Raw genomic sequence first — 280656 nt, forward strand, 5'->3', positions numbered from 1 at the left:
AAACAGATTTCCACCCTCGAATGGCAACAGCTCGCAAAAGGCTCTGAATGTTTGGGCAACGAGCTTTCCATCACTACTCCAACCTTCCGCAAAAGACCGAAGTTTGGTAAAAAATATCACAACAACATACAAACAACCACCAACACTCGGAAACCTTCTTACCTGCTACAGGCGGCTAGCGCAAGTTGGGGAAAACAGTTCCATGCCTATTGGGGGCTCATCTGCACCTTGTGGACACTGTGCTTTGTGTGAACACTTTGGAAATCACAAAGGAATGGTTGACTATACCACTAACATACAAAGCAAAAAGGGTGTAACAAAGTTACGGCAAACACTCACATGCCGCAACTATGGCATATATGCTGCCACCTGCACAATATGCCAAAAGCAGTATGTCGGTCAAACGAAAAATAAGTTTTCAGTACGTTGGACGGGACACAGATCTATGTGGAATTCATTCAAACCGGGTGATTATAACGAAAAGGCAGCCCTTTGTCAGCACTATGCCACAGAGCATAGCGCCAATGCCCGTGACCCTATCAGCACGTGTTTTCGGGTGCAGTTTTTGTAGCAGCCACCTATCCATCTACTGGACATCTATGAAAGTAAGTGGGCCAGCAAGATTGGAGCTGAAATAAACATACAAAAAATGTTTTTACCCTACATTAAATAACATTTCATTCTTTTATTCCTACGCGCATTTTGTCCGTTCATTTTTTATCAGGGTTTCCGCCATTGTTTTTTACAACGCTTCTGCCGTCCTTATCTACCTTCTTTTGCCCCGCGCCACAGATTGAGCGTTTTTCCTTTTCTTTACGTCTTTACTAGTGCGTGTTTGGCCGCGCCATCTGCAGGTCCCAGTTCTACCTTACTGTCAGCAGGTTTTAATACGTTTGTTTGTGCTTTACAGTTTAACTTGCATACCATTTTTTTGCGCTGTTTTGTTTTTAGATACTGACGATGCCTATTACTTAGGCGAAATATATATGTCTAATAAAACGGTGGACGACTTCAGACTTGTCAAAGTTTTCAGTCTGTTATTATATGCGACTGTTGTCTCCATCTGTCGTACTGAGTCTCTGGTGACTCGTGATTTATAATATACTACACAGTTTACAATTTAAACCTAAAACACTCTAAGTTAAAGATTCACTGACTTTTTCTCCTTCACGTAGAGCAGGGGTCACCAAACAACGGCCCGCGGGCCGGATCCGGCCCTCGAGGTCATTTCATCCGGCCCGCGACCACATTTTTTGATTTGCCGAATCGCATTGATAACTTTGTAACATTCAAAAAATTATCTACTCCTTACGAAAGTTTTCCTGTCGCGATATGTAGAATTAATATTACCTAGTTTCATTATAATTACAATGCTCCAAAGCCAGTTTGTTACGTCACAAATAAGACTACAATTGATAATTGTGCGCAAACAATTGCCTTCATTTGTTGCTTGTGACGTAATTTACAAGCATTGCTCGTGAGATGAGACTAAATATACAATTTAGCAGTCGGATTACCAGATTTTAGACGGGATTGTAGAAAGACCATATCTTGACGCATCCACAAAAGTCGCCTCGCTGACTAAGTTTGGAAAGACGGCGCTGGGGCATGTAAACTATGCGGCCCGCGCGAATCATTATTACGTTTACCCGGCCCACAGTGAAAGAAAGTTTGGTGCCCCCTGATCTAACACGGTAGTTCTCAAATTGTTCAACTGAACTTTATAGTCCCCCTGCGATTTATCTCGAGGAATCGCTTTCATAAAGCTGAAAAAATGTTAAAAAACCAAAGGCTCACATTTTCCACAGCAAGATGCAGAATTTAAGGTAGTTTTTATAATTACACACAACAATCATCCAAAGGCGGTTTATGACATCACAGACACGACACATCAGGATTATGCGCGAACAATTGCATCTTTTGTTATTTGTGATAGGATTAAGGGCTTTGTTTAGTAATGTATAGTTGTAAACAGTCCTTTAATTCTACCAAGACTACAATAACGTATATATGAGATAATGTACAAGGAAGAATGATAACAACTGACCAACAACAAAGCAGACCTGGTAATATCGCGATGCAAATGCCCTTGTACGACAACTGTGAGTATATACAACTACTACAATACATACGAAAACGACCTAAATGTTCCTAGCACGACAAATCACAAAATGAGATAAGTAGGAATACGTCGACAGGGATTTATACGATTAATAACCAGTGGCTACGAAGAAAGGAGACAAATCCTTAAAGAGAGAAAAAAGTGAAATCGTGTGAATTGGCGTTTTTTTTAGTTTTGTGTTCAAATTCGCTGAATTAAAGGCCGGTTTTACAAACTTAAAAGTCTTCAATTAATTAATTTGTAGACGTTTTCCTAGTTAATTAGTAGTAGTCAGAATGACCTTTCTCCTCATTATGGGTTTAATCTGTTCATACTGTCGGTAGCATCAACTCCCTTTTCTCATGTTGTTATTTTCAGAATAAATAATGCCTGCAGCGGCGTTTTTAGTGATATAATTATCATAAAATTTCCACTAAAAAGAGCATTCTAGCACAAGTAGATGATAATTACCACATAGTGAAATATTGATAATCTAAACGCCGAACCTTATTCTTTGACACAATTGAAACTTGTGTTGCTTCATTACTAAATAACATACGTGATCTAGTAGGCTACATGCTTTTTTCACACTTGGCTTATATCTAAATGCACTGTGATTACTGATACCTTGCCCATGCAGAAAAACATCACAAGACTAACCGTTTTTGCGTGATTTATAAACACTAAAGCTATTTTGACACCTATGACACACCTTAAACATATCCGCAAAACATATCACACTGCGTCTCAATAACATACCGCATACAGTTGTTCTGAAGAATCAAAACACCATACATCTTACTTGCAACAAAAACCAAAAGAAAAACTTTTGAGACAATGGACAGTGTTAGCACCTTGGCTAGAACCAGCGATTTCATCAGGCCAATTATTGGAGGTTATATAACTGGCACGTCATAGGCCTCGAGGCCTAGGATTTACACTACCCATTATTACGGAGACAAAGGAACAATAATAAAAATTCTCAACTACAAACGAACGCAAAAAGTCATGTTTGCACCATTGAATTTGCTACAATAAACATTAAACATACAATGCAATATACAACAGATAAACCCAGAATAATAACGCTAAGTTCAAATACGAAACAAAAAAAATCCTTCAATGAAACACAAGAAAACATCCAAAGTTTTGCATTATTGAACGCTGTTTGTTTTTACCTTTTCAATGTTTTAACACTATTAAGCCAAATTTCAAAAACATATGAGAAACAAAAATATCTATTAAGTATCTGTAATGTAAACAAAATACACCGACTTGGATACATAGCAACACTATGCGACAATCGTCAAGGCAAAACAGAGTCCAGTAGTGCGTACAAACCAAGAAGTAAAAACAGAAAAGCCACCAACGAAAGTCTGCCCATGATTATGTTGCAACAATAAGTAAATTGTTAAGATCACAATAGTACTGTGTTCAAATGTTTCTTAGGTGTTAATTGTAAACAATTTTGTTGCTACACATAATAGTGTAAATTGAGACGAACAAAGCAAAGATGTCGGTGTATGAATTTCGAAGAAAATCAAGTAGTGTTCGAACTGCCCCCATGCAACGTATTTCAACTTTAACGGACACAGGTATATACTAAACATGCAGTTAATTAAACGCTTTTAGAAACTAAAACTGTCATAAACCAGTTTTTTATTCCGGCGCTCGTGCAATTGGTGCTTAAACTTTCATATTTGATTTGCAGATGAGTTTTTAACCGACTTACAGAAGGAACAGGCACAAATGATCTCTCTGTTTGAAGACATTGAATCTCTTCGAAAACTGATCATAAAGGGAGCATGCTTTCTGTTTCTATGTCTTGTATGTGGAGCTGCGGCAGTTCTTACATTTGTAAGTAAACTAACACTAGCGAAATTAATAACGTTTTGTAACATCATATGCCAAAAAACTACCTCAAAATACTAAATTCGAATACTAATAAAAGCTTATTTAGCTACATTTCAGATGTGGATGTCGAAAACAAGAATTAGGCCGCCAATACAGGGTAATACAGTATGTCAAAATTATCCATTAACTCAACAAATAACGGGAAAAAGTATTTTATTTCGTTCAGGCACTTGTTTTAATAACGGAAGCTTTATCTTGAATCCCTATACGCTGGAACAAAAATGCAATTGCCTTCCAGGATTGACGGGGCAAAATTGTGCAATTGGTAAGTAACTTTATCTCCTATCGAGTTATGCACCACGCGAGTTTAAGTCGTTTGATGACTTGAATCTAAGTTTGGACTCTGCTATAGCTGTCTAATTACTTACTCCGCGATACGATGCCCAAAGAAGAGTTGAGTTGAGTTTATTTCGCTTGGTGAAAGAAAACATAGCGACACAATAGCATTAAAAACAATCACCAAGCCGAAAATAGCTGTGTTAAAACTAGAGATGTACCGAATATTCGGTTTGCCGAATTTATTCGGCCGAATCGGCCACTTTTCCAAAGATTCGGTTTCGGCCGAATAATTTGTTGCGATTCGGCCGAAACCGAATCTTTTACAAACCCACATTTAAAGCGTTAAACGTGTTTTTTCTGCGCATTACCAACGAAAATTGCCTCAATTACTATATTTTTAACAAAGTAACGTTTTTGCCACTGCAGGCAAAAATCAGTAATTCATTGTCTGGTTGGAAATCATGCTTGAGGCAATGTTAAACCCCACAGAACTAAAATTAGGACGAAACACAACCATTCTACACTAATTGCCTGGTGGAAAAACTTATGTTTTCATGTCAAATGCGCAGCGTTCGACTTCGCGTGACGTCATAAATGATTCGGTTGATTCGGCCGAATTTATTCGGCAAAACCGCCGAATATTCGGTTTCGGCCGAATCGAAATTTCGCCGATTCGGTACATCACTAGTTAAAACGGTTTTAAGCGCAAAAAAGTAAAGGGCATAGTCACTAGCGTATTTAGGGGGGGGGGGGGACAAGGTGCCATGGCCCCCCCCTCAAGAAATTTTGACCGGCTGTTTTAGTATTGAATCTTGCAATTTCAGACAAAACTGTAAATGGCAATGTGCGTAACGCATTGATGTTCGTCACACATCTTAATAAACAATGCCAATCTAGGCCACTTGGCGTCCAACTGCGCGTATGACGTCACAATGGATTTTATAATAGCTTCGTTATGTCAATTCACAATATGATTAAGAGGCACCCACTGTCAGAAACAACTGTGTAGAGTGTTAAAAAGTGTTACATATATACGATGGAATCGTGACTATACGTTCGTTACTTACAGCAAGAGTAAGGGCTTTACAGGGCCTTAGGCTAACCAGCATTTAGTTGATATTGCGAGTTTAGTAGGCACAACAGGTGCTAACAGAGAGGTCTACACAGTCTACCGCCAGATGGCGCATTTCCACCGCAAGGTGGCGCATTTTTCGCCGCAAGGTGGCGCAAAATATTTTGTATTATTGGCCCCACCCTAAAAACGATCCTAGATACGCCACTGGGCATAGTTGGTTAATTAATAATACCAAAACGCGCTGCAGCTACATCGGATCATAAGGCGTAATATGTAAAATACGTTTCTCTACAATTGACAAGTCGTGTTAAGCCCAGTTTGCAGGCAAGCTTTTATCAAACTGGGGTTGGTGGGTCGTGAGTAGCCAACACTAATTTAGCAAAAATAATCTACGCAAAATGTTTTTTTTAATTGTTAGACTACTGTTGTAGAGAACAAACTACTAAGGTTAAGTTATACGGAAAAGTTAATTTGTGTTTATAATACTTTTCTAATGCGAGAGTTCGCGTTTTTGTGTTGGTGTATGGGGCCTCTGGTAGGTGTTTTTTTTATCAATACAGCTATATACCCTCACGTTTTATTGGTTTGTACTTTATATAGTTAGTGTTGATTGTTTTCCAGACATTGATGAATGTGTGGACGGTATAGCCAATTGCGCCACGAACGCAACCTGTTTTAACACGTACGGAAGTTTCAAATGCAACTGAAGCGCGAAGTACACCAGAAACGGGACAGATTTTGTTTTTTGACAAAACGCCAGAAAGTGCAATAAAATATGCACTTTTCCCTATTTCGTGCGTTGTTGTCACATTATTTTACTGTGTACAATTACTATGGTCATTAAATAAACTATTTGCACGCCTTGTTTGTTTATAATGTGTGGTTGACTTAAAAATAACAGCACAAAATCCACAAACACCAATTGTTTGTCTATCTGATCACACCAACTTTAGCTACAAAGGTTCCTGGCTCGTAACATCGTTAAACATCGGTATAACTAGTATATATTCACGAATTTCTTTACACTCTTTCCGACGTGTTCTTGATATTTAATGCAATCGTATTTTACTATTTTATTAACTGAGCGAAACCAACTCACTCAAAATGGCTGAAACTGGAACTAGTTTTTGCAGTGTCTGAAAGAACATTCTCGTTTGCAACTTTATGCAAACACCTTGAGCTCATATAGACTAGTGGACAGGGCTCTAACTAAAACAGTATTATTGGAAACCATGATTGTTTGTTTTTTACGTTTATTCCACCTAAAAAATTATTTTCAGTGATATTTTAATGAAAAAATCACACCACTTTTAAGTGTGAATTACATTAAACTCAATCAACAACTTTGCAATTTCTACACATAGGTTAGTGGTGTCATAGTGGGCCCCAACAATTCCACTTGCAATGTACAAAATACCAAACTGTGCCAATTGTATTTAAATCTTGATAGTCAATCTTTTATCAGTGTTGACCAAAAATTATAGTATATTTGGTGGAAAAGGTTAAAACAATTAAAATTCAAGAAAAAACTTTTTGTCACATTAATTATTAAATTCCACTGAACACATTGAGTTTTTGGTGGGCATTTATTATTTTTTATTCAAATACACATTGCCCACAGTAGAGCTATCATGAGTATCTAAATTGTCATAGTCCTTTGTCTTGCAATTAAGAGTGATTCCCATTTCAAGGCCCAATGCAAGAGCATAAAGTCTTGAGTCAATCCTAAGTAAGGTTTTTGAATCTGCCACAAGTTGCTTCAGCCTGCCAAGAAGACCTCGAACAGGCAGTAAAACCACCTCTGTAAATTCTCCTTCATCCAAATGCGGTTTGCAGTCAATGTTTTTAGGGTCATCTCCATCAATTATTACATTGGCTATGGCAGTGCTTGGACTTTCTGACCCAGGGTCAAGAGAAGTTGGTAAATTAACAGCAGTTTCATCAGCAATCATTCCTGTATAGCCGGTTTCTTCAAACAACTCACGAAGGGCAACATCATGGACAGACTCCTGATTCTTATCACACATACCAGCAGGAAATTCCAAACAGCAAGCTGCAATTGGTGGTCTGAATTGCTTTACCAGCACAAAACAGTTATGGTGTAGATTTCGTTTTAGCACTGGCACAACAATTACACTATCTGGCATTTCTGGGTCAGTTTGTTTATGTGCATAGCTCAGCCCCTCCCATTGTCTCTGGGTACCATTTGGATCAGTGTAGGTTATAAGCTCTGTTTGCAGCCATTTTCCTTGGTGCACAACCTCCACATCTTTGATTTTACACTCTTGAGACATGCTGTTTGTAATTTAGAAAACTGCTATACAACAAGTAGGAATAATAAGTAACGTAATTTATAGTGCACAACTGCACATCACACCATTAATCAGTCATGATTTAAAAACTCTTTTGACGTTGTAAAATTAAAAATTACACAACTAAACGGTGTTGCTATTAGTTATATTGTACCTCTATATACAATTAGTAATAAACAGTGTAAATTTTACTGCAAATATCGTCACAAAATTCAACAACAATAGACCAACAGCAGTCCAACAAAATGAAGTCATTCGTACAAAGGGAATTTCCCAACAGGGAATGTTTTGTTTTCTTAAGATGTTTGTGTCTTTTGCGTTGCAAAAAAAATGTAACAACACAAGTTAAAATTAGGAGTTAGGTTAAACTATACATATGAATTGTGTTTATTTATATTTTTACTTTTGTAGGGGCTTTTATGTTCTCTTTCCAAATCGTTTGTGAGGTTTGATAATTGTTGTGTGACGATAGATTACTGATTACAGAGGATATGGAACAAGGCTATGTCCCTTACCAGTCACAAGACATTGAATCTTCTGGAGATGAGCAACAATTACGACAATATGAACTTTTATCAAAACTGCAAAACCTTGTTAAACAACTTCCAAGGTAAGACGGTGTAAACTGCAAGATTAAATAAAATACAGAACTTACAAATTGAGTTGAGTTTTTTGTATTTTGTAAAAGAAGGTATATATATTGTAAAATGTTTTATTTTAAATAAAATCCAGCACTGTTAATGTAAGCAGTAAACAAAATGATTGTGATTACTAAACATTGCTGATGCCATACAAGTGCAATGCTGTTTTACTGTGCTGACTGCTGAGTAACACACTTAATTTTTTTGTACTTGTTTCTTTGTAGTAAAATGCAGCAACGACTTTCACACACACTTCTGTCAGACATTGCATGCTGCTTATTGGACCAAGCTATATTCACGATTGTTAGTAAGTCATGGAATTGGCTGAAAGAGTTTTCAAAATAAAAGTATAAAATTGTTACTTACTTTTGGTTCAAGCAACATGTAAAGTCAGCTGTATTTATGTGAATTATCAAGTGGTTATTCTCAGTGGTGGGATTCAAATTTTTTGTCAATCGGTTCTATCACAAAAGTCATGTTTTTCAGCCGGTTCTGTTACTAAAAGTCATATTTCCATTTACTGTAACGAGTATTGCTAACCGGTTGCGCTGATCTCATAAAGTTTTGTGGGATGGTTCTATAGAACCGGTACGACCCGGCTGAATCCCACCACTGGTTATACTTCCATATAGTGTTTTGTCATTGTCACTGTTCTTCATTGGGTTTATTTGTACTGTAAATATTTGTTTGTTTTTCACTTGCCTGTCCATGTGTCCTTACTAAACTTGAATTAAATGACAAAAGAGAGTTGTTCACATGGTTCAAGAATAAAATATTTAACAGATGATCTACAGGAGATCCAACACTTGACTGAAAAAAATTTGTACAATCAAAGACAGAAAATGCTGGTGGATCATAAAGGTAGGAATAAAAGTACTGGTGTGCAGTGACAACAAAGGTTGGTCAGTTTGCATCATACATACTTAATTCATTTTGAAAAACTGCAATTGCAACAGGAGAGAATCTACCTAATAAACTAAAAAATATATATATGCCAAAGTCATGTAGCTTTTTCATTTTTTTTTTATAATGCATAAAAAAATACAGTGGTAAACATGGCAGTCATTATGTGCACATGGTGTTATATTTTTCTCTGTTTCAACTTTCAACCCATAATAATAGGAAAATTGAACCCAAAAGTTTTATTTTTAATTTGGTTGATTTTTTATGCTAATTGCTGATAGAAACATAGCAGTCAACTTCTACATTGTTGTTTTGTGCTTTAGGTAGATCAACACATTCATAGGAATGAATGATTTCTTTTTGTTTATCACACTTGGTTGTGCATTTACATGGCAGTGGCTCCAAATAATCTGTGTTTATTGGCTTTTTGCTGCCTACTTTATACTTGGGAGGTGGACTTGGCTTTACTACACTACTGGATTTGTACAGCTGGTTGGATTTCATAATCCGTCGATTTATGCTCTTTCCAGAAGCGGTTGCTTTAGACTTCTTGCTGCTATACCTTCTGGACGAAATTTTTCCAGCAGCATTTCCAGGTCTAATACTTTTCCAGTTGTTAGCGGGCTGTCTCCTTGTTTGAAATTGTTTTGTCACCTTAGTATCACTAGCGTGGATTGCTCCAAAAGTGTTAGCCCTGGCGACTGCTATTTTGGTTTCAGTTTTTGGTGCCGAAAATGACTTCATTCTTGTATATGGGGGTTCTATCTCTTCTTCAATGGAGCTAGTTGAAGGCAATGGGGTTGTAGACCAACTTTGTTTTGCGTCAACTGGCTGTGCATAGGAACTGCTTATCCTCGGTCTTGACATCTTTTTGAGTGTGCTTCTATGTCTGGCATTGTTTCTCTTGGACCTTGGGAGACTTGGCAACTTTCGTAGGGAAACCATACTTTTCTGTTGAAACCTTGGCTGGTGCTGATGACCATCAAACAAGTTTTGTTGACTGGATGTGGTCTCTGTAAAAAAGGGGCCTTAAAAAGGAAACCATTTTAACTTTCACATGGCAACTTTAAACAATTGTTTGTGGGAGCAAGTTGGAAATAGTTTTTTACTCAATTTAAACTATTAAATTACGTGCCCAATAAAATAGTTGAAGATCTTTAAAAAAAATATATCCAATTGTCTGTGTTTTAAAAACAAATACTGAGAAAATTTGCTTGTACACTGTACTCTACACATTCAAAATACTAACTGTTTAGGTACCTGATTCCACTGATTGATACACATTAACTGGTACCAAAGGTGATACTGTTGTAGGACTGTTGATTGGCATATTAGGTGATCCATTAGTTGGGTGTGTTTGCACAGGTTGTCCATCAAAACGAAATGATGTAGAATGCTCATGTTGATTTTCTTCTTTTCTAAAAAGCCTTGATGTAAAAAAATCATGATTGTTTAATTAATAACAAATTTAAAAATATAAAGATAATTTGCAATAGTCTCATACCTTTTGCGTTTGGCCACAAAAAGACCAATCAAAAACAGTACAATGAGAGCTGTTAATACCACAGTGACATAAAATGTGTAAGGCCAGGGAGATCTATCTTCTTGGTCTACTGGAAATTCTCCACCATTTCTGCCTTCAACACAGTCTCTTTGTGAACATTGCTGTTGATAATATGCATGAACTTAGATTATGATTATGGCAACCTTTTTTTTCAAACAGTACATAAAATAATGACATAATCTATGTTTTAGTATGCTGAACTCTTTTTTTACCTCATAATTAATTTTTTATTTTATTAACAATTTAAAAATTTACAATGACAGAAAAATTTTTGTGTCAATAACAGAAAAATATATTAAATTTCCAAAATATTATTTTTTGCCAAAATAAAAAAAATAGAAATATAGGGTTTTGTTTGTATGTTAAGATGTTTTTATCTCACCTGCAGATCTGTTTGGTTGTTGTTAAAACCACCGCCCATGCATGAACCAGTTGCAACATTTCCATTTAGAAAACAAAACCTGATGCGTGTTTTTACTCCCTCACAAAGGTCTGTGCAATTTCTTGTTAGTGTTGACCACGATGACCAATGGCCATAACATGACGATTTGTGCAGACATGTTTTCCATTCCTGATAAAAAATGTTTTTGACATTACGCTTAAAAGCAGAATAATTATGACCATAAATTATTAATAATAAAAGACATCTTTTAAAGTAATATTGGACTGTTTTGAAAAGAAAGTTCTCTAAATTTGCCAAGTTGTTTAAAAATAAAGTTTTTGGTATTAAATTGTTTGTGATATTGATAACTTTGGACAGTGGTGGGATTCAGCTGGTTCGCAACGTTGTATAGAACCATCTCGCAAAATTTTATGAGATCAGCGAACCGGTTAGCATTACTGGTTACTGTCAATGGAAATATGACTTTTTGCAACAGAACCGGCTGAAAATATGACTTTTGTGATAGAACTGACTGACAAAAAATTTGACTTTGGACCATAAATGTAGTACCCCCAAAAAATAAAAAAAAATCTGAAAAACTTAAGCAAAAAGGCAATGTCAAACAACATTCTTACCATTCTGAAACACTGATCTGCTCTGTTTTTGCATGGCATTGATCTCCATTTTAAACTCCGGTAGCACTCTGGCTTATCAGCTGGGTAAAACGGATACATACAATCTGACCATGGCTGTGTTCTGTCCCAGCCCTCACGACACCCACCTGGACATCTCTCAGAAAATCCTTCTTGGTGTCTACACAAGATCAATAAACACTAAAGTTAACCGAACTGTGATGCACTTTTATGATCTATTAGTTTTACTAGACAATAGCTTCTGTATCTGGATGGTACCACCCACCTATAGGTGCTTTGTAAACATGTTTAAGACATGTTGTAGTCACAGTAGAATGAATATATTTAAAATATTCCAAAGAACAAACAAAACATGCAACCAAGACTATTGTATTTTAAAATAAATAAAATGTTATTAAACATTAATGCTTTAAATTAACTGTAACTTGATACATTTGTTTTGTAAAAAACATACTTTTCTATTCATTTGCTTGTTGTAATCACTGTACGTATAATAAAAAAAATAGCTTCTTGATGTAATGGTGTTATAGTTTACATTTATTCTGTTGTACAAATATTGAATTGCTTCTTTAATCAAACAATTTCATTCAACTTACCCATTTGTTATGCTGACAATTGGCAGCATTCCATTTCTAAAATGCATTTTATTCTTAAGTAGTCAAATATATCCACCACCTACTAAAAATTTCTTTCTCTATCAAATTACCTTCAGTCCCAGTGGGACCATAAGAAGTTCTGCTGACTTCGCTTTGCTTTCATTCTTTTTTATCCAGAGACTTCCTGGAGTGAAGGGTTTAAATTCCACGTAAAACCCTCGTTCCCAAACAATGCTTAGTCCCATGCTCTGACGCAGTGCAAGTGAGGTAGAAGAATGGGTTGAGGTACAGGACAGCTCGCAATTCATGGAATTTGCGCATGACGTGACTCAGTCTACATATCTGAATACCCTTAAGACATCCTAATAAAGGAATATCGTAGACGAAAACTGTACGTTTGTCAAAGGGGTCAGTTTTAAAATTGATAAATCGGTGATTGACCTCGTGTTCCCTTCCCGGTCTTAGGAGTGTTGCTCAATGACGCAGCTACACAACAGGATGTATATTAAACTCACGACACGATATACGCATGTGTGTATTTGTGGCAGGTCTGTGCCTTTTATGCTCACAAATCAATTGTTATTTTTTTCTTTCCCAGAAGAATTAAACTGACACATATTAGTCAGCAATACAACAAGATTATTACCAATTTTGTCATCCAATCTTGTTAATGCCTTTCTATTCTATTTTGTTTCTTGTTTTGAAATGTAAAAACAAGTCGAATCTTTCCAACTGTGGCACATTGCCTTAGATATTTTTGTGCAAATTTAACACACTTAGCTTTTTAGTGGTTTGTTTTGACTTGAAGCGTAAAATGTATGAATGAAATGCATACCAGTTTTAAATTGAATATTTGCACTGTTCGATAAAAATCCGGTACAAAGCATAAATCATTTCTTTTGGAAACTGGAATATATATTTTATTTTTTTAAACCACCATGTGAAAGAATGCCAAATGATTCCTTACACACGAAAATGTTTTTGCAGTTGAGAATTTGTTGCAATACCTAACCCATTTGACCGATTACTTTTTTGACATTGCACAGGTTTGAAGCAGGAAATGAAAATTAAACATCAAGAAGAAACACAAACAGCAAGATCCCACAACGCTGCTTTAATTAAATCAAGACAGGAAAAGGAAAAGCAAACCCTTGACAAGCGTCTGAAAGTAAGTTAATGTGACCTAATGTATTGCTTCCTGTGTTCCGTTTAAGTAACAGCTGGTAATCGATTATGGCAGTTGATCAATTTGTAAACCCGTTGCTATATGTAACTAATAGCTGAAACCTACAACAGTTACAAAATAATGTTTGTCGTTCACAGTGTTTGCCAATTTTTTTACCCCAAGGCTCACACATACAATAAACAAAATTTTGGAGGTGCGCTATTGATAGTAATGTGGGAAAATCATGCATTAAGGCAGGGGTGCAAAATTTTTTCGGAATCTGGTAGCGCGCAAACAATTTTACTAGCACATACGTTTTTGTGTATGTGTCTTTTACAACCATTTCGCTACTAATAGCCGTATCGCAGGTTCCTATTTTACAAACGGCCACCAAATGTCTCAAATTGTTTATAATCTAGTGATTTAAAGAAATTTATGTCTAATCCAAAGATTTTTTTTTTTTTCAAAAAGTTTATGCCTAATCCATAGATTGAACTGAACAGCTTTAATGACTTGTTTCAATTGTTAATGACGCCACTATCTAAATTGTTAAGTTGTTTGTTGCCTGACATTTGGCATTGTTTGCTCACAATAGCGTACAAAAAGTAACCCCGAAAAATCTATTTATACCAGTTTTATAGCCTAAAATTAAGTTTAAATCAACGCATTACCGCCAACACATATACTTCCACATACAGTTTCGCGGCCGCACTAATTCGTCTCCGAGTACGTATACGGCGGCAGGTTGTGGAGCACCGTGCTTCGGTAACATCACGGCATAGTCTATTGGCATAGGATTTGGAATTGGGGTTTGCCCGATATCCAGTTTTTAACCCGACGCCTGACAAATCGTCGATAAAATTGCTGATTTGGCAAATCGGTCTTTCGGCTGTCTCATATGTTCTCAGATACGAACAGCAAACGTGCATATGCGTTGCAAATTCTTTTTGAGAAACGTGTGCGTTTGCACCATACCCACGACGATTAGCATCACATTCGCGCCCAATGTGTAAGAATGCTTATTATGATAGTGAAAAGTAAATGTTCTTTTTAGGTTGTAAAAACGTGTGCGTAAATCACTACTTCAACTGATGACAGTCACGTCATGTCAATTTATGATTGCCCATTTTACACAGTTACCGTAGCATCGCAATAGTGCCTAAAATATGCGACTAACGAAATTCGGTCGCGGCTTGACTCAAGCGTGTTTTTCGCGAAAACAATATTGTTAGAGTTGCCTACTCTCTATTTTTCCGCTAATTGTGCCACTTCATCATTGCTTTATTATTATTCTGAGAATATTTCTGAGAATTAATTACAAAAATATAGACCACCTTTAATTGTGACTACAAACTGCGGTCGCGCACGCAAGTTTATTGGTCGCGCGGCGCTACCGTGCGACCGCATTTTTGCACCCCTGACTTGAGGGTATTTTTTATCTTTGGGTGCATCTTGTTAACTTTCAGGGTGCACTGTTTCAGAAACACTGGTTTATGAGCTCAATTTGTTTGTGTTAAACAATTCTTATTTGTGTAATTTGTTTCTGTTTGTGTGAAAAAGTGCTTCTCAACCTGATTTTATGGAATCAGTGCCTAAAATTCTGGCATTTCTGTAACACTGAAGCAAAATTTAAACATGCTTTGACAACAATTGTTTTATATTACATCACAGTGCTGCGAAAGATCTTAAGTCTATTCTTGAACACACTTTTTAACCTAGCCAGTTTATTGATCAGCGGTTGAGAAACACTGGTATACAACATCCTATACCTGCTTTCTGTACACCAATATAAGACATAGCATATGTAGCGAGAAGTTTAAATACTTGGGTGAATATTATTATTTTGGCTATTGCAAGGAGGAGCTTCATCAAATGGACATGAAACTTCAGAAGGAGCTTGATCAAAGAGTCACAGGACAGCAAGCAACCTTACAAAGTGCTGGAGTTACTGGATTCTTTATAACCAGTGACCCAAAAGTCAGTAACCCTAGTTAGCATACCTCTTCATCCTTGAATTAGGTTTCATGTTTAAATAATGCAATCTTTGCCAAGCTTTTTAGGCAACTAACCAGGTGATTTTGAAAAAAGTAATGACTATGTTTGTGATTTAGGATCCCTATGCAATTAAACATTATGGGATTATCCATATTCTTCTCTACTCTTTATTGGTACTTTTTAAAATAATATTGGTAAAATTGACAAGTAACAATTGCTGACAAAAGAAACCTTCTGACTCATGACCCTGTAATGTCAAAATGTGCCTTCTGCCAATTCAGCTAATGAAGCAGAGAATTTTTTTTGTTTAAACAAGCTTCCTAAAAACATGGAATTAATAAAAAAAATTCTGAACTGTCCCTAAGAATTTAAATTTCTTCTAAGTGGTACATGCTCTGTAAAGCGAAACCACTGATCCGGTGTATATAATTATCTAGTTTTAATTTTATTTGTTAATTTTTCGGGAAAAATTTGCCAATTAAATGTGTTTTTACCTCTACAATTTAGGAGATCAAACTTCAAATGGTGATTTTGCAACTCATTAAAGATTTGGCTGCACAGTAACTAACAATAACATCTGAAGATGCAGCAGTTAACAGAACATGCAAAATGCAGCGGGAATGGATCAAAAAAGAGTGGAATTTTGATCCAAGGGAAATTTTGGTGGTCTGTTCTTGTCACAGAGACTGATAATGATCAGAATTTTTTATTATTATTCTTTGTTGTTTGCCTTGATGTTGGAAATAAAATTTTAGATTGACCTTAAAAAAGTGTTAAAATTTTTTTGGATTTCATTGGGTTTAAAATAACAATTTATTCTGAAAACTACACCAGTTATGCAGATACTCAAAGCCTGCATGTTTTCTGTCATGTTAAGCCAAATCTGCCCATTAGCAACATATTGCACTCAATGTTAGATAAAGACCTAGAATGCTTTTGTTAAAGTGCTGAATAAAATCATTTTAAATATCCCACAGACGACTTCATGCCTAATAGCTTAAACTAAAGCAGGTGGTTATAGACGTTTAGTTCACTAAAATATTAATTCTTAATTTGGAGATATTTTCCTGCCAGCATGGTTTATAAACAGCACTGGAAAGCTTGAAAGTCGTATGCTGTTATGATAATTGTATATTTTGTTTTATTTGTAAAATAGGTTTTTGTTTAACCTTGTTTAACTTGGTGTTCAACACATGAAACTGTTTTGCACATGCAAAGTTACCTACCTTTAACAAAATAGCTTGATCTGAGAGCAATATTTGTAATCGAAGTATGACAGAGAGAGAAGTATGACAACCAGGGGAACAACGACCAGTAAATTCTCTGCATTGGGGACTGTGTGACAAGATACGGGACCTTACAACATTGAAACTAAGCATTGCCCCAAAAAACATTTAACCTGGTGCAAAACTAGAATTAAACTGACACAAATACTTTTTCTTCTGCACCTGGCATCTGAATATATTTTCAGCTGCTGTTTCTTTTACAAAGTACACAACATTCCAGAAAATACTTATGTATTCATCAACAATGAAGATTACAATTAACTGCTGCACATCAACAATAACATGAGATACAAATCAGTCATGTTGCACAAATACAGGTCAACAAAGATCAAGTTCATCACCCATAGATCATGAAATAAATGCAAAAAATCCGATATACTTTAAATTGAGCTGTAAAGTGACATATATGTGTCAATTTCTGGAAGTACACTGAAATAGATTGCTCAATATATAATTTTGAGATGGTGTCTGCAACACATGAACATACACACACAAAGTAAACAGCAAAAACTTGCAGTTGGTTAGCTTTTATATACATCAACTGAAACAGATAAAATTTAAGTGACTGGTTTATCTGCAACAAAAATGGGTAGCTAATATTCCTGTCATACACTTTAAATGCTGTGACATTTTATAAACTATATGTTGGTGACCATCTATATTTGATAAAAACATATTCCCATTAACGAACTTGTGTAGAAATGGCTATTCAGATGAGTCAGATGACCAAGCTCTGTGAGCTTTGGCAATATTTTGCATAAGTTAATAGTTTTGTCGCGTCTTTTCGAGGGCAAAGATATGGTTCACATAAGTCTAGAAGACTTGGTTTTTAAAAAGTGCCAAGAATTTAGTTCAGTAAGTGGCACAATAGCTGTTTATTTGATTTTTCTCCTTTAATATTAGCACAGATTGCTTAAAAAAACATACCAATTGAAATAAAATTTAAGAAGACTTAATATAATTTTAGCATTATTGCCAAAGTCAAAAGGTGGCCAGGATCACATTAATACTTTCTTAATCACGGAGTATACGATTCTGTAGGTAATTTTTAGCAAATCAAGCAATAACAAGTTCTGAATCAATGACAATAACAAAAGGGTGTGATTTGGGGCATGAAAATATTGGATATGTACTGAACACTGTTATTGCCACTAATCTTTCAAGGCATAAGTACAAGCGTCCTGCCCTTGCACTTAAGTATTGCGTACTTTGCCAGGAACATATGTTTTGTCAATTTCTTCATCTTGGAGAAACATATGCAGACATCTTTCGTTCTGTGCAAGTGGATGCCCAGCAACCCTTAAATAACAAATATACTCAGTAGGGATGTGCCAAAACTGAAAATGTTCTGTTTGGATAGCACCGAGCATCTCACGTTAAAGCCGAGCATGCTTGGTGCATTATGACGTCACAAAAATTCCCCATTTTATGTTAGTTTTAGCTCTACAAGGTCTCTTACGTCAACAGCGGTTTATTAAGCTGTACATCCCATGAAGTACGCGTTTTTCTACCATCTAATACATATGAAAAAATCATTCGTTTTTGTTTATAGATACCCTTTCGAACACTAGTTATGTGTGTTAGCAGCGCATGAATATGCAAATTTAATGCTCGGGTCAGTTTATGCAACTGCTCGGCTGAGCACCGAGCATCAAAAACAGCGATGCTCGGTACCGAGTACTCGGCTCTAATACTCAGTACAAAATTTCAATCTTTTAAATTTTTTTAGTTTGGCATTATTTGTCTACTTTGCGGTATGAAGGGGAAAATGAAAAAAATGGTTTATTGCGTATTATGTCAAAAGAGAGAAGCAATCAACTATTGATTTATCCATATTAGAAAACACAAATACGTTTATAGACAACACCTCAATATGGCAAAAAAACTATTTCACTAAGGGGTGGCTTATGATATGAAAACATTTATTTATCCACAGAATTACGCTACACAGTACAGAATAAAATTTGTCTTCAAAGCAACAGTATTTCAAAGCAGATATTTGTGAAGATTGAGAAAAGTTGCAACTGTTTTAAACAGCATTTGTAACTTGTTTTCTATTTTTGTGAGTAATATCACATCCCTTCATGTACACTGTTGACTCAGCAGTCATGCAGTTTTGGTGGTTAAAATGTTTTATTGTGTAACTATTGTTATGGATTTTAAATTGCAATTCATTTGATGATTTATGCAGTTTACCAGGTCACCACTGCATAAAAAGGTCAAACACATTTGTGATTTTAAATATATCCTCCTACATAATTTTTGCCTGGATGTAAATGGGCAAGCTTGTTTAATTAGAACGTAGGACTTAACAAGACAGGTGTCTATTTTAGTGCAACAGCCATGTATGTATGTTTTATAGATTTCCTTAGTGGGTATCATGTCACATCTCCTAAATGTGTAACGCTTAGTGCAGCTTGCCTGATTGTAGTTGCCCTGAATAATATTTTTTCCACCTATATTGCCAGATTTTTTGCCAACTACAAATACAAATTAAGTAACGGCTTAACTAACAGCGATTATTTTTGCTGTACACGTATTTGTTGATTAAGCTCATAACAAACACACGAAAGAAAATATTTCAAGCATTTTTTGCTCTAAAGCGTTTTTTTTTGTCAAAATATGCAAAAAATACTTAATCTTATGTAGTTAATCATACTTACTTATTTATGAAAACTTCCAAACCCTTCCTTCTCTCTTCAATAAATTCTTCAGCAAAAAGGCCTTCGTCAGATCTGAATGGAAGCTGTAATGACAATCCTTGAGGAGGCAAAGCAGGCACTACAATCTGCAATTTAGTGATAAAATAAAAAAATAAACCCTTTTAGTGCAATTGTATTGAAACAATGCTTTAAGCTAAGAAGCAAAAATGCACATTATTACATACATACAACATGTGTCTTAGGTTGGATTTAAACCAAATTATTGAAGAATATTAGTTTTTAAAGCTGGTGTGCTCTTATTAAACAAACAAGGAACAGCACTTTGAAAGATTCAATGCCTAAAATGGATTTCTTTACATTAAAAATCAATTTCTTTATGTTAAGTTACCTTACTATCTCTTTCTAATTCAGCCCCTAACCATTTAAAGTCACTATATCTTCGTCGCACTGATTTTTCTTTGTGTTTGAAAACAGGCAAATTTGTCTGAAACAAAAATTTATTAACACTTTAATATTACATTTTGTGCAACTTCTTAATTGTACAAAAGACTAATGCAGTATGAGGTTATCTTGCAATGTGTTTGAGCTAGAGCCAGTGGTGGGATTCAGCCGGTTTGCACCGGTTCTATAGAACCGTCTCACGAAATTTTATGAGATCAGCGAACTGGTTATCATTACTGTTTACTGTCAATGGACTTTTTGTAACAGAACCGGCAAATTATGACTTTTGTGATAGAATCACCTGACAAAAAATTGAATTCCACCACTGGCTAGAGCCCTTTGCATGACTTACAGCAAACTACATTATATGTTCATTGGAATAACTTAGAACATATGAAAGTTATATAAATAACACCCGATTATAACATGCAAAAATAAAAATGAATTCTGCAATGGAAGAAATGGAACTGTAAAACGCCTTTTGAAGTCAATTATTTGTACTTAACACACACAAACAATGTAGAATCTTAAATGGGTTTTTAGTAGGAGACACCCAAGAAAAAGTATTTGCCTACTATTTTTAAGTGCATTGTATATTTCAGGGCAGATTGGAAAATTTTCTTTTTTAATGTAACTGGAATAGATTGTAAATGCATGAAACTGGCCATTGTATCAATTGAACAGTTTTTAGAAGAGGTTTATTATTTGTATGGTTTAAATCTTAAAACGATTGCAAAAATTACAGCAGTCCACAATTTATGGCACTGTTGAATCACAAAACCAATTTAAATTATTCTTTTCATTCCTCATATATATGAATAAGAAATCAACCCTATGCAGAATCCCTTTAGGTTTTACCGGGTGAAACTAAAATGCTGAATATTGCAGGATGCCGCGGGAGACGGTGGGACGTCATGAAAACCGCTGAATATCGAGTTAAATTGCTGACGGTTAGTACTATTAAGGTTGAGGTGAGGTTTTATAATAGAAAATCATTACAAAAAATTCCGCCCGATACATTCCGCGACCGAGGATTTTGTGGTTGGAACATTGCGCGTCTGAGACGTCCTGCAATAGCACTTTTGCCGAATGTCAGAAAATAGCTGAATAAGTTTTAGGCAGGGACATTTTTAGATTCATATACTATTATAAAACCTCAACCCAACCCTAATAGCACTAACCGTCAGCAATTTACCCGATATTTACCGGTCTCCACGATGCGTTTTAGTGTCACCTGTTTTGCCCAAGCAAAGACTTGGTTGCTACAAACGTTCAACTCTACAACAGGCGACCATACGCTTAAGAATTAAGATGATGTTAAATTGTTAAAAGATAATGGCAAACACTACTATCTTGACTTGCAAATCAGAAATACCTTAAGTTTGACTTCATAGTCGGTGTACTTCTTTTTCCATCCTACACCATGATTTTCAGGATTGCAAACTTCAATTTCAAGAAAGTTAGCAGGCAAACTGTAAGCGTCCGAAAGATCTTGTCTTGGGGCATCCAATCGCCGCGTCGTTAAATCATCAGTCGCCATGGTAAGTTACAATTAAAACCTTACAAGATATATGGCCCTAAAATTATCAGAGTGTTTGACTTTTACAAGTTTCTGCAAGAAACAATAAAAAAAAGTTAATCTCAACAATATATGCCCAAATGCAAAAACACTTCATGTAATGTATACATGCTACAACATAACTTCGCATGCAATCACTTAATGTGACCTTTCCAAACGTTCGGTTAATTCATCATTCCGCAAAATTATGCTACGTTACCCCATTAAACATTATGTTTTGCCAAATCTGCTATTCCGCTTGAGCGGCTGCGGGTTGATTGCTTGATTGTGACGTCATAATGCATAAGGAATTCCGATTGTCGGATGTAATTTACCGTTTGTTTGTCAGCTTTCTTGATTTTCGTTTGTGCTCGCTAATTTGTATTCCTATGCGCTCGCTTTCGTGTCCTATAAATTTACATTGATAATCCATTCATAAACGGGCTTGATATTTTTTAACAGGAACATGTTGCAATAATATGCATTAATAAATGTATAATTTTTCGATAGCTAGCAAAACTACAGTGTAAAATTTATTTTTTACCGTATTAAAAATATTTATCTCACGTTGTTATCCCATGATTGCGCAACTTTACCCGGTGACGCATCGGGGAATTTCCCTAGCTGTGGAAGTAATTTTTTTTTAGGTCGAGGAAACAGATTGAAAGTAAAACGCTTCTGCTTTGCATCAAACAATTTAATTTGTCATAAATTGTAATCATTCTTTATAGTGGTTTCTTTTAGTGTTCTTCATGGTAAATTAGTTTTTGTGCACTTATGGAATTGTCATAAATTAAGAAGCTTTTATCTTTCAAGTTAAAACATATTAAAAAATCGTTTTGTTTTTAAAGAGAGATTAAGTAAAGTTGATGCTACAATGGGGAAACAAAAAGGTCAAAGCCAAAGGACAAAAGGAAACCTCCGTCCATCAAGCAGTGGAAGAGCAGCAAATTTCCTATCAACTGACAACTTAGTTGGATTTGAATCTCTGGCCGGGGATCTTGGATACATTCCAATATTGAAATCCTTAGAAGATGATACAGAGAGTTTAATTGACCCTCATTTTAAAGTGGCTTTGTGCAAGTTGTCCAAAAGAGATGTAACAACCAAGCTAAAAGCATTGGCAGAGATTAGTGAACTATGTGAGACTTCTGATGTAAATGGCACCACTTCAGTGTTGCCGTATTGGCCAAGGCTTTACAACAAACTTTCTACAGACAATGACAGAAGGGTTCGTGAGTCGGTTGAAAATGCCCTACAATCTTTGATTTCTGTTGTAGGCAAGGCAATCGCCCCCCATCTGAGAAGTATTATAGGGGCTTGGTGGATCGCAAGATGTGATTCTTATGCGCCGGCTGCCTCAGCGGCAATCAATGCTTTTCTGAAAGCATTTCCGTCTGAAGAAAAACAAAGGAAAGCAATAGTTTTTGGCCAGGAGCAGATTTTAGATGCTGTTTTTACTGGAATGTTTATCGCAGTCAAGGCTGTGGATTCTGGCAATGATGAAAAAGATGTATATCGAGAAACTGCCTCAAGTATTGGTGCATTAGCATCCTTTCTTAAAACATTCCAAACTGAAGATATCACCCTCAAAACTGAGTTGCTGTGTAGAATCTTGGATGAACCCAAATTCTGGAAATTTGCCAAGCATAAATCACCAGCCATAAGATCCGCTTACTACTGTGTTTTGAGTGCACTGTGTAAGGCCACTCCTCAGATACTTCAAGAACATAAGCAGATAGCACTGAAATCTGTCCTATGCAAATTAAATGAATGTGACCCATTGATCAGTAAAGCAGTCTGGGAGGCAGCAGATAACCTTACTGCCACTTACAGCGATTGGTATGAGCATGTGGATGTAAGAAAAGGCTTTCTTCCTCCACTTTGGGGGATTTTGAAATCAGGATTTTATGGCAATGCCCATCTAATTTGCCCCTACCTTTTACCACTGGTTTCAAGATTTCCTGCTACATTGGCAGTGATCCCAGTTTATCAGGAGTTTTTTGCATGCCTTCAAGTTGGAATGGAAAGCGACATCATGGTTAAGAGTGCTAGTGGAACAAGAGCTGTAGTTACTGCCACTGTAGAATGCATGCAGTACATTTTGCGCAAATCTGTAGAAACTTGTGAAGAGCCAGACTGGGAAATTGCAAACCATGTCCTAAAATCCCAGCTGTTTCCTTTATTGGAAAAATCAGTTACGAAAAGTGATTTTCATTCATACCTTCTCACTCCTTTGCATCAATTGATAGCAACAACTATGGGCACCTTGGCTCAAAAAGCTGTTGCTTCACCAAGACCAGAAAATCTACAGTCTGTTAGTTCTTCCATTTGGGCACATATTTTACATCTGGGATGTGCCCTTATTGATGACATTTTGAAGGCTGAAAACACTGATTTGTGCCTATCTGATGAACTCAAACCATACATAAGTTTCTTAAAGGCAGTCAAAAGTGTGTGCTATGGTAAACCGAATTCAGCAACACGGGCACAAAAAGTAAAATTTGGTGAATCAAATAAAAGTAAGAACACTAACAGTGGTAGCAAGGATACTATTGTAACCAACATGTATTTACTTGATTCCTTCGAAAATTGCCTTACAGACTGGATGAAATATTGTATTACTTCAGTGAAATTGAATTCAATTCAAACTTTGGAGCTGGCTACTTTAATTTTGAGCAAATTTACAACAAAAAAGCTCCTTGAAAAGTTTACTGTTGGTCTAAACCTGTCTGAGTCTCCAGAAAGTCCTAATGTATGTGCAGGTTTAGTTTTGAATTCATTTTTATTGCCATGCTTCCAAGCATGCACAAAGGAGCTGACATTGAACCTACCAACAAATGTACCTGAGTCATTTTTCTCATGCATTAGGTGGTGCAGTGCTTGTGAAGCATCAGATTTCCTTACCACTTTGTATACAGCTAAATCCAATACAGATCTTTGTACCAAACTTGCACAACTTCTTGTTGACAATGCAGAAACTTCAACCAGTACCCCCTTTGTAACATGGTTAACACAAAAACAATGTCCACTTCTTGATTTTTATATTGGTTTGCTCAAAAACAATGATCACAAGTCGGCCCTTATCTTAACTCCAGAATGGAAATGGATGCATTCCGCTTTGAATAAGGAACTCACATTTGGTACTGAAATGGCTTCTTCTCCACTTTTAAGTGGAAACCAAGCTCTTTGTTTATTACAAAGTATCAAAGAACAATTCTTATTGACTGATTGTAGCAACGACAGTGTGCTAGCATTTAACCATCTGGTTATGGATGCAGTAAAAAATTATGAAGAAGATGCAGACTTTCTTGTCGGTGTAGATGACTGTTTAATTTTTGCTCTGAAGTCTTTGTTGCAAAGAAGTTTGGAAAATAGCGAACATACAGACACAGCCAATGTTGCAGAGGTTGTTGACAGGTTTCTACAAACAACAGTGGCTCATAAAAAATACCTCCTGGCCATTTCAAATGAGATTCAGGACTTTCTTTTATGTCATTTGGAAACTGGTAACATTATTGACTTAGTAAGCAACCTGATGCTTTCATTTTCTGAGAGAAATGTATCTGCATCATGCATTCAGGACTGGTTGTCAGCACTCATACCAAATGAAAGAGTTTTTGAGGATTGGCATTCAAGTATTGGCTCAAATTGTTGGATGACTCTTGATTCCATTTTAGATGGAAATTGTTTGACATTTGATGTAGACAAAGCAAATGCAGAACCTAACATACCATCTGAATGTGACTATGGTTTGTTAACCATTCTTAATGCAATTATCGTGGGAATTAAGGCATTCCCTCTGGCAGGTCAAATTACACTATCATCTAATTTTCAGAAACTATTCATGGAAAGTGTTTTTCTGAACACCATTGGTTCTTGCAATCATGAGTTGTTGGATGTACACAAAAGTTTGATGCAAAATACTGACTTTGCATCTGTTATGTGCAAAAAGGTATTTGAAAACTCTGTAACTACTGGTGGAGGATGGTACCGGTGCCTTACTTATTTTCTTGAAATCTCAGACTCAAACACCACTGATCTGTTTTGTGAAATGCTTGTAAGCAAATTGACACAGGGCTGCATGTTAACTCCTGAACTTGCTACAACAATTAATCTACTTTCTGAAAAAATATCAAAGCATCTTTCTATAACAGAATGGTTAGGAAAGGTTGCCCTTGAAAATGATTTGACCTATTTGCAAGATGTGGAGAAAAACTGTTCCATGGCCCTTGCAATTTCCTGTCTTGTGAAAATTCTCAGTGGCCAAGAATCTACAGATCAGTCCAAGGAAGTTGTCTTTTCCATTTTACAGCTGATTGTGCAGTGGAAAGCAAGTTACCCAGATTCCTTTTTGTTTGATTGCAACCTATCCGAACACACCAACAAACAACTATTTTACAATACAGCCATTGCAAGATTCATAATGTACACAGTGTCATTCAATGTGTCAGCTATACATAATGATATGTGGGACTTTTACCAGTGTTCTACTGTCTCATGGTTGGAAAGTGTTTCTTCAACATGTGAAACCAGCCCAAGTACACATACACTCATCCTACTAAATGCTGCCAGCAAACTCATGAATGCCCTGAGTACATTTTTGACATCCCAGACTGCTATAGAAGACCCAACACTGCCTAGTTCTTTGACAAATGAATGGAAGGAGTTCTTTGAACCAGCAGCACATGTCAACTTGTGCACCATATTTATGCTGTTAAACAGTAGTGAAATCTGTATCCATGACAATATTATCCACAGCATGTTTGCATCCTTGTCACGAGTCTCTATTGATTCTCTACTCAGCGCTACAAGCAGGCTAAAGCCTTATTTGTACCCTGGTTCTAGCTTGCCTGATTCATTTCAAACATTACTTTATCATCTCTGCACAGTTTTCAGAAAACCTGTTAAATATTCTGGAGCAACCCAGGCTTTGTCGTTTAGGCTTCTGAACACAGTAATTCAACACATGTTTGTGTCTGAAGATGATGACAAAATCGCAGAATTTAAATTGCCCGACAGTTTTCACAATGTACTGAAAGAAGCCAGCAACAAAACCTTAAACATGTTGGCAGTGTTTAAAAACCAACAGACCCGAAGACATACTGTCACACAGATGCATGAAGAAGACAGTGAAGCAGAAGAGGATGAACTTCAAGACCAAGAAGAAGCCACAACAGCAGAAACATGCTTCCCAGATCTTGATATTACCGAATTTTTATCTCTTAGCGCATACCTCTTTACCTGGAGGTTGGCTGTGAAATCAACCAATCATGTCAAAGCAGATCATCGCTCCAACTACATTACATCAATGAACAAGGACCCTGTAACAAATTTAGATTCACTCCTGACCAAGTTGTGGTACTTGCTTCCAGATGTTCCTTTGGTTTATTCTGATTCCAGTACAGACATGACGGAAAAAAGAATAAACTTATTTGAAACTGAGCCAGATTTTACCACAACTGCATTTGATCTTAATCTCATTCAACATCTAGCATGCCTTTTGTACAAAGACATCCTCAGTAGCATGCCAGTACTAATTCGCAGTTGGTATAATGACCTATCCAAGCTAAACCGCGCAAATGTAGATTCATACACATCGAGGTATGTAAGCCCAGTGATTTGCAAAGCCGAACTGCAAACGGTTTCACTTTCCAAGCACCAGCAAGATATCGCAGTAAGAGCTCGCCTGGCTACAAGAGAGGTTGTGGCAAGATATGAAGTATCTGATGCCGACTTTGAAATCACTGTACAGCTTGCCGCTAACCACCCCTTAAGTCCTGTACAAGTGAATACTGTAAAACGTGTTGGAGTGGCCGCTTCGCAATGGCGCTACTGGATCCTGCAAATGACAATGCTTCTGCTGCACCAAAACGGCAGCATCATTGATGCGCTTCTTCTGTGGAAGCAAAAGGTTGACAAACGCCTTGATGGACTTGAGGAGTGTATGATTTGTTTTTCAGTTGTGCATGGCAGTAATGCCCAGTCGCTTCCTAAACTGGAATGCAAAACTTGTCACAAAAAGTACCATGCTGAATGCCTGTACAAATGGTTTGATACCAGTAACCAGTCAACCTGCCCTTTATGTAGAGCGCCAATGATGTTTCGATAGATTTGTGGTGTATGTCTCATTCTAAAATGATTTCTTGTCAGTTTTATTACGCATTTCTCACTTTTGCAAAAAAGTTTTGAACAAACTTGTGATGTAAACAGGTAGAAAATTATGCTTTTTTCCCGACACATAGTTTCTGATCTGTTTAATTGACATAATATTCCAACAAATATTACTTATAGTTCCAAATCTCTTGTTGATGCCTTCATCTCTGAACTATATCTAATGCTTATGTATTGCAAAAACAGGTCAAAACTAAATTCTAATGTATTGTGGTGAATGTCATTTGTAAGTTGAAACTATCGCTTGGAAAAATTTGTGTTGAATTGTATCTTTTCGCAGTCATTATGCACAAATTGATGGTGAAAGAAAATGTGTAAGTTGCATTGTCCTGATGAGCTTTTTTTAGCAAATGTGTGTGTTTAATTTTTGGGTTGTGCCAAAAGGTAGATTTGGGTTTCAGGCAAACACTGAGAAATTTTAGTTTATGAGTCACTGTTGTTATGTAATTGATTTACCTAGGTCAGGGAAAAAAATCATTCTTTGGGGATCAATGTGCAGTTTTGTCGGGTGTGTGAAATTTTGGTGGAAAGACATTAAGGCAGTGGTTCTTAACCTGTGGGTAATTACCCCCAAAGGGGTAATTTGGCATTTTAAAAGGGGTAACATAGATTTTCTGTTATAGTTATCTTTAGATTGTTGGTTATCATTATTGCAACCAGCAAACATTTTGTAATGAGGGTAAAATGTATTCAAAATAATTCAATAAAAATTCAATCTTAATAGATTTATCGGCGTCCTGCCACATTTTCAAAATAAAAAAGAAGTAACTTCGATGGCAAACGTTTCTAATAAGGGGTAATTGATATCCATCAAAACATTTTGTGGGTAACAACAGAAAAAAGGTTAAGAACCACTGCATTAAGGGGTAAGTTTTACCATTAAAATCTCCCAAGAGCTAAAACTAGTTTAACACTTTCAGTGCTGCCAGCAATCACCCAAACATGCGTTCTGTGCGGGCTTTTGTTAATTATTTCAATTATTGCGCACAATTGCATTGTCTTGTCTGCTGCAAGGCCTCAACAGCATCAATAACGAATTGCAATGAAAGTAATGTTACAACTTATGGACAATAAAATCTATTGCACAATAATTTACTACTAAACCTTAAGCACAATGATTACACAGTGTAACTACCTCAAGCATTACTGAAAGTGTTAAAAGAATTCAGTTTAAATGTAAAGAATCTGTAGGATCCAAGATCACTACTAGATGTTTCTGCCTTTTTTGATCTACTAGCATTTTAACACCATTGGATCAGGTCTCATAAGAATAGCCAATTAACCAAACTGCATAGATCTCAGCATGGGTTATACACAATAGTTAATCTAATTACATTGCACACAAATGATCTGTCTACTAGTTGCCTGTAACCTTGTCACAATGAAGGTATAGTCCAAGGATATTTTGTGTTTCATTTTTATTTCGACATAAAGCAAGAAACTCAAAGGAGCATGCTTATGTAGATTTTACTTGGCCGCCAATCTCTTGTCACGCTCCTCAGCAATTGTCAGCTTAATTCCTTTGCCCCTTGGAAGGGAAATCATAGTCTTGTTGGCCTGTGAAAAAAAGGTTTAATATTATTGCAGTCAGCTATACAAAGTATGGTGTTCATAGTGTACAAAATGTCAAATCTTTCGAGCATCTTGAAAACAATTTTTACAAATGTTTCATTTCTGCATTTGATCAGCACTTCAGTTGTTATCATAGCTAATTCAAAAACACGGACCGAAGGTAACTCATCATATCAAATGCAAGGGTTTGAAATAGCTTTTTAGCAGTTTACTGACCTGACCGATGATGAACACATTCGACAACCTGGTGGCAAACAAATGACCTTGGCTGTCCTTGACATGAACAATGTCAAATGAACCTGGGTGGCGTTCACGATGCTGGACTATTCCAACTCGACCCAAGTTATGGCCCCCAGTGATCATGCACATCTGACCTATATGACAAAAAACATATTGATGCTCAAGTGTGAATTACCATTTCAGTCTAAACTGAAGTATGGTTGCCACAAACAGTAAATCTGTAATATTTTTTAATATGTTAGACTGTAAACATGTATCCGGGTTTACATATTATAAGGATAGCAACTACTGCATTGGGTTCAAGTTCGATAAAGATTTAACTTCAAACAAATGTATACAGACAAATACAAATCCAGTGAAACAACTGATTCTCTGGTGTTTTTGGACTTAAATAAAATTGGGATGAGCAGAAGCATGTTTAAAGGCACATTTATTTCTTATTTATTGTAAAAAACAGCCAACCAAATTGCCTTTTTCCTTACTTTGTTGTTGCGCAGCATGCTTTAAAAGTTTGAGAACAACTGGCTTAAATGCACAACCAACTGCCACATGTTTTATGTAACTGGGTATTTTTTAACAAAATGCTAGGGAGTGGGATTTTTGAAATGATTCCAATGCAATTAAACAGAATTTGTGATTAACCAGATTGGCCTGTTTTATCAGTGTTTCAACCTATTCTATGAAGTAAACCCATAAACTTATGGACAGTACCTAAATGAACACTGAGATAACACATATTTTAACTTACCGCTGTCAAATCGCACAAAGGATGTAATTTTGCCACTTGCAATATCAACCACCACAGAATCGTTGATCTTGATGTCAGGGTGAGGATAGCGGATTGTTCGCGCATCATGAGTGGTCAGGTACGGAATTCCCTTCTGTGCTGTTCCAATCTTTTTCACCTTACAGAGCTTGTACTGGAAACAAATAAATACTGCTATAAATCATTTTACAGTACATATTGCGGTAGTTATAAACAAAAAAGTTGGGTTTCTAGATTATGTACATATATGCCAAAAATTTGTGCAAAAAAACATAAATTTTCAGAAAAATACATTAAGTAACCTGGTAATGTATTATAGTGAATATAGTCTTAGTCATAGTTAATAGTTTTACACTACGGCATTTAAAAAAAATTATCAACACATTTTGTGGTGAGATCTATTTGCATGGTCAGTACTTCAGCTGTTGTCATGGTGATCAAAAACACGGACCGAAGTAAACTCATCATTCCATTTGCCAAACATTATCATTGAAGCAAAAAATGACACACATTTTAACATACCTTGGCCTCCTCATTGGTAATTCTGTGAACAGCAAAACGTCCCTTTACATCGTAGACCAATCTGAAGTTTTCACCAGTTTTTTCAATGGTGATAACATCTAAAATGCACATTGAAAATTTAGCACATATTCTGAAAACATAATATTATTCTCTATTCAAACAAACAACACCCAAACTAACAAGGGCCTTAATACAAACATCTTTGGGAGTTTCTCTAAAATGATAGTATACATTAAGGCAAAATAGAAAGGTACATTTAGGAAATAATTTGGTGACATAAACACAAGCTTTCAACTTTCAAGTATGCAAACCTCTTGTCTTGCTCATGGCGGGAAAAAGTGGGGAAATGGGGATGCTCCATCCCGGGAAATCGGTCACACTTGCGGGAAATTTTTAGCTCTTTGTGTAAAAGCGAACACAAAAGTCGAAAAGAAGTTTTGTGGTGGAATAACGCAACAGCACCAGTTTTTACTGCAGGTTACATCCGGCGAGGCAACGAAACTAAAACGCTGCAACACATAGGTCAACACACAAGGTGCTGAGTGTCTTTCTTCGCATTGCATGCGTGTGTGCACGAGCACAACAATACCCATTTGTTTCACGACAAGTATAGCAATGGCGCGATAAGCTGCGTTAGTGAAATAAGCTGCGAGTATTCCTGTTGCGTATAACAACTTGGGGGATTTACCGAAAAATGGCGGGAAATTTTGGTGGCTTCCAGGGAAATTTGCATTTTTTCTAGCCCTGGTCTTGCTTACAACAAATTTTCAACACTAATCATAACAGTTTTTGTAACATCAATATATTTTTGATGTAAAATATTGGTTAATTTTCTTACCCATAAAGCCAGCTGGATAAGTGGTGTCAGTCCTTACTTTCCCATCAACCTTCACCAATCGTTGCATTAAAATCCTCTTCACCTCTGTGTAGGTCAAGGCATAGTGGAGGCGATTTCTCAAGAAAATGCTAAGAGGAAGACATTCCCTCAGTTTGTGGGGTCCAGTGGATGGTCTGGGTGCCTTAATATAAATGACATACAAACTAAACATAACATTTTCATCTGCAGATGTACACAAGTAAAAACGTCAATCCTTGGTCCTTCGCCCAAATCCAGGAGTAATACTTTATTTAATTCACACAACAATCTTTGCATTTGTTCAGTACTTCAGCTGTTGTCATGGTTATCAAAAACACGGACCGAAGTAAACTCATCATTTCAAACGCAAACTTAATGTTTAAAAACTAATGAGAAATTTTTTTTTACTTACGAATACACCAGTAAGTTTATCAAGCATCCAATGTTTGGGGGCATTAAGCCGCTTCAGATGCTTTTTCGGTCCACGCGCCTAAAAATACAAATCAGTATTAGGCTCAATGTATTCTATTTTTTGTAGAAGATCCACAATTTTGATCAAAACAAAAGTACTTTTGACACAAGAATTTAGCTAAATTAAACCTCAAAAAACTTAAAAACATGTTTAAACTGCCTAAATATACCATAAACTGTTCTGGTCTGGTTTAAACAAAGGCTTAAGAGGCAGATTAATTTTGATTTCTTGCTATCAACCACTCACCATCTTGTCACGGCAGAAAGGAAGATTTCGGAAATTTGTTCACACGACCCCATGTGTCGGACTTCATAGAAGTCATACAAATATATTTATTTTTCACGATTTTCATCGGTCTTTGGACTGTGGAACTTAAACTGCCAAGTTTGTGGAGTAGTTTTACGATTATTCAGTCATAATACAAAAAAAAACTTATTTTGTAATTTGAATAATTACGTTTTAAAATTGACACTGTAATTTTGACGCTTAGCTTGATGTATGTCAAAAGATTGTATGATATGGCTGGAATTTTCTTTTTCGACGCTCTTATTCCCATTTATTGATTTTTATCTCGTTTAAAACCAAATCCTAAGAATATTTTGATGCGTAATAAAGTATGATTTTTATTTGATTTGTTTTCAAAGACAGCCATCTTTTTTGTGACGTCATAGACATTATTCACTGATCAGCTGACAAACAATACGTTGCGCTGTTTGTTTTTGTCAGGCTTTACGTTGTTACATTACAACCTATTTAGTTTTGTTCGTGTTTAAATCTATAGTTGGCGAAGGTTAGCATTAGCATTCAATACTGAAGCACTGCGTGTTTATTTGATTCGAAAAGTTTCGCATTTTATGGTTGTTTGTTTGCACTTTGCTATCAGGAAGTTTTCAGATCATTAAATTTATGAACAAAATGGACGTCATTATAAAAGATGTGATAAATCCGGACGAGATAATGAAGTTTGAAGAGAAGTACAAGAAAGAAGAAGCTATGGGTTGTATCTGTCCTGAAACACAGTTTGAATATGCTTGGTGTCTTGTCCGAAGTCCCTATGCCGATGACTGGAAAACTGGTTTTGAACTTTTAAAGAAGCTCTATGACATTGGAGATGATCATGCAAAAAGAGACTACCTGTATTATATGGCAATTGCCAAATTTAAAATGAAAAAATATGATGATGCATTGGAATATTGTCAAGCTATACTAAAAGTCCAGCCTCAAAATCACCAAGTGAAACAGCTGAAAGCTTATATCGAAAGCAAAATGAAAAAAGAAGGACTGCTGGGGATGGCTGTAATTGGTGGTGCTGGACTTGTCTTGGGAATTGGGGCTGCTGCACTTGCTGCTATAGCGGTTGCATCAAAAAAATGAAATTAGTGTTTGCTTGTGTTGCCATTGCTTGCACTGTGAAATATGGATTATGTATTCTTTTTACAGTTATTGAACTTGAAAGTGTAAACCAGAGATAATGGATTTGGTGTAAATAGTAACATTACTAAAATATGCAATAGTTTTGCTATTATTTTGCATGTGTAGATTGTGATTATAATTGTGTTATTGTTGTAAAAGCCTAAACAAGTTATTACACAATGTTGTTTTTTATCTGTGGACTGGTAAAATTGACACAACTACAAATAAGTTAAGATAATAAATGTACAAGAAACACATGTTAAAACTTTAGCAACCTTTTGCACAATGGTATTATACATGTTTTATTGTTCCACGGTACTAAATAAGATATTTCTTGTAATTTAAAATTTCTTGCAATTGGATATTTCTTGCAATAAGTTTAAAATTTTGTTTACAACAGTAAATTTCATGCCCTAATTTGAACTTTTTGGGTTGATAATAATTGCCAACACATACAAATTTTGTTTTTAGTTTACTATTGTATCTACACCTTCAAAGTATCACAAATGGCAATGTTCAATTCAAATTTGACATCAAGTTTGTCTGGTTGGTTTACAAACAAATTCCAACCAAACCCAGAAGATTCTTCTGCAACAAATGAAGAGAAATCCCAGACTGAAGAAAATATAAAAGTAAGTAACTACACCAAACCTCAGTTAATGCAGACCCATTTGGATCCAAAAAATTGCCTGAATTAAATGAAGATTCTGAATAAGTGATGTTGACACTTGACAAAGCCTTACCACATAACAATTCATTTGTACTTTTTGTCCGAATTAGGTGAAGACCTGAATTGGCAGAGGTTTACTGTAACACGTTGAACTAAGGACTATGATTTTTATTGGTATTGTTTTCTACTATGTACTTCCGTTTGCAGCAAACTCCAGAGGAAGAAGTATCTGAAAAACCTGTAGAAACAGAGAAGGATGATAACAAGGTGGAAAGCGAGGAAACCAATAATGAAGAAACATCAACTGAAACTACAAGTAACATGATTGGTTGTGAAACTTTCCATAAATAATCAGTTTCAATACTTTTGATTCTGGGGAACTACAAGCTAGTTAATAGCTAAATTCTTTTACACTGTATTCCAAACAGTGGCTTATCATTGGTTTTAAAATAATCAAGAAAGCATATTGTGGTTAAACAAAATAGAACACTTAGCCAATGTATATTGCCACTATGTAAGAAGTTAGCTCCCTAGCCTTAATATGTTTTTATTATAATAGATCAAAGACATAGGCTAAGCAGGCAATGAGACTTTTAAAGTGCTCTTAACTGACTGTAGTATTTTACCCCACATTTGTACTTAAAAAATGCACACATTTTGTTTTTGGTTTGTTTAACCCCACATTTGATTGTGTAAGACTATTATGATTTTTTTGACGGGCAGATTCTTTGGACAAAATGTTGGACATTGACACAGAACAAATGCAGAAAAAACTGGCGGAGGAAACACAGAAAGTTGTGTCATCAGCAATGTCATTTGGAAGTAAGTTATTCCTGCATGTTTTGAAATTAAATTTCCAAGAGGATAAACAGAGCAAATTATTAGTGAGCAGGGAATTGCAAAATGACATTTGAAGCCATTTCTTTCTCTTCTGTATTTAAATGATTTCTTACTGTACCTGTTACTTGTGAAACTTGGTTAGTTCTGTTCTTAAGAGTCACATTGGTAATGTGTTGGACTCTTGGCATAACTATTAGAAGGAAATCTTTGATACTCTTCTGTAGTTCTGAAAGGGTTAGTGTTAAAGCAAATGTTGGTGCACCAAAACTTTTGAAACTGGCAATGGAATAGATTGCTTGCTGTAACACTGGGAAAAGGGACTTCTGTTTTTTATGCACTATTATGCACCACCAAGCAGTAGGAATTAACCCAGCTTTTGTCTTCAACACTGCATGCATTCTATGATGCCAAACACATGCCTTTCTACTTAAAACAAAAACTATTTGAAATATGGTAAATATGATAATTGATAAGTAATGGTTAGCTCAGCCTATATTTAATGGGTATGTCCCAAACTTATAAATAACTTTAGGACACAAAATCAATTCCTTTAAAAGATGCCTTTTTATTTTTGTATCTTTTAACAGACTATCTGTTTGGTGTTGCCACTGAGGCATCAAAGAAGATGTCAACTACTGTTAATGAAACAGCACAAACTCTGAAGAAAACTGTAGAAGACAAGGTTAGGAAAATCCTTTCAATCACACACACTTATATATAACTGAAGGACTTGTTAATAAAATGAAGCTTCTTTAATTGCAGACAATTTTGGGTGATCTTAATCGTGAACAAGATGAGTTTATTCGACAAAAGCGAGAAAAGCAAGGTGCAGACAGCGTTTTCTGTTTTCTTTTTGTTTGTTTATGGTTTAATAGAGTTGATATTGCATCAGAGACCCATCTAAGTGCATGGCAAGGCAACTCATATTGTAAGCTTTAAAAATAACCAATTTAAAACAGGAATACTGGCTTAGCTTATCCTATCATTTACTTACAAAGCACAGTATTTTATGATGTCTAGGGATTGGCCGAAACCGCAAATGTTCTGTTTGGTCCTGTACCGAGCATCTCATGTTGGTGCCTGACTGTGTACGCTTGGTGCGTTTTGAGTTTTTGACATCACAAACATTCCCAATTCCACCCTAGTTTTGTAGCTTTTCAAGGTCACTCACATTACTAGCTGTGTATTAAGCTGTACAGGCCCCAAAAGTAAGTGTTTTCTCATGCATTTAAAAAAATTGATTCTGGACCCCTATCGAACACTCGTTTCAGACTTACCAGGGCACGAATATGCAAATTTAATGCTTGTGTCAGTTTATGCAACTTCTCTGCCGAGTACTGAGCATAAAAAACAGCAATGCTGGGTACCAAGTACTTGGGTTCTGGCTTGGCTCGGTCCATCCCTAATGTCAACTCCATTCTCTACACAGTTAAGCATGTGTGTGTATTTGTGCTTTAAAGGTGATGGGGCTGTTCCACCATGGTGTGGATACCAAGAAGAAGAAACTATGAAACAACAGATCCTGGCTTTATCAACTGTAAGTGCTGATTTTTTGCTTTCTTTTTTGATAGTATATTGCTTGACAGTGTTACCAATTGGGCTTACTAAAACATACCTCAAATTATTATTCTACATGTGTAATTACACATTTTTAGTTTGCGTTTAACATTGGAATAATGATATAATACTTTTTGTTCTCTTTTCAGGACACACGAAACTTTCTTCGTAGCCCCCCATCAGGTGTTCAATTCAACTTTGAGTTTGAACAAATGTTTCCAATTGCCAAAGCCACCTTAAAGGAAGATGAAAACCTAAAAAAGATGAGATTCACCCTAGTGCCAACCAAGTAAGTTGTTATCCAAAATTTCAAGTAACCTTCACATATATATATATTATCAATTTATCCTGCCAATTTACTTGTTATTTCCTTGTGTTAATGACCTGTCATGCTAACGTTTTTGTAAATAACAGTGGTTTGTGCCAGCAGATATCAATAATAAAGAGAAAGCAAAAGGTTTTGTGCATGTAAGGCTAAATTTTAAGGCATTGACATGATAAAAACAGGTCAAATTGTTACTTCCATATAAACCCGCAAATCGGTTGGTGTGCCATGAAAAAACATGTTACATGCCAGAGGTTGCCAACCCCAGCAATACACTATTTATAACAAATATGTCAAGTTGCTGAAAACAGGTTTACTGAAAAGCTTATTGAGTTGAAAAGTACTTGTTCTTGCCAGTGTCGTCTGTGTTTTGTATGTCACAGACTCGCTCTGAATAATGCAACCAAAACTTAGGGTCTTTTGTTTATCAGATACTTGTCATTTCCTGTGATATGTCAGCGCTGGTGCTTATTACTCACAGCATAATAAATGCAACAGTTGATTGGTTGTTTATGCTAGATTACATGTGTTTCCTACACCTGCAAAGTTGTGTAAACAAAACTGCAAAAACAGGTGGTACTGCTACAGAATTATAAGCAATGTAATAACAGAATCAACAACACATAAAATCCTTGATTTGTTTATGTTTTAGGCCATTAAGAACAAGCAAACTTGTAATACTTACAGTGCATTATATATTAGAGCTGCAAATCATTCCTAGAAACCACATTTTTTAATAGTCATTTACAGTGTTGACTTACATACTACGCTTTTTCTGGGCATTCGAATGTTCTTTGCAATCGTCTGCATCACCCAAACACAACCGCATACTTCTGAATACAAGTATCTTTGTTCTAACTGTGTTTCAAGTCCTGGGTTTTACAATATTGCATCAAGGTAGTTGACTGTCTTGTGTGCATTTTTTAAGATGTGGGCAAAACATATGCAAACGGCAACAAAATTTAATGAAACTACACAACATTTAAGCTCAACAACATTGTAAACTGTAATTAGAACAAAGTTAAAAGTGAAAAATTAATACTGCCTGCTGATTTGGCTGGTCTTGGTCCATTCCCTTCAAAGGCTGCCGACCACTGTATTTATAATTTAAATTATTACTGCAATCTGTCCACAGGATTAAGGAAGAACTTTTCTGGCGGAACTATTTCTACCGAGTATCCCTGATCAAGCAATCTGCCCAGCTGTCGAGTTTAACAGAATTGCAGAAGACAGGAGCAGGTGAAGCTGCGTCATCTGCATCATCCACCTCTTCTATTGTAATGGTGGGAAGTACAGCAACAGGAACAATGAGCCGTAGTAGCAGCAACAAATCCCTTAACAGGTGAATCATTAGATTGTGTCAAAAATTGTTTGACAAGATTTATTGTATGTGTTTTTTTAAAATTGTTTAGGTTTAACTAAAATGGTTAGACTAAGAAATACAAATCAAATTTACCAAAGTCGCTTCCATTTCTGTTTTGGGGGCTTGCAACCTATGCAATAAGTAATGCTAACATTTAATGAAGCGGGTTTGACTCCAAAATAGTTAAATCTGATTAAAAGCTGATAGGTAAAAACCATTTCAACCTGATTGGTCAGTATCAAATGTTTACAAAGAAAAGATTAGCCTAATAGTATTGTTCACAAAATTCAGTTGTTACTAAATCTTACTGTTTATCCGACCCACTAATGTTGTTCAAAGGAAACTGAAACACACCGGTTGAGTAGGCAATATTGTCCAAAATTGAGTTGTTTCTGTTAATGCAATATATTTAGGTATTACAGGCCCTAAATGATATAAAAACTTACATACAACTTTGATGACACCAACACACTCTGAAATGTAACACAATCATACATGTTTGTTACACATTTGTAGATCTGATGCAGAAACTGCTGGTGCAGAATCCCATGATACGGCTGATATTAATGAACCTGATGTAAGTTACAAGACCCTATAACAACTTAACTTGTAATTTAAATGTGCCAGCTAAGCTTGGTAAATTCTGCTAAGATAATTAGCTCACATCAGACAAAGTTTGCTTATTATCAAAGAACATTTGCTAATATTTAAAAGCAAATTGTGCGAAAAAAATAAATAAAAAATTGTGTTTAAATGCTGTTGGTTAGAGGAGTGGATGAGGTTTTGTAATACAAATACCAATAAACCTTATAAACTGGGTTCCCAATCCTATTAATTTAAATAACTGTGCTCTTCACGCCCTCTATTGGCATTTAGTAAACTCCTGCTGTGAGTTTTTTATATTAGTAGCTTTACCGCTAAACTTAGAGCTTCAAGCCCTGTTGAAACGGCCTTGACTTTTTGTGAAATCTAATTTAACTTATTTGTGTTCACTTAGCTAAACCTATTTAATAATGTTGAGAAAGTAGTGTCCGTTGTAAGCAGGAACTGCCCGCCGCCGAATTTGCCTCCGATGCGTTTGACCCCTCAACTTTGAACCCTGATGACCTCGAACGTGAAATGCGTGAACTTGGAATGGACGATGGTGGAACAGATATACCTGAATGGGAACATGAACTCCAAAAAGAACTTCAGGTCTGTTTTAATGGATTAAAATATCAAGGTTTACATAGCGAGTGTTTAAGCATATGAATTCAACAAACACCTAAATATTGATCCGGGCTTGTGGCGTGATGTGGACGAACAACGGTTCTAGCCTCGAACCCACGACTGTAGTCTTTTCGGGACACAGGCTCTACAAACTAAGCTACACAGGGAATCACAAGCACCGTTGCCTGCCTCGTATGCTGCACATGTCAGCTTCGTATAGGAGGGGATCGCCTGATCGACTAGTAATCTTTCAAAATATAATTTCATAACTAAATCAACCCTGAAGCGTCGGTGCTGACCAGCGATCACGGCACACTCATGTAGTGAATCAGCTGGCCACCAAGCATTCACCGTATGGTAAGGCGCACCCTAGAAAAATCTAGCCTGCGGTGGGATTCGAACCCGCGAAAGAAGTCATTCCGGGACTCGCGCTCTACAAGTGAGCTACACAGGCTGCGCAAAAAGCAGGCACACATTTTTAAACAATCTTACAATGACACTTTTTTTGAACCAAATCATCATGTTTCAGCGCCAAATCACTGTAGAACTGGTTACATTACCTGAACTCGGTTGAAAAATTGCATGGGTTCTAAAGTTGCTGTCTAACAGTTACCATGACGTGATTTAGGTTTAAAATTGTTTGCAACAAAACACATTACCGCTAAATTTAACACTATTTAAATTACTTTTTCTAGGACTACGAAGTAGTAAACGGCGAAGGCAAGGACGATATGTGGGAAAAAGAAATCGATGATATGTTAAATGCGGATGCCGAACAAGTCAAGTCCAGTTAGTTCCATGTGTTTCCTGTTAAACTTAGTTCTGTATTTCTACCGGAGGTTTCAATGTACAATCTGCTACCGGCAATGGCAAAGTCCTCATCAGTATTTACGCTTATAGCTTGGCCAACTAATGCTTTTTTGCATGATGTATCTGGTTTATTTCAAAGTCTCAATTTGCGAACAATACAATACTGTTTGTTTGTTTTTTTTGAAGCAAAAAAATGACATCTAAAACGAATTGTTTTTTAAGTTGCGCTAAAATTTCACGCAAACCCCTTTAACAAAGCATTAGAAAGACTGCCTGGCTTATCAGCTGTATTTTTGTGCAGTAGAAAAGCTTGACAGTAATTTTTGGCTCCCAGTGCTGTTGTGTAAAATCGTTGTAACAGCAAAATATCGGTGACAAAAGAGACTTATACCTGTATAGCTATTGCCACAAAAACGCAAAAGCCCACTAAAAAAATGTTGTTTTTCATTATAAACACACATTTTCTGGAATAAGCAGGTGTGCAGTCTCCATTTTTCCCCTTCTAGAATCTCTTTATCCTTGAGCCATGTATTTCTCTAACTTTATAAATAGCAATCTAGTCCACAAAAGATATTTTGTTTCTTGTGCTAAAGTAAACTATACCAACTAAATATCTGCAATGTAGATGTGTTGTACACACTTTGTCTTTGTTTGCCGTTTCTATTTCTTTCCGCTTTATGTAGAGTTCTGTCTTTGTTCCATTGCCACGTGAGCTATATGTTTCGACGTTGTTGGTGGCTTTATATACCGAAGAAACTTTACACATCGATTAAGGCTGTTATGTGGTTTTTGTAGCAGTTTTTCGTGACGTATTTAAAACTTGGTGAACTTATGAGAAAGGTAGATTAAGATACTTTCAGGGTAATTGTAGTAAGAATAATATTTTGGGAATTCGTGGTAAATGTGTTAAAAAAACTTTCAATTTTATTTATTAAATCTGTCAGCAAATAAAATTTACAAATCAACTAACGCATGCTGGTAATATAAGTGATCTGGTAAAACTGACTTATATGCATCTATCTAAACTTGTTTTAGAAAAGACATTTTACCACACTGTTAAACGGTTATAGCTTAATCTGTAATCCACACAACTTGTTCAGTGTATGTTAATGGAAAAACTCACTCTGTTTGCACCCATTTTAAACAAAAAAATAAATTCTGAAAGTTTTAAAACTCAGTTCCGAATAATATTACCAGAAAAAGTAGTGCACTGCAAATGAAGGTACTGTAGCGGCCGTAATTTATTCAAAAATCTGTGCAGCCTGGATCTGCACCGACCGCCGCACTAGGGGGTTTCCTAATTTGTCTTGAACGCAACACTGTCTGCCTGACGGTACAAATTTCTCCTTGGTTGCACAACAGCATTGGTTCTCTGTTAAACGAACAGAAACGTGTCACAATCGGCAATAATACGCACATTCAATATGGCCGATAAACTTACACTTAGGAATATGTCACGTTAAGAAAGTCAATACTCCTTAAATCATACACAAACAGTATTACGACATTTAACTTACACAATTTACACATTCAAATTACGTACCAACTTGTTAGGAGTCCAGGACTGAATTATAGGCACTTTGACGAACTAAGACGTTTCAGCATTTTAATAACTTTAGCTTTCATGTTTTTATAGCTGCACATAATACACAAAATTGTTAGCACACAAATATCTACAAAAAACTACATTAGATCCACCACAACTGCAACTACTAAAAAGCCTGCTCACAGCACAGAAAGAAACTGTAAAACGTGGCCAAGACAAGATTGCGACACTAATGACATCACACGCATTGTTACGTCTGGAGACTTCTAACCAATCCTGGCAGACGCTTTGTTACGTCATAGTCAATGAAGTCAGGTTACTGACATCGAACTAGAAACAGGGAAAGAAAGCACATACAAGTAATTTCTCGCTGTAACATTCCCGGCCCCGATGTGCGAATCCGTTCGTCACATCCAATAAAACACAACACCACAGCGAGCACATAACAAAACACATTCACTATGTACAATCAAAAACTACGCGACGCTAGTTTTCGCCCGCCTTGCGAATCAGGCACAATTTAGCAATTGGCCTTTTCAAAGTCCCATTTTTGGTTTTGACCAGTACGGTGCGTACCGATCCATCTTCTGCAGGGTAGGTATCCACGACTCTCCCCGTCAGCCATCTGCCTCGCGGGACGGAGTTGTCCGCGAGAAGAACTAGATCATCGTGCGCTAGATTGCGCTCTGGAACAGTCCATTTTTGCCGAACTTGTAAAGTCGGCAGGTACTCGTTGACCCATCTAGACCAGAATTGGTTGGCTAGGTATTGCATCTGGCGCCAACGACGTCTAACGTAGTTGTCCTTCTTGTCGAAAACCCCTGGCGGCAGTGTATCACAATGCCCCAGCAACACCAGATGATTTGGCGTTAAAGGTTCGTCACTTTCTGTATCCATAGTAACTGGAGTGAGTGGTCGAGAGTTAAGTATCGCTTCCACTTCAACCATAAACGTGATGAGAGTTTCATCATTTGGCGTTTGCTCAGACATGAGAACACTCAGTATTTTCCGCACAGACCGAATGAGCCGCTCCCAAACTCCACCCATGTGACTTGCAGTAGGCGGATTGAAAGCCCATTCAATGTCACGCTGCCTGAGACAATCATAAATCTGCGCTTGATTCCAAGCCTTTAACGAGTCGCGCAAAACGCGATTAGCTCCAATAAAGTTGGTCCCGTTGTCGCTGAAGATCTTCTTCGGTTTTCCTCGGCGACCAATGAACCTCCGAAGGGCGTCAATAAAAGAATCCGTTGACAGCGAGTGCGCAATTTCAATGTGCACAGCACGAACTGTCAGACACGTAAATATACATCCGTAGCGCTTAACCTCGCTCCCGCCTTGCTTTACCAACAAAGGCCCAAAGTAATCCACTCCAACGTATGTGAATGGACGCTCTCCTGGCGTTATTCGCTCACGTGGTAAGTTTGCCATCATCTGTTGACCGATGGGTGCATTGCGTCGACGACAAAATATGCATTGTCCCAACACACGCCTTACTGCAACTCCACCACGAACAACCCAGTACTTCTGTCGTAGCGATGTCCATGTAAGACCCATGCCAGAATGCTGAACGGTATTGTGATGATCCTCGATAATCAGATTTGTCACGTGGCGTTTGTTGGGCAGAATCACCGGATGCTTCAAGTCATATGCCACCGGTGCACGATGCAAGCGACCTCCAACACGTAAAACACCATCAACCAAAATAGGATTTAGCCTCTGCAAAGACCTTCCAGATTTCCTTGATACACGCTTGTTCACAGCATACGTATGATCGTGCTGTAAAAGTGCACGAATTTCTTCAGTAAACTCCTGCTGCTGAACGTATTTGATCACTGCAAGCTCTGCCTTTTGCAGTTCCGCAACGCTTAACGGATCGGTAACTTGTAACTTCTTTTTCGTTCGAATAAACTTGACAAACCGTAGCAGCCATGCCACAGCCTTCTTCAATCTTTTCCAGGACGAGTATCGATTGATCAACTGATTTATGCAGTCCAATTTCGGAGAAACAAGATGAACTGCGACTTCATTTCGCTCTTTAAGCACAAACTCCTCAGGTAGAACGTCTAGAATCAAAGGACTCGCAGGCCATTGATCCTCTGGCTTGCACAAAAACGATGGTCCAGCAAACCATCTCTCGCATTCCACCAACGCAGCAACTCTCAAACCCCGCGACGCGTCGTCAGCCGGATTGAGCGCTGTTGGAACGTGTTTCCACTGTGAAGCATCTGACCCTTCATCTATCTTTGTCAGTCGATTAGCCACAAAGACAGGAAAACGCTTGGTCGTGTTGTTGATGCATCGCAGTACAGACGTAGAATCTGTCCAGAAAGTTGATTTTTCAATCTTCAGGTCCAACTCCTTTCTGAGAACCTGGTCCATTTTTACATCAAGTGTAGCTGCTGTCAGCTCAAGTCGCGGAATAGAAACGACTTTCAGTGGGGCTAGTCTAGCTTTAGCCAACAAAAGGGTACAACAAACGTGTCTATTTACATCTTCAATTCTCAGGTACGACACGGTACCGTAACCATGCGACGATACATCGGCAAAATGGTGCAACTCGCATACCTTGATTCTGCCCAATTGGCTTGCCTTCAAACATCTGGGTATTTGAACAGAGGAAAGTTCCGGCAACTCGGAAATCCAACGGCGCCATGCTGTGGCAATATCTTCTGGTACTTCCTCGTCCCATCCAACACCCTGTCTACACAACTCTTGCAGCAACATTCGCACCTGCAAGACAACTGGAGCAACAAACCCCAAAGGATCAAAAAGAGAACTTACTACAGACAATATGCCTCGTCTGGTAATCGGCTTTTCCTTTACCTTGACATCAAATTGAAACGTATCGGTACGATAATTCCAGCTCACCCCAAGAACACGTTCCACTTGACCGGTGTCATCTTTCAAAGAGAATGAAGACTTCGCTGAGTCGCTCTTAGGTACGCCATCTAAGACTCTTTCGTCGTTGCTTAACCACTTCCTCAAGTGAAAACCGCCACGCTGCAAAAGCGCGCGAATCTCCTGCACCAATTGCTTGGCCTCCTGTAAAGTAGCGACAGACTTTAAACAGTCGCCCACATAAAAATTGCGTCGCACTGTAGCAACGGTCTCTTCTGAAAATGCATGACAATTGTCGTCTGCGGTACGCCGCAAACTAAAACTTGCACAACACGGCGACGACGTCGCTCCAAACAAATGGACCAGCATTTGAAAATCTGCTGGCTCCCTCGTCATGTCTCCGTCCGGCCACCAGACGAATCTTAGACAGTCAATATCCCTAGGATCCACTCTCACTTGGTGGAACATTGCCTCGACGTCGGCAACAATGGCAATAGCCTCTTGCCGGAACCGTAAAAGAACGCCAACCAGGCTATTCATTAGGTCGGGACCTTGCAACAGCTGCTTGTTTAAGGACGTGTCCCGAAATTTTGCCGCGCAGTCAAACACTACTCTGACCTTCCCTAGCTTCTGCGGGTGCAGAACCGGGTGATGTGGCAAATACCAAATTGACCTCTTCTCTTCCCTTCGATCATCCGCTTTGAGACGCTGCGCGTATCCATTCTTCAGATAGCCGGTAATCGTCTTCTTGTACTTCTGACACAAGTGACTGTCGTTATTCAAACGACGCTTTAGGTAGCTCAGCCTGTGTGCGGTTGTTTGGCAGATTGGGCGATCCTGCACGCCACGGCAATCGCAAACAGTAATGGTTATCTTCTAGTTTCACAGAGTCGTTCATTAGTTTCATCGCGTATTTGTCCTCCTTTGACATACCGACACTGGAACCTAGACTGGAATCTTTAAACTCAGTTTCCCACATCTTCTTTACTTGTTGATGCAACAACTCATTAGACAAGTTAACATGATTCACCTGGACGTGTTGTACACTGCATCTACCAGAGCGAGACGAAGCAGTACCGAACAGAGATCAACCGAGAACTGTCTTGACCGCGCTCGGCTTTCCGCGTCGTCCTCTTCTCTCATCTTCGATCCAAAATGCTTCTGGCACATCCAGTCCGATCAGCAGTAGCACTTCATCGTTTAATGGCGTCGCGAATTTAATGTCACGGAGATGCGACCATTTTTTCTCGCATCTATTTGGAACAACAGGTAAATTATCTACCATAATCACATGTGGCAAGTCAACAACTCCTGCGCCATCTAGCGGCCTCGCAGATAAACTAACGACAGAACCATTGTTGTTCTGTGTTTTCCCATTAATCGTTGAAAGCGTAAATTCAATCTTGTCACCTGTCAGGTTAAGCATATCTAGCAGCCGTCTCGAGCACATCGTCGAGTTTGAACCGGAATCCAGAAAGGCGTAGGTTTCAACCTCCTTTCCGTTTTTGCCACTGACCCTTACTGGGACAATATTCATATACACGTTTTGGCCAACCTGAGGTACGGACGACTTGGCTGCACACGAAGTTGAGGTTACCACGGTCTTTGAGGCACTTCCATTCTTTGCTGGACCTGGCATTTGCTCTCTTCGCTGTGAAAGGTTGTCCGACTCTGGTTCAGGTAAATCATGAGGTAATAGCATGTGATGTCTACGTCGACATCCTTCTAGTGAACAAGAACTCTGCAATGTACAATTCCTAGCGATGTGACCTTTAGCAAAACAGTTGTCACAGAGCCTAGCTCTTCGCACTATTCGCAGTCGTTCGCCGAACTGCTTTCCTTTAAACACTTTACATTGCGCCAAAGCGTGGGGCACATTACAGATTGGACACTTGTCACCTGGCGGCTTGCTTGTCGATGCTTGCCTTCCGTCGTAACCTGTTGACACGGAAGCAGCATTTGACGAGGATCTGAACATCCTTGGAGCGGGCTTGACCGGTTTCGGTGGTCCGCTGTCCTTCTTAGATGTCATCATTCTTCCAAACGGTGTGTTAGCAATTAGCGCTTCATTCTGTACGAACTCCACCAAATGCGAAAACTGCGGTTCGCTTCCACGCAGCTCGATCTCGCCAGCATGTCGTTTCCACCTGTGTTGCATGTTTAGCGGCAAACGTCTAGCAATACTTAGGAGATGTTCAAAGTTATTTATATCAGCAAAATAACCCAAATGAGACAAAGTGACATAACATTCATCCAAGTGACGTGCAAGCTCCTGCAGCCCTTCGCTGTCATCGGCTTTCAAATACGGACCCTGGGTCAGACGTTGAACATAGGACCTGGCTATAATAAACGGACGACCATAATGGTCATGCAAAACTTTCCGTGCCTTGCGGTAGCCGTCATCGTCCATACACGAACAAAACAATATCATTTTTTCGGCCTCACCAGAACAATACTGAATGAGATAGTTTAGTTTGGACTTGTCACTTTGCACACGGCTAGCAATACATTCATCAAACGTTGTCATAAAACGGGTGTAATGTAACGGGTTGCCATCGAAATGCAGTAACTCGGGCTTGGGCAAATCGAGGCCATCTTTCAATAGTGAAGCGACATGCATTAAATCACTGACCTGTGGTTTGTGCTCACCACTAACCATATTTGGCGCGTCACCATCAGACAAATCTAATGCACTTTCGATCAGTAACGGCTCTTGCGAAGCTGGCGTTTCCAAAGCAGTCTTTGATTTCAATTCTTGCCGCAACGGTGATTTCGGCGTTTCCTTCACATGTTCCTCGATTCGACAAGGTACCGATGTCGTAGAAACGTCATCCAGATTCAGCACGTCGCGCATTCCATTGAACGACCGACGCTCCCAGATATCAGCTTCGACCGCTGCAGCTTGTACTTCGTGGTCCGCTTCCAAAAGCTCAAATTTGTCCAACTCCTCACGCCTGCGACGTTCTGAATCTTCCAATTCGGCACGCCTGCGACGTTCTGCTTCTTCGACTTGCAACTTCGCTCGTTGTTTTTCCTGGAGCTGGTTTTTCTTCAGAACAGCCAGTTCTTTCTTTACGACAGCTTCGGTGCGTTTCGTACTTGAACGGGAACTGGCAATCGATGATCGCACAGTAGCTGGCCATGACGCATGCGAATTGTGACTTCGCTTCGACTTCACGGTAACATTATCGTCGTGATTCTATTCAATGCCAGACAGCCACTCTTCGATGCGATTTTCGAATTCTTCTTTGCCCTTGCGTAAGCTGCTAAGCTCCTCCTTAGCCTTAGACTTGGCATTATTACGTTTCAAAGCACTGACGTAATCAAAGTGCATTTCGACGTACTCTTCGAAAGTTAAAGAGACTTGCTTCTGCTTCTCCTTCAGCACTTTAACATTCTGGTTGCTGACCATCAATTCTTCCGCTTCTAGGTAGAGAGAATTGAGTTTGTCCACAATAGCTTTCAGCGTTGCCTTTGTCACAACCATGTTGTAATTATTCATGAAACGTTCAGGTCGTCGTATGTCCCAAAGTTGAGAACTTTAATGTAGCGGCCGTAATTTATTCAAAAATCTGTGCAGCCTGGATCTGCACCGACCGCCGCACTAGGGGGTTTCCTAATTTGTCTTGAACGCAACACTGTCTGCCTGATGGTACAAATTTCTCCTTGGTTGCACAACAGCATTGGTTCTCTGTTAAACGAACAGAAACGTGTCACAATCGGCAATAATACGCACATTCAATATGGCCGATAAACTTACACTTAGGAATATGTCACGTTAAGAAAGTCAATACTCCTTAAATCATACAAAAACAGTATTACGCCATTTAACTTACACAATTTACACATTCAAATTACGTACCAACTTGTTAGGAGTCCAGGACTGAATTATGGGCACTTTGACGAACTAAGACGTTTCAGCATTTTAATAACTTTAGCTTTCATGTTTTTATAGCTGCACATAATACACTATATTGTTAGCACATAAATATCTACAAAAAACTACATTAGATCCACCACAACTGCAACTACTAAAAAGCCTGCTCACAGCACAGAAAGAAACTGTAAAACGTGGTCAAGACAAGATTGCGACACTAATGACATCACACGCATTGTTACGTCTGGAGATTTCTAACCAATCCTGGCAGACGCTTTGTTACGTCATAGTCAATGAAGTCAGGTTACTGACATCGAACTGGAAACAGGGAAAGAAAGCACATACAAGTAATTTCTCGCTGTAACAGGTACGATGTTTTATTTCACCACGGTATTTACAAGCGTGTTTACAAATAGCCTATATTACCAATGTATATGATATCCGAGGTAATATATATTTCGGAACCCTTGATTTCACAACGAAAAAACGGAAGATGTACAGGTCTGTTATATTGCTATGTAGTTGGGGATTCGTTCTGGAAGAAGGTAGTTGTAAGGAAATTCCAAGTTTTCGTTTCGCTGTTTAATTCCCTCTGTAAAGGCGTCAAGATCTGATTTGTAGGACTCTTGTATGTTTTGGACAGCTTCCTCGGTAAAAAGCTTCTCTGGGTAGTTGCCAATAAACACCTGTGACAGACAAAAATGTTTTTTTAGTTTGTTTAAATTTGTGCCAGGGTTATATAGACAAGGTTATGTCGGTCTATTAGGTCATAGCGATAAATGTAAGTTGTAAATACGATGCTAAAAGTTGATTACAAAAAGTTTAATAGGAAACAATTGCATTAAGAATGAATTGCTTAAAAATGCATTCTATTTTTTATTACACAATGTGTTTTTACTTGAATTAGGCAAAATCTTTTAGCTTAACTTAGGTCCGAAGGCTTAGGACCTAAGCTTTCAAAACCATGTATTTCGAGCCCCAAGTAATTTAACCCCAAATCTAATTGCGCATCAAACAATCGTCTTAACCATTTCTTGACCATTGTTTGTCGATGTGCACAATTTAGGCGGCTTGTTAGGCAAACAGTCATGTAGGCTAGAAACAGTGTGCTGGTTATCAAAAGTTTTTCGTGTTCGCTAATGCGTAATACCCGACGTACGGTAGACTTGTCTTACCTCTTTTTCTGAATAGGTCGAAAGTATAAATGAGAACACAACATACACGATACTTAGTTCCTGGCCAGGCAACGAGTCCAAAATTCTTTTCATTGTTGCCTGAAAATATACGACATTTTTAACCCGAAATGCCATATCATTTTATGTCTCCAAAGTGATGCAAGTTAAATTAATGAGAATTCTTTTAAACTGTAATTGGCTCTTTGCAGTCCCTTCAAGGGTATTTAACATATATGTAAGCAGCAGGGTTTGTAAAACCTCAAGTAGGCCAAAACTTGTTCATCAATTTTTTTCTAATGTTTGTGACAAAATGCAAAAGATTTTCGGTGTTTTATGCGGTTGTGCCACACCAAGCATATACCTCCCCCTTCTTGTGGGGTGGGAGCCTCATTCCTGCTGGCATTGAAGGGATGAACTTGTAGGCGTCAAACTGGCCAAAGTTTACAGCGGCGTGTTGTGCTGAGCTGGTGAACATCACTGTAGTACAGATCTCAATCTATAAAAAACGTAGAAACTCCTAAACACAATTCACATGCTGGCCGCTTTTCAGTCGGTTTTACTAAAATCTAAAAGCAAAATCACTTGCAGATAGTATTCTTTTTTGTAAATATTATTTAAAGAAAACCAACATTTCGGCGCTCCCCAGTTAATATTAAACTTTTTCCCGCCACCTTGGTCTTTGCAAACGTAGATGCATTATTACGTAATATAATCGTGTCTTGTTCTTTTCAAACTGACTGATTTTTGTGAGTTTAGAATTGTTGCAGTTATGGTTTATTACAGTTAACTTAGCCTTCAATCAGTAATAATCAGTAATAGTTATTTTTGTCCGGCAGGTATGTGAAATCATTTAGATAGATTGCTTTCTGAAGTATTCTGTTTGGACAAAAAATGGTGCCTTTATCAAATACCATCGACCTCATTTTGGCAGGTAATATACCATAAAAATATTACATTAGCAACTAGATTAGATTTTGTAGACTATAATACATCTCTAGATGTCTTTTCAGTCCGTTGTTGGTAAATAACAAAATTACCAGTTGTTCTCTTGTTTCTAAGCTGGTAGGCATTCCTCTTGTGTTTGAGTCTTGCCATGCGAAGCCTTCCATTGCAATATCATTTGTCCAATACTGTAGTTCATCATCTTCTTGTATATCCTAATTACAAATCAAGCATGTTTTGAAAATGAGGCATAAACAAATAGTCAAAACTGTCAAAGGTTTGTTGAACTATGTAAAAGGTGACCAGAAATAGGCCATAATGGCTATAGTGTAGCCATCTAACGGTACTCCAGTTTGTTTGGAATAATAGGCTTGTTGGCAATAGTCACTGCGACCTATCTCTTGTCACCAGCTGCACTGATGAGACCTTTTAGTCCGAAACACTGTGCACTGTCTGCAGCTTATATTTTGTTAAACTATGTTTACGATTTTAGTATAGTATGCAACGCTAAACGTACCTGCTATATTAGTCATTAAGCTAAATTCTAACCTACCTTATCACAGTGGTAGTAATAGTTGACAACATTGGCAACGTATTTCTCCATAATCTTCCAAAGTTGGATGGCATCGTCTCTGTAGTAAAAACCTGGAAGGACTTCTGCATCACCAACGCCTAAAAATACAGGTCTTTAAAAACTTATTTCACAACACTAAACATATTGTGAAGATAGGGTAGCCTAAAGCCTGATAATGTAAAATAAAGATATTGTAGAGTGTATAGACGGCGATACTACAGTTTCTACTTCCCTATAGGAATTTGTATACTAGTTTTTACCAACTATGGGGGAACTCCTTTAAACAAACCAAACGCGCTCTAACCTACCGTATTTTTTGATGACTTTCGGAATTATCAGATCCTCAAACTTGAAAGTTTCAAAAACCTTTGCGCCGAGGCCAAGGGCAGCTAAGAGAGAAAATAAATGTCAATAGTATGCGTTGCCTTGTATATGAGTTGGAAGACGAGCGGGGCTTCTTGGATCCCAACTCCATGCCCAATCTAAATTTTTGGATCTCAACTTTTACTGTTTTCGAGTGCGTGTCATAGATGACGAACGTCAGGACGTGTGGATATCCATTTTGGTGTGTGGTCTGACTCATTTGGTAGCCCAGGTTCTCAAATGATGTCGCTTTTTGCGTATGATACATATACCTGATGTGTTTGTGGATGCGAAGTGGACGCAAGCTACAAACCTACACTACGTGAGCGATTCTTCTCATTTTTCTTTTTTTTAATATATTTTGTCATTGTAAGCAGTACTTATTTTGGTTAAAGCGGTTAATTACAATTTCACTTTTCCAAATTTGCGGATTTCGCACTGCATAGAATTTGCCATGTTCAGACATGTTCTGGAGCAATTCATACGTACGGATTGCAATCGCGTTGTTGACTGGACCGCCCTCTGGAAGCAAAGTCTGTCGTCCGTCTGTGTTGATCGAAACTACGTTCTTTAGGTGAGGTCGCAGGAGTTTGTAAATCGGATGACAGCGCGGTAAATCTCGAAACACAGCAATCGCAACGGGTTCCATGATGCCGTGGGTATACAGAAAATGATAAACCCACTGTTAAAGAAAAAGCTTTTATGTACAATATATAATGCATTTTTGTTGCAGTAAAGGTTGGATACTAGATTTTGAATCTCTTGGCATTCGCTATGTGTTTTTTTAACAAATGTGTATGTGCTGATATTACGAAAGGCAATAAATAAGTTTTACAATGAGACCGACTAACACTTTACTAAGCATAGCCTACTTGCAAAAAACGTCCAATAGCAATGCAGAGGTGTATTGCTGCTCTGAACTTGTTTCTTGCAGGATTTATGAGATCTTCAGATCTCTATTACAATCTAATATCTGACTGCAATTTACCTGATGTATGTTGGTTTCTGTGCACTTGTAGTACATCTTGGCTAGCATCCAGTCTTCCTTGCTGTCAGCAGCAGTAAAAAGGTAATCTCTATCTCCAGGGACAAGTTGAATAGCGATCGGTACAAACTTATTGTCCGAATTCACATAGAACATACAGATGGAATTGGCACACTCAATCTGAAAACCGTCGGCAGTCGAGTTTCGGGGAACTCCCGTTAGATACTTGCTACCATCGCTTACGTAGATTTTGCCCGCCTAAAACAGTCAAAAAAGTGAATGGTTTGGTTTATTGTTTTATGCTTCAATTGCTCCCTGTTATATCTATTTCTTTGATGCATGTTGCACAAGTTTAGTTTAGAAGGGTGCTTGAGTAGGTCGCATGGCGGAACAAAATAGCTACAAGCCGTGCCCAATATTTACCCACAATCCTTAAATTTGATTCATGTTTCGTCGTTTCAGTGTAGACAATTAATTGTCCATACATAAGAAATATATACCAGTTTCGCCTAGGCCTGCCTTGTAACACTAACATTCAAGGATTTCTATGGCTAGTGTTCGACTGGAGGAAATGCCTCCAACCAGCACTCTGATTATATTTTCGTTTGCAAAGCCCTGAAAAGATTAGTTTGCAGTATAGTCTTTTTCTGCTTTAGTTTATAGCTGAGATTTTAAACTGATTGGTCTGTGCAATGGCCCTTTCGACCGTTTTTCTGTGTTTATTTAGTGTTTCTATACCTGCATCTCCTCCTGAAGGGTTGCTCCGTTGCTTAACAATTTACTGATGTCATCATTAGTGACGTCAAAGCCCGAGGGCAAATTGTCTTGGCATCGGAAAAAGGCAATTTGACTAACACCATTCAACGTGGATCGGCCCATGCCTTCATCGGTATCCCAGCTAAACAAGCAGTAAGGTTTAAATTTTTTTGGACTTTAATTCCTAATAATTACAGGTTAATAATTTTTTAACAACGCCGTTTTTCGCAACCCTACTTTAAAACATGTAACAAAAATTTCATACTCGTCTGGAACTTTTAGAGAAGTTTCACGGTCGATTTTTTCGTACAGTCGGTGGTAATCCGAAATCTCATCGATAGGGGAGAATACACCTTAACAGTAAATACTAAATTAGGCCTTCAGTACACTTAAATCGGTCTGTGTTTTTTGTAATGTAACACAAACAAAATTGATGATTAATGGCATTCTCAGTTCGACTGGTTGGCAATGAGCGCGTGTTGGTTCTGGACGATTTTTGTATGAGTACAGTCTTACAGCAGTATGACACGGAAAAGGCCCATGTTTAAAGCTGGTGCGTTAAGTTTAATTAAGCTTAGAAACGGTTTTTCGTACTTTGTGGAATTACTCACAAAACTCACGCTTAAACTTTTTAGGTTGTTATCTCAAGCTAAACTATCACTTATGATGGCATGAGCATTTGCCGAAACCAGAGTTGTGAACGGGTCCTGAAAACTGGAGCCCAACTTGAAAGTTCAAGCCCGAAACCCGACCCAAACCCTAATCGTCTTTGGGAAGCCCGTTTAGGCCCGAAAGTTTGATGTACAGGCGTATAAATTAAAGCCACATAACCCCCAAGACCACCAAAACAGTAGATAACTGGTCTTGAACAAGGCGTTTTAGGACTGTTTGACATTAGGTCAGGTCCAGCAACTGGCTACTTGGCTATTTAAATTTATTTAAAACAATTCTTACACATAGTAAAATCATGCCAATAAACAATATTTTCATCCGTTACTTTTATCATTAAACTATATCACTTACCATAAAACTTCTGCACAAGTGCGTTCAATTTTGCCGCTGTTCTTGCATCTTTTCGATTTCTAGTCATCGATTCACTCTGTCTAAAGATTTTTGGGAGTTCATTATATTTTGTGCCATTAATAGAGCGAGGCATACCCCAGCCCATTTCTCCTTTCGCCACACGAGGGCACCATCTAAATCTGGATTGGTGGCGTTCGATTTCTTGTCGACGTTGCGACTTCAGATACGGATTAGTTATGTTTTGTGGCAGGGTTGCTAAAACAAGGAAAATATATGTACTGCGCCGTGGTTCTCTTTGTCTCTCATAAATGTAATGAACTTAAAGTATAACAATCGATTTGAAAAACTTTCTTAATGCGGAGTATTAAAAAAGATTACACTTCAAACCTAAGGTTCGAAAAGCTGGTGGTAAATTTGCCTCCGATGCATTGCTCTATATATGGAAACAGGTACCAAAGAACAAAATTAGTTGATACAAAACTTTGGAATATATATTTTGCCCCTTATTGGCATCATCAGTTTCTTATTCAAATAGAATTTTATATTTCAAAGTTTTATATCGACTAATTTTGTTCTTAGGAATCCGTTTTCATATTTAGCATTGCATTTAGGCAAAACAGCGATCGTCGTTAAAAATGTTGCCTGTCAGGGGGTCGGATACTGCTCACTTCCTTGATTTCCCGAGAGGTAAATTGACATGCTAATAAAAAATAATTCGAGTTTGATTGGTGTGTGAAATTATAGCGGGTTAAGAAAACTTGAAAAATCTGCAAAAGGGTAAACGAATAAAGAAAGTTTGAGAACCTATGGCCTCACATTTCGTATAAATTGAAACAATAGGTTTACACGTACCCTTTCCAGCTACAACTTCATCTTGGTCCTCGATCCAATCATAGATAGGAAATTCAACTTCCTTGCCTTCATATTTCACGATGATGTTGTTGCATAACCATTCGTCGTTGGCACCAGCTTTTTTGAGTTCTATAGCATAAAGTTTAATAAAAAATGTCTACCAAATCGAAAGTATCTAAAACAGTGGTTCTCAAACTTTTTTGACCGCGACCCAAATTTGAGTTTTATGAACATCTCACGACCCAAGCCTCAAACATCAAAAAATGTAACAACTTCGAGGCCACGTTGTCGCCGCATATGAGTCTGCCCATGTCAAAATGGCTGCGGGTTTAACGAGTTCGATTCGACAATACTACATAACACAACACATATTGTGGCTTTGTAGCACCATGGTCATTGATAGAAGTGAATCCCAAATCTAAAAATGTTTCCGTGTACGAATACTTACTCATCCTCAAACGCTAACTGGTACATCTCCACGTTCAGTTTTGCATGATTAACTTTTATTCCCCATGCTATGACGTAACAATCGCCATGTGCGTAACAGCAAAAATCAGAAGGCTTTTGTCAATGATTAGTTCATTTTACTGTGCAACGTGGTCGAGTGAGGGGACTTTACTACTACAACATTAGGTAATTTCGTTTGTGTTTACTTAATGCGGTAATAGTTCGTTTGGACAGAATTGAACCACCATAGCGCGACCCATTTTTTGACCCTGCGCGACCCATACTTTGAGAACCACTGATCTAAAAGGTATATTTATTTATGTATACTGCAATCGAGACAATAATCGTGGTTTTCCTAACTTACTACTGACTATGAATATCAAAAATTAAGCTTACCAATCGATTATCTGATATAGAAAGATGCGCACAAACCCATACTGTTTGTCAGTACAAAATGGCGTGTTTCTATTAATTTGTGATGTTTTGTAAAGTTTAGACTTTCATAGACCGGTGTTCGGCAACCGCCGGGCCTCGACCAACATTTTTCCTGGTAAAGATAAACTCGGTCCTCGATAAAATTTCAGTTTCAAAAACGGCCCGCAGTGCAAAAAAGGTTGCAGACCCCTGACATAGACAACGTGCTCTATGTCTGTTAAACTGTAAACCGAAAATTTGTGGCCCAAATCTACAGTACTTTAAAGCAATGTGTTGTCATGCAAGGCAATTTTCACCAGATGGATTGGGACATACTTTGCGTTGGTCAAATAACCTAGAAGATAATTTTCCCAAATTGTACAAGTTCTCTTTACCTAATACAGTACTTACTGATTCGCAAAATAATAGGCAAACCGACATCTTTTGCTATAATATAAAACGTATTAACTTGTCCCTTCTCAAAATCATCAACAAGAAAATTATCAAGTTTTTTCCACTGGGTGGCGCTACCATCCTGACCGATCAGCATAACCGTGACATCAGCGTCCGTGTTGCTATCTGCATAAGCATCTCCAGTCTGTAAAAACGCATATGTTGGTAGTCAAGAAATTTGTGTTAACTTTCAATTTGACATAATCAATTTAATTGCCATGAAAGTGACTGATTGCAAAAAAATCGGCGGTTTTCATTCAAATAACGGTTTAGGAGGCAGTAACAAAAATTTAGAATTACTGCTCTTAATAGTTGGACCCAGAGAAACACGCCTGTGACACTTAAGATTAGTTACAGCAAGGTGAACAAATTATTAAGATCTACATAGAAAAATTATGGACTTGTGTGAACTAAACAAACAAAGAATTATGGTCTTGTGTGAACTATGTGCTATCGCCTTTCAAACTGCAAAAACGTCATTGTCTTTTCCAAGAAACAATGCTTAACATTTATCAGTGTGACTTACGCGAACTACGATTGTGTATTTGGCATTTAGGTCATTAGCCGTTTTGCTTTGTCTTTTTCCCATCTTTGCAATGTCTTTAAAGAAAAACTCTTTTTAAAAGAAAAAAACACCAATATCAATGTAAAACCAAAAACGAAAAGAAAAACGTTTACGAACTCACAGATTACATGTATCGTATGAGACATTTTTGGTAATGAAGTTAGCTGCTTGTAGGAACGGTTTCTAATTTTTTTCTTTTTTTTCTTAATACAAAATTACCATTAAGCATTTTAAAAAAACATTTGTTTGTATCCCATTTTATTGCGATGTCCTTCTTAAAAGAATCTTAACGCCTACTTCAGTCGCAAAGTTATAACTAGCATTTTTATAGCACTTTACTACTATATTATCACCACAGAAGATGTTAGTAGCTGCTCTCAGTCTATTCTTTTACCTATTTTTTTTATAAAAGTGACGCGTTTACCATTTGCGCATCAGGGATATATGTGAGTAGTTACCCTGATGAAGACAACCTTTATAGGACGTCGAAACGTTGGTACAAAAATGCAATTGCCAGAAAGTTGATACTATACCTGACAGCTACAGCTTATATGAATTGGAACATAAAATGAAAGTACGTTGCATTTTATAATACGACATTCTCACTTCGTGTTACTAAACTTGACTGTTTTTCACAAAATTCGTGCTGCAGGTAGGCTATACCACGCTTTTTGCATGATGCACTGTGCACTTCCTGTAAATTTGAGTGACATTTAAAACAAAATGTCAGCATTATTGATAAAAGACCAAAGGCTGTTGCAACCTTACTGTGCTCAGATTAATTGTGGATGAGTTTGTCCAATCTTTTGCAATATACGCTATGACAAACTCTAAAGGAAATATTATTCGCCGATGACTAACTGAAAACGGAAGGTAATTCAAGTATATTCTAACTTGTGACAACATATGATATGACAGAACTCAATGTCCAACTATTAACAGAAACTAAACAACTCTTGTATGCATTGATTTTGTCCAAGGATTTTTCGCCGCAAATTTAGATACGGGCTTTTTAAGTTACGTACACAGTGAACCCCACGATTCACTACCACGGTCAGTGGCGTATCCAAGGGGGGAGTTTGGGGGTCCGGTTTCGAATCTCGGAAGGATGATTCCGCAAATTCGCCACCTGACTGCATGGGCTGTTTCATCTGACGGCGGGTTGTCACAGACGACAGGACACGGATAAATGCGCTTGACACGTTACTCTCACTGGTCGGCGCTAAAACAAGACTGTCATCACTTGGTTGCTCGAGAATCTGATGTAACGAAGAAACACGACTCTTTGCTTCCAACATTTGCACCTTAACGCTAGGGCGATCCCTAAACAGTTCTTGATCCTGCTCCTCGCCGACAGTATGTGATATGCCGCTCTGCTTCGCCGTCGTCTGGTTCGAAGAAACCGTCTCGTCTCCCTCCACCGAATGCAATTGCGATTTGACCAGCTCCTGCGATAACTCAGCTTGTTGCCCAACGGTCATCGTCTCAGGCGTGGCGTTTTGCTCCACTGAATCGCAGATTTCCGTCGTCTTTTGGTCCAAAGAAACCGTCTTGCTTCTCTTCACAATCTGCAGATCCATTTTTACGACCTCCTGCGATGAGTCTGCTTTAATCGTTTTCATTGCCAGTTCGTGTTCCATTTCACGAATCCTTTCTTCCCTGTTTCGTCTTTTCTGTGCAGCCTCGGCATCGCGTCTTCTTTGCGCAGCCTCTGCATCACGTCTTATCTGTGCAACCTCTGCATCGCATTTTCTCTGTGCAGCCTCGACATCGCGTCTCCACTGCGCAACCTCGGCTTCGTTGTACTCTAGCCCCGCAAGTTCATCAAGTGTCATCTGCTCCTTCACGAACTCGCGTACCTCCTCGTCAACATACGCTAGCTGCTTCCCTAATTCCGCGTACTCCGCCTCAGACATCATTGCCGATCTTACAGGGGTTAGTGTTCAACTTCGCGTTTTTAAGTCAGATCCCGGACGAGCCCCCAGATGTCACGTTCCCGTTTTCACGGGTACGCAAAAGATTGGGACTGACTATGGAAGTTCCTTAACAGCTAACGCTCGTGTACTCTGATCGGCAGCAAAAACTTTCCTTTTACATTTATTCACGTTCAACCACACGTAATCAAAATAACAAACAAACAATCCAGCACTATTTTGCAGTTCTCTCAATTCTATGTTCTATCTCCGTTATGTTATCCTTAAATCGTGAAATAGGGGCTCTTATATCGCCTGCGTAACAATGATGGGGGAAAAGGCGATACATCCCTACAACCATTTCCCATGGATAAAACAACGGACAAGGCAACGGGTAACGGCAACGATAGACTCTAGAGTCTAGACGTACAGAAATTATCCGTGACGCGTTGTAACTGGATCGCAGGATATTGTCATGGGGCGGTCTAGAATATTTGTGACACAGCTGCAGTTTAAGTAAGCTAGATGGCAGCGGCGAAATCAGGAAACTACAAAGCTGTCGCGAAAATTATTTGTTATTTGTAAAATTATTTGTTAGTCGAAAGTTGGATTAGGTTTCGGTCTTGTACCTTCGGGTTAAAGTGCTCGTTTTTAACAAGAAAACGAAATAGGCAACGGGACAATTGAGTGGTAGTTTGACGTGTGAATTACGTATTTAGTTTCGTGGGGTCTAACGTATTTGTGTGGGAAATTTTCCACAGATCTAATGACGTCATTAGGGAAATTCCCAAAATAAAATGTTGGACCCCCCCCCCCCCTTTAAAAATTTCTGGATATGCCCCTGACCACGGTCACATGGGTACCAAGGGGTTCACTAAAAAGTTATGTAAACATATGCATTGTGTGTATGACAGCATACATTATCTAGAACAGTGGATCTCAACCTGCGATACGCAAGTAGCTTTCTGTTATACTTAATTTAGGTCAGATCCAAAATTGTTACCAAACTAATCACCCCTGGTTTTGGACATTTCTTTAAAATTGCCAACTTTGCTGGTTTTCAGAAACATGCAAGCCTTGCCGAGAAAATTAGTCCCGTCCAAATGAGGCAGTGGTGGCCAAACTGCGGCCCGCGGGCCGCATCCGGCCCCCAGTCCTGTTTCATCCGGCCCGACAAACACCTTGCCTGGTTTTTTTCCAAGCACCATATTTACCACTGGGAACAAGCAGTGCAACAGCGCTGGCTGCTACTAGCAATAGCTTGTGGCAAGCGTTGTTATTTTTAGAATAAATGCCCTTGCAGCGTTATTTTTAGAACAGTTTGCCAACCATGACGTATAGCTAACATAGTCTGTATGTGCTCTTTTTCCGTTACGACAAATTTTACGTAAATCTCATTTAATCCGGCCCTCCAGTGGCAAGACAGTTGCAAATTTGGCCCTCTGGTAAAAAAGTTTGGCCACCCCTGAAATAGGGTTTAGGTAGTATGCAGCGAAAATAAAAGTGGTATGCGATCAGCATAAGGTTGAGAACCACTGTTCTAGAATGAACGGTGGTATGGCGCCCTTGCCTGGTTCTACCAACGTTTCCCCAGCGGGCTGTCGCATCTGTTAATAAAGTCTGTAGCCCGTTTTACCTTGCCCAGCCGATTACGACCCTAGCAGTTTGACCATTCCTTAGTTCTACAACACTGACACATATTTAGCCCTAATCAGTGGTGGGATTCAATGTTTTTGTCAGCCGGTTCTATCATAAAAATCATATTTTTCAGCCGGTTTTGTTACAAAAAGTCCATCGACAGTAACCAGTAATGCTAACCGGTTCGCTGATCTCAAAAAAATTCGTGAGACGGTTCTATAGAACCGGTGCGAACCGGCTCAATCCCACCACTGGTCCTAATAGAGTGAAATAAGCTCAACTTAAATCAGTATCGCTTTTTATCATTTTGTGTGGACTGTATCGTTTTTAGTTTGCATTAAAAGAGCCGCGCTAAACGCTAGAATGTAATTTACGGACCAAGTATCGTGCTGTTTCTGCTTTGGGCACTTGCGTTTATAGAGTTTTCTATTGGCTCTGAGTGTTACTTAACAATTCAAATTTTGTTTAACCCTCAACGGCGTAAACATAATATTGACTATAACTTTTATGCATTAAAGCAGTTAAAAAGCAGTGATAACCAAGTCGCCACGAACTTTAATTTTCTACGAATCGGCAGCGACTGCAATTAATTTACAATGGGTTTGAATCAGGAAATAAGCTTGATCAAAACAATGACTGTGTGCAAACTGACGTACGCCATGTGAATGATTGATTCACAACAACAATCTAAATACTGCAGATAGTTTTGCGCATAATATTAATAACGCCATATCTTGTTATGCAACCAAATGCACAACAACGATTTTATTCGTAAATGTTCTTTCAAAGACCATAGACCAAAATCTGATCAATCAGTCCAATTTATATTTGCAAATTTGACAAAATTATCATTTTCGTTTTCAACCGCCAACTTGCATACGAAAGCTGGTGAAAATCCGTTTAAAGTCCTAACCTGGATAAATCTCAAATTTCAAATGGTTCGTGGCCTAAGATGGATTAAGAAACTTCATTAGATATGGCAAAGTTGTAAGCGGACCCGAAATTTGAGCCAGAACCCGAAAGCATAAGCCCAGGCCGAACCCGAATAGTGTTAAAAAAGCCCGTTTAAGCCTGAAAGTTTGATTAACAGGTCTATAATGAAGAAGACACACATAATGGAAAATAACAGACAATGGCCCAAACAAGATGCTTTAGGGCTGTTGGGCATAACGTTATATTCAACTAGCTTGATAATTGATATTTTAAAAGTTTACTGAACAGAATGTAAAGTCAGGTCCGAATCAAGCCCGTTTGTTAAACAAAGCCCGAACCCGACCCGAAAAGCCCGGCCCGACTTACAACTCTGAACTACACTAAACATTTCACTAAGCTCAGATAAAATGTTGCTGCTCGACTTAATAAACAACACAAATGCTAATTAAGTCCTATCAAATCTGTAAACAAAATATTCATGACAGCTTCCTCTAATTGCAGGTAGCAATTTATAACACACATTTTTTATTGCTTATTCTGTGCTCAATACTTTATCGTTGTTTTCGCAGTTGGCTTTACAGTTCCCTGGGTCTAATCATGAACTTCCGTAAAGTTACAGAAATTTGTAGGCAAAGCAGACAACAATCAACATATTGAATCTGCGGATGTTATAGCTGGTTGCTGGAAAATTACACAAGCACACGCAACACAGCACTTGCCATGAAATAAAGCTTGCAAATTTCGTTTCATGCATAAACAACTGATCACAAATAAACATAACTTATAAAACAATATTAAAGCGTAAATGGCAGTTTTTAAATTTTATTGTATTTTTTGTTTTACTTGGTTATGTGAGGCAAGCAAAGCATTGTACAACAGCTCATAAACTTGGCAGTACAACATATGAAACAATACCAACTGCACATAAAAAAAACAAGCATACTGCATCGAAAATTGTAGCGTTTGTAGACTGCTGTATGCGATTTGGTTATTAGATTTAGAGATTTAAAGAAACGTGGTTCGTGAGGAAAATTTGTTCAGAATAAGTCACAACTACAGATATCTATTCTTGCTGGAGAGAATCGACTTCTTATTCATGCTTCTGACGTTTGGTGATGGTTATTTCAGCACAGCCCATACCACAAACAGGTGGTCCTGGCTTGTTTACGATCAGTTTGGCTTGGTCATTGGTTTTGTTCGTGATTGCTGGTCAATCCTGCTCAGTTATTGCGAATAATAGTCAGGTTTACTGTACATCGAGTTTTGTGCTTTGTAAGACTTTGTCAAAAGAACGTTGCAGTATTATTATTACAATTGTTTGTTGCACGTAAAAACTTAATTACAGCATTGCTTGATACTCATTTTGGTAAAAACATTTTAAAAAAGCGGTTGGTCAGATGTGTAGGGACAGCTCTATATGGCAATGTAGTTGGGAATTTTTTCAGGGAGTAAATAGGTGTATGGGCGCGAGATTCCTGCATTTCTCTGTTGTATTTTTTTGCCAAACACCTCTAGGTCCTCTTTAAAGATGCGTTGCAAGTTTAGGATCGAATCTTCGACATACAAGCGTTCGGGAAAGTTGCCGATATACACCTGGAAAAGAAAACGCAGCAAGATGAAAAAAATCTCCGGAGATTTTAAGGGGTCCTGAATAAACGACTGATGTTTTAGAAAGTAGACTATTTTTTATTAAAGTTTGATAAAGAAAGGTGTTTAAAATTATGCTTTGTGAAGGTTTATCTGATACTTTTCTACTGCTATTGAAACTGCCTGTTTTATTTGTCGTGATGCAATTGTTCTTACCTCGTTGGGTGCGTACGACGACAACACATAGCTGAACACGATGTAAGCTTGACTCATTTTCATGTCTGGCAACGAATCAATAATTCTTTGCTTTGAACCCTACGTCAAAAATTACAAAGACTTGTAAAATTGCAATTTAATAATAATGGTTAAAATGTGATTTATCCACGTCCTACACTATTGTAAGACAGTTAACAAAACCAGTAGCCTTTCGTCTGTTTTTGTTAATGATCCGCTAAGCCTAAGAAGATCAAAAGATGGAGCAATCAGAGGACATTTGCAAGGTTGTAGATTTGAATTTTGTTCATGTCTTTCTAAAGTAGTAAACTTAAGCGTTATTCTTACAGACCCATGAAATTAAATCCAAAGCCACATTAGTTTTGCCTGCTCATCTAAATCACAAAAAAACAATTAATCTTTTTTCAGAGGCAAAATCGAGCACTTGCACTCCCCTTAACAAAATCAAGCGCAATTCAAATATCGGAAGGGAAAACATAATCAACAACAGAAAAATACAAACTGAAATATAAGCATAGAAATGGCTTGCTGACTAAATGTGGGATTTCTGACAAAATTAAGGTCAAATATTAATGTTGTAGCGACCCCTGTTGCTTATTTATTTCTTACGAAGCGTGACGTTTGCCTTTTTCCTATTGTGCGTGTGTTTTGCCTTTTTCGTTTGGTCCGCACGTTTGCTATGCGTTTGGTTTGACGCGTCATTCTATTATTTGCGATTGAAATAAACGGACGCTACAATGTAATAATTTTTTTGACGGTTTGGTGCAGGTAGTCTATTTTTTAACTTACTTCTCCCCTCTTGTGTGCTGGTAATCTCATACCACCCGGTGAGCTCGGAATAAACTTGTACGTTTCAAATTGACCGAAGTTGACAGCTGCATGCTGTGCTGTACTCGTGAAAATAATCACCGTGCAAATTTCGATCTGAAAAAATACAGCACAATTTTGATAAGTATTCCTAATTTTTCTTTGATTTAAAACCTGCATGCCAACGTTCAATTTTGCTGTTTTTTTTTTTTCCAGTCCAATACAAATTTCTGTGACAAGGGCACCCTCGGTATTAGGCGCGATAACAGGCGGCACTCACTCAAGACAAGTTATCCTTTATGCTGTCTTCAGAAACATTGTTAGTACACAAATATATCCTAAAGCTGTGCTCTGCAGCCAGAGTGCTGCGTGACTTTGCTACACTGGTTGACTCCATCAAAACACTCCCAAATAATTAATACTAAAAGCGCAATATACACAGAAGGTTTTTTTTTAACCTACGAGGTAAATTTGATTTACTTTTGTCAATTTTTTTGTTTAAATGGACATAACTTATCAGTTTTTGATGTTAGAAATCCTGTGCATCACCCCGACATACGCAATATGTCGCCCACCCTATATATAACAGGCGTAACGCGTGGCATTAAAACAATTCTTTAACGAGTCGTACCGCGAGACACAAAAACAACGATACTATATCTTTTATTAACGAAACTGCGCTATTTTTACAATATTATCGTTAAAACAACAAAAATTATACGGAATAAATGTTGAAAGATTCAAATTCATACATATAAAAGTCAAATATTTACCAATTGTTCGCGCGTATCTAAATGCTCAGGAATTCCTCTGGTGTTATTGTCAAACCATCCAAATCCTTCGTTAGCGAGATCCGAAATCCAGTCTTGCAGCTCACTGTCTTCCACAATGTCCTAAAAACAGTTCTTGGTTTATTCAATTTGCTTTAAAATCTGCAACCCTCGGACCTTAGCAAAACAGTACATTAGCAAGCTCTTCCACCAACAGCCGCATAGGTTGTCATTTTACCGTAACATGAGTTAAAAACAGTAAAAGGTCAGTTAAGTCATTTTTGTTACTTGGTTGCTTGTATAAAACTGTTTGAGTATTCCGGCAACAAAAGATTCCATAATACTCCACAGTTCCAATGCATCATCCCGATAATAGTACTCGGGTAAGATTTTCGCATCATCCAAACCTAAAACGTTTTAAAGTATTCTAAAACCATGTCTATTGGCATGCAAATGTGAGTGGTTTAAATGTCATTGTAATTTTTTATTGGGTACATCTAATTGCAAAAAAGCATTGAAATACAGGAATGGAAATCTCACTTACCAAGCTTTTTTACCAGTTTGGGGATGCAAAGATCGTCAAAGTGGAAAGTAGCGTAAACTTTCTTTGCAGTTTCCGAGGCAGCTGTAAAATATATAGGCGCAATGTTTAAAACATAGATTACGTTTCCAAGCAAATCATCTCACAAAAGAAGTAAACCGAAATCGACAACGGTTACTAAATAGTACTACGTGAGACACAAGACACAAGAACGTGAGATTTAGCATTGGATTTTAACAGTTTAGTTGTAGTTTTTCCACAAAGGTCTGTCGGAGCAGTTGATTTGTCACGGCGCCGTCGGCTTGCTAGCATTTAATGTTTTCCCGAGAGTTTGTACCGTTACGTACTATTGTAATAAACTTTGCAGTATAAACTCTACCAAAACAAGCAACCGAAATCAGATTCAACAAATGCTAAACTCAAACATTGTTAGCAAAAACAAAATCAAGGACACTTATATCAAACCTATTTAAATTTTGAGTCACTTCATACACTTTGTCCAGTTACTTACATATCGCCAGTGCCTTATTTGCCGCCCCATCTGGAGCAATAAGAACCTTCCTCGCATCCGTGTTAATTGCAGCCACGTTGCGAAGATGAGTCCTAAGCAGTTTGTAGATCGGATGACAGCGCGGTAAGTCCCGGAACACTGTGATCGCTACAGTTTCCATAACACCATGTGTGTACAAGAAATGATAGACCCACTGCACAGCAATGAAATCGTTTTTGAAGTAAATTATCGGTGCACTTTTAGGAGTCGTATGAAAAAGATATTAATGTTATGTAACAAATTTACCAAAAAGTATCCTGTTTTATCATTTATAACCTTAAAATTTTTTTAGGATGATTTTACTGTCAGATGTCTAGAGTAGTGGTTAAGAATCACTGGATTGTGTTTTACCACTTACATCATAAAGTTAATCAAAAAACCTTGAATGTATTGGTACAGCCAATTGTTTCAAAAACCCACCCATTTTAGTGGGGTCAATGGGATAAATTTGAAACTACAATAACCCAATTAACAGTCCCGTATAATTTTTTGTTCTAAATCGCCTTTTTTTCAAATTTTAACCACTAGAGGTGGTTTGTTACTGATTCTGACGTCAGGGAAGAAAAAGTAAAAATGCGACGTTTAGGGAAGGGATCCAAACTTTTTTTGCCCTCAAAACGGTTTACCTGATGTGAGTTCTCAACAGCACATCGAAAGTACATCTTGGCTAGCATCCAATCATCTTTATTGTCAGCAGCAGTAAAAAGGTAATCTCTATCTCCAGGGACAAGCTGGATTGCGATCGGTACAAACTTCTTGTCCGAATTTACATAGAACATACAGATGGCATCTGCACATTCAATGTTTGCCCCAGCTGGTGTTTTGTTTCGTGATACGCCAGAGAGCATAGCGTGCATGTCGCTGATAAAAATCCTTCCCGCCTTTAAAGTTAAAAATATTTGTTTACACTGGTTCCTAAGCTAAGGGTGCGCAAACCGCTCGTGGCACGTGGGTTGCTTTATGCTATATTCAAGATTGAGAACGAAGAGATGTAGTAATTATAATGAAGTACAGTAAGCCGGTTGTTTTGGATTAATGCCAGAGGTTTGAAGTTTTTGGCCAATCTTAACGCTTGCTGCAGCTAAACTTATTTTCTGTGTAACGATCAATCGACACGTCCTACATTAGAAGGTCATGTTATGACAAGGTGAAACCAGAGTTGTAAGTCGAGCCGGGCTTTTCAGGCTGGGTTGGGGCTTAGATTTTTTTTAAAAACGGGCTTGACTTTACACTTTGTGCCAGTATTTTAAGAAAAAATTAACTAGGTAAGTAGCCAGTAGCTGGACCTAGCGTAATGTCGAACATCCCTAAAACACCTTGTTCGGGAGCAATTGTCTATTATGTTTGTTGTCTTGGTCTATTCTGAGGCTTGAAGTATGGGCTTGTCAACCAAAATTTCGGGCATAAACGCAACGGATTTAGGCTTCTCAAACACGATTTGGGTTCGGGCCGGGTTTCGGGCCTGTACTTTCGGACCGGGCTTGGGCTCCAATTTCAGGCCTGTTTGAAATTCTGGGCGAAACGAGACCTATATATAATGTTAATGTTGTGATCACTTATGCTTTGTTTGTCTTTACAAAATAAGAGGCTAATTGCATAATTTGTACCTGCATTTCGTCTTCAAGTGTTTTCCCGTCACTGATAAAGGTCGCTACGTCATCATTGGTGACGTCAAACTTGTCAGGCAAAGAAGAGCAGCGGGAGAAGCATAGGGGGGCTATCCCGTTCATTGTATAGTAACCCAACCATTCGTCTGTATCCCAACTATACACAAAAGTAGTTTTACTTGTTGTAAAGTGGCCTTATAAGTTAAAAAAACCCAAATGCACAAGTTTCCACAGATTACATATTTTGCCAACGGTTTTCGAATAGCCAGTTCCATATTTAAACAGAGCAGGGAATCACAACCCTTTCGATAATATGGGTCGTAAAATTTGTCACCAGCGGTTTAAAGCCAATTATCTAGCAAAGGTTTACTGACACCAATACATGTATTTTCATACAGAAGCTCACGGAAGCAGAAATTGGTCTTCCTGAGAGCATAGGACCGTCCATATGACCGCGGGTCGTGCACCCCTAAAACAGGGTTTGGTCAACGAAGTTAGAGAATAGCGAGCCACTTACCCCTCCAACAAGTTTCTTGCATCTTCTTCCTCCAGACGTTTGTAGAGCTTGTGATAATCATCAATGTCGTTTAGTTTGTTAAACAGCTCTAAAAATAGATTGAATCATAACAAAGTTAGTAAGCAAATGCTTGTTGAGTTTTTCTCGTATATAGGTGGCGCAAAGAGCTGAATTATTTATTTAGCAGATTAAGACTCAGGAACTTGGCTGAACGGTCTGGCTCGCCTGACCCATATACAGACATAAAACCATGATCGGCATTCGTCCCCGGGAGTGTCCTGGGTTCGAACCCCGTGAAAAAAAAAGACTAATGCAAAAGAATAGCTTTGCAGAGAAATAAGAAAATGCGAGGTTGAGTTGTCTTCTTCATCTTAAACTACAAGTTGTTCTTGTGGTAGACCATGTCTAAAAATGTTAATCATCACAGGTATAGTTCACGTATGTCCAAACACCAGACGACACATACTTAACTTTTACTCAAGATGTGCGCTTAAAAAGTTAATGTTTCGCAAACTCACTTCAAACGCACTTCAAAGCACTTACGTCCGACAGTTTGAAGCAAAGCATTGGTTTTCGCTTCGAAACGTATATCATTGCGCGCGCTGTTGCGTATTTCATCGGTCATAAAAATCTTTGGGAGTTCCTCGAGTGATGATGCAGACAGAAATCGCGGTAAACTGTAACCAAGTTGTTTTGGAGTACTGCGAGCTGCCCAGTTAAAACGTACACGGGATTCATCGATCTCGTTTTTACGACTGTTCGTCAAATACATGTTGTTGACTTTCTGAGGCAGGGTGGCTGCAAAAAACAAAGATTTTTTTGGGTGTCTTCATGCCTCTCATATATTGGTTGTTGGGGGAATTTTAAGACTAATAAGCTATGTGCGTACTGCACTTGAAATGAAATCCTATGCTACGGTTTTAATGCTACGAAATGTTACGGTTTTAATGCTTGGGGGTTATCATAACTGAATAAATAACATTAAACCATGCAGCGTTTACCCTTTCAATGACCTTTAAGGAAAAACATTCGATGACTTCATAAAATATTAAGAACTTTGATGTTGTGGCATTAAAATTGCATACAAATGATATCTATAGTTCCAGTTTTGGCCCAGACATGCAGGTGTAACAAAAACTCAAATTTAAATAATGGCAATGGTTTATAGTCCGTGTTCTTATTACTTCACCCCACAAATTAAAAACGTTATTTTGTTTTCAAGTGACAAGAAGACGTTCCGATTTTTTTGTTTCGCTTTTCTGGTAAGGCACGATTTTGTACATAAATCATAAAATGACCACAGGGATGCTGTTAGGCTTATTAATGATTCCAGTTTCCGTCTTCTGAAAATTAATTTTAAATAAACAATGTCTTGACGTCTAATATGGCAGCTACTGCGAAGAAACTTTTACCACGTTAAACAATAATCCGTACGCCGAAACAATGATGATTAATCAAAGCTGTTCTGCCAAAGTAAACAACATTGACATGTAAGTATGCCGAATCGCCAGAGGGAAAAAAACTATAATTTTGCGTACGGCATGAAAGGCAGGTCAAGCGAAAAATACCTTGTGCTCTGCCCACTTCGATTTTTTCATCAATCCAATCGTACACGGGATACAAAGCTTCTTCTCCGTTTACCTTCACAACGATCCAGTCGCAAATCCATTCGTCGGTTCCTCCCCAGTGCTTAAGCGCTGTGAAATTAAGCAAGTATCAGACGAATGAACAAATATGCCATAATCATTAATTGATTTTGCCAGATCGTTGATATGCATGTGAAAAAACACGTCGTCGAATATTCTTTAATTGTGGTTAATCCCTAAGGCAATGGTTGCCTACCTTTTTCGACGAATTCCTCCCTACTATACTACATAGTAGATGCTAAACAGAATGAGACAATTTACAAGTACAAAATAACTTCTAATTTTTGCGTTTAATGCTAATTGAGTAGAAGACACAATTGGTGTCAAATGGGATCATGCAGCATACTTCGCACTTCGCAGTATAAATATTAGGTAATAAATGCAACACGGTTGAGGTAGAAAGAATCTTACTGATTTTGACAAGAATTGGAAGACCAACATCATCAGCAACCAAATCAAACTTGTCATGTTGTCCCCTTTCGAAGTCGTCTTTTAGTAAATTATCCAATTTATGTCGTCCCGTCGTACTCCCATCTTCGCCTACTAACTCAATGTACACTGTAGAATCTGTTCCAGCCTCTGCGTATCCATCGCATGTCTACAGATAGATGTAAAGTCTAAGTATTTTGTATTTTTGTTTGAGCATTGTTTTTTACGCTTTTCTAAGTCGGAATATACATATGGTATTTTACTGTAAAAAAATATTCCCGGCACCTTTTTCAAATTTCAGTAAAAATGACGTATTCCCCGGGACTTTTTTAAATTGTATCCATACAAAATATAACACAATTCCGGCAACGTAGGCAGGTTGCATTCTTGTGTCAAATTGCCACACACGTGATGATTGATTAACACCGGCAATTAAAATTCACCGTTGCGCTATACCACCAACACGAATCAGTTTGACCATAGCAAAACGGACTCTTGTAACACCACCAATGCACATCAGCTTATAATTGTGCAATATGTATAAAAGGAGCTGGAATATCACTTGATTGTGGTCGGTACAGAAAGGCACTTAGAGGTTTTGGCGTACTTTTTTGCGCACAAATCGCAAATCAATACAACTTAAGTACTTAAGAAGTGTTCAAACAATTAAAATGATTAAAATTTACATGCAATCGATTACATTAAAATGTATGGATTGTTTTGTTTCAAACTTTTAAAGGTATCTCTGTATATTTCCACACAGGTAACCTCTGATAGCAGCGTTTAATGTCATAGATGCTGCTGTAATTTTAAATAGGATAGGTGAAAACAAAACATATAAAGGATTTTAAGTTTCTACACAGAGCTTTATTATATAGGTCCACTGACTTAATGCATCCATAAAACGAATCCGTTTGTACAGAAAGATTGAGAACCACTGGTCAAATTTGAGGTAATAATTTTTTGTTTTTCAAAACTTACCCTAATTTCAATAGAGTAGGTCGTTTGGTGTTTTTCTGGCTCAGTCGTATAATAACCGAAAAGTTTCGAAAATAATCCTCCCATATTTATGTCAATGATTCAGTCAAACGTTACCTCAACTAATTTTCCCTGTGAAAACGACAAAAGCAGTTGAACGATATAGTTTGGGTGGTTAAGTAGCACATAGACGAAGACAGATCTACACGAACAAAGCCGTAGCATGAAAAATCTGCTAACCCCATAACTCACGTCAGCCCCAAATTTAGCTAATTTTCGATAGGTGGCTCAAAGTGAACAAATCCCTCTTAAAATCGGTATATCTCAAAATATGCTAACAGTTAGGACTTTGGGGTTAGGTATTACATCAATAATTGATAAAACTGACTGTAAAATTTAGTTCCTAATAAAAAAAATCTCAAAAACCTTCTTTCCAATTAATCCTATCCCTATTTAGCCGCTAAATAAATGATTCAGCTCCTGCGCCACCTATTGATAATTAGCTAAATGTGCGCCTGACGTGAGTTGTGGTTATAGTAGCTCTACCGTATAGCGAATATTAAGCGGAACGTATGACAATACTTCCGATTGCATGCCGGCAATAAGATCCTAATTTAAATATTACATTAGACACATGATGTTGTATGCATGTGTTATATATAGGTGTGTACGCTCGCTAAGCGGTAGATAGTGACGGTATTTTGTCCTGTGCGTGTTCTAACTGGTTTCCTATTTCCGGCCATGAAAGGATGTTACAAGCTTATCAAGACAAATTGCCATGTTAAGTCTTATTAACAATGAGGCAAAACGTTTACCTCCAGTTTCAAGGCGATAGACTATCACAAAATTAAATACCTTTTTTCTGCATTTTGTAACTCATAAACGAAGCCTTTTTACCCTTAAACGTATATGCCATGTTTTAAGTGTCTTTTAGTTTTGTCTACATACCATGAGATATCCTACGGATCATTGGTTTTGCAAACCTTGCGATTCACAGGGGGAAAATATTTCACGGCTCACGTAATTACATTGTTTGCAATAAACGCAAAGGATTGGAGTAGTTTGATAGTCCCACAAAATCAGAAATATATACTATTTGATAAACAAATTATAATACCAATGATCCTTTTTCTTGCTTTAGATATAAGTAAGTCAAAAGTCTACAAAAATGTGAAGCACAAAATATCTGCCGCAATAGTTTGCACAACTATTTCGAAAAAAACGTTTACGCAACAGCGTGAACCAATGTGGGAAAAGGCACGACTTTTGACTTCCAGTAGTTACCTAAATCATGAGAACACACAAAGCACAGCAAAGTAATACCGCTAAAATGCTATTTGAACCACGGGAAAAACTGATGTAAAAGTTAATTTCTCGTTCCAGCTGCGAACTAAAGGGTACCTGTTGATACTTAAATTTTCCTGCCACCAGTTTTCGGTTCGGCTAGTGTAATTGCATTGAAAAATTAAACATTTCAATCACTGCCCAAAACGTTTCTAAACAAACCGTATAATTTGTTGTCGTCTTTACGAATGGTCCGAGGCGCAACACTAAATGATTAATTGACAACAAACAAATATTTCCTGTCACTAAAGCTGATTTTTTTTATGGGCCACTCTTTATCATGAAAGGTAATTGGAATTAAGAGAAGAAATAGACAGGGCGGTTATATACTTATCTGACAGATAAACACACATTTTTAAAAGTTTAAATAAAAAAAATGGTTTCACAATCAAAAAACACTTTTTAAAGCCATAAAGAGCCTCAACAACCCCAAGTTCTGGCAACAGGGGTTGTGACATTTTTGGGACACCTGTCACGTTTGGGACAGGTGTCACGGACACCCGTTGTATGTCACCAAATCAGGGACAGGCTGTCACTAAAGTGGCTGCGGATTTGGGTGTCCCTAATTTTGGGTGTCCCTGATTTTGAGTGTCACCAAGAATAAATAGCAAGACATAAGCGTGTAGGCGTAATTGCTTACTTGCAAGATATTTCTTGACTTTTGTAAATATTATTAGTGTTTAGGAACCGGCAGTTAGTATTGACATTTGTAACTATTACTGTTTAAGAAACAGCAGTAGAACAATGTCCAATGAAATAACGAGAATCACAACCAAAAGTCGATTAATTATATCTCCAAAAATGCTTACGGTTAGGGCTATTAGGGTCGGGGTAAGGTATTAGCACTTAAAATTCAATAAAACTAACCCAAAAAATTAGTTACTAATGTAAAAATTTGAAAAACTTATTTCCCAACCCAACCCATTTATAGCCGCTAAATAAAAAATTCAAATTCAGCACCTTGTGAAAGCGTGGTGGTGTTAGTCGCTCTACCCAAAATCAGGGACACCTGTCACACATCAGGGACACCCTGTCACAAATCAGGGACACCTGTCACAAATCAGGGACACCTGTCACAAATCAGGGACACCCTGTCACAAATCTGGGACAGCCTGTCACTGACAGGCTGCGAGTGACACCCTGTCACTAAATTGTTACAGCCCCGTCTCAGTTCTGGTCCTGGTGCAGCTAGTGCAAGAACAGCCATCGCTGCGCCAAAGTGCATGGTATGTGGTAACCGATCGCTTAGCCTGCGTTACGTGATGCATAAAGCCGCAGAACTTCAATTATTTAGGAATTTACTTTCGTCACAGCGAACAGGATTTTATATTCAGGTACCAAAGAATACATGGTTCATCTTAATACCATTTTTGTCTTAAAGCTGCACAACACACTTATACATAAAGCTGCACAACACACTTATGTTGTTTAAACAATGTAAACAGAGGTGTTTAAATGTTCTTGTATAGTCGAGTTACGCATGATTTGTCATGCATTTCGCTAATTATGTTTTGCCTCTAAACATCAGTGCTAACTGCTAACCTCTGAGTTTCAGTTGACTACTTAACGCTTGCATGACTGCCATTCTTAAAAAGAATTTGTTTTACTGCCTTGGCGTTTCAGCAGATGCATTTTGCGGAAAAACTGCATTGAAACAAATGCAATTTTACAGTGCAAAAACGTTTTGTCCTGAGTCAATTTCATTTCAATTTCAGCAGTTCCAGTCCACCAATCGTCATTTTAACTTGTTTTTCGAATAGTCTGAACGCAGTCAAGCGCGAAATACTTGCGATAAACGGTTGGTTATACCCATTTCAACTTGAATTCTGTAAACTTAACGGTCACTGATTTTCCAAGAAACAAATAAACATCAAACTTTAACATCCAATCAATAACACTTAGGTAAGACTAGACTATGCACCATTGCTAAGTTTTAAATCTTCACTAATGAGAATCGTCCTTTCAGTATCAGAACATGATACATATACTACTTGTTTACATTTTGATATGTTGTTTTCAATACGACATCTGTCCATACCGCTTTGAATATACATGCAGCACACAACCCAGCACAAGACATGCCATCATGCATTCGTCATACCCTGTTCAGGGTAACTACAGCATCAATAGATAGCAATCAGCCACTGGTGCAACGGGATAAGCACTCCTTTTTCCGGGTTATTGTATATAGGCTTCACTATCCATCAGTACAGGCGAAGGAAACTTTAAACGCAGCCTTAAAATCTGTGTTATAGCTGGTCTGCCGTGCTAGTGGGGACACAGGTTGCTAAAAGGCCTTTAACCGGTAAAAAATATGGCCCTACATCTTTCAAGTAAAACGGTACATACAAGAATTTGATCATCTACCACGAACTCAAGCGTTTGCCTTGGCCACCGAAGTCCTTTCTTCCACGTAGGCCAAAAATTTAACGCTAATGAAAACCTGTGGTCGAACCAAGACAACAACCAAAATGAACTTTAACACTAGGGCCAAACATGAAGACAAACTTTTCGACCTAGCTACTTGCCAGGCGCCTAAATGTCGTGCGGTAAAAAAACGCTTGGTATCTTATGAACACCAATGCTCGTAGTAATCACTAATACAGAGTTTCTCTCTAGGGGTGGTTGTCTCAAACGTTTGAAAGTCCTGTGCATATAGCAGTTGTGTTGTTATGCTGCAAAGTTAACAAACAACTTTAATGAAAGAGTGGGGTCATAAGGGGTCTGCTTTGTGGTAGACTATACGTTGACGTCAACATTGCCCTCGCAATGCATTACGTTGGGTTAAACAATTTCAGCGTTGTGTAGACTACAAGACTTTAGCTATACTTCCCAAAGTGAACGACATTGCCCGCCTAATACGTCATCAGGTAAAAGACGTAACCAGTCTCTGGCTATGTTCGTTTTTTTACATCGGTAAATGATAAGGCTACAGCATTTTAGTTCATACTGTTTGGATGTGCGGTATAAAGTCACAGGCGAATTAAGGGTCAAGCGTATTTTGATTTACATATGGTAACCAGTGGTGGGATTCAGCCGGTTCGCACCGGTTATACAACCATCTCACGAATTAAATGTTCTGGTTAGCATTACTGGTTACTGTCAATGGACTTTTTGTAACTGAAACGGCTAAAAAATATGACTTTTGTGAAAGAACTGGCTGACAAAAAATTTAAACCCACCACTGATGGTAGCCCTATAAAAAAGATGTTTGTAGAATTAAGGGCGCGTCGTATTTGGGCAGTCAGGTACCACAGTGCAAATTCTAGCAGCAATACACACGTTCGTATCAGTTGATTCAAATGGAATGGCAGGTGAATAAACCATCAATAGAATTTAAATGCCTTCATCCAGTGTAGTACAAGAAGGCTACATAACTAGGAAGCAACCTTATACCTACTATTATTCTACCTTTCTTAACACAAAACCGGTTCAGCTCGTTGCTCTGGTGATCAATTTCTCGGGATTTAGGCTATTAGGTTGTCACCGGCTCAAATCTGACTGAAGACAATGCCAATTGTTAATTGATAATGGGCACACTCCAAAGCCTGACATGAGACAATGGATTTAGATCGGTAACAATTATTTGACAAATATTTACACCAACAGGTTGGAATTCGGGGCCTGTGCCGGTCAGGACAAGTTGGAATTAATCTTCCTCCAAAAGTAGGACCTCTGCATGCATTATTGGTGCAATATTTTCAAACAGTGCAATATTTTCAAACAGTGCAATATTGAGCAAAGTAATCGATAAACAAATTGGCTGTAGGACTTTTCAACTGTCATGTGACTGTGAAACTTTTCAACTGTCATGTAAATCCATGGTAAGATGATCGCACATGATTTAATTGATGCTTGTTAGTTACGATTTCCCACTTATTGTGCCGAATCTTGAAACGTATTGTTGATGACAAAATTATAGGTTATAGCAGGGGTGTGCAACCTGCGGCCCGCGGGCCAAATGCGGCCCGTCGATTAAGGTTGTGCGGCCCGCGGAGACTCACAAAATTTCTAATATACTGGCAAACGAATCCAATTATTCTACATTTTTGAGCATACTAATGCGCCCGGTGCTATTTTTCTGCGATCTTGCAATAGGTGGCTAGAATCAAATGCTACTTATACTTGTAGTTAAGTATATTTGGTAAGCAACAAAGTAAAATCACCCTGTGTTATAGAAAGGTGCGGCCCGCGATCGAATCTTGGCAATTGTATTTGGCCCCACAGTGACAAAGGTTGCACACCCCTGGGTTATAGCAACGAGATTTCGTACGCCCGGCTTTTAAGTGCATGCCAATTAGCTTACATACATATTTCTGAGAGGATAAAAAGTGTATTGGTCGAGAGAACTTCTTAATTGTTTGCATTTAACAATTACAAAGCAAAGGTTACATGTATATTTACTGTCATTTCGAAATCCATTTAGATTTAACTATTCAACCCCGTAAATTGCTAATGGTATCAAACTAAATCCTCCAGTTGTAAGTACTTTCCTTTGGTTACCATTTATCTACATCAACAGTTCCGTGTGTATATTATAAAGTGCCAAAAACCACTCGCAATTTTTTTGTCAAATAGGCTAGGCTTACAGCATTTTGCTGGGGTAGCCTACGTTCAATTTTGAATATTGCCGTTTCGCAAGCACTTTTCAATGTTTGCGTGTGTTCTAAATTCAGTAGCAATGAAGACGAGAGTAATTGGCCTGAATACGACGTTCTGTGATGCAAGATTTTAACGAAGAACCCTATTTTTTCGGTGTGTATAACGACCAACGGATTTATCCTACTACCTGTAGCACTGCTTGCTGTGTCCTGGATTATGACATGATGGTTGACGGGGTAAGCTTACCCGTTTACCAGGCGAAACTCGTGGAGATATTCCCACAATCGGCTCGTGCGATCGACTGTCACCAAAGCTGGCCGCTTTTACCAATGGCACGCAAGAAACAATACCCTTATATCCGGTGACACGGGCCCATGTTATCAAGGACTACAAATTGTCAGAAAGGTCACGGAATTGGAATGGTTAAACGTAGCTGGAGGTGCGAAGGGGCACTACAGATAGCACAGGTCGAATATTTGGTTTGTTTGTTTTATTAGAATTTCTCAAAGCCAGATGTCAAAGTTTGGAAAGCCAGTGAGAAGTGGATTTACAAACCGAGCTTGGTTCGTCTCCAGTGACGGCGTTTGGCATTGTATCTGTAAACAAGAAATAGTATTTAAATGTTAATATCGGCAATGAGTGCTCATCTAAATGTTGGGGTACGAATCAGACAAATTAGTCAAGTAATTGAGATGGGTTGAGTTTATTTCGCTTGATAAAGGCACACATAGCGACACAATTGCACTGAATACCAAGCCGGAAATAGCTGCGCAACGTTGAAAAGTTATGGGGCGCAAAACAGTGAAGAGCATAATTGGTGGTTAAACGGCTGACGCTACACCGTATTAAAAGGCGTTGTGTGACTGGGGCTCAAAATCACACGACATTTGCGCATTGTTGGTAACACAAATTGACTAGATATGCCTATATATATGAACTCAACCAGGTAATTTATAATATTTGCATTGTCACTTATCCAGACATCTGAGGTCATTGAACTTAGGAAACACATACGCTTCTTCTACTTTGCAGTAAATGAACCTAATTGTTAAAATGTGAGCAGTACTGTAACTTGCAACAAAAAATACAATAAGTTTGTACAAAACATAAAAAAAATGTTTCTAGTTTTGTTACAAATGCATTATTTAGATTTTTTGCAGTTTTAGGGTTAAGCAGTGCTTCCAAACTTTTTTGGCTTATGCATCAAAAATACACTTCAAACTTCCCACTGTAACCATGTGATAATTTTTATCGACACTTTTCATTAAAAAAATGTATCACACTTTCCGCTTAAGCTTATTGGCATTTGTTAAAGACAATGTGGATGCGAAAATAAAGCTGACATGTGTAATGTGACCCTTGAAAACTAAAGTTGAAAACTAAATGTGTTTTACACTGATTTAGAGCACAAATACAACAAACAAGTACCAGTGTACAATATTGACTCACCTAATTTTGTTGCCAGTCTTCATTCGGACCCATTGAGGAATCGGTCTGTTCTGATTCTGCTTTCTTGCAAGAATCCTTTTAATCCTGAAGGTCTTGTGAGCAGCCTGTAATGAAAATATTAACACAATGAGTCATACCTTGCAATATTTTTGTTTCGAAGTTCAAAATAATGAATCGCTTTTTGTTCAAAAAATAGTAATTACTGATTAGAAATTGTAAATTAGGGATAGTTGTTTTGGGTTGGTAATATCAGTCCGTTTCATTTTAATGAAAAGAACAGTTGCGTTTTATCTCAATGAAATGAATGTTGCCACTATTACGTCATTAAACCCAGTAAAAAAGAAATTTGTGTCTCTTCCACCGCTTCTGTTTTGGATTAAAATTTTAAACTTTAGTTGGTGTTTTCAATACGGGGTCTTTTACAACCGACTAGTTTTGTAACAATTGTTTCAATCAAAAATAAAAATCTGGTAGCTACGTATTATCCGAATGAATCGACCAAAATAAAATCATATTTGTCACTTTCAACCCTAAACCAGATAGGCTTAGCACTGTATTCTCAGGATATTTGCTAAAATTTACTAGGCAGCGACGAAAACGTCAATAACTAACACGATATTTACAACTTTTTACGCACCATCTTATCTCAGCCTGGGACTTCAGTCGAAAGACATGTTTAGTCTCACTGCAGCCGCAAGTGGATGTTGGTCACGCATCAATAAATCTAAGGGTGGCACAACGTTTTTCACTCTTGCTACACATTCTTGTATTGAATAACGTTAATAAAAATGTACACAATTATAAATTATTAGAATTTGGTAAGTTTATTGTTTTCACAAAAATATCGGCCAAGTATCAAAAGCATTTTACTATTTTTTTTAAATTACATTTTGTCAAAAAAGTATCCAAATAAACTATTTGGGGAGCGTTATCAGTGACTTGCGCTTCTTCTTGCAGAAACAAGGTTGAAAATATTCTTTGCTGTTACGGTATATTCGGGGATTCACCGAATGACGTACCCACTCATTGATACTTGACACTCGTTGGAATTGTGTACATTTTCGACCAATCGGTGCGCGTCTTGGAGGTCACGTGCTGGTTGCCCGGAAATTTTAAACGCGCTGTTCAAATTTAAATGGCCATCGAACTGAAACGTTCGCCCGTGAGCAAGAGCCTTTGAAAATTCGAGGACCACAAAAACATACAAAACGTCAAGGCTGCGAACATGATACAAGCTTGTGACAGATTAGAACACGGGCACAAGCACTACAATGCTTTGTTTTAGTGAAGAAGCAATGTATCATTTAAAAACTCTTCAAAATTCGTTTAATGTTTTGTTGCATGAGTTTAACTCTTTTACTGGCATGTTTGTGCTGATGCAGAAGGTCAGCACTAATATCTATTTTTAAGAAAAAAGGGAGACATGCAGTCAGTTGTTTGAATACAATAGTTTGCCATGTAAATAATGATTTTTAACTTCATGAGTTTGTCAGATATAGTTTTTCTGTAGATTAAAAAATCCTAACTTCGCAAATTACATCATTCCTAGTTTACAGAGGTGTGACAGAACATTTTGTTATCACCTTGTGTGCTTCAAGTTATGCAATAGAATGAACTTATGCTTTTCTGCAGTTTCAGTAAACAGATTTTTTCTAAACTGCAGCAATCTTCCACATATATTTGTGGGTCACAGGACAAGTGTATCAGATACCTGAAATAGAACTTAAAACTTCAATACATCTAGCTTCACTTGTTTGCATAAATGCACAATACATTATGTTTTTTTTTTACTCTGCAGACGAAAAAAACACAAAATGTATAAAATCAAATTAACATGAGATTACAAATTTTCTGGGCACATAACAACAATAATAAGCTGCTGCTTCCTGAAAATTATTGAGAATTTTATAATGATGGATTTTGATGAGCCGGACCTGGAAGAACTCATTCAACATGATTTGCATTCTGAGATGAACAAGATTTTGGATGAATCCAACACCGATTCACACTCGTCACAGAAGATAGTTACGTCAGTTAATGCAGTGCTGCCTGATAGTCCTCAGATACACGATCAAGGTATTTTGTTACTTTTGTGTTTTTTGTTGTTAATATTCAGTTGAAAACATATTTATTGTGGACAGCTCTCCCTTCAGTGTTCTGGGGATTAAAACTGTCATTTTTCATGGTTTTGTTCTAACATTATGCCAAATATCAACAAAAAATGTAAAAAACAGAAAAAAAAGATTTTTTTTCTGGGAGAATAGTAAAACAAATGTAACCTTGTTTCCAAAAAAAAAAAAATTATGTTTGATACTACATAACATTTTGCTTTCTTTTGTTTTTTTTAATGTAACAAACAAGTATATAACTTTGTCAACAATTCATGCAGCATCACCAGTGTCAAATAAAAAGGATCTTGGCACTCATGGAAATGTTGCCAATGATTCACAAACGACAGAAAATAATGGAATTTCACAAATTCAAGTGACAAATGTCCATTCATGTAATGTAGAAGCCAATGAAGTATTTCCATATAACAGTCCAATAGCTGGTGCTGCTGTGAAAAATGAAATACTACCACCAGATTTTAGGTACAAAAAGTTGCATGTTTCTCAGCAAACTACAGTAACATGATTATTAAATGTTTACTTGTATGGTATTGTTTGTAGCATATTAAAGCTGTTTCTTTATCCTTAATGTAACTAGGCAATTTGTGGTTAATTAAATGATATATAGTTCAATTCACCCAAAAGTGAAATTGTTAATACTGATAGTTTGAATTTAAACTGCAGTTCAACAATATTGTATAAAACATTTGGTATCAATGTACTGTGTGTCTTTGTTGGCAACTTGACAGCTGGACAGACATTGTGTAACATTTTTACAGTGGACATTTTTCTGTGGAGCGATTTCCTACCACTTCTGTAGAAGAACACATTGCTATGGAATGTTTAGTTCAAAAATCAGAACAGAGCGACCTGTCCAACCTTGCCTGGTTGACAACTGTTGATGTTCAGGTGGCTACTATTGTTCTAAATATCACAAAAAGAAGCTGTTTTCCAACATAACAAAACTTGAAACCTTTTTTTTACATTGTGCTTACCACTATTTTGTATGAAACAATTTGGTTTGTTGGAATACAAGTGTTTGGGTTTTTACTTTTTTCACACAAATAATTGAATACAAATCTTACAAACCACTTTATTGCTAAATATTTTTGCTTTGAATAAAAACACCAATGCCAAATTAGGTATATATACAGTAAACCTTTGTTAATCTTGACCTGTTTGGTCCAAAAAACTTGTCCAGATGAGGTGAAGATTTGGTTTAAAAGATGTCAATGAGTTCAGGTCTTGCCACATAACAAATCATTTGTACCTCGAGCTTTATTTGAATTAGGCAAAGTTATGGATTAATCTAATATGGTTTAACTAAGGTTTACTATATTTTTTGAAAAGTCGTTTATGACATTTTTGTTTCACAACTAAACAGGGTCTCTTTAAATCATACTTTGTTTTTGTTACAGCAAGCTTTACAAAGAGATGGAGAATTAAACATGGATGGTGGAATGGCAGTTTCAACAAGCCAGCAACTGACTGCAAACCATGGCAAGTTGTGCACCAATACATCTTGTAGTATTAGTTATACAGAAACATTGGCACTTTGGCAGCTTGGTTTGCCTTTGTTTTGTCAGTGTTTCACAAGTATATATTTTGACATGAAGAGAAAAACATTGACATAGATGAGCCATGACCCCACATATATTTTAAGATACACATTTTTTGGCCCCTTGGATCGGTATTTTAAAACAGCTGATGAACAGACACAATATTTTTTCCCATGTCTCCAAAATATTGTTGGTCTCTTCCAAAATTGTGATCCTGCTACGTCACTGGGCCATATTTTTAACCAGTTTGTTAGAAGATGTATATGTCATGTCTTGGTTTAAAAAATGAATAGATCACTAAACACTTTCTTACCTTTTGTAGTATATTAGATTTTTTGCAGTACATTAGAGCTACAAAATGACAATCAAAAGTTGATTTTTAGAATCACAAATACAGTATGACATAATTTAAAAATGCCAAAATTTAAAATTACCACATCATTGGTTTAGGTGAAATGGTATTTCCTTCCACCACATCAGTGATGCCTCCCTCTGGGTTTTCTCCACAAGCAGTTGGAAAATCCCCTTCTACCACTGGTGGTCTAGAAAACATGCAAACAACATACAGACTGCAAACTAGATTTACTCCTATTCAACCTCATCCAAATCAAGATCGTAAGTTACAAGAAACGTTTTTGAATTTGTATGAAATGAACATTCAATGCAAAAATAATTATATATCTTGAAAATGGATTAAATGATATGTGGGTTTAACTGCTACAAAATAATGTTGTGCATAAAATATACACTTATCTAAACTTAATTGGCAGTAAAATTACTTTAAACAATTTCAAATTATGTTTCAACAACCATCCTGAAAAAAATCCTTTTTTCCCTGTTTCACCTTGTAGTAACAAACAGAAGTTCATTTGTTTGAAGCAAACATCCCAACTAGTTTGGACTAGCATAGGATGTTTGCTAAAGAACTTTGCCTTATAAATACAAATGTCCAACCCAACCAAGATTTGTGTTGCCTAAGACCGTTGGATTTCTATTTTAAGGGGAATAAAAGATAAAGCTTCACAATCAAGGCGGTTTTTAACTTTTAAAGTAGCTACATCTACAAATATAATTTCTTTGACTTCTGTTGTATCAACTATTTGGATTCTCGTAATGCATCATGTTATTTTAACTAAGCTTGTAAAATTCATCTTTCAGATGCACATCAACGGTACATGATACATGGTGGTAACCAGAGTGGGGTACACCACCGAACCCTGTTACCCATGTCAGACCGGCCTGGGCCCCATAGATTCACCCACCATGGGGGGCATCATTCCAGTTATCACCCATATCCCCCACCCCCGCCTTATGGGGCTACGTATTCTCATGAAGGTTTCCATTATAATCGACCACCAGGTGGAAACCAGAAGATTTATCCAAAACCTGTTTATTCATACAGGTGCGTTGATTACCATTTGAAAAAAAATCCTTTTCTAAGGGGTTGTTTCAGCAAAAACATTCTTGTTTTAATAATGTGAGGCAAGGTTTATGAAATTTATAGCAAGATTTAAAGCCATTTATGTAAAGTTAACAATACATTTTTTTGTTTTATTTAAATGTACAAGTTAAATATTGTAATTTGTTTTGTTTTGTTCCCAAATAATACTTGATGATATTACGTAGTTTTTCAGTTTTAAGGAGAAAATGATACACTTGTGTTTGTAATATTGTTTTTTATTTTTCACAACTTAAGTATAATTACAGCAAAGAGGTGCCATCCAAAAAGTTTAATATTTTTTTGCTTCATGAGGCCATACGAAATTTTAATTGGAAAGAATCTTAAATATCTTTCCTCCAAAACACAGTTGTCTTATTGCGATGTCACTGCAAAAGAGCAAGACTGGTTGTTTGCCGGTGTCAGATATCTACAGCTTTATGATGGAAAACTTTCCTTACTTCAAGACTGCCCCTGACGGGTGGAAGAATTCTGTCCGCCACAATTTGTCCCTGAACAAATGTTTCGAAAAGGTACATTAAAAATATAAAAGTGCACATCATAAAAAAATCTTATTTTCTCCATCAATTGATTGATACTATCACTTTAGGTACGTTCAAAAACCAATTAGGACAGAAAGCAATGCACATCAGCTTATCAGACAGGGTTTTAAGAAAATCACTAGCATTTGCTTATTGTTTGTGAATAAGATGAACATAAATTCATAACTGCAATCAGAAAGACTCTTGTCATGGTTTCGAATCCCACCGCAGGCTAGATTTTTTTAGCTTAACCCCTTGCGATGTGGTGGTAAATGCTTGGTGACGACTAAATCGGTATGGCACCTTTAATAGGCCTGACGAACTGTGATTATTTGTGAATAAGTAATTAAAATATTTGAAACTTCTACTGCAGAAAAGTCATTTTTTGTACAACTGGGTACCAAAACACTTTTTGAAGTTGCATTAAAGAGATTTTTTGTTATTTTTCATTTGGTTTGCAGGTTGAAAAACCAAATGGAACACAGAGAAAGGGCTGTTTGTGGGCTCTTAACCCCGCCAAGGCAAGTAAGATGGAAGAAGAGGTTCAAAAATGGAAAAGAAAAGACCCGGAAGCAATAAGAAGAAGCATGTCACACCCAGGTATAGGAATTTGGAAAACATCGGCTTTATTGTTACAAATCTACCAGATTATGACAAGTGAAACATGAAAGGCCACAAGGCGCTTTTTGAAATGCTTTGAATATAGTTTTTAAATCAGTTTTTCTCTTTTTGTACAAACCCCCACTTTTTAATTAAAAGCTATACATTACTTTGTATGAAGTACATTGACCATTTATTACTATTGTATTTATTAAATGGATTGTGGTTTCTGGTTTCAAAGTGTGCTAAAGGATTCATAGACCATGAGTTTTTTTGTGCATTTGAACTTCTAAACTAGCAACTTTAAAAGAAATGATATTTCAGGTCAAAAGCTAGGCTAGGCTTTCCAGGTTATTTTGTTTTGCATCCCGGACACAATTAACCCAGTTTACCTTTCCATTTTTTAGATGATTTCGACAGAGAGATGGAGGAGCTGAGAAGAGCAGATGAGGAGGCGGCTAGGAGGAGAATGCTCTCACTTTCATCCCACGGGCTCTCCATGGTAACTCCTCCTCATAACTTTCACCCAGGTTTTCCGCTTCACCGCCCAACCGGTCGCGACGCCGGTCAAGGTCGACCGCACATGCACCCGAGCGGATCGGTTTCTATGCCAACCACACCACAACATCTATCACCTCAAACTGGAACGTACAGGTACAGATGTTTTTTTTTTAATTTTGTTTTTGTAGTTTGTTTTCTATGTTGTTGCTTGGTTATAGATAGTAATGGGACGATACCAGGTTGTGAAGTGAGTACCGATACCGAGTACGAGTACCACATGTATATACCTTCGATACCGAGTACGATTACCGAGTACTTAAGTGTAGTGTTGTACTTAGTTGTACATCACTGGCTAATTTATCTTCCATCATCGGGGTACAGGCGTGCACACACACATGCCGAAAAATGTAATCTCCACGTCATAGCGAAAAATATATACGTAAACTGGCGGAACTTTTCCAATTTTGTACTCTCCGAAGCAAATATTGGCATAAAGTTGCCCGTATTCTTATGGTGTAAATCGACCTTCGGTACTCGCACGTTGGTATCGAAAACTGAGGCAAAATATTTCGATACCGAGTACCGGGTACTCGTCCCATCACTAGCTATAGAGATCAAATTGTTTCGCAAACTCTTGGTATTCCCTTTGAATGTAAATGAACTATGCAGTTTGTTCTTAATTGTAAAAACGCAAAAATCCGTTGAACCACTTTAAAGGTTTACTGTGGTTTATTATATATTTGGGAAATAGGCCAGCGATCAAGCGATAAACATACATTTTCGGCAATATGAGTATGCCGTGACCGCTGGTCTGCATGGTGGCTTCAAGGTTGAACCCAGTTATAAATGTATATTCATCTTAGCTCTTCGACAACATTTAACGCCATAAACACTTAATCCATATTCAGCTTCTTTTCCTACATACGAGTAGATCAAAAGTTTACTAATGCTGGTTTCCTTGACCAAATTGACTGAACATTTTTCAATGATTAAAATAGTTGCACTCAGTTTCTAAAATATATTTTTGGCTTACGGAAAATAGTTTTGGGTTCGGCCTAAATATTAACTCGCTTACTATTCTAGTCGAAACATCGTGATCTTTTTCAGTACCAGAATGCAATAAAACGCTATTTGTTCTGCCAAACAGTTAGTAGACTTAACCCATTTTTAAATGTACTTTAAATATGGAACAACAACAAACTATAGCCGAACCTTTTTTGTAAGTGCGACGGTTACATCGGGATTCAAATGTTTTGTTATCTTGTTATCACAGACATCCAATGACTCCAGTTCAGCGAACGCTTTCGACTAACGCTAATACGTACGGACACGTCGGAAACCACAATTTTACTCGTCCTCCAAGACAACTTTTCCAGTTTCCAACAGAACCACATTCGCTTTCCATAGGTAAGATTACCAACTACACTGGCATGCGATTCGGCTGATTCATACAAAGTTATTTTGAAGATTTTTTGGTGAATGTGAAGTAAGGTCTCAAATAAGCTAAATAAAAAGCCACCAAACCCAAGATAAGTAACACTATACACATATCTGTTCAAAAGTTTAATGGCGGATATAGAGGCCCGAACAGACGTAAAAGCGACATGGAGTAAATTATATATACTCCTCATATCACTGGTGATGACATCAGCATTTGCTGAAACGTTTAAATAATAAAGCATGTCAGTTTTACGTCTATTTGGGCCGTTAAGCCTAGATTTGTGTAGTGGCACATAATATTTCTCACGTAAAAAATTGCTTATAATCCCACAAAGTCCTGATCTATACATACATACTTTAAATTAACACAGTGGTTCTCAACACGTGTAAGGCCATGGACCACCAGAATAAATGAATATCGTGGACCGGTCCATTGTTAGGGCAAAAAACATCCACGGCAAGCATATTTGCTTGAATTATTTTTCTTCATACAGAATTTCGAGGAATGATGTCAAAAATTTAACAGCTAACAATAAATGGCACAAAACTTGCTTGTTTCGTACTGAAAATTCAATGAATTGTATGCAACTATTTCCAGTTTATCACCAAATACAATAAACGTCCTGTGGACCACTCAAAATGTCTTTATAGACCAGTTAAAAACTATGACCACTACACACTTGCTTCGGACTTAAGTTAACTGATCCAAAATCATATTTACTTTAACTGTAATGTGTTTTCATGGAAAGGTGTTCCTGAGGTGACATCCACTCCAGTGGGCAAATCTGCAAACAATTTAGCCAAAACTCTTCCCCAACTGTCGTCACCAAATTCGTCATCGTCTACGTCATCAGGAACTTGCGCCGCTTTCTTCGGTTCAATTGCCGATACTCTGTCCGCCGCCGGCCCTGACCTCAATGACCTTGACCTAGATTCCAGTTTGGCTGACCTTTCGGCCTTGCAGGTTAGTGGACAGTTTCTATTCCCGTTTTCATGGAAGCAAAGCTCGTTTGGTACAAAAAGGGTAAAATGAAAAACTTGCAACTTCTTTTCTCGGGTAGGGGGAACTCTTTTATACATAACCGCAAACAGTCAGATGGCGTTAATGCAGACCAGCGATTACGGTACACCAGAGTCTTAAACGGGCCTGAAACTAGAGTCCGAACCCGAATCGTTTTTGGAAAGCCCGCAATTGGTTTTAAACAAGGCTTTTTCAGAAACCCAAGCCCGAACCCGGCCCAAAAAGCCCGGTAATACATATCATGGTATATACCCGGCCTATTGAAGTTTCATACCGAGTCAAGTTTTCTTCCTAACTTTCCCATTTGGCAAGGAAAAAGTCTAGGGTGTCTTGGGTTCGAATCCCACCGCAACGCTATAACTTGCTATGTAGAAACGCTTAAGCCTTAGCGGTCGGCTTGATTCGGTCTGACTCCTTTAAAATGTTTTACGCTTTATAGAATTAACGTAGTATGGTTTCTTTTCTCGAGGTTCGATCCCTGGACGCTCCCTTCAGTTTGTGTTGGTAAAGTGCGCCGGACTCTTCGGTCAAATTCTTGCTCGAAAATTCGAAAAAAAAAGTTTCAGTCTGTTATTTTCCCACAGGTTCCGTTTTGGGACGAAACAACCGGTGTAGGAACACCACAAGATGGAGCCAGTGATCCACTTCTGTCTAGTGACGTTTTTGAGGAAACAGATGGACATCAAACAGGCCCACAAGGCGATGCTATGGCCCAATCTTTCCACATCATGGGTCAATCTGCCCACAGGGGCGGTGACCCTCCTGGTCCGGATGTATTCCCGCCACGCTTTGGTGGAGATCTATCCTATTTGGCGAGCACGGGAAATAACAAGCCGGTCATGCTTCACTGAAAGTGGTATTTTTGAAAAGGAAATTAGAGAAACCGATTTGCCGTAGACTTTTTGTAATTTTTAGCTTTAATTTTTTCCACTTTTGTCAGAATATTTGCACTTAATTAAAACTTGTTTGCCACACTGAATAGGTGAACTGTTTTCCCCCCAAACGTGGCATCATGTTGGAAAACGCTACTATTCTAGCATGAAAAACAGTCCATCATGTTGCTGTATAACAGATCGCAATCCAATACACTTTAACCCGCTGCTTAATTCCAGACTTTCTGCTACATAAAACCCTATAGCTCGCTTTTTTTGCAAGCTAGCTAACTCTAACCTAAAGCTACTGATATAACTGTTGGTAGGTGTGGTCTCAAACGTTCTATGTTGCGCATAGACTGTTTCTCTCTATAAAAAGTATTTTCGTAATTCTTTAACGGTGTCGTCGGCTGTTGCAATACGTTTCGTCTTCAACTATCCGTTTCTCTTTTCAGGATTTTTTTTTGTTTCTTTGGCCCTTGTTTGAGTAAAATATTTTTTTTTGGTCAAATAAATGTTTCATTTTGCTTACTGCTTTTTTACGGGAAATTTGCCCTTTGCGTGTAGGAAATAAGAAGCATCTTTAGCCTAGAACAGTGGTTCTCAACTGGTGGATGGCTTTTTGTGTAGTCCACTGGACGTTAATTATATTTGGTGATAGACTGGAAATAGTTGTTCATAATTTATTGAATATTCAGCACAAAAAACCTTATCCAAATTATTTACCATTTTTTTGTTTGCTGTCAGTTGTTTGATATCATTCCTCAAAATTCTGTAAGAATATATTTCAAGCCAATATGCTTGTCATGGATCCTTTCTTTATCCTTACTTAACAATGGACTGGTCCACGATATTTGTTTAACTAAACTGGTTATCCATGGCCTAAAACGAGTTGAGAACTACTGGCCTAGATTTTTTGATTTTTATTCAGTTGTTTATGCTGGAAAACCAATAGTTTTAAACCCTTCAGACTTCAAAAACAAAAACAAACATCTTCAAACACTTTTTTCGTCATTTGAAATCAAAATTCGTTTACACTGTGAAGCGAATCAAAAGTACAAAGCCTATATATTTTTTGTTTCACTGTGTTTTCAAATCAAAAGCCAGTATGTACTAGTTTCATTCCGTATTTTGGGATTGTTTGTGCATTATGACAGAGTTTTAACAAATGTTTCAAAAGTGTATTCAATTTACGTACACATATTTTTGTTTTTGAGTTTTATAACGAATAGTGCCTTGCCTGCTTCTATATTTTTGTAACCACTGTTTTTTGTTGCCTTTACAATTGTCGAGAGCAAATTGTTTTAATCACTTAAGTCTTATGCGGTATTTTATTACTCGAGTTAGAACACATTAGTTTTTAAGCTTGTTTTTACAATTGTTGTTTTTCCACAAACACATTATGCTTTCCACGGTTTTCGATTCCGACTTACTTGTTTTTCGATATCGACTCTAACCAAAACAACCGCCCTTGCACAATTTGTTGCTGCTTTAAAAAAATATATAAATTCCGACTCCTACTCTACAATATTTAAGAAATTACGATTCCACCTTAAACAAAGCTTCGGGGACCGACTTTACAACCCTGTTGCTTTACAAGATATATTGTACAGTTAATTTGACTCCTATTGTTTTGTTTCTGCAACTGATCGTTGTCTCCGATTTTTAACATTTAAACACATTTATATTCATCGTAAAATCTGTTACCTGTGAAAACTCCTATACCCTATAAATTTTTTCGAACAAATCTTTTATGTAAGGTAACAACTATTTTAACTTTAACCCAAGAAAAGCTTTTTATCTGAAAACATCTTGCCAGTTAATGTTACAGTTTAATTACTTTTCTTCAACTTTGTATTTTTGTATGAGATGTTCTATTTTTGTAAAATACTGTGCACTATTTCTGGTGAACCCCACACACGATATAAAGCTTTGTATTTTTTATCACTTCGCACGTGTTTTGTTAGCACTTTAAAGCCATACACATATAGTACACCTATAAAGCTCTTTCAAGTGAACGTTGTACTTAAAGGGAATCCGAAACTATATCAAATAAAAGTATTTTTTGCTGGGCGTAATCAATTTTTGTAGCACATAATATCACGTATATTATCTCAAACAAAATATATTAGGCTAGTATTTAAAAAAATAAATGCTTCGGTTTTCCTTTAAGATTGTACAACTGCATGCTTTATTTTGTGCTGCATTGTAACGTTGTTTGGTTCAACGCCTTGTAGCCGATGGGCCAAACGTACTTAGTATCAGTCTTGTAACGGAAATGTGAAGCACAGTTCCGTAATTAAGACCTATTTTTCGTTTACTTAGAACATTTTTAGATTACTTCGATTTTTAAGTGCTGAAATAAAGTCGTTTTATTACATTTGAAAAGGGTGGCTTATTTTGATAAACTTATTGAGACAAATTGTAGACGTACTTTAATCACTGGTTTCTAATCTTACATTGGACTCTTCAAAGTTGCGGAATTTATGACAAGTCTAAACCAGTGGTTCCCAACCTTTATGATCGAATTCCTCACTTGACAATTCGAACATTTTCATTCCTCCCCGAAAGACTATACCAGTAGATACTAAACCATACAAAGATCATTTAAATTGTAGGTCTTTTATCAACTTCACTGATGCTATTTCCAGAGCTAAAGTGTTTATTTACAAACAAATTAAAGAAAAAAATTCCTACATAGTGGGACATTCATTCCCGGTTGGAAACCACTGGTCTAAGCAAATAGCAAAAAAACACATGCAAGACTAATCCTGTAACTATATTTACTGAATTCTGCATAAATGAAATACGGTCATAGCTAAGATCGAAATTGGACGATTTTTTTTATTCAACCTTATTTTTATGTCAAATTTTCAATTACTAGGTCAAGGATATTTGTTCTTCGCTTTGTTCAAGACTGCTGCCTAACACTCTACAAACAAATGCCGAAAATTACGTTTAATCAAATAAACAAACTGTCAAAGAAAACACGATAAGTTAGGCTATCGACACATAACAGGGAACTTTTGTCATCGCACAATCAAGGCTTGGGCAGCATGTGTTCTCGGCTCTCAGATTTTCGGATGTTAAACATACTGCGAAAAGTTCGTCGTAATCCGGGACGTCTCCGATCACGTTCTGTAAAAAATAATGGCGTGCGTTCAAATCCCCCCGCTTCACTATTTACCCAAAAACTGAATACGAACTTTTTTTACATTTGAGCCGTTAGTCTGACCGGGTTGGGCTTCAGATTTTTTACAGTAACGTGCCATTTGTCTTTGAGCTACAACTCCTATTTTGCGTTCTAATTTACGTATTCTTTGGCGTTTTTGGGCACTAAAATTGTTCAGTTCTTGTTTTGTGCACTTTGTGTTAAGAGAACGGAAATTAGCCAATCCTTCAGCTCTGGTTTACAATAGTGTTACCTGATTGCACAACAGACACGTGATCATATTCGTCCAGGTCACCCAATGACGCAAGAGTGCATGATGGCGTCACTTGGTTGTAGTTGATTGGTTCCGGGGGGCTATCGTTCGATGACAAAGAGCTGCTGGAGCGATCTACTCCACTGTCCTAGTGCATCAAAGTAAAACATGTAAAACAAACTCACACTTAAATTAACACTGTTTGTTTTAATGAATAATAAAACTGACTCGGTACATAAACTTAATTTCGGGAATCAAGGCCCTGGGACTATAGCTTAGCACAAATTTTAGCTGGTTTGTGAAACTTAAATATACCTTTATTTTTTTGGGCACCGAAGTAAGAGAATTTTAACTACTTAAAACCAACTTTCATTTGTAATGGTTTTTTAGTTTTTTATAGCGTAAAAAAACTCTAGATGCCACTAATAAGCTTAATTAGACTACAAATTGTAAAATCTCGTTTTCAAGGCTAATTTTAAGCAATTGTCCAATAGAAGCAACCAATGAGCAAACATAAAAACGTTTCAGAAAATATTGTACCTTATCGTCTGGTGGAGCAAGACGAAGTTTAGGAGTTGTGGGTGAAGAATAGTTCGGGTTAGTGATGCAGTTATTGTTGTCTATATGAACGAAACAAGATTGTAACAACATTACTATACTGTCGACTTATCCTGGGCAATGAATATGCAACCAACGTTTTGACAGTAACAAATCTTAAACCTTCAAAACTTAGACGAATCCGGTTAATCGCATACCCAAACAGTAAAAAGTTGTGTAATCAGGTTAAAGCGAAAATCCGAACGATTCCATGATCGAATGGATACAATTTGAAAATATAATCCTTTTACAATTAAACGGATTGTGCGATTAACCAGATTCTTCTGTAGTGTATGATGTTGTACACAGAGTCTTAAACAAAGATTTGCCTAAACTAGCGCGACTATTTTTGCACTTTTTGGTGCTCACCAATAACAGAAGTTTCGTCCCCTCTTGTTGTTTGACTTCTTATTCCTGGCCGCTTGCGGCGCGGTTGAGCAGTGTAGTGAACTTCAAATGAGTTCCTCGATCTTCTGTATGTGACAGCAAAAACAAAACAAGAAATATTTGATTTAGTAAGACAATAAATTACATTGGCTTAAGCCTCGTTAAATAAACACAATCATCCTGTCTTTACAACTTAACGTGTGTAAGAAAGGCCTTTTATGTCAATGAAATGATTTGGGGCTAAAACATTGTTTTTGTAGTAAGCAGTGGTTTCCAGTTCTAAGTGTCACCAAGGTATGAGAATCCCAAAATCACATTTTATCAATGGCTAAAATGCTTCCCAAATTCTGTACATACCACCGCATACTAAATGTTTATAAATTATAAGGTGAAGAACCAATTAGTTTGATAAATACCATTCAATTGTTTGTCGTTTATCTGGTGTAAAAGAAAACGTTACTTTTTTACAAACCACCTTTACTTACTTTAAACAGTAATGCACCAAATAACCGACAACAAGTCCCAGTAATACCAAAGCCGCCACAGCCCCCACAACCTTCCCCATGTATGACGAAAGCATGACGCTGATTACGTCATGGATCGGATCTGACCGCTTTGGGGGTGCAAGGGTCGAGTTAGTCGTCCGGGCTACAGAGGAAGTGGTTGTTGAAAGAAAGGCAACCGACTTGCTTGATAGCGAAGAAATGTTGGTTGGAGTTGAAAGACTGGAGGATGGCAATTTTGACGCTTGGCTTGGAGAGACCATCTCGGTTGAGGTAGAGGTTTTTAAGTCTGATACTAAGTTTGATGTTGATGTTGATGTTGATGCCTTCATGCACTGCTGAAATCCAAATTCACCGTTGGCACATTTGCACACAGCAGCTATAAAACAGAAGTGAGTTTAGTTTTTCAAAGCACAACTGGCTACATTTTGTTTGGCGCGTCTGTGATTGCATTCATGCCTTGGTAGCTAGTGGTTCCTTTCACAATATGTTGTATCAGTTGTGTAACGCATTACTGACACCCACTGCCGAAAAGAAGCACTTACGTCAAGCAGTGTTTAATTGAAGCACAATACAAGAATCTGTTTATAAGCCTTATGAGGAATATAGTGGCAAGTGGCAATATACCCTAATACCAGTCGATGTTGAGACTATTATTGCCATTATATTCCTCATTAGTTTTCAACTGCATTTCAAACAATCACAATTAAAAAAACGTATTGGGGTAACTTACCATGTTGGTCTGTCGATACACAACTTCCGAACTGACCACAGTCCAACTCTAAACAAGTCCACTCAATACAAGATGCGATGCTGGCATTCCACCGGGCAGATGATAGACACGTGACACTAAACTCTGTCGCCATTGGCTGGTCTAAAAAGTACAATCGGATTGTTGATTTCAAAATGTTTGACAATGATTTAAAAGGACGGTGTAGCTGCAGCGCGTTTAGCCAATCGTTCCCTCCGCCGTATTGCACTTGTTTTTTTTTTGCAAGTTAGGCCTATTTCACTTTCTAAGTGTGGCAAACAAACTATTAAATTGATCTAATGATCTAATGCAATTGTGTCGCTATGTTTTCTTTTTTCGGGCGAAATTAACTTTACAGTAACATTTCTTCAAAGTGTATTTGTGACCATGTGTAGCATTGGTAATTAATCACTTTGTACCTTTTCACAGATAACTCACCCAAAACGTGTCGTCCTAGCCCGCATTTTAGAACAAGTTTTTCTCCAACATCAAACGAATGTTTAGCGGGATTTCCAAGAACTTCAACAGAATCGGGTAGATAAGGTAAAATGCATAGTATCGCGTCGATTTCTATCACCGACTCGTGTCCTTGATAGAAGGTGTTTTGTTGTTGGACTTCATGTTGCTGCTGCACTGTAATGGCGGTTGTTGTGGTCACCGAAGAACTTTGAGAGGTTGTGGATTCGGATTGGGGTTGGATACCTACAAGCAAAATAAAATAAAATGAGCCAACCAAATCATAGTAAGCCAGGCCTAGTGAAGGCGTCATAACGAATCAGACGGTCACCAAGCATTTCCATATTGCAAGGCGTGTAAGCTAGAAAAATCTAGTCTGCGGTGGGATTCGAACCCACAGCCAGAGCCGTTCCGGGGTTTGTGTAAAGCAGTGGTTCCCAACCTGGGGTTCGCGGACCCCCAAGGGGTCCGTGAGATGGTTTCAGGGGGTCCGTGGAGGCAAACATTTTTAGTAGCATTAACAACAGTACATTTTTTTAAAACTGTTTTTAATAATCCTGCATATGAGTGCAAACTGTTTATCAAACCCTTGGTTTAGGAAAAGTTGTATTTGTTGCCTCCATTGTGACATCACAACACACATTAACAATAGAACTTATTGTTTCAAGTATTGTACTCCAGAAAATTCGTCTCTTCGTTGCATTGAACGCTACGGTACAGAACTTTATTAAGATTGAAGGACTGTGAAGGTTGATTAAAAATCTGCCCCAAAAAGCGAAATTATAATAACGTATAATGCAGGAAACGAAAAACATAACAAGACTAAATTACGTTGGGGGTCCGCGGATCTATACAATTTATAAAAGGGGTCCGTGACTACAAAAAGGTTGGGAACCACTGGTGTAAAGTAACGTTTCAGTCATTACAAAGCCGTGGATGCGCTGATTAGTGACCTGTAGTAATGGTGCTAGTAGCCGATAACGCCCCTATTGTTTTACTTTTATTTTATGGTGTAGTTTTTCTCCGCTGTATGTCTTGTAACAAATTTGGCACATAGCGTTGATTTAAATTGTGAAAAAAGTACCAATCTGCTTAAATAACAGACGTGTGTGTTCAATCAGCAAAATTGCAGTATGTGTTTGCTATGGTCACAGGAAAGGTGGGTGTTGAAGTAGCAGCTGTTGCACATAAAGACAGAACAGGTACTCACCCACACACTTGCCGAGGTCGGTGTCAATGATCATACCGGACAGACACAAACAGCGGAAACCGTTAGGCCGAAGAGCGCATGCATAACTGCATGTTGCTGATTTACAAGCATCAGCATCTAAAACACAAAATAAATGAGACTTTGAACGTTTTTTTAATAAAAGTCTGGTGGTCGGATTAAAAAAAAACTCCTTAGGTAATAATTTTATTCGATACAAATATACAAATTCTTGTGGTTTGAATTGTTTACGTCAGGGTCAAGGGCTCGAAAATTTTTGTGAAGCTTTTTTATTGTCGCAACTTTGGAAACGTTTTTTTTTTCAAGGATGAAATCTAGTCGTGAACAGTATCGTGAACATATTGTCGTGGAAGGATTTAATCTAAACAGATTTGGACGATTGTTTCATAAACGCAAATAAAGTATGGGCGCCCCAGAACAAAAACATCATAGCAAGTCGTAATCTACAAAACCCTGTTCCATATAAAAGCCCCATAACTTTACCTTGATTGTATATTTGCAAGGAAGGGTAAGAAACTTTCACACCAAGTAATCTGGAAGTGTCTAAACCCTTGTGCAATGGTTCGTGTAAATGAGGATAACCTTCTGGTTTTCCCAACATGGAATCGATCCGCCAGATGTCACCAGTACGATTGTCACTAAACACGACTTTGTTCTCGTACACTGCGAGTGAGAAAGGAGAGCGAAGAGCCACGACGTCCATAGAGCGGGCAATCAAGGTCTAGAAAATAAAATAAAAAACTTTAAATACGTTAAGATGAACACTAAGTCATGACTGGGATCAGCCATGAAGCGTTCATGTCGACCAGCGATCACGACACACACAGTCATGGTACGCTAGGCCTAATAAAGGAGTTATGCAGAATCGAATAGCCTACAGAAGGAAATGTATTTTTCTTAGTTTTTAGAAACGTTTTTTGTACAAAGTTTGTTCTGACACGTTATCATGTATTTTGGAATATTTTGAATCGAAAATCGAAAGGTGATTTAATTTTTAATGCTCTGGGGCAACTCTTTGGGTTTACTTACCACCATACAAAACACAAATATTAGAAAATTCAAAATATGCCTAAAAAGGAACAATTGCCTTTACCTATGTTATGGAAATATGAGATTTAGGCGTAACCTAACTGTAAAAACTCTTATGGTTACTTACCCGTTTCAGGTTGCCATCAAGGGTTTTCATCTCAATCCTCGCGTCAAACATATTCGATTCGCTCCAGTAAACCACCTCTGTGACGTAATCAATAGTGACGCAATGAATGGTGCGTACGTGCTCCACCTCGAAATCTCGTGGGTCACTTCCGTCCATGTTCAAGTGCACAAGCTTGGAGGGAAGAAGAGAGTTACCCTGATCCGCTACTAGCATAATCCTGCGAAAAATTCAATCCGTTACCACATTAGGAAATTTAAGGATCTCATTGACCTCGGTACTGTTAGGAAGTTTTTAGTGTGAAAACTTCGTCACTGACTGATAAAGTATTTGATTTACATACAAGTTTTGCACAAAAGTTTATTAACTGTATTTAATGCATACATGTTTCTTTGAGAAACCGTTTGAAAAGAACCTACTAGACCTGAAGAGTTTTTTACTAGAATCTGATTGTGTTTACGCACAACAGCTGCTTGACTATGCTGTGAATGCACCGTATAATTTTCCGTGCGTTTTGGTTTGGACAGAGATATATATTTCTACTAGAATAAACTTCTTGCTACGTTTATGCATGAGAATGGATGAAGTGTCATAAAAATCGTATTAGGTTTCGCTACCACATGCGTTTACAAAATTTCTTATAACAGACTTTCAGGCAATTTAATTTTTTTGTGTTTTTTTATGTTGGTTTTAATATAGTTATAAAATATCAGTAAAACTCGTTTGGAAACTCAAATCAAAATCCGTGTACCTTCGGAATCACTTACCCTTTGTTGGGAAATAGTGCGATCGAAACAGGATCAACAAACTCGGCAATTTTGATCTTCTTTATGTTGTTCACCTGCGTTCGCAGCAACGGAACAACATTTACGTGACCTTTCATGGCGCTTGTCCCTCTACAGGCCACGTACAAGTTGGGCGTCAACCAATCCAATGCCAGTGCGACCGCCGAGGGCACTGTTAAAGTATGTTTTAACTGTAAAAATGATGGAACAGTAACGTTTTGAAAAAGGTCGTCGTATTAATTAACGGAATATTCACAAACTAATTCGGAAATAGAAAACTTACTTCGTAAAACAATGTGATGCGCATCATCGATTCGCAGAAAATTAATGTTTCCGGTTTCCAGTTCAACCCAAATAAGCGTGTTGGTGTTGACGTCATGTTCCATAGTTAAAATGCTGTTGAAACAAGGTTAAAAAAAATAAACTAAGTTTTCAAAATCAAGGCCCTACAATTTTATACATTAATGATGAAAGAAATAACGCAGAAAAATAAATAAAAAAAGTAACAAATTTAGCGAAAATCCTGAGACAAAAGATATTGGTGTATGGGTAATGTTGAAACACAGATCAGTTCACCGAGGTCTGAAATCAGGTAAACGGAAAATGACATCCTCTCTCCATTCGGGACTTCGTAAATCACGTCTCATTATTTGATTTTCAGATACATAAAAGAGAAAAACTGTTGTATCTGTAGAAAGCAACAAAAGTTTTTACAGTATTTTTGCAGATTTTTTACCACAGTATTAATATCTTTTATATGTAAGATTTGATTTCCAAACAAAAACAAGAAAAAATGTTTCTTACCGTTGTTTAACAAACAATGTGTCGAATCAGTTGGATCAGTCCTAAACGTAAATACTTTATTTTGATTTTTTTGTTATGTCATATAGCCTTGTAGAACAAATGTAAAAAGACAGCTACAATTTAACATGTAAAATCAATGTGCCAACACAATGGAAAGTTAGTTCCAGAAAGTGCACTCTGTTTCGACCTATAGAAGATTTGGTCAGTGCGTGTGGTGAGACATTAGCCGTACAGACTAGTAATAACAATGCTACGACACTCCAGATTGTTTTAACCTATGGGCTACCACGTCTTGAAGGTGCCATAACCAGAAAAAAACACGGTGGAACTAAATCGTTAACTCACGTGTATCCATCAATGCAGGCACACTTGGCTTCGTCCATATTTTTTAAACAAACTTGATCACAAACAAGACTCTCGTAATGCATCTCATCATTCCAGACCGTAAGGTTCTTGCGCAAGTAGCACTCGCTCGCAGGTTCCCCAAGAAGATCGGTGTTTACAATAAACTCAGGGGCTTCAAAAATATTTAAAGGTTTGATGAGCAAAACATACCAAATGAATTGTGGAACTGTGTCACATTGTGGTTGTATGCTTACTGCAAGTTTTCTGGGGGCACAAAATCTCAAAACTACTAGCAACTTGTGGCAAGCCGGGAGTTGTAGTATAAAAGAAATGTTTGAAAATGTGATAGAAAGATCGTAACAGATTAGATTTTGGTAAAGTTTTTACAAGAAAATAAAAACAGGTAATCGACATAAACAGTTATTAAAGCTGCATATTTTTATTGCTTTTTATAATCTTTGAAGTGTTAAAATTCGTTTTCACTGGTTTCTTTTAAAAATGTCAGAATTTTTTTTTAAATTTTAACCGAAATTAAAGTCTCTGTTTGAAACAAAGGCATTAAGGAACAGAAAGAAGATAATACATAGTATTTATATATTCATAGTATTTAATTCATAAACTTACGTTGGCAATTTCTTTCGTCCTCGTCATCCTGATCGTTTATCCCATCAGCGCAATCACTTTCTCCGTCACATATCCAATAAGAGGAAATGCAAATGTTTGTCAAATTACATCTGCAAAAACATTTTTAACTTGTTAAATGAACTTGATTTTACCGTTGCGAGAAAGTTGCCTAAAATAGTTTAGTGCAGTGGTTCTCAAACTTTTTATTGTTGCGACGCCCCTGGAAATGTTTTCTGGACTTGCGACGCACCAGCAAATAAAAGTTAATGAGGAAACTTATTATCAAAGTTGTGTTTATTGATACAACAACAAAAAGCCACGAAACGAAACTATTCTGCGACGCCCTTGGTAGATTGAAATGACGCACCAGGGCGTCGCGACGCACAGTTTGAGAACTACTGGTTTAGTGCAAAACAGGCCTCGTTCGGTTGAGCACAATTATGTCTTAAATATGTAAACAAAACGTTTTAACTACAACCCATGTTTGGATACGTTCCAAAAGAGACTATTACAACAAAGAGAGATACCTGACTTCGCCTAGTGGACAAATGAAACTCGAACAATTCTTTTCATCTGCTTCGTTCCCGCAGTCATCCTCACCATCACAAACCCATTCCAATGGTATACAATCCATATTGCAATAGAACTGATCGGCTCGACAATACGCTGTTTCCTAAGAAAAATAAATCATTATTTTTGTTTTTGCTGCTATGGGTTGTTAGTTGGAATTCCAAGTACGTTACAAGCGTTTTCTTGGTGAAGTTGGTGAAGTTGCTTTGAGCAACAAACGTAGACGGCATTGCTCAATGACAATGAAATTGGATGAAAGTATCTTACAGTTACCAATTAACTACGAACCGAGAAAAACAAAACAAATTATAAATGTTCCAACAGTTTTGCAACGAGACTCACTGGTATTTTAAATAACTCTGCTCTTTACGCCCTCTATCAGCATTTAGCAATTATTTTCAGTAGTGAGATCTTATGTTATTAGCTTTAGCATATTAATTAATTAACGACAGAGACAGAAGGATCAACAGTCACTATATACCCAGGAGACAAGGCAACTCTGTTTTTTTAAAAACACTTAAAATGCTAGAGCAGCAAGCATCATCAATAGTTTACCTTTTTATGCATGCAACGGCAAAATTTCTATCCACATTTTATCTCAAAACACTAACATTTAATTAAAAATATGCAATAATCAGAAAGTTCAACACCAAAAATCTAACCTCACAGTCTGTTTCGTCGGAGCTGTCAGAACAGTCTGGATATGAATTACATCGCAAAGCATGTGGAATGCATTTGTTGTCCGACACGCATGTGAAATGTGCTTCAGGGCATCCATTCGGATCTATTGCAACAAAGGTTTGTTCAGCATTTCACCTAATTAGCTCACAATACAGGGAACAAAAACACAGAAAAAAGCATTTGCAACAAGTTAGGAAACTTTTGAACTTGTGTGTCATATTTCGCCATTATATACAAGCTGTTGTGTCGCTTAGAGCCAAGACTGTTTACGGCACAAACTTACAGCACTCGTGCTCGTCGCTGCCATCGTAACAATCTGCTGCACCATCACATCTGTACGAAATATGAATAAGGTCGCCGTTTCGACACCTCCAATCCGACCCGTCAGTAAAGACTGAAATTACAAACGCATTGCACCTAAATATTGTTTCTTGTCAAATTGTAATTGCATTATTTATTTTACATCGTGAAGCATAGGCTACATAAGTTGGTGTGGGCAGTGGTGGAATTAAAATTTTTGTCAGCCGGTTCTATCACAAAAGTCATATTTTTCAGCGGGTTCTGTAACAAAAAATCCATTGACAGCAACCAGTAAAGCTAACTGATTCGCTGATCTTATGAAATTTTGCAAGACAGTTCCAGAGAACCGGCGCGAACCGGCTGAATTCCACCGCTGGGTGTGGGTAATAGTTGACAAACATAAATTAACAAAAAAACAAAAGTTGGTAGAATGCAAAATCCATTGGGTCAGGTTTACAAAAGAAATACCTGGGTAAACCAAACCGAGTGTGACGGCGACGATGGCGATTCTCAAATACGTCATGACAAAAAATTTACTTTGTACATCAAAAAGAAAATCAACAAAAACTGACACAAACTCACACCACAGCCAACAAACCGCTCTGGCGTGCTTTCAGGCCTGCTTCAGCGAACTTCAATTGATTCTCGCCGATTTGACGGTTGCGTTCGAAGCAACTGTTGTACAGTATTTGATTTATGAACGATATATGACTTTACATACGTTTTTTTGCAACGGACAACATTAAAAAACTTCTGGAATTAGTTTGAACACCTCTGGGTTTAAAAGTAGCCTGCATCAAAAGTACATTTATTGTTTTTAATCTGGCGGACAGTAGTTAAAAGATATGTGAATATTAAAATATATTTTTATCTTAAAAAGGGTTGGTTTGGATTAAAAGTTTTTTTGCCACACCCCTAGATAATAAACTAATTTAAACATAAATTTTATCGAATCGTTATGCAAACAGTTCTTTGAGATTTTTCACGCTCTGTTGGACATTTTTCGTCAATGGACACACGTTGGTAAATTTGGTTTCGGTTCAGCATTTAATTTCGGTTTTAGAACTATTTTTGAAGTTTGCATTTGTTATAATATTTAATATTTAATGTATTTACAAATATGTTTGTTTTGATTGCAGGCTTTTCAGTCTACTGTGACTTACTTGCCTTCAAAAAGTGATTTGTCTTACCGACACAAATTTTTGCAAAATCGAAATTTTTGCAAATCGTAATTTGCGCAATTCTGAAACGTTTACATATTTTAGTAATCAAAGAAGTTGAAACAAACAAATATAAACACGTCTTGTGGAGAAAATACAGACTGTTTGGCCGTTGAATTTTCGAGTCAATCAGTTTTAATTGCATTGTGGATACTTTGGACAAAAGTTGGACCAAACGGAAAAATAAAGAATTGGATTGGTGATATGTACTTCAAAACAAGAAGTCAATACATGAAAAAGCAGACTTCTATTCTTTTTACTTCTGTCCTGATTCCCCTACATTGATTGATTACTTTGCATTACTTGTGAAAATCTTTAATCAGGTCAGTAATATATATATTTATATATGTTGATGTCATTTTAATATTCGGTATGGCCAAGTTTATTGGGGCGCATCTGTCAAATTTGCAAAGATTCGGTTTCGGGCGAGCAAATTGTTGAAATTCAGTCAGAACTGGATCTATTACCGAGCCAAATTGAAAGCATAAAACATGTATTTTCTGCATTATAAGGTAACACAATCTTTCAAACTACACAATAACTAAAATTGCATATGACTAAAATATAACTACCATGATTTTTAAAACATTACCACCCTAGACAAAAAGTCAGTTGATCATTGGCAGGCTGACATGCCAATGGCATAGCGTACTTTTTAAAAATAACTCGGAAAATTTTGATTAAAACATTGTTGAGTCTAAAATAAACTGATTCGTTGCATCTCGAATTTAAGTGCACATGTTCAAAATCATTTATATTAGGAGTCACATCTTTTAGGCTTGATTACATTAAATTTTGTTTTCAACCCCAAAGTTTAACGTTATCTATTTGTTTATTATTGTGTGTTGCATTTCAAAATTTTGAAACTCTGAATAATGCTTTTTGGGTAGTTTTACTAATAAACACTTAACTGTGATTAAAACTTGCTGATCATTCGAATGGTTTGGCTTTTGTGTCATTTGAGTTGTGTAAAAAAAACTTGCTTGAAATTATATATACCATATATATTTGGAAACCTGATAATGAGCATTTTTATTCCATATATGTGTGGCATATAAATGATAAGTGTCTTGATATGCACATATTTAAATAGAACAACAAAAATGCAAATAAAACTTATCACTTTTCATTTACGCACTATCTTATTTAAGGATGTGTTGGTTGTTATTGTTTCAAGACAAAAGTTAAAGAAAACTCTGGACCAAAATCTTTCATATTAGTGTGTGTGACTTTTTACTCTATTATAAACAGCAAATGCATTCTAAGTTTTGGTGTAACTTATGGTTTTCTTTTTTAGAGAGATCTCAAAATTTGATGAGCTGGATTAATACAAATTAACCTACTAGTTGTGGTATTAATTAACGTTCCCTGATCAGTTGAACTTTCATGCCTTCAATCATGTCTAGCAGCACTAAAAGAAAGAACAAGCCCCCAAAGTAAGTTGAATTTTAATGTTTCCACAGCAGAGCATTTTAATTTTGGTATCTCAATATCTTCTGGCAGTTTTAAAAGTATTTTTCCTTGCTAAATATTTTTCAAAGCATGCCAAATTGAGGGAAAAATTACTCCAGGTTAATAACTGATCCATGCTAACTTTTAAGTTTGTGCAATTAGCGATGAATGTTTTAAAGAGTACAGCTTTCTACAATTCAAATGGATTTTGGCTGTAAAATATATGTATAATATTTCCCAGTGTTTTTTTCCTTTTTTATTTTTTCGTACATTTTTAAGATAAAATTGAAACCATATATATTTAAACCTGGTTTTCTAATTTTTTTGCCAAAGATCTCAATGTTGTACTTACTTAAATGTTTGTGTGTTTGTTTTCTTTTCTATAGAACCTCCAGCAGATCAAAGCTGAGCAGTCAAAACTCTATTCCGGTAAGATAGAATATAACAAATTTGCTATCTAATAAGCAACTAACTACTTTATTACTAGTCAAGCTTGGTGTATACTATTTGTTAATATGATTTAAGATTGAAACAAATAATGATGAAGTATAACTCAGTTGTGTAAAAAAACTTTGGGTCTGCAATAGCTATGTACCGACCTTGTTTAAAAAGTTTAAAAATAAAAAAATGTAATGCAGGTCAACTTATTTATAACACACCAAAACAACTTTTACAAAAGTAGCTTATTAAAATATCCGATATTTTGCAGACAACTTGGCTTTTGTTAATGACTTTAATTAGAGTGTATAATATCACAGTTGTCTGCAGAAAAATCAATTACTGCAATGAATCATTTATCAAGTTTTTTCTGCTGGTTATTTTTTTACCTAGCACTCTTTCTGTTATAGAGCGGTGAAGGCGCATACACAAATCCGAGGTTAATACACACTCTTATGACTCTTATGGTGAGTATGGTTATTCAAATGCAATTTACACCATATAATCCACCATGTACATATTATTTTATAAACAACAGTGGCCTAACAATGCTACTATGTTCGTGCTTTTTATGTTTGACATGATTTACAGGGCACCAAGTGCAACACTCAAGTAAAAAATGGGGGAATTTACCAGGGAATTTTCCACACTGTCAACCCAAATGTAAGCGTTTAATTTTAAATTTTCATAGCACTCTTTGGAACACTATGTACGGATCTGTTCATAAGTTTAGTGGTGAAAATAACAGCCCAAATAGACGTAAAAAGCAACATGCTTGATGGCATGAGCATTTGCCAAAATGTTTGAAACATAAAGCATGTTGCTTTTTATGTCTATTTGGGCTGTTATTTTCACCATAGCATCCTGCTTTTATACTGCCTTGTATACATTTGACATTATATTATGAAATATCAGAAATGGGCAAAAACTAATAGAAAACCAACTGCTGCATGCTGTTTGTATAACAGAGCGAGGAAAACCCCTTGTAGGGTGATTATGCTATCTCATAAAATTACTGCCTTAGAAAAATATGTGAAAAATGAACAAGGAATGTACTGCTTGCGCCATTATTACTATTTTTTCATTTTGTACGCAAATTTGTTGAGTAGGCATGTAGCGTTACTTGAAAAACATTGTCTACTAATTACAAGCATTTATTCTCATAGTCACCAGAAAGTTCTGTTCATATTTATTTAAACTAAAATGCAATTTTTCAGCTATTAACTGTCAAATTATTTTGCATCAAAAATAACTGTCAAAATATTTTGCCGCTAGCTTTAGCACAATCCTTACCAAAATTTTCTCTAAATTAGTATGGCATCTATAAGGAACACATACATATCAAGTCAGCTTTACATTTTTGTAGATGGACATTGTCTTAGGAGCTTCTCACATGTATGAAGCAGCTGGCACTGATCCAAGTGACATGACATCAATACACAGCGTGCCATTAACCAATCCTCTGCCTTCAACGGAAAAAATTATTGATGAACTTATATTTAAGTCTAAAGATGTAGTGTGTGTTGTGTATCAGGATGTTGATTTATCCATGGCAGAAAGTAAGTTTCTTTCATTGAAGTTTTGCTTTTATTTCATATTAAAGCATTGTAGGTTACAATGAATATGTAATGATTTGGGTCATTGATGAGGAAATTCTGCTAATGTAAGAACTGGCATCAGACAAAGTTTGCTTAATACCGATAGGCCAGGGGTGGGCAACCTTTGTTACTGTAGGGCCAATTATAAATGTCAAAATTGGATCGCGGGCCGCACATATGCATAACACAAAGTGATTTTGCTTTGTTTCTTACCAAATATGCTTAACTACAAGTATAATTTGTATTTGATTCTAGCCACGATTTGCCAGATCGCAAAAAACTAGCATCAGGCGCATTAATCACCTCAAAAATATGTAATAATTGGACTCGTTTGCCAGTACTTTTGAAATCCAAGCGTCTCTGCAGGCCGCACAACCTTTAATGAAGAGCCGCATTTTCGAACATTTAAAAGCAAGTTCCATGAAAATGCAGACAGTCAGGGTTATTAGGATTGGGTGGTGAGGTTTTATGACAAAAGTGACACTAGACCCAACTTATATACTTAGTTCCAACTCCAACCCTATCCCAGTTTCAGTGTTAATTCAAATAACTGTGCTCTTCACACTATCTATTGGAATATATCTACCAGACAATATATGTATGTTGTGAGTTATTATGTTAGCAGCCCTGTACATTAATAAGGGTGTAAGATTACAATTTTGCAATAATTAGACGTTTTTAGTAGGGTTTAAAAGCACAAACATGCTGTAACTTACCCTGTATTTTCAAAGGGATAAAACAAATTTGTTTCACTAAAAGTCATTTCTTTACGTTAAGAACCACTTTCTCAAAGTAAATTAAAAATTGTTGTTTGTACATTGGAACTACCCTTAATAAGGGGGTTAATTTTTCTGGTCTTCAAAGTCTATAAAAAGGTGCCTTTATGCGAAGAGGAAACTAAAAAATGTTTTAGGCCCTTTTAAAGTATATGAATATTTTTTTCAGATTCCATAAAGTCAAATGGAGATGCACCACATGAGACCAGCATTTCACCAACTAATGGTGAACCCATAAGAGCACTGGAGCCATGGGATGGTGGTGGGGATGGTGCAGCTGACCTGGACATTGGTGGCTTGGAGGTAGTACCTAAACTATTTTGTTATAGTTTTTCCGAACAAAGGTTGTGTGAAAAATGTTTTTTCTTAAACATTGTCTCTTATTTTTTGCCAAATGAATGTATTTGTACGCTTTTTTAATAATTTAGACCAGTTTTTTTATGTTCCTCATTGTATGTTCCACAAACCTGTCTGGTGTCTGTAAAAAATGCTTACCATTGAAAGGACAACAATTTTGCTTTTCCACAAGTAGGGTGTGCCTGCACAACATATAAAGTAGCCTAGTTCAGGTCCCAGGTTCTTGATTTGCAGTTTGTCTTTCGATACATAAACAAGTAATAAAAACATAAGATTTTTAGGGCATATTTTCCTTCCCAATTTCTCTCTCAGACAAAATTCCTTACCAAGTGACCCATGTGGCACCTGTTTAAGAACCAGTGACTCAGACCTTATAGGTTGCTTTCAAGCAGTGGTTGTTACCTTGTGTTTAGCTTAAATTGGTTGTAACTTAAGTCGACTTAAAATTAGGTCAAAATGAAAACAGTAGTACAAAGCTTTTAGTCATTTTTGTACAAAAAAAGATTCTTTTAAAGTAAAGCGTTCTTTTAAAGTTATTAAGTTTTAAAGGTAACTAGCTGAGTTATCTATTTTGTGTATTTTCAAGCAATTGAAACTCATTTTTTTTAGGATGACCTTTCTACTCCTGCTGGTCAAAATGGTGGTTGGTGTCCTGAAGCCATGTTCCGCACCAATTCACAGCAGTATGGTGTCAAAACCAGCTATAACCCAAGTTTGCCCGAATACACGTAAGGACCACACCCTTTCTAACTAACAAGCAAAGATTGGGTTGGCTTTATGTATAAATTATAAACAAATAATATCTAAAAGACTAAACAAATATCTATGCCTTCAGGACAAAGCTTAAAGAGGATGACTCTGAAGAATACAAAAAGAGGAAAGCTCGTGCAACATTGCTTGCAAACGAAATGGAAAAGTCCCCCAACTACCAAAAGCATGTTAATTTGGAGGTAAAAAAAAACTCAATGACCAATATTACAATGTTTTGTTGACAACTAGCAGTAAGTTACATGGGTTGTAGTTTTGTATGTAGAAATGAACAACCTTAGTACGCCAAGCTCATTAAAGGCATTATACTGAATTACGGCGGTATTCCAAATACCAAGCATACCCATTTTAGCTTATCAATTGTCAAGTTGGCAATAGCCCACTGCAAAGCTGACCTGTGTAGCATACAAGGCAGGCAACGGTGATTCAACTTTCGACGAGTTAACCACTGAGGCTGTGTACCTCAGTTCAGTTGGTAGAACGCAATCCAGGAAAGACTATGAATGTATTCATGTTAACTAAAAACTACCTTTTGTTAAAGTTAAGTATTCCAACCTGTGTATTAGTTGGATGACAACATCACGGAGGAGGAAAAATTCAGCTCGGTTGTTCGTGATGCAAATCCTCCCACTACCCGAGATCGACCAAGGACAGATCGGTCTGACAGGGACAGAGACAGGTACTGGTCAATTTTTAGAAGTTATTTCATCTTGTCCATTTTGATTTGTTCCCCACTATTGATCTTTTCCACTTTTCAACATTTCCAGTGCATTTGGCTGATTTGTACTTCAATGGGCCTACTGTGATTTATTCTTTACAGAACAATTAACAAAACCTCGCACTGAGAACTTGTTTGCACAATCGTTGGCCGCACTCAAAGTATTTAGTGCTATCACTCAATTTATTAAACAACCATGTTTTGGTCAGGTTTTCTCGTGCCCGTGGACGAGGTAAAGAACCAGGGGGACGCATGGGTGGATACAACAATTACATGGGCCCCATGGGGATGCAGAGGGGACAGGGACCTTCATCAACGTATGCACAAAAGGAAAGGTCCAACACACCCACAAACCCCACTGAGTCCCCAACAAGCCCTGGAACAGGAAAAATTTTCAGCAAAACTTCAACAAATCAACAGACTTTACCTCCAAGGTACTTTGGTTAAATTTATGGTAAAAATTGTTTTGCTCTTTAAAAATTATATAAATAGACATACAGTAAACCTCACTTAACCTGGATTTGGTTTATCCGGATCTTCACCTAATTCAGACAAAACTCAAGGTACAATTGATTTAGAACAATGATTCTCAATGGCGGCTCCCAACTACTTATTTTGCGACCCTCACCAGACCTCATAATTCAGATACAGAAAGCTTTCTGCAGCTGTTCAGATTCTTGTTGTTTGCTGTTATCCCGCATTATGTTTCTTAATTCTTAATTTTTGAGGCTCCTTGCATGCTTGAATAACTACCTTTTGGCATGACAACAAAAAACATTGAGAACCACCGATTGATACTGTGGTAAGGTTCAAACTGATCGACATCGGTTTATCCTGATAATCCCCTAACCCAGACTATTTTTGGTTTACTGTATTTTTTGACTGAAAAGCCTGATTATAAGGTGTTTTTGTTTTAGGTTTAATAAAGGTCACGGCAGTGGAGGTGGTATGCATAGAGACGACGACAGAAACAGACCACATGATCCAAGTATGTCTACCTTATGCAGTTTGTTAACATCAATGTTTTGTTACTTTTTTTCTACTGCCCGTTTCACGTCAATGTCATTTATAAATGCCATCCCTAACATATACAACAATCAAAGAGATTTTATTTCACACACAATATCAATGTGATATTTGAGAGCCTAACCTTTTACAAGCTATATGCTAATTGGTAATTCAAAATGATACCAGTAAGCTACATACAATTGTCATTGCTTTTAACCTGATACCCTATGTGGGCTGACATCTGCCTGGCGCCCACATTGAGGTGTACATACTAGCTATAAATTTGTACTTCTTTCTTAATATAGTGACACATCCAAAAACATTTACATAAAAAAATTGTTTGTCATGCTACTTTGGCTGAATCAAGAAAAGTATTTTTTATAAATTGCTGTAAGTTTTTCCTTGCTTTTTGTCTGAATTCAGGTTACTACAGTGCATACAATGCAAGCCAACAACAGCCCAAGCCTCAAAGGCAGGGTTCATCTTCATCTCGAGGATATTCAAGAAACCATCCATCTCCAACATCTGAATATCCAACAGTAAATACATAGGCAAACTATTATGTGAATTTGACTGCTTATGACAAGCATGCACTAAACTAAAGAGAGGGTACACAATCTGCACCTAAATTTCTGCACCCAGCAAATGCCTTTTGTATCAATTCAATACAAGTAAATCAAAGAAGTTTGTTTGAGCATGTTACAGGCATTTATTATATTGAAGGGACATTAAGCCACTAAGTCATAAACATCGCTATGTTTGTATGATTCTCTAAATGAATGACTTTTCTAGGTTCATGGACTAGTTTTTAGCTTCAACCCCTGCCTTTAAATTTCTAAAATTGTAAAATAAATTCACAAACTAAAGTTGCGTAAATTGTTGCTTAAAACTGTGTAAATCGCATTTTTTCAGATGGTTTGTTGTTTCTTTCCATTTGTTTTTCTTCATGTTATAAATATACCACCAATTTAACCAGTTTTTGTATTAACAGCACTAATTTAAGGTGTCTAGTAAAAAAATGACTACCACTTTAAAATAAAAATGATTTTCTGAATACCAACTTTCACATTTTTCCTCTACAGTCTCAAACTGAATCCTCTTCTGGTCGTAATACACCTCAACAACCCCTATCTCGAAACTCATCAGCCTCTTCAGGCACACAGCAACAAATCACATCACCACAGTGGGTTAACAAACCAATGGCGGGGCCACCAACTGAGTTACCCCATCAAGGCCCTTCTGCCCCTACCGGGGTTACTCAGATGCGACATCGATACCCAACTACTAGTTCTGGAAACAAGGGTAAATAACATTTTATTTAGGTTAAATCATTGCTCTTCAACCTTTTTAGTGGCACGGAACCCTCAAGGAGTTTGTCAAACTTTGCGGAACCCCCATAAAATATTTTTAATGTTTAAGTATCACAGAAAAAACATGCATTTTTTCTTAGCACACCCCAAGCGCAAAAGTTGACTTCAATTAAACGATTTACTGAAACGCATTGCCATGTTACTTGGATCGGTCGTTTCTACATTTATCTTGCAACTTAACCAAAGTGTATCAAGACTGTGTTTATTACGTCACAATTGATCAATGGTGTAACCAAGGTTAACTAGATCGTACAGGCGAGCATTTCTGTTCACAACAATGACATTATGAATCATTCATGTTTGAATTGCTACACCAAAACGCTGTGAACCCCTGTGCAACTCTTAAAGTTCACGGAACCCCTGTAAGGGTTGTACGGAACCCTAGGGTTCCGCAGAACCCCGGTTGAAGAGCACTGGGTTAGATAGTAACTGTGCAAACCTGTAAAATTTTGTTATTTTTAGCACAACTGGGTATCAATGTACATGTGTATTATTTTTGTGCTAAAACTCTCCTATTCATAATTACAGCTTAACTACAAACTACTTCATGTCAAAGCTGGCAGCTTATACACATTGAGAAAATGTGAATAAAGAAACTGTAACGTGCTATTTGAAAACTGAACATTTATCGGCCAGGCTGATTATTGGCACCAATATTCATTGGTCAGCCAATAAAAGGCACTTTTGTAACTATGTTAATTTTGCTTGCTGGACCGATATCAAGCCAAATCGACATCGAAAGTCTTAATGAGTCCTTTACATGTTTCAACCTAAGCAAAAAAAAACAAAAAAAAATTGAAGTAAACTTCTCAGCTTAAACAAATGATAGCATAGTGAGCTACAGAAAGTATTAGCAGAGTCAGAATTTGAACTTTATCGGCAGAATCAGCAAGGTCTTCACCTCAGCGCAAGTATATTATGCCTAGAATTTTGGGCCGCCCTCCGCAACCACAGCCACAGCGATGCAACAGAGTTGGAAATAACAAAGCAGAATCTTCAGGTGAACCAGAGAAACATGTAGATTGTTAGATCTGTTGGTGATTAATTATTAGGGCAAGTTTTTGTTGCACTAAAAATGTGAGAAAGTTGCACTTAATTTCAACAAAAGTTGCAGTAAAAAGTTGCATTTATGCACAAGTTGCATTTATGCATACTTCTTGGAGTTAAAATGACTAGCGGGCCGCAGGTTGGACAATCCCTGCCTTAGACTGTCATCTTAACAGATATCAAGGTTATCGCTTCTTACTTGCAAAATAACTAATGCACTTTTATATGAAACTTTATGCTTGGCGGGGGTTGTTGAACTTCTAGCTTGCAAGCCAACTGTTGCATCATAGATAACATTGAGATGCAGCTAATCCATCACATAGCTCTTTGTTATGCAAATCAAAGAGCATAGAACCATACTAAAAATAGTTTTATAGCATGTTTTTTAAATCACTCCTTTACATTTTGCGCAATACTTGATAAAAGTTGCAGTCAAAAGTTGCACGAAAAATAGAAAAAAGTTGCAACATAAAATTCCTACAAACAGCTTATAACATCATACTACATAAATTTTGAGGATTTAGGAAACTGCCGGAAGCTGTAAAAAAAAGTTGTAAAAGTTGCAAAAACTTGCTCATGCCATCATCAGTGATATCAGCATTTGCCGAAACGTTTGAACAATAAAGCATGTCGCTTTTTACGTCTATTTGGGCCGTTATTTTCACCATTAAACTTATGAACAGATCCGTATATAGAGTTGCCCTATTAATTATAGAAGTTTGTTAAAGTTGCAGTGTAGCATGAGGAAGGTTTACGGAGATTTTAGGTAATAACTTTATTGCCACTAGGGATAGCCTGAGCCGAGCCAGAACTTGAGTACTCGGTACCGAGCATCACTGTTTTTGATGCTCAAGTGCCCAGCCAAGCAGTTGCACAAACTGACCCTAGTATTCAATTTGCATATTCGTGCCCTAATAGAACAAAAGTTACTGTTTTTTAATGTGTTAGATTTAGGAAAAACACATACTTTTGGCACCTGTACAGCTTAATACATTGTTGGTAAGAGACCTTGGAAAGCTACAAAACTTGCCTGGAATTGGGAATGTTTATTATATCACAGTGTACTGAGCTTTTGGCTGAGCACTGACCATTAACATGGGATGCTCATTGTTTGACCAAACAGAACATTTGCAGTTTTGGTCCATCTCTTATTGCCACCATATTAATTTTGTTGGCACAAGTATATTTTTGGAGGCTACGTTTTTTTAAGAATTAGTAAATAAAACACTATGCACGGACTTGAAAAGTAGTTTAATCATAAACATTACTGCCAAGGTAGTGGTGTATATAGAATACAAACATGTACTGATGATGACAACAGGGTCATTCCATGTCAAACGTCCCAGAAAAATGGCAAAATGTAACCCACCCTCTCAGATTTTTATCAAATTTCATATGTCCATGCAGCTAGTTGCACTGATTTCAACAACAAAAAAATATTTGAAATCTATCAATGTTTCACGAAGTTATGACATTTTGAAAATATGTCAAATATGTGATCACTGCAGCGACGCGCATCAATGCTTTTTGATAATACTGTGTTTAAAATGTCATATTTCTTTCTAATTTGTATATTGTGGTCATTTTAGTAGGTTAGGTGAACCTTTAGGACAGGGGCGGGCAACTTCTCCAGTCGGCGGGCCGGATATGGGGAAATGAAGTACTTGGCGGGCCGGATTCCTGAATCGATATACATTAATCGCGTATTTATCCAGTGATTTAAAACGGATTTTTGACCACCTAAACCAAATACATTCAAGAACATCACAAATACAATACAGTCCAAACAATCTAACTGATATAACATAAAATTATTCGCCACAGCAAATTTAATGCATACACCACAGACTTAGATACTGCTGAAACACTAACTAGGCTACACGTGTGGAAACAAAGGAAACAGTGAAAGCAGGCCACACGCAAGGTTGGCAGTTATGTCGTAACAATGGATGTATGGTGCGATGGTAACAACGGCGGGAAAGTTTTTTTGCTATTGGGGAGCGTTACTGACCGTTATAACTATAATTTGACGCAGTAAGCAAGTAGTGGGGGATTGCGGTAGACTGTGGCCGCGGGCCACATTATCATGTAAGACCTGAAACTGTCTGCGGGCCGCTCAAAATCCCGCCGCGGGCCGGATCCGGCCCGCGGGCCGTATGTTGCCCGCCCCTGCTTTAGGACATTCTCAATCACCTCATTACAGTTTTTCATGTTTTTGAAATATGGGTCAGTAATTGATGGGGGTTCAGTTTGGGGGTATGCGAATGTGCATTCATGCGTAACGACAACTTTAAAAGCTCATATCTTGAAAAGCACACTAGCTAGAAAGTTAAGTAATGGCTCAAATGAAAGCTCTTGCTGAGTACTTTCCTTGTTCTTAATTTTATGATGCTTCTCTGTAATTTGTTTAAAGGAGGGTCATAATAAAACACAGGTTCATTTTTCGGATATTTTTGTGATACTGCGTCTATTATCTATACTTTATGTGCCCTAATTTGTTATTAAAAGTTGTTAAGATGCAAAAGTTTAGTGTAGGTGTCTCACTGGATACTGAATGCCACAAAAAGACATATCCAACACAAAAACAAGGTATTTTACCAATTGACTTTCTAACATATGAAGAGCAAGTGCTTCTGAATATTCGAGTTACTGCTGATAAGGGTAATGAATGTTGTTTGAAGAACGTATGTATTTTCCACAGGTACAATTACATTGGTTGGTACCCTTCCTTGCAGAAGAAGTGTTGTGATCCTTTTCGAGTCCACAGTAAACCAGTCAAAAATCGTAATATACGTCCTATCACTTGGGAATATTACCAAAAATATAAAAATTTCAATTTAAACATTGTACCGTGAAAAGGTGTGATTTTCCCTTTTGAGGTAGTCTTTTCTCTTGACCAGTTGCTTGGGTATCATTGTGGGGACTTGTATTTTTCTGCTATCGTACTGTCACTGTTCCTAATTTTTTTTCATTTTAGAGATAATGTTGTCAAAAGATTTTATTTTCATTTTGTCTTCGTCTTTAGTGTCAGGTTGGTCTTGCTATAGGTCTACATCACTGACATTAAAAAAATTGGACATCTTTGCATGAAGGGTATCATGAATTTGACATAATTTTCTTTGCCCATAGAAAATGTTACTGCTTGAAGGCACACTATGCAACTTTACAGGTAATCACCTCAACGCTCTGTAAACTTTCATTAAGCTTGCTGAAAGATGCGTTTGCTTTAACAGTAGATGCAATGTTACATATTTCACTGTCAGTCGAACTCGAAGCTTCTTCATTTGATGATACATTTTGAAGGATAGTTTCTTTAAGTCTTGTACTGCATTTGGCACACACCTTTTTTTTCTGGTACAATATTTAAATTACAATTTTTATATTTTGGTAACATTCCCAAGTGAGTGGACGTATATTACGATTTTTGACTGGTTAACTGTGAACTTGAAAAGGATCACAACACTTCTTCTGCAAGAAAGGGTACCGACCAATGTAATTGTACCTGTGGAAAATACATACGTTCTTCAAACAACATTCATTACCCTTATCAGCAGCAACTCAAATATTCAGAAGCACTTGCTCTTCATCTGTTAGAGAGTCAATTGGTTAAATACCTAGTTTTTGTGTTGGATAAGTCTTTTTGTGGCATTCAGTATCCAGTGAGACACCTGCACTACACTTTTGCATCTTAACAACTTTTAATAACAAATTAGGGCACATAAAGTATAGATAATAGACGCAGTATCACAAAAATATCCGAAAAATGAACCTGTGTTTTATTATGACCCTCCTTTAAACAAATTACAGAGAAGCATCATAAAATTAAGAACAAGGAAAGTACTCAGCAAGAGCTTTCATTTGAGCCATTACTTAACTTTCTAGCTAGTGTGCTCTTCAAGATATGAGCTTTTAAAGTTGTCGTTACGCATGAATGCACATTCGCATACCCCCAAACTGAACCCCCTTTAATTACTGACCCATATTTCAAAAACATGAAAAACTGTAATGAGGTGATTGAGAATGTCCTAAAGGTTCACCTAACCTACTAAAATGACCACAATATACAAATTAGAAAGAAATATGACATTTTAAACACAGTATTATCAAAAAGCATTGATGCGCGTCGCTGCAGTGATCACATATTTGACATATTTTCAAAATGTCATAACTTCGTGAAACATTGATAGATTTCAAAAATTTTTTTGTTGTTGAAATCAGTGTAACTAGCTGCATGGACACATGAAATTTGATAAAAATCTGAGGGGGTGGGTTATATGGCCTGGGCAGTTGACATGGAATGACCCAACAGAGATTGTCGAAACGTCTACACGATGTATTCTATATACACCACTACCTTGGCAGTAATGTTTATGATTAAACTAGTAAATAAAACCTTAGTAAAAGTGCAGCATATTTTTTTATTTTAGTAAAGCATTGAGTAAAAATGTCCAATTTGTTGTTTTGAAATTTTATCATGTGAAAGATCAAAAAAGGCTTTTGTGTTAGTACCAAGCAATATCATAGTTGGCATTGTTCCATTTGTCATCACATAGGCAAGTAACAGCTTTTAAGTACTGATATTAACACTAACACTGAGCGGTAAAACTGCTACCTTCTTTTATATAAAATCCCCATTTGTTGCGCATAAGATTGATCCACTATGACAAAGGTTGCTATTACGTATTAAAAGGTCAATTTAAATGTTGTGACCTATTGTCACCATAGCAACAATTTTATTTTATTTAGATCATTTTGTTTATTTTTACAGATTCTTATTCTGCTGTTTTACAAAGCGCCAGTGCTGGTGCTAACAAGGGGCCACCACTTACAATGCAGCCGCCCATGGCAACAAGTAATTATCCAGACAAGAGAATGCGCACCCCAAACTACACATCAACTGTATCCAGTGTCGGGCCGGGAGCAAAGTTTGTTTATTCCCCAAGAGGTAATACTTTGTTTTACATTTTACATTACTGAGTTATAATTTATGGGATAATGGCAGTGTCCTGGTACTTTGTTGTGGTATTAAAAAAAGTGTGGTGTTTGTCATAATTTGCCTAAAATCTTGTAATGATAAACAATGTTTTTAACTGGCCTTAACTCACAATGCTATCCCACTTCGTGCTTGACAATATAATATCCAGACCATGTTTACATAAATGAACATAACATGTCACATGCTTACAAATCCTAAACCTGCAAAACCTTGTCTTTGAGGCTATCCATACTAGTTTAATCACTTTCTTTGTTTCTAACTAAAGAAATAAAACAAAACACTTGATACAATTTTCCTGTCACCATAAATGACGATGATCGCTAAAAAATCATTTGATGCATAGAAAAACAAAGACATGCACTGAAAGCAACAGCTTTCTAAACTTTAATGTTAGTTTTTTTGTTCTTGTAAACTGTTAAAGTAACAAGGGAAAAGCCTCTAAAAGTTGCAGAAAATGTAGTCATTGTTTTAATCAAGTTATTCAACATGATCATTCTCATTATTTATCAGTGTTCTAATGATTGTCATGTAAAACCAGTGTATTTCTACTGTTTTCTACTGTTTAAACTTTCTAACTGGTTTTGTTATCAATTGTACAAAGTTGTGCATTGTTAAACAACAAAAACAAATTTGCAGGTCATTCCCCTCCAACACCACCAACAATTCAGAGCCGCGATGGATCTGCCGGTTCCATGCACCCCCAAAATCCGACCCTAAATCAAGTCTCACCGCGAACCCAACAGGGACACCCAAGTCACCAACATTATGTTCCAACCACTCCTTTGAAAGCAGCGTCTGAACAAAAACGTAAGTGTTGAAAAAAACATATGGACTAGATTAGTAGTTACCAAACTTTGTACCCTTAGTGCTATGCCAGGATCGCCTACTTGAACTGTTTATGTATTGTTGTATACTGTATGATCTTTACCTTGAGATTTCTTGCAGCTCCAGCTAAAGTGCTGACAAAGAAAAGCTCTGACTCTCTTTCACACTCTCGAGATTCTGACCCCAAAGTACAGGACCTCCTAGAGTTTAACAAGAACTTCATAGTAAGTACTTGGTTTGATTAAAAAAGTTTCATTTTAAGCACTAGTTATCCAGTTACTAAAGTAGATGAAGTTTGTAGTAAAAGAACAAAAGTCACTATTTTTTACTGTATTCCCAACCATAGCCTACGACTACCTACAAAAATACTCACACAAATATTTAGTTTGCACAAACTGAAATTGTCTGTACATTGATTTTGTAACATTTTCTTCATTGCTGTTCTATTTAAAAAATTGTTATGAATGCTAGTAGAAAATGGAGTAACTCTATGTGTGGTGTGACAAAAGTCATGTACACAAAGCATAAGAATGTCCTATATTAACCAATTCATCACAAAAATCAAATTTGTGTTTAAATCCACAAATACTTTGCTTATTTTCAGCTTTCTGAGTCAACTGCAGGCGACCATGTAAAATCTCCAAGTGGGGGCGGCCAAACCAAACCTACTTTGGCACAAAACAAAGCGCATTCATATTCTAAGGCCAGAACACCCAGTTCTCAGCCCCAAGTTCGTGTTCCATCATCGCAAGGTGGGTTTGTTATCTTTCTTTAGCAGGACATAGTACTGAAATCAATGATTCCCAAACTGTGCGATAATTTCTATTTTTCTTTAAAGTAATTTTTTTCTCTTAAGAATTAGGGCTTAGTGGTAAAGTGTGGGTGGGTGTGTGCAAGGCAATATATAAGTAAAGCTGGTACATTGTAGTTGCACACAAAAATTGCCAAATTATTCTAAAAGTGATTCTCTGATGGGCAAATTAAAAGAAGTAAAGTGTAAGTTGTGACACAAGCACCTAAGTGCCATGAACCACCTTTTGCAACCACTGCTAAGTTGAAGAGCTATAACAGTGTGCAACTTCTAAAATCAGGTCAAAAAATATTAGGGAATATTTATTTTCAAAATTCCAGTACTTTGAACCAAACCAAAATTAAAAGTGGTTGGTTGTTGTGGCCTCAATATTTGTGAATGAACTTGGTTTTATTCCTGACTAAAAAAAACTGTAATATGCAGACGCACCAGCTTCAGTGGCCCAAGTTCCACAGCCGACCTCAACACCGGCAGCCCAACCACCTTTACAACCGGCAGTGGTGCAGGTGTCAGTGCCACCTCCACAACAAATTCACACAGTGCCACAAGGAGTCGCCCAGTTACCGCCAGTTCAGGTGGCACCACAGTCTATGACTCAACCCCCACCCTCTGCACAGCAGCCAATGATTCCTGGTCAGACCATAGAGGGCATGGATGGCAACGTGATGCCACCAATGATTCTAGTACAAGGTTCGCCACCAGTGATGTTCCAGCATATACAGCAACAGCAGCCACCGCCAGTACACATATTGCAGCCAGGTTAGTTAGTACAAAACTTGCAGTTCTGTGTCAAATGGAGCCATTTTTTTGATTTTCAATAAAAGGGTCCTCAGAGCTAGACCATGGTTTTTTATCTGACCCATTTAGGCTTCATTATGAAACATAAAATGTTGAAACTCAAGCCTTGTAGAAATCGTACAAAAACAGATGTACTTTAAAACCCTGAAACTGAATAATACTTTTAACGTTTAAATAAATACTGATCCTTAACAAACTTGACTCTAACTACAGGCATTAATATACAATAACCGTTAGTTAATCCGGACTTAATTGAACCGACAAATTTTAATTTGATAAATTGATTAAGACATTATAATGGTATGTGTCACTGATTACCTGCACAGAAAAGAACAAAGCAATTAATGATGTCCTATTCGTAGCTATAATGACAGCTGGTGAACCAAGTGTATCTGCTATAAATAATGCAATAAACAGTGGTGTGAATAAGTAGCCAACTGTAATAAAATACCACATCACCTCAAAAATGATAAAATGCTTGTGTTTATAGTGGAACAGCCGCAACCTGCTATTAATATTCACTCACCACGATCGACGACTGTAGCACCAGCAGTTAACACTGTCAGTGCAGCTACTGGTTTTGTTTCACCACAGCATGGGACAGCCCCTTCAATAAGTGAAGCCCAGATACAGCAACAAACCACAGGTTTTTTGGCAACTTTGCAATGTATATGCATAACCAGAGGCTCTCTCTTAATTGTGCGCAAACAATTGCCTTCTTTTGTTATTTGTGACGTATTAACAGTTGCACCACCAGATTTTAAAAGAGATTGTATAGAGACCATTTCGGTACCCTTATAAAAATGGCTTCGCGGGTCAAGTTTGGAAAGACGGCACTAGGACATGAAAACTATGCGGCCCGCGCGAATCATTATTTAACTTATCCGGCCCGTTGTGAAAAAAGTTTGGTGGCCCCTGATTTAGATCCATGAGAAACATTAGGTCTTAATATTTTTCATGAACTTAAATCAATACCTAAACTATTAAGTTTCAAGCATGTTTGTACAATACAGTTGTCAGCCAACAGCAGCAGCAGCAACAACAACAACAACAAACACAGCCACAGCAACAGCCCCCACAGACTGAACCAGTTGTATCTGCTGAGTCAGCATTAGGTAGTGGTGACTCAGCAACAAATCAACCTGCTACTAGTTCTGCAGCTACTACTGATTCCTCATCAGACCAAGGGTAAGTTTCTGCATAACAAATGTTTTTTGTTGACAGAATTTTGGTTGGGTACAGTATACCAAAGTAATAGAACCTGCTGTGCTGAAAAAGCACTGTTTGAAAATAGTGGCATACAATTACACAGCAATGTAAGATATGATGTAACAAGCTCATAATCGCAATTGCTGATTTTTACACTTTAAAATCTCTCTCCATAAAATCATTGCATAACTTTTTAGATATTATACAATCAATCTATCATGTTTACCTGTTGGTTGACTAAAACATGTAATTTCGAAAGAAGGATCTCAAACGCTTTTGTTTCATTTTCATTATGTATTTTTTAAGTTGTAATGTTTGCTTCTGTATACATGATGAGATATGTTTAAATAATTTATGTACATTTCTTTACCAGTTACAGAAATTTTGCAAAATAGTTTTCTGCGTTGTGGAATTAGCAAATACAATTGTTATATGTTGGTTTGTGTGTGTTTCAGGGCACATGCACTCAACCCAGATGCCAAGGAGTTTACTCCCAGATCATTTGCAGTAAGTTACTCAAAACTTTTGCCAAAAGTCAAAACTTTTTTCGTTAGAGCAGTTTTGTCAAATGTGGTTTTATGGCTTGAATCATATTAGTTTTGCCCTTGAATTGAAGACCAAAGCAGCAGTTATCAACTGTGCGTGGTTTGTAACCTTGTTAAAACAACCTTCTAACCGGTGGCTCCATGCTCGCTAACCAAATGTGTAGATAAAAACTTCTAAAACATGAATCCTAATTTAAAAAGAGATTCACAACATTCACTTAATTGTCTACATTATAAAGGAAAAATGCTTTTGTGTATGTTGTTTATTTGTGGTCATTGTTAAAAATCTGCTCTTAGGGGGTTCCAAAAAACAAATTTCCGGTCATGAACATTATGCAAAAAAAAAACATCTTTCCAAAACGACCTTTTATGTTTCAGAAACCAAGTGGAATGTCCACGCCAACATCCCCAACACAAATTGCTCCACAGGTAACAGTTGTTGGAGAAGTACATATTTCGTATACAGTAAAACTCAGTTAAAGCGAATTCGGTTAATCCTATCTTCATCCAATTTGGGACAAAACTTGGGGTACAAATGATTTAAAGTGCTAGGGCTTAATCTAATCAAAATCTGTCAATCGGGATCTTCACCTAATTCAGACAAATATTTTATTCCAAGAAGGTCCAGATTGTGTTATTTTTTACCTCACCAAAGGTGTTTTTTACCAAGTTTGTCTTTTATAGTTGATCAAATGCCTCTTTTAATCTGTTTCACTGTGTCTTAAAAATATGTTATTATGGCACAATTCTTTCTTGATCCTTGTTGAGATTTATATTTCATACTGTAGATTTTCTGGGAATGACAAAAGATAGTTAAAATTTTCTCAATAAAATTAATAATAACGGGTCAAACTTATTATAGGTCCCTGCTGTCTTTTATCCTCCAAATCAACAAGTCGTTTTGATCAACAAGAAGAGAGGTATGATATGCTTTATTAATTTGACTTCATGTATTGGTCCCATTTTTATTTGTTGGTTGTGGTAATAGTGTACAGCACTTGATGTGCTTTTGGGTTATCTAGGTTTTTTCTTATCCAATTAAAAGTGTTTTTACATACTGTTTTCTGTAATCTGTCAATTTGTTTGTTTTGTAGGACATGTTAGCCATATTTTTCTCATTGAAATAAGCTGTTAAACGAAAGATAAAACAAAGAGAATAGTGTGTAGTTAAATGTTGTTAATTTAAGCTAACACGTTGAACTTGTCAAGCTAATAAACATACTTTCCAAAGTACAAAGACACAACTTTAATTACTATTTTGTATATTGCCACAATACATTCTTTACTTGCTGGTCTTCACAAGACAAGATTCTTTCAGAATTGTAAAATAGGGTCGACCACAAACTTTCATTTTTTCAAACAACAGAACCGTTTTTGAGATAATGTCATTACTTTTTTAGGTATGACCACTCCAACCCCAGCTATTATCAGTCCTACTGGCAACGAACAAGTTGTCGGTCACCATATGACGCAACCAATTCATCCAACAATTGGTGGACCCCAGTACCATGCCCATCCAGGGGTCAGTAGTTCACCATTTGTTTTTTCATGCCTGTGCAAAATAGCATGATTTTTTTATCGTTTATAATTTGGATTGTTTGTGTGTGACTTAAAACTTGAAGAAAGTTTAAATATCGATTTTTTGACTTCTTTTCATGTTCGTTCTCAATCAGTGATTTAATCTTGATCACTGATTGTGATTTTTTGTGAGCCAAGAATAAATCAACTTTATTATTTTATGTTCTTCCAAATTTCCTGATTCACGTTTCTTTTCTTTTCAGCCTCAATTTATTATCGCCCCGAATGCTCAACATATGTCTGGACAACCAAATGTAATGCCCCCGGTTAGTTGCATTGACATCTGTTGGTAACATTTTGATCAAAACGTTACTGAATTGCCTGTTTTTGTTGAAACTTTTTACTTAAGTCTGACTCTTTACGAAATGCGTATTTTGTTATTTTCCATTTTGTCCATACTATAGCTCACATAACAACTATGAAATGGTGTCTTTTTTATGGTTGTATTTTGGCATTACAGTACCAAGGCATGGAGCAGATGGTTTATCAGGCTGGTCATATGGTTCATCCCACCACACCACGAGGTGTACCTGGTGTCTACACCAGTGAACCACAAATATATAGTAAGTTGGTTCCTCTAGGACTGTGGTTTTCAACTTTTTTCATACTGCGACCTAAGTTTTGTAACCAAATGTAACTTGCGACCCCTTTCAAAAATTTCCATATTTTTGGTATAGTGACGTACTACAGCATTTGTTTTGTATTGTAATGGTCATAATGCAACGCAAAATAAGTTTAAATCAAATGGTTTGACCTTTCAGGTGTGTCCATTTTGGTATTGCTGATAAACATTTACTATAAATGTTGATCAAAGGCCTTTGTGACCCCCCGTAAACTGGCATGTGACCCCTGGGTTGAAAACCACTGTTTTAGAGACCTTTCAGTGTTTTTCTTTTTCTTGTTTTTAATCTTTCTGCCAGAATAATATTGTTACTTATATTGGGTCGATTGTACTTACACTGACTGTCGGTTTTTGTATTAATAGAGCAATTACCTTTTTGTTTTAGGTTACTCTCCGCAAATTCATTTCCCCCAGCAACAAAACCCTCAACAACAGCAACAACAAGCGCAACAACAGCAGCAGCCGCCTCCACCACAACAACAACAGCAGCAGCAGCAACAACAACAAACACAGCAACAACACGTAGCTCAGAGCGGTTATGTACAACAACCAAGGCCACATTCAGCACACACTCCAAACCAGGTTTGTTTTTGTCAACTTGTAGGTATAATGATTGAAAGTAGCCAGTGTACTTTTGTTTGTTGCAGATATTTTGAAACAAACGTTTCAACAGCAAAAATATAAAACTGTGTTACTTTATGTCACCATCTTTGCCTGTTATGATTTCAATAACTGTTGCTGTTTAAGTACATGTCTAGTGATTTTTTAGGTACTTTAATCATTAAGTGTTTTGAATTTATGAAAGGAAAAAATCATGTTTAATGCAAATTTTTGTATTATCCAATCCAATAAACTTTTGTTTTAAATTCTGCAAACTGTTACTTAATAAGACATACATTCTTTTTCTTGAACAAAAAGATACTTTTTGCGTCATTTTTGCCAAAAAGTTGTATCAACGTCATTACGAGTTACGTCATATTTGCCTAAACATGCTTGAAAGTGCATCTGATGTCACAGTGAAAACACTTGACCAAATGTTCAACAAAAAACACAAAACATTTTTTTTACTAGGCTCTGCCACCCACGAGCCCTGCTACCAACATGCAGCAGCCAACACCGTCAGCAGGTGTCGCTGTTAACGCACCCCCGCCAATGCACCCCCCTCATTCACAGAACACGATGATAGCTCCAGCTCACCAAGCAGGGTTTTACCCTCAACAAGTAATCAGACATTCACACATGCAAGCCGGAATGCATGGAACAACCGCTGCTATGGTACCAAGCAGGTAATTATTATCAAGATGACCGTTTTTCTTGTGATAAGACCAACTCAATTGGTTGGATAAAAGCTCTCAATACTAATCTAACTCACACCAGACACTATTTTGTAATACCCTGATACGTGGCGTGAATAACACAGTTATTAAATAGGTAGTTAGGCCAGTGGTTCCCAACAATTGAAGAATTTTTGAGCAGAGGAATTTACTTTTTTACATTTGGTTTGTAAATAGCCACTTAAGCTCTGGGAATATTGACCTGTGAAGTTTATACAGGACCTGATTTTAAATGTTCTTTGTATGGTTTAGCATATACTATGTAGTTTAGTATATTAGGGAGGAATGAAAATGTTTTGAATAGTTCATGGAGGAATTCGCCGAATAAGGTCCACAGGGTTAGAAATGAAGTGTTTAATAACTGATGATGACGTGTTTTGTTTGGCGAATCGATAACCAGAATTGCATTAGTAACATGCTCAGTCACAGATTGATTTAAGTGTGCTAAAGTTTTAGGACGATTTGTATCAGTGCTTCCTTGATTTTTCATTCTATTCTTACCTTTTTCCTAGCCCACATGGCACGACCTACCCGACGTATCCCGCAATCCACGGAAACTACATTGCAATGCAGGGGACACCTGGTATCGCGCATAGCCCCAATCCTCCAACCCAGCAGTACGTCCAACAAAATGTAGTGACGACCGCACCGACCCACGGACAGCAGTACGCACCACGACAAGCTTGTAAGTATTCCAAGCATTTTTACCGTTTAGTTGTTTTTGCAGTCACAAGCCCCAACAACATACAGACGAAACGGGAAAACATTTCTTTAAAACATAGAATCGTAAATGCACTTAAGTATACCAAACTAATGCCAAACAAAGCATAAGCAAATCTCAACATAAAAACGGTAGAGCTACTAACACCATACGTTTCGCTTCATCCAAAAGTGCTTAATTTTCGATAGGTGGCGTAAAGAGCTGAATTATCTATTTAGCGGCTATAAATGGGTTGGGTTGGGAAATATTTACATAAAACTTTTACATTAGTAACTAATTTTTTGGGTTAGTTTTATTGAATTTTAAGTGCTAATACCTTACCCCAACTCTAATAGCCCTAACCGTTAGCATTTTTTGAGATACACCGTTTTGAAAATTAAGCACTTTTGGATCAGGCGAAACGTATGGTGTTAGTAGCTCTACCCATAAAAACAAGCTTAACAAACACAAAACAGTGACACACAGAAATATAGACAAGCATTTGAAATACCCTCGGAACACAGCACATTACAATTACACCTCACACCCTTACCAAGAGTTATCGATTTCAAGGTAATAAAAGACTAACAGGAAAAGTCTATGTTTTTCTTCATAAAAATGAGACAAGCGTTTTTCTGAAAATACTTCTATTTAAACCACCACCTTGAAATGCCTAATATTGCATTTTTACTTATGTCAAATTGCAAAACAACAGATGCAAGTATTTTTTTGAAATAAGAACATTCATTTTTTGTGATACGTCGTCCATTAAAAAAATAAAGGACAAGTCTTAGAAATAGGAACGTTGTGGCTACGATTTCAGTACCCAACTAACCGAAACAAACACACAAGAACAATGTTTTACGGACAGCATCAAACACGAAAATATTAGCACTGGGGCAAAAACTTCGTACTCGTACAGTAACACAGTTTAACATCTCCACAAGTTTTCACACAGTCAGTCAGCTGTGTCAAGTCTATCTAACAAAACTTATGTGTTTTGCCAGATCCTCAACCGGTCCTCCAAACCTACCAACAGCAATCTAACTAAGCCGTGTTAAAACATTTGTATCCATTTACCATCATACATCTATATGACTTCACGACTTACTGAACCTGTCGTGTCTGGACGAGGCTGCTCCGAGATTAGCTTGGCGTGTGACGTCACGCTTCGTCAATACGGTAGAAGGTTGAATTTTCGTATTTGTTTGTGTGTGTATTTTTTGTCCATGTGAAATTCGTCCTTATGCCTGACACATCTGAAATTTGGCTCCGTTTTTGTGAAACACACCAAATGTTGCACGCTGTTGCCCTGCGAGAGGCCTACTTGTTGTGACATAGAAGAAACCTTCAAATTTGAAGGCATATCATTGAAGTAAACTGAATCCAGTTGTAAGTAGAAGACTAGTTTGTGACACTATCCACTAAATACAAAAAATACTCTGATTATTTTACGCACCTTTTAAAAATTTTGTCGATGAAATATTCAGAGGCATATGTAACTGGTTACAAGCAACGCAAAAATTACGTTTGTTCGAATGAAGCACCTAACTTCTGAAATGTATAGTAATGTTGTCGGACATGTGCCTTCGTCTCATCCTGTATTCGCTCGGTCAACCTCAGAATTCCCCAAAAAAACATTTTGGAAGTCAAGTACAAAAAAGCGTTAATTTCCCAATCTTTACTCAAACCAATTTTGAAACTTTTTCGCTATTTTAGGCCGCTCTCTTGCCCAAACCCAATTCTGTACACTTTCTAATGACGCATCAAAATTACTTGCCTGAGGTTAGGTTTTTAGTGCTAGTTTTTTTTTTCTAAATCGTCGAAGTATTTTACAGCAATGTAAAAAGTTTGGAATCTTTAAACTTTTTGATACATAACCTTGCGATTTTGAACTTAACCCCAAAATGAAATAAAATAGCCTTAAACGATCACGTAAACAAAAAATACGACATTCTTTTGTAAGCCCAGTTACATAAAACAAAAATAAGTAAACAAACGTATCTTTTCTTATGCTCAAAATTTGATGGTGTCTTTGAATCGTCTTTCAAAAGTATCGCAGATACGCAATGTGTGTAGGTTGTGTACAGTGATTCTCCATACCTTGTTCATTTGCGTTTTCAACTTAGGGCAACATAGCCTTTCCCTCAGTTAGTTTATAGACATCTGCAGTGATTAAAGAGGTGACTAACAAACGTTAATCAACGTTCCAAATTACTTGTTCATTAGAATTTAGACCTAAATGTCTTCTTGGTAAAAACTAATTAACAAAATATGAATTGCCACTAGCGGAAATTCAAAATTAAAGCAGTGAATAGAGAATGATAGATTTTAACGTCGTGGCATTTAATCAATTTCTGACTCGTTTTTTTGTAAATAGTGTCCATCGCCCTGACGTCATTCGCCTATGTATGACATCATAGTTGTGTTTAGCATACACGTAATTTCGGGCGTCTCATGAAATTTCCTTTCGTCGTCACTTATTCATGACGTCACCAATATGTGCGTAAAAGTAGCGAAGTGTGTCATTTGTACAGCCCAATGGGGTCAACGTAACGAAACGATTTAAATATTTGGTTAACTAAAAGTATCGCTGCAAAAGCGGCTTAATGCGTCTTGCAGTGTGGTTTAAAGAACCCTGCTAGCAAATTCGTAGGTGCTATCGTATCGTCTGGGTTCCTCGCTTAATAAACCCGGGCCAATTGTGTTGTGTGTAGGAGTAATTTGGACTGTTTTATTTATTGCGATATTGTCATGAGTTGCGTGCTATATGTATATGTATGTACAGTTACTTGTGCTGCTATAGCCTACCTTTTCCTAAACCCCGGGGCGTGCGCCAGTTTCATTGCTTGTTTACCTTGCCTGTGCAGGGATCAATCGAACGGGTTCGAGGTTGTTCAAAACGCTGGTTTAAATGTTTGCGAGTCCTTTTTCGCTGAAAGCACCTTGTATTAGGCCTGATTGTTTAAATCGCCCTTTGTTCTTCAAGAGCCTACCCACAATGTATGTCATTGCTACTGGCAGCCCTTTACTCTATTTTTCTACGACTATGCACGCTAAGCGATCTGCAGGCGTGATTGTTGTTTTTGTTTTTCTCGTCACTCATTGCAAATCTGGATTCTGGAAACGATATACCAAATTCATACCACATCTCCTCCTACAAGAAAATTGCAGGAAACTATAAATGACTTGTGGATTTTTAATTCATGTTTAATCCGGTTATACTTGAAATACAAGCAAACACGAAGAAACGTTTTTTTTGTTTTTTGTTTTTACGACAAGATGTGTGTATTATTGCACAAGGTAAGTAGTCTACACAAAAGTGTAAACTCCAATGTATTTTGGCAGCAACTTACTTGCAAGAAATAATATTGTGTAGCCTATTGATTGAGGAAAAACACATAAAATGGCAAGAATCAACAAAATACAGGTTTGCATTTAGAACAAACAGAAGCGTCTTCTAGTAACCTCATAAAATGAACTACAGTTTACTAACATGTTTTAAAAAAGGGTGCACTTTTCTGTACACAATTCTCGCGTGTGTGTGAACAGGTGACAACTCCAGATTTGGTCTCATGTATGTTTCTGGGTCCACGTAATCGCAAAATGCGATTTCACGAGTCCAAGGATCATTCTTCTTCGCGGTAGATTTGGCCCAGTGAGCATTTGCAACCACCGCTATTTCGTAATCACAACCTAACCGCCGAGCTGTCTCCTTTGTCAGCTCTCTTGATGTTTCAATTAGCCCATTTCGTTTAAATTCGTCCGCCACGCCACCACTACTATGCATCAGCATTTTCTGGGCGTTTAACTCTGTGAAAATGTCTTTGAACATCCAGTCCACAAAACGCGAGAGAGCTGAAAGCTCTGGTGAGCAATTTTCTTCGCATTTCAGTTTTGTCTGTGGGGCATCCTTTTTCATTACACTGCTTTGAAATATGGCAGCGAACATGCCTGAAGCTTTATGAAAACAACCATACGACAATCCGTTATTGATCATCAGCTCCGTCTGCTCTAAGTTTCTTCTACCCATTTCCTTATCCTTGACTCGAAAGATTTTGGCAAGTGGTAGCTGCTTTGAGTAATATTGGTAGACAAACTGCTTGGCTTGGTCCATGTCCGTTTCAGTTAATTGACGCCAGACAAATTGATTCTCCATAGTGTTATACCTTTGTTGTGCAAGATTTGGCAATAAATCCAATTTATGTGGTTTTCCTTTAAATATGTGACAATTTTGCTCAAATAATTTCCTAACACTAGATTTTGCACTAAAATGAATGATTGTAAACAGCATCGTCGATTTGGAGATTTGTTGCTTGGTAAAAACAAGAAGCATTGAAAGAGGACACCGATTAATTTGAACAACCACCAAACACGGATTTGAAAGCATTAAGTAGGGTATAAACAGGCACAATAATAACAGTGATTTCAGTAAAGGTTAAGGTAAATTATCTGTTAAGTTGGACTCATTCCGTTTTTTTACATCTACAAAATCGATTTTTTTGACATACATTGCAACACTTTGGCAACATTGATCTACACTGCCATTTTTTTACCTAGTTTTCTCACAGGAAGTAATAACAGCTCTATAAAGCTTGGGTATTCAACAAGATATGTTCAGAAATTAGGCACTACTTCGATGCGTTTCTGTAACCTTCTGTCAGGCAAATCAACTAGCATATTTTGAAGTATGGCAAATTAAACAGCCATTAAACGTTTTTTTACAGTTTATTGAGTTCGGTATAATCTTTGACAAGTTTATTTTCCTAAACAATTAGTCTTTTTTAGTTTCAATAACCTTACTGTAAATCTTGCGACTGAACTGAACTTGTCATCCTAATATTGCATTGAAGCACTAATTTGGTCGCAGCCCAACATAGGAGAGTGAAACTTGATCTTTCTAAATTAAACAGCAAGCGTTTTATACTTTTGATCGACTGTACTGTAGCAACTGGCAAGTACAAAAGGCATTCGGGCGTGTGAAAAACCGCGAATTACCAAGTCAAGCATAACCGCCCTAACTTTGTTATGTAACAGAGAAGAGATCTTGCGTGCGTTCTCACTTCATTACAAAAACTGAACTGTTTACAATTCGTCTACGAGACTGCTAAAAGGAATAAACAAATACAAGGTAGTATTTACCTTGGATTTAGGGACTTGAATGATTAAGATGAAATAAATTTTGTTTGTATATTGTCTGTTATCGTGTATTTGTTACTTATTAAGCACCCAAACACCTAAGGGGAACTTAAAAACTGAAGATTTGTTCACAAAATAAATGACCACACATATTAGGCATAAGATGTTTATCTAGCGGCCTTGGCTATTACAAAGTTTTGCATTCACGCTAGCTCGCAACGACTGTAAAGTAAGAACTAGGTTAGCACGAAGTTGAAACGAGGTCATGCCAGTCGTCGTGCCTGGCGTCGGTATTTTGGCCAATTGACACAGTGTTTAAGGCCTACAGTTTCTTGTTGTAAAACTGGCTACATCAGAATAAAAGCTTAACCGGTATACTTCTTTCGCAGGAAGTACAAAACGGCTTGTTATAAGGATAAGTTGGTGTTGTCTTTTTAATTGCCATTTCTTACCCTTACAGAAATTGTGAAAAGCAAAATGTTTTGCATAGAAGATCGTAGATTTGTTTACTTACACCGTTTGATGCAATCGTTCAAAGCCTTTTTCTTGCAGCCTTTAATTAAGTATCGTCTCTAATCTTTTGTTTTAAGCGATGCAGTTGTCGCCTCCAGGAAAACATGAAAACAACAGATCAGACCAGCGGCGCTGTTCCTTGTTGTTAAAGTACTAAAACTTGCTTCATCAGAATATAAGCTTGATCGGTTTAGTCTTTCGCAGGAAGTACAAAACGGTTTGTTATGAGTAAAAGTTGTTGTTGTTTTTAATGGCCATCCATTTCTTGACTTGGCAGAAAGGTAAAAAGCAAAATATTTTGTAGTGAAGGCCGTAGATTTGTTTACTTACACTGTTTGGTGCAATCTGTGATTAGAGAAGCCTTTTTCTTACAGCCCTTTGTTAATTATTGTTACTCATCTTTTGTTTTGAGCAATGCGACTGTCACCCCTCCAGGTAAACATCAAAGCGACATATCAGTCCAGCGCCGTTTTACTGAATCACCTTTTTTAAATCCTCGTTAGTGCTTTATGGCAGAAACCAATAATCATGAGGATCTTTTCAGTGTGCTATTCCTAAAAGAGTGTTTTCGTAAAACAGCTAACTCAAACCTATGGTATAGTGTAGCTGCAGCATTTTGTGCTCTATAACGCTCTATATGTCTGTCGTCTATTCACCAAAAGCTTAGGTTGCTTGATCCAAACTAAACGAAAGAAATAAGTGCTTGTTGTTCAAACTTGAAACTGTTGCACACAAAATATAAGTTTCATATTTAATTTAACACAATATTTATGATCTCCTAAACTAAAAAAATAGTTGATTGGTTGTTAAATTGTCCAGCTAGACTCTATCAGGAGCAGTGCTGGATTAAGGGTCTGCTGGTCTGTAGTCACAATTTATAAGTGGCCCGAAAATCAGGATTGCCAACTAAAAAATTAGAATTATCAGTGTTGCCAAATCATTCTACTGATTTTAAAGTGGTCTGGATTTTTGACTGGCCTGTAGGCACGGGCCTACTTTGCCTAATGGTTAATCCGGCACTGATCAGGAGTTGATGGATGTGTTTGTCATTAGCTTTGCAAATAACTTATAACCAACTTTTCCTTAATTTAACATTGTTAAAATTTTCTGACAGGCAATTCAACAACAAACAACTTAAAATATAGGCTCGCTTTTGCATTTAGAAAACATCAAGTCTAAACTCATGGAGAAAAAATTTGTCTGGCGAACGCTAACTGAAAGCGACATGGATGAAGCCAAGCAATTTATCTACCAATATTACTCAAAGCAGCTACCACTTGCCAAAATCTTTCGGGTCAAGATAAGGAAGTAAACAGAACTGATGATCAAAAACGGGACATCATACGGTTGTTTCCAAAAAGTTTCTGGAAAATTTGCGGCCATAATCCAATGTAGTGTACTGTTAAACGATGAAGCAGAAACAAAACTAAAATGCGAAGAAAATCGCTCAGCTGAGCTTTCAGCACTGTCGCGTTTCGTGGGCTGGATGTTTGTCACGTTCCCGTTTGCACGGTTACGCAAAAGATTTGGGACTGACTATCGGAAGTTCTTTAACAACTAACGCTCGTGTACTCTGATCGGCAGCAAACCTCTTCTTTTACATTTATTCACGTCCAACCACAACCAACACAACAAAAAAACAACAATTCAGCACTACTTCGCAGTTATCTCTATCTTCTTCTCTGTTACGTTACGTTATATCTTTATGGTTAGATAGGGGCGCTTATATATCACGCGTTTACAATTATTGAACGAAAAAAGGCGTTAATTCGCTGTGACGATTTCCTTTAGATAAACAATGGTGATTGGCACCTCGTAACAGCGCGAACTGATAAATTGGCACATTAAACACAAACAAAAGAAGTGATGGTGTGAAACGGCCATTCGCAACAAAAAGGCTTGACCCACACAGTAAAACTCCAGCCGTTTTGGGATAACGTCGCTTGAGAACTGGGTGGCAGGATATTGTCATGGGGCGGTCTAGAATATTTGTGACAATGTTCAAAGATATTTTTACGGATTTGAACGCTGAAAAATTGCTGGTACATTGCTATGGTGCAGTGGCGGACGAATCTAAACGTAATGGCCTTCTTGGCATGGCAGGAGATTTGATCAAAAAATCTGCTTTGCGCTTAGGCTGTGAATACGAAGTGGGGTTAGTTGTAAATGCCTACGCGGGCAGGGCTGCCGCGAATCAAAAGGAACCTGTTTTTACGATACGTGAAATTACATTTCGTGACTACGTGGACCCTGAAACCGGCATGAAACCAAATCTGGAATTACTGCCTGTGCACACATACGCGAAGACGGTGTACAGAAAAGTGCACCCTAGTACTTCCTGTGAACATTCTAGTAAACTGTAGTTAGTAAGACTATTTTACGTCTACCTATATTTTGATATGTATGGCAATGTTCTACTGTTTATACCTTCACTGAGAATAAGAGCCTAAACGATAGGGAGTAATAACAGCTCGATATAAATGCTTTGGTATTCCACAAGCGGTGTGCACAAATTACAACTTGTAAGCACAACCAATCTAATGTGTTTTTCAACCTTCTGTCTGGAAAATCAACCTACTTCTTTTACAGTATGGCGAATTGAAACAGCCATTATACGTGTTTTACCCTTAATTGTGTCCGGTATAATCTTTGTATTTCCTAAACAATCAGTCTTAGTTAAACACCTGAGGGGAATCTTAAAAACTTAAGATTTGTTTGTACAGAATGAATGGCCATGTATATTACACATAAGATGTTTAATTTATCTAGCGGCCGAAACACAGTTTTACTTTCAACTGGCAACGACTGTATGTCTAAAAGTGAGAACTAGCGCGAAGTTGAAACGAGGTCATGTAAGTCGTTGCGCCAAGCAGTTTGTTCCTTCCTAGTGTTGAGCAACCCTTGCGATTGGCATTTGGCCAATTGGCACAGAGTTTAAATGACTTGTGGATTTTTCATTCATGTTTAATCAGGTTATACTTGAAATACAAGCAAACACGAAGAAACGTTTGTCATGTGTGTATTATTGCACAAGGTAAGTAGTCTACGCAAAGGTCTAAATTGCAATGTTTTTTGAAAGCAATCTATTGGCAAGAAATAATATTGTGTAGCCCAGGGGCGGGCAACATACGGCCCGCGGGCCGGATCCGGCCCGCGACGGGATTTTGAGCGGCCCGCAGACAGTTTCAAGTCTTACATGATAATGTGGCCCGCGGCCACAGTCTGCCGCAATCCCCCACTATTTGCTTACTGCGTCAAATTATAGTTGTAACGGTCAGTAACGCTCCCCAATAGCAAAAAACTTTCCCGCCGTTGTTACCATTGCACCATGCATCGATTGTTACGACATAACTGCCAACCTTGTGTGTGGCCTGCTTTCACTGTTTCCTTTGTTTCCACACGTGTAGCCTAGTTAGTGTTTCAGCAGTATCAAAGTCCCTGGTGTATGCATTAAATTTGCTGTGGTGAATAATTTTATGTTATATCAGTTAGATCAGGGGTTCCCAACCTTTTTACGATTTCGTACCACTTGGACGCTTTGCACTGCCACGCGTACCACCATAGAGCACATCAATGTGCTCTGTGGTACCACTTGCAGAACAACTAATTTGTTCGAACCATATTTCTTTCAACGCTACAAAACAGTAGATGATATCTATCAAGAGAAATCATTTGACACAATTAACGCCCACCGTGTTGTACGGCTTTTCATAGCAACTATGCCTTTTGCTGGCAATTGACATGACCTGTATTTTGAAGATGATACGAAACAACAGAAATAGTTACGCAAAAATGACAATAGGCCTGGGGAATGTTTTTTTTTGTAAACAAAACCAGATAAACAAAATATAAGGTTGTAAATCCAGGTTTACGCGTACCACAGGTTGGGAACCCCTGAGTTAGATTGTTTGGACTGTATTGTATTTGTGATGTTCTTGAATGTATTTGGTTTAGGTGGTCAAAAATCCGTTTTAAATCACTAGATAAATACGCGATTAATGTATCGATTCAGGAATCCGGCCCGCCAAGTACTTCATTTTCCCATATCCGGCCCGCCGACTGGAGAAGTTGCCCGCCCCTGGACTGTAGCCTATTGATGGAGGTAAAACACGAATATTGGCAAGGATGGACGTGTAGCGATTACGTCATAATTTGTGCAAACTTTGCAATAGTTGTTTACCAAATTAGCTGGTTTTAGCTTGCTAAAATGCTCGAGTTGATAATATTCCCTGTTACAGTTAAATTAGGAGGTTGATCGACCTTGCTATCTGGTGTTTACCCGCTTTAATCGTATGTTTTGTATTGTGCGGTAAAGTAGGCGCTGTTTTGTGTGTGAGAAAATGTGCAAGCGCCAACGGCAAGAGCATAGTTGTACAGTTTAATGTCACGTGCTATGAATTTATAAAACGTACCGCTGATGTAATGGCTCATAGCAGTTTTAGTCCTACCGCAGTTAACTCTTTGGCTTACTGTTTAATTACTTGCATTGAAATAATGTGTTGGTTGCTAGTTTAACTTGAATTTATATGTAAACGTTATTACTATTAATTTCTAACGACTTGTTTTTGTTTCCCAAACATTCTATTTGAATAAGACATTCTATGTGAATAAGATTCTGATTGAATAAGACAATAAACAAATTGAGGTACAAAACCCTTGTTTGTCGAGACTCATGACATTGATTGACGAGGAACAGTCTGAAAGAGAGGACGAAGGTACAGGTAGTCTTTACCTACCACACTTAATACCGCTTGGCGTGCCACCGCGCCGTCCGCTGGTTTTCTATAGAAACGTACATAGAGACTGGTGTGCTAGATTATTTGATCTAGTAGACTATTTCGAACTCCCTCCTAAAGAAGAGTTCATCGAAGGTGTTTTGACTAGAGACATTGCCGTGCAAATAAGTTCATTCAATACCAACAGAAGTTATATCACTACAACGTATAGCTTCAATCTACTGATCATCATAGATCCAGACGAGCCTGATCTTTATCACGATCTATACGCTATACGCAAGTTTACCAACATAAGCACTGTGTGACTAAGCAGGTTACGAAGGCCATTTACTACACCTTTGTACCCACAGACGAAATACAGGTTTGCGTGTATAACAAATAATTAGGAGTGACTTTTGCGTAAGAGTCCCACATAAAAATGAACTACAGTTTACTAACATGTTTGGGAGAGGGCTCCACTTTTTTGTACACAATTCTCGCATGTGTGTGAACAGGTGACAACTCCAGATTGGGTTTTATGCCAGTTTCTGGGTCCACGTAGTCACAAAATGCGATTTCACGAGTCCAAGGATAATAATTTTGCTTTTCGGTAACCTTGGCCCAATAAGCATTTGCGACAACCGCTATTTCGTAATCACAGCCAAACCGCCGAGCTGTCTCCTTTATCAACTCGAATGATTTTTCAAGCAGCCCATTTCGTTTAAATTCGTCAGCCACTGCACCACAACTATGCATAAGCATTTTCTCAGCGTTTAACTCTGTAAAAATGTCTTTGAACATCCAGTCCACAAAACGCGAGAGTGCTGAAAGCTCTGGTGAACAATTTTCTTCGCATTTCAGTTTTGTCTGTGGGGCATCCTTTACCATTACACTGCTTTGAACTATGGCAGCGAATTTGCCTGAAGCTTTATGAAAACATCCGTAAGACGTTCCGTTGTTGATCATCAGCTCTGTCTGCTCCAAATTTCTTCTACCCATTTCCTCATCCTTGACTCGAAAGATTTTAGCAAGTGGTAGTTGCTTTGAGTAATATTGGTAGACAAATCGCTGGGCTTCGTCCATTTCCGTTTCAGTTAATTGACGCCAAACAAATTGATTCTCCATCGTTTTAAACCTTTGTTGTGCAAGATTTGGTAATAACCTAAAATTTAGTGGTTTTCGTTTAAATGTGTGACAATTTTGCTCAAATATTTTCCTCAAACTAGATTTTGCACTAACTTGAATGACCGAAAATAACATCGTCGATTTGGATACTTGCTGCTAGGGAAAAAAACACAAGAAGCATTGAAAGACGTTATCTATCAATTTGAACAACCACCAAACACGTATTCGAAAGAGTAAAGTAGGGTGTGAACAGGCACAACACTATAGTGTTATAACAGTGATTTTAGTAGAGGTTAAGATAACGCATGTCTCAAGTTGAACTCTTTTCTTCTAAATGTTGGCGTTTTTTAAAAAAAATTACAGACTAACTTTTTTACTGTGTACAGTGTGCAGACCAGGCGCGTGCTGCCTTTATCACTGTGGGGATAAATGCAATTACCATGATTAGATCGCGGGCCGTACCTTTATGTAACACAGAGTGATTTTACTTTGTTGCATACCAAACACGATTCCGATTTGCTAGAACATTGTGTTTGGGCTGATTTTGAAGCTTGTGTTGAGGAGAAAACTTTGCAAGACATTATATGGAGCACCCCTGGCGTTATGACGTTCATAACGTTGAATATTAATTTCAAAATACGCGTATTAATAACTGAAAAATATTTTGTTTTCGAAAGTTTGTGCGCTGAAAAGCTTTAAAAGCGTAGAATATTGTGTCAAAATTTCAGTATCGTATCTTTTTTAGTTTTAGCGCAAAGCGATTGCTCACTGGCTTCACTCTGGTCAAATATGCCTATTTGGAGTTAACAACTACAAGTAAATTTCGCATTTGGCTCTAGCCGCGTACAGCCAGGTCACAGAAAAATAGCACCGGGCGCATTAATCTGCATAAAAATATATCATAGTTGGACTCGTTTGGTAGTACATTTCAAATCCAAGCGTCCCTGTTGCCGCACTAACTTTGATAAATGAGCCCGGGTTGTACACCCTTGGTCTCGCCTTGACTATTTTTTGATTAACCTTGCAAATGAATGTTAAGGTAGGATCGTTTTTCCCAATTTGACGTTTATAATACGTAACAAAACTAAGTTCTTTTTGACATGCATTACAACGTTTTGACAACATTTACTCACACTGTAGCGGCCTCTCTCACTACCGTTATCGTGTACTTTCATACTACAGCGAACCGGACAGATTGCCTTCTTTCTCTGACTCTCGTCTTATGCGGCGTATTCGCAAATTGTGTTATTCTATTACGATGTATCTCGAATAAACACCTCGCTACATTGCCATTTTTAACCTAGTGTTCTGACAGGATGTAGAATCACAGCTCGACATAAATGCTTGGGTATTCAACAAGCGGTGTGTACAAATTAAGCACAAACACTCCTCCGATGCGTTTTTCAACCTTCTGTCTGAGTGTCTGGAAAATCAAACTTCTTTTACAGTATGGCGAAATGAAACAGCCATCAGTCATAGTTTCAATAACCTTACTGTACATCTTGCGGCTGAACTGAACCAGTCAACATATACTGCATTGAAGCGCTAATTTTGGTCGCAGCCCTTCATTGGACCGCGAAACTTGATCTTTCTTACGTAAACAGAAAATGGTTCTGGTCGGCTGTGCTGTTCCTGTACCTGTACCAGCTGGCAAGAGGCAAGTACGATTATCTGTACGAAAGGCATTCGGGCTTGTGAAAAAAGCGCGAATTACCAAGTCAAGCATGACTGCCCCAACTTGTTGTGCAACAGAGAATTGTGTCAGAGATCTTGCTTTTTTACTTCACTACAAAACCTGAGCTGTTTACAACTCGTTTACGAGACTACTGTATAGAAATAAACAACACAAGGTAATACCTTGGATTTAAGGCGGCCTTGGCTATTACAGAGTTTTGCATTCACGCTAGCAACGACTGTAAGTCTGAAAGTGAGAACTAGGTTAGCACGTAGTTGAAACGAGGTCATGTCAGTCGCTGTGCCTAGCATCGGCTTTTGGCCAATTGGCAGTATTTAAGGCCTACAGTTTCTTGTTGTAAAACTGGCTACACCAGAATAAAAGCTTAACCGGTCTAGTTCTTTCACAGGAAGTACAAAACGGCTTGTTATGAGTATAAGTTGATGTTGTATTTTTATTTTCCATTTCTTGCCCTTACAAAAAGGTAAAAAGCAAAATGTTTTGCATCGAAGGTCGTAGATTTGTTTACTTACACCGTTTGATGCAATCATTCATCAGAAGCCTTTTTCTTACAGCCTTTTGTTAATTATCGTTTCTATTCTTTTGTTTTCAGCGGAGCAGTTGTCGCCCCAAGGTATTACCTGCCAGGTGAACATCAAAGCATATCAGACCAGAGCTGTCTTAGTGAATCACTCTTTTCAAATCCTTGATAGTGCTTATAGTGGCAGAAACCTTAAATCTTTTACCTAAAAGAATTATCTAGTTTGATCATTTTGTTATTTTCAAGTTATCGTAATCAGCAGCAGCTGTTTTAATGATTCGTTGTTAAGTTAAAGAAAAAAAATGATCTCATGGCCCAATTAGCTGTTGCAGACGTATACCATAAACTAGTCGAGTTGCCCTGGAAAAGTGCTTTGAAAGCGATTTATTGAAAAAGGGTCACTGATCTGTATTTAGCATAATTGCTGTTGTCTGACTAAAGCTTATGTTGTGGTGTAGCTGCAGCGCGTTTAGTCATGGGCCACCAACTGTGCCATATTTTGCTCTCCATAACGTTTTACCATTGTGCAGCTGCATCCGGCATTGGTGATTGTTTTAGTGCAATTGTGAAGCAATGTTTTCTTACACCAAGCGAAATAAACTCAACTCAACTCAGAAAGGATGACTAGTATTTGCAGGCTATTCACAAACAGCTGAAGGATTTTTTTGAATAAACTAAACGAAAAAGTGGTTGTTTTATCATACTTAATTTAACAGATTATATCTCCAAAACTAAAAAATATTTGATTGCAGTTATTTAATTGCCAAGCCAGATGACGTATGTGGTTGACTCGAAGTGAAATTGGTGGATGTATTTGTCATCGGTTTTGTAAATATTACCACCTAGTTTTTCTTACTATTACCATTTTATGACCTCCAGACAGGCAAATCAACACTAAACGACTTGAAATATAGGCTCGCTCATTTTGCATTTGGCTTTGTTTGGAATTGGAATCAAATATCATTGGTGTCCTCATATAAGCAATCTTTACTGTACAATAGCTAAAGCACTTCGAGGCTACATCATGGAGAAACAATTTGTCTGGCGTCAATTAACAGAAAGCGATATGGATGAAGCCAAGCGCTTTGTCTACCAATATTACTCAAAACAGCTACCACTTGCTAAAATCTTTCGGGTCAAGGATGAGGAAATGCGTAAAAGAAACTTAGAGCAGACAGAGCTGATGATCAAAAACGGAACCTCATATGGTTGCTTCCAAAAATTGTCAGGAAAATTTGCGGCCATCATCCAATGTAGTGTACTATTAAAAGATGAAGCAAAAACAAAACTGAAATGCGAAGAAAATTGCTCAGCTGAGCTTTCAGCACTTTCGCGTTTTGTGGGCTGGATGTTGAAAGATATTTTTACGGATTTGAACGCTGAAAAATTGCTGATACATTGCTATGGTGCAGTGGCGGACGAATTTAAACGGAATGGACTTCTTGGCATGGCAGGAGATTTGATCAAAAAATCTGCTTTGCGCTTAGGCTGTGAATACGAAGTGGGGTTAGTTGTAAATGCCTACGCGGCCAGGGCTGCCGCAAAGCAAAAGGAACCTGTTTTTACTATGCGTGAAATTGCATTTCGTGACTACGTGGACCCTGAAACCGGCATGAAACCAAACCTGGAATTACTGCCTGTGCACACATACGCGAAGACGGTGTACAGAAAAGTGCACCCTAGTACTTCCTCTGAACATTCTAGTAAACTGTAGTTATCCGACTCTATAGTCTAGACTGGATAAGCCAATCAAAACCGTATAAAGTCTGCCTCTATTTTGATATGTATTGCTATATTCTATTGTTTAACTTTCACTAAAAATAACAGCCAAAACGACAGAAAGTAAAAACAGCTCGATATAAATACTTTGGTATTCCACAAACGGTGTGCACAAATTAAGCACAACCAATGGAATGTGTTTTGTAACGTTCTGACAGGCAAATCAACTAACTTCTTTTACAGTATTGCGAATTAAAACAGCTATTAAACGTGTTTTATCCTGTATAATCTTTGTCGAGTTTATTTCCTAAACAATCAGTCTGAGTTAAACACCTGAGGTAACTTTCAAAACTGAAGATTTGTTTAAACAAAAGGAATGGCCATGTATATTAGGCATAGGATGTTTAACTTACCTAGCGGCCGTTAAACAGTTTTCCATTAACGGCTGTAAGTCTGAAAGTGAAGAGTAGGTTAGCACGAAGTTGAAACGAGGTCATTTCAGTCGTTGTGCCAAGATGCTTTGTCATTTCCTTGTGTGGAGCAACCCTGGACGCCGGCAGTTGGCCAATTGCCACTGAGTTAGGGCAGACGGTTCCTTGTTGTAAAAGTGGTAAAGCTTGCATCATCAGAATATAAGCTTAACCGGTCTAGTTCTTTCGCAGGAAGTGCAAAACGGTTTGTTATGAGTAAAAGTAGATGTTGTTTTTAATTGCCATTTCCTGACTAGGCAGAAAGGTAAAATGTAGCATATTTTGTATTAATGGTCGTAGATTTGTTGACTTCACCGTTGGTGCAATGTTTGATTAGATAAGCCTCTTTCTTGCAGCCGTTTGGTAATAATCTTTACTAATCTTTTGTTTTGAGCCATGCGATTGTCACCCCCAGGTAAACATCAAAGCAACAGATCAGACTAGTGCCGTTATAGTGGATCACCTTTTCAAATCCTTGTTAGTGCTTAGTGACAGAAACCTCAACTAGTTTATTTAAATTAAGTTTCTAGTGGTAGTTTGATTTAATGTGTGATTTTCAGTTATCTTAATTAACAGCAAGTATAAAAATTATAAATGTTGTTTTAATGATTCAGTAATTGTTAAGTTATAGAAAATTTTTGATTTCATATGGCGCAAATAGCTGATGCAGTGTCAGACTATGGTTTGAACTAGACGAGTAGTCATTAAACCTTGCTTTAAAAGCGACATTTTTTGAAAGGGTCACTAATGTAGATGCAGCATGAATGCTGCTGTCGTCTCATAGCATTGTGCCAAACGCTTTCTTTTGTCCCATTTTGATGCCAGTTATGACGCAATAATCACGAGGTTCTTTCTAGCGTGCTACAACTGAAACTTATTTCGGGTTATTGAGTAATTATTGTAACAGTATACGCTCTTTTCTGAGTGTTTTGTAAAACAGTTAGCTCGAACCTATGGTGTAGTGTAATGTATTTTGTAAATACAACCACAAGTTTTTCTTATTGTTACAATTTTTGAAACCTCCACACAGACAATTCAACATCAAACAACTTGAAATATAGGCTCGCTCAATTTGAATTCGTTTTCGATTGGAATTAGAATCAAATATCATTGGTGTCCCCACGTAAGCAATTGTTGCCGAAAAATAACAAAACACTTGGAGTGTACATCATGGAGAAACAATTTGTCTGGCGAACGCTAACTGAGAGCGACATGGATGAAGCCAAGCAGTTTGTCTACCGATATTACTCAAAGCAACTACCACTTGCTAAAATCTTTCGGGTCAAGGATGAGGATATGCGGAAAAGAAACTTGGAACAAACAGAGAAGATGATTAAAAACAGGACCTCATTTGGTTGTTTTCAAAAAGTTTCAGGAAAATTTGCGGCCATAATCCAATGTAGCGTACTGTTAAAAGATGCACCACAGGTAAAACTGAAATGCGAAGAAAATTGTTCACCAGAGCTTTCAGCACTGTCGCGTTTTGTGGACTGGATGTTTGAAGATATTTTTACGGTTTTGAACACTGAAAAATTGCTGATGCATAGCTGCGGTGCAGTGGCGGACGAATTTAAACGGAATGGACTTCTTGACACAGCAGGAGATTTGACAAAAAAATCTGCTTTGCGCTTAGGCTGTGAATACGAAGTGGCGTTAGTTGCAAATGCCTACGTGGCCAGGGCTGCTGCAAAGCAAAAGGAAGATGTTTGCACGACGCGTGAAATTGCATTTTGTGACTACGTGGACCCTGAAACTGGCGTGAAACCAAATCTGGAGTTACTGCCTGTTCATACACACGCAATAACGGCGTACAGAAAAGTACGCTCTGCTTCATTTCGACATGCTAGTAAACTGTAATTGATTTTAGTCACATTATTTTTTAAATAACACTATCCCTTTAAACCCACTAAAACTGTATAATGTCTACCCAGGATTTGATAACCATAGCCATTTCTATTGTTGTTGCTACAATTCTGACTGCTTGTATTGGACATACTAGTAAACTGTAGTGTTGAATTTAGTGAGACTATTTGACAACCAACACGACACCTCCTGGTCTCGAAAATTTGTCTATTTTAGTATTTTTAGTTTTTTTCATCATCTTTTTAGCACTTTTCTACAAACAGTGTATTCTCATTTTCGACCTCCTGCACTTAATATGCACCTCAAAAGTTAACGTTTGTGGTTGTTTGTGTTTTAACGTGATGAATCGGATTAAATATGAATTTAAATAAAGTCGTGATTCATGTACAGTTTTTAGCATAGCTTTTAGGGCCTCGTCGAGTCATAGTACCCACAATACCACAACTTCACTTTCCTGTGACCCTAGTTACATAACGCCGTGCAATGACGGGGTAGCTGTAGCGCATTTAGTCCTTATTCACCAAATGTGACCTCAACATTTCGCAATCAATAACGTTTCAACGTTTTACAGCTAATTTTTGCTTGATAGTTCAAAAGTTTTCTTTCACCAAGCGATATAAACTCAATTCAATTGGTGGCGTAACAGGGTCATTATTTCAACCCATTGTGCACTGTAGCGATGCTCGCTCAAATTTTACAATAACAATGGTAATACTGCAGCAGCTTTGTAAGAAACAATTTGCACCACTGTTTTAAATTTCTTTATGGAAATGAAATATTTTAGTCTTGTCCACTTTTTAACTTTGTTGAAAATTTGCGGACATAGTATTTGCAGGGGTTGCGCTCAAAATAGTAGAAGTAAAAACCTAATTATAGCTGCTATGTCATCATTTGGTAAATAGATTACAGATTTTTGCCCAAAAATGTTGCCAAATTCAGTTCAATCGTAAGGTTGCAAAGAAAATTACTTAACCTAACAAAACACAATAAACTTGATCATATAAATAAAAGTTGTCACTAAAACTTGATAAAAACGTTACAGTTTAGTCACAAGTTTGGGAGATGCAGGACAAACTTTTTTGTGTATAATCATTGCGTGTGTATAATCAGGCAGCAATTGAAGATTTGGCTTCATGCCAGTTTGTGGGTCAACGTAGTCACAAAACGCAATTTCATGTGACCGATCAGGAGCATATGCCTTTGTAGTAGGTCTTTCCCAATGACGCTTTGCAATTAACGCTATTTCGTAATCACAGCCAAGGCGCTGAGCTAGTTCCTCTGTCAAGTTTCTGACAGTTCTAATCAGCCCATTTCGTTTAAATTCGTCCGCCACTGCACCACAACTGTGCATTAGCACTTTTTTGGCGTTCAACTCTGTAAAAATATCTTTTAACATCCAGTCCACGAAGCGTGAAAGCGCTGAAAGCTCTGGTGAACAATTTTCCTCGCATTTCAGTTTTGTCTGTGTTTCGTCTTTTACCAGTACACTGCATTGAAGTATGGCTACAATTTTTCCTGACATTTTGTGAAAACAACCGTATGATGTCCCGTTTTTTATCATTTGCTCTGTCTGCTCCATGTTTCTTCTTCCCATTTCCTCATCCTTTACCCGAAAGATTTTTGCAAGTGGTAGTTGCTTTGAGTAATATCGGTACACAAACTTCTTTGCTTCATCCATGTCAACCTCGGTTAAAATGCGCCAGACGAATTGTTGATCCATAAGTTTTTGTTTTCTGAAGTACTGACAGAAAAGCTCAGCCAGACTAAAGTACCGAAGTTTTAAAGTGAAGAAGCCTTGTTTTTTGCCGACTCTAGTGCTATTCAGAATTTAGTTTCTGCATGAGACAATTACAAATAGAGTGAGCTTTATTTCAATTTTTGACGCGAAGTAATCTCAAAAATATGCTATAAACTTACTTATTCTATCTCCTCACAACTTTATGGTTTATACACAACATTTCTTCTAGATTTTAGGTAAGCAAATAAACAACCAATCATCAGCTTTCTGGTGTGATGAGTGTTAAATTGAGGCCAGGTATTGCGTACCTTTAGCGATAACCTCTAAATCGAACAGTAACAACGTTCTGGATTCTTTATACCCCAATGTTACTCCTAGTTTTGTACCATGTAGACCTTTAATTACAATAAATGCTTTTTAACGAGCCCCGACTTTGCCTGAAACTGGCAATAAACTTTTATTCAGTTCGACCATTCTTTGCTGTTAGTCTATTTTCCGACCTCCAGTACTTTCACCTCTTTTAGCCCTGTTTTTCATGTGTTTTATACCCAGGTGCCATTTTTTTCTTCTTGAGACGGTATAACAATTGAAGTTAGAAAGCAGACACAAAACCTCGGTTATTAATCAAACACTGTACAAACATCTGCGATCTTCAATCCAAATGTTGCTGCTATTATCAATTTTTCATTCTTTTAGATTATCTTAAATTATTATCCGCTTTATTGTTGTAAAAAATAACTTCCAACCATTCTTTCTGTCCTTCTAGCCACAACAGGAGACTGGGTAAGCTCATAAGCCTATGATTTTGTTTGTTGTTCTCCACTCGACAGCGGGGAACGTTAATTTGTCAACCACACACGCGCCATATAGTCGTTCGAGCGTGCAAAGTGCGGACGAAGCTAAAAAGCAAAATACGTTTACTTTGCCAATTCAAGCGCGACTGTTATAACTGTTCTGTGGTTATCCATCCCTGAACTAAAGTGACAGCACTGTACAGTACCTTCTTCTACAGAAGAGTATGGCACCTTACCATAAGCGTACCTTACCACCGTACTGGTATGTCAATTGTTTTTAATAGTTATTTCAAGATAGTTTGCATTTGCTGAGCTGAGTTGAGTCCATTGGTAAAAAACGCATGCAACAGCAACGAGTGCCAAAACAAAAGTTTGGACAGTTAAATATTGTTTAAATTGAAACCAAGATTTGTTTTATAACCAGCTACAGTTTACTGGAATGGTTAGATGAAGCATACACTTTGTCGTAAATGATCTTCGCGTGTGCGTGAACAGGCAGTAACTGCAGATTGGGTTTCACGCCAGTTTCCGGATCCACGTAGTCGCAAAACGCGATAATACGCGTCGATAGAGATTGTTCATGTTTAGCAACAGCTTCGGCCCAGTGGGCGTTTGCGACCAATGCTATTTCGTATTCACAATCTAAGCGCTGAGCTAATTCTCTTGAAAATTTTCCTGCTTCTTTTGACACTCTTTTTCGTTTAAATTTGTCCGCCACAGCAATACAGCTAAGCATTAACACTTTCTGAGCGTTTAACTCTTTGCAAATGTCTTTGAGCATCCAGTCCACAAAACGCGAAAATGATTTAAGCTCTGGTGAACAATTTTCTTCGCTTTTTAGTTTTTTCTGTGGTTCATCTTTTACCAGTATACTGGTTTGAAGTATTGCAGCGAGTTTGTTAGAAGGCTTGTGAAAACAACCAAATGAGGTTCCGTTTTTGACCATCTTCTCCGTCTGTTCCAAGTTCCTTCTTCCTATTTCCTCATCTTTTACCCGAAAGATTTTAGCAAGTGGGAGTTGCTTTGAGTAATATTTATACACAAAGCGTTTGGCTTCATCCATGTCACTTTCAGTTAGAATCCGCCAAAAAAATTGACCCTCCATGGATTTGCCTTTCAGAGACAAAGCTGCTGACAACTGCAATTAGAATATCCTGTAATACTCGATAGCCTCTACTGATGAATGGTTTGTTTACTTTAGCCCAAAAGATGTTCAGACCTGTACCCTAGTGTAAACTTTAACAGTTCTGCAAAAAAAAAGTGAACTTATTCTGTGAGAAAAAAATGTTTTCTGTTATGTACGCTGCTGTCTAAATTTAGTCAATGCACGCGAAAAACATCGTGACTGCTGTTGCGTAACAATTCTGGCACTAAAATTATATCAAAGCAAAGTGACACTATGGCAAGATATATGTCTTGCCGGTTCTGCAACATTACATTTGGACAAATACATTATATTGACTTGCAACATTACTTGCTCAAAAGACGATCACTTTATTCCCAAGTCAACAAATGCCAGAATGATTTTAAAATCGCTTCCAGACTAACACAATGGCAAAGTTATTGAGTTTTATCTTATACAAAACAACAACAACAACAACAATACTAATAAGCAGTCAAAAAACTTTGACCTTCAACTTAATTTCGTTGGTTCTTGATCATAGTCTTATAGTCAGTCAACTTTTGTTGCCTGATGTGAATGATAAATCAAGTGTTATCTCAATTACTTTTAATCCGTGGGTAATAACTTTTTTTACTACACTTTTGTACTGTTGCAAGTGCATGCTAAACTTGAAAGGTAATACTTAACCCCAGTATAGCCTTTTTTCTGGCAGTCTTGCAAATAACTGTTTAACCTGCCTACGGAAACCATCTGCTGCTTCAGAACTCAAAGCCCGTGTCAAAAACAATTTCGCAAACATACAATCAAGCACAGTACTTGACGCAACGAAAAGCCGCCAATAAATTTGCAAAACTGCCCAAAATGATTTTTCATGTCTACTGCATGGGTTCCCAAAACGACAAAACTCGCTGAAACCGAGTTTATGATTTATGGTGAGTTATGGCGTCACTTTGCGCAAGCGTGTTTTGGGACGTAGATCACTTGCATGTTGTCAATAACACTTTTACAAACAGTGTAGTCAGTCGGTGCTCGGCAATTTTGCCGAAAAAATTCGGCCGAATCAACCGAATCAACCGAATCATTCATTACGTCACGTAAAGTCGTACGCGACGAGTTTGAAATGAAAACAAAAGTTTATCTACCAGGCAATTAGTGCAGATAGTTGTGTTTTGTCCTTATTTGAATTCTGTGGGGTTTAACATTGCTCATGCATAGTTGCCAAGCTGTCAATGAAAAAATATGCAAGATTTTTGGTTTACAGTGGGAAAAGCAATAAAGTATTAAAAATTATAATAATCGACGCGATTTTAGTTAAAATGTAGTTTAATAGATTGCGTGGTACCTTATTAAGTAAAAAAGACACGTTTCACGCTTAAAATTTGTGTTCGTAGAAAATTCGGTTTCGGCCGAATCTTTGCAAAAGTGGCTGATTCTGCCAAATAAATTCGGCAAACCGAATATTCGGTAAATCTCTAGTTTAAAGCAGAAGTGCATGGGAGATTTACGTTCAAACCAGTGGAAGATAAACTGTAGGTGATGTAGTTGAAGATGCTAATAAAGCACCAACAAGTAAATAATTTGCACAGGCAGTCTTTTTCTATGATACTGTATCCAAAACCTAACTAAGCTTAAAAAAAATTATGAAACGCTTTTTGGTAACATGATATAATTAATGAGTACACGAAGTCGTGTGTAGCAGATAACGAAATATATTAACAACTGACAATATTTGTGAGCACAGGATGTACATTAATTTGTTGTGTACAGACGTACATACTGTAGATGTAAACTATGTGTATAAATAAAAACAGAACAAACTGTTATAGTCTGAAGGCATGAAGAAAGATGTTTTAGATTTTCACCCCAAAAGGCTTCAGGTCCAATAAATATTATTCTCCTAAAACACTACAATCTTGTCGAAAGTTCAGGAAATACAGGACGCACTTTTTTGTACGTAATCTTGGCGTGTTTATAAACAGGCAGTAACTCCAGATTTGGTTTCATGCCAGTGTCCGGGTCCACATAGTCGCAAAACGCGATTTCACGAGTGAAACTAACAGGTTCTTCTTCCTTCATAAAAACCCTGGCCGTGTGGGCGTTTGCCATCAATGCTATTTCGTAATCACAATCGAAGCGTTGGGCACATTCCCTCACCAAACTTTCTGCCTTGTCAAGCAATCCATTTTTGAATTTGTCCGACACTGCAGCACAACTATGCAGCAATAATTTCGTAGCCCCCAACTCTGTGAAAATGTCCTTGAACATCCATTCCATAAAACGCAAAAGTGCTGAAAGTTCTGGTGAGCAATTTTCATCGGTGCTTAGTTTTGCCTGTGGTGCATCTTTTACCAACACACTGCTTTGAATTATGGCCACAAGTTTATTTGAAACTTTATGGAAACACCCGTATGATGTCCCGTTTTTGACCAACTGTGCCGTCTGTTCTATGTTTCTTCTGCCTATTTCCTCATGCTTTACCTCAAAGATTTTTGCAAGTGAAAGCTGCTTTGAGTCATATTCATACACGAAGCGTTTGGCTTCCTCTAAATCATTTTCAATCAAAATGCGCCACCCATATAGCTCCTCCATTTAAACAGATATCAGGCCAAAAATACAGACAAACAATTCCAACGGTGGCACGGATATACTTCGATATAAGTTCAGTCAGAGGCAGGTTCCATTACTAAAGTTTAAAATGCCATATCAACAAAGAAATACAACAGGTTAACATAACGAGCCACCAAGCAACCACGTTTCGCTTCGGTCACCTTTCAGTTGCTGCATGCGGATAAGAACCTTCTCAAATAGCGCCATGATTGGCATTATAAGGCATATGGCGAAAACGTGATCAAATACAACGATAATACATCCACAGTCTTATTACAGGTCACCAACACCAATACAAGCTTTCTTTATTCCACTTTTAGGACTGTTGTAAGTACTAGCAATTAGTGTATAAATTAGTGCCCTAAAAAGTCAGTAAAATTCAAATGATTTTTTCTCTAAAGTTAGTTGATAAAATGTTAACAAAGTAGAGGTAAACAGAAAGACTTAGCAGTTGTGTAATTAGGCAAATACATGACAACACTACTTTTTTGCAGTTGTCGTTGGTTGTTTGATTGTAGCTTGGGGAAAAGGATGTTAGTGCTATTGTTTTGTTATTGTCGTCTATTCTACACTAGAATTAAACTTTTCTGCAGTATCACAATAAACTGTAAAACTTGACTCGTCTATTCAACCACTCATTGACTGGTTTTTATTCAGCCGTGTCTGTTCGACTATTGTAAATCGCAACACTAATATTTTTTTACGACTGGGACGGCACTGAAACGCTAAATGGGTGTGAAAATGCTGATGGTCAGTGCCATTTAGATTCCTGTGAGCTCTTGTAATAACCTAATATACAGTTAATAACCAGTCCTAGTTTCAAAGAATGTTTACGATTTCTTCATGTTAAGAATTTGTTTTTACATTTGCTGTTTTCCATATTAAACTCTATTAATAGATTTTGCTATCAACTTTCATCCTTCAGGATTATCTGGCCAAAATACAAAGTTGTAAAAGCGGTAGATCTTAGATTTACTTACTTTTGCATGGACCGTCTGATATAGAAACGCGTTTTTTGCAATACAAAACCTTGACGCACTAATGATTTCCAGTTTATTGTCGTAGCTTGATGAACTTTGCATAGTAATAATTTGCAGATCGATAGAAGTTGGGAAACGACATCGTATGATTGAGGCAACAATTAGTGTACACAAGTCAAACTTGTTGTTTTTTGTTTTCAAAGATTTCCAGAATCGCGTTACAAACAACAAGCTAAGCACAAATTTCAGTTTTTAAAAACTTTGTAATATCCATACAAAGTAAATAGGAAAGGCTGCTTAGGTTATGTCGTAACAAAGTGTTGTGCAGTTTTGTAAACTGCCTTGAATTCATACGATTACATGTCAATGTTTGTTTTGTATGGCATCGTGCACAAATAAATGTAGTTTGTAAGTGAATTTCCTAATAGTGCTGCGGTCGAAGAACGTACAAAGTGCATACTTTTAAGTTACAAACAATTCTGGAATAGAAACAGTTCTGTAGGATCAATTCCAATGAAATTTCAAGTTTCCATTTTAAATCCAAAATAAATACTATGTGTGGTTTATAATGCAGTGAATGATCACAACGGTTGTGTTTCAACATGTCTTCTCAATGTATGCATCTGTCAGTGATTGAGTCGACAGACGGAACAATATGTGTTCAGCTGTCGAAAGTTCGAAGCGACGCGTGCCAAGTAGTAGCACAGATATCCATATCTTGTGCACTTTTGTCTAGATTTGTAATGTTTAACATTTTGCCTTTCGAAAAAGGCCTAATAACCTTTTATCAATGAGGCTTTGTTTTTGCTAAATGCGGTAAAATTTTATCCATAAAAGTTTTACCGCGGTTGATACTTCCAGTTACTTCCTTTAGCCATGCGAAGGCGTTTTCGCGAAACTGTTTCGCTTCTTCAACACGATATTCCATAGTTAAATGCTTTACTCGTTCATACAAGTCCAATGTAACGTCTCGGCGTTCCCGAAAGTGCACCCCTGGTCTGGAAAGCGGCGGACTTAAACCGAGTCTGGGAGCAAAGAAACTACGCTCTGTACGAGTGCTGCGCGGCACGATAAGCAATGGTGTCGTCTCACTTTGACCCACAGCAGATAACAAGTCGTCCAAATCGATTAAGACCAGCCGTCGGCGCGAATCAAATGTATTTATGTATTCCTCCCATGGAGTAAAATCGCATTGGCGAGTCTGATGTAAAAATAAATCTCGTCTCCTAGAAGACGCTGCTGATGTCCTAAAAATTGAAGAACCTGTGGGTTTCGTTGCAACATCCTCTTCTCGTCTTCTTCGTTTCAGGGCTTCTTCTTCAACAAGCTCAGGAAACTCTTCTCTTCTTGCCTCTTCCATGTTGATCACTTCATCTAGCACAAGATCCAACATCTGTCGGAGGTTGATGAGAAGATCACGATCAGCCTCCACGATCCTCTTCAGACGACGGATGATAAGTAATTGATCCCTGAGAGAGCGTAAGAGTCGGTTTTCCTGAGTCACATTTTGGAGCACTCGATCTCTCTCCAGGATGATTTCACGAAGACGTTTATTGTTATTGATCGGGAGGCGACTTTCTAGTTCTTCGTTGGCCTGAAAAATGATAATTAATAGGAGTTAATAAGCGAAACATGAAAGCTTACAAACGTTAGAGTACTCGTGTCACTTTTATTATTTGACCATAGTCAACTGGGTTTTTTCAGAAAAAACAAAAACCAATTCCAGTTAATCTATAATTTTTTTCTGTGTAATTTGTTTTGTCAAACAAACTGTAATTTTCGTCCGACGAAATCAGAAAATTGCTAATTGATTACAAAACTCGTTGCAAAAAAACGTCGTAAGCGTTTCTTCAATACTCCAATCTTAAGTTAACATTATGCTTTGTAAATCAGAAATCGGTTTCGTCGAAAATACTGACCTGGTTTGAAATTTCTTCCGCTTGTTCGGCGGCCAATCGAAGCCGTTCAATTTCTCGTCGAATTCTCCTCAGGCTCTCGGGTGCGATTTCTGGAGCGGTTGAGTTATCCTCGTGTCCAGTGTTATCTAAAGCATTATTCAGCACTCTCTGTGCACCCTCTTCCAGATTTAGTGCATTCTTTCTAGCAGCTCCCATGTCTTGCTCGTTCGAGTTTAAAAATCGGATCTAAATCATTGCAAACTAATAGTTAGAAGGCAACCAATACTTACACAAAATCGTTTGGTTATGGTGTGTACTTGCGAAGAGGTTTAAGAATAAAGAATAAAGAAAAAAAATAAAAGTTTGAATCTAATGATTCAAGTTGCCTGCAATCTTATTTAGATTGCCTGTTTATTGTGCAAAAGGATCGTTTAAGGCAGGCCAAATAAATTAGATATGAAAATGGTAGAACCGTCTTTACATAAAGCAAAACCATTTGTAATGCTTTTATGGCAATGTGTTTGCCTTTACTTTTTACCAATAGACAGCCAAATTAACCTGCACGTAATTTAACGTGAAAACTGACAGTTGACATGACCATATTCTAATCTTACATAACAATTTGGTAACAATCATCCGTTGGGTAATTTAGGACCAATTTTTCGAGTCAAAAATTCAGTTTTTTTCGAATCGTTTGGAACAACCCATAGTTTCCTAGTGCTAGTCCACCGAATAAAAAAAAATATTTTACACCACTTACAGTTTGAATGATGTCATCAATTTCACGCGGTGCTTGATTCCGATCAATGCCGAGTTGGTTGAGAAACGATTGAAAGAGTTGACTGGCCCGAGCGTCTAGAGTTGCAATTACTTCTTGTTTTGCAGTGACCTCTCTGTTAAAAAAGTGGACCTTGTTTGAATATGCAATAGTTGACAAATTACTAAAATTTATTTATGTCCAAAGGGTTTTAAAAAATTAGATTAAAATTAGATAAATTCTTAACTGGAGTAACAATACTTCAAATGCATTCGATCCCGAAAAAATTAAGCTTGTTTAAATGCTTAGCAACAAAACTTCGGTAGGAAATGCTTAACATAAAATCTTTGGAGTTAATCCCCGTTTAAGGCCAATTATGTCCTTGAAAATTCACCGCTCTTGAGGTACTCGTTTACAACCCACAATGACAAATCATTGATCTTAAAAATCGTAACACACCGCACTTTGTGTAGGTTGTCCGAAGGTTTTTAAAAAAGTAAAACAAAATTGACCGGGACTAAGTAGGGTTAATGAATTTGTGCCCTCGGGTATTAGCTAAAATTGGAAAAAATGCAAGTAGGTGTAACCGCAAAGATATATTTACAGTCACCGGCACTGCGGTTTTTAAACTACACAACTGTATTTTCCACCAATGAAAACTGATGCAATTATGCTCCTAAACTAAGGCAAGCCTAAGTGTTTTAACCATTTAACTGCTGAGTTTGTTGTGATAAAAAATAATGTTTAGACACGTTCTTGCTCTTTAAGCAATGATAAGTTAAAAAGATACATGTCCGTCGCAACTTGGAATTTAAATGTGTTATATGCAGCCTACGCAATCCCACGAATGAGATTTTTTGGTAATTAAGTTCAAGTATGTAAATGGCAACAAGTTATAATGATGTACAAACATTCTTGTCTAGAAATGGCTTACAAAATTCCTCACCGCTGAGCTAACGACTCCCGGTCATGCAGTTCTTCAATCAAACCGGTCAAATCGGCTTCTAGTGATGAAAGTCGATCAATCTGGTTCATTGTCCACTGCGAAGTTGGATAACATGAGCTACAGAGAAAAAATATTCAGAATAAAAACTTGACATTAAAACGCATACACTGGAACAATGCCAGGAGCATAACAAACAGTTTTGTCGATAACAGTAAACGATCCAACAGTCTGCAAACATGACATTGGCAGGTAAAAAGGTCAAAGTGCTATCCTTGCAGGCACGTTGAAGATATAATATTTGCTGCAATGTTTAATGTTTTGCGACCGTATCGACCAAAAATCTAATTTACGTTGAGTGAGATAATAAATATAGCAGTGGGGTATAATTGTTCGATTTTCGGCATGCCCAAACACCGCATGACGTCACAATGGTTTGTTTCGTAGTAAAAAATACAGGCTGGGCGATTGATAGGAATCCCGTTGTTCACCCTAAAACTTTCTCGGTGGAAAAAGTTTGATCAGGTGTCGTGATTACAGGCTATTTGGGGTAAACCTATCGCATTGAGCCGGTTGGTTTTCATCAAAAGCGCCCCAAGGGAACCGGGAGATACAATCTCTGTCTCACAAGAAATCACTGATGCCGAACTGCAAGCACAAAACAAATTGCGCAAAACCTGATGATCTCTACTTAGGACCTATGAGTATTTATTGTTTGAAACAAAATTTTTGTCAATTTTATATGTAAGTTATACATATATACATCTATGCATATAGATTTTTGCGGGGGGAGTCATGTCCACATAAAATTATCTTATAAGATTTTCTGAAAATGAAATAAAGATAAAACCAGGCACTCTTTGCACAAAATATCAGACGAACATTTCAAGTGGCATTACTGACACCGCCAAGTGGCCTGTCGTTATGGCAACTATGTAATCGTGTATTTACAGTCAAATTGTACTATACTCAAAGCCACACAACGTGTAAAGCCACTTGTAGCAAAAGCATCCCTTCGACACACCAAATAGCAGTAATTTTCTGCATAAAATTGGACAAAAGCAATTGTTCACGCCCAGATGGCAATGTATCGCGTTAATAAAACCCGTCATTATGGCACTATATGTGAAGCAACGTTTCCGTTTTCGTGCACTTTAAGTCCATGTTTATAGAAAATATGGTATTTTTCTTTCCCACGTGGTTCCGTTCGAATTATGAATGGAGTGTTAAGACAGGTACATAATTCCAACACAAAATTTCGACCAATATTGTTGAGCGTTCGATAACTGCGATTTAAATGAAGTTAAGTTACAAGGTAAGAATTTGAAGCTGTTTTTTGTTTTGATAGTTCGTTTGTTAAGGGTTTTTAACCGCTCCACGTAAAATGTTAATTTGTATGCAAATAAATTACACCAGCAATCTTTCAATTGAATAAACTTACCACCGACTTGCAATCGGCACATTGGTTCCATCCAGGCAACATTTCCTGTGAGTCTGGCTCAGAACTCTTCCTAAACAACACATACTTGCTTCTGAATTAAACGGACGTCCTCCGCAGCAATGAGTGGCTCGTCCTCCTCCAGTTCTTGCTCTTACCGGCTTTTGTGTTGTACCTTTGCAGAAACGGAAAGTTTAAAAATATTTGAGATGGGTATATTTTGCTTGGTGAATATAGCGACACAACCGCACTGAAACAGTCACCGGGTCAGAAATAGCTGCACAACATTGAAATGTTCCAATATTTTGCATGATGACTTTCTTTTACTTGTGTTTAATGACTTATTGTTTAAGAATGTTTTGGAAATCTTAGAAAACAACTTTTTATAAGCAGCTAGGTTTTGTTAGGCTGAGTTAACACTAAGCCAAGCATGCACCGCACGTGTTGTTCTCTGTTTGCTAGAGGTAGTTGCTTAAGGCATTTGATTGGAAGTCCTTGCGTTTCTTATCTTTGCGCTTATCGTGACGCCGTTTGCGTTTTTTGCCCTTTTTCGTTTTGTTCATTGCGGTTTTTACTTTGGAGTGTTGTTACTCTTATGAAGGCCAGAACAGGACGTTGAAACGTCGGTTACATTTGTCAGAACGTAATTTAGCTTTTATATGAAGCCTGGTAGCAACAGTTTATATAAAGCATACACCGTTGTTAAATGGTTTAAAAGTCATCGTTGGCATTTAATGCAAAGATAAGAAAGCTTGACCCAAAATAACTGCGTCAATATGCATTAATCCGGCCAATACAAAAGATGAACCAAACTTACTGGTGACAACCAAAGTACCACTGGAGCTAGCTTGACATGGCAACCGGTTGATGACTTGAAGCTTTGCCAAATCCATCAACAGCAACAACAAGGTACATAGGAAAATCCGATTCGTAGGTTTAGTTGTCATCATTTTCGCCCACAAATTCGCCATGCAAAGATGTAGTGCTAGTTTGGGTAATCCGTGGTGTAAGACAAAAAGGCTTATCGCATACACAGGGTCTCTTCAAATTTTGGTCTAGCATTTTATGGTTAGGATCCACATTGAAGCATTGTGTGGCTATAAAGTTTAACTATTCTATATCGTGATCTGTGGATATTAAAAGTAGTGTCCGTGATCAACAAATAAAGTTAGAACGACTGACCGCCAAGGCGCTGAAATGATCTCGAAATGACGTTATGTGGTTGTAATCCATTATAAAACCCAAAATGTCGCCTCGAAGTTGGCTTTGACTGACATGAACGGTCGTGGTGTAACAATAGCATTCCTGTCAACAGGTTACGTCATCCAGCCCACATAATCTCTACCCTTGTGTAAACCTGTTGGTCTCTTTTCTTATTTGTAGAAAACACATTTCTAGTTGTAACTTCAAAGCCCCATACCTATTTAGGATATAGTTTTGTGGCCGCTGCAAACATTAATGCTATTTTCGCTGTGGATTGAACGCGAGGTTAAATACGGTGTGTCTTGTTCGATAGCATCCATAGCTAGTGCATTTTCTATCGCTAAACAACGTAGGGACTGTTCGTAATAGCAATTTGTATCAAGAGAACAAATGCCCTTAAGATTTATGCAACAATACAGTGAAATATTTTACTTGCACAATACCAAATTTTCTGCTATATTTCAAAACACCTCATAACTTTCCTCCTTGTCATTGTCTTCAGTTTTACCGACAGAACCGTAACTTTAGACCTCCTTTGGCACTTTTTTGTCATAATTCTCGATATACATTGCATTGACACTGTTACAAGTCATTTTGTGCGTCATGCCTAACTATTTCCTTTAACTCTTATTATAGTCTATGTTTCAACTTAGCCCAGCATTTTCGTGCCCAATAGCGTGACAGTCATTTAGATTCTACACCTGTTGCAACTGTATCTGTACAAAGAGACAGAAGTTATAGCAAATATACCGCCTTGAGTCAATTATGCACTTGTTTAAATAGCTACAGCTGTTTAAGTATGCTCTTAACGAACAAAATTGCCAAAATACGTAACAATTTTCTCAGATCACTGGCTAAATTAAATACAACTGCTAACTATCGCCAATTTGAAAGGCTTATTTCTTAAACAAGCGCTATACTCGATTTTCAAACTTATTTTGTTTATTTAGTCTGCACGCGTAACGATATATATAGCATTTTTGTACCACAAATGTAGACTGCTTAGGTTTCAAATATGCGATTATGTCAACTTTAAGCATTTACAGGGTACTCTTAAACAGTAAACTACTTAACATTGGTCTAGGTTATTGAGCAAATCTAGCCACATTTATACCTCTAACGTACATTAAAGTAAAAACTACCGCTAAAACGATTAAATTCAATGTGTCTGCAAAGCCCTCTCTATCAACTACTGATTCCAATTGTGCTGGCTTAACAAGCCGCGTTGATCCTTTATATGCGACGCTGATCTCTCTGTGGCTCGAGGCGCCGAGTTGCTTCATGTTCTTATCGTTCGTCGCTGGTCGTTTGACCGATTTAGTCCGACATGAACGTTGTTTGTTTCCACGAGAACAAGCGTTGGCGCGAAGCCGGTTACACTTTTTGCTTTGGATATTTTTTAAAGAAACGCGTTAAGCTGGTGGGAAAAGCTTTCGAGAAAATCCGCATTAATTGTCAGGTTCATCATGTCAAGACAATGTAAAAACGAATTAAGAAAAATATCTTGGCCTGGTTATAGCTGCCGCATATGGCTTGGGACGAACACAAAACGCCTAAATATGTATACACATGTAGTTTAACCTTGAACATATGTCGCTTCTAAATTACCGTATTTTGAACGTTGTTGTGGTACTTTGCGATGATTTTATTATATTTCAATACTTATTTTTCTGTTTTCTGCAACTAAATTTATTATGTTATGTAAACCCTTAAGGCCTACATAGTTGGATTCTATTTGAATAAGACAGTGACGCTGTCTAATCGCCATGATGAAATATGTTTATACATGTTCAACCAAATGTGTGATTACATTCAAAATTTACATGTTCACATAGAATTAATAAGCTTGACAATTAATCACATAATCCCTTATCACAAATCCAATCGCCACAGTTCCACTTGTTTGAACATTTAAAAGCGCCTTGCATGCTGACGTGAAATCAGAAATTACAGACAATAGCCTGCGTTTCCCGTCAGTTTAAGTTCGGCGGGAGATGATCTACGCAATTTTCGTGTCTACCACTTCACACCTTGCAAAGTGGATTCTTACCGCAGCTCAACCGCAAAGTAGAGCCCAGCGACGGTTATCTTTTGAAATTCCCCACTACTGCGACAAATCGTTTCAAAAGTTTGATTTGAAAGGGTTTATGTTTATTGTTTCACATCTTAAAGTTTAGAAGGCTACGAAACAAATAATAAATCAAAAAGCCGTGCATTTGAAAACTTGACATAAACTATTTTTTAAGATGATTGCTGTGTAAACTAAGCAACATCCAAGATTTCAAAATTCAAAGTTGTACTTTTTATTATTTAAAAACTTTATTGTCTGCATACGACACCAGAGAATATATTTTCTACGCGTTAACTATTTACTAATTATCTGCGCTCTATACTTTTTACACATTTTTTTTTGAATAAACAACCAACATATATACCTGAAACGACGACGATTTTTAGCTGCCATAGTAGTAAAATGCAACCTTTTACCATTGAGCAACCATAAAGGTAAACAAGAAGCTTTATACAACATAACGACGTTAACTTAAACTTAGCAACTACTGCCACGACCTTTTAAATTGGCGACCGGCGAAAAAGGTAGAAAAGACATACCAATTTGTTACTTCTCCTATCGCTACTTTCTCGTAAGATCTCTGTGGGGAAACACTAAGACAATGTGTCATATCTGTTAACCTTTTTCTATACGCCTGCACACTTCCTTAAGGCTTGAAGTTTCTCCTTTTTAAAAACATTTCGTATTGCGAAACGCTGTACACGGATGTGCTCATGAGTTCCGTGACGAATATAACGGCCCAAACAGACGTAAAAAGCGACATGATAAAACTGATGTAGCCTGTGTTACTAATGAAACATAAGTATTTGCCAAAATGGTTGAATACTAGTGCATTTTTTGTCTGTTTGGACCGTTATTTTTTATCATTAAATTTCGTATTGCGTTTAAAGATCAATAATATTTTTCAATATTTTTTTTGTCGAAGTCATTTTCGTGATTGACTCAACAGAGCTTGCCTATGAACGTAAGTACACCTCTTCCGGCAGAAACAGTTGTAACATGACCTCACACGAAGTGGCCCTGCAAACAATATACTGTCCTTCACAAAAATAGCGTAACAACTACCTTTTTGGCGGAAACATTTCTTAAGCCTGGCCCAGGAAACGTGAACACAACAACAATGGCTCTCCTGATAAACAGGAAACAACAGCAGTTGTACCACAATCATGACACTTAGCTATAAGCTTGTAAACACGTTGTGTCATATAATAACGTAGGTTTAGGCGTCATAAGCTGGGTTGTGGCAAGGAATGTGGTCGCGCAGAGTGTGAAAATTTGTAGTTCTCATGCGGCTGTCTTACTCGGTCATATGAAGGCTAAATTTTGATCTGCTTTGTGTTCATCTTTTTTTCTAGCTTTGTGGGCGACCTTTTTTCTATTGCGGACCTTTTTTGAAACTAAAATTTTATCTCGGACTGGCCTTTAAAAAAACTACACATATTTAGCAACGAAAAGGCCTAAATTAGTGCTCGCCGACCACAGGTTTAGTCGAGTTCTATGCACAACATAAAATGCAAACTTTACTTTGCGGTTATAGGTCGGATGGTTATCTCTTCAGCGTGCCGATCACGATGTAACTACGAAAAACCCTGGAAGCCAATAAACTGTAGGCCATCACAATGCAATGAGAACAATAGCAGGTAAAACTTAGATTTCGCAGATTAGAACTCGCCCTGTATTTTGAAACGACAGTAAATGTTTGATAAGAAAAAACATTTGGAATTACATTTTTTTGACTTTGCAATAATTTAACTACAACCATAATTACACAAATCATTCAACGCGAAAACACGAAATTGGTAATATTGTATTTGTTTAGCGTATGAAGGATAGGTCACATCAAGTTTGTAGTGGACAATCCAGATTAACGTTGACCGCTGTGGAATTTCGTTCGCTTGTCCAGTGACCTGATACGAAGATTAGGCTTATTTTCGCTTGCAAATCTCTCTATCCCTGCAGCAAGTAGGGCGGTTAACGTAGGAGCTGATGACATGCGCGCTTGTTTTGATGTCACCAGCAACAAACCTGAAACCCGAAACCGGTATTTCTACTTCGTATTTCGGTGGCTGGTTGAGCGCAGCCGAAATAACAAACATAAAAGTCAGGTGTTTGTCTTATGGCAGTTTTATAATGCACTAACAGTTTTAAAGTACATAACTTGTGACATGTGAACAGCAATTTTAAGCAGGTGCGTTTACATCAAAGATCATTACGTTGATTAAATCTTTTCACCTCGGATATTTTTTGTCTGATGTATTTCGAAACTAAACGGCCAGATTTCCGATAATGGACTCGTTACCTAAAGTGCGTAAGGGCGTGAAATTGATAAGGTTGGTCTTTAAAGTGGCAAATGTTTACCACAAATCGGTGCATTTATGACTGGCAATGTATTTTAGAGGCAAATATCGACCACAAACGGCGCATGTTAACCACAAATCGCTGCGTTTATGACTGACTGAAAATATATTTTAGAAATTTATACCTAAATGAAAGTCTAAAAACATACCATCCACTACTTTCTAATTAATGTTATGGTATATTTGTGTTTTGATTAAAATTACGCAATTTCACAAGTTAAATCCAAAGCTGGGGAAAACAAAATTCCATCGATGTTTTTTAATAGCATCAAATAAAAAGACTAAATATTAGGCCTATGCTATGTATAGATACCAACAGCTGATTTAAAAATTTGCTTAATACCACAGATATTTAAAAACCACCAGCTTGATCATTCCATTCTCATTATATCGTGGATAAATTACATGTGTGTTATACGCACGTAAGGTATAATTTAAGTTAGTACTACGGCGTAATACATTTCGCCACGACAGATTCAACCGAATAATTGTAGTGTACATCAGATTTGCGACGGTTTCTAGTCAATTTGGTTACCGCTGGCGCAGCAACGTATACTATAAGATTGCTGCAGAATTGTTAGTTTTCTCTCAGCATACCGTAATGACACACACGAAAATTCATACCACGTAAATATACTACAAATAGCACTCCTTAATTGCACAGTTCACGAAATGCCTGAACGAAAAACATATACATTGCCAATAATTTCTCTGCCCAAAGCAACAGCATTGCTCAAACTGACAATCGCGACTAGCGTTTTGAAACCTTGAACCAAATGCTTATTTCAACTTACATCGCCAAACATGCGAAATATATATTCCTTCTACTTAACTGACTAGTTTTGTTTTTCGATTAGGGCATCTTAACACCCGATAGTTTCAACGCTTTCTGGTTGCAGTTGATACTATTTTGTTCTAGCTATAATTTGGTCTTCAAACTAAAATCACAGCAAATTTTACATTACTGCACCATTCAAGCTTGTACTTAATATTCCATGAGTGTTTCGTCTTAAAAAGCAATAGAGTCCCTGCAAAACACAAGCCTTATCTACCGTCACAAAATTAACATATGTCCGATGTTTATGGTAAGCCTGCGAACAGACACACCCATACTTAACAGTGCAAGTAAATGTCGGTCAATCGGTAACGATCAGAAACAGTTGTAAACAAAAGTCAAAGGACGCTACGTTGCTTATCCGTGACCTTTAGACATTCCTTTGGGCCGATTGTTAACAGTTACCTGACGGCAAAGCAGCAATTAACCGATTGTACTAATTTGACTGCAGCAGACTTGACAACATTTCGCCTACTTTGCAGTTTTGATTGACACACAACTGATTCGCCAAAACTGGTTTTGTTCAAATTGGTTTAATGTTAAGACCTAAAGAATGGTTAGCTGGTTGGTTGTTTCTATTTGCTGGTATTGAATGATTTCTATTAATTCTCTTTTTTCTTTTCTACTGCAGGTGTTGCAACACAATGCGTTGTGTGACGAAACAATCAACTGCTAGTTTTGTGTGATAATGCAACGTGGTTTAGTTCTTTTCATTCATGACTTTCGTGGAGCACGGTGCTACGTCGGTTGCATTAGAAATGCGTTTTTTTGTCGCCTGGATTATTGCTATCGGTGAGTCGCTTTGTACATATGTGTTTAACCCAACGAAATTTAATTCACAAAATAAGTGAACTACAATTAGCTGCAGACAGAGTAAACTGTTTCGACCCATAAGTTCTCACCAGTGCAACTGGTGACAAGAGATTTGCCGTATGAGCTAATCTGGACACCGTACGGTATTCAGTTTGTTGAAGATTCAGTATGTCACAACTGGACAACAACAGCGGAAGAACTGTTAACAATGCCCAAGCAACTGTTTGAGAAACAAAGTGATTGGTAAGGATTGTGTGTGCCGTTATAGTAAAGCATTGTGTCTTGCTATTCATTCTATATTTATGTGTCTGACCATGTTTTCTGTTCCCAAAACAGATGGTGAGGATTGTGTTGTATTGATACATGTAAAGCGCAGTTATTAACGCAATATCTTTTGTGCAGAAACCGTATCATTTCATCCCTGCATTTTGACATGTTTGCCCAAACACTTATATGAATTGATAACTTTCCATTCCCACGGTGTGACACATTCAGAAGGAGACGTAAGGTTTTGAATTTGCTTGTTTTTGAAAAATTTGCAAATTTGCTTGTAACTTGTTTAACTGTTTCTTTTTTACATTGATTAGTAATTTACTCGACAAACTTGAGTACAATTTTATTTTTGAAAGTCGGCGTAAATATTTTCGATTTTGAAGCAACTCTCAATTTCTATGTCAAGATGTATGTTTCATTGAAGTTTTGCCTCCGATTCTGTACACAGAAATATCTACAAGTGGTCGTTACAACCATCCCATTTTTGCTTCCTTGCTGTCCTAGAAGTTTCTGCAACAAAAACATACAAAAGCAGTTACATAAGAATAGCGACAGCATTCAAAATGGTTTCGCGTGCCAATGCTTTAACGCGTAAAGGTGCTTTTGTCCCAGCCGATTTAAATAGCGCAAAAGTTGCCGACCCATGAAGTATGTAGTAAAGCAACGTGAAACGACAACTTTTAACTCAGCACTTACGTCGTCCATATCACATGCATATGGTAAAAATGATTAGCTGATGAGCCTCCTCTACCCAGAGCAGGACACTGAGTCCTGTATCCATATCTATTTAACTTTTCTTTTGCATTGCGTGTACCAGAACATCTGCCATTGTATTGCAGTGTGATGGTGAGGTAGCCTCGATTATACGCAGCTTGTAAGCATTTTTGGATTGCTTCATGTCGTTTCCAATAATACCCGTCGAGAATAGGGTCGAGTCCTTCGAGAGTAGGAATAGCGAGTTCTCCCCCACTATCACCCCAGCATCCAAGGTCATCAAGGAGAACTTCAAAGAAAAAACGTGGTCGAAAAAAATTCTGTCGTTTAGGGCAGGGGTCGGCAACCTTTTTTCTAATGCGGACCGTTTTTGAAACTGAAATTTTGTACAAAAAATACAAAAAATATTTAGCAACGAAAACGCCTAAATTAGGCGGTTGCCGACCACTGGTTTAAGGTGTAGAGCAGGGGTGGGGAACCTACTTAGTACTGCGGGCCGCATGATTTGCACAACATTTTCGGGCGGGCCAAATATTTTTTTACTTTCAAGTTCCGTGTAATAATACCCTCAGCATACAAGTGATTTTATATTTCATCGCTCCAGATTTGATTTTTTCTTTGCTGCTACATGTTTGCAACAAACAAAGCTTACAGGTTCATCACTTAATTCGACTAAAATCTGTCCATTCTTTCTGGAACACCCTAGCTCCATTTGAAACTAACACCGCATGGCAAATGATTTGTTACTGGAAGAAGAGACAATCGAGTGACTGTTACGTCACAAATACAGCAAGTGTTTGAATGTGTGGCAATTTTAATAAGTTTGGCGTCAAATATAGAAATGTCGAAGTCTTTTCAAGTAAATGTTTGTACATAAACATTTTATTATTGTTTTTTTATGCTACGTTATATGCTGTACTTTAACAAAATTGTGACGCGGGCCACTTTCAAAATGCAAGCGGGCCGCAGGTTCCCCACCCCTGGTGTAGAGCTATTAGTTTTAGCAAAAACAGCCACAGGTTCTGCAAAATAGCAAACAAATCTAAACTGGTGTGAAATGTTTTGTGCAGTGATACATATTTTTTGATAAGTTTATGATGTACCTTTCGAAATCGACTTGATTTCGTAAACTTGAAATGTCGATAGTCCACCTTTACCGTCTGAACTACATTCTTTACTCGGGCCATTTTGTCGGTAATTTTCTCGGGCTTTAGCTGAACTTAGGCACAGACCTCCATCCTGCAAAACACATTAAACTATTCTATACACGTACATGCGATTTGAAAAGTAGCGTCTTATGTCAGGCGATAAACAACCGAAAGGTAAGTTAGTTGCCCTAAAAAAAACATAAGATGTAAGGACAAAAGTAGATTGAACACATTGTGGGGACTTCCGTTTGCACGAAATAATAACTTTCATTCGAACTCCTACTAGGATACTAAAATATGGGCTTGAGTCAATTGCTGCAAACACTCGTTAATTCGATGGTTTTTAGTACTGATACCTGAAGGGCAAAAACGTCGTCGCCGTATTTGAAAGCAACTACGGCACACTTCACAATGGCATTGGATCTATGTTTGTAGTTTCCAAATAAATCTCTATCCCACTCTCTAGACGTACCGGTAAAACTTTTCCAGCATCCCAGATTGTTGTAGGTCGCTAGACAAGAAATATATACGCTTTGATTTCCAAATTGTGTTATTTTATGTCACAATCGACATAGCTGTATCAAATGCTGTTTGATTAATTAGTTTCGGCTTTTAAACTGTCTGGAATTTTTCAAGTACCTTCAAGATGACTGTTTTAAAGACTTTCAGTCTTTTTAGTCAACACACGTACGTTGCGCTTTGGTATCAAGTGTCGATTTTGACGTATGTGTTACAATCAATATTACCTGGATAATAGTATATTTTACTATTCTCCTGTGCTTTAGCAGCAGCAAACGCGATGAGAAAGACGAGTATCTTCATTTCGGCTGAAGTGCCTAAATCTTCTTATCTCTTTAAAATATAAAAGTAAATGTAATCTCAGCACTTTTTATAACAACACAATTGTAAGCATTTTTTCGCGTCGGTTTTGTTTATGAAAAAGTTGGCTCTGTTTGTAAAAAACCCAAAAGGTCGATTCTATATTTGAAAACTATGCCGGAAATATAAACATGTCTAACTTAGTGCCTCTTCTTACATCCGCTAATACAACTGTGGAGAGTCGCAGACTTTTCATCACAACAACATCGTGCCATACAGTTATTGTTTGATATAAAAGCATTCTTAATTGAGAAACATTAAAAAATGCGCTAAACAGTCTCTTTGACAAACCAAGTTCCCAACATGCTGTTTTCAATGTATCTCCATCAGTCATAGTATGTCTATTTGTTTACCGCCTGTGTTAACCTAATAGATGGCTACATAGGTCGCGGGTTTTGTTTCTCCTGTAAAGCTTTGAAGGCTGGCCACACACAACATTGAAAAAGTGACGTCATTGTTAACATTACATCACCAAATAACATTACTGACTGGCATTTGGTGCCAAACTGGCGTAGTTCATAATAGTTTTTATAAGTATGGAACTTAGCAGACTGTATTTAAAGCTAAAAACCTAAGCTGGTGGGAATACATCCAACAGCTTGGTTACAGTTTAAACTTTTAGACATTATTGTGTCTTTGGATAAATGTTTGATTTTATGTGCTTTCTTTTGATATAAACTATATGTACTTCAACAGACTTGATTTTATTCCCCTTTGTTTATGTTTCTGTGTGCACAAACAGCAGAATGTCGTGAAAAAAATGATCATTCTTTTTTTTGCAGAATTGTAAACATTTTGAAACACAAATTATGGAAAAGTATATGCGACAACACCGACAATTAATGTTTTTTGCACTTATCGCAAAATGGGGACGAGATTACGGATTTGGTGAGATAATGGAAAATGTAAGAAAACATTTATTTACTGAACAATTAAGCATGTCTTTTTGACGTCTTTTTTTGCCGTTATTTTCGTGTACTTCGTGCTGTCCGGTATATGCACCAACGACCTTTCGTAAATAAATATTAATGTTTGCCTGCAAAACTACAGGTTTATGTTTGGTGCAAAAACAATCTCGTTTATCAAAAAATATCTTCCAAAAAACTGCGGATGGGTTGGTTGTTAACTAAACATTTATTAAAAAATAAATGATCTCCTGGCAAATGTTTTGTTTTGTCCACGTTTTAACGATATTTTGTGCCTGCTGGTGCTCTAGCGCTCCCTAGGGTCAAGGGCTGACTTCAAACATTAATTTATCGTTATCACCAAAATCCAACTGAAGCTGCCAGAGCCCGCTGACACATTGGCTATCAGTGCTAAACCAAACACAGAAATCATGCATCTGCAATATTGACATTTTGCGTCTAAGCAATTAAACCGACTTACATAACACACCTTTGTTGTTTTTTTCGTTGGTACTACCACACCTTTAACACTCTTTTGGTAAATATTATTCTAATAAGAATGTAAACTATAAAAGTAGCTTAGGTGGTGTTTGATACCCATTGACGGCATCAGACTTCACAAAATACTGATCATTAACATATCATGCTTAGTTACTATGACAAAAAAAACTTAATAAATTCGCGCAGATGTGATTTGAAGTTTAACAAATAACAGTTGTTTGGTTCAGTAAAGGATATTTTAGTAAAGTTCTTTATACGATACAAGCAACTACTTGATGTGACACGACACAAACATGTATGACAATGAAATTGACGCTTGGCCCTGTTTAAGTTCTGCAACCCAGGTTTAAGGCCTTCGTTCGGCTCACTGTACAATGACGCTGAGATATGGGTTTGACATAACAAATATTTGGTACATCATCATTAAATCAACCTAAGAAATTGGCTTACGACCGAATGCGTTTTTTCCCAGCAAATACCGGTTTGTTGACCCTCAACATTTTGATCGCTGTATTTATCAGTTGCATTGCTGTAACAAACACTTGAGTAGTGTCTGCCCTTCGACCGCATTATGAGTCTTTTGCGCTCCTTATCAAGCGTATAATGTTTACCCGGGGCGCTAATCATAAGTTGCCAGCGGTTCAACATTACAAAATCTCATAAACGGATGTTTTAGATCACCCATCTTAGGATTAGCCTGGGTGCCTGTTATTTTCAACTCAACAGTATCGTATTGTTTTATTTTTTTCACAAAACTGCACAGCTTAGACGAAACTTGTTTATCGAATTTAAATCTAACAACCTATAATTTCTGTTTAACATGTATAAGAACTATATCAACTCTACATTCATTAAACCCAGTATGGTAAAAATTACACTATCAGCACCACGCATTTAAGCATACCAAAACGCAAAAGCAATTTTATTACTGCACCTTGCATAAATGCTTTTTTATCATCGTCAATTAAACATAGGAAACGAAAAGCAAGCGTTTTGAAGATAAGGCAATTTACTTGTAAACTATTGGACGGTAACAAAAAAAGGTAAATACGGCTTTAAGTGAAGCGTACAAACGTTAAGAAAAGAAAAAAATACACTCCAAAGAATTAAAACTACAAGTTTTGTATTCATAACGCTTTGTAGCAACATATTTTTCCGTCAAATGCTACAAGTTGCTTAAAACGGCATAAAGTGAGACTAAACAGATTGTGGTGGTATTGTATGGCTGGCCCTTCTGTGAGTGCCCAAAGCGTGCATTTAATTATTTGAATGATTTTCTACACTGCAGACTTTTTCAGTACAAACAACATGATATAAAAGCATTCAAGACCTGATTAATTATTATTGTCCTTAAAATCACTGCACAGTGATATGAAATAGCGCAACAGCATTCAATCAACTTTGTTAAGAAAACCAGGACCATGTTGAACAACATTGAAATTGAAGTAATAATTGTGAACACGAACATTTTCAAAACAATAAAACAACAACGGTTTAGAACAGGCAAAGACTGAACCATGTGCGTTTGGTTTGCACAGACATTGCGTGCTAGACATTGTCCGTGTCATAAGTAAAATGTGGGTTAGATTTAATGTCTTTCATTTCCTTTTCGGAATCGAACTGGCGGTACCCAAGCATGTCCAACGCCTCTGAGCAGATATTTTGTATCTCCTGTACTCCTTCGTACGTTAAACTTTTTCTCCATTCTGACACAACTGCTACAGAATTCCGTTTTGTGCTTTGTTTACTTGTAATCGATAGATTTCTGTTGTTATCTGCTGATGTGGCATCTTTAAGCCAAGCCTCAATCCGTGGGTTCATGTTGATTCCAATGAAATCATAAACGGCCTGCATGTAAGAAAATACCACGAATAAGTGTCTCAGAAAACACATACACTGTACATTAAAATTCCAAACATTGTAGCATTAAACTAACTGAATTTGTTGAATAACGCAGATAATTATGTTATAAGCAAATGGTAAATAGACGTTTTAACTGCAAACAGAATTGGATATCTTATCAATAAAAATACTACATATATATATCCATAAGGAACACATGGTTTATGATCAATCTTGTCACCTTCAGTAATCAATGCCTGTCCCTTTACACGCCCGGAAAGGCAAATTTGCCTTTCAACAGACTCATGGCTAGTGTTTTAGAATAAGAAATTGAAGCTCTCCACAAGAATCCATTGACTTGAATGGTGTGTACTATTGCTATTGCTACCAGGCATAATATCAAGTTTATTGCGAGTCGCATTCAGTGTTATTTACCCTGATGAAGACGACCTGTATATGACGTCGAAATATAAGAATAAATTACATTTGCCAGAAGAGCCCTCTATAAACTTGAATGGTGTGTGTTTTTATAATTACAATAGGTTTCAATATGTTGCTGGTTCACATGGTTAAGATTTAAACCTTCAAGATGGGAAATTCTTTCATAATCATTACCTGTGTTACTTCTATTGGATTTATCGCAAAATCTTCGTGTCTGATTCGCATGTATTTGTCTTTGAGCTCTCCAGTTTTAAGCACGTTTTCTGCAAAGATGATGTTTTCGATCATTCTAGGGCAAATTCCATTCGCTACGTGTCTGAAAAAGTTAGGTTCTTAGCTGAGATATGAATTCAAAAATGAGCGTGTACTCTACACTCTGCAACGAGGTGCAAGTACGATATAATTCCAGTAGCATATTTTACAATGTTTGCCTTATATTTTTCACATATCAAACAGTGGTTTCGAACTTTTCAAGCATGCGGCGTGCTAACAAACTATGTTTTTTCGCGGGACACTTGGTAGGTCAACGACACAAAAGTTGTTTAAAGAAAGTTCATTTAGAACTTTAGGCTTGTGGATGAGACTACTTTTTTGACACATGAGTAAATTCAAACACCAGACAATATTTGCACTTTGAAATATCAAATACTTCCTGGCAAACTTTAAACTATTTGTGCAGCGAAACGAAGTTTGAGAATCATTGATTTAAATGTGGGAATTGCTAAACAAAAAGAAAAAAATATTCGAAAATACTTGATAAGAAAGCTAAAACAGTGTACATTGTTTTTGCCTAGCTATAGGTCACATCAGTGCAACTGTTGTCTGCGATGTGCACTGTATGCAGTTTACCCATCGAAAACCTGCTGTTAATGCTACATAGGCCTAGTTAATGTATAACACAACGTCGATCAAAGAGAAAGTGACATTCTTGCATGTTAAGTTCCAATTTTATTTCACGGGACAACTAATATTTGCCCCAGCTCTTTACAACCTTATTATTAGGGTCTTGCCTCTAGGTAATTTGTAAAACTAGACTATAACTTATATGGTTTTGTTAGTCATGAATTACATTGTACCGATACCGTTTTTTGTGGATGTGTTTAGAGGTTGAAATTAACCAAAACAAAAACGTCAATCAAATAAGTCACATATAAGACATCCGCAAATAACCAGAAATGCCGTGAACCAAAATAATATATTTTTGTTCAAATTTCTTTCATTTAGATTTCGTCAGATTTGGCCCAAATTAATTTCAGTCTTTTTACAAGAAAGCGTTATTTTTGTTAGCAAAGTTTATGAAGTTGGTTTACATGTAACTTATTTACATGGTCAAACTGGGCATTACATTTGCGTTAAATCTATTAACGTTTTCTGTTTTCACAATGACAAGGTTGCTATAATTTCATTAAGTTTTGAAAAATGGACTGCAAACTTTTAAATAAGTTCGATTTTAAAATTTATCAGTCAGTGTTTTCCAAAATATGGGTCCTAAAGCATTACTTTTAACCTCCCTTTATTAAGTTTTGTTTTTCATTTTTCACAGCTTTAAACTGTTGCGTATAGCGATTGTATAATTAATGTGTGCACATTTGGAAGTAGCCAAATCAGCTCATTTCGACTTGTAATTCACGGCTTGTGAGTAAGTTAAATTGTGTAGCAAGTTAAGTTAAATGTACTGACCAATCATGTTTGAACTTTGCAATGTTTCCTGGCGCAGTTAATGAGGATGTAGATGTGACCTCACGAACTGGTGTTACGTGCTTTGACCGTATGTTTTGTCCTGTGCCGTGATTAGACTGTGCTTTGTGCAGGAAACAAAACTTCGTTGGCTTCAGACTATAGTATTTTCACTACGACTTATTTTGACGAGCTAACGTTGCATTTGTTGTGGCGAGACAGGTTATATGGCTGATAATGCATCGGACTCGCTTTCAAATATGCGTCAATCGAATTGTTTGGACATACGACGGAATCATTTCGATCAAAAAATAATTTTCCAACCCAAAAAAACAAAGTTTCGAAAATCTTATTCGTAAATAAAAAAATTCTTGATTTATAAAGATGCATATTCATTGATCGTAGGTAATCTTTAATCAATTCCTTAGATATATTTAGGTCGCGCCAAAAACCAGTCTGGTTTAAATGAATAAACAAGTTCCAAAACTTTTACAAACCTCAATAACCGATAAAGTTTAACCAAAGAAACAAAAAGACAATAACTCACCTGACAAGTGAAACACGGTTTTTCGATGGGTTACTCCGGGTTCTTGAATTTATTGTAGCTCGCGGGTCTCGTACCAGATGTACGATTTTGAGGTTGACCGTATGACTAGATAACAGTGGAACCAGCCACTCCAATTTGCAGAGGTATATCACCTGCATGCATAGGAGCGGTAAAGGTTTTTTTAAGACAACAATTGTAGTCTGTTATTCTTTAAGGTGCCTATCCCTGTGATGTTAAACCACAATCCCGACAAAACAATCCGTTTTTAATTATTACGACCCGCCATTTATTTGCAAAGATTCAGTTCTGAAGTTATTCATAACAAAGACCAGAACTGTGCTTTCTGACTTATGAACCATGAGGAATCAGTAGGCGAATAACCAGCATGTGTTTGTAGGCACTCACCTTCATTGCTCGTAACATGCTCTGTTTACAGTATTTTGCCAAGGCCGGAAGATTGATTGGTTCAGGGCACTGCTGCTTATTGTTTCCCAAATTGCACAAACCCGCGTCTCTCGACAGAAACCTGCTGTATTTATCTCCCCCAGTGAAGCACACCTTTTTCTTCAGGCACCTATAAAAGACATAGCTACTTTGTAGTGTGAATTTAATGGGTAAGAAAACAGTTAAACTATGGAAAGTGCGGTTTGCTAGGTGTTTAGACAAAGCCGTTAGTCTTTCGAGCAAATGAAAAATATTTTTACCACGTTTGCGAAATTAATCTTTAAGTTTGAAACGCATTTGTTAACTAATGTTTGAGGAAAAAGACCAAAGCTTATTATTCCACCCAATACGACCGAATGTTAAATCAAACTGACCTTCCACTAGGTTTTACAGATTGTTTTGCTTGTTATAGTAGTAAAGAAACCCCTTGACCCAATTTGAATTTTTGTGTCCGAATGGTGGGGCTAATTACAATGAATAAGCCTTTACCTTTAAGTGTAAAAAGGTTCCTTTTTTAACATGGTTAAACTCCATTGGAATTAAAGTTTGTGTTCGTCTACTGCCTGCTTCTCGTTATCAGCTTATATAAGAATGAAAGAATTTATAATTTCATTGTGGCGAAGCCTAGATTATAGAAAACACTTTTTAAAGCTTTATTTCGGCCTTTGAAAAAACAACCTTGACCAGGGTTTCACACTTCGCAATAACTTTGATTTAGCCTCCCTTACTTAAGGGTGATATTGATTTGTCGTTCGTTTTCATTTAGGCATTTGCCAGATCGCGTTGCTTCACATAAAGGAGTCGGTTTCAACTTGACGCAGGCACGGTTCATTGAAGTTAAACATTAACATAAGGTCCGTTGTTAGAACGAAACGTTTAAGAAACTCTGGCGTCAAGATAAAGATTTGGTACCTAGCACCACAGGAACATGAAATGTTGACCAAAAATTTTTGACTGGCATTGTAATACACAACAGCCTAAACTTTGTGCGTTTATGGGTTATTGTGTTTCTTTTAGCAAAATGTAAATTATGTTACTTTGTAAATAAAATTATTTTGTCAGAAGATACAACTTACTGGGCATATTTGTCCGAGCATTTACTGGCGTTGAAACCGCGAATGTAGTGTTCTTCCAAGTCAAATCGGCAATTGACAACTTTTTGCAACACCTGTAGTCTGTCCTGCAACAATTCCTCACAATTTCGTTCGGAAAAGGGCAAAAGAGGTTCGTAAAAGTATGCCACGTCCGTTCGCTGGTTAAAAATCTCCCCTAAGACGCTGGAACCAGAGCGTTTTTGGGTAAACAGAATCACAACGTCCGTTCGTTGTGGCGTCTGTATGATTGCTTGCTTGCTTTCGATTTTGGTTGAAGGCATGGTATAATGATACCATACTGTAGATAGGAAGGTTACTGTCAAGAGGAGCAACGTAAACTTGACAAATCTACGGATGTTTTTCATTTCTTATACCATTGGGTATACATGTGAAGGAAAATTGTGATCTTTTGACGACGTATCAGCTACTGCATTTACGTTAGTCCTGTTAATTGCCTAAAGCTGTACAGAAATAAAAATATGAAGGTGTGTTAAAACAATAATAAAACACACTGGATTGAAAAGTAGCCTGATAAAACAAACTGTCAGAACATTGTAAAAATTATGTTCCTTTTTACATCCACTGATTTTGTTTCTATGAATGTTTCCACATTCAGTATAGTTACTTTGACAAAAAATTAGGTTGTCCATCGTAAGGACAGATGTTGCTGATCTTGATAACTTTCAAATGCCTCAGTGTGTGTATATTGTGTAAACCTTCATTTTAGCTTTTTTGACAATTATTGAATATTTTTTTATTATCTACACAAGATCTATTGCAATGTGGAGTAAACTTAATACCCAACATCTTTGTTCACAACAGATTTAATAATGTTTGTTGTGTGATGTTCCCCCGTTATTCCCGTTTTAAATACCTTAAGTTTTAACCAGGGTTGCCATACCGTCCTTATTTCTAAGATTTGTCCTTATTTTGAAGGGTAGTGTCTTAGAAAAATGTATTGTCCTTATTTCTAAAAATGTCCCTGTTTTTGACTTACGTCCTTATTTTGTCTTATTTTCAACAATTACAAGTGAAAAAACCTGCTACAAGTAAAAGTAAACCTAGACCTGAGCTGTCGTGAGTTGCACTAAATATTTTCTACGAACAAGGAGTTGCTGGAACAGATTGTTTCTGGCCAAAAAATGGCATGTGATATGTCATGCCTCGTATAAATGCAAAGATTTATTCGAAAACGTTTGTTTCGTTTCGAATGCAAACTTAATTTTTCGGTTGTCCTTATTTTCGGATCCGTGTCGATGGCAAACACTAGTTTTAGCCTGGTTTTAACACTAGTTTTATCATTTGGCTGTAAGATATATGCCATTAAAAACACGTTGGAAATCACTGCCTTGAAGTGGCCACCATAAACCAAATGTGTTGTAATGAGTATGACTGATACCTTTGTACACAAAGATTATTGAAAGCCACCTGTGGAATTTCAGTTCCGAAATCGGCATCAAACGCACGTGGGTGATATCTAACGCATCCGATATGAATTGCTGCCTTCGCTTTGCTACGTCATGATGCTTTAGTTTCAAAATAGATTATATCTTTGCACCGGAAAGCGCGGAAACTCGGCTGTTGCGCGTTGTTAAGTTGGTGCATGGCAACCAATACCATGCTTATATAAGTTATTGATAAAAATCTTCAACAAAAAACATCACGTGCAACAGGCGTCGGCAACCTTTTTTGCACTGCGGACCGGTTTTGAAACTAAATTTTATCGCGGACCGGTCTTTAAAAAACTACAAATATATAGCTATAAAAACGCTTAAATTAGTTTATCATCCCCGGGATACATGGGCAAAATGTTTTAAAGCATTTAACCTGAAAACTTATACGGCCCGGTAACGAACTCCTCGCGGACCGGTACCGGGCCGCGGACCGGCGGTTGCCGACCACTGACGTACAACACTTTGCCAAAATTACTAGTTAATCGGACGTAGCCTAAGTTTTGTTGTTACTCCTTATCCGTTAATCCAAAGCGTTTTCAACAGGCAAGAAGGAAGGCATTTATAATTTAGTCACAACATATCCAAACACTTAGGTGTCGCTATAATGTTGTATGATTTAAGCGACAACCGTGGTGGCCTTTTTTGTGGGATCGCGACACATCACCTATGAAAAGTAAATTATTTATAAGCAATAAAAAGTTCACGAACATCAGTTTAATACAGGAAAACAGAAAACAAACTGCTCAAATAGAATGCATGACTGGCTGAATGCTCGACCTGACTTACTATATATATCTAAAAGTTAAGTTATCATTTGTCAACGCCCAATGCGTAGGAAATAACTATTATTTAGTTTAACGACCAGCGGCTTGTGCATATGCTGGAACAACGCTATCTGCGCAAAAGCCTGGGCATAAGAGCTTTCGTACAATAACAAGTGGATACCCAAAAACGAAAGACCGCCCCAGAAAATCATAAAATTATGACGTTTCCAGACAAACATTATTTAGGTCGTTGATAAAATACCAGCAGTAAGGCCACCAACCTACAAACGTCGCGTTGCTGAAAAACAAACAAACAAACAAACAGTTACAAAACAATACAAGTTTTGACTGCCGCGCTTATGCATATTAGTATGTGTGTTTTGACGGCCGTACTTACCTAATCTGCTATTCAGCGTACTTTGCTATTCATATTGCTTCTAAAATTGGTCTTAAACGGCTAAAATTGGTCTTAAACGCAGGAAGCTGCAGTTGCATTTTAGAAAACTTACGAATATGCTCAATGCAACCTAATATTAAACGGAAAGTTTTGCGCAAACACTGCAAAAAAACTTGTGCGTCTCCTGCAAAGTTTATAGTACACCAACGGTCTTAAAAGGCTCACTGCTGCTGACTTGTGAAAGCCCTATAACAAAACCGGAAAGGGAAACTTCGCAACATACAAATTTTGTGTATGCTTGAATATGCTTCGGTTTGGTGCTAGTAAAGGTAAATTCATATTGTTTTGACATAAATAGCGTTTTCCAAAATATTTGCTTCCAGACCTCTACTCCACACCATCGGGTCTCAATAAGCGGTGGAACAAAAATTTTAGGATGTGTAATAACAAAGTGTGTCTGTATTATTAGAAACACTAGTATAGACACGGACTTTACCAATTGACTAGCACAAAGCCTAAACCATACCAAACATGAATATGTGTGTATTGGCACTTTGTCCAATTTACAAAAATTGTATTTATGAAAGATTTCATCTAAAAAGTGTTTAATTAAAAAAATACCCGCCTAAACTACTTTCCTTCTTAAATTGACTACATACACTGAGTCTGTTTTGATGGGTAGATCGTAAACTTGTCACAAACACCTGGACAAAACAAATTAACAAACTGGTTAATGACATAAACACAGCTGGATAAGTACAAAACATTTCAATTTGTACTATTAAGCTATACATTTAAACATACGAAAATGTAACGTTCAGCTGTATCACGAATATTGATTTGTGGCAACCATGTCTCAAACCTGACACATCTAGGAGCCAGACTAACAATGTGTTTAAGTATAACTCTTGCCGGATACCCTTTGTTTTTACCTACGTTGGAGTGACTGCTGTATCAATACCAGCAGACTATAATGCAAACATTGGATCAGTATCGTGCTGAGAACATGTGTCACAACAGATTATATCTGTCTTAGGCGTTTTTTTAACCGAATAAATAAGGTAGGAATTTTTACGTCACAAACAACATTGTTTGGTTTTTTGTGGCTTCTGTTAGCATCTAATTTAGATTCTAAAACGATTTTTTTGGTTGTCTCTTCTGTTGTCTGCGTGTTTTCTGTCTAAACCAGGGTTCCCAACCCTTTTTCGATCTCGTACCACTTCGACGCTTTGTACTGCCACGCGTACCACTTCTTGCAGAACAACTTATTTAATCGAATCATATTTTATTAAGAAAAATAATATTGGCCTACTAAAATAACACTAAAGCAAATTTAATGATATTTTTGCTTTTGTTTACTGTCCACCAATTGGCTGAGCAATCGTTTGCCGTAATCAACGCCCACTGTACCACAGCGTTGTACAGCTTTTCAAAGCAACTGTGCTTCTTGTTGGCAATTGACATGACCTGTAGTTTGTAGATCGTAATGATACGAAACAACAGAAATAGTTACGTAACAATAAGAGGAGGCTTGGGGAATTTTTTTTGTAAACAAAACCAGAGAAACAAAATAGAAAGTTGTGAATCCAAATTTTTGCGAAAAAAAAAACGAAAGCTACTCGCGTACCACTTAAAAAACCTTCGCGTACCACTAGTGGTACGCGTACCACCGGTTGGGAACCCCTGGTCTAAACGAACTGACTGCAATTGTTATTTAACCTGGTTCAGCAACACTTCTATGCGCGAAGTCTGTTTATTTATACTGTGTATTATTCTTGGGTTTAATTCATTTCTGTCCTGAGTTGATGGAATTTTTCGTTGGCAAGCTTTTTGCCAGTGCGTTTCTAGCAACGCAACGTTTGACGGTTGCTTGCCAGCTATCCTTGTATTTAGTGCAACGATCTAAATATTGTTTGACCAGTAACGTTCTAACTTTATGATTGCGGTAACGGTCGTTTAATTGGACAATAGCTTCTCGTTATTACCCGCGCGTTGAGCCCTGGTAAACAATATTTACATTACCGACATTACTTTTAGATCCATATATATATGTAGGAAGTTAGACAGTGCTCATTCAGTCGATTCGAGTACCCTATCTATTTTACAGCTTTGAACTCATGTTTGTGGATGGGTTAAAGTAGAATTAATGACAAAAAACTTCCGGAGCGTTTAATATCCAGTCATGAGCACACAAGGTGAAAGCCTAAATCCTGTAATGCTCAATCAAAACCTCCCGGAAGTTAGTTTGTTGTCTCATAAAATCTGGTATTACTACATGGGGTTCGCAACTTATAGTTGCATTATTACAGCGCTAACTATAAGCAAGCGGTGTGACAAGTAGGCTAACCTGGTTTTACTAATGCACTTCTCACTACATAAAAGTATTTTTGTTTCATTCTGTTTTACAAGACATTACAATTTAAACCCTAAATCTAACCATATTTCATAAAGACCAAAATACATCTGCGACTTCTTAATTTACCCTTACTTACACAAAAATGAATCAACAACAGACATTTAACATACCACGTCAAAACCTCTGGCATCTGGGCAACATTAATAACCTTCTTGAGGGTAGACCAACAATTAAAGGAGAGAAATGCCGCTTAAAAACCTCTTTAAAACCATGCTTGCAAAAAAAAGTTACATTATTTTGTCGTTTCTGTTACCAACAAAAAACGATTTGTCTCCTCATGTATTTTCTATGCAACAAACCAACTACAAACGTGAACTTACCTGATTCAGCAAGAACAAATAGTTGCTTGGTGGAATGTATTGTTTAGCAAAGTTGTGGTTTCGATTCAAGTACGTAAATAAATGAAGCGATCGCATGCCACAGTCGCGTGATTTGTAAAGTTTTCTTCACAGTTAAGATTACTTAAGTAATTGCTGCCAACGTTCATTATTTTAATGTCAATTACCTGCCCTATAAATGTGTGCGTTACGCAACTATTTTTTAGTCTGTGGTTCACACTGTAGGAAAGTAAATGGCGAGTGGCTATATCACAACACGCGTTTATTGTTTCACTCGGGTAACTTACTTAATTGCATCAGGGCTATTATGTTTGATCACGAATACACAGTGCATAGTTTGTTGCCTCTCGAAATCTCGTAATACAACGTGGGATTGGACGACACAAAAAACGCTTAGTTTTGTAGCGCTAAATACGTAATAAGTGTTCTGTAAATGGCAAAAGTTTCGTAGACAATTGCTTTGAGCAAGTTTGATGTTTTTAACAGCAAAAAACAAGAAACTGGCACAAAACTAATGGTTAATTACTATTATTTGATGCTTGGTTGGTAGTATGTTATACATGATTAAAATAGTAAGACTTGTTTTGCTAGTTAACCACAACTGATTTATTAACATAAATGGACACGTGCAAAACATTACAAAATACATTAATCTTAACAACCAAAACAAACCTTCCAGTCCTTGATTTACCTTTACACAGAAAAAGTAGCCAGCACAGCACTGAAACACCTGGCAAATATAGGAGAGAAATGCCGCCTAAAAGCCTCTGTAAAACCATGCTTGAGTACTAGCTATTTCAATAGCAACAGACCATTGCGTAAACATTCTGAAAAACGATTTGTTTTATTGCTCCTTCCGTCCTTGTATTCATTTAAACCTTCTAGATTTGTGTAGAGCTACTAACACTATAACTCACGTAGTAGACTATCAATCACCCTATCTCAGGTTGACTCACATTTAGCTAAACTTGGATAGGTACCGCAAAGAGCTGAACTATTGTGTGTTACTCACAGAAAGAAAGTGCTTTTGACCAAATTCGATCTTTCTGTACAGCTACACAGCTGACAAACAAAAAAGCTCTTTCTGATTAAAATCCTGATTACTTTTGATTATCATTTAATGTACGGCTTGTAGTATGTTATACATGATTTTAGAAGAAAGACTTGATTTATTTGTAACACTTACGTTTTCAGTCACAACAAATATTTAAAAAGCAAAAAGCACTTTACTATTCCCATATAACTAGTTTCCTAACCCTAACCTAACTCCAACCGTATGGGCAGTTTACACCCCTGATTGATGTAAACAGCCACACGTTTGCCAGATAATGCGGCCGACAGTTAAGCCTATCGAGTCAACCAATATGGCCGACAGGCCCACTCAAATATGTGCTAGATGTGCGGCTGTACGCAGTAGATAAACACACACCCTGTGCGCATGTATTTGTTAACCAGAACTTTGGAGTACCTTATTTCCATCTCTAAGCCAAATTAGGGTAGTCTATCACTTGCACCTCCACACAGCACAGCACATTGGCTTTCCAATGTCTTTCCAACTTTCCGTAGTTCTTAGTCACAAACAAAATAAATGCTGTAGCGCTCTCAGCATAGGCGCTATACTGCCACCCTGTGTGCGATTGCTATTATTAAGAGGGCGCTGGAGAATATTATGTGCGATTGGAAAACTCTTCGACAAAATGAGCAGTTAATACGACATAGAAAGACAAAGTAAATTAAGGGAATTGCTTGCGCCTAGAAAAAAAACATACAGTATTAAAGACCACACGAGGTTTCGGGTTAAAAGCAATTTGACACTTATTTCTACAGCATACTAGTTTGATGGTGAAATAACCATTACAATATTTACATTTTGTGCTATAACAGGCTATTAATGTAAAAGCATCGAGCCAATAAATGATCTCTCGTCACCAGCTGCACTAATGGGAACTTACAGGTCGAAACAGTGTGCACTGTCTGCAGCTTATAACAGGCTATATCTTGTGAAATATTAGGTGTCTTTGTAGCAGCCTCAATAATCGCATTTGTATTGCTTGTGAAACATATTCGTTTTGAATTTTGTATATTTTGAGGAAAGGCGTTTGAAAATTACGTACGCGAAAAAGTGAACAACAGAAAACAAAGGTTGAGAAAAATGCTGTGTAGTGTTTAGTCTTCCCCGCTCTTTACACATTGGGCGTGGCCAAACAAAACAGTGTGCAATATTGGCACGGAAAAATCTTCAAAACTTTCCCACAGTTTTATGACGCGCCACAGCGTTGTTCGTTAACCCAAGCACACACTAACTCTTCAAAGATAAATCCTTATCATGAAATTATAATTCTTACAACAACACGAACGTTTTTCCCCAATCATGCAGGATTACCTAGTTTAGGATAATTTTAGGGCTGCTGAATGCCACACAGTCAAAACAAAAGTATTTGGATCATGCACACGCAGCATTGCTCGACACTGGAGAGTTGTGTACATTCCACATTAATTAACATTTGATTATATAGTCACACGCTCTACCCGTCAATGCCCACCGCTTCAACGTAGACATATTACCGTCACCCCATGCCAAATTAATTTGCATCATTCTCTACTGAACAGTATACGCTAAATTTGTCTCGTTTTAAATCATTTTGCAATACCAACCTTCTTTGTCGAATTTAATATGCCTTCTTTAATAGAGAAATATCTCGTTGTTGGCTAATACAAAGCCACCAGTTTAAAATCTTAGGGATTGCTTGTTAGACTTGTTGTACAAGTTAAGGATTCACAGTGTTTAGCTGAAATGTGGATTGAATTCAATGTCCCTTATTTTCTCTTCAGAGTCAAACTGACGGTAACCAAGCATGTCTAAAGCTTCGGAGCAGATCTTTTGTATCTCTTGTACCTCATCATAAGTTAAACTCTTTCTCCAATCTGACACAACTGTTGCAGAATTCCGCTTGGTGCCTTGTGATTCTTTCACTGAAAGGTTATCGTCGTTTTTTGCTGACGTGGCATCTTTGAGCCAGGTTCGAATCGAAGGATTCATGTTGATTCCAATGAAGTCATAAACAGCCTATACAAATGCACATAAACTTTAAACTCGTTGGAAACAAATCGTAGGCATATCTAAAGGTGCTAATGTTTTTACGGTTACTACTCAAAAAACGAATTTTGCAAACTTTACAAGATTCGAATCTTTGCTATTCTTATAACCTGCGTGACTTCGATTGGATTCATTGCAAAGTCCTCATGTCTGATCCGCATGTATTGCTCTTTGAGTTCTCCTGCATTAATCACGTTCTCTGCAAAGATGATGTTTTCAGTCATCTTGGGACAGATAATGTTGGCGACGTATCTGTTTTAACACATCATTTAATTGATTAATTTTTGGTAAATTTAAATCAAAAATACGAATAAAAGTCAATAAAAGTTGATTTGTTAAAGCAATCTCTTAATTAAAAAAAAGCAAAGAGGCCAATGTATAATAATTTTTTAAGGTTAAGTGCAAAATACATTTCCTTTTGAAAAAATTACCAACAAAAGCTCAGATAAGATTACATAGGCCTACACATAATTAATACACTTATCTGCAATTACGTGTTTTTGACAAGACTGGTTTGGTTGGTTACAATGTTTTACACGTGTGATGCTGAACACACAAGTAGGAAATAAATTTGAGTTATATACAGTTGCCATATCGTCTTTATTTCTAAGATTTGTCCTTATTTTGAAGGGCAAAGTCTTAGAAAAGTTCATTGTCCTTATTTCTAAGATTTGTCCTTATTTTTGACTTGAGTCCTTTTTTTGTCTTATTTTCAACAATTACAAGTCAAATATCTGCTACAAGTAAAAGTAAACCTAGACCTGAGCTGTTGTGAGATGCACGAAGTATTTTCTACGAACAAGGAGTGGCTGAAACAGATTGTTTCTGCCAAAATATGACATGTGATATGTCATGACTCGTATAAATGCAAAGATTTGTTTAAAAACGTTTGTTTTGTTTCGTATAAAAATTTAATTTTTCGGTGGTCCTTATTATTGGTTTCGATGGCAACCCTGGTTATATATGATCGATGGCAACCCTGGTTATATATGATGTTTTAGAAGTTTTAGCGATTTTCAGGAGCATTGAACACTGAACAGGATTGTGCAAATCATTAAAAAGTAAAAAAAATCAAACATTGATACCTGATACGGGTAAAACGGGTAAACGTAGGATCATAAATTACGTACAAGCCCAAATTACTATCAGGTAAAATATTAACCAAAGTAAAAGCAAACTTAAACAGCAGTGGCGGTTTGAGCAGTTTTAACAAACCAATAGGAGCACTTTAAATATTACATGGATAGAATTATCAAATTGATTTTTTTAAATATAACAACCCCAAAATAACACAAAGTGGACCAACATAAAAGTTTAGGTTTGTACATAACCTTTGACTGATTTTTAATACGTTTAAAAAGTGAGATATAACATATTGTTGTGCTGGTGGTATAATTTTTTGATGGTATAATTATTTTCCAGTGGTTGTCAGCAGTCATTTGCAAGCCATTTTTTTGTAAAAAGGTGCAGGATTTTACCACGTATCAAATATCAGTAACGCAGTATCACTAAGCAAATTGAAATATTTTTCTAGGAGTTCTTATAGCAAGAGTGTCCTACCGATGGAATTTAACCTTTTTAACACAACCCCTAGATTTAGCATTTTGGGGGTTAATTTACTGCACTCGGAATCAGGCACATAGTATTGATTCCGAAAACAACATATATGCTTGCTATTTATACCTGACAGCTGAAATCCGATTTTTCGATTTGTTGGAACGCACTCTTGAATTTATTGTAGCTCGCGGGTCTCGGACCAGATGTACGATTTTGAGATTTACTGTGTGACTTGATAACAAAGGAACCAGCCACTCCAATTTGCACAGATATATCACCTAAATACAATGGAATTGCCTAGATCAGTAGTTCTCAAACTGTGCGTCGCGACGCCCTGGTGCGTCGTTTCAACTTTCCAAGGGCGTCGCAGAATAGTTCCGTTTAATGGCTATTTTGTTGTTGTATCAATAAACACAACTTTAATAATCAGTTTCCTCATTAGTATTGGCTGGTCCGTCGCAAGTCCAGAAAACTTTTCCAGGGGCGTCACAATGAAAAAAAGTTTGAGAACCACTGGCGTATCGACCGGTTTTATACCGATGAACTTAGTTTTATCGCAACGCATGGTGTCAGTCTGAAGCCACACAAGCTTTTATTACTGTTTTGTTTGTTTTGATCCTTTTGTCACTTTATAAGAACTTATACTGCATTGACAATTATACATATACCTTAATGTTTTTGTACCTACCTTCATTGCTCGTATCAAGCTATTTCGGCAGTGTTTAGACAATTTGTCCAAGTCCATGGGCTTTGAACATTGCTGCATGTTGTACTTGTCCACCTTGCACAGATCCGCGTCTCGAGACAGAAACCGACTGTTTTTGGTGCCTTTCGTGCTACAGATTTTTGTGGTCATGCATCTGTTCATATGAGTTAAACATTAGAGTTAGTGGTCTTAGAAATTGCCGATTTAATTTACAAATAAGTTATTATAATGTAGCCTATACATAATATGATTTAACCGTTTGTAGTTAAAAGCCCCCTTCTCTTGCGTGCACACAAGAAAATATTCCTTTAAAATAGTACATATAAAATGTAAAACATGAGTATCTTCTTTGCTAATGGTACAACCTTTAACTGAAGAAAATATTCCTTTAGGATACGAAAAAACTATTTGTTCGTGACTAGATGTACGTAAAATGAAGGGTGTTACTACAAAAAATGTTGGGAACCACCACTGCCATAATCGATTGGTAATGCAAAGTGGCCCAGGTAAAAAAAATGAATCTCCAACTCGTGTTCTTAACTTACTGTGAGTATTTATCCGTACATTTGCTGGCGTTAAATCCACGGGCATAATGTTGCTCCAAATCAAATTGGCAATGCACGATTTTGCTTAAAACTTGAAGTCTGTCGTCTAGTAGTTCTTCACACTTCGTCTCCGAAAACGGTATTAACGGTTCATAGAAATACGTGACGTCGGTACGTTGGTTGAAAATCTCCCCCAAAACGCTGGAACCCGAACGTTTCTGCGTGAACAAAATCACGGCGTCTGTGCGGCCGCGATGTTTCGTGTTTAGAACTGTCCCCTGTTTGGTCTCAATTTTAACTGGTTTGCTTGAAGACAGAACAAGATGATAATAAGCGAATGAAACCAGGGTAATTGTCGGTAGCATCATCGCAAACGCAGCGAGTTTCCGGTTAGTATGCATATCGTTAACTGCATGTGTGGACGCAGTATCCTTTTTAATTTGAGCACTGTATCCTCTGTAGGTTGGTGAGTAGGTTGGTTTCCTTTATTCAGTAAATTAATATTATGGTTAAGTCCACATTATAACGATCTGAAATCAAAACATTAATTTATGGATACCATTTGTTGCGGCAGCAAATATTATGACACAAAATTTCGTTTTTTAGTTCATAAAACAAAAAAAAGCCACCAGACAAAGTGCTGCAAGCACAAAAACGTAATTTAATGTTTAAAAATCGCTTGAATAGAACGCGCCGCGCTTTTTCGATGCAAGGATACAATCAATTTTGAAACTAATAGTTATATGAAGTCACCTGATACTTCAGTTCCGAAATAGGCCTCCAGCGCGCATGGGTGCATTGGATTGCTGTCGTCCCTTTGCTACTTCATGTAGTTTTAGTTTCAAAATCGATTGTATCTCTGCACCGGGAAAGCGCCAAAAGGCGGCTGTTAAGCGTTGTTAATGTATGGAGACCAATACCACGCAAATTTATCAATAAAATTTCTTCAACAATAACCATCATGCACAACACTGTGCGCAAATAGTTTTCAACATGCAAGAAGGAAGCCATGTATGATTTAAACAGATCTAATGAAGTCGATTTCGCAAAATTGTATGATTTAGGGCCAATGTTTTTCAACCTATCGCTCGCGACACCGGTGCTGTCGTATGCCCTTTTTTGTGGGGTCGCAACGCTTTTAAATCACCAATGAAAAGTAAAATACAGCGATCCACGAACATCAGTTCAACGCAGTAAAACTGAATATGAATACAATTGCTCGAATTAAATGACTACGTATATATGTAGAACTTTAGTCACTAGGAAAATACTTTCCATTCTTAGAACTTATAAAGTACGATTTTTTAGTTAACATATAATTTTTTTCGACAAAATTTGATTTTAGAGACGTTCTTTAATCGAATAAAAGAGTCAATATTTATGTCACAATCAACATTTTTTGTCTTTGTGATCGTTACATACTTTTGTGGCCTTTTCATTGCTTGTGTTGTTCCTTACTTTTTTCTATTCAAACAACTGCAATCGTGCCTTAAACCGCTTAATCAAGAACAAGTAGCTGTTTGGTGAATGCATTGTCTTGCAGCGTTGTGCATGCTTTCGCATCTTTTATGTTCCCACTATATAAAGCACTGACATGTCATAATTAATACTAGCAGACCCTGCCTTATAAATTTTTGTGCTACCAAAAAAAATGTATTCTTTTGTTGACACTACAGTATAACTCAATGGAAGAAAGCGAGATTAAACAGGGTCGATGAACCCCCAAGCTAACTTTTGTGGTTGAAAATTTAACGAAGGACATTCCCCTAAAGCAGTGGTTCTCAAAGTATGGGTCGCGCAGGGTCAAAAAATGGGTCGCGCTACGGTAATTCAATTCTGCCCAAACGAACTATTACTGAATTAAGTAAACACAAACGAATTTATTTAATGCAGTAATATGGTCACCACACTCGACCACGTTGTGCAGTAAATAGAACCAATCATTACCACATACAGAATATAGCCTTTCAACTTTACTGTTACGCACATGGCGATTGTAACGTCATAGCACGGGAAGTAACAGGACAAGTTAATCATGCTAAACTGAACCTGGAGATGTAACAGTTAGCGTGTGAGGATGAGTAAGTATTCGTACAAGGAAAATTTTTTGGATTTGGGATTCACTAACAATAATCATGGTGCTGTAAAGCCGCAATGTGTGCTGTAAAGCCGCAATGTGTGCTGTGTTATGCAGTGTTGTCCAACGAACCAAGCTCGTTTAAAGAGCTCGTTCAGCCTGCAGCCATTTTCACATGGCCACAATCCTATGCGGCAATAACGGTGGACTCGAAATTGCAGTCCGTCTCGTTATCCAACATCACAGTTAAAAGTCGAATCACAGACCTTTCACTGAATATAAAGTATCAAGTGGTCTCCCGAATGAAAAATAGAGCCGCGCATTGAAGATGTTATGAAGGAAAATTTCGGTTTCATCAATCACATTAAATAAATAAACCATTTGTATGTAATCAATCATTGTTTCATAGAACTGTGTAGTACAAATGGTTGTCTGTGTCTATCATTTCATGCATATCAGAAAAATACTTTTTTTGAGGTTTGGGTCGTGAGGTGTTCATAAAACTCAGATTTGGGTCGCGGTCAAAAAAGTTTGAGAACCACTGCCCTAAAGGATTAATGCTGGACCAGGCTGAGGTATCGTTTGTAAACAACAATCAAATCTCACTATAGTATGCGCAAATCTTTAACATAGTTTTACGGTAGGCAGTAATGTTACTCGTCCAAAACGCAATCAGTAATGTGATTTAGGTTGTGCTTGCATGAAGAAAAAATTCATCCCACTTTTAAGTCAATGCTATGCTTGGCACATTTGGTTATAAAAACATTTAAAGTCATTTTTGAAACTGGACATTTCTACTGCTTTTGTTCTGCTTTTATACAGGAATTGAAAAGGAGCACGTCGGTTGGTCGTACCACATTTTCTCGCGACAAAAGGTAGAGAGAGTTGTTTTAGCTGAACAAAGGCGTCTCAAAGATCGCGCTGCCATGCGATACCAACAGACTCGGTAAGACTATTCGAGGATGTCACATTTTGAGGCCAAAAGATCTTCTCTGGTCTGCCGCATTTTAGCTATAAAGTGCAAGGGTCCCATTTTAAGCATGTACAACAAACCGCTGCGTTGTCATTTTGTCTGTCACACAAAAGACACACTATGTTACTTGTTACAAAACTGTATGTAATGGCCTCTTTTCACATGAAACTACCAAATAAAATTTGTCGGCAATGTTTTATAGATCACACCAAATTCCTAAACTAGCTTTCCTAGTTTCAGTACTTTCGTAGGCCTTTAATAATGATTCCTCAAATTTCTGCACTAAATAAAAAATTGATGCTACATTTCTCTGTAAGTCTATAATATTACAAATAAAACTATTACAAATGTTACTGAATACAATCTAAAAAATGTATAACGATGTTTTAGGAAGGGATATTATAGCTAACTTGTAAGTCAGCACACCCATTATGTACTGCATTGCCAATAAGCAGAAAGATAAATTCCTAAATTCTACTTAAAAATTAGTTCCTACATTTCCTTTGCGAAATTCCAGCCAATATGGCTGACATCCAGTACGGACGTATGCCTGCCGCAAACACGTACACTAGCAATTGTACAGCTCTGACGGTGCTGTTGTCTAATTGTAAACGCTGGAATATTTGGTCTCTGTCCTATGTCACTACAAGCTTGTTGCTGTTTAAACTGCGCTCGTAACTCTTGCGCTTTGCTGCCACCAAACGTAAACGACACATTTATCTTAAATCGACAAGGGGTTTATGTCTAATATTTATACTGCTAGGACAGCGATTTCTTAGCCCATACATAGCCTAATTGACGTTTCTATTCCCTTAAAACATATAGCAACTTAACTGATTGTATACAAGTGTATTAAAATAGAGGTCTACAATGTTTTAATGTCGTCCCCTCTGCTCTGTGGTGCCACTTATATGCTTTTAAACTTATAAAACAGAAATGTTAAAGAGCAGACATTTTTAGATGTTTACGTTCTAGGAAACAAGAGAAAGCTCTTTCGCGCAAAAACCCACTATGCATAATAGAAGTTTGCCTATGTTGTCTTATCCAAGGCCGTTCGGACAGGGGGGTGAACAATCAGTTCCTTTGCCGATTTGTATGTACTTGCCACAAAGTATGGGACATGCTCACTAACCACCATTTCTAATCGTAATAAAACTTGCTCTGTATTAACTCAAGTTCATATGTCATACATTGAAGTATGTCATTTATTATTACTTACTCGCAATTTGTTAAGATACATTTCTACTATGTTGCACCAAAGTGAACCATTTCAAACAAAACGGTAAGATAGTTAGGTTAGTTTTATAAATTTTACAATGTACAATAAGTTAATCGTGATTGCGAGTAATATCTACAAAATACACATAAATTAACATATGTGCGGGAATAAATAATGTCACTGGCATTTCCAGCAACTACAAACTACTGTAAAATGAGTTTTGTGTATTTTAGTCTTCTTTGCAAAATTTAATCTTCGAAATCTGTACTACAAACCTGCATGTAAAAGTGTAAAAACCAATATTCACTTTCCGAGTCAAAATTTTTCAACTGTACATTTTTAGTTGATGGTGTCGCAGCAATTGCCGTCGTATAACACACAAAAAATGTTAGTTGCTTTTTTTTCTTTTTTAATAAGCTATGGGAACCAGTTGCGGATTCGGTATAAAAAGTTTGTCACAACGTGTAGTAATTTAATTTTCTGCAGTCGATCAGTTCCACCAGTGGGTACAAAAGTTTTTTTTTGGAAACTGTGCCTTTCTCAATACCAAAGCAAAAACGAAAAATAAATAATTGCTACGCGAAACAAAGTCAACCAGCAAATTACCTTCTTGTTTTTTAAACATGTTAAGGAATAAATATGATATGCACCGCTTGTCATTGAATGCGATTACAGAGAGACATCAGGGAGACACAGTCCACCAGAGTACGCCAGTGTGCCAAAACCAACTGAAAGTTGAATTACAGTAAATCTTTGGGAAGCTATTGTCATGAACGCACACACCTTTTACACGTTTAAGACGCGGTACACGGTTATATACGAAACGTGACGTCATAACTCAGGGACGACATCTAGCGGTAAATACATACATCACAACTTCCCTTCGTTTAAATTGAACTTAACTGAAGTCTCGAAGGGTAAGGATTCACAATAACATTCAATGGACGTAAATGAACACGATTACGCCGATATAATACACCATCACTAGTTTTTACAAGATAAGAGCGATGAGATAACTGTTTTTCTATAGTTCCTTGTTGATCCCATAGTTTGTTTTGGGTATTGTACAGTTTTACAGGAGTGTTCACTTGTAATTGCAGCATGTTTCTTGTTCCCCTGTCATAATACTTCTTTTGTTGTTTTCTTTCTTTTCCAAACGGACGGCAAGTTGAACTTTTTAACGTTTCGATATCCAGGGGCATCGTGTGTCTGATTTGCCGACCCATGAGAAGCTGTGCAGGTGATTTTCCGCAAAGGAGAGGAGCACTCCTAAATATTAACAAACTTTTGTTAAAATCCTGTACACTGGCATGAGCTTTTTTAAGTAGTTGCTTCGTTGTCTGGACACTCCTCTCAGCCAGTCCGTTGGATCGTGGATAATGTGGACTCGAGGTTAAATGATCAAAGCCCCATTCCTCGGCTAATTTTGCAAACTCCTCACTAGAAAACTGAGGACCGTTATCACTAATAACAGTTTCGGGAATTCCAAACCTGGAAAAAATAGTTTTCAAACCACTTATAACAGACGCCGCAGAAGTTGTAGTCAACGGGGTTACTTCTGGATATCCGGAGTAGTAGTCCACTGTTACCAAAAACATTTTTCGGTTCCAATAGAACAGGTCAGTTGCCACTTTCTGAAACGGATAAGAAGGAGCTTGGTGAGGTTCTAACGGTTGGCGTTGTTGCTGTGACCTGAATTTTGCACAAATGGCACAAGAAGAAACCAAACCAGATATGTCGTTGGATAAGTCAGGCCAATATATACTTTCCCGAGCTCGTCCTTTGCATTTTACTTCACCCAAATGGCCTTCATGCACACGTTCTAAAAAATAACTGCGCATAGATATTGGAACAACTATTCGAGATCCACGAAACAAAATACCGTCAACAACAGAAAGTTCATTTTTGACATCCCAAAAGGGTTTTGCTAAAGCAGGACAAGCACGCTTATGTAAAGGCCAACCATTATTTACAAGACGCATTACAATTTGCAACTGTTCGTCACATATGGTTTTACTTTGTAACTTTTGTTTAACTAATGGCATACACGCAATAGCGGATACAATTAGATCTACATATTCACATACACTATGACAAGAAAGCGATTGTACGGACACACTGTTCTCCACACATCTTGATAACAAATCAGCTGTGTGCATGAATTTACCTGGAGTAAACTCTGCGGTGAAATGAAATCTTTGCAACCGGATCATTAGACGTTGAATGCGCAACGGACAGTTATTTAACTCCTTGAGAAACAACGCTATGAGAGGTTTGTGATCAGTTTCTACCACAAATTTCTGACCATAAACATACTGATAAAATCTTTCACATGCAAAGGTGATAGCAAGCAATTCCTTTTCAATTTGTGCATACCTTGTTTCAGCGGTTGTTAAAGCTCTTGCCGCATAAGCCACTGGCTGCCACATGTTGTCATGCTGTTGCAAAATTACAGCTCCAAGTCCATGTTTAGATGCGTCTGCCGAAATTTTGATCGATTTCTTGGGGTCGAAAAACCGAAGGACTGGGGCAGTTCTAACCAGCCGTTTTAAATTCCTCCATTCCATTTCGTGTGCTTCCGTCCACTCCCAGTTGCTCCGTTTATGCAATAACAAACGCAAAGAAGATGTTTTAGTAGACAAGTCGGAAATGAAACGACCTAGGTACGTGACCATTCCCAAAAATTTCAGCAAGTCAACCTTAGACTGAGGACGCTTTAGTTGCTCTATTGCATGAACTTTATTTGGATCAGGTTGAACACCTGAAGCACTTACAACTTCACCAAGAAAAGTAATCTTGTCTACACCGAACACACATTTTTCCTTATTGAGTTTCAGATTATTGCGTTGCAAAACCGTTAACACATTTTTAAGCCTCATGTCATGTTCCTGCTTAGTTGAACCCCAAACCACAATATCGTCCATAGACGTTACAACGCCGTTCATGTGTTCAAACATCATGTACACCAACTTGTGAAACACTTCTGGAGCAGAACAAATGCCGAACGGCATGCGCAAAAATCTATACCGTCCAAACGGAGTGTTAAACGTACAAAGCTTAGAACTATCTTCATCCAACTTTACTTGCCAAAACCCAGACAAAGCGTCGAGTTTAGAAAATACTTTAGCATTTGAAAATTGACTAATAATTTCTTCTCTAGTCGGAAGACAGAAATGCTCACGCAAAATTGCTTTATTTAAATCTCGCGGATCTAAGCAAACTCTTAGTTTTCCGTTTTTCTTTTCTACTATTACAAGAGAGTTCACCCACTTAGTTGGTTCTTCTATTCTTTTGATTACTTGCATGCTTTCCATTCTTTGTAGCTCCTGTTGTAGTTTGTTTTTGAGTGCAAATGGAATTTTTCTGCTGGGACGGACTACGGGACAAACTTTGTTATCGGTCTTTATTCGGTGACAACCTGGAACACAACCCAACCCTTGAAATAAATCTGAAAAGCTGGACAGCAAATTTTGTTCGTCACTGACAATCGGTTCCAGCTTATTTATTAGGCCAAGAGTTACTGCTCCATTTAATCCTATAATAGGCAATGCATTAATCTCCACAACAACAAATGGTAGAGTAAATGATTGCTCTCTGTATTGAAGTGTTAAACTAATTGTCCCACAAACTGGAATATGGTGGCCAGTATATGAGATCAATCGAATATTAGTAATAGAAACATATGGACGTCCCTGAAGTTTTTGAAAATCATTTCGTGACAAAATATTTACTTGGGCTCCCGTGTCTATCTTAAAACGAAGTGTACATGAAAGCACAAAAATTTCAACAAGCCAATCTTTTGGTGAACTAGTAGTACTTACAGATTGCATGTTGTACGTCTGAATTGTATCCGCGCGTTGCGCTTGCGGGTGATTAGCTGCACTGCAACATCGAGCGAAGTGGTTTCTTCCACCACACTTCAAGCATCGCCTTCCCCAGGCAGGACACGCTCTGACGTCATGTCGCAAGGCACAGAATCTGCAAACTCGAGGCGCTGGTAATTGATTACCACGTGGTTCGCGTTGAACAGCATCCAAGCTAAAACTTTTAGAATTTGTTGATCGAAACATTGTCATTTGCGATCTTACTGTTTCGTTTGTTATGCACATTTTAATAGCTTTTTCAAGCGTTAGTTCCTCTTCCCGCAACAAACTTTGACGAAGTTGAACACACTTGATACCAATAATAATTTTGTCTCGGATTAATGAGTCGCAAAGTTCACCGAAATCACAGCTTTTAGACAGTTTTTTTAAATCGGTTATAAAAACATCTATTCTTTCACCATCATTTTGATTTCTAGAAAAAAACCTGTATCGCTCGCTGGTGATATTCTTCCTCGGACAACAGTAGCTTTCGAAGGCATTGACCACAGTTTCAAAGTGCATTTCTTGTCCTTCTTCAAATTTAAATGTTGAGTGGATGGTTTGACCTTGCTCTCCCAACACGTGGAGCAACATAGATGTTTTAACTTTTGCAGCCTTTCCGTCATAACCAACAGCTGTCAAATAAAGCCTAAATCCCCTGATAAACTTAACCCAGTTTTGTGACACATTGCCACTCCATTGCATAGCTTCAGGCAGTGAGAACGAACCTTCCATTTTATAAAACCACTTCTGACACCATGTCATGAACGCACACACCTTTAAGCGGTTACCTGTATTGACTGCCACGTTTAAGACGCGGTACACGGTTATATACGAAACGTGACGTCATAACTCAGGGACGACATCTAGCGGTAAATACATACATCACAGCTATTAAAGTGCACAGTTTGCAAAAACAGCTGTGAGGTTTCGATTTTTTTTATGGTGTTTTTTCCTTTCTGATTATCAACAATACTCATTTCGTACGTTGCTCTACTCCATACAACAGTTGTGTGATTGAGAAAATTGTGAGACAGTACTATAATGAGTAACTATTTGTATAAACAACTTAAACAGTATAAAGGGGATCATGAAGACTTATTTAATTCCTAGTTATATTCAAAAATGGCAAAGAAAGTTTTATTTTATCAACCAGCAATGACCAATCTTTACATTACTCGGAAAACACTAGAGCGATCATGAAGACAATGTTATGCAAAATGTGGTTTATTATTCTTGTTGTTTGTAATGTGTCTCGAATACTAAAAACAAGAAACTGCATTTATGTTGGAAAATAGAAATCAATTAACATTTTGATGTTGTAAAAGTGTTTCTAGTTTTGCTGTTACAGCTATCACTGGATTTTCAGTGTCTGATTTGGAAGGAGGAAATCTGGGTACAAATTTCAATCTTAAAATTGTTGGTGGCCTGTTTTCGGGTTTTATCTATCTCGGCAAAGCTTGCATTGAAAACCCAAAGGCGGAAAGTCATTCTGCTAAACAAAGTCCTGAAACTGGTCAAACGATCAATATTCTGACTGAAGTGTAGCTGTCTGTAAAAATTAATATTGTTGACTTTCACGAACGAAATTTGAGTATACTAAAGATATTGTGTAAACCATTACTGTGATTATTTTTTGAACTTGACTAAAAACAAAAATAATACAACAAGCTTAGAGGGAGTTTATTTTTTTGGTTTGTCTTTCTCGTTAATTGTAGCTCAGACTTTTATCGGAGACATTTCTGTGTGTACAGTCTTAATTTTTACTGGTGTCAAAAGTACAGTGGAGAAATCAATTTCTTTGAGCAGTTCCTGTAAGAAAGTATATGTTAAAAGTGTAGCGGTATTGCTTAAATTCAGTTAAATTATAAAGTTTTTCATTTAGAGAGGTTTTAACCACTATGTGAAAAACTGTTTTAATTATAAACCGTTTGTTAACCGAGCTAAGATTGACTTTTAAATGGATGTACAAAAACAATAGCATTTTTCTTGGCTATAAACGTAAATTTTATGAGGAGTCACCATCACCGTAAATCGTATCCAATGTTGACATACTAAACGTAAAATAAAGATTCAGTGATTTTACGACCCCCTTTACTACTATAAAACTCGTTAAGGTGTTTCTTGCGGAGACCTTGCCTTTTGTCATCAAATTACCTTCACTAGCAGTTCCGGTTGTAATGGTTACAAATTTGCGTTTAAGTTGATTTTGGTAGGAATTGTTATTTGATCATTTGCGTGGGCATCAAATGTGGAACAACAGAGAAGCATAGACAGTTTGGATCGAGACTAACAAAACAGTCTTGATCTTCCTTTTCAGTTTTTGCAGTTTTATCGTTTTATGCAGAAATGTTGATTTTTTTCCTTTGGAGAAACTGTTATTTTGTACGTTTCAGAGACAAATTATTATTTTAAGCGAGTGTAACAAAGCTTTTTTGTCAAAACTTAGATAAAAAAATCTAAGATCGTTTGTAGCTTCAATAATTTAGTTGAGGATATGGATCAACAAACTCAGAAAGATAAAATCCCCCAAACAATAATGAAAAAATATGAAAAATTTGTGAAAATTATGCTGGTAGTGTCCGCCGCGGTTCAAGTTACCCTGTGCTTCATAGCCCTTATACTTCCGGAATTGATTGTTGGTGAAATGTCCAAGTAATGTTTGCTGTGTGGTAACGGAATATTTACTTTTGTACAAGCTTTATAACAAGTACTTATGAGAGCATGTAATGAAAAAAATGCTTGTCTTGACTTGAAAACATAAATGTAGTTAATGGGCATAGGTTTTGTCCAAAACCATTTACAATTTTGTGTTCTTTGGGGAGTTTTTGTCCAATATCAAAAAAGTAAACACCACACGAGAGAGAATAAAAAGGTTGTTGACTTAGGGAAGATGCGTTGGATTTCATGGAAAGTTTACACGAAAACGGAGATGACATCACTCAATCATCTGTAGTTAAAGCTAAAATCGGATACTTTGAAAGCTTGATTAACAATACGAAAAATGACTCGAACAGAGAAGGTTAATTTACTTGTTTTATAAAACATCGCAATACGCTGTTATGGTTGATTTTGACTGACATTTATTTTCATGTAATGATTATAACATGATAATTATCACTCGAGTTACACCAAAAAATAAAATAAGTTAGTACTTGCATTTTAACTGAAACTCGCTGTGTCAACAACCTAACATTGTGGTGTGAAAATATGTCTTCTGAAGAGCTTTCGAGATGAAAGTAAAAATGTATTTTTCTGTATTCCGTAACGCTACCTAAAACAAATTGTATATTGCAGGCATGGTCAGTATTTTTGCCTTCTCACTCTTATCGACTGTTTCGTCTCTTTTCACATTGCTCTACGCAGTTCAAGTACTATGTCACTGCTGCACTTCCCAGTGTAGCCAGGAGGTGTCTGATTGCTGTAACAGCATTAGCGATTTCTGTCGAAAAATGGCCAAATCAAACTTTTCCTCGGGTACTTTGTTTGTTTTCCGTTTGCAGCTTTTGTTGCTTACTAAGTACAATTTCAAACATATCATAAGTTTTATCTAAATCAAACTGGGTAAATAGCTTTGCTTGCCACACTAAACTACAGGGATTAAATGTCCAACCTGCTAACCACATGGTCAAACTTTCCCTCCCAAAACTTGTATGGTATTAATTTCCAACTTTTAATCCTTTACTGTGCCGAACTAATTCAAACAATTCTAACAAAATTTTCAGTGTATTCTTGTTTAACAGACCATTTTGGTACTCAGGAATCAGAAAATAAAACCTTTTTTTCTTACATGTAGGAGTTTCCAGCGTGGCTGTAGCCGGTATGACTAGTTTCGCTATTTCTGATCTGGAAGGCGGAAGATTTGGCACAAACTTCTATTTGCAAATTACTGCGGGTGCATTTTCTTGCCTCATCCAAGGTTTGAAAATCCTTGTTAAAAAAGCAGACAAAACTGGAAATAATCTTGAGAAGGGAAATCAGACGAGTTCTCATGGATCTCCCTCAAGTACTCCAAAGTCTTTCTCAGGCACTCCAGGAACACACGATGATGCCCACATTAATGACAATCCAAGTCCTGAGAACCATAACAGAGATAGCTTATTGGTTCATGGCACTCGAGTGGAGTACAGCCGTGGCTCCATGAACCCGTCGTTCTCAGGTGATTCTACAAAGAAATTAAAGAAATCAAGATCTGGTTCCGTTTCAAACTCTAGCAAGGATTCAATTGAGCCAAAAGATAACGAAACACAAGCGGATGTAAAGGTTCAGCGAAACCATCATGAGGAAGACTTTGAAACCGGTTCAAATGCATAGTTTTTCAAATCGCAATTTGTTTGGACGAAAATTGTTGTATCGTCAAAACACAAATACGTGTTAACCATAATTTGTTTTAATTAAGATGACCGGCCGTTACAGTTTTTTTTTAATGATGTTTAAAGTAATTACATTTAAACCGTGTGTTTTCTTGTGATTTTTATATTTTTAACATAGACGAATATTGTTCTATCTGACCTTACTTTTGGATTGGCAATCATAAGCCTGGCTTTAAACGTGCTATAGGTGGGGGAAAGTTGGTTTCCCAAAGCGGTAATAATTGGATAAATTTATATTTTGTTAAACATTTAGGGGCACAATACGGCTGTGCAAAAATATTTTCAGCAACTTGGATGCCACGAAACACTAGAGTCTAGACAATTAAAACTAACCTCTAGAAATTAATAAAATACGGTACCGTCAAAATTAGTAATTGTAAAATATTAGTATTCTTTTGTGGGGTAAAGCAAATGTTGTGTGTTCTCAAATGCTGTGAGTGAAAAAAGGTTAGTTAAATCCGCCAAAAGTTAAATCACAAGCACCGTTGGGTCAATCTGGCAATCCATAGGGGATTCTGACATGTGCCGCATATGAGACAGGCAAGGGTGCTTGTGACTCAACTTTCGGTGGATTCTCAAGGAAGCTTAGTTGGTAGAGCGCGAGTCTCGGAAAGACTCTTTGGTTCGAATCCCACCGCATGTTAGATTTTTCTAGCCTACGCCCTGCCGTATGGTGGTGAATGCTTGCTGACCAGGTGATTCGCTATGGTGGCTGTAAGCAGGCTTACTGTGATTTACATATGAGTGTGCCGTGATCGCTGGTCTGCATAGACGCTTCAGGGCTGATCCCAGTTATGAATTTATGTGTTACTTAAGTTATAGTGTTCTTAATGGTTTTAAATGTACAGTGTCGAAATAAATTTCTTTGAGAAGCTTCTGTAAAAAGTGAATGTTTTCCATTTAAAGATGTTTTGAATATTATTTGAAAAAAGCTTTATTATTATAGTCCGTTTGTAAACCGACCTGAGCTAGACTTTTAAATGGAGGAAATAAAAAAATCGCATTTTTCTCGCCCATAAAAGAAATTTTAATGAGGATTCACCATCACTATAAATCGTATCCCATGTTGACATACTAAACATAAAACAAAAGTACGGTGTTTTTACGACCCTCTTTACTGCCAAAAAACTCGTTAAGTTGTATCTTGCAGTTGAACACACTGTCAGTAAATAAACTTAGGCGCTCGTTGAAATTTATAGCATCTTGACGATACTTTTAACGGATTTATTAGGTCTTGCCTTTTTGTTCCTAAGTTAAATTCAGCGGCAGTCTTATTTGTAAAGGTTACAAAACTTTGTTGTGATAGAAACTTTTGTTTGAGAATTTGCATGAGTTGATGTAGAATAATTAAAAACTTTTAAAGTGGTGATGTTAATTTTTTTAAGGAAACTGTTTTTCTACATTTTAGAGATAAAACATTGTTTCAAACGAGCGTACCAAAGTTTTTTCTGTCAAAACTCCTGAAAATATTTAAATGTCCGTTATGGCCGATTCAGCTGAGGGTAGGGATTTTGAAAACCAGAAAGATATAACAACAGAAAAAGGAGATGAAAAACCTGCAACAATGGTAAAAATTGTGCTGGTAGCGTTCGCCGCGGTTCAAGTTACCCTGTGCTTTATAGCACTTATACTTCCGGATTTGGTCGTGGGAAAGTTGTCCAAGTGATGTTTGCTGTGTGATAAAGCATTATTTCATTTTCATTCAAGCTCTGAATTTTAAGTAGCCTACATATCGAAGCACGTAACTATTAAAGTACTTGTCTTGACATTTTTTTAATTTGTGATTTCTGACAAAAAATTTGTTCAGTCTAATACAAAGATAAATAGCATACAGTCTGAGAGAAAACAAAAACAAATTTGTTGTTATTTTAGGGAAGATGCATTGGATTTCATGGAGAGTTTGCATGATGACGAAGATTTTATCACACAATCATCTTTGGTTGAAGCTAAGATCGGATACTTTGTAAGCTTTATTAACAACACAAAAGATGGCTCTAGCAGAGAAGGTCAGTAAAAACCAAACTGCTGCGTAAATGTCTGTGCTTGTCTGAAAAACCCTACATACGTTGTAGGTTAAAAAAAACACGTTATTACCGATTGGAACCATAAATTTCTACACTTCAACGCTTACTGTTGTATTAGTAAACGTATACAAAAGTAGTGTTGTTTTGATCTAAGTTATTACTCGTAATATATTACAACAAAAACGTTTCCTACTTTGCGTTTAATTTGATCTTGCTGGGCGAACAACCTTGACTTACGACTATGCATCTTAACTCGAGCATAGATACTTTAGCACTGGTGAAAATTGATTTCTTTTCGTGGGAAAAAGTACAATTGTTAAAAAAAGTGTTTCGCTCTTTTCTTAGTAGTTACCATTGGCAACTGTATTGCAGGAATGGTCAGTATTTTTGCCTTCTCACTGTTATCGACGGTTTCTTCTCTGCTCACGTTGTTGTACGCAGTTCAAGTAATGTGTCACTGCTGTACCTCCAAACCCTGCCAACAAGGGTCGGAATATTGCGACCGTATGAGCACTTTCTGTCGAAAAATGGCCAAGACAAACTTTTCCTCTGGTAATTTGTCTGCTTTTCCGATTGATGTTTTCCCTTTTTTTTACCAAGGCAAGCACTATTTTGCACATCTCTGAAGGATAATATAAACCCGTAAACCAGGTAAACGGCTGTCGGCCTGCTGTTAGCCGTCAAGTGATGATGTTCATATGAACCTTTTAATTTGTTAACATCGCTCACAACTTTCCGTCAAAAAACTTAGCAATACGATATAATGCGCCACATACGTTTTTTAAAGATTTCTGTTGACATTCGAGTAACCATTTTCCAAATTTCATTAGTTTTAATTGTAAAAAGATTTAGTCGTACCATACTCTACCACTACTAGTCAAATATGACGAAGGGATCGGAAGATAAAACAAGTGTATCTTTCCTGTAGGAGTTTCCAGCGTGGCAGTAACAGGGATGACTAATTTCTCTCTTCCTGATCTCGAAGGCGGAAGATTCGGGACAAACTTCTATTCCAAATTGCTGCGAGAGCATTTTCTGATCTCATCCAATATTTAAAAACCCATGTTAAAAAACCAAACAAAAACAATACAGACACAGAAAATGCTAACATTCCACTAACTGGAAATAAAAATGAGAAGGGAACGCAGTGCAGCGTTCATAATAGGCTGAAGGATATTTTAAACGGCCCAGATGTTTCAAATACTTCAGAGGCTTCCCCAAGCAGAGACGTAACAAACCGTTTTAACACTATATTAATTGGAAATAACCATCAGGCAGGAAACCACTTTAGCAGTTATGCACAAGAGACGCCTGACGATATTTCGAACGGACCATGGTGTGTCAAATACTTCAGAGTCTTCCACGAGCACAACAGGAGCTATCAATAATGCCTACGATACGAGTCCTGGGGACCATATAGCCGATCATAATACAGGTAACTTATACCCTAATGGCAGTCAAGAGGAGCGTGGATATCAAAACTCTACGTTTTCAGATGATTCTTTAGAGCAGGGGTCACCAAACTACGACCCGCGGGCCAGATCCGGCCCGCGACCACATCTTTGGTTTGCCAAATTGTATTAATAACTTTGTAACATTAAAAGTTAATCTACTCCTTCCAAAAGTTTTCCTGTGGCGATATTCAGCATTGATATTACAGAGTTTCATAGGATTATAACGCCCAAGATTGATCCAAAGCCAGTTTGTTACGTCACAGACAAGACTACAAGTGTTAATTATGCGCAAACAATTGCCTTCTTGTGGCGTAATATACAAGCATTGCTTGTAAAATGAGACTAATTATACAGTTTAACAGTCGCATGACCAGTTTTTGAATGGGATTGTAGAAAGACCATATCTTAGCGCACCTAAGGACATGTAAACTAATCATTATTAGCACTCATCCGGCCCGCAGCGAAAAAAGTTTGGTGACCCCTGCTTTAGAGGAATCAAACAAATCAAGATCTGGCCTTTATCCAAACTTAACATAAGAAGACTCTGCAATCGATCAAGAGAATGTTTAACTCCAAGTACCTGCAGAGGTTTATCAAAGTCAACAGGAGTATGACCCTGAAGCCGTTTTAAATGCATAGTTTTTCTAATTGCACTTTAAGGTTATTTGTCCGAAAATCGTATTATTAAAAAAAAAAAAAAAACATTAACCATAATTGACAGTGGCTTATCGGACCAGGTCTTACAACTTTTTCTTGACGGCAATTGTTTACTAATCGGTCTGGTTATTTGACCTAATAATCCGCTTTAAAAGATTGGCGCTTCACGACGTAAAATAGCTTTGCGAGACAAGGTTGTGCAACCAAGAATTTGCATTTAAGTTTAATACTAATAATTTGCGGCCCATAAAAATCAAACGGAGTTGAAATAGGGCTGTTTCCTATTTGTTAGCTAAACCTGGTTGATAAGGCTTCCAAACGGTGTCGTTATTATTAGTGCTTTGTTTTGAAATGTGGAATTATTGTACTTAGTGACATATATTTACAAACATATTCTTAAATTGCCACAGCTGTTTGATGTAATTATATTCAAATTAAGTCTATGATTTTTGTTGTTTTTAGTTGTACTCAATACGCGTTGATTGTAGTAGGTGGTTTGACTTTATCTTCTTTTCATTTGCAAACATGAACCTTTAAAAGGACAAGGTCGGAAACAGCTGATTGCAAAACGCAATACTACGGATAGATTACTAAAAACTTATGTCACAAACGGTTGGGCTAGTCCTTTTAAAAACTATTACTTTCATAAAACAAAACAAAAAACACGTTACGCTTGAATTAGCCTTTTAAAATGTCAAAGACAAATGTGCTTGCATAGTCACGTCATCATTGTATTTCTATTGTTAAACAGCTACGTAAACAACAAGGACAACTACCGAAAAAAACATGGTTCATCAAATCAAATGTCCTAGTCTTTAAATTGTGCTTTAATTTCGTTCTCTGGGTATGTTCTGCCGTTGGATCGCAACCGTCTGCTCAAACCCGGCGGGATACGTTCGGTTGCATATGTCGGTGATTGAGCCTGCGGGTTCTGCTGCATGGTTAAATGAAACCCTCTCAAACGGATACACCCACGCGGTTCCTCGGAACGTTTCCTGTGGTGCCATAGGCAGACTCGGGTGTTCTCGTAGGCAGACCAATATTCTGATATAGTTTAAAGCAAATGTTATTTGTTATGAAATGTTTGAGATGAAAAAAGCCCAACGCAGACAATCACGTCTTTGTGATTGTTTTGTTGTTGGTCAAACCGCCAAATATCCAAAAAATATTTGTGTAGTGTTTTGTGCATATTTGATGTATATTATGTGTGCCATTTTTAATACCCGAACATCGAATCACCCTAGATTGCGTATTGCTCAAGAAATGTCGAGGGGAATTTGTAGGGATTGCGATAATTATTTGTGCAAATAATGCAACAGTTATTAACCAATTTTCCTTGTTTTAAAGTGTTAGATTAAAGGTAGCGAATGGGATAAAAATTGTAATTCATATGTGCTGTCAAATCCTGCTATGAACTTTCCAATATTATATTTTACAGTTAGTTAGGTTTGTGTGAAAGCCAATTGCAAGAGCACATATGTGCAGTTTATCTCCTTTAAACCGCACTTATTGCTTTGTTAGTCATTCTATAATTGTTTTACAAAAATATTCAACCAACGAACTGAAGTGCATGACGGTGTTGAGGATTAGAGTTTCGGACCTAAAAGCTTAAGAGTTTAAAAGGTTATCAAGACTGTGGTTTAAATGGTGCTGACATTATATGCCTACAAGAGTTTTGTGTGAGGGTTAACAGACAACCAAAGCGTTGCTCCGCATCGGCAAAAAATTTACATTCTTCAATTATACAGCAAACGGTAAGTTACAACTATGTTGAGGTTAGAACCCAAGGCGCTCTCGAGGAAGAATATCGATAAAAGTTCCATTCTTTTTTCCTTTGTTTATCGCGCACTGTACTAGTCGCATTCAGTGTTATTTACTCTGATGAAGACGACCTGTATAGGACGTCGAAATGTCGGAATAAAATTACATTTGCCAGAAGAGCTCCACACACTTGATATGTGAAATGATGCCTACACTCATGACACCTACACATAATATCTTGTACGTAATATGACGTAAACGGCTGACAGACAGCAGTGATCTACATGAGCATATATCTTTACTCCGTGGGCGAATTAGACCCACGTATTGCGTCAGGACAAGGACGTATATACGCAGATTAAAGCCCATCTGCTATAAAAAAAAGTTCTAAATTGTTTGCGAAGTTGTGAAGCATAAAGAGATTAGTTGGTGTATAATAGAGTACAGAAGAGTTGTGTTTGTAGTTATGAATAGGGAAACAGAAAGCAGAAATCTGCGCAGTTTTATCCGTAAGTTAAAAACGTTTTCACGCACAATAATCTGAAGTTGGAAAAATTTGATTTCCACACTGCCTTGCCTTTATCAAGCTGATACTACAAGTTGCATCACGTTGCACTAAACACATTGTGCCAAAAACTACAATTCTGACAACTGTAGTATATATCGTGGACTTTTAAACTCACAGAATAGCTGCCATTCAATCGTTTTTCACAAAAAAAAATATGCAAATTTTAGATCGCTTTTCGCAATCGATAACTGTCCTTTTCTCGTAAATACAAATTTTTGAGAAGCTCTTTCGGATTTGGCGATTTACGAAAACTAATAGTAAAGCATTGTTAATTTTTTTCTGTTTTGCTTTTGATGTGTATGGAAATATTTGCATAAATTAGCTATTTAATTATTTAATATTCAGATTACCATGTCTCAAAGTGAAAATGAAGGGTACCCCTTAATACAACCTCGTGCTGGAGTATTTATTTACCATCGAAGAACCAACCTTCTAGTTATCTTCTTTTTGACCATGCTTCAACTGAGTCTTTGTTTGCTGTCAATTTTTTACAAAGATGTGGATTTAGAAGCGACAACAGCGTAAGTGGCTTACTAAAACGGGTAGTGTGGCAGATATTTTCAATTTGGTAGTTATAAGGTTTACTTTTGTGTTTGTATAACATTTTTATTAAATTGATAGGCACAATTTGAGTTTTGGCTTGGCGTTGCATTCGGCCATTTTCTCAGGATTGACGTTGATCTTTTCAATACTACTGCTCTGCACTTGCTGGAGTAATAAATGTTCCTCGGCGTTTGACGTGATGCTGAGTGGGCTGTCTGTGTCATACATCGCATCTGGTAACGCTAACTTCACAAGCATTATAACTGTCAGTTTGTGTTAAATAAATTAATACCATATACTCAACTATTTAAATATGTCACAATTGACCGTTAGTAATCTTGTGATATAGTACATATAAAATTGTAGCTTCAGCCTAATAATCATGCTTGTTTTTTAGGTTCGCCGGGCATTGTTGCTTTTGCCTTGTTTGTGTACACATTTAAAACAGAAATTTTTGGCCTTGGCTTTTGGGTCCACCTAACAGCTACTCTACTCTCTTTAGCCATTCACGCCCTGAAGAGAAAAATACTTTCAACAAATATCAACCATTAGAATCTGTTGTTCAGTGATTTAAATCTGAAAATTTTCGCATGCAATTGTGAAATGTGTTAAACACAGCTTACTCATAAATTATATTTTTCCAATTTATGTCTCGTATTCGCACATGAATTTTTTTGATTGATTTTTTTACCTATTGACTTCATCTATAGCTACAATCTAAATTGGTTCTAATAGGATTTGATGTTGGTTTTGTGTCTATTCTTGTTTTAATGTCTATTTGATATGTGGAATTGATTTTGGTTCGATTTCGGACATTATTTTGGAATATTCAGTCGCTAATTAGGTACTGCTTTCTTGTTGCTAGAACCTTCAGCGATAGCTTGTTCTAAGGATACGACTGGTATTTTTATCCAACAATGAACAGAAGCCGTTCCTAGAATTCCTATTACGCAGTTATACTGAAAGGCTTCTGTAACATCACGGAACATTGATCTACTTTTCTGTGTTTATTCATTCTATAGTATATTATTGCACATCATATGTATCCATAAAAAGCAAGATCCAAATATTACAACATTCAGACTACTAAATTAATTATCAAAACATTTGCTGCCCAAAAAAAACTTCAACAGAAAAGAGAAAAAAAGTGTCGCCAGTAAAACAGGTTGCGTGCACAAATAAATATCACATTGTTATGTACATTATTCCGATGCATCAATATCAGATGAGACAGTGGTTATCTTCACGTCTTTCTCCCAGGCATTGTAAATAATTCTGGGTCTTCTTGAATTTCCAGCTTCCACAGCTTCATCACCTTTGTAAGCAGATTCAGACAGAACCACTACTTTCGTAGTTTGTGTGCTTGACAACAACTTAAAGGGGAACAACCTTGTGCCGTAATCAGGAAAAGAACATATTAAAGCGGCCACGTTTAATATAAAGTTTCCATAGACGAGATGCCCAATGAACATTTCCGAGACGCGACTTTTTAGATGTGGCGAAAATACTGTAATAACAGGAATTAATAGATCTGACACAACGCATACAGCAGCGGTGCTTGCTGAACGAACGTAGACCGTGTTGATAATAATTAGTTTGCTCCAAAACTTTTCATTCTTGAGGCTCTGCACCTGCACCAATCAACACAAACTAACATTTGCCGTGGTGTAATTTCTATCTATCAATAAAGAAACCGACCAACAAGATGGAAAAAATAATGAACAGCAAAATGTACCCGTCAAAAAATTGATTAAAGCGTTACGGAATTTAAATAAATAGAATGTTTCCATCTCTATAAAACGTGTTAATGTATGTTAAGTATTTACAAATATTGTTGCAATTAAAACAAACCTTTTTTCAGTTCGAGTTACAAATATATGCGCAGTTTAGTGGCAACAGAAACACCAATCAAGAATGAACCAAACAAGAATGTCATTAGTTAAATCACGAACCAACCGAGAACCACGAGACCCATCGTCATCAAAATATTAATTTGTGCTGCGTCTTTAGCACCATTTGTTGTTGTTGTTGCTGCCGTAGTGGCAGTTCTTGTGTCGTAGTGCGTAGTGATTGTTGTTGATACTGTGGTTGTAGGTGTTGTTGTTGCTGTTGTGGTTGTAGGTGTTGTTGTTGATGCTGTGGTTGTAGGTGTTGTTGTTGCTGTTGTGGTTGTAGGTGTTGTTGTTGCTGTTGTGGTTGGAGCTGTTGCTGTTGTGGTTGTAGGTGTTGCTGTTACTGTTGTGGCTGTAGGTGTTGTTGTTAAGTTTGTAGTTGTTGTTGCTGTTGTCGTTACCGGTGTTGTGTTTCCCGTTACATTCAGTTCATCCACACTCAGCAAGTTACATTCGTCGTTTTGGCAACAGGCAGCCACACAGTTACTGTAAAAACACGTGTATTTTACTAATTATAGATATCTTCAAATCAAATCTGACTTTGGAAATTCGAAAAACTTGTTCATTGCTCTTTTTGGATCGAAGTTTATTTTTAGTTAATTATCTTCAGGTCGCTACTGTAAGTCCTTGGCCAGTCTAAACTTAAAAATAACTTACGTTCTGTTTCCACAAAGTCCGGCATCACAGGCAGCCGCTGTCTGACACGAAACTTCAACTTCTGAAACAGAAAGAAGTTTCGGTTTCAAACGACTTTCAATCGCATTTCAGACAACTCACAAACAAGTGCTTTGTTTCTCGTTTAATTCAAATTTTACAAACCATCATCAACAATGTCTCCTTTCAGTTGTTTTAGTTAAGGACCAACCTTTTTGGTTCCCATCTTCTATTCTTCCACACTGATGGCCCGGAGCACAAGTGCTGAGTTGAGCAATATTTCCATCCGGTACAAGTTTTGTCAGACAGCGCACAATGTTGTTTATGTCAGGAACAGACCTAGCGTTGCACTGATCCGCATCAAAACAACATGCAGATACACAATTTCTGAACAAGAAATGCGTGATTTTATTAAACAAACCATGTAATCATTCCAATATTTTGTTTTCAAAGAAATGTATAGTATTTTAAAATTTTGTGGAAAACGTGATTGATCTTTTTGTAAGTCACGAAATTTACTCACGTGACATTTTTGCAGAGCAGATTGCAATTTTTGTCAGTCGAACACAAACCGGTTGATGTTGTCACTGCAAACAAAACGTTACGTTACAATGCAAAGCACTTGTTCTTTGTCGAACGTGTTGTAGAAAACTTTGACTTGTTTTTGAACTATATTTCGAAAGGTTGCTGAATTTATTTGCCTCTTTGTATGTTAACTTCCATCTCAAGCTTGTTTTACCTTAACAACTTTCCTCACCTCCATCAGCGGTAACTTCCCTCCTTGCGCAAAGCTCAAATCTCTGGCATGTTTTCGTTTCGGTAAGGGTTCCATTTTTTGTTGTTCCCGTCATACAAGTCAACTCATCAACTATTCTAATTACATCATGGTGAAAGTTGCAGTTTGGTTCATTGTTGCAGCACGCCGACCAACAATTCCTAAAGATATCTTGTCATTAAACAATCTGATACGAACTTCAAATTGACATCACTCAACAGTTTATCCCCCGATCTACTAAGGTTTCATTCAAAACTTTTTTAACCTTGTCAGACCCGAACGCTAGTCAAAGAACCCGAGATTTAGACCTTTTCGTAGGAACGAGAGGGATATGTTTCACAATGGTTGCTTTTCAAACAGGCGTTTATACGATTCTTACGCTTCGTAGCCTGAAGCAACAGTGTGCACCATTATTGGCATTTGATTAAAGTGGCAAATAATCTATTGCATCGCTCGAGCCCTCAGGACAAACGTAACTTGGCCTTTTCTTAAACTCCGTTGAGCACTGTTTTCTCTTGAGTTAATTGTAGTTATCTCTCAACGCTGGTCAACTTTTTCAAAGTCAGAATTTTCACAGTGTATAATGCAAACTTCAGCTGCCACTTAATCGAGCCCCTGCGTTTCTTTTTAATACAGTTTAAGACTTAAAAGTAAGTGGGAATCATTACAATCTAAATCATATTTTATTTTCCACAAAAGTTTCTGTGTCACTGTGAAGTGGAATTATTTTTAAACCTGTTTTTTTTTTACATTCTAAACCTGCTAAGTTGACAAAAATTGATACTTACGGGACTCCTGCACAAAGTTGATCGCATGCGACGACGTTATCCTGGCATGATGAGATATAAATGTAATCAGCATTGCCGAAATATGTTTCTGTCAATCCACAATAGGTTGCAGAATTCGGACATTCCGTAGTATTATATTCGGAAGCTGTTCCCTGAACACAACTCAAACTATTGACTAGTTGCGCTTCCAACACCATCACAGCAACCAGGCAGGCTGTAGCGAGTGCTTGGTTCATATTTGTCTTTTAATTTAATCCCCTAAACATTTCTAAATCTTTGTCAAAACTGAATACGGTCCATTCCAAAACCGTCGTATTAAATTTGCGATTGTGTTTTATTTCTTTTCTTTAATCTGTCTTTCTAATATTACCTTTACTTATTTGATTTTCTGTTTCATTTCATATTAACAAATTATTAAAAAAAATAATCAGAAGACACGAAAAACACATCTGACAATGCTTCTGAATGAAATTATGAACAGATCGCATTCGATGATCTCTCCGAAATACGAAAGAAGGCATTTTTTCCTGGGCGCTGTGGTCGTTTAAACGGACCGAATTCAATGTTCCTTTTTACCGCCTCTTTCTTTTTTCATTTTTCTTGTGTTGGACTTTTCATTTACCCACTGGCAAAGCACTACCGTTTGTGTTGTATCGCGCACAATGAATCGACTCTACATATGTGCTAGTGTTTATTCAACAAAACATTAAGATGACGTGTTATGACAATGCATGTTAGTATGACTTCGATCAATTTCTGGGAGAGCGTGTGCAATATTGACTTGCTCTCTAACATCCTTACTGTTGTTGTTTCATTTATGGAATAGAAAAATCGACTGTTTCCATACATGAGCGCCAAGAAAGCGTTTACATTAGTCAAGCATTAAAGCTTGTAGGACTATAGGATTGAATTTACACGGTACCGGTCAACCCCCTGTCCCATTGCGAATCGTAAATAAGCAAAGACTTTTTACTGTAGAAGATTCGACGGGAACAAAAAACAAATCATCAAATATTTCTGTGCATGTTCTCATATTTTGTATTTACGTTATCGCTTTCGCTTGTACATAATAGCTTGTGTGCGCAAACGTGAATTCATGATTTGCAATTTAGCACATGTCGACGCAGCAGATTAACTAAATTAGACTCAATGGTCAATGTAACATTTGTCGTTACAAACATCGGGTTTATGTCGAACTGATATAACAACTGTTTAATTAGGTACGCTTTTAATGTAAGTTTATATATACGCAAACCTTCGTAAAAACATTATGGATGCAGTCCAGAGTTTTTAAAAACAATAATAATGAGCCCAAAACTTGAAACAAAAGCAAAAGACTAAAACTCTTTTTTCCAGTTTGCGAAAATTTTTGAAACTAGGCAAACGATCAAAACAGGGGAAGACTGGATAAAAGTAAAAAAACGCCAGGGAAAAAAATAGCATTACATTTGGACATTACGTCAAAAACAATTTCATGCGCATTGTGAACACTAACTTTATCCCAAAACGTTGTAACTTTTTGATACATTACCATTACGGCAAACACTATTTTTGTAATATATCGACTAAAATTCACCCTACTATAAGCATCTTGGTGTTCAACATGCGAAATATGTCGACCGGAACACACGTTTGTCCGTTTTGGAACTCCGGACTATGCCGAAAGCGTTACGGGGTTTGTTTAACAAATTGGTCATTGAACTGATGTGATGCTAAACAAAGTACCGTGCAGTACCAGCTTCCATACATGACACCCTTAAACAAGTTCTGAACAATCGCAAAGCTTACATTTTACGTTCGTTTCCTAAGACTACATTTCGGACCAAATTTAACAAAAATCGTGCAATATTTTAAATAAATGCATTAAATGTTATTGTAGTGCTTTCATTATCCCGTTAAGCTGATGTGAATGAATGAGCTCCATTCTAACTTGTTTTAATGAGATATTTGTATATTCTCTATTTTCATACGTCAGTCGTCACTCAATGATTCTAATGTGACCATGCAGGGCACCATGACATCTACAGTGCCAAGTTAAACTATTTTTCGCTCATTTAAACAAGGTAGGATTATTTGAATGAATCAAGTATGAATTGTTATAGTAGGTTGGAAGTAAATATATAAGTTATTCATTTTAATATTTTAGAAATATTTCAGATTTCTAAATGTACCATTTTTTTTTCTCTTCAAATAATATGAAAACGAACACGTATATTTTTTGAAACAACACACCTGCTCATTTTAAACACTAGCCGCCACTGGGCAGCATTTTTTGAAAAAAAGCGATGGATAAATATTTTTTTTCCTGAAAATGTTATTTTTGTCTACTAAATGTAAATCAAGAACCCGCATTTAAACACACGAGCTATACACACGGGCGCGATAACATACAAAAAGATGCCAAAATACAACATGAGAACCATCGCAAACAGATTTTTCAGTTTTGGTGCATTTCGAACCTTGTATACAAATCGTCTAAACCAGTGGTTCTCAACCTTTTAAGTTTGCGGACCGGTAAACTTTCAAAAATAATTTTGCGGACCGGTGGACTTTCAAAATCAAACCAAAATGTAATCACGACAAAAATATGCAGATCAAAAAAGTATAAAAAATTCAACTTAATGAGAAGTTTACTGCTGTCTGTTTGATATCATACGTGTTAAACGCGGTTCTAATGAAGTTTCTGCAAGGCGAAGTAGAGCGTTGACTTCCACACGATTTCTCTCACTTCAACATCTTGCATTTTGCAATTGAGATATGAAATTGTAATATTTGGTGAACCGGCCGGAACGTTGACGCGGACCGGTGCCGGTCCGCGGACCGGCGGTTGAGAACCACTGGTCTAAACACATTTATAGTTTACAATGCGACCAAGCGGTTGTCAGACACCATGTAAATACAATCCAACAGCCCTATAAGCTGGATTCTTGACCAATCTTTGAACTTTCTTGCTTGTTGTAACTGATGCATGGGAACAGTCGATCATTCCAGTCCATAAATGATAAAGCAACAACAAAAATATTTAAGAGCAAATCAATATTTTACACGTTACACCAGAAATTGATCGATACCATACTACTATGCAATGCCATAAACAAAAAGTAAGACGCCATGTTGAAAAACACACAAACACTTGTGCATGTGAACAGTCGGACCACGGTGCGCTTCACGTAACCGGAATTCGATCGAGCCACTCCTGCGACATAACACAAGCGGTAGTGCGTTATCAGTGGGTAAATGAAAAGTCCAGCAAGAGAAAACTAAAACACGAAAGAGGCGATAAAAACGAGAAATCCGATTATGGGAGTTGCATTTGGGTCTATCTCGGCCACATCATAATAGCATCCAATTGGAGAACTGATGATATTATAGCCCATCGCATAGACAATAACTACGGCGGTACTAAATACTGGACAACCTACAAGTATTGTGGCGCTAATAAAGCGAAGCAAAGACGACCCCAAGTGTCGGAGTTTTGGATGCTTGTACATTCTTCGTTGACGCCACCAAAACAAGAGGTAGAAACAGTTATGAGATGCTTGAAATCCCTAATAGCTGAGTAAAGTACGACTTGCTCAAAGCGGCATCTCACGACAACTAGGACACTTGCGACCAGGCAAAGTGCTCAGTGGCGTAGCCAGGGAGGGGCCAAAGGGGCAATGGCCCCTCCCAAATTTTTAAAGTTGTATATTGAGAAACTTTAATTTAGTGTAGTTTTGTCCCTCATCATTGTGGTTTCGTCTTTCAACTATCAAAGGAATATATAAATTGACAAAAATGACTGTTGTCGCCAAGTTGTAAGCTGACATCCATGCTTTTTATATTTATGTAGACATGGAATAAATCAATAAAGCGTTTGACTGTCCCGTCGAACCAAAGTTTTGGCAAATGTTTGGTAAAAGCACGGCTTACGCCGAGCATTAGCAAAGAGTTGTATTAGACAACAAACTATTTGGCCCCTACCAAAATTTTCGTCTGCCTACGCCACTGAAAGTGCTCCTTGTGAAAGAAAGTCGTCCACCTTGAAGACGTTTCTTTTGTTTCAGGTTGTTCATGTTGCGTCGCCACTCGAAAATAGATAACCTTATGACCAAGTACAACGTAACAACTGTAAGGAACACATGAAGAATTTCGTCGCGAAGCCAAAGTCGAAGTATGTCGGCACTCGATTCCGGATCCCGGGTGGCGTTCCAAGAATCATTCATGGCCGGAGTAGTTACAGTCTTATTTAAATTCATTTTAAAATTATGGGTAGCCTTGTAAGATTGTTTGACTTGTGTGCAAACCGACGTTATGACCTGTAAAAAAATTAATGTTTGCAGCTAAACCATGTAGGCTACATTGAGTCCAAATGAAATGGTTCTTTATAGTTATTCGACACTGTCAGCGGATTTTTGCGGCGATTGGAAGCTATTGTTTCACAAACGAAACCTTGCTAACGATACACATCTAAGTTATCTAATGATACGTTTGCCAGTTTTTTTGGTGACATTCAAATACGTATTACGCAAGAAAACTTATAAGCTGTAAGCAGATCCAAACCTTGCCTAAACCTAAAAGAACAAGCCCAAATCCGACCTACACTTGACTTTAAAGAAAGAAAGTTAGGATTTTGCCTTGAGATTAGATCAACCAACGTAAAATTACAACACAAAAGTCACTAAGTGGAATTTAGGACCGAGCCGATCCCTCAGGACTAAACAATAGAAAAGCTAGACTTCCTTGATGTAAAGGTCTTTCGAGCATCTCACCATGCTACCCTGGTCCATTGCTCACATTTTATAGCTTACTTAATTGTTTTCATTTACGTAACGGTAGTATTCACGTGAATGTTACGTAACTCGTCAATCAATTTTTTTACGGATCTTTCGTGCCGTTTACCTATTTGTTTTCTTTCTATTCACCAGACAAGCTGAAGATAGATAGTAATTACTATCCGCTTGCTGCGTCAGAGGCAGCTGGAAAGTTAATATCCTCGGCGTTGCACAGATCGTGTGGGCTTGTTTGTTCCACGTACATGGAAGCTTTATTGATCCCATTTCAGCATTAATATTCTTAAGCTTGGAAGCAACAACAATTTACTTGTGCCCATTCACTTGTGATATGCAACAATAACTTAGGCTAAGCCTGCTCCCATTTTTGTTTAAAGTGATTTGTGTGGGCTGATTTAAACAGTATTTAGAAAGCAAACAGATTTGTACTTGTATGCTTTTTATCAGAACTTTTACATCCACGCAAATTGGAAATAAGTATTGTACCAGCACCAATTTCTTTAAAAAGTACTTAAAGACGAGCTTTTGAATTACTTGCCATTGCCAACATCGGTACGGTAGCTAGGGGTTACCAATCCCTGCCTCAGACCCTCATCGTCCTTACTTCAGGGACGCTTGTATGACCATTTTTCAGGTGGAAAGCGTTAAAAATTCTGAAACTTGCTGGTGAGACTGAATATCAAGATATAGTTTATTTTTATAATACCAATATCTAAAATTAAGAAACATTCATGCCATTTTGCATGTTCAAAGTTATCCACAATTTTAGACTTGATGTAAACGTTGCGGATAACAAGCTCATTATAAGATCGCAATTCACTCAGCATTCTACTGTAGAGCTACTAAAACCATACCTCACGCCAGCTCCACATTTAGCTAAATTACGTTAAGTGGCGCAAAGTGCTGAAATATTAATTTGGCAGCTAAAGAGGGACAGGGTTGGGAAATAAGTATTCAAAAATTTTACCTCAAGAACTAAGTTTAAAATGTTGTTTTATTGATTTTTTTATTGTTATTCCCCTACCCCAACCCAAACCCAAACAGCCTTAACCGTTAGCATTTTGGGAGATATACCGTTTTAATAAATAGGTGTTCGTGCTTTTTGCATTGCCTTCTGAAATTTAGCTAAATTTGCGGCTGACGTAAGATATGGTGTTTGTAGATTTTCCGTATTCTGCGTTGCATCGCATGTTGGGTAATTAGACCACCATACAGCCTTTCCTATAAGCTAACAACGAACTTCTATTTTTTTTCTTACCACTGTGCTTCGGAATATTTGGTATTGAATTTGTTACACGGCCTTCGAAAATAAAACTCCAATAGAATTTTGACTTCACACTGCGCGATTCCATACAATTCGTTATTTTGACACGCCCTGTAGCTGTTATCTTGCCCAATACGTTGTTCTAAAATCAATAATTTTTGTGCTGGAAAAGACAAAAAAGCATAACACAGACTGCATTTTTAGTGGTTCGAATTCAATGTCCAAAAATATGAGGTTCGACTTCGGTTCGGGTTTTTAAGAATGACTTGGGGTTTATTGAATTAAACTGTTTAAACCGGTTTGCGGTTTCGGGTTCAGTTTTGTTTTGAATCCCTGGATTTAACAACTGACATTAACTTACCATTTAGTACAGGATAATTATTTTTCACATTACCACGTTCAGTGTTGCTAAATACTAGAACTGCAAATATTATGGTTTCATACGTACGCTGCAATAACTTCATACGAAGATAAACAAATTCAATGGAATCGGGCATTTTAACAATGCAAATTAATGACAGTAAGTTGAAAAACATTTTTGACAACTCCTGTTCATAACCAGAAGCGGAAAACTCAATTTCCATTCAAATTTTCCTTTATTTAGTTGAAAAATGGGGCATTAAATATGAGTATTGAACGACTTCTATAGCACTGGGCGGCCCAACCGAAATTGAATCACGGATTCCTATAAATTGGGCACCTCAGTTTGGAAACCACTGCAATGTAAGATATATAACTTAACGTAAAGTTAAAGTATGCACAAAAAGACGTTGAAAATTCGCCACATTGTGTAAAGCTGGAAGTTTTGCAAACGAAATTTAAGTAAATTTGGCGCGCTTTGATACAAAATGGTGTAGTTTTACACGACGAAAAATGTTTGCTGGTAGTATTTGTATATTTAGGCACATGACTTTTGCTGAAAAGTGATACAAGATGAATTTTCATTAAAAAGAGTGATAAAACACGTAAAGTTAAAATCGCGAAAAAAAAATTGATTTTCTTTATAGAGCAACTGCGTTGAATTGCAATGTTTTGTGGAAAGGTTTCCAACATACAAAGATATAGGTATTTTGGACATATAATCGTAATAAAAGTAAAACTAACCCAGAACACAATTGGAAAAAATTCTATATTTTACCATGGCTTAATGAACCGTAAGGAATCTATTTTCTCAACCATTTTCCTCAATATTTTGGCAGTTCTTACTGGACATTATTATGATGCAATGAATAACTTATAACAACTTATATGTAAAGCTTCAAAATATTCTTGCTTTGAACTATTTGTGACAAAAAATGATAGAATTGGTAATTATAGACGGGAAAATATAGGTTAACACAAGTTTCGATAAAAACAACTTTTCAAAGAAATGGAAAAACTTTTGAACATTCCGAATATATTTTCCATGTTTTTCGAACTCCTAACGTTTCGTCAGACTAACTCACTTAAAATATAATAAATATTTAGCGATAAAACAGCAGAATAGTGGAAGTCAAATCGGTGACACTTTTTCCTGAGATGGACTTTACATTGGTGCGCTTTACTTTGTGAGCTGCAAGATCGTACCAATCTGTAAAAACACGATAGGTAATATTTTTGAATAAAAAAAATTCGAAACTTGCTAAATGTCAAATTGCCTAAATGCCCTAAACTTTAAACTCAAAATTTGCACTACCTTTAAATTGTTTTCACGATGAATGTTACGTCAATCAAATCCAAAATGAAATAAATCTACATTACTTGATTAAAAGAAAAAATGCCATGGAGCCCATTTTCAAATAATACATCGCAATATATAGACGTACCGCTGTTGTCATCATCATTGTACTTTGCGACGTTTTTTAAACTTCGGGTTTTTGATCAAGCATATTTTCAAGTCAAGGCATAGTGTTTTATAAATATTTTACTGTACGAGAATCAAAATAAAAAAATACAAACCAGAAAAATCACCACAGCCGTCAGGTAAGTACCAAGTTGTGGTTGTCACCCCGCCAATACAATACAAGGAAGGATCTGTGTCGTTTTTCAACCTAAACAGATTCGTTATTTGGTGTCCTAATCACTTTTTAGTTTGTACTTACGACATGTTGTTCCACACCCACTAACATTTCTGTCACTGAAATCACCTTATTCCGGGACATATCGGAAAAGGATATTCGTATTTGCCATACTTTCTGAACTCAATGAATCCAGGAGTAACATCTAATTGGTTGTAATCCATTTTTCCTTTGATAAACTTAACCGGGACAGACAAACTTGGAGGGATCTTGTTATATCGATTCGTTAGAGGGTGATCTGAGCGAGAAAGTTTAAAGCTACGTCTTAATAGTTTTGACAATAACACACTTCTTACCAAAGCACCACGGCATATGTTTCAGAACACGAATCCAATTATCTGAGTTCCGGGACTGGGTATATTTTCTGAATTATTATTTTTTATTAAAGAAACTTAAATCACTGACTAATACATGACATACAAACTACCGTTGAAATATTACATAGCCAATCAGAGTTGCCCTTGACATATTGCTGATTTGAACTTCAACGATTCTTTCCTCGTTGTTCTTGAAAATTGTTGCTGATTGGGAATTGGAAGGAGATATCGTTCCCCATCTCTGTGGGACATAAACATATAGTATGCAAAAACTTTATTTTTATCGTGCTTTACACCGTTAGATTATTTCAGCTGGGTCAAACTTGCAAATTCTGCGTTTGAACAAGAAATCTAAATGACAATGCTTCGACCCAATGAAACCTGATGAGTTGAACCAAATTAAAATCAGAAAGTTGACTTAAATCGAAAAAACACATATAAAATACTCCAACGAACTTGCAATCAAGCTGACAGCCAAATAACAAGGAGATTGAGGAATAATTTAACAATAAAATATCGTCATGCACAAATATAGATCCAATTGGTATACTTACGACGGAATTGGTGACGATAAAGAAAATGTGGCAAAATTCAACACCGCACATGGCTCGAAATCTTATGTTATAATTATCGGAAAGTGTTGACTCTTGACTTAATGTTGCGGACGTGGGTAGCCATCCCAAAGCAACCTGTATCAAAGATCAAGTATTATTATTTCTGCCTATACTATTAGTTGCTTAGTTATCGTTTGTTTAGTTGTAACGATATATAATGGTGTTATAAAAATAATATATTTAAATGTTGTAAAAAGAAAATTGTAGAACCTCTATCTTATAAAGCAGTGGTCTGCAAACTGTTATTAGTTGCCACCCACCCCAAACTCACCCCTTAAAATAAAAGTTAGCGCAAATCTCAAAAAAATCGCCGCACTAAAAAAAGTGAATACAAACCATGCTAAGCTACTTTACACCTATAACATACCTTGACATTGACATCGACAGGGTTGTGTTGCAACGGAATCCAAACCACAGTGCTGGCGACTTTACTTGATTTTTGTAATAAGTTATAGCTAAGATTGAATTAAAACCTGGAACACTACAACAATGGGAGTAAGTACATAGCCGAAAATTTTGTTTGGAATTAATTAAAACAACGAATACTCAATTTATCCACAAGTATTATTACAGAAAACAAGAAAATTAAGTACATTTTATGACCAACCTGTAATTTCCAGTCTTGTTTATATTTATAGTCTTTTGCGAATTTACCTTAAGGGTCATCTACACAGAATCAGGATTGTTATTGGTTGTAAACATTGTTAAATGTATAAAATTAACACCTTATCCAATCCATAAACTGGAGGCGGATTGTTCTCGGTCAATTCACGGCTCCAAAGCCAGTGCCAGTTATTTTCCTGCACACAATCTGCCACTTTTCCAAATATGACTGAATCAACAGAGCATTCACTCTCAAGATAGCTAGAAAAGCTGTCTGGACATTTTGTGCCAATGCGGGTCATGGGAAAGTACTGCGTAAACAAAGTCTGAAGATTCGATCCATATTTCAGAAGAAATCCGTTTGTTGTGTGATATTTGAAGAACGCGCCGCTCGAAATTGCTGGTAAAGCAAGATCATTGGGCACATGCCATATCATCATGTCTGAGGCCTGTGAAAAGTGTAAACTTATCAAAAATTAGTTGTAACCCATTACAAATCAAAGCGTCCCTATGCATTCATATCTATATCTTGTAACTTTATTGTGTGTTAGAACCTTGAATCTGATTGCCGCAAACGTCTACACATATATTTTGGACAACATATTTTTTGGAAGATTATATGGAGGAAAATAAAAAAACAATACAACTAAGTTATTTATAGTGAGAAAATGTTTTTATTGTAACTTACTTACATTAAGAGCGTACAAGGCTTTGCTTTTGTAATCTTCACTAGTTACATCTTCCAGTTTACCAAACGACTTAAGATTGTACCAGTTGTCGAATGCTGCAACATTTATTAGAACAAATAGTTTGACTCCAATTACACAAAAACAAATTAAATAAACAAACCAACCCGGGTCAAAAAAGACTTTTGACCACATGTCCCCGGATTCGCAGTCTCCGTCCATGTCATTGTAAATTGAAGCCACCAACGTCCAACCACCACCATCAGACGACATGTCGCAATACCCCTGAACACAAAACAAGTATTACCGTACGAACGTACAAGCAAACGAAAAAAAATCCCTGAGATGTTGTGTCCTTGGCTTAAGGCGTCTTTGCAATCTTTAAATGTTGGACTGGTGCACGAGCCGGACTCAGTTGGCTTAAATTCTTTAAAATAAAAGAAATATCTGAATGTTTGTGAAACGTGACCCTCACAGATAACATTGTCGTATGTTCTGACCAATTATTTTGCAATATACCTTCAACACTTGAGATAGACATCTCTTCCCCTCTTTGTGTTTTCATCTAATTGTAAAATAAAGAAGTTTTGAAAAACAGTTTTACACCTACCCTATTCGAATCAAGCGTTTCTAAAGATTGGTTTTATGACTAATGCGTTTTGAATAACTGTATTATGAACTTGATTATTGGTTACAAACAGCTTGTGGTCATTTTTTACTTTCCGATGTGAATCAAGAAAAATATTTAGTCTTGTATTTATTGGAACTTTCGTCAAAGTAAAACATTCTGACATGATAAAAAATGTAATACCGTTTTAATTCCGAATCCAACGCTGATGGCAACCACAAGACATGTCAGCAGTAAAATGATTAAAAGTTGTGCAAAGAGCCTGACTTTTGTGAACTATGCTTTCCAGATTCGCTTTCAGAGTCTAACAAATAAAATTTCAAAGTCCATCTAGCTGTTTGTTTTACAACAAAACCTCACCAATGGAACCTGTCCGGTGCTCGGTTGCCGCGCCTTCGTACATCTTGTTTAGTTTTGATTAGCAAACAGGTTATTTGTGTGCAACTCCCCTCTGTGAAACAACTAATCTAAAAATGCTGCAATTCTTACTGCACGTCTTGTGACTACGTAATGTTGTGACAAATTGGTTGCATTTCCGTCACGAAATATCCATCATGTGTTCCTTCAATAACGCATTTGTCAGCTGTCCGACAAGTTCTTTGCCCGAAAAAGATCTAAAATTAACGTCAGGACGAAGGACCGGACTCCTGTATTTCTTCATGATGTGTTACAGTGTTGCAAGTAGTATCGTCATTATTTAGCATTCGGCGTTTTCGTAATTATCATAGTTTTGCATTTATGGCCGGTTCGGTAATATTATACTTCACTACACACAACGGACAAGTAAAACAACTTGTGTAAATACATTTCAAATCTTAGCTTTGCAATTGTTCAGAACTACATAAGGTATGTTATGTATCAAACCCGCCAAATACGATAAAGTAAAGGTTTTTAAATAAGTGTTTTTAATAGTTAAGGTGATTAAAACAAATCACGTGACTTACAGCATGCAGTAAAATGAAAACCATGTTTTAATTTTTGTCTTTGGAACACTTTATACACGAATCTGTTTATAAGGCTAATGAAGAATACCACAGGCCAAATTTACGTTAAAAGCGACATGATTTGTGATTTAAAATTTTCGGCAAATACTCATATGTCATTATCACTGATAAGAGTCTACATCAGTCAAACCCGTTTATACACACATGAGTCACTTAAAACATTGGGAAAAAGGTGCACTGCAATGACGTAAAGTTTTAGCAAGGGGTAAAACGGCTTGTGTGTTGCAATCTTTTATCGCCTTTTCAGTATCATAGAACCTTAGTGCACAATCAGGCTTTGCCACCTTGCTACAAGTTTGACATTCCAACCCTTGAACTATTAGCTTTGACTTAAACCTCCAAATATTAGTCAAAAACTGTGCATGATAACAGACGTCTGAAATTGACGTATATGTCCAAAGTCTTTAGCGACAGATTTCCTTCAAGTTTCTGGTGCTTCGTAATTATGTAATATACTACACACAGTTTTGACAGTACCAGAGTTGAATAAACTTTGAAAAAAACGGACTTCATTCGGGCGTCATTTTACAACACGTGGATTTAAGTTTGTTTATTTTCTGTTTATTTTCAAAGAATCGCGACTTGAAAACCCTCGGCGCAAGGAACGTGTTTATTTAAAAGCTCTAAACTAAGTCAACGCGATTTATTTGAAAAACGGATAGCACCTTACCCTTTACCAGAAAATACAAAACAAGTGTTAGTGATATTTGCTTTCGTAAACAGTTGTCGCAATTTGGCTACTATAAGCTATTTCTCAGGAGCATTTTGTTACATAACTAAATTAATGAAACTAAGGGTAACTATTCTTTTTATGTTCTGTAATTTCAAATTAACTTGCTTTATTGACTGTAATTTCCAGTTGACCAGTGTCAGAAGCGCTGGCGTACACTAAGAACAGCATATGGAAAAAAACACAAAAAGAATACAGAAGCTCCAAGTGGCTCTGGTACTTTTCCACAAGAGAGGTGGCCATATTACCAGCAACTATCTTTTTTGGAAGGCTATATTAAGCATAGAGAGTATGTAGATGGTACATTATAACATCAGGCAAATATTAATCTTTTTGTTTGTATAGATCTGTAGACAACTTTGCTGATACCAGTGCCAGCAGTTCACCCCAGTCTGTCTTTGACAACCCAGGTCAGTAGGTGTGAGTTTTGCAGAGTAGTCATGTGGTTTATGTTTTGCTCATTATTTGAATACGATATTAAATATTTGTTTTTCAATATTTCAAGATGATTCCAGCAATGAAAATATTAGAGAAGAAAATGATCATACTTCTGAGATTCCCACACCAGTCAAAACCAGTTGTCAAAGAAAGAAATCAGACAAACAGAAAGTACAGGTACTCACAGACCCACAGTTTATTTTGTATTTATGAAAATAAGGACTATTTCATTTTACAGACAGAGATGCTAAATTTTCTACGGCAGAGCTCTAGTCATCTTGCAGAGCTGCAGGAAAAAAAATTGGACCGACTTGACCATTTTGGCAAATTTGTGGTGGCACAATTAAGGGAAAAGCCTGCAGCAGTTATGGAAACCTACATGAAAGAAATAACAAATATAACTTACTATTTTCGGAGTGTACTCTTGAATTTAACATTGATGAACAGTGAACCTAAATTGATTGTTTTTGCTAATGTTTTGTGTTGTTTTTTCGAAGTTGTTTTCAGTTCTTTTCAATAAATCTTGCATTGTTTTCATTCTATAAAAGATTGTTTAAAGCTACACGAAAATGAGGTGGACCAATCAGGCATGCGGCCAAAATACTGTGTGCGCATATATCCGCACAACCGCACGGGAGCGCCGCAGACTGTCCGGGATTTCCCCTGCCGTAGCCGCTTCTGTTTTCTTGTGTGCATCCGGCTTAAGTCATCTCGTCTACGGCAACTTTATATTGAACGTGGCCACGCTAATATGTTCTTTCCCTGATTACGGCGCAAGGTTATTTCCTTTCAAGCTGTTGTCAAGCACACAAACTACGAAGGTAGTGGTTCTGTTCGAATCAGCTTACAAAGGTGATGAAGCTGCGGAAGCTGCGGAAGATGCGCAAGCTGTGGAAGCTGTGGAAGTTCTGGAAGCTGGAAATACAGAAAGACCCAGAGTTATTATCAATGCTTGGGAGAAAGACGTAAAGATAACAACCGTCTCATCCCATATTGATGCATCGAAATAATAAATATGTGTGCGGATATTTATTTGTGCATACTCTTGTTTTACTGTTGACATTTGTTGTATGTTTTCTGTTAAAAGTGTTATGGTGATGCAATCAGTGGTGGGATTCAAATTTCTTGTCAGTAGATGCTCAGTCCTTTAAGTAAGTGGTTTTTGACTTGCACATTACGTTTATGGCTGAAACTGCGATAGCATTATTGATTTAAATAGTTTAGTTTCATGTAATTGTTGGTCTTTTGTTGTGGTATATTTCAAAACACTTATATTGTTATAAATTTTGGTGTCTTTGACGTTTGGGTTATTTTTTGTATTTTGCAGCATCTTAAGCAGTTCCTACACAAATAGTTTTGTCACAGATACAAGGTAAAAATTAAAGAGGTCCGGACACTTTTGTCGGTAGTGCAAAAGCAATATGTCTTGGCTAATTTTGGTTAGCTAATGGGAAGAATCGCGGTTAAAGATGAACACATTTGTTCAAGCCGAATTTTCATGTCAGCAAAACAAAAGCTCGAACACTTTATATGACAATGAATCAGGATTTAGTTTATTACAGGGGTCGGCAACCCGTGCCAGGGTTGGCACGCGAGGTGGTTTTTCATGGCACGCCAACCGATTTGCGTGTTTATATTGAAGTAACAACAAACCTGTCACACTGCTTGTTTATAGTTTTTATCATGCCATTGTCTTAAAATTTAGCCTTATATGCACAAAACACTCTGCCTTTTCTTTATTATTGATATCTGCTGGAACGAACCACTATTATTTAGAAAAACGTTGGCACGCGAGGTCATTAACACATGGAAGTAACAAGTAAATTGGCACGCGTCGCCTAAAAGGTTGCCGACCCCTGGTTTATTACATCACAGATAAAATGGTGCTCAAACCATTGCCGTTTTTTATAGTACACAATCTGACTTCACATAAGATTGTTTGAAAATTCAAAAACTGCCGCCACAGAACCAGGATCAAGTAATTAACACAAATGATAGTGAATAAGCCTTATTCAAAAGACCGTCGAGGTCCACATCGAAACGTCTCAAAGATATGGACCGTGGTCCGCCATGTGAGTACCAGCTTGTAGCTTTAAATACTTTTACTGATACGATGCTCTTAGCGCAAGAGCGAATCAAGAAACCCATTGCGACCAAAAAAATAAGTGTTGCTTCAAGTTTGAACCTATTTGGTCAACTTGCCTTTGACGTTTCTTAAGCGAACAAACATTACCACCATGGCTGTGCAAGTAGATATGGCGCGGCTTTCTTAGCAGTATCGCAGCTACTCCGGTAACCACAACTCAGATTTTGTAGTCTTGGTTGCGAGCTTAACCGAATTATGTAGCGTATGTTAAAGAGAAGCAGCAGGTGCCTGACTTTAATGGGCAAACCATTTTTTTTGTTTTTGCCAAAAATTCAGTGCAGAGTTTTCGAATTGTACTCGTAGACAACTAAATCACATTGAGGAATGTCTATTTCTTTCAAACATACAACTCTTGAATATGGCGCATGTTTTTGTTTTTTTTACTTGCAATGTTTTATGTGCATTTAATCTATACGTGAAAAAATAGCTTGATTATTGTAAGATTTTAAAAAGAGTAGTTATCTAACTTGCTATACAGTAATTGTAAAAATTTTCTGCAAATGTGTCATGAAAATAATGCATTAACAATGATTGGCAGTGATATAATATTGATATTGATATTCAATGAAAAATCTGTTTCGCCGTTTTTACTGACAAGTAGAGAATCGAACGTTTTCATACAAGTTATTTTCTGTTTGAAAGCGACAAAACAACACAGTATAACCTAACCATATTGCTCCAACCCCACAATAAAGAAAACACAATTAGGACAAACCGGTGGTCGGAAGTAATTAAGAGCTCCACGACATGAAAATGTGGAGAAACGTTTTAACCACACCTGTATGGTAAGACGCGACACAAACCTGCTAAAAAAAACAGCACCATATGTGTTTGATAGATCCAACACGCCTAAAAATATCATTCGTAAAGGCGTTGCATAAATGCATTTGGGCTAATTCAATTTCTCGATTGTGGCAATCTACACGCCCGGGTCCGTCTGGTTTCTGATTATATTTTTGTTCAACTTGTGATCATCACCACAAAAATATGTGAGCATACAAATAAATCATTACGATTTTCACAAAAGAGAGAGTAGGACGCCTTGTTCACACGCTTACTAGATATACAGTATAAAACCAGAATGTTCTGGTAGTTGCTTATAGGTTAATTTATACATATAAGTAGCGGTGGTAACTGATATTTGTTGCCTTATCTTTGTATTCAAAACGTTTCATGAACAAGGTTGGTTATGTTGTGTTTATCGGTGGATCTCACTTTTACGTATTTGTATTGAAACATGATTTGTAGTTTGTAGCTTTTATAACTCACTTAAATATCATTTGTTGTTAGAAATTTTTTTGCAATTTAAATATTTAGAATTTACAAACTTACTTTTTGACATTTTGGTAAAATACCGACTAGGACGATTTCTAGGAGTTTGTTTAATTTTTAGTACAATAGTTGCAGAATTGAAAGGGCGTTTATTTTCGTTACATTTTGACCTTACGCTAACTCTGTGACAACAAAACAAACAAATACATCTTAAACAGATTCGCTTTATTCGGTGATCAAAAAACGACAGCAACGTTCTGAAACAATACGGAAAAAATTTAGGAAGAAAAACACATAAGGTCATGCAAAATGAACTATACCATCCTCTGTAGACCCGAATCCTTATCTTTGATCTCATTCCATTTCGTCAAAACCCATAAACTCCTCTGGGAAGTCTTCATTTTGTTCTGAAAATAGTGTTTTTATAGTTTGTTGTAATATTTATTGTTTGTTTTTATAATTCAAATATACTAGAAAATAAAGCATGTTTTGAAAAAAATGTATGCTCTTGTGGATGAAAAATATCAAAAAAATGATTTTTTAAAATACGTACAAAACATTTTATAAATTTGTGGAATTAAAACAAATGTAATCAACAAATCTCCAATTGAACACAATGTATGATGAACTAATTGCTAAAATTCTTTGAAATTTTTACCACCATACACAGTTTCAAAGAAAGAAGACTTCACTCATTTACCTGCATCTTCGGCGTCACCGAAAAATCTTCGGCGTCTCCAGGCGCGTCTACGCCAGTATCTGCGGGGTACATATGCATCCGTTTCCACGCAAGCACTGAGAACAAGGACCAAAAGCAAAGATGCCAGCAGCAGCTTCATCTGAAAATTACAGGTAAAATGACTGACTAAAAGTTTTTGAGGCCTATATTGCTGATGCGTTTTTAAGAATAGAACGTAAATATTTTAGAATAGAAAAACACTAACATTACTTTATTTTAAAATATACTCAAACATTGATTACACAATTTGATATGGGTAAGTTAGACACAAAACGTCTCAAACATATTTCAACATATATTAATAAAAATGCCAACTTACATTTTTCCGATGTAAGATAATCTTCAACAGAAAAGTGATACTATACTTCTGACCGACACATATTTATAGCGCGTCAATTTTTAATTTTATTCAACATCTGCTTTTTTCGCTTCCATTTTCTCAAGCTGTTTTAGGTCACATGATGATCAGGATATCCCTTCCTCGTTAGTTCCTATTTTGGTCTTTGGGTCAAATCACCGCTTTTTTAATTTTTAAGGCATTTCATAAATTACCAGCGTGGATAGTAAGATCGTGAGGGCTTTTGGGCCCATCGGAAGCAATGTGTGTCCTGTTTACTGCTATGCGTGTATCATCTGGTGTCAGCCATATGTCGATGTACAAAATATCACGTATTACTCTATTGCAAGTTAATTACTCTATTGCCAGAAACGTCTCAAAGATATGGACCGTGGTCCGTCAAATAAGTACCCCTGTAGGTTTAGATACTTTTACTGATACGATGCTCTTAGCACAAGAGCGAATCAAGGAACTCATTACGACCAAAAAAATAAGTGTTGCTCCAAGTTTGAACCTATTTGGTCAACTTGCCTTTGACGTTTCTTAAGCGAACAAACATTACCACCATGGCTGTGCAAGTAGATATGGCGCGACTTTCTTAGCAGTATTACAGCTACTCCGGTAACCACAACTCAGATATTGTGGTCTTGGTTGCGAGCTTAACCGAATTATGTAGCGTCTGTTAAAGAGAAACAGCAGGTGTCTGGCTTTAATGGGAAAACCAATTTTTTGTTTTTGCCAAAAAATTCAGTGCAGAGTTTTCGAATTGTACTCGTAGACAACTAAATCACTTTGAGGAATGTCTATTTCTTTCAAACATACCACTCTTGAATATGGCGAATGCTTTTGTTTTTTTTACTTGCAATGTTTTATATGCATTTATTCTATACATGAAAAAATAACATGAATATTGTAAGATTTTTTGAAAAGAGTAGTTATCTAACTTGCTATACAGTAATTGTAAAAATTTTCTGCAAATGTGTCATGAAAATGATGCATTAACAATACTTGATTGGCAGTGATATAATATTGATATTCAATGAAAAATCTGTTTCGCCATTTCTACTGATCAGTAGAGAATCGAACGTTTTCATACAAGTTATTTTCTGTTTGAAAGCGACAAAACAACACAGTATAACCTAACCATATTGCTCCACCCCCACAATAAAGAAAACACAATTAGGACAAACCGGTGGTCGGAAGTAATTAAGAGCTCCACGACATGAATATGCGGAGAAACGTTTTTACCACATCCTGTATGGCAGGGGTGGCCAACTTGCCAGTCGTTAAGATCGACGAAAATTTTCTTAATTGTACGCGATCGACTGATCAGTCGTAATTTAGGCTGACACTAACACAAAGCAATAACGCAAATTTTTTCATGCGATTTGCTTGACAATTGCCACATATTTATGGTCATGAGTTTTGTTGGCAAGCATCACCTAGTTATTACAACAATAAAACGTCTCATATGCACACAATTTTTATCAAAGTAGTCAGTGGGAACTTTTAAATCTCCCCAATCAATAGCAACAGCTTCGTTAAAGCAAACACTCAAGTTGTGACGACAAACATTGTAGTTGTTACGACATAATTTGGTGCCAAAATAACAATTGTTACGCAACAAAGAAAGTGACAATTACTTAGGTATTGTCTTATTACACATGTGTGCGTTGTTTCAAAATGACAGAAGTGCTGTTTTATAATATTTAATTTGTTTTTCAATTAATAAGCGTTTGATTAGTTGTGGAGAATTTAGTGGCGATCGACCAGTCAAAAGCAGGCGATCGACCAGTCGATCGCGATCGACGTGTTGGCCACACCTGCTGTATGGTAAGACGCGACACAAACCTGCTAAAAAAAACAGCACCATATGTGTTTGATAGATCCAACACGCCTAAAAATATCATTCGTAAAGGCGTTGCATAAATGCATTTGGGCTAATTCAATTTCTCGATTGTGGCAATTTACACGCCCGGGTCCGTCTGGTTTCTGATAAATTTTTGTTCAACTTGTGATCATCACCACAAAATATGTGAGGATGATTTTCACAAAAGAGAGAGTAGGACGCCTTGTTCACACGCTTACTAGATATACAGTATAAAACCAGAATGTTCTGGTAGTTGCTTATAGGTTAATTTATACATATAAGTAGCGGTGGTAACTGATATGTGTTGCCTTATCTTTGTATTCAAAACGTTTCTTGAACAAAGTTTGTTATGTTGTGTTTATCGGTGCATCTCACTTTTACGTATTTGTATTGAAACATGATTTGTAGTTTGTAGCTTTTATAACTCACTTAATTAGAAATTTTTTTGCAATGTGAATATTTAGAATTTACAAACTTACTTTTTGACATTTTGGTAAATACCGACTAGGGCGATTTCTAGGAGTTTGTTTAATTTTTAGTACAATAGTTGCAGAATTGAAAGGGCGTTTATTTTCGTTACGTTTTGACCTTACGCTAACTCTAAGACAACAAAACAAACAAATACATCTTAAACACATTCGCTTTATTCGGTGATCAAAGAACGACAGCAACGTTCTGAAACAATACGGAAAACATTTAGGAAGGAAAACATAAGGTCATTCAAAATGAACTATAGGCTATATAAGCTTATATATATATATATATATATATATATATATATATAGAAATATATACATATATTCGGGTCTACAGAGGATGGTATATATATATATATATATATACCATCCTCTGTAGACCCGAATAAAATATATATATATGTATACCATCCTCTGTAGACCCGAATCCTTATCTTTGATCTCATTCCATTTCGTCAAATTCCATCAACTCCTCGGGGAAGTCGTCATTTTGTTCTGAAAAAAAAATTTTTTTAGTGTTTGTTGTAATATTTATTGTTTGTTTTTATAATTCAATCATAATAGAAAATAAAACATGTTTAAAAAAAGTGTGTTCTCATGTGGATGAAAAAATATAAAAAAAACGATTTTTTTGGAAATAAGTGCAAAATATTTTTTAAATTTATTGAATTAAAACTAATTTGATCATTTTAACAAATCCCAAATTGAACCCAACATACGATAAATTAATTGTTGAAAATACTTCAGAAAAAAGACTTAATCACCTGTTTCTTCGACATCACCAAATCGTCGGCGCCTCCATGAGCGTCTACGCCAGTATCTGTAGTGTGGTAAACCATATGCGTCCGTTTCCACACAAGCACTGAGAACAAGGATCAAAAGCAAAGAGGCCAGCAGCAACTTCATCTGAAAAATGTACTTTTAATTACTAGTGAAAAGTTTTTGAGACTAATCATACCTTTGTGCTGCATTTTTAGGAATACAATTTAAGTATTTAGGAAAAGGAATAAACTTAAATAAACATTTACACGTTTGTCGCACAAGGCCACAAAATTTGACATAAGTCAATTAGAAGCCATTTTGACTAAGAATGGAAAGCATTTTCCAAATTACGAAATCCGTCAATGAACTAAATGGAATATATATATTCCATTTAATTCATTGACGGATTTCGTAACTTGGAAAATGCTTTCCATTCTTAGTTATGCAATTAAATAAACGGTGATCGTCGATGACCATGTTGCCTGTTGAAGGGTTAGATACTGTTCATTTCAAATACTCTCAGTTCAGAAGCCATTTTACAAATGTTTTAATAAATATCAATGAAAATGTCAACTTACGTTTTTTTTCCGATGTAAGACAATCTTCAACAGAAAAGTGATTTTTAGTGCTCTCCGACACTTATTTATAGCTCAACGATTTTTAAGTTTTGTAGGACATTTGCTTTTTTTGCTCAGATTTCTCAAGCTGTTTCAAGTCATGTGATGTTCAGGATATCCTTTTATCGCCAGTTATTAGTTTTGGTATCTTTAACGCTTTCTAATTTTTTATTAGCAGTTTATACTGCTAAGCGTGTATCTAGTGTCATCCATATGCCGATGTATAACGTATTACTTATTACCACTTTGCAAGTTGCCAGAGGCATTTGGCTTAATGTCCTTGCAAACTATCTTTGATTTTGTTGCCTCCGGTTCACGGATATGTATACCATACAGTAGGGTAAGCATTAGAAACACAATTGGAAGCGTGTAGCATAAGATGTAGTATAAAATTTATTTTCTTTTTTTGAGCAAACGTTTCGACAAAAACCATTGTCGTTATCAATGATAGTGGGTAATGCACAAACGAAAACAATCGCGTTCAACACACAGAAGGGGAAAAGAGAATGCCCAACCAATTTTGTCAAACTGATCCAACTTGGATTGGTGTTCGCTCATTGGTGTGACTTAGTTTATTTATGTCTCACCTATGTAGGAGGACAGATTACACGAACAGACGTATTAGTTACAAGAACACCAATCCAAACCAAGAATCGGTAGTGTGCATGAATCTGCAAACCCATTCTATGCACATAGTCAATTTTGCCGAAACTGACATATTGGACGCAACATCAGATCGGTCTTTCGATTTTTTTCGATTTCAGAGTTGATTTTCAGATCTAACATAATGCACCGAAACTAAACTTTCGCAGGATTTGAGCTGAAGTGAGTTGTTTTTTTCAATCGACAAGCCAGAAATAGCTGCGCAACCCTGAAACACTATGGAGCACATAAAAGTGAGGGCGCAATTGGTGGATGAAAGCTAAACGCGCTGCGGGTGCACCGTCATTACAAGGCGTAATGTGACTGGGACTCACAAGAAAGTGAGGTTGGCGCATTGTGCCCCTCCGGAATTTTGTTACAACTGGTTGCTATTGATTTTATGTGAGTGTTACCATTTCAAGCTGTCTGCAATCTTTCCTCAGTGCGACATAATTTATTCCGCCCCTATCCTGTGTGCTTAAACGCGCTTATTTCCGGTCGGGCATTATTCATTTTCACTCATAATAACAATTGATTTTTGTCAAAACGTTTTCTCAATAAAATGTCTACGTTTAATTCAAAAACGCTGGAAAATTTGTTTTTAGTAAAATTACTCTTCAAGTTCGTGTCATGTACACCTACATAATGCAGAGATGTGCTATTTGGAGGCTGCCTAAAACAAAAGGGGCGGTATTTTTGTTGCAAAGTGCTACTAAAAAGTGAACTATACATTTTTATGTTTATTATGCATAATGGTAAAAGTAATGCTATGTAAAAGTTTAGCGTAAGTTAAATTTATTCAATACCCCCATTCAACTAAAGTGTTTTTGTGTCAAATATTTTGTTGTAATACATTTACTGTATTCCTTGCCAACCAACAGCAGCGGGAAGAGGCAATTAACCAGACAACAACTGCTGGCATACTGCAGCAATTTCGTACGCGTTCAAAAGGTTACTGAATTCCTATCTACAGTTTGAAACTATCTATTTTGACAGTTGCTTTTTGGTCAAACCAATAGAACATCAAATGTTTACAATCTTTTCATACTAAAAAAAACGAGTTTATTAATGACTTTCGTTACGTTTTGATCTTATGGTAAATGTACATTGTTATCTGAAGAAGCCTCCAAAATAAAGATTGACTGACTATGAGGAAATAAAACAAACAAACAAAATCATTTGCAAAGATTTGGTTTATTTCCGTGGATAATTAACGACAGCAACGTCCTGAAATAATGCAAAGAACAAGTTAGGTAATGGAATATATAAGATCATAAGATCATGCAAACACGAACTTAAATTAGTTCATATACCATTCTTTGCAGAAACAAATGTTTTTGAGTTTATTCCATTTCGTCAAAATCCATAAACTCCTCGACGAAGTTCTCATTTGGTTCTGGAATTTTATTTTTTGTTTTTTGTTGTAGTACTTATTGTTGTTTTTTTATGAATAATAATGCAAACTAAAAACGCGTTTAAAAAATTACATGCTTTTGTGGCTAAAAATAAAAATAACTGTTTTTAGATACAAGTGCACGTTAATTAAAAAAATTACTAAAATAAACGAAATTTGATAATATTAACAAATCCCAAATTGAACACAACATATGAATAACTCAGATTTTACCACCAAAAAGAAAAAAAGAACTAAGAAGACTTTATCACCTGCATCACCACCCCATCGTCGGCGCCTCCATGAGCGTCGTCGCCATTGTCTGTAGTGTGGTACATATGCATCCGTTTCCACACAAGCACTGAGAACAAGGACCAAAAGCAAAGAGGCCAGCAGTAACTTCATCTAAAATATAAAAAAAAATTGAGACTGGTCGTAGATTGCTGATGCGTTTTTAGGAATAGAATTAAAATATTTAAGCATAGAAATAAACTCAATAAAACGTTTCAAACGTTTGTCACACAATACCAAAGTTTTACATCAGTTCGTGTTTTATTTTTTGTAAGCATTTCATAAATCACCAGCGTGGAAGGTTATACATCGTGAGTGCTTCTCGGATAATAATCGGAAACAAAATCATCTCCTGTTTACTGCTATGCGTGTATTATCTGGTTTCAGCCATATGTCGATGTAGAAAATATCATGTATTACCCCTTAGTGAATGTTACCAGAGACATATAGTTTATTGTCCTTGCAAACTATCTTTAATTTTTGCTTTCCGCCTCAAGGTTATCTATACCATATTAGGTAAGCATTAGAAAAAAAATTATAGGGTAAGCATTGGTTTGATGTTTTAACAATTGCCTTTTTCGCTTCCATTTTCTCCAGCTGTTTTAAGTCACGTGATGATCAGAATATGCTTTTATCGTTAGTTCCTTTTAGGGCAAGCATTGGTTTGATGTTTTTATTTAATATCTCTTTCTGAGCCCCCACACTCTTTTGTTTTGTTATTCCATGTGATAAAACGCTTTGAAGTAGAATACTCGCGCAGTGGCAATTTCATTACGCATGCACAATTACCTTCAAATTATGCAAAAATTAACTACACTAAAGTGCTGCTGATGGTTATCTATTTGGGAATGAATTTCTGGTGTAACGAGTCAATTCAAGTTTGCAAGGACATTCACACAAGCACAACAAAGTGAATCTAAAATAACTTATGTTTGGGTTTTCTCAGTTACACACACCCTGCGGAAACCCTATATGGATCTTTTCTGTTTAAAATGTCTCCAGGTATTGAGGCTTGAGCTGTACCGGGTGGAACGTGTTTTTATTTACATGATTTTTAATCTTTATCCCAAACCCGCAATGTCTGGAGGTTGGCATATGGCTTATAGTTCAAACGTTTAATACCTGTTTTATGGTTTTTCGGCAATTCAAAAATCAGCAGCATTTGTTTTTCAGCCAAGGTGTGAGTATCAAATGTCAGCCCTGCGTTTTTATAAAGGACGTTGTTTACTGCTCAATTGCATACTTTTACAAATATTCAACTTAGTAACGGAAATTTTAACGATGATATTAGTCGTCAGCCAAACACTGTAAAGAATTTGTGTTAACTAAGAGTCTGATGTTTTGCTTAGGCTGAATATTTTAGTTGTTCAGTCAGTAAACCGTTATTGCCTACCTCAATCAAATACACGTTTTTGTTATTCATTTTTTGACCCTATTTCATTGATTGTACCAACAACCATTTAGGCCAGTGTTTAAACCGAAATTATGTGTACTTTGTTGGGATTTTGTATGTTGCATTTGAGTAGTTATTTACAGGTTTATAAGTGGGTTTTATATTTTGATCTATGTTCCTTGATTCACGAGGACTTTTATCTAAACCGTATGTAAAAAGTTTTTTTTTAATTGTGAGACAAATAAATGAGACAACAACTAAAATTTTTGCGATCCAGTTTATTGCTCCGATAAATCAACAGCAACGCCCTGAAATACCATAAACAGCAAAGTACGTAAGTAAGCGCAAAGCAAATGTATTAAAACTGACTTAAAATATAAAATACCATCGTTTAATCTGATTCGATCTTATTCCATTTCGTCAAAGTCCATAAACTGGTCGACGAAGTCCTCACTGTGTTCTGGAAATAGTTTTTGAGAGGTTGTTAATTTTATTTCATTCTTTATAATTTATGAAATGAAAGTTTAATTTAAAAAAAATCGTTTTTTCTACGACTGGTATTTTTCAAAATTAAACGAAGTAAAAGCCAATCTTTTTCAAATTCTAAGCGATTATAATAATTAAACCAAAAAGTATACTTACGTTAAAAAAGTTTCCAAAACTATTTTGATTAACAAAAAAGGCCTAACCGAAATTACTGCCTTACCTTCATCACCAAGCCAACGTCGGCGGCTTCTCCATGATCGCCTTCGCCACGATCGTCTTCGCCATTGACGGTAGTGTGGATGTTGTGCTTCTGTTTCCTCACAAACACTAAGAACGAGGACCACAAGCAAACAGGCTAACAGCAACTTCATCATCTGAAAAAAACGAAAAATGACTCTTAAATCTTCGTTGGTTACATTGCAGTTAATCTTAAAGGTAAATTATGAGTCTCTGCACATATAAGCATTTATACATATTTGAGAGATGTTACACATCATTACAAAACTTAAGCAACAAAACACTTAAATGTGCCAAAACAAATTACATTTTCATTGGTACTTACCCTTTTTCTGATGCAAGAAAATCTTTAAAAGAAAATTGATCGTTTTGTGGTGATAGGATATCTTAATATTGTCCCATTTTTTCCTAATCTATTTTGTTTGCCTAGATTTTTTTTTCATACTGCTTTTAGTCATAAAACGATAAAGGACGTTCTTATATGGTTCATTTTACGTTTGTAACTTTTATCTCTGTTTCTAAGATGGCTCACCAGGGCTATAATTAGTATCCGTAAAGGCTGTTACTAACGATCGGAAGCAAAGTATCTCCTGTTAACTGCAATGCGTGTAAGTCGGCCATATGCTGTTTATTGCTCCCTTTTGCAAGTTGCAATAGGCAATCGGTTGCACGCTAAACAACACAAATTAAAATACTAACGAGTATCGTTAATTCTTGTTTGTTTCATTTTTATCTTGAACATGTAAATGCGTTATGCTCACAATGAGTCCGCCGTCAAATTACCCGTTTTTTTCACTGGACTGTTGAAAGATTGTGTATGATTTTTAGTCTTTGCGATTGGAGACTTTTTTAGTTTGATACATAAGGTTACAGTGGGCTGGAGCAATGCCGCTTAAGTTTCTTGCTCAGGATAACACAATTCAATTTTTGCTTTAAACCAGATATCTCGAAGTTGCCCCGATGTGCCATCCTTTTATCTCCTTGTTTCAACACATATCTTTTTTGCGGGATTAGAACCCAGGACGCAGCCGAGGACGAATCCCGATAAAGGTTTTTATGTCTACATGTGGGTCAGGCGCGCCAGACCATTCAGCTAAGTACCTGCATAGTTATCCAATAATCCATATATGTGCGTGTGGGAGAGCCTATGTGCTCCAACGACAACAAACTTAATTATTTAGCTGAAATAATAACTTCGAACATCTCTTAAGCATTGCTAGCCGTTTGCTATTAAACATGCAAAACAGGTGGAAATGTCATTCTGGCGAAAATGAGCTGCGTAAAAGCGAACCTCAGTTCATTTAGTGGAGTTTTACATAAAAAGCGCTGATTGCTGACACAATGTTTGACGGAATGTCCAAAAAGGACAGCGGACCACCAAAGGCGCATTGGATATATGAAACATATATACTGTTGATTTATCAGCAGATTCGTGTCGTGGCTTTGTTGCAGGACGTGTTAAGAACGTTTCTTCGCATGCTCTTGTTGCGGTACGCTTTATTACTTTCAACAACCGGTATATCAAAATCGCCTTTTTCTTTCCTTTTTAGGAGTGGACAAGTATGGTGAGGTAAGTGTAATGTACATTATGTGACAGAAAATCAGACAATTCCCTCCCCTATACAATAGAAGAATGGCGATATACTTTACTACACCTTTCCAAGAAACACCACAAGACTTGTTTCATGTATTAATAAAATAATATCACAGTTAGTCAGGAACAAAATTCATGCATCAAAAAAACACTATAATAACAAAACTACTGTATAATACGAAAGTAAAAAAAAAACATATACTTTTCAAAGCTTTTGTATAGATCGTGCTTTAAAGTTACTTATACTCTCAACATATAAAAACATTACACTGCAATAGAAAAATAAGTAGAAAATAAACACACAAGTGCACGATCTCAAAAGGGGTTAAAAGCTTCAGTAAAACTGCCAAAAACCAAACGAAAACATATTTTTCGACATTTAAAATAATATTTAGAAAAATAACTTTTGATTTGACATGCATATTATATACGTTCTCTTGTGTGATTGTGACGTTATACGCTGCTTATTCAAAGGTATTACTTGATACCTTTCGTTGTAAAAATAAGCCAACAAGTTCACAGACCCGGCATTAAATATAGTTTTCGAGTCAAAGTGCTGTCGACAAACATGTTCACATGATCATCTCGATGTTGCGACGAACGCCCAACAGAACCAAAAGGCGAATGGCCGGTCGAGTCGGTTTTATCGGGAGATTCATCGCTTCGCGGCGAAGCAAAGTGGTCCCGAAAGTTCTTCTTGATATTTTTCATTACATCGACGAGGTCGGTGGTGCCTGCTTGCTGTGCGACAAGCGATAAAAAGCTGCGAGCAAACCAGGGGATTTCATTGTCGGCCGATGCGTTGCCGACGCCGCCGAATGTCGGACCACCGTCGCTCATGGTGTCGTCTTCAAACATGATACGTGCCACTAAAAAGTCATCTTCGGGTGACAAAGGTTCAGGTTCAAAGTAAACCGGTAAGTCATTGTCGGCCGACAACCTAGTCGATTTTCTCATCGACCTGGACTGTTTGCCAAGAATTTCGTCAACCATGGGTAGCACAGGATCTCTCGCGGTAACTTTTAACAAAAAAACAAAAACTTTCGGTTTGCCCATTAAAGTCGGACACCTTCTGTTTGAAAAGTGACTGAGAAACTCTTTGACTGACACTACACTGTCTCCGGGACCGACAATTTGCCCACGTTCGTTCGAGTTTGCAACAAAGACTACAAGTATGGAGTTGTGGTTACCAGAGTAGCCGTGATATTGGTCTGAAAGTCCCGCCATATTTTTTCGCATAGCTGTGGTGGTAATGTTCGATCGCTTGATAACATAGAAGCCAAGTTGGGCCAATATAGATTCAAGGTTGTGACCAAGATCATTTTTTCTTTCTTTTATGGGTTGCTTTGATTTGCTTTTTTCCTGGGACAGTCGAGGAGAGTTAATCCACTTATTATACACAAGCATGGCGACACCTTTAGGTTGTGTCATGTCGTATGCGTTTTCGGTATGGACGATATCAATGTCGATCTGAAAAAAATACAGAAGTGAATAAAACATCACTCCTAGCTTAATCCCTTCTGACCAGATAGTTTTAAAGATAGTTAAATCTCTAACTTTAAGCCTAAAATATCAACACCATAAAACTCATACTAATATAGTTAACAGCAATTTTGCCCAAGGTTCTTTTACCTTATTTGGTTTGACTAGGATGTTTGGTTCAACGTTGTTCCATAAAGTTGATATCATGATTGATGCAAGTCGTTTCACATACTCGTATTTGTGACTTAAAGCCTCAAAATCGGTGCCAAGTTGTAAAACCTGAAATGCAAGACAATGCCCTCATTTAGCTACAGTACGTTGATTGATTTACTGTTACGTTTACCATAATTTGTTTTACTGTGAAAGACTGGGCAAACTAAACGAAAGAAAATTGTATTGCTGACATCAAATAGGCTAATGAAAACTAAGACCCTACGAAAAACATATTTTGTTCACGAACAATAAGAATTTAGTGTACAATTTTTAAAAGACTTTTCTTAACAAAAGGCGCCTGTAGCTTTTTTACTTCAATTTAGTCCAAACAACGGGACTCGTACAATGTCGTTCAAGTTTCTTGTCCAGGGAAACACAACGGCCGAGACAAGATTTTAACCCAAAACCTTGTGAACACAAGGCGGCTGCACCAACCACATTGGCCTATTGTTTGAAAGATAACAGATGTTGTTGCTTAAAACAAATGCTTTCTACCTGTTCCATGGATTGTTCGTACGAAGCTTTGAGATCCTCTCTCTGTCTTTCAAGGGCCAGCAAGTTTTTTTGCAGGGCATTGGATTGTTCCCTCAGGGATTCGATGACACCAACTTCGTTTTCGTATCCCCCACGCAGCCATATCACCTCTTCTTCGTCAAGGCGTACTTTTCGATTCTGAAAGCATCGTTCATTTTAAGTTGTACTTAAATAAACATCGTCACTTTGTTCCTTTTGGAAAAGACTTTGGATTAAAGAGGAAACAAATGTCCCCGCCTGTCTTCGTTAGGGCAAAACGTTTACTTTGCTTGTTTATGCGTAGTGTGATCTGTATTTGTTTAGGAGTAATTAAGTGTCTGTTAATCAAACCTGTTTGGTTTTTCACACGCAAAGTCACATCGCATGCTTCCTATTTTGCTTAGTTCAGACTTGGCCACACCTGGCGCACGTGAATTCTTCAAAATGCTTGAGACAAAAAGTGTCCTACCTCAAGCCTATCCAGCTCTGCTTTGATCTTGTCAAGTTCTTCGATTTTCCTTGTCCTTCGGAGCATACTTGATTCCAGTTTCTTCTTCTGCTTCTGACCAACGATTTTGTATTTTCCGAAGCCCTGCTGGACCCTTTTAAAATGCAGAAGTTAAAAATTGATATTCTTTGTGGTTATTATTATTGGGATTAAAACATAGAAATAAGTATAACGTGCCATAAAGTAAGCTTAGTCACTCTGCACGCTTAACGCAAGTAAAAAAAAAGGGAAGTGACAAAAAACAACTTTCAATGTACGATATTGCCATTTCATTCGTGCGATATTTGCAATGCTGTGTTTTGTGAGTTATGGTGTCGCATCTTTAAATTAATTTGTGTTTTTGGTCCAATAGTTTAATCATGTGGCAATGGTAGGCTAAATTAAAACATTTTTTAACCAATTAAACTTGGATGCTGACAGGTAAAACAGTAAAAAGTTATCAGATCGCGTCAAAAATAGAAAAGGATCTACCACTATTCCCAATGCTTAAATGTGTAATGAGTTCAAAGAGCAAAGCTGAATTAAGCAAAACTAGATTCTCACGTCTTAATGGTGCTCTCTGTATTTTCCAAGTTTTGTTTGCATTGATGATATGCCTCTCGCACTGCTTCTATGCGTTCCGTGCATTCAGCGTATACCTGACTGAAGTTACTAGTGGAGATGGCTTGCATCCGAGATCCAATCTCCTCTTCCAGGAGGTCATGACTTCGTTTGTTCCTCCTTGATAAAAAAAACAGCATGGTTTCTAAAAGTTTTTCTTCATGTTCAAAATTATGTTCACTGTTTAATCATAAACATTACTGCCAAGGTAGTGGTGTATATAGAATACATCGTGTAGACGTTTCGACAATCTCCGTTGTCATCATCAGTACATGTTTTCAATCAAGCTGTAGAACACGGTATATAAAGCACTAATACCGTGTTCTACAGCTTGATTGAAAACATGTACTGATGATGACAACAAAGATTGTCGAAACGTCTACACGATGTATTCTATATACACCACTACCTTGGCAGTAATGTTTATGATTAAACTACTTTTCAAGTCCGTGCATAGTGTTCCTAAGTATGTTCACTGTTTTTTTGTAATACGAATTAAGGACTTTTTTAATTCGTTTAACCGGTCGTTATAAGGAAAATACCGAACTCTGGCAAGCAAATTGTGCATGCGTTTTTAAATTATGCCAGATTTGTAAGGTCTTGCTCGAATCCAAACTTTTTCTCTTTTTTTGAAGAAACTCGGCCCAAAATTTCCATTTACCAACGTAAAAAACACGACTCACTGTGGACAAGTTAAAGTCAGGTTAATCAAGCGCATTTCATTAAAATCAAAAACCCCAAAATTGCCGTCTGTTTGAACTTCATGTAAGTTAGGTGCGGCCAAACCTTATGTTGTGATCCATTGCGCGTAACGTTTTTCTTTTCTCATTCAATCCTCGTTCGGTTTCGGTCAACGACCTTCTGTGATCGATTTGCTCAAACTTTTGTTCAAAGCTAAAAAAAATAAAAGACGAAAATAGTGGTATGTATTATCTCATACTAATTTTTTTTTTGAAGAAAACGCTATTACTTTTATTAAAAAAAGGTTAATTTGTTTCCAAACAGTGCAATTGCAGCAATTAACGGTTCTACACAACATGAAAAATCAGAATGCAATACAAAAACAAAGGTTTATCAGCATCATTTTTCCATTTAGCCTTTCTTTGTAGGTTTTGTATGATAAACAGTTGAATATTTTACCTTGCGTGGATTCGCCATTGGAATGCAAGCATTACCATCTTGTTGAGAGTCTCATGAACTCGGGGAAGAACCGTAATAATTGGGAACCTTTGTTCAGCTTCGATGTGGTTCACGTTGTCCAGTAACACTTCCGTGTTGTCGCTTAGCAGGCTTTCACAGGTTGCCTACATTGAAGTTGAATAAGTCTTGACATACATTTAAGTGCATACAAATCCTGTTAATTGCATATCGAAAAAATATTTGTACAATTAACCAGAATATGCCATTAACTAGGGTGTATTCTTAATAAATAATCGAATTGAGATTCAAAATCCCTGTGCAAATAAGTAAAATATGCAATTAACTGGTATATGCAATTAATCAGATTCGTCCGTATGTTTACCAAGAGCAATATATGTCGCAAACGAACAAGAGCGTGCGTTAAAAACTAAAACTTTTTGTAAAGATATCACTGCTGAATTAACAAGGTTTCGGTTGTTTAAATTCCTATCGTTTTAGTTTGAAGTTTGATGGAGGAAATATATTATCATTGGAAATGTTCTTTTTTTAACTTTTTAAGATAAGTGGTATAGAACCAAACACAAAATCTACTTACCCTAAGTTGTTTCATTTGATCCCTGACGTTCTCCAACTCTGGGTTCGCTCCTTGCACCGTCGAAAATCGAGTTTGTAGCGGTCGGAGTATATACTCGACAAATCGGGCTAACAGAGTTCCGTAGAAATCAACTCTATGCAGGAACATTCGAATACCACGAGTGGCCGCATTTTCTGTTCTTGGCTCGATTACGTTTGTCTCTAGGTTTCGCTAAAGAGCAAAAAAATAGATTTGCTTTTACCCAAAGAAGAAGGATAGTCGTATTATTTGTTGGTGTGTATGTCTAAGTCGCTGAATGATAACATACGCTTTGACATAAATAATTGTCATGGATAAAAATTACTACTTTTGCAAGTTTAAGAAGTGCTTTGAAGTTGCCTTCAAATGTACTGTCGAAACAGAACCTTTTTTGCATTAAAGATAACACTCTTCTGCAAATTTCATTTTAGTTTGTCCGTAGGCATATAAACAGGTCAACTTTTTAAACCCAATCATTAGAGGCCCAATTATTCGTTATGGCACGGTGTTTTCGTTGCGTTGTGACATGCTCGCGTTTAATTCCATGTTTCCTTTGTTTATCGTGCACTATATACTAGTCGCATTCAGTGTTATTTACTCTGATGAAGGCGACCTGCATATAGGACGTCGAAACGTCGGAATAAAATACATTTGTCAGAAGAACTCTATAAACTTGATATTATGCTTGGCAGCAATAGCTAATGTACAACTTTTAAGCGTTTGTTACATGGACTTGACTTCTTTCCAAGGTATACTTATGAAGTAATATATACTGCTAAAAATATTTTGTTGAAAAGCCTTTACCAAAAGAATATGTACCTTAGTTTCCCATGCGTACCACTGGCGTACACATCGTATGGAGTTACAGTTTTTGTATTCGAGGAAGTACTGCCTTCTTCGCTGTGCAATTGCGTTCAACGATCTGCCGACTTCTTCAAGCGCATGTCGGCCGGCCTTGGGCTTCTCCTTACGCAAGGTTTGTCTGTAGATAAACTCCTGCGCTTGGAGCTTAATGTCTCCATCGCTCATCTCGCGTACCATGCGAGTTTTCTCAGTCGGCTTTAGAAGAAATAAAAACACAACATTGGAAGTTAACAACAATATTGTCACGATCAAGCTTAAGCTTACGATCACGGAAAACCAAAATGCAATAAATATGCAAGTACTGTATACGTTTGAATATTGTATATCTAGTTGGCCAACGCTTGATCATTTTTTGTGTAAAGCTGGTTCCTTAAACTTTAAAATCGCAAGGTTATTTTGTTTTAGTTATGCTACATAATTTCTGCAATCTGATTTGGGGAGTTTTCAGTATGACATAGGAATTTGTGCTATGATAAAAGGCAGGACATTTTGGTACAATGTAACTTCATGTTGAAACTAACAAACAGCTATTTTACTCTGTTACGAGTTGCATCATTGTGATACCACACCAAGCATGCTTAAACTTGTTTTAAACGCCATACGAAAAATGAGGTTTACTTACCCTTACAGCCAATAGTGAAGACTGGGTTTCCGTTGCTTCACTTTGCACCCCGATGCTACTTTCCATGATTTCGTTACTACATCAAGTCTAACAAATTTAATTCCAATCTAAACAAGACTTAAAGATTACACTTGCGTCTACATGTTCATTTAAGGTTTACAAGTTAAAAGAATTTGTTAAACAAAGAAAACATTTCTGTACAGAAGCCAATCACTTGGCGACTGTTTTGTTTCTTATTGTATACTTTTTATCTTACAGTATTTTTGCTCCATACACGTTAATACAGACTATTCCTCACATTTGTACAATGCTGACCACAAAATGATTTTGAAGCGTTTCTAAAATGCGAATGTGGAATATGGAATCCATCAACATCGGTTGACTATAGCAACTGATTCTAAGACTTCAATCAATCTACTCTACTATACGCACAGCTTCGCGTTGACCGGTTAAGCGTCACATAAGAGTAAGTGGCATTTGGACAAGCGCCACTCATAGTATCACCGTCACAAGTGTAATCCACTTATAACAAGCACCGACTGTTAATAATTATCCAGCTGGAATGGGACGAGACGTTTTATGTCTTTTCCGTGTTTGGGTTGGTCGGTTTTATGGCGTTCTCTGCTATAAAACGCGAACTTGTTCAAATACTTTGCGAGAGGTTTGTGCGTAAAATTATGGCGCAATAAATGCTGCATTCGAATTTTTCTAGCAATAATCCAACCAAAATTTGAGTTTACTACATGGATTTAGTGTTAAAAGAACTGTCAAAAAATATACGCGTGTTGCATTTTGCATTTATACGCAAAAGTACTAAACAAAATTTCTTTGAAAGATTGTCACGCTATAATCGCTATAATCAAGCCATAGACATTTGTACTCTTACTTTTTTTCATAAACAGTATGAATTTTATTTTAAGAAAATACAATGTTTAAAGTCCCTTTCAACTCAAACCAATACATCTGCGAGTACTAAATTGATCTTACACTCGTTGCCTCCTGCGTTGATACGAACTCTACGTAGCACACACTCGAACACAAACATGTCGCTACGTACTGGGACATTTCCTTGGGCACGCCTATACCTGCTAACGCGTAACTTGCAACCTAACACTTGTTTTTGTCCCAACTACAAAAGACCGTTACATTTTGCGATTTCGAGAGGCCAGATCGGTTCCTTTCAACGCCGTTCAACTCGAAATGATGTAACACGATTTTTGCCTTACATCCTGTTCTGTTTTCCCGACAGTTGAGGTTGCAAATACAACACAATGATTTTGTTTGGTTGACCCGCCAAAATAATACATTTTACACCATGTTTTTGTAAATAAATGCCAAGAACTTAGTTACAGAAATGCATGCCTGTATGTTCACCTTAGTGTGACGCTGACACTGTAATTTCGGTTGCTTTTTTGAACAATCCTAAATTTGTAACGCCTGTATCTTAAATCCCCAACTCGCGATTCTGAGACCTATAGTTGTTAGTAATTGTTACAAAACAATGTTTAGATCATTCGCAACGATAGCTTGTCGAGAAAGGTGTTTGCGATGTGTAATGTAACAGGTTTCGTGGAAACAATGTAATCAGATGAGTTATCCTTCGCATACCACATGGGCAGGAGGCAAGCGCAAAGTGATACTCCAAACAAAAGATAAAATAAATGGTGGTAGCCTTAATCACACACACCCTGTAATAATTTGCTGAAACTTTTACACCCACTTTTTTGGAAACCCTGTTGGATGTAGAGTTTAGAAACCAAAATAAATTGTGATTAAGTTTGGTAGAATTGGTAGATCAGTGTGTTTGGGTGATTGGTGTAGGCCAGGGGTCGGCAACCCCAGGTGGTTTTTCATCGCCAACCGATTTGCGTGTTTATATTGAAATAACAATTAAACCTGTTACTCTTCTTGTTTATAGTTTTTAGCATGCCATTGTCTTAAAATACAGCCTTACATGTACAAACCACTGTGCTTTCTCCATATTATTGATATCTGCTGGCACCAACAACTATTATTTAGAAAAACGTTGGCACGCGAGGTCATTAACACATGGAAATAACAAGTAAATCGGCACGCGTCGCCTAAAAGGTTGCCGACCCCTGGTGTAGGCAATTGGTGGCGCTACAGCGCTTTGTTGCTTGAAGGTTTCACAATAGTTGCGTCTACCTGCATGTGGCGAAAAAGAATTGCTGCTCTACGCAGCTAACCAATACATTTATTTTTGTGTGTGTTCATGGCTTGTGCAAATTCAAAATATCACAGGAGTTTACTACCGAAAAACAAATCCTTGACAGTGGAACATTGCAAAATATTTGAACCAAAGAAATCCTATGCTGTTTTGGGCATTTTATGATCAAAAACCGACATTAGACTTTCCAATTAGTTTTTAATGAAGAAATGAAGTGCGTTGTACGAAAATTGCGCATACCGCGGTGCAAAAGCGTGGGCAAAGAAGTAAAAACGAGGTCGCGCAGACAAAAAAAGGAAAAAAAATGTGTGCAGTTAAGTGTGTCGTTGAGCGTCGGCCCCCAGAGAGCCAGCGCCACTATACCAACCAAAACAATGCCCGTCGCGTCGCGTTGAAACGTATTTATGCGTCATAATCAGGTTTATGTTCAAGACGCATATAAAAGACTGGCGGTTGCTAATACCGTTGTACGAAATCGTAGTTGGGTCAGTGAGAGAGCTAAGGCATTTTCGTATCGAGGACATTGCGTGTTATAAAAGTTGTTGAGCAGAAAGATTTGTTTGAACAGGGTTGTGAGTTGTTTCAATCGCTGTGTTTTACTACTGCTGATTCGTGTTGCGACAGTTTTTGGAAGTTCGTTTACAGGAAATGTTAAATTTAGTGCAGGTTCGCGTATAACGTTTGTCTTAGATAAGATTCTTTCTTAAAACATGCATATAGTTTTAAGTCAAATTAAGTCACATTTATATTTTTGAAATTAGATAGATGTCATATTTCAGTGCGAGTGCGATATGGCAGAATTAAAGTAATTTGTGCAAATTCTTTGTATTTTCTTGAAGTATGTACACTTTAGCGGAGAATTTATCTGCTTTTTGAGAAAACGCAGATGCTGTTAAACATTAGCTAAATTGAATGTAAACATCACAAGGTGTATGTGTAAAATTGAATATTGGTTACAAATCTGATCAAAATGTGTATTGTTCATTTCTGTGCAGATTTTGTGCCTCGCATATCAAAATGAGTGTTTGATAATAAAGTTAAAATGCTTCATCAGAGTTTGTTTTATGAACCATAACAGTTGCACCTTACAATAAAATATGTAAGTATGCAATAATTTTTCTTTGCATGCTTGATTTCAACATAAACATGTATACATATAAATCTTGCTGTCCACTGCAAAAACCATGTTAGTATATTACAGTAATAAACTTATTTGACAACAACAGAAAGTTACAAAATAATATCAATTAATGACCACAAATATTTTAGTGCAAAACTTGAGTTATAACTGTGAATTACTTTGACAGCTTGCAATGTTTGTGCAATGAACACATCACCAAAAGATTGGGACATATTAGGCAATCCATCACCAAACAGGAGTGACTATCTTGCCACAATGGACATATCAGGAAATAATTCTAACATGCTGTCGCCAATTGTAAATGCGACCGAAAGACCTGTAAGTTTTTTGTATATTTTATTTATATTTTTAAAGCTTTCTGAGGAAGTTATGGACTTACAAGCATATGCATTACTGGTTAAATGATGTTATATGTGTATAGATGCAGAGTTTTCTCTATAAACTTTTATTAAAGTGATACATACATGATTTACATTAAACACCAAATACCGAAAGTGTTGGATGCGTAAACTCAAAACTTTTTACTTTTAGTTGGAATATTGCGAACCATTAGACTATGTTCCATTGATTATCACAGCAGGGCTTGTATCAGGTGGCATCATAATCGGCAATGCCCTTGTCATTCAGTCAATTGTTTTTGGAAGTGCTCGCTTTTTCAGACCAATGTACTGGTTTATTATCCACCTCAGTGTGTCTGACTTCTGCATTGGTAAGTCACTTTCTTTTGCTACATTTTCAACCTCAAAAAGAATCTATTAATCCATTTATAATTATTTGGTTTGTGGATTTGATGTGTTTCTTAGTTTGTTGCACACATTTAGCAAAATTGCTAGCGAAATTGAGGGGCTATTATTGACTTGCCAGTGATGCTTGGGCAAGCTTGTTGCTAGAAAAGAGCCATTGTTGTAAGCTCTCTGCAGTGCACTTATCTCGTATGTCTAATCTCTGAAATGTTTATACACTTGAGTCAACAGCCACATTCAGGATGAGTGTGGGAAGGCTACTTCCTAAAGTGTGCAAATTATATATTATTTAGCAGCTGTCAAAAAATGGTAATATGTACCATGTTACATTATTAACAATGAGGATTTCGAAATAAAACCACTCAAATGTTTGACCATCTTGTGGTCACAAGGTGTTCTTTCAATAACACAGTGACATATCAACATTGGCATGCTAACTCTAATATACCTTAACACCACTAAATGTCATTGAAAGGTCAAATTAAAGCAGCAGTGCCAATGCAAAAGGTAGATCTTTTAAAAATGTTCAACAAATATATCATCCTGTGTAAAATATTATTGAATCACAATAAATCCAAAACCTTGGAATTTATAATTTGAAGCTATCAAACTTAAGAACCCCTGACAATCCACCAGTTGTTAGTTGTGGGATGGTGTGTGACCGATTTATCTGGTCCCAGGTGAATTGGTATTCCCAAGGGCTTGTTGACATAAAATAAACTTTGTACCTAAGGCAATTTGTGTCACTTGTTTAGTGTGCCCCTTCCTGCAATTGCCAGGCCATCATTGCATCAGCAGTATTTTGCCACCCAATGCTACTTCCCAGGCTTGTTGTGTAAAACAATGTTTTGTGTTTGTTTAAATGTTATTTATTTGTCAACTGTTGTTAAAGGCATAAAAGTCTGTATTAAACAATTTAAACTATTGTGACATTTGTTTTTAATGGAAATTTGCCAGATGCAATAAATTATATTTTAGTTCAATTTGTCTGTTGGTTGGCAATGGTTATATGTTCAAAAAGGGGTTGGCAAACACGATTTTGACGTTTTTTTGTGTGTCTAACGCTACCACAAACTAACAAGTCTAAAATTTTAATAGTTTTTTTTGCCATAGTAATTTATAGAGCGTCAAATCTGCCACTTAATTGCCACGTGTGCTTTTCCAAAATCATTTGATCGATGTATTTGTTTAGTGCTCAATTTTAAGACCTGTTAAGGCGCAATATATCGTTTAACGTCTTTGTTAAGTGTGGCCTTAGCAAACATACCAGGGAATATCATTGTGTACCTTACGTTGATGGTCGGTGTCTTTGCCTTCTTCAGGTGTCATGCTACTATGGAACTACTGCCTTGCTGCGCTTTTCAACATCCATAACACTCTGGACACTTTGTCGTTCGTAAATGGAGTTTGGGTGACCAGCGCATGTGCTTCGGTTTTCGGTATACTTCTTCTGGCCATTGACAGGTACTGCACTTAACTTGCAAAGCACTCATGGTCATTAACAACTATCAAAAATCATGGAGTTGATGTTTGGTACATTTTATGTTTTATACCTTGTCTCCTAGAGTTTATAGTCGTTTTGCGTTTAAAGCAAGTGTATTTGGTTTTCTATAAGACCGTACGCAATTGAGTGCTAAAATTAAACGAAGGACAAACCTTAAGACAAACGTTAGATTGTTGAAAGGCATATTGGTCGCAAAAACCACCACATATATTCCTCCTCTTTTCTATTAATCTAAACACAGGGAATTTGCATTTAACTAAAAATGTGTCTTGAACTCGACCAGGGGTCGCGTCGTAACCGCAATTGAAGAGCCTTTGTCAATCACCTCGTTCTGCGTACGTAGGTGACTGCCCTGGTTTTCATTACGTGGTGTGATATTAGGTTAGTATTGGCATTTGAGCTCAAGCCCCAACAGCAATTCTGAGCCCTACGACGAAAGTGTTTGAAAAACGTGCTTTGTTTTTAGCCTAGATTTTTCAAAGATTTTAAGGGCTATATATCAGTATTTTTTTTCAAAAAAGCATTTTCCAATTTATAACAGAAAAAGCGTAGGGTACATATATAACAGACTGCCCTAATGCAGAAACTTTCGGACTAAAATGAATATTGACAATCGTTATTATAAATGACGCCACTTTTTTACCATTCTACGACATACATTGTGCTTTTTCTTTGTACTTTATATCCGAATTTCCTTTTTTTCGCAATTGCTGGTGCCCGTTTGCAAGGGCATTGACGGTTTTTGTATTATTTACTTGTTTATCCCGGAGGCAAGTATTGCAAAAATCCAGTCTCTGCTATGCCTCGGGTAATTTTGTTGAGTTGCCATAACACAAGTCTTATTAGGAAGTGCGCCTCAACTAATCGCATTAACTGGTTAAACTGTTTGTGTTTTTTCGTCCTGTGCAATCTACCAATCAGGTACACTCTAATTCACTGAAATTGTCTGTAGAAAAATAATATGCCAGGTTATCAAAAATTAATTTCTTTTTAGACTCAAAACGTGGCGTAACTGTTAATGTAGAGATCTAGGTGGTTAAATTTTTTGGTAATTGGTGGATGGCGTATTTTGTACCTTGCCGTGTACGAAAATACTAAAATACCAGAAAATTTAACGCTATTTATTCAATTACTGAACATAAACAGCATATTTTTCACGGTATTTACTCTTTTGCAAATATAGATGCGCTTTTACGCGATAATGGTAATAAACTGTACATGATATTAAAAATATATATCTAGGTTAACACGTAATACAAAACGACCAGGACCTATCAAACTCAGTCCTTAAGGTCACATTTGGAAACCTAAGGCGCACAGCCTCGTTAGCTACGTCATTTATTATCTCGAACCGTAAATAACGCCCCGATCTATTTTTAAGGTAACAAGGCTAGAAAGGTCTAAGGGTGCTATGTTGCATCCTTGGCCTTTCACAACTGGATTTTTATAAGTTCATTGGTCCAGTGGTTCACTTCGCAACCGAAATTTACAAAACAGGCGTTAATGGTTTATTTTAATCATAAAGTTATAAAAATTCGTAATATAAAAGGCACGAGCCTAAAATTTTCAGACTAAAATTGGCAAAAAAGCTTCTGCCATCTACATGCAGTTTGAAACCAACAGTTGCGTTTTTGTTTGAGATCTTTGGATAATAGGCAAGTAATGCTTCTGGTTATAAACGTCTTGTATGTGGATAAACAATTCAAAGTATAGATGGTATTCGATAAACCATATGTATAGGTATTCTCGCAGATAACGGGCATGTTTTCCTGGTATATGCTTACCATGTTTCGCAAACACACACAACCTTCGAGTTTGCTCAAATTTAATGTTTTAAAATACCCTCGTTACATGGTGCACCTTTTCTATTCCCCTTCGTGGAGACGATCACATAGCAACACAGCTGCACTGAACATACACCTAGTCGGAAATAGCTGCAACATTGGAACGTTACAGGGCGCGGTCTTCATAATAAACCAGTATTGAAAGATAACGATTGTGGGCTTGATCATTTTCTGCAAAAACAACAACAACAACAACTACAGGGTTAGAAGTAAAATAAATGGAGATAAATGTACAATGAACAAAGTATATAAGTTGGAGTTTAAAAGCAACACAACATATAGTGGTAAACTTTTATATTATCTTTTCTAAAATGCAGTAAGCCATGCAATAATAGGTCATGTAAAACCGCCCATATTGACCGATGAATTCGTAAATTAATTTTTCGATAAAACTAATAGCGTATTGGTAGCACTTAACATTAAAAAAGGGCTTTTACAGTCAAATTCATGTAATGACCACTAAAAGTCGACAACCAATTCAAAATGTCAGATTTTTGTCGATATGTTTGATCTTTCCTTCCGGCAATAGAGCCACAAGTCAAGTGAAAAAGTTTAAGCTGCTTACGAGCACTTTTGTCCAATTTACGGCTTTTCACACCTTGTTATTGCCAATTGCTGCTTTGCGGTGTACACGTGCGTCAGGCCTACTTACGCAAGTTGCTGGAAATTACAAACTTCATGCTAGGCTTACAAACCGCCAAGCACGCTGTTGTTTAAATAACTTGTTTTGGCATTTTAAAATGTGTTTTTGTTTCTGCACATAAAAGTACACAGCTGGAAATTTGACTGCGGTTTAAATATTACAAAAACTTAGAGTCTTGGGTTTGCATTTTGTAGTGTCACATCACAGGGCATGCAAACTAGTTTTATGTCTTTCTCCGTAAGCTTTCGAATTTTAACAAGACCAAGCGTTTGTTAAATGACCCAAGCGGTATCTTTTATGAAACAAATGTCATGTAATTTAGCAGTATTTGGAACTCCTGTAGTATTTTTTCACTTCTTGGTGAATATATCGCAAGGTTTATTGAACTCTATTGCAAAATTTGTGATAGTTAAGATACGTTTTCATAGAATTGGACCCATTTGTTTTTGTCCGTATGTTTTTTCAATTTTCTTTTCTCTTTCAAATTTTTTGGTCCTTGGAAAACATTGGCGCACTAGAACATAAAGCTTAAATTGCATTTCTACAAATGTATTGTCTCTTGTATGATCGTTTTCCAGTTTGGAAAGATAACATAACGTATTACCGGTATATTATCAAACCTACCAACCTGTTATTTATCAAGCAGGCATTTAACAGTTGGACCTTAGCTGCTAAAATATGTTGCGAACATATGTTTATTTCTGCAGGTACATGCAGGTTGTTCACCGAAGACAACACCGTTTGTACGTCAACCAGTACACTGTTGCAGTAGCAATTACGTTCGCTTGGGTATTCCCTACATCGGTGTTTCTAATTGCGCCCATGGTTTCTGACTGGTCATGCAAGAACAACTGCGAGTAAGTATTTCAACGCATTTTATTTGTTTATTTCACGCTCGTTGGAGCAGTTTTATTTCAAAACTTGAAATCCTTTTAAAGCACTGTTTTCCAAACTGTGACACGCATACTATTAGTTGTAAAAAGCGAAAGTGTTCTAGATCATTGGTTCTTAACCTTTTTTCCTTGCTGCACCCCTTTCAAATCACCAACCAATTTTCGCACCCCCTCACAAATCACTAACCAATTTTCGCTCCCCCTTCTGTAATTGCTTAAATAGAATGGACCTAACCAACCTTAATGATTCAGCATCCCCGCACCCCCTAGGAACAGTTCTCGCACCCCTTGGGGGTGCGTGCACCCCAGGTTAAGAACCCCTGTTCTAGATGGTACTGAATACCGCATGTTACCAAGACCTGAAAGGTGACCTGATTAAAGAGAAACAAACACTTATATAAAGACAATCCAGTTTATTGCAAATGTTACCACATTCAAAACAACGGTGTAAGTCTGATTTTTCATCAACCTTCGTTCTTTGGCAGTGCAACATGATTTTTATTCTAACAAATTAAAGGCAGCTTTTCAAATTTTCTTCGACGTTTAACTTTTTTTAAAAAAAGTACGTCCACCAAAAGACGATCAGGCCAATACCGTTTTGTCTACAATGTGTTTGATCGACCAAGATGCCTTTTTTGTTTTGTTTTAAAAAGTGATAAAGCTGACTATTGGAGGGTATGATTTTGCCGTATTCTAACGTACACCGCTTTATTACCTAATCCGCCAAATTTATCGTGCAAAACCTGCGATTACTGTTCAGCAAATACAAAACAGATTCCTGCGAGTATTTCCATTTAACGTATCTCCCACGGTTTCTTATTGACTTTTTTAGTCGATCGTAAAAACCTCAATCTCGTTACAGATGCCAAGTGGATCAATATATCCACTGTCATCCGGTTGTGTCTTGCTCCCAGGTGATACCTCCTTTCACAAAATCCTACATTCTCATAGTGATTATTTATATCTTTCTCGTGATGCCACTGCCCATACTTATTTACGGACTTATTTTCATACGGGTGAGATTGATGTTTTCTGTTTTTATTTTGCACAGTAGTTCGAGCCCATGCCTCTCAAAATATCTAATGTTTGTGTTTTTTATTTGTTAGTGACATAGTTATAACGTGAGGATTAAAATTGTGTCCCAAGCGAGAGTACAAGTCCGGAACCCGGCCCGAACCCGAATATATTTTTTAAAAGTTTCGCAATAATCAAGCCAAACATGTAAGAATATTGTCGAAGGGCTACAGGCCGTGATGGCCGCATTTGGGTATACGATTGCACATAAAAATTATGTTACTTTTCGATTTGCTGATATTACATTGTCATGTCGTGTTTTCTGTAAGTTGCTCCTATATCTTGATTTGTTTTCTAGGCCAGAAGAAGTCATAAGCTTGCAACCAGACAACGAATGAGGCATCGTGATATCCGACTTATTCGCACTCTTGTTGTCATCATGCTTATATTTGTGTTATCCCTTCTTCCGTGTGGCATTATTATGTGCATAGTAAGTACAAACCACACACAAAAAATAGATTATTGTGTACTGGTGCTCTCATTGTAAAAACACTTTCAAGAAATTGGTTTGTTATTATCTGCTCAATGCAAGCTCTATGGTTGTTTTTTTCCGAATCGGATTTGTTCTTATTATTATGGGTCCCCTTCCTTGAAGGGGACACATCTTGATTTTACTCGATTTCTTTTTTTTTTTTTTTCTTTTTTTTTCTTTTTTTTTTTTTTCTTCCCTGAAGTTTGTCCACCCCATTTTGCCCTGAAATGTTTGATGGATTTGGATGAAACTTTCACAGATGGTAGATATGGTTATGTAGATGTGCCATTTGTTTTGTTTGACTCGATAGCCCCAGTGTTTACCCCACTAGCCCCCTAAAATGGGTAAATTTTGAACAATGTCCGAATTGGATGAAATTTGGACAGTTTGTTCATTGGGCCATTTTAGGGCATCGTTTGTTGTGTTTTACCCTGTAGCCCCAATATTTACCCCACTAGCCCCCTAAAATGGGTGATTTTTTAAACAATGTCCGAATTAGATGAAATTTGGACAGTTTGTTCATTGTGCCATTTTAGGGCATCGTTTGTTGTGTTTTAACCTGTAGCCCCAATATTTACCCCACTAGCCCCCTAAAATGGGTGATTTTTTAAACAATGTCCGAATTGGATGAAATTCGGACAGTTTGTTCATTGGGCCATTTTAGGGCATCGTTTGTTGTGTTTTAACCTGTAGCCCCAATATTTACCCCACTAGCCCCCTAAAATGGGTGATTTTTTAAACAATGTCCGAATTAGATGAAATTCGGACAGTTTGTTCATTGGGCCATTTTAGGGCATCGTTTGTTGTGTTTTAACCTGTAGCCCCAATATTTACCCCACTAGCCCCCTAAAATGGGTGATTTTTTAAACAATGTCCGAATTGGATGAAATTTGGACAGTTTGTTCATTGTGCCATTTTAGGGCATCGTTTGTTGTGTTTTACCCTGTAGCCCCAATATTTACCCCACTAGCCCCCTAAAATGGGTGATTTTTTAAACAATGTCCGAATTTCATGAAATTCGGACAGTTTGTTCATTGGGCCATTTTAGGGCATCGTTTGTTGTGTTTTACCCTGCAGCCACAATATTTACCCCACTAGCCCCCTAAAATGGGTGATTTTTTAAACAATGTCCGATTTGAATACAATTTGGACAGTTTTTTCATTATGCTATTTTAGGGCATTGATTATTGTGTTTCACCATGTAGCCCAATATTTACTGCTTAAGCCACCTATTGTTTATAAAACGTCCGATTTGGATGAATTTTTGATAGTTTTTTGAATTTGGCATTTGTAGCTGTCGAATATTGTGTTTCACCCTGCAGCCCTAATATTTACCCTACCAACCCCCCAAAATGGGTGAATTAATCAACAATACATTTTGACAGTTTGTATAATATGCCGTTTTGAGATGTCAGTGTTTTATGCTATTTAGGCACACAAACTTATAACAATGTCTCAATTGCATGAGATTTGGACAGTTTGTAATTTACATAACTTCTTTTTTTAAGTAACACTACCAATTACTGTGTTTGACTTTATAGCAACGTTTCTTATGGTTGTCTGTTTACAACTTTGCGGTTTTGGGGACCCATGAGTTTCTGCCTGCAGAAACAAATCAAGATTATAAAAAATGTTGGCTAATATGGGACCCAATAAAAATAAATATAGAGAATATATTACAGTTTGCAGAATAGATTGTAGTGTATATGCTATGGTAAAATGTGCTAAGCCACCCTTCTAGTTTATAATCAAGTTTTTTAAAAAAAGTTCAAATTAATCGATTTGACAGGTAGGCCCAAAGAAGCACCATCTGACTACCAAAACTCAACATAATCAATACACCCCATGTGGGCATGCACAAAGTGAACTTAAACCTAGCCCGAGACCTAAATGCAACCATACACAGCACAAGAGTCAAAATCGCATTTGGTCCTAACTCTAACTTCACTTTTCAGGACTACACGATGGACCACTACAACTCGAAATTAACAGATTACGCCCTGTACGTTTTTGTCATCGGGTCCCTTAACTCTTTGGCAAACCCTTTTCTGTACATTTGGCGGATTCCAGCTATCCGCGCATCTCTACAAAGAAGATGGCGGTTCTGTAGTTCCAAGGGAGCTGCTCTACATGTGGACGCCCAGGCTTCGCGCAGACTAAAAACGTAAGTGGTATAAAATAGAATACCATTTACTGAGGGTTTCTTGGTTCTCAGAGTTGTAACCGGGGTCGAAATTGGAACCTGAAAACAAAAGTACGAACCTGAAACCAGGCCTGAACCCAAACTTTCCAAATGCCAAATTGGGCTTGGAATTTTGTAATTTGTAAAATGTGGAGTATTGTTAAATCATCTGCATACTGCATTCAGTTTTGTTTATAATTCAATGTGAGGTATTTGTATCATAGTTGTGTAAGGGTTTAAATTTTGGGCAAGAACTCAGCCCGAATCCGAAAGTACAAGTCCAAACTCGACATGTTTTAAAAAAATACCCGAATTTGGCCGGTAAAGTAGACGTGATGAGTGTGCAGACAGGCCTGCATCTAATTCAACCTTAACCTGTTGCAATTAGAATTCGCTCACAACTGTCACTTTTATGTCAGTGTTTGCGTTCTGTGGAATGGGAAATTTAATTCCAAACGTGCGAGTAAATTTCCTTTTAAAGATTATGGTTATAGCTGTTTCCAAAATATTGTGAAATTGTCTGACCTAATTATATATATACGAAGAAATAGTGTCGAAAACATTCGCCAAATGCTTTTGACATATACCCGTTCCCAAAATCCATTTTGACGTGATAATAATATGGTCATAAATATATACCATTCATCTAACACCTGCCTTTGTCGTTGGCGCAACAACCGATTCTGTCAAAATTTCGTTACACCAACGGTGTGACGTTTGTAAACCACACACGGGAATTACTACATTAAATATTAATACCATTTTACCACCAAAACGGTGCGTGAGGGAAATTGCCAACTCGTTGGAAATAGCCTGTCTCGTTTTGTGTGTTTTGTTTAGCCTTGGACGTCTGTTACGGGTTAATCCTCGACTCCTCAATTAAGTTCTTTGCATTTTCAATTCTGTGGTCAAAAGCTTTACGTAAGGTTTTGAAACTTTGTATACGCAGTTTTTTGAAAGATGCTTCTATATTTACTTTTCGTGGCCATCACAGTAGGTGGTTTTATTTTTTTAGCTTTTTTGCGGGTTCCAACAAGGACATTCTTGTCGACCTTTTTAGTATTTGCAGATTATATCCTTTTTGCAGTTTTACAGATGATATTCGGTTTTACATATATTGTATTTTATTGGATGCACTAGACTAGTCTATTCTGTTTTTTGTTCATACTCCTAGCTGCTGCAACAATTGCTAATGTTTAGATAGGCGGTATTATTGCGAAGTAAAGATGTGGAAAAGCACGTTTGTAAATGTTTGTCCGCAATTGTTAAACATTTCCAAATTTTATTCAAAAAGCAACAAGCGAAATTGTCTTCCAAACGTTTTTTGTTTATGTATTTATGTGTGGTGAACTTCAAGTACCTTGCAAGATTCCACCACAATGACTTAGCGAATTCAAATTACTCTGTCGAACCAGTTGGTTGAGTATTTAAACTATTTCTTGCAGACAGTAAACCGACGTCTTGACGTCATTACCTCGGTGGTTTCCCGTCTTTGCAACCGCACTCGGGAAAATGGCATGGGAACGCGTTGGCCGTTTTCGTGATATTCATGGGCTTTTCGTAGTACCAACCAATAAATCTTTATGACGTAAATTCAGTAGACTCCCACGCCCATGACGTCAAACCAGTCTCCAATATATTTCACCGTTAAGAATATTAACATTGCTTGGGTTTTACCACATGTGAAAAATCTAGCTATGACTGACATTGATTAAACCCAGCAGTTTGTTTGCGGTAGCGGCGTGAATTCAAAAAAAAAAACCTGTAGGACAATTGCGTTTTGCGCCAATAATCCCTTACTCTTATGTAAGCATTGCTTGGTGTTTTCTTTAAATGCATTACTATTCGTAAAATAAATGAATTCCTAATCATAGCCAGGGTTTGCCATCGATATGGGCACACAAATAAAGACGATAGGAGACATATCGTGATACTCCTTTGGGAATAGATTTTTTTGAAAAAGGCATATTTATTTATGCCAAGAAATATGCCCAAACCTCACAGCTAAACTAGCTACATTAATGTGCTAATGCTGCTTATAACAATGTCTTACTATGATGTTTTTAATGGGAGTAGGTCTTTTACAACTGTTTGGTGTGAATATAAAAAATATGGTCATTTAAGGACATTTAGTAGAAATAAGGGCAATCAAGTTTTCTAAGACGCTGTTTGCCACAATCAAGACAAATCTTAGAAAATAGAACGTTGTATGGCAAACCAAGTAACGATTGGTTTGTTGTGAGTACAATTTTATGCCTCTTTGTTGCCCACAATGTATGAAAATCATCGAACGAGCAATATATGCATGACAATATGTCACCGATTCATGATACCACTTATCACGTGACTCATACTACGACCAATCGGAAGCAATTAACAGGATACGTCCCACCCTATATTACATCATTGTCTTGACAGATGCTTCCTCGACTGCCCTTGTAGTCTCTTCCCAACGCATAGGCTTCGACGCCTTTGCTGTATATTTCCAAGGGAAAATTTGTGTTTGAAACATATATTTTTGTCAGTTTGTATGCAGCAATGTATGTTTTGTTATTTGCTTTACTGGGTGGGTATTTCAGCCACAAATACATGCGGACAGTCTTAAGGTCAAATGTCCGAAATGAAATTTGACGTCGCAGACAACATTTGATCAACAGTCAAGTTATTCATGTTTCCCCTGATTAGTTTTCAGCATGAGTTCAAACCTTATCAAGTCAGATTGCTTTAAAGTTAGGATTTGATTCTCGCGGGTCCCACAGCTACCTTTCCCTTTGGGTCATTCCATGTCAAACGTCCCAGAAAAATGGCAAAATGTAACCCACCCTCTCAGATTTTTATCAAATTTCATATGTCCATGCAGCTAGTTGCACTGATTTCAACAACAAAAATTTTTTTGAAATCTATCAATGTTTCACGAAGTTATGACATTTTGAAAATATGTCAAATATGTGATCACGCAGCGACGCGCATCAATGCTTTTTGATAATACTGTGTTTAAAATGTCATATTTCTTTCTAATTTGTATGTTGTGGTCATTTTGGTAGGTTAGGTGAACCTTTAGGACATTCTCAATCACCTCATTACAGTTTTTCATGTTTTTGAAATATGGGTCAGTAATTGAGGGGGGTTCAGTTTGGGGGTATGCGAATGTGCATTCATGCATAACGACAACTTTAAAAGCTCATATCTTGAAGAGCACACTAGCTAGAAAGTTAAGTAATGGCTCAAATGAAAGCTCTTGCTGAGTACTTTCCTTGTTCTTAATTTTATGATGCTTCTCTGTAATTTGTTTAAAGGAGGGTCATAATAAAACACAGGTTCATTTTTCGGATATTTTTGTGATACTGCGTCTATTATCTATACTTTATGTGCCCTAATTTGTTATTAAAAGTTGTTAAGATGCAAAAGTTTAGTGTAGGTGGATACTGAATGCCACAAAAAGACATATCCAACACAAAAACAAGGTATTTTACCAATTGACTTTCTAACAGATGAAGAGCAAGTGCTTCTGAATATTCGAGTAGCTGCTGATAAGGGTAATGAATGTTGTTTGGAGAACATATGTATTTTCCACAGGTACAATTACATTGGTCGGTACCCTTTCTTGCAGAAGAAGTGTTGTGATCCTTTTCGAGTCCACAGTAAACCAGTCAAAAATCTTAATATACGTCCTATCACTTGGGAATATTACCAAAAATATAAAAATTACAATTTAAACATTGTACCGTGAAAAGGTGTGATTTTCCCTTTTGAGGTAGTCTTTTCTCTTGACCAGTTGCTTGGGTATCATTGTGGGGACTTGTATTTTTCTGCTATCGTACTGTCACTGTTCCTAATTTTTTTTCATTTTAGAGATAATGTTGTCAAAAGATTTTATTTTCATTTTGTCTTCGTCTTTAGTGTCAGGTTGGTCTTGCTATAGGTCTACGTCACTGACATTAAAAAAATTGGACATCTTTGCATGAAGGGTATCATGAATTTGACATAATTTTCTTTGCCCATAGAAAATGTTACTGCTTGAAGGCACACTATGCAACTTCACAGGTAATCACCTCAACGCTCTGTAAACTTTCATTAAGCTTGCTGAAAGATGCGTTTGCTTTAACAGTAGATGCAATGTTACATATTTCACTGTCAGTCGAACTCGAAGCTTCTTCATTTGATGATACATTTTGAAGGATAGTTTCTTTAAGTCTTGTACTGCATTTGGCACACACCTTTTTTTCTGGTACAATATTTAAATTACAATTTTTATATTTTGGTAACATTCCCAAGTGAGTGGACGTATATTACGATTTTTGACTGGTTAACTGTGAACTTGAAAAGGATCACAAAACTTCTTCTGCAAGAAAGGGTACCGACCAATGTAATTGTACCTGTGGAAAATACATACGTTCTTCAAACAACATTCATTACCCTTATCAGCAGCAACTCGAATATTCAGAAGCACTTGCTCTTCATCTGTTAGAAAGTCAATTGGTTAAATACCTAGTTTTTGTGTTGGATATGTCTTTTTGTGGCATTCAGTATCCAGTGAGACACCTGCACTACACTTTTGCATCTTAACAACTTTTAAAAACAAATTAGGGCACATAAAGTATAGATAATAGACGCAGTATCACAAAAATATCCGAAAAATGAACCTGTGTTTTATTATGACCCTCCTTTAAACAAATTACAGAGAAGCATCATAAAATTAAGAACAAGGAAAGTACTCAGCAAGAGCTTTCATTTGAGCCATTACTTAACTTTCTAGCTAGTGTGCTCTTCAAGATATGAGCTTTTAAAGTTGTCGTTACGCATGAATGCACATTTGCATACCCCCAAACTGAACCCCCTTTAATTACTGACCCATATTTCAAAAACATGAAAAACTGTAATGAGGTGATTGAGAATGTCCTAAAGGTTCACCTAACCTACTAAAATGACCACAATATACAAATTAGAAAGAAATATGACATTTTAAACACAGTATTATCAAAAAGCATTGATGCGCGTCGCTGCAGTGATCACATATTTGACATATTTTCAAAACGTCATAACTTCGTGAAACATTGATAGATTTCAAAATTTTTTTTTTGTTGAAATCAGTGTAACTAGCTGCATGGACATATGAAATTTGATAAAAATCTGAGGGGGTGGGTTATATGGCCTGGGCAGTTGACATGGAATGACCCCTTTGTTAATTTGTGGTTCTGTATATGCGCTGTTCCCAACACACCTGCTTCAAAAAACTATTTTTTTCCCTAACAACCAACCATGATATGAACTCTATTTCCTTAAAGCCCTAATCAAAAACTATTTTGGACCAAAATGCCCGTTTTTGTCTCTCCTTTTTGAAAATATGATACTTTTTAATCTCTCTTTGGTTTACCAATAAGCAATTTTCAAATTTTTGTGTGTTGAAACGTGAACTAATTGAAACATAGCGTAGTTACAAATACTCATCATCGAATTGCGACCTTTGGGCTTGTTTTTCCGGTAATTTTCCGCCGAAAGTAAGCACTGTTTTTTATACACTTTTACATGTTTTTGTTCCACTGACTGTATATCAGTAAAGTTTAAGTAAATAAAGAGTTCCCATGCGAACTTTAGTCAAGTCCAAAGAGCCAGGTCCAAATCTAACCATGTGACACTTTTTTGCCGCAGGGGAGATATCAACTCGGATTTGATAAGCACAGAAGCGCATGAACATGCTCCACAGAAAAGTAGGTTTCCATACTGTGGAAGATCGGCTTTTGCCTCAAACCTTTCTGACATCAGCAATAATTCGACCCCGATGTCACAGGTAAAGGTAAAAAATAATTGTCGACCTCAATTTGAGGGAATTTACCATTGTTGTTCCTTTTACTTTGTTACGATTTTGTATTAACAATCTTGCACATACACAACAAAATTAAGCTTCTTGAGATGCCACTAATGTTTTATAGCCTAAAGTTTAAAAAGAATCATTTTTGCTTCGTGTTGCCGCACGGTGCTTTAGTTTAGCAAGCCAGGCTTTTTTACATGTTAGCCTGTAACAACGAAAAAAAAGAGTGTTGACCAATTAAAATTTAGTTTATTTAGCGGTGTCAATTTTGCATTCAGCAAATTAATATTGCAGATCGAATTTCAGTTTTTTGGGGGGCTATAGTTTTGTTTCAGATCAAAATGTCAATATTGGTTTCATTAGTGCTCAAATTAATAGCCACTTCCTTGGCTGTGTTGGTCACTCCTGAAGTGTTAATCCAAACCGTAAAAAATGTCTTTTGATTTGTCTTTATTCACTTTTTTAAGCTACTTTTTATTCAATTAAGCTACTTAGTTTATTAACCAAGATATAGAAAAACAACATGGAAGGACCTAAGGCCCATGTTGGTAAATATTTAATGCACCCGAGTTTGTTGTTTTCTGACCTGGAGTAACCCGAATTGTTACCAGTCGGAAAGTTAACTATCGGTCAATATTGCTCGCTGACTCCCTCTGTGGAGGAAGCCAATTCTAGCGCTTCAGGTTATTTTGGTACCAAACACCAATTCTGCACACAAAACATAGACTTTGGGTCGCATGGACAGTGTATACAAACAAATATGTTTTTTCGTTCACCATGGAACAAAATCGTTTGTGTTTATTATTTTGTAACAATTAGTTAGAATCCTGTAAGATAGAGTGACAATTCCTTCACAGTCAGTGGGTTCATTTATCTAAACGATTTTAAATCAAATTCCGGCTGGACGACTTTGACTCTGTCAGCCTAGTTCCCGCATGCTGTCCCTGATGTATCGATTGGTGAAATTTAAACCCGTTAGAGTCACGTTAGCGACATATAATGGGTTTAATCGGGACATAGTGCTTAACGGGTTGTGTCCCAGAGCGGAAAAAAACAGCTTGAAACTTATAAACAGTCAGAAAACTAGGTTAAACGTCAACTTGTGGTTGGTTAGTTGGGTTTTTGTGCTGTATTAAAATTAGTTTTTGTCATATTTCCATCAATGATGAAACGTGTTTTAACGAAGCTTTCGAACATAATTCCAAATTCATTCGGAATACACGGGTTAACGAATCTAGTGACAAAATTCGTTGCAACCTCTCGATTCAACCAAACTTTTTCAACGCAAGCAATTATATTTCACCTCTGATCATTTGTTGTAGTTGCTGCTTTTAATTACTGTGGTTAAAAAGTGAAAACAAGATTCTGCAATGAAAACATGCACGCTATATTTAGTAATTGGATTTGTGTGCTTTAATATCGAAAACCTTTTAAAGTGTGCTATATAGTTTTGCGAAAACAAAAACGCATGTTGTCGTTCATTGAAGCAACGTTATGTAGTGTCTTATCGAAAAATGTTGACATTGCAATATTCAGTATACAGCGGTTCGTCGAATGCCAAAGGCCATGGTGTATGTCATAATCGTCCATCCTTCTCCAATCTGTTTTCATTTCCCGTAAGTGGATCAGTGTCTGATTGACGTATGTTGTTTTCCGCTTAAAGACTTTAATGTGGTTACTAATTCACTAATATTTAAGTAAATATTGGTGCATTAGTCTGGTGCTGTTTTGCAAACTGTGTAGCTTATATGATTGTGATTTTTCCGTACGTTATTATTATTATCTAAGATGGACATACAATCATAAATAGGATCAGCTTTTAGCTTTTCATGCAGACTAGCGATCACGACATACCCGTAGATAACTAGCGATCACGACATACCCAGACTTGCTTCGGTATAATGCGTTTAATAAGCCTGGTGTACTATGATTATATTTATCCCTGAAGGGGACACATATTGTTTTTGTCCGTATTTTTTTTTCTTTTTATGGGTCCCCTTCCCTGAAGGGGACGCATATTAATGTCACTCAGTTTTTTTTTTTTTCTTTTTTTTTCTTTTTTCCGCCGAAGTTTGTCCATGCACTTTTGGCATCAAATCGTTGATGGATTTGGATGAAACTTTCACAGATGGTAGATATGGTCATGTAGATGTGTCCTCTGTTTCGTTTGACTTGATAACCCCAGTATTTACCCCGCTAGACCCCAAAATGTAAAACGTTTTTGTATGTTGCTGCGCACCACAAACGAAAGATTTGTGTGGTGTAATGGTATAATAAAGGCACCAGTACACGTGGTACTTGTGTTTGTGCATAACTTGGTGGACGTTTTCACACATGCCCAGTCAGAGGGGCACTAACAGCCTGATGACGTCAGAAGCGTTGAGGAACGTTGCTAATAAGATCTCTAGTGGTCAGAATTTTAAACATTGTTGGATTTGGATAACATTTTACATGACTGTTAGATGGGTCATTGTGGTTTCATATTTTATACTTTTGAGTGTTAAACCCCATCAGTTACCCCACTGACCCCCTAAAATGGGTGAGTTTTTTAAACGGTCTCGGAATTTAGTGAAATTTAAAAAGCTTGCAGAATTTGTCATTTATGGGTGTCAATTGTTGTGTTTAACCCTGTAACCCCAATATTTACCCCTCTAGCCCCCTAAAAAGGGTGAATTTTTAAAACATTGTCCGAATTTAATAAAATTTGCACAGCTTATAGAGTGTGCTATTTATGGTTGTTGTTTGTTATGTTTAACCCTGTCGTCCCAACATTAACCCCACTAGCCCCCCAAAATGGGTCCATTTTGTAAACAATGTCAGAGTTGAATGAAATTTACATAGCTTGCAGAGTGTGCCATTTATAGGTGTAGAACGTTGTATTTAACCCTGTTGCCCCGACATTTACCCCACTAGCCCCCCAAAATGGTTTATTTTTTAAACAATGTATGAATTAATTGAAACTTGGACAGTTTGTAGAGTGTACCATTTGTTGGTGTTGGTTGTTGTGTTAAACTCTGTAGTACCTATTATTTACTCCACTAGACCCCCTACAGTCAAGTGCAATTCACCATTAATAGCAGCTGATTTTTGTGTTTTGGCCTGTTTTGTCACTATTTAACACTTTTTTCTCAGATAGCCATAAAAGAGAAAAACCTTAATAAATGTATGAATGGAATAAATTTAAATAGTTTGTACTCCATATAGCATATTTATTTGTGCACAGTACCGATCACTGTGTTTGACGTTACAATGCCAAACTTTCTCAATGTTATCTTTTGAAATGCATTATTTACAACTTTGCATGTGTGGGGACCCATGAGTTTCTGCTTGCAGAAACAACTAAGGTTATAAAAGACAGTGACTGATATGGGACCCAATATAAAATAAGTGTCGGATGTAAATATATGTTAAGAAATAGGTCACAGTGTATGTGCAATGGCAATATGTGCTAAGCCACCCTTCCAGTTTTCTTTTTTCTTTTTTCTTTTTTCTTTTTTCTTTTTTTCTTTTTTCTTTTTTCTGTCTAACGCTGGTTTGTAACGCTCGTTTGGTAAAGAAAGAGTGCTTTAAATTTATTGAAATTCGGACATATGTTAGATATTAATCCAAACTTGGTCCACCTGAAGTTTGACCCCAAATTACCCAGCGGTTCACCCACAGGTCCCCGAAACGTAAAATTTTTAACGCTGGTTTGTAACGCTGGTTTGGTAAAGAAAGAGTGCTTTAAATTTATTGAAATTTGGACATATGTTAGATATTAATCCAAACTTGGTCCACCTGAAGTTTGACCCCGATTGACCCAGCGGTTCACCCACAGGCCCCTGAAACGTAAATGTGTCTAACGCTCGTTTGGTCAAGAAAGACACTGTAGGCAGAAGTCCCAAGAGAGTAACTCACTGGTTTACGATAGCAGGAGGGCTCAGCTTGACGTCGGACAGACGTTTTACGAGACGTCGTTTCAGTGATTAGAAATCAGCTGTTTTGCACAGCAATGCTATTTCGTTTTATTAAGTTATCACTCACATTTTCAGTTTTGGCAAAGGTTTCACACCTATGACGTGATTTAAACCTAATAAGCGTGCTTCGGTTTCGTATATGTCAAGCAAAACTTTGTTAATAAAAATAAAGATGAAAAAATAAACTTGACATTTTTGCAAGATAAATGTTTTTTCAAAAGCTCGTTGTCAGGTTGGCCGCCGCATGACCACGGGTTACTTAAGGTCAACTAGTAGGTATCACTAACACAGTTCAGAACTTTCTTTCGTCATAACGTAGCGTTTTTTGCAATCGATTTAGGAATCAATACTCAAGGCATGTATAAATTAGGTTAAACGGTGTTGTTGAACACCAAGGACTGCGTGCTATTGAAAACGGTGTCAAAAGGTCAAACAGTCCTTTGGCGTGTGCACCCTGAGAGGTTACTACAGGTCAATGGTACTCGTTTTGCGAAACAAAGTTAAATGAAAAACAATTTGTTATGTATACACTTGTAGCAAATTGCTTTTTAATTTAAAGTGTCTGTAACACAACTGTTACAGCTTTCTAGAAAAAAAATGTGTTTGAAACCTGACCTTGGACCACAATATCTGGGTCAAAGCAAGAGAATCAATTGAAATTATTTTTTTTGTTCTTTTTTAAAGTTTTTGTAATTATATGACAATAATAGTGCAAAAAGAATACGAACAAAATTTTTTTTATTGTTGGGTTAATGCATTCTAAAAATGTGTCCTTAAAAATCTAAAAATCACCGCAACATTTGTTTACCGTAAATCCGTACAAACACGCGTGTGGGGACCCATTCGTTTTTGTTTACAAAAACAATCATATGTGTAGATCAAATGATGTGTAGTAAATTGGTAAATATCGTATAGAATATATAAAATGGTAGTATATCAGAAAGCCACCATTCTAGTGTTATGCCCGCTTTTCGATTCCCTGGTTGTGTTTGCACATGATAAAACCCTAGTAAAAAAACAAATCAATGCAAATGCTAAAGGCAATGGAAAAAGTGTCAGTCGTTTGTGTGAAAAGTTATGCAAATTTTAACAGATCGCCACCGAAGTGACCATACAAATTGGTTCAAATATGATAATCCGTATTAATTTGAATATGTTGAATTTACGTGTTGTAGTGTTTGTTGCATTTCAGAGCATTCGATTGTAGATTAAATTTTTGACCCCTGTAGGACAAACTTAAGTTTTCGTATTCACGGGCCAACAAGGAAAGAACAATTTTTTTTAACATAAACAGTGATAGATGGGATCCTGTTTTTTGATCGTTTAAAATTTCGCTACAATCGACCTGTTGGTAAAACGTACATCACTTTTACCTAAAAACCATGTTACGCTAAGGAAGTAATTGGCATCCACAACTACTCAGAAAAACTACTCAGAAAACCTACCGGTGCTTCCGATAAATAACCAACACTCCTTTAATGCGCAGGGATTTCCCGTAAGTCACGATCGAATAGCAAGTCACAAACTGGCTATAGTGAATAATTACTTTCATAAAGAAAAGCCATTTGAGCCCATGTTGTTAAACCAGTAACTTTATACCGGTGTTCCACAGAACACTAGTCGATTAAACTAGTAAATTTCTTGTGGAATACCTGACGATCTTTAACTTTAAGGTACACCGGTTGAAAATCACTGCGTGTGTTTCTGTTGCATTTTTGTGTCAAAATTTACAAGTTAATTCTCAGCAACGACGTTTTACACATTTTCACTTATTTGTGTGAACCACATTTTTTCGTTTCCGTTGCCGAATACGCGATTATCCAACATCAATGCAATAACCCTAGTTTCACTCAAAAATGCTATACTTTGTGGTGTGGCCGTGTTGCGTAAAGACATTAAGAAAATCGTTGTGTCAGATGTTTGTCGGGTGGTTAAATACCGTTTTAGATGGTTCTATGTGAATGTAAATAAAAAGTAAATAATAGTCGAATCGAATTCTTGAATGTAAATCATAGTCATGTGGAAAAAAACCTAAATTTTGGACTTGCAGTCTTGTCATAAATGTAGTTGTTGTGATGCTGGATCTTAACATTTATTTGGATAAATCACTATCAGCATTAATCTCTCGTACATAATAATAAGCACTGATACAATTAAAAATTATCATTTTTCCAATGAGCACTGAATACAGTTAGCGTAATTAATAAAATCCTAAGCCTATTTTTGCTGCAACACGAAGGTATGGTCCCATAGGTCTGCTAACCTTGCCCAAAGAGTGTTTAAATATTGCAAAAGGTTGAATAATGTACTTTAAATGTCATACAACCCACTAAAACGCCCCCAGTGACCGCAACAGCATGTTTAACATTCTTTTCAGGTAGACTCTACGCAGGAAAGGCCACACTTGTAAAATTTGCCGCTGAATTGCCTTCGCTAATCTCTTGCGGGGTGTTTATCTGCCTTGGTTTATGCAACCTTTTGAGCACATGAAAAGGGCAGTGTAAAAAAACGAAAATTCGCACAGAATTGCTTAAAACCCACACAGCTTTGCTTATAAACCGTAAAATTTTGATGTTTCATGTTGTGAGTAGGTGTAAATAAGGAAGCAGAATTCGAGTTTTAGCATAATTTGCATAAAGATGCATATTCACCTGAATGCTCTGCTTGTAACCGATGAAATATTTTTAAATCCCCATAAATTTGGAGTTTCTTTAACGTCTGATACGAGTCCCGTAGAATAATCCATTGTTTCTTTCGGCGTCCTAGCTATTTTATGTAACCGTTTACCGTTGAAAGTTAGATGAATTTACAATGCAAATAAATTTGACTTGACTTGATATAACTTTTGGTTTACATTTAATTTGTCCCATTGATGCTTAGCGATTAAATCTACTTAAACGTTATCAACTACATAGCGGATTCCCAGTGGTGTCATACATTCAAACCCTCTCCGAATATTGAACTCATTCGAAACGGACGCGCTAACCCAGTGATAATATTCTCAATCACCAGTGAATTCACCTCACCCGAGAAAATTACGTCACGTTCCCACAAGGAGATTCTAAGGGGAATCCCCGTGCCGACAAAGATTTTCATTGTATTAAACCCGCCAATGAGAAAGTGACGAATTTGAACAAATAAACTATCAAACGACAATGGAGCAGATCAACTGAGTCAACGGCAAAGGCAGATCATTGGCAAACAACCTAGTCGCGACGCTAATTGCATTTCCACACAATAGTGTCGCATATTGCTCAGTAGCCATTGGCGCGCTTTTCTTAGGTGGACATTTGTCTTCGTAGTGATTTAATTTTTGGAGCGATTCCGTTTGCCAGATGTTGTTGTTTGACTGAGTCATTATCTTATGACGTCAAAGGCCTGGTTTAAAGACGTTTTTTTTTTCGAGGACCCTGACTCAAAAAAATCGTTGGTGGTCTGTCTATTGTTTACACTTGAACATTTTCCGGCAACAGGATGCAATGTCTGCCATTGCGTTAGAAAATAATGACTATTTTTGCGTGTATGTCTGCAGTCCATATTAGTTCATGTACACTTTGCCCCAAGCGCGCCCTCATTTTGGTTACTTACTTTGGTTGAAAATATGTTTTCTTTAAGGGCAGCTAACCTTTGAATAGATGAAAAAAATCGGGTAAAACAGGCCTAAAATTATAAGTTTGTTTAATTTTCGTTTTTGCGAAAAACGAGATAACTTTAAAGCAGTGGTTCCCAACATTTCGTTGACCGTGGCCCCCTAAAAGTAACTTTTGGACCTCGCGGTCCCCTTCAAGTAACCCTGTATGACCTGTGGCCCCCTTAAAAATGTAAATGGCAATCTCATGTTGGAATTCGGTATTAATTTCGACTTTAAACAGGTCGAATAGAATAAACAAGAATCCGTAATCGTAAAAAAACTCAACATAGACAAATAGTATGTGAAATAGTCAATTAAATTTGGGAATAAAGTTAAAAGGAAATGGATTTTAGTGGGTGTTTCTTGTGAATCAACACCCGTGGCCCCCCGGAAAACAGCTCGTGGCCCCTGGTTGGGAACCACTGCTTAAAAGAGTTTGGTTTATAACTTGCCTAAGTGACGAAAATTACAAAAGGTTTTGAAAGCATATACTTGGGAACACTATACACGGACTTGAAGAATAATTTTATCATAACGTCTGCATAATGTATTCTAAATGCACAAGTTCTTAGGTAGTTATGTTTATGATTAAATTTTGAGGACAGTTGTGTTGTTTGTGATAAACTCTTGCTCCTGAGTTTCAAAGCAGCATCGTTCAGAAACGTATAGTTTTGGACGACCATGATTTAACTTGTGCGTTTGTTTTTTCCTTAGCGTTCCAACGATGAACCCAAATCGAAGAAAAACGCTCGAAAGCACTTAAAACTTCTTCAGCAACACGAGATGCAGAGAATCCCGAATCGTAATCTCCATCCGAATGCCGCATCACCCCTATGCCGTAATTCTGGAGTGGAGTTGATTCATGCCGATGGTAACAAGTAAGTTAAAGTTGGTCATGCTTAATTGCGACAACCATATATCTTTAAAATAAATTCTATTTGAATGAGTTTGAAGAGACTGACGATGCCTGCATAGGCGAAATATAAAAAAACATATATATATATATATATATATATAGATTTTTAACAACTTTGTGTTTAGTGATTTTGAGTCTGAAACAGTTTGACTCAGTGATCGTGGATGTTAACATGCCTACTATTTGAGGCACATATCCACTGAAAAGCATTTATACTATACCTCTCGAAACATTTTTTGAGGATTTTTATGGGGGTTTAAAGTAGTGTTGCATGCACCAGACGGGCAGTATTTTTTTAGAAGTAATATATTTATGCTACTACACACTAAACGCATTACTTCAACATGGCGTATTGAAAGACCTCACTGGTGCTGTTTCAAATTAATTTGGCAATATCATGCGTTTGACAGACAAGGCGTTTTTTACAGTCGGTCTAAATCTAAGGAAAGAAAAAACATCAGAAAGCCAAGATTTTCGATGCTTTCATGAAAGAAATGAATTAAAAATTGTTTATTTCGCACCGCAACTGGTAGAAGAATTTTAAGGGTTTTTTGTTGGTCAGTCGACAAGTCTTTATCTGGTTTGTCTTGTAAATAGATACTCTAGTTAAAATGCGATGCTTCCTCCTACCTAGGTTCAGTACAGCTTAGGACTAGCATTTTTTCTCTATTTGCCTTTCCAAGTTCGTAAAAATTTGTTTAAATGCAGATTTAACATACACTAAACATACACTAAATAGTGAACACAACCGCACAATCATAATGCTAAGGCAAACAGTAACATACAACTATTTAAGTGAACGAACTGTTCGCCAAATGTGCAATTCATGCAATAATAACATTTAATAAAACAGTTTCGTTGAATTTGGGTAAATAATTTATTATGGGACGAAGTGTATTACTTGGTTATTAATCACAAAGGTTTTGGGAAGTTTTTTACTCCAAAAACTAATTACAGAAGGTAGACACAGTTCTCCTTTTGAGCACATCCAGCTCCAAGCGTTTGCAATTTGGGAACCTTACCTTTGTCCAATTACGTTCATTAGCGGAGCAACGAGGTTTTCCACTCACTAAATGCGGAACTGGCAGTTGGCAAATTAGCGCTAAGTTTATTTCGCCGTTTTCGGGTTCAACCTATAGACATTGATTTATTTTCCTAATTACTTGGAACTGAGACGGAGAAAGACCTACACCTTGTGACGTCAATGAGTTAATGTATTCGTTTAACTAAATTTAGTTAGAAAATGTAAAGATTTAAAAACGAACAAGGTCATTTTGGTGTTCAATTTCCGGCAGAAAACAAGCTTCAACGGAAGTGAATAAAAAAAGTCTTATTTCTGGTGCTTAAGTAACCTCGTAGGTCAATGTCTTACTTACGTAGGCCTGCAAATCAATAAAGTAATAATCAGAAGCTACGAAGCACAGGTCCTTTTCGTGATTTGAAATTTACACGCGTGATATTTTGACCTTTTTTGTCAGGTGCATTTCTTTAATTTGTAACAAGGGTGATACAAATCTGTTTATTTTTGGACAAGTCAGATTCTTCCTGATGGACTGAGCTAACAATCGTAAATAGTTGCAAAGAGAAAAATGTTTGTTTTGACGATATGTATTTGATGAACTGCATTTTAAAAATATAAGTAGATTTCACCCTTTTCAACCCAAATTTACTTCTTTTCGCGGTTTTGCGCAGCTTTGCATTGAATGAAAGCATTGTCATACAAAGATAATACCTAAAACATTGGAATAAAATTTGAATCTGCCACACCTAATGACCCTTTGGTTTATCGAGCTCCGATTGTTATAAAAGCAACACTGTCTGTGCCGCAATTAACTTAACCTTTGTACGCTGACAATTCTTAGGATAGAAAAAGATGTTATTTTGACAGTTACAGAGCGGGACCCTTATCAGGGCAACAAATTATTCCTTTTATCCGTGTTTTGCATCGTTGTTTGTTGGTCTTATGAATAATGCATGGAGGACGGCGGGTTAATGTCAATTTCTGTGGTTTTAAAATTCCTTTCACACGTAAAACACCTTTAGAGTGGCCTCTGTGTCTTCAAGAAATTGATTTCTTCCGAGACAAATAAACGAAAGATTTACTGCTGAGTGGATATCTTGCAGATTCGATTTTACTTTACTTCTGTTGATATGGTTCAGGTTAGGGCTGTAAATGAATAACCGAGTACCCGACCTTGATATACACCGGTTCGTTCCGACCTAATTAGAACCGGTTTCGTTCCGACTTAATTAAAACCGATTACGTTCCGACCCAATTATTAACCGGTTCTATTTAGACTTGATTACTAACCGGTTCCATTTTGTCCTGATTACTAACCGGTTCTATTTCGACCTAATTACTAACCGATTCTGTTCCGACATGTGCTAACCAGTATCCGGTTGTATGGATAAATCTTTTCCAAAAGGCGTAAAAATGTCTGATCACTAATACCTTTCAAACAATTTATATTTAAGTGTGTCGTGATCGCTGGTCTGCAAAGCGGAAAAATTGAATATATGTTAACTGTCCTTTAATGTGTTTTTTTTTCAAAAATTATTGTGATTTTAGTAAGCAAGGTTCGTCAGTATTTGTCAGTTTTTATAAACATCATAAGGATCGGTGCGGGACAGTGGGAATAATAGAGAAGTAAATACTTTTGACTTCAAATAAATTGTAAAACCGAGATAATCTATGATTGTATTGGAATAAGATTTAAAGAAGGACAATGCATGTATAAGCGAAATATAAATCTCGGACAAGTTTCGTGTTAAATAATTTTAAATCAAATGCATGTGCGTCTATAATATCAGGTCCCAAAACTATTACACTCAGTGATCGATGCCTACTACTGTAGGGACAGATCATCAGAAAAGCCTTTATATGGATGATTATAGGGATTTTGTTTATGTAGAGCTAAACTTGAAACGGGTAGCAAGTTGTGATTCAGTTAATGAAACTCGCATAAAGCAGTGGAGAATTTCCCAATCAGCACAAGCCCAGTTTAGATTACATGAAGTTATGGCTGTCATATCTCCTCGTTGTGGTTGTTGCAGTGTAAGCAAAAACTGGTAGTGACAAAACAATATGAAGAAATATACTTTTTATGTTTTTTATTTATGCTCTTATTATGCATTTTTACAGTACATTATATACACACCGGCGCACAGAAAATAGCTTTTTTGGGCAAAAACTATTGCAAAACGTTGCGGAAATAGAATCAGCGGTACAATAGATTTTGAGCAAAGCTTTAGAAACTCATAATGTTTGCATTTGACAGTAAACTGAGCACAGGTTTAGAAAATCAAGTGATTGTTGAAAAGGTTATTGTTAAGAGTTGAGCAATGGTGTTTCTGTATCCTGTATTGTTGCATCATTTTCGTCCTCAACCTCTATTCTTCGATTTATGGACGATATCAGCAGGGATAACAACAGAACAGCCAACGCATTAGAACCCATCCACTCCAACAGTTCTCCGTCGTTTAAACATGGTCCTTGCGACAGCGCCAATAATCAAACCGATTCCTGTTTAAATTCCGGTAATCCAATTGTTGACCAGTGTTGCATTTTTTTACATTTTCGTTTTATATTTTTTTAAAATTGTCATCCTGCAAAAACAGAACTTGCGAACGTCTTTAAAGTCTGATGGATGTATATAATTGACCTCCGCAACCAACATGCGTAATGTGGCCTGGAACTCTTATGTTTTTTCGGTTATACACAATGTTTTTAAAGGGGCCTTGTTACCTGCAGGTACCTTACATAAAAGTTGTCGCAATGTATCCATAGAACGCTTCGTATGAAATTGTACCGTTATTAAAGATTTTCTGTTCAAACTAGCGACACAGTCCACCTTAACTATAGACGAAGCGGTGATCAACATCTTATGACTGCTGGTAAGTTAGCAGAAAAACTCGCATTTGTTCAGTTTTTACATTTGAGCATATTGTTTCACAAGCGTCAGAAACTGTACTTTGTGCATTGTGGGTTCAAATGCCAATTTTAGTGCTTGCATGTCAACACTTGCGTCACACCGGTTTGCCTAGCCCGGATTAATAAAATTGTAACTGATATGTGACTCATTATGGGCACGTGATTCGACATTAAGATCAAATTTTGTGAATAATTTGTGAAATAAGGTTACAATATCAGGTTTTGAGCTGCTGCAATCGTTACAGCAAAACTACATGCAAATTTTGAACAGCAAATCTACATGAAAACATGTTTAAATGCAAATATTTAACGATAAGTCACGATGAATGTGACATGCAGGAAAGTAAAAATGTTAAAGCATCAGGCCAATACACGATGCAGACAGTGCACACTGTTTAGAAGATCTATGAACATAGGCGCCGAGTTTTGCAAAAATGCAAGGTGGCGGACGTAAAATATGCTGTAACTTTGTGTGACGTCACTAATGTTTGCAACCATAAGAACTCAAAGCCAAACAATGGAACGTTTGTCAAAATTTGGATAAAAACTGATGTTTGAAATATTATTTAGCTGGCAATTGCAACACGTTGCTGTAGCGTTTATCATTGGTTTAGCAATGTTCAAAAATGTTTCGTCAAGTTGTTGCTGCTTTTATCACTTTAGATAACAAATTATTACAACACATTTGAATTGTACACAACAATGGCCGACATTCACTGACAGACAATTGTGTGTTTGACGTCATAAACAATGAACTAACCACAACAAGTTGCAGTTTTATGCCACGTTTTGTGACTGAATCGCCAGCACGCTTGTTAAAAGGCAAAATTGTTGCTAATACTCAGTTGCTATATACAGATTTTACGATATTTCGTACGATACCGCTAAAAACTAACCAAAATTTCCACGGTGGCCGCCACCGTGCTTTGAAAACCCAAGGTGGCGGCGCCACCCCGCCACCTCCTACTCGGCGCCTATGCCTATGAGGTCTTAGTAGTGCAGATAGGGACGAGCGATAGGCCGTATTGACTAGTGTAGCCAATACCGTATTGGATAGTGTAGCCATGTCACCATCTGCACTGATTAGGTCTTTTAGAAAAGCAAACGTTTCCAAAAAACATTAAATTGCACACAAACTGGATTGACTGTAAAAGCATTTTAAAACCTAGCTTCTTTTTAAATTGTTACGTCGGGTGCAACCTCTAACTAAATTGTCTGGCAAAAATGTCTGTTTTATTTGTCGCAAGTCTCGTGCAACATTACTTTCAATATTAATCACAAAATTGCCTGAAACAGTTGTTACCTTCAGCAATTGGGTATTAAACGCCAAAAAAGAACAAAACTGCGAAACTTTTCTGCAAAACTCTATTCATCGGATTTGATACTGTTGCGTACGTTGGGCTTTCTTCTCTTTGTGCGCTTTGGTTTAGATAAGAGAAAACTTAATCCCGGTAAAATGTTGTTGGGTGGAATTATGGTAACGTTTCCCAGCTACTACGCGTAGTGAAATTCAGCTCTAAAAACGAGACAGTTTGCAACAATTTCTCTCTTAGAGTATTTTTATGACGTATCACTGAGCTGTTTTAACCCCATTTATGAGGAATTTGAAAGCAGCTAAGGGTTTTGGATTGTTTACACGCTTAGAACGGTCGCTAATTTCTTTAATGTGTATATTTGTGGTTATCTGAATATAACGTTTGTGGAAAAAACACCTGATTTTAAAATGATGACAAACCGTTGTATAATTTCAACTTATCGTTGTCAAGCAAGATGTAAACTATAGAGTCACATACATCTTTAAACAATAGCCGACCCTAGTCATTTTACACCATGCGTTTATAGTTTCTGTATAAATAACATGTTCAATTATACAAAGCAATTTAAAGTAAAACTAAATGTGTTTTTTTATATTTATCCTTGATGTGTTTCATAGGTCTGTTTGGTATGAAAGTTTGTTTTTTATAACAAAGACAACAGTTTGAGGATAACAGCTTGCTCTGAGTTTTAAAGGGTAGTTACACAATACTAAATTTGGCATACATTTTCTACGTAAAGAGAAGTCGTAATAGAGTTTAAAGGGAAGTTGTAATAGATTGTTCGTAATAAAGTTTTTGATCGTAGACCAGGCGTTGGGAAGTCAGACAGATTTCTCTCCAGTTGTTCTTGTTGCATGGAAACACTTTGGGAAATATATAAAACCAGTGCAATGGAATTTAAGTTGTACAAACGAAGATGGGCATTTCTTTCAGGAATATTTGTTTTACAGTTTTGTGCTGGAATATCGTTTGCAAGTTACGGACAAATCAACAGTTTCTACGTTCAGTTTTTCAACTCGACTCCAGGACAAGTAGATTGGATCACTAACGGAAGAAACATTAGCGCTGTATTTATTACACTTCCCATTGCCATTCTACTTTTCATGAACAAAATTGGACTGAAAGGACTTGTGCTAATAATTGCTTGTAGTTCCACGCTCGGTCTTCTGCTCGTTACCTTGTCTCTCATAGATCGATCGTTACTTGCTCTTATTGTACTCGGGCAAGTTTTTTGTGGACTTTCTGACACTTTGGGTCTGGCTCTGCCTTCGACGTTTGCTGTGCTTTGGTTTCCAGAAAATCAAGTTGGTACAGCAATAGCACTAAATGTAGTTGGATTATTTTCCGGAAACCTAATCGGATACACATTGCCTTCATATCTTGTGACACCATCAAACCAAACATCACGACCAAATAAAAGTTTAAGCTTGGATGATCTAGTAAAAGGACAGCTTCAACTACGTTATATGTACGGTTCATTTCTAGCTATATCTGCCGCTGTAACCATCTTGTTGGCGATTTTTTTCACTGATAAGCCTCCTACACCACCTACTGCGGCACAAGATCTAAAAAACAAGGAAGTGAAGGCACCGAGGACGGCGACAGAATTCTTTTCTGAAACAAAGCAACTTTTTATCACACCCTCCTATATTTTGATCTGTTTCGCTATTGGGTTAATTTTCCAGCTTGAATTAATTGAGAATATGTTCATGTCTGAAATCATAGCCGACATTCACGTCGCACATCAAGTTTCACCTTCAATATTAAGTGGATATATCATGTGTATGTTGGGTTCGGGCGCTATCATTGGCCTTAGCCTCGCTGGAAAGTCGTTGACCGTTTCAAAAGATACAAACTGCTTGCAATTTGCGGAAGCGTGTTGTTCCTTGCATCAACTGTGGCAATTGCTTTAAGTGCAATATACAGAAACACAGTGGCAATGTATGCAACGCAATATTTGGATTCTTAACCGGTTTTACTGTTGTCGTAATGTTCGAAATGACCACTCAGTTGACCTACCCGATTGATGAAACACTGGTCAACAATTGGATGACCGGAATTCAAACAGGAATCGGTTTGATTATTGGCGCTCTCGCAAGGGTCATGTTTAAACAATGGAGAACTGTTGGAGTGCTTGGGTTCCAATGCGCATGTGCGTTGTTGGCTGTTCTGTTGCTATCCCTGGTATCGTCCAGGAATCGAAGATTGGAAGTTGAGGACGAAAATGTTGAAACAAGACAGACTGCAGAAACACCGTTGCTCAACTCTCAGCAATAACTTAAAACCAGACAATTTGTGAAAGTTTTCGTATGCTTGATTCTATTTTCTGCATGTAGGCTATGTATGTATGTATGTGCACGCGTGTAAAGACTATACGGTGGATTTGCATAAAAAGGCAAAATGAAAATATATATCTAATTATATTCCACTTCTAATATTTTATAACATTCTTGTTTCTGTTTGTACGAAGCGACAACTAGGCTACCAGATATTGCGAGACTTATTGACACCGTTTATCTGAACAAGGGTTGGCGTTTTGAAAACTCGCTATAACCCTTCAGTAGGGTTTAACGACATTTTAGCATTTATGTATCATGCAGGAAAAGTAAAAGTTTTCACAATAAAACAAAAAAAGCTGAAATCGACTATAAAACATTAAAAAACTGAGCCTTGAGCAACTTTGCTTTCAATATTATTTGAAAAATTGGTTGAAACAGCTGTTATCTACACTTTGGTATCGAACGTCAAAAAAGTACATAACTTTTCTGCTAAATTCTATTCATCGGATGAGTTACTGTGACCTACGTTAGGCTTTTTTTCCGCCTTGTATGCCGTGATTTGAATGAGAGAAAATTTAATCTCGGAAAAGTGTTGTTGTGTGGAATTATGGTAACCTTTCCCAGCAACTACGCGTAGTGAAATTCGACCCGATAAACGTGACGACTTGCAACGATTTCTCTCTCAGATTATTTTTGTGACGTATCACTGAGCCGTTTTATCCCTATTTATGAGGAATTTGGAGGCAGCTTAGGTCTTCGGACGGTTTACACCAGGGGTGTCCAACCCGCGGCCCGCGGGCCACATGTGGCCCACAGGAAGGTTCTGAGTGGCCCGCGCGGTATTTTTCGAAATGACTTATATTATGAACCTTAGCGCCTGCCCAATTTTGCTTTATTTCTTTGTTAATAGAGTGATACACGACTGTTCAAGTTACTTTTATTACATCACAATGCATATTGTTACGTATCACATTTTCTGCATTGTTACGTCCACAATCTTACTCTTGCTTCAATAGTCAGTCAGTCAGAAATATGTCTTGCCTTATTGAGGTTCATCTGTTATCATATCAGAGACTCGCGCAAAACGCATTTAGCAGTGAAATATCTTCAGCACTCTGCAGTGATATAGATTACCGGTATGCCAAATAAGATACGAAAAGAAAGTAACGTTAACATAATATTCTAAGAAAAGTGGACATGAGGACAGCCATTTTAAGATTACAAATTAGCAGTAAACACTCAAGTGGCCCGCGCAATCATTCGTAAACCGCATGTGGCCCTTTGGCCAAAAAGGTTGGACACCCCTGGTTTACACACTTAAAACCGTCGCTTTTTTATCCAATATTTTTTGTGGTTACCTGAATGTGGGATTGTGGGGAAAAAATCCTGATTTTATAATAATAGCAATCCGTTTCATAATTTACAACTTATTGTTGCAAAGCAAGCCGAAAACTCTGAGTCACATTTTTCTAGAGTTCTTTAACCAATACCTTACCCTAGTCATTTTACAACATTCGTATGTAGTTTTGAAATAACACGTTTAAATTAAATGAGGCAATTCAAAACGAATAAATGTTTGTGTTTAGTATTTGCCCAAACTGTTTCTCGCTGAAATTTTCACTGCAGTATAATAAAAGCCACAAAAATATTCTGAAGTTCTCATATTAATACCTATAAGGATCATATTGTTTTAAATTGGACACAAAAAATACACACAACACAGAAGTTTAGCATCAGTTTTGTCGGTCTTGGATGTGCTTTATTACACGAAGACATCATAAATAATTAAGGATGGTTTAAAGAGTCGCGTTCCTTAAACGAAAGTGTCAAACTGCGATGACAGCTCCAGTGTGATCAAGGTATCATCTTTTTGCCAAATGCACTTGAATTATCATTTGGATCTTTTGTAGTGACGTGAATAATTGATGTAACCTGTCGCGTTGACGTTAATAGTGTGCAAATAGTTCTGCGTAAACAGTATCCCTGAAACTGTTTTATTTTGAGAAAGGCATACTGCTTTTATCAGGGCATAATGTCGAACAAGCTTGCAGCCTAAATATAGCTCAGCTGAGAATGAAAATGTATCACGGAGCATCAAATTTATATGCAGCACTTGCAAAAATATGCAAAGTAACATTACTCATGGAAAGGCCAAATTACAAGTATTGTTTTTACTAGCACAAAGTGTCGAGAACGAACCACGTCTCATTTTCCCTGGAAAGCACAGACATGGAATTGTATTGTTTCAGTTCATTAGTGGGCATGTGTAGTCATTTTATTTTAAGGCCAGCGTTTTTGCAATGATGTATTTGTGGGTATAATATTTTTACAAAACAGATCTACGAAAACAAATGTATTTAGGGCATGAGTGTTTTTCAAACACTTTTATGGGTTGCATTTTAACAATGATGTATATTTATGAAAATCAGGTTCAGGTACAATATTTAAAAAAAAAACAGTTTCTCCAAGACAACTGTTTTTTTATTACATTTTCAATTGCATTTGCTCTGCATAGCAGCTGAACAGGAAAAAGGTAATTGCTTATCCATACTCGCATGTCATTTATACCAGCATGACGCCATCCATGCCTTAATCTCATGAACCACGGTAGATCTTATTAGCTCGCCTTTGCCCTTTACATCGGGACATTATTAAGCTTGTGCAATCAATATCCTCACATATTAAGACCAGCATCCCAGACTTTATTGCAAACCTTCTGTGTAATATTTCGCACAGCCATAGTTAATGTGTTGACACCAAAGATGTACTCAATGACACATCACTATAGTAAAATAACGACGGTATCATCTCTATTAAAATGTACTAGCAGATAATACATTATATCAGTGGTTCTTAAACTTTTTTTTGATGCGACGCCCCTGGAAAAGTTTTCTGAATTTGCGACGCACCAGCAAATAAAAGTTAACGAGGAAACTTATTATTAAAGTTATGTGTATTGATCAACAACAAAAAGCCACGAAACGCAACTATTCTTCGACGCCCTTGGAAAACTGAAACGACGCACCAGGGCGTCGCGACGCACAGTTTGAGAACTACTTCATTATATTGTGCAAACTAGAATATCCCCAATACGCTGAGCTTTTTGCTACTTGCTACTTGCTACTCGTCCAGTGTTGTTGTGTTAAGCAAACAGTGTTTCGTATACTCGTTCTCATTACTTACCATAAACGAGTAATGACTATATTCTTCCTTAAGAACATTTAATGATAATACCATCGAGGTTACTGACGTAGCTCTTTGAAAGTGAGTGTTTCAGCAGTGCTTGCAGACTAACGGGTATAGGTCAAATAGAAAGGAAAGGGGCGAGAATTGTAATTTTCGCAAGTTATAGCTGTAACGCTAGATTAACGACAAGAGGCTGTGGGTACCACTCAGTATATAAAAAGTGTAATGGAGACATGATTGATACGCGAGGGTTTTTTAGGGCACGCCAAGTCACTGGGAGTTCATGAGTATATTTTGAGATAATTATCATAGTACGCCAGGCCTATTGAAGGCGTCATACCGAATCAGCCGGTCACCAGGCATTCACCATGTGGCAGGCGTAGGCTAGGAAAATATAGCCCCGGTGGGATTCGAACCCATGACAGGAGTCTTTCTATATGATTGTGTCGTGATCGCTGGTCTGCATCAACTCTTCAGGGCGGATCCCAGTTATTCATCTGTGTCTAAATTAATAGATAATTATTACGTTAGTTTGTGGTAGTTTATTGGTATCAAAAATGAATGCTCCTTTGCCTGTCTAATTATTGCTTATATACTAACGAGTTTACGCATCTCGCGGTCCCTCTGAAATGTCGTGGCGGACGCCAGTTCAAAACCGCTGTGTTAGAGAAAGGATTCTGCTCTCATCCTATTTTAAAATTTATAGGTACTCACAACCGTTGGAAAGGTTTGATATAAACTCACGTTATTTATCCACGTTGTTAATCAAGGTGCCACAACCAATGCGCCTGGTAAAACGCTACTAAGTGAAAA

The 280656-nt window shown here is 37.1% G+C and overlaps 33 protein-coding genes, 5 long non-coding RNA genes, 3 other non-coding genes and 2 pseudogenes across 50 annotated transcripts in view; 15 read left to right on the forward strand and 28 right to left on the reverse strand.

The window, feature by feature from the left end:
* LOC145234204 (putative ammonium transporter 1) overlaps window positions 1-224 on the reverse strand; it is an 11303-nt gene extending 11079 nt beyond the window's left edge. Inside the window, exon 1 of the mRNA XM_080098960.1 lies at window positions 163-224. The gene's annotated coding sequence lies outside the window, so the exon portion shown is untranslated. The remainder of the gene's footprint in view (window positions 1-162) is intronic.
* Window positions 225-3557: 3333 nt separating this feature from the next.
* On the forward strand, window positions 3558-4033 carry LOC145234206 (uncharacterized). Its single transcript, XM_080098961.1, has 2 exons — window positions 3558-3696; window positions 3813-4033. The coding sequence occupies exons 1-2, from the start codon at window positions 3615-3617 to the stop codon at window positions 4031-4033; spliced, it is 303 nt and encodes a 100-aa protein (XP_079955087.1). The 5' UTR covers window positions 3558-3614.
* A 34-nt stretch (window positions 4034-4067) lies between these two features.
* Window positions 4068-6232, forward strand: LOC145233026 (epidermal growth factor-like protein 8). The gene is made up of 3 exons (XM_080097690.1): window positions 4068-4112; window positions 4182-4280; window positions 5991-6232. The coding sequence occupies exons 1-3, from the start codon at window positions 4073-4075 to the stop codon at window positions 6074-6076; spliced, it is 225 nt and encodes a 74-aa protein (XP_079953816.1). The 5' UTR covers window positions 4068-4072; the 3' UTR covers window positions 6077-6232.
* A 334-nt stretch (window positions 6233-6566) lies between these two features.
* LOC145232999 (ADP-sugar pyrophosphatase-like) lies at window positions 6567-7905 on the reverse strand. The gene has a single exon (XM_080097663.1). It carries the CDS (start codon window positions 7661-7663, stop codon window positions 6959-6961), a length of 705 nt encoding a protein of 234 aa, XP_079953789.1. The 5' UTR covers window positions 7664-7905; the 3' UTR covers window positions 6567-6958.
* A 168-nt stretch (window positions 7906-8073) lies between these two features.
* On the forward strand, window positions 8074-16350 carry LOC145233395 (protein DGCR6-like). Its single transcript, XM_080098120.1, has 6 exons — window positions 8074-8291; window positions 8547-8629; window positions 9106-9183; window positions 13467-13588; window positions 15443-15562; window positions 16088-16350. The coding sequence occupies exons 1-6, from the start codon at window positions 8173-8175 to the stop codon at window positions 16142-16144; spliced, it is 579 nt and encodes a 192-aa protein (XP_079954246.1). The 5' UTR covers window positions 8074-8172; the 3' UTR covers window positions 16145-16350.
* Window positions 9181-13025, reverse strand: LOC145233394 (uncharacterized). Of its 3 annotated transcripts, XM_080098118.1 has the most exons (7): window positions 12531-13025; window positions 12421-12456; window positions 11807-11984; window positions 11172-11360; window positions 10730-10890; window positions 10486-10652; window positions 9181-10238 (listed from the first exon to the last, which is right to left on the reverse strand). In XM_080098118.1, exons 2-7 carry the CDS (start codon window positions 12447-12449, stop codon window positions 9493-9495), a joined length of 1470 nt encoding a protein of 489 aa, XP_079954244.1. In that variant the 5' UTR covers window positions 12450-12456; window positions 12531-13025; the 3' UTR covers window positions 9181-9492. The 3 variants fall into 3 exon arrangements, with proteins under 3 accessions (XP_079954244.1, XP_079954245.1, XP_079954243.1); XM_080098119.1 differs by lacking the exon at window positions 12421-12456 and having other exon boundaries at window positions 12531-13019; XM_080098117.1 differs by lacking the exon at window positions 12531-13025 and having other exon boundaries at window positions 12421-12482.
* Window positions 16351-17080: 730 nt separating the features above from the next.
* Window positions 17081-21579, reverse strand: LOC145233909 (sorting nexin-12-like). The gene is made up of 4 exons (XM_080098678.1): window positions 21346-21579; window positions 19918-20013; window positions 19530-19654; window positions 17081-18165 (listed from the first exon to the last, which is right to left on the reverse strand). Exons 1-4 carry the CDS (start codon window positions 21508-21510, stop codon window positions 18060-18062), a joined length of 492 nt encoding a protein of 163 aa, XP_079954804.1. The 5' UTR covers window positions 21511-21579; the 3' UTR covers window positions 17081-18059.
* A 779-nt stretch (window positions 21580-22358) lies between these two features.
* On the forward strand, window positions 22359-28030 carry LOC145234106 (E3 ubiquitin-protein ligase listerin-like). The gene has a single exon (XM_080098881.1). It carries the CDS (start codon window positions 22406-22408, stop codon window positions 27638-27640), a length of 5235 nt encoding a protein of 1744 aa, XP_079955007.1. The 5' UTR covers window positions 22359-22405; the 3' UTR covers window positions 27641-28030.
* Window positions 28031-29103: 1073 nt separating this feature from the next.
* LOC145234110 (small ribosomal subunit protein eS4-like) lies at window positions 29104-32449 on the reverse strand. The gene is made up of 7 exons (XM_080098888.1): window positions 32377-32449; window positions 32071-32148; window positions 31641-31821; window positions 30803-30900; window positions 30263-30434; window positions 29491-29648; window positions 29104-29259 (listed from the first exon to the last, which is right to left on the reverse strand). Exons 1-7 carry the CDS (start codon window positions 32377-32379, stop codon window positions 29170-29172), a joined length of 780 nt encoding a protein of 259 aa, XP_079955014.1. The 5' UTR covers window positions 32380-32449; the 3' UTR covers window positions 29104-29169.
* On the reverse strand, window positions 29383-29451 carry LOC145235282 (small nucleolar RNA SNORD18). Its single transcript, XR_013861778.1, has one exon. It is a non-coding gene; the product is annotated as a small nucleolar RNA SNORD18 (small nucleolar RNA).
* On the reverse strand, window positions 30687-30753 carry LOC145235283 (small nucleolar RNA SNORD18). Its single transcript, XR_013861779.1, has one exon. It is a non-coding gene; the product is annotated as a small nucleolar RNA SNORD18 (small nucleolar RNA).
* LOC145235284 (small nucleolar RNA SNORD18) lies at window positions 31956-32022 on the reverse strand. The gene has a single exon (XR_013861780.1). It is a non-coding gene; the product is annotated as a small nucleolar RNA SNORD18 (small nucleolar RNA).
* Window positions 32450-32902: 453 nt separating the features above from the next.
* LOC145234111 (mitochondrial fission 1 protein-like) lies at window positions 32903-34014 on the forward strand. Its single transcript, XM_080098889.1, has one exon. It carries the CDS (start codon window positions 33037-33039, stop codon window positions 33502-33504), a length of 468 nt encoding a protein of 155 aa, XP_079955015.1. The 5' UTR covers window positions 32903-33036; the 3' UTR covers window positions 33505-34014.
* Window positions 34015-34044: 30 nt separating this feature from the next.
* On the forward strand, window positions 34045-41086 carry LOC145234109 (synapse-associated protein 1-like). 2 transcript variants are annotated; one of them, XM_080098886.1, is made up of 11 exons: window positions 34045-34175; window positions 34421-34529; window positions 34937-35035; window positions 35641-35735; window positions 35816-35879; window positions 36514-36590; window positions 36760-36899; window positions 38071-38277; window positions 38815-38875; window positions 39340-39492; window positions 40203-41086. In XM_080098886.1, the coding sequence occupies exons 1-11, from the start codon at window positions 34050-34052 to the stop codon at window positions 40299-40301; spliced, it is 1230 nt and encodes a 409-aa protein (XP_079955012.1). In that variant the 5' UTR covers window positions 34045-34049; the 3' UTR covers window positions 40302-41086. The 2 variants fall into 2 exon arrangements, with proteins under 2 accessions (XP_079955012.1, XP_079955013.1); XM_080098887.1 differs by having other exon boundaries at window positions 39343-39492.
* A 1263-nt stretch (window positions 41087-42349) lies between these two features.
* LOC145234207 (uncharacterized) lies at window positions 42350-45683 on the reverse strand. Its single transcript, XM_080098962.1, has 2 exons — window positions 45591-45683; window positions 42350-45541 (listed from the first exon to the last, which is right to left on the reverse strand). Exons 1-2 carry the CDS (start codon window positions 45681-45683, stop codon window positions 42350-42352), a joined length of 3285 nt encoding a protein of 1094 aa, XP_079955088.1.
* Window positions 45684-48329: 2646 nt separating this feature from the next.
* Window positions 48330-57205, reverse strand: LOC145234108 (allene oxide synthase-lipoxygenase protein-like). 2 transcript variants are annotated; one of them, XM_080098884.1, is made up of 15 exons: window positions 57092-57204; window positions 56524-56710; window positions 55252-55380; window positions 54400-54654; window positions 53642-53729; window positions 53359-53518; window positions 52624-52878; window positions 52125-52317; window positions 51581-51661; window positions 51252-51370; window positions 50794-50913; window positions 50118-50252; window positions 49757-49855; window positions 48567-49267; window positions 48330-48395 (listed from the first exon to the last, which is right to left on the reverse strand). In XM_080098884.1, exons 1-14 carry the CDS (start codon window positions 57152-57154, stop codon window positions 49088-49090), a joined length of 2064 nt encoding a protein of 687 aa, XP_079955010.1. In that variant the 5' UTR covers window positions 57155-57204; the 3' UTR covers window positions 48330-48395; window positions 48567-49087. The 2 variants fall into 2 exon arrangements, with proteins under 2 accessions (XP_079955010.1, XP_079955011.1); XM_080098885.1 differs by lacking the exon at window positions 51581-51661 and having other exon boundaries at window positions 57092-57205.
* Window positions 57206-62419: 5214 nt separating this feature from the next.
* On the reverse strand, window positions 62420-71406 carry LOC145234107 (polyunsaturated fatty acid 5-lipoxygenase-like). Its single transcript, XM_080098882.1, has 14 exons — window positions 71284-71406; window positions 70285-70471; window positions 69796-69924; window positions 68771-69025; window positions 68228-68315; window positions 67711-67867; window positions 66730-66984; window positions 66065-66257; window positions 65557-65637; window positions 65301-65419; window positions 65016-65135; window positions 64225-64359; window positions 63418-63516; window positions 62420-63207 (listed from the first exon to the last, which is right to left on the reverse strand). Exons 1-14 carry the CDS (start codon window positions 71365-71367, stop codon window positions 63028-63030), a joined length of 2082 nt encoding a protein of 693 aa, XP_079955008.1. The 5' UTR covers window positions 71368-71406; the 3' UTR covers window positions 62420-63027.
* A 9075-nt stretch (window positions 71407-80481) lies between these two features.
* Window positions 80482-91136, forward strand: LOC145232734 (uncharacterized). The gene is made up of 12 exons (XM_080097403.1): window positions 80482-80751; window positions 81065-81266; window positions 81563-81692; window positions 82202-82283; window positions 82793-82957; window positions 83501-83744; window positions 84151-84313; window positions 84784-84922; window positions 85330-85576; window positions 86697-86830; window positions 87613-87827; window positions 88469-91136. The coding sequence occupies exons 1-12, from the start codon at window positions 80586-80588 to the stop codon at window positions 88733-88735; spliced, it is 2154 nt and encodes a 717-aa protein (XP_079953529.1). The 5' UTR covers window positions 80482-80585; the 3' UTR covers window positions 88736-91136.
* Window positions 91137-91520: 384 nt separating this feature from the next.
* Window positions 91521-101960, reverse strand: LOC145232733 (uncharacterized). The gene is made up of 20 exons (XM_080097401.1): window positions 101834-101960; window positions 101349-101459; window positions 101047-101168; window positions 100342-100487; window positions 99815-99924; window positions 99191-99362; window positions 98846-98886; window positions 98618-98729; window positions 98325-98437; window positions 98024-98213; window positions 97260-97476; window positions 96587-96824; window positions 96086-96202; window positions 94858-95121; window positions 94402-94542; window positions 93651-94047; window positions 93148-93251; window positions 92722-92801; window positions 92182-92329; window positions 91521-91894 (listed from the first exon to the last, which is right to left on the reverse strand). Exons 1-20 carry the CDS (start codon window positions 101886-101888, stop codon window positions 91797-91799), a joined length of 2976 nt encoding a protein of 991 aa, XP_079953527.1. The 5' UTR covers window positions 101889-101960; the 3' UTR covers window positions 91521-91796.
* Window positions 101961-102508: 548 nt separating this feature from the next.
* On the forward strand, window positions 102509-128786 carry LOC145233533 (uncharacterized). Of its 2 annotated transcripts, XM_080098282.1 has the most exons (31): window positions 102509-102908; window positions 103883-104021; window positions 104424-104466; window positions 104886-104942; window positions 105067-105138; window positions 105842-106034; window positions 107019-107152; window positions 107816-107934; window positions 108042-108156; window positions 108541-108653; window positions 108902-109126; window positions 109610-109680; window positions 110124-110239; window positions 110783-111002; window positions 116886-117062; window positions 117750-117920; window positions 118059-118162; window positions 118543-118690; window positions 119173-119508; window positions 120038-120193; window positions 120561-120735; window positions 121212-121263; window positions 121680-121730; window positions 122164-122221; window positions 122702-122823; window positions 123083-123145; window positions 123340-123442; window positions 123887-124083; window positions 124573-124787; window positions 125348-125520; window positions 126543-128786. In XM_080098282.1, the coding sequence occupies exons 2-31, from the start codon at window positions 103972-103974 to the stop codon at window positions 126584-126586; spliced, it is 3873 nt and encodes a 1290-aa protein (XP_079954408.1). In that variant the 5' UTR covers window positions 102509-102908; window positions 103883-103971; the 3' UTR covers window positions 126587-128786. The 2 variants fall into 2 exon arrangements, with proteins under 2 accessions (XP_079954408.1, XP_079954409.1); XM_080098283.1 differs by lacking the exon at window positions 120038-120193.
* LOC145233534 (uncharacterized) lies at window positions 128721-129925 on the reverse strand. The gene has a single exon (XM_080098284.1). The coding sequence runs from the start codon at window positions 129923-129925 to the stop codon at window positions 129017-129019; it is 909 nt and encodes a 302-aa protein (XP_079954410.1). The 3' UTR covers window positions 128721-129016.
* Window positions 129926-130081: 156 nt separating this feature from the next.
* Window positions 130082-139861, forward strand: LOC145233539 (uncharacterized; annotated as a pseudogene).
* On the reverse strand, window positions 132776-137027 carry LOC145233538 (uncharacterized). Its single transcript, XM_080098290.1, has one exon. It carries the CDS (start codon window positions 137025-137027, stop codon window positions 136347-136349), a length of 681 nt encoding a protein of 226 aa, XP_079954416.1. The 3' UTR covers window positions 132776-136346.
* On the forward strand, window positions 138610-141235 carry LOC145233535 (uncharacterized). 2 transcript variants are annotated; one of them, XM_080098287.1, is made up of 2 exons: window positions 138610-138684; window positions 139316-141235. In XM_080098287.1, the coding sequence occupies exon 2, from the start codon at window positions 140268-140270 to the stop codon at window positions 140955-140957; it is 690 nt and encodes a 229-aa protein (XP_079954413.1). In that variant the 5' UTR covers window positions 138610-138684; window positions 139316-140267; the 3' UTR covers window positions 140958-141235. The 2 variants fall into 2 exon arrangements, with proteins under 2 accessions (XP_079954413.1, XP_079954411.1); XM_080098285.1 differs by lacking the exon at window positions 138610-138684 and adding an exon at window positions 139120-139186.
* A 66-nt stretch (window positions 141236-141301) lies between these two features.
* LOC145233536 (uncharacterized) lies at window positions 141302-143667 on the forward strand. The gene has a single exon (XM_080098288.1). It carries the CDS (start codon window positions 142603-142605, stop codon window positions 143287-143289), a length of 687 nt encoding a protein of 228 aa, XP_079954414.1. The 5' UTR covers window positions 141302-142602; the 3' UTR covers window positions 143290-143667.
* A 193-nt stretch (window positions 143668-143860) lies between these two features.
* On the reverse strand, window positions 143861-145120 carry LOC145233537 (uncharacterized). Its single transcript, XM_080098289.1, has one exon. It carries the CDS (start codon window positions 145013-145015, stop codon window positions 144332-144334), a length of 684 nt encoding a protein of 227 aa, XP_079954415.1. The 5' UTR covers window positions 145016-145120; the 3' UTR covers window positions 143861-144331.
* A 1131-nt stretch (window positions 145121-146251) lies between these two features.
* Window positions 146252-147064, reverse strand: LOC145233540 (uncharacterized). Its single transcript, XM_080098291.1, has one exon. The coding sequence runs from the start codon at window positions 146930-146932 to the stop codon at window positions 146252-146254; it is 681 nt and encodes a 226-aa protein (XP_079954417.1). The 5' UTR covers window positions 146933-147064.
* Window positions 147065-148849: 1785 nt separating this feature from the next.
* Window positions 148850-149575, reverse strand: LOC145233543 (uncharacterized). The gene has a single exon (XM_080098293.1). It carries the CDS (start codon window positions 149537-149539, stop codon window positions 148856-148858), a length of 684 nt encoding a protein of 227 aa, XP_079954419.1. The 5' UTR covers window positions 149540-149575; the 3' UTR covers window positions 148850-148855.
* A 1012-nt stretch (window positions 149576-150587) lies between these two features.
* On the reverse strand, window positions 150588-156985 carry LOC145233541 (uncharacterized). Its single transcript, XM_080098292.1, has 6 exons — window positions 156391-156985; window positions 155577-155748; window positions 154139-154255; window positions 153196-153328; window positions 152457-152681; window positions 150588-152131 (listed from the first exon to the last, which is right to left on the reverse strand). Exons 1-6 carry the CDS (start codon window positions 156542-156544, stop codon window positions 151325-151327), a joined length of 1608 nt encoding a protein of 535 aa, XP_079954418.1. The 5' UTR covers window positions 156545-156985; the 3' UTR covers window positions 150588-151324.
* Window positions 156986-162686: 5701 nt separating this feature from the next.
* Window positions 162687-165494, forward strand: LOC145232963 (uncharacterized). Its single transcript, XR_013860979.1, has 3 exons — window positions 162687-162831; window positions 162902-163095; window positions 163255-165494. It is a non-coding gene; the product is annotated as an uncharacterized LOC145232963 (long non-coding RNA).
* Window positions 165495-168751: 3257 nt separating this feature from the next.
* Window positions 168752-173759, reverse strand: LOC145233081 (carbohydrate sulfotransferase 1-like). Its single transcript, XM_080097742.1, has 5 exons — window positions 173300-173759; window positions 172185-172353; window positions 171780-171931; window positions 169730-169871; window positions 168752-169120 (listed from the first exon to the last, which is right to left on the reverse strand). The coding sequence occupies exons 1-5, from the start codon at window positions 173680-173682 to the stop codon at window positions 168821-168823; spliced, it is 1146 nt and encodes a 381-aa protein (XP_079953868.1). The 5' UTR covers window positions 173683-173759; the 3' UTR covers window positions 168752-168820.
* Window positions 173760-180749: 6990 nt separating this feature from the next.
* Window positions 180750-185104, reverse strand: LOC145233041 (carbohydrate sulfotransferase 1-like). Its single transcript, XM_080097701.1, has 5 exons — window positions 184592-185104; window positions 184029-184200; window positions 183467-183618; window positions 181894-182035; window positions 180750-181753 (listed from the first exon to the last, which is right to left on the reverse strand). Exons 1-5 carry the CDS (start codon window positions 184990-184992, stop codon window positions 181472-181474), a joined length of 1149 nt encoding a protein of 382 aa, XP_079953827.1. The 5' UTR covers window positions 184993-185104; the 3' UTR covers window positions 180750-181471.
* Window positions 185105-192212: 7108 nt separating this feature from the next.
* LOC145233879 (uncharacterized) lies at window positions 192213-193608 on the reverse strand. The gene is made up of 2 exons (XM_080098647.1): window positions 192682-193608; window positions 192213-192278 (listed from the first exon to the last, which is right to left on the reverse strand). The coding sequence occupies exons 1-2, from the start codon at window positions 193486-193488 to the stop codon at window positions 192264-192266; spliced, it is 822 nt and encodes a 273-aa protein (XP_079954773.1). The 5' UTR covers window positions 193489-193608; the 3' UTR covers window positions 192213-192263.
* Window positions 193609-196024: 2416 nt separating this feature from the next.
* On the forward strand, window positions 196025-197973 carry LOC145233677 (uncharacterized). The gene is made up of 2 exons (XM_080098449.1): window positions 196025-196200; window positions 196520-197973. Exons 1-2 carry the CDS (start codon window positions 196176-196178, stop codon window positions 197035-197037), a joined length of 543 nt encoding a protein of 180 aa, XP_079954575.1. The 5' UTR covers window positions 196025-196175; the 3' UTR covers window positions 197038-197973.
* Window positions 197974-205112: 7139 nt separating this feature from the next.
* Window positions 205113-208602, reverse strand: LOC145232895 (uncharacterized). Its single transcript, XM_080097573.1, has 6 exons — window positions 208213-208602; window positions 207407-207585; window positions 207173-207236; window positions 206861-207036; window positions 206653-206713; window positions 205113-206481 (listed from the first exon to the last, which is right to left on the reverse strand). The coding sequence occupies exons 1-6, from the start codon at window positions 208446-208448 to the stop codon at window positions 206043-206045; spliced, it is 1155 nt and encodes a 384-aa protein (XP_079953699.1). The 5' UTR covers window positions 208449-208602; the 3' UTR covers window positions 205113-206042.
* A 7109-nt stretch (window positions 208603-215711) lies between these two features.
* LOC145234208 (uncharacterized) lies at window positions 215712-218798 on the reverse strand. Its single transcript, XM_080098963.1, has 11 exons — window positions 218693-218798; window positions 218532-218623; window positions 217962-218288; window positions 217844-217902; window positions 217604-217717; window positions 216946-217003; window positions 216733-216863; window positions 216602-216669; window positions 216375-216543; window positions 216187-216278; window positions 215712-215818 (listed from the first exon to the last, which is right to left on the reverse strand). The coding sequence occupies exons 1-11, from the start codon at window positions 218796-218798 to the stop codon at window positions 215712-215714; spliced, it is 1323 nt and encodes a 440-aa protein (XP_079955089.1).
* A 909-nt stretch (window positions 218799-219707) lies between these two features.
* On the forward strand, window positions 219708-221819 carry LOC145234209 (uncharacterized; annotated as a pseudogene).
* A 3134-nt stretch (window positions 221820-224953) lies between these two features.
* Window positions 224954-225880, reverse strand: LOC145233107 (uncharacterized). The gene is made up of 4 exons (XR_013861022.1): window positions 225802-225880; window positions 225444-225582; window positions 225064-225150; window positions 224954-225000 (listed from the first exon to the last, which is right to left on the reverse strand). It is a non-coding gene; the product is annotated as an uncharacterized LOC145233107 (long non-coding RNA).
* Window positions 225881-228317: 2437 nt separating this feature from the next.
* On the reverse strand, window positions 228318-229587 carry LOC145233432 (uncharacterized). Its single transcript, XR_013861093.1, has 4 exons — window positions 229506-229587; window positions 228930-229071; window positions 228574-228660; window positions 228318-228364 (listed from the first exon to the last, which is right to left on the reverse strand). It is a non-coding gene; the product is annotated as an uncharacterized LOC145233432 (long non-coding RNA).
* A 1647-nt stretch (window positions 229588-231234) lies between these two features.
* Window positions 231235-232015, reverse strand: LOC145233453 (uncharacterized). Its single transcript, XR_013861103.1, has 3 exons — window positions 231852-232015; window positions 231500-231582; window positions 231235-231413 (listed from the first exon to the last, which is right to left on the reverse strand). It is a non-coding gene; the product is annotated as an uncharacterized LOC145233453 (long non-coding RNA).
* Window positions 232016-233521: 1506 nt separating this feature from the next.
* On the reverse strand, window positions 233522-234478 carry LOC145233886 (uncharacterized). Its single transcript, XR_013861207.1, has 4 exons — window positions 234312-234478; window positions 233970-234123; window positions 233649-233723; window positions 233522-233571 (listed from the first exon to the last, which is right to left on the reverse strand). It is a non-coding gene; the product is annotated as an uncharacterized LOC145233886 (long non-coding RNA).
* A 1356-nt stretch (window positions 234479-235834) lies between these two features.
* On the reverse strand, window positions 235835-242174 carry LOC145233092 (uncharacterized). The gene is made up of 10 exons (XM_080097756.1): window positions 242136-242174; window positions 241469-241708; window positions 240632-240841; window positions 240037-240200; window positions 239683-239790; window positions 238840-239016; window positions 238258-238390; window positions 237771-237947; window positions 237213-237341; window positions 235835-237050 (listed from the first exon to the last, which is right to left on the reverse strand). The coding sequence occupies exons 2-10, from the start codon at window positions 241688-241690 to the stop codon at window positions 236097-236099; spliced, it is 2274 nt and encodes a 757-aa protein (XP_079953882.1). The 5' UTR covers window positions 241691-241708; window positions 242136-242174; the 3' UTR covers window positions 235835-236096.
* Window positions 242175-245322: 3148 nt separating this feature from the next.
* Window positions 245323-280656, forward strand: part of LOC145232266 (sphingosine 1-phosphate receptor 2-like) — a 38150-nt gene continuing 2816 nt past the window's right edge. The window contains exons 1-11 of one of the 4 annotated variants that reach the window (XM_080096843.1): window positions 245323-245422; window positions 245631-245782; window positions 245996-246173; window positions 247530-247671; window positions 250906-251055; window positions 251954-252107; window positions 252464-252595; window positions 254593-254801; window positions 260469-260613; window positions 268930-269093; window positions 275329-275482. In XM_080096843.1, coding sequence (XP_079952969.1) covers window positions 245648-245782; window positions 245996-246173; window positions 247530-247671; window positions 250906-251055; window positions 251954-252107; window positions 252464-252595; window positions 254593-254801; window positions 260469-260613; window positions 268930-269093; window positions 275329-275413 — 1494 coding nt within the window. In that variant the 5' untranslated portion in view covers window positions 245323-245422; window positions 245631-245647 and the 3' untranslated portion in view covers window positions 275414-275482. Of the gene's footprint in view, window positions 245423-245630; window positions 245783-245995; window positions 246174-247529; window positions 247672-250905; window positions 251056-251953; window positions 252108-252463; window positions 252596-254592; window positions 254802-260468; window positions 260614-268929; window positions 269094-269256; window positions 272685-275328; window positions 275483-280656 lie in introns of those variants that run through there. The other 3 variants (XM_080096844.1, XM_080096841.1, XM_080096842.1) reach the window with 3 other exon arrangements.

Source organism: Phallusia mammillata, chromosome 6, assembly GCF_965637545.1.
Source record: "Phallusia mammillata chromosome 6, kaPhaMamm4.hap1.1, whole genome shotgun sequence".
Lineage (NCBI taxonomy): Eukaryota > Metazoa > Chordata > Ascidiacea > Phlebobranchia > Ascidiidae > Phallusia > Phallusia mammillata.

Bases quoted from the DNA above. Each gene is read 5' to 3' on its own strand.
- LOC145234107 (XM_080098882.1), bottom strand. From the start codon at position 71,367: ATGGGAGGATTATTTTCGAAACTTTTCGGTTATTATACGACTGAGCCA. The intron at 65,638-66,064 runs GTAAGTAACTGG...TATATTTTACAG, and splicing joins AAATAAGGCACTGGCGATAT to CTGCCTCGGAAACTGCAAAG. The intron at 63,208-63,417 runs GTAAGAACAATT...TTTCTTTTCCAG, and splicing joins CGTCGTACGCACCCAACGAG to GTGTATATCGGCAACTTTCC.
- LOC145232895 (XM_080097573.1), bottom strand. From the start codon at position 208,448: ATGAACCAAGCACTCGCTACAGCCTGCCTGGTTGCTGTGATGGTGTTG. The intron at 207,237-207,406 runs GTGAGGAAAGTT...TTTTGTTTGCAG, and splicing joins GGAAGTTACCGCTGATGGAG to TGACAACATCAACCGGTTTG. The intron at 206,714-206,860 runs GTTGGTCCTTAA...TTTCTGTTTCAG, and splicing joins AGAAGATGGGAACCAAAAAG to AAGTTGAAGTTTCGTGTCAG.
- LOC145233543 (XM_080098293.1), bottom strand. From the start codon at position 149,539: ATGGAGGAGCTATATGGGTGGCGCATTTTGATTGAAAATGATTTAGAG.
- LOC145234208 (XM_080098963.1), bottom strand. From the start codon at position 218,798: ATGTCGTCTGATGGTGGTGGTTGGACGTTGGTGGCTTCAATTTACAAT. The intron at 217,004-217,603 runs GTATGTTATAGG...TCAACTCATCAG, and splicing joins CTGTCGATGTCAATGTCAAG to GTTTCATTGGGTCGAAGCAT. The intron at 215,819-216,186 runs GTTTGTATTTTT...GTGTTTTTACAG, and splicing joins CGGCTGTGGTGATTTTTCTG to ATTGGTACGATCTTGCAGCT.
- LOC145234110 (XM_080098888.1), bottom strand. The intron at 31,822-32,070 runs GTAAGTAAAAAA...ATTTATATTAAG, and splicing joins ATAAACTTACTGGTGTATTC to GCACCCAGACCATCCACTGG. The intron at 30,901-31,640 runs GTAAGAAAATTA...TGTGCATTTTAG, and splicing joins TTATCCAGCTGGCTTTATGG to ATGTTATCACCATTGAAAAA.
- LOC145233081 (XM_080097742.1), bottom strand. From the start codon at position 173,682: ATGAAAAACATCCGTAGATTTGTCAAGTTTACGTTGCTCCTCTTGACA. The intron at 172,354-173,299 runs GTAAGTTGTATC...TGTCTTTTATAG, and splicing joins TGCTCGGACAAATATGCCCA to GTGCCTGAAGAAAAAGGTGT. The intron at 171,932-172,184 runs GTGAGTGCCTAC...CTATGCATGCAG, and splicing joins GCATGTTACGAGCAATGAAG to GTGATATACCTCTGCAAATT.
- LOC145234108 (XM_080098884.1), bottom strand. From the start codon at position 57,154: ATGGGAAAAAGACAAAGCAAAACGGCTAATGACCTAAATGCCAAATAC. The intron at 56,711-57,091 runs GTAAGTCACACT...GCGTTTTTACAG, and splicing joins AATACACAATCGTAGTTCGC to ACTGGAGATGCTTATGCAGA. The intron at 53,730-54,399 runs GTAAGTGATATA...TTTACTGTTAAG, and splicing joins ACTTGTGCAGAAGTTTTATG to GTGTATTCTCCCCTATCGAT.
- LOC145232733 (XM_080097401.1), bottom strand. From the start codon at position 101,888: ATGACGTATTTGAGAATCGCCATCGTCGCCGTCACACTCGGTTTGGTT. The intron at 99,363-99,814 runs GTAAGTTTATGA...ATATTTTTGAAG, and splicing joins GGACGAAAGAAATTGCCAAC to CCCCTGAGTTTATTGTAAAC. The intron at 98,214-98,324 runs GTAAGTTTTCTA...ATACTTTAACAG, and splicing joins GCATCACATTGTTTTACGAA to TGCCCTCGGCGGTCGCACTG.
- LOC145234206 (XM_080098961.1), top strand. From the start codon at position 3,615: ATGTCGGTGTATGAATTTCGAAGAAAATCAAGTAGTGTTCGAACTGCC. The intron at 3,697-3,812 runs GTATATACTAAA...TTTGATTTGCAG, and splicing joins TTCAACTTTAACGGACACAG to ATGAGTTTTTAACCGACTTA.
- LOC145234109 (XM_080098886.1), top strand. From the start codon at position 34,050: ATGGCAATGTTCAATTCAAATTTGACATCAAGTTTGTCTGGTTGGTTT. The intron at 34,530-34,936 runs GTAACATGATTG...TTTGACGGGCAG, and splicing joins AACATCAACTGAAACTACAA to ATTCTTTGGACAAAATGTTG. The intron at 38,876-39,339 runs GTAAGTTACAAG...GTCCGTTGTAAG, and splicing joins CTGATATTAATGAACCTGAT to CAGGAACTGCCCGCCGCCGA.
- LOC145233533 (XM_080098282.1), top strand. From the start codon at position 103,972: ATGCCTTCAATCATGTCTAGCAGCACTAAAAGAAAGAACAAGCCCCCA. The intron at 104,022-104,423 runs GTAAGTTGAATT...TCTTTTCTATAG, and splicing joins AGAAAGAACAAGCCCCCAAA to AACCTCCAGCAGATCAAAGC. The intron at 124,788-125,347 runs GTAATTATTATC...CCTTTTTCCTAG, and splicing joins GCTGCTATGGTACCAAGCAG to CCCACATGGCACGACCTACC.
- LOC145233879 (XM_080098647.1), bottom strand. From the start codon at position 193,488: ATGACATGGTGTCAGAAGTGGTTTTATAAAATGGAAGGTTCGTTCTCA.
- LOC145233026 (XM_080097690.1), top strand. From the start codon at position 4,073: ATGTGGATGTCGAAAACAAGAATTAGGCCGCCAATACAGG. The intron at 4,113-4,181 runs GTAATACAGTAT...TATTTCGTTCAG, and splicing joins AATTAGGCCGCCAATACAGG to GCACTTGTTTTAATAACGGA. The intron at 4,281-5,990 runs GTAAGTAACTTT...ATTGTTTTCCAG, and splicing joins GGGGCAAAATTGTGCAATTG to ACATTGATGAATGTGTGGAC.
- LOC145232999 (XM_080097663.1), bottom strand. From the start codon at position 7,663: ATGTCTCAAGAGTGTAAAATCAAAGATGTGGAGGTTGTGCACCAAGGA.
- LOC145233540 (XM_080098291.1), bottom strand. From the start codon at position 146,932: ATGGAGGGTCAATTTTTTTGGCGGATTCTAACTGAAAGTGACATGGAT.
- LOC145233537 (XM_080098289.1), bottom strand. From the start codon at position 145,015: ATGGATCAACAATTCGTCTGGCGCATTTTAACCGAGGTTGACATGGAT.
- LOC145233535 (XM_080098287.1), top strand. From the start codon at position 140,268: ATGGAGAAACAATTTGTCTGGCGTCAATTAACAGAAAGCGATATGGAT.
- LOC145234111 (XM_080098889.1), top strand. From the start codon at position 33,037: ATGAACAAAATGGACGTCATTATAAAAGATGTGATAAATCCGGACGAG.
- LOC145233909 (XM_080098678.1), bottom strand. From the start codon at position 21,510: ATGGCGACTGATGATTTAACGACGCGGCGATTGGATGCCCCAAGACAA. The intron at 20,014-21,345 runs GTATTTCTGATT...TTTTTGTTTCAG, and splicing joins ACTATGAAGTCAAACTTAAG to ACAAATTTGCCTGTTTTCAA. The intron at 18,166-19,529 runs GTAAGTATGATT...TTGTTATTTAAG, and splicing joins TTGGAAGTTTTCATAAATAA to GGTTGCTGGGCATCCACTTG.
- LOC145233394 (XM_080098117.1), bottom strand. From the start codon at position 12,467: ATGCATTTTAGAAATGGAATGCTGCCAATTGTCAGCATAACAAATGG. The intron at 11,361-11,806 runs GTAAGAATGTTG...ATTTTTTATCAG, and splicing joins CAGATCAGTGTTTCAGAATG to GAATGGAAAACATGTCTGCA. The intron at 10,239-10,485 runs GTACCTAAACAG...CCTTTTTTACAG, and splicing joins GTATCAATCAGTGGAATCAG to AGACCACATCCAGTCAACAA.
- LOC145233538 (XM_080098290.1), bottom strand. From the start codon at position 137,027: ATGGAGAATCAATTTGTTTGGCGTCAATTAACTGAAACGGAAATGGAC.
- LOC145233536 (XM_080098288.1), top strand. From the start codon at position 142,603: ATGGAGAAACAATTTGTCTGGCGAACGCTAACTGAGAGCGACATGGAT.
- LOC145233092 (XM_080097756.1), bottom strand. From the start codon at position 241,690: ATGGTACGCGAGATGAGCGATGGAGACATTAAGCTCCAAGCGCAGGAG. The intron at 239,791-240,036 runs GTAAAATATTCA...TATTTTTTTTAG, and splicing joins CAATGGCGAATCCACGCAAG to CTTTGAACAAAAGTTTGAGC. The intron at 237,051-237,212 runs GTAAAAGAACCT...TATTTTTTTCAG, and splicing joins TCCTAGTCAAACCAAATAAG to ATCGACATTGATATCGTCCA.
- LOC145233677 (XM_080098449.1), top strand. From the start codon at position 196,176: ATGGCCAAATCAAACTTTTCCTCGG. The intron at 196,201-196,519 runs GTACTTTGTTTG...TCTTACATGTAG, and splicing joins CAAATCAAACTTTTCCTCGG to GAGTTTCCAGCGTGGCTGTA.
- LOC145233541 (XM_080098292.1), bottom strand. From the start codon at position 156,544: ATGGCGAATTTGTGGGCGAAAATGATGACAACTAAACCTACGAATCGG. The intron at 154,256-155,576 runs GTAAGTTTATTC...TTTTCTCTGTAG, and splicing joins GTGCCGATTGCAAGTCGGTG to CTCATGTTATCCAACTTCGC. The intron at 152,682-153,195 runs GTAAGTGGTGTA...GCAATGATTTAG, and splicing joins TTGATGACATCATTCAAACT to ATCCGATTTTTAAACTCGAA.
- LOC145234106 (XM_080098881.1), top strand. From the start codon at position 22,406: ATGGGGAAACAAAAAGGTCAAAGCCAAAGGACAAAAGGAAACCTCCGT.
- LOC145234207 (XM_080098962.1), bottom strand. From the start codon at position 45,683: ATGTGGGAAACTGAGTTTAAAGATTCCAGTCTAGGTTCCAGTGTCGGT. The intron at 45,542-45,590 runs GTGAAACTAGAA...CGTGGCGTGCAG, and splicing joins TGAAACTAATGAACGACTCT to GATCGCCCAATCTGCCAAAC.
- LOC145233395 (XM_080098120.1), top strand. From the start codon at position 8,173: ATGGAACAAGGCTATGTCCCTTACCAGTCACAAGACATTGAATCTTCT. The intron at 13,589-15,442 runs GTAAGTTAATGT...GGCTATTGCAAG, and splicing joins CCCTTGACAAGCGTCTGAAA to GAGGAGCTTCATCAAATGGA. The intron at 15,563-16,087 runs GTCAGTAACCCT...TCTACAATTTAG, and splicing joins TTATAACCAGTGACCCAAAA to GAGATCAAACTTCAAATGGT.
- LOC145232734 (XM_080097403.1), top strand. From the start codon at position 80,586: ATGATGGATTTTGATGAGCCGGACCTGGAAGAACTCATTCAACATGAT. The intron at 81,693-82,201 runs GTGGCTACTATT...TTTTTGTTACAG, and splicing joins TGACAACTGTTGATGTTCAG to CAAGCTTTACAAAGAGATGG. The intron at 85,577-86,696 runs GTACAGATGTTT...TTGTTATCACAG, and splicing joins CCTCAAACTGGAACGTACAG to ACATCCAATGACTCCAGTTC.
- LOC145233534 (XM_080098284.1), bottom strand. From the start codon at position 129,925: ATGCTTTCAAATCCGTGTTTGGTGGTTGTTCAAATTAATCGGTGTCCT.
- LOC145233041 (XM_080097701.1), bottom strand. From the start codon at position 184,992: ATGCATACTAACCGGAAACTCGCTGCGTTTGCGATGATGCTACCGACA. The intron at 184,201-184,591 runs GTAAGTTAAGAA...TCATATGAACAG, and splicing joins TGTACGGATAAATACTCACA to ATGCATGACCACAAAAATCT. The intron at 182,036-183,466 runs GTATAAATAGCA...GTGTTAAAACAG, and splicing joins AATCGGATTTCAGCTGTCAG to ATACGTCGCCAACATTATCT.